The following is a 288,358-nucleotide window of genomic DNA, read 5'->3' on the forward strand; positions in this document are numbered from 1 at the left end:
AATGTTTGAAGAGTTTCTAGCTCAAAGATCTGGTATTATCCCAAAATCAGTGAAGTTCTCTTTTAAATTCAAAATTATGTTTTTCAAATAAGCATTGGTTTGGCAGAGAGGAAACTAAAATGCTCAAAAACAAAGAAAAATACATAAATCTGAAAATGTTGTTAAAAAAAAAAAAGAATTTGGACTTCATGTGCATTAAATAATTTTTCAAGAATATTGACATGGAATATATTGGCCATTTTACTTTAGTTTCACAGAATCTTTTGTCTTAGGTTCTCTCTTTTTTGTATATTTGTTGGGTTAGATTAAATGAATAGCTTTTCTGCTATATGTATGTTATCCATCATGTACTGACTACATGACCCATAGAGACTAAGCAGATATGGGCCTGACCTGTTTTTATATCAGATCTCCAGAAACATTTGAGAACATTTGATTGTCACTTATGGTCTCCTGATAACCCCATTCAATGAAGAGAAAACATTACCCATCAGAGAGATATGTCTGATCGATTTGCCAACACATCGCAACAGGTGGCATTTCCAGTTGGTCTTTATATTATTTTGATGGGATGCAAATGCTATTATTCCTGATACATGTGACTGTACTGTATATCACATATGTGAATGCCAATGTGGAGATTCTCAATGCATTTGTTTTTTCTATTTGTGACTTCCAGAAGGGGGAGTTTATGGAGATGCAATTGTTGCATATTAACATACAAATGGAAAGAGATTCACAAATAGAAAGTTGATTCACAAATAAATTGAATGAGATCGACAAATAAATGTAAGGAGTTTCACAAAAATGAAATGAATTCACAAATAAAAAGAATGAGATTTACAAATATATATTAGGAGTTTCACAAAAAATAAAGTGAATTCACAAATAAATAAAATGAGATTTGCAAATATATTTTTTAACTCACAAACACAACTTTGTCCAGCATTCATTTGTGAATCTCACGCATTTATTTGTGGATCACTTCCTGTGCATTTGCGGATCGCTACACGCATTTGTTGATTCTGAAACAAATCTAGCATCAAGATGTGCACACAAATCTTCAAAAAGTGGACTCCACCCATCATCTACTCAAGCCAATCAGATAATGGCCACATTACTCAGACCAATCATAGCACGTTCTATCTTCAACCAATCACGCTTCGTTTTATTATTAAGGCGGGACCAGAGTCACAGAAACCTTATGAGCATGGAATCAAACACATACAGATAAGCTCCAAGACCGCAAACTTTTAAAGAAACGGACGCCATCAGAGGAATACTGTGATTTAAGGTTCATATCATTTTCTCTCAGTTATAAACATGTAGTGTCTTGTTAAATGTCGACAGCTGAAAATTGCCCATTTGTAGAGTGTCCTGATCATTAGCATTATAGCCAACCTTAGGCAGGTTGTTTTAATGTTGTGGCTGTTTATATATACAGTATATATATATATATATATATATATATTTTTTTTTTTATTTATTTTTATTTTTTTTCAAAATAAACAATTAGAGTAAAGATCAGTTAAAAACATTAGCATGTTTTTATCCATGCTCTTTTGCACTGATAATCTGAAATCACATCTTTCATCACTAGTTGCCAATCTGCTTCTACTTTTAAAAAATGGAACTGGACTTCTGTGATCTCCATTGTAAAATTATTTTGGGATTTTTTTTTTTAAACCTTCAAAGTGTCCATGATGAAGCCACTGCCTGGTGGACCTGGAGGACCAGGTGGTCCAGGTGTGCCCCTTGGTCCCATAGGGCCTATAGTACCAGGTAAACCTCTCGGACCAGGATCGCCATTTTCACCCTGTAGGGAAAGTAATATTGAGGCAAAACAATGATAAATAAAACAAAATATAATGGACTTTTCAACTTAATACAGTTTTATGCATTGTGTATTGTGCATAACAAACAATGCACCTTTGGTCCAGGAGGTCCTCTTATTCCTTGTTCACCCTAGGAAAGAAAAGCACCAGATGTATGGCTGAAGCTTTTATTAAAAGTTTAAAATACAGTTTTATATGACATTAAGTGAGTAGTTTCTTCAAGATGAGATAATTTTCATACTTTTGCTCCCTTCGGTCCCTGCGGTCCAAAAGAGCCATCCTGACCAGGAACACCCTTAAAAGATGACAAAGAACACCTGCTTATTATGTGACTAAATACAATTAATTCTGTAAAGTCAGCATCAACATAGCCAAATCAAATCAAATCAAATCAATTTTATTGTCACACAACCATATACACAAGTGCAATAGTGTGTGAAATTCTTGGGTGCAGTTCGGAGCAACATAGTAGTCGTGACAGTGATGAGACAATTTACAATAAACATCAGATTTACAACACAATTTAAAATCTAATATACACATAATTACACACAACACAATATACAAATAATAACATACAATGTACAGTATACAATACACACAATATAGAATACACATTAGACAATAAAAAAGTATATATAGTATATATAGAATGTACAGTAGGTTGTATTGTGCTGTATTGACATTCAGGCTGTCGGTTGATAGTAAGTTGTTAAGAGAGAATATAATATAATAATAATATAATTTATGACATTCTGGTGTGAGGTATAAGAGTAAGAGTAATAAAGTGCAGTGCTGATGTATTTTGATCGTGGGAGATCAAGAGTTCAAAAGTCTGATTGCTTGGGGGAAGAAGCTGTCATGAAGTCGGCTGGTGCAGGTCCTGATGCTGTGATACCGCCTGCCTGATGGTAGCAGTGAGAACAGCCCATGGCTCGGGTGGCTGGAGTCTCTGATGATCCTCCGAGCTTTTTTCACACACCGCCTTTGCAGTGCTTTGCGGTTGTGGGCAGTGCTATTGCTGTACCAGGTGGAGATGCAGCCAGTCAGGATGCTCTCTACAGTGCAGGTGTAGAACCGTGTGAGGATGTGGCGGTTCATTCCAAACTTCCTCAGCCGTCTCAGGAAGAAAAGGCGCTGATGAGCCTTCTTCACAACGGCTTCAGTGTGGATGGACCATGTTAGTTCCTCAGTGATGTGGACACCCAGGAACTTGAAGCTGCTGGCTCTCTCCACTGGTGCTCCATTGATGGTGATGGGACTGTGTTCTCTATCTCTTCTCCTGAAGTCCACCACAAGCTCCTTTGTCTTACTGACGTTGAGGGAGAGGTTGTGCTCCTGACACCAGCATGTCAGAGTGTGCACCTCCTCTCTGTACGCTGTTTCATCATTGTCAGTGATCAGACCTACTACCGTCGTATCATCAGCAAACTTAATGATGGCATTGGAGCTGTGTGTTGCCACACAGTCATGTGTGTACAGGGAATACAGGAGTGGGCTGAGAACAAGAGAATATATTTTCTGAAAGAGCTTTTTTCCTCTAAAAGAGTATACATTTCTCTAAAAGAGCGGCACACACGGAACGTCTTTTTAAAGATGTGGTTTTTTAAATATGCCTTTCCGATTGTGTGTTATTCCTGGTTGCGGTCGTTATCTCTCAACTTCGGATGGTCATGATCGCTGTCTTTCGTGTCTGGGCGCGACCCACACGGAGGCAGCGTTTGTGGATGGTTCATGTTCTCATTGCGAGAACATGACCATGGCAACGTTGCGGTCGCGGCTTGAACCGGTCTCGGTCCTTCTACCTACGGGTATGAGGCCAGTGCGGCTAGCACTGGGGGCGATTTGGGGACCCCAATGGGATCGCCTCTGCCGGGTATCCCCCGCGGACCTCCCATTCCCCAGCACGCTCGTCTGCCCCAGTCGGGCTTCCGGATGAGTTCGCGGGCTCGTCTCACGGCGAGTCTGGCTTCTTGTTCGGAGCCCACGAAGATGATGAGCTCTCGAGCGCAGCATCGGAGAGCGGGCTTGTCCAGTCGGACGCAGAAGCCGATTGCCCAGTCACAGGGATGATTGCCCAGTCACAGGCTGATGCCGAAATAACGGACATGCTTTCCCGGGTGGCCGCGAGCGTTGGGTTAGAGTGGAACCCTCTGCTCTCCTCTGAACCCTCGCGGCTTGATGATTGGTTCCTGGGCTCACGGCGCCGCTCAGAGCAGCGCCCCGCTCCAGTGCCATTCTTCCTGGAAGTGCACGAGGAGCTGACGAAATCGTGGGAGGCACCTTTTACTGCCCGGCCCCGATTCCGCAGTTCCCCCGCTCTCACTACCCTCGATGGCGGGGCAGCCAAGGGCTATACGGCGATTCCTCCGGTGGATAAGGTGCTTGCGGTGCCCCTATGCCCGTAGAGCACCGCCACCTGTTGTGGACGCCCTAAGCTCCTGTCCAAGCCCTGTAGGCTCACGTCGTCCCTGACGGCTAAAGCCTACAGCGCTGCTGGACAAGCCGCCTCTGCCCTGTACGCCATGGCTCTCCTGCAGGTCCAAAGAGAAGGGGAAAAGAGGCCATGACTGGGCCTGTCTCTATCTCTTGGGTAGTCGACTTGTCCCCAAAGGGCCGTTCGACACTCATAACTATATTGGGGGAGGTTACGTGTTGACCTGGTGTGCTGGCTATGAGGCACACAGTAGTCTACCCTCCACACACCGCCAGTTCACGTAACACAGTTCAGCCAATTGTGGCGTTTCGTATAGGGACCCCTAGTGTCACTACATCAACACAACACTGAGTGAGTGACAGATAGGGAACATCATGGTTACTTGTGTAACCTCCGTTCCCTGATGGAGGGAATGGGATGTTGTGTCCCTCCTGCCACAACGCTGAACTACCTGCTGAAATGGCCGGACCTTATATCGGCTCCTCAGCATAAAACCTGAATGAGTGGTTGCATACCAGCTCCTTTTATACCCGTATGTCCGGGGGAGTGGCATGCAAATACCACTCGCCTACTATTGGCCTTTTATCAAAGACTAGAGGTGTCTCGGGTTCCCAAGAGTGACCCCTAGTGTCACTACATCGACACAACGTCTCGTTCCCTCCATCAGGGAACAGAGTTTACACAAGTAACCATGACTTTTCTCCAACAAATTCAGCAAATGCAGCACAGCTTAATTTTGAAGTGCAATGGTGCAGTTTGTGAGGACATCTCTTTTAACTTGCTATTTTCAATATTATGAGGACTATTACTATTACTTTTTTTATTTATTTTTTATTGAGAAATACTTTTCTATTCCTCTTACATGCCTCATTCTTCCAAGTCAAACAGCGATTGAGATCTGAACTCCATACTTACATAAACTGAAACCCCAAAATAGACTTTCAAAAACTGTAACTGTTAATATTTAACAGCTCTATATGACTTCAAACAGCAATAAGTCATGTGTGATGGAAAGCCATGGCAAGAATTTGAAGGACTGGGTAAAGGTAAAAATACAAACATACATAAATCCACATGCTCATGCATAAATATAGCATTATAGCATTATCCAAATCTCAGTTCGCATTCAGGCAAATGAGTGAAAGCAGACATTACTGGAGAGAAAATGCTGTCTTTTCTAACCTACTGGTTCAGTGACCTGAATGAACCAGGGCAAAACCTGTCCATTCCCAAAACCCGAGCCAGACCCTGAGCCAAACGCAGAGTCAGTGCCAGACCCACTAAACCAGTCCTTAAACAGCTGGGCAATCAAGAAAAGGAAAGAAGATAGAATAAATGATCTAAGGACTGTGGTAAAACCATCATTTAGAAGCTTTAGGAGGTCTTGAGAAACACTGGTGGGGAATGAATAATTTATCAGCTTGTCTAAGTTACTGATCATTTTCACACTGCATTTCATTTTAAGTTGTCTGTGTGCATTAAAAACTGGCAAGATGACAGGGCCAACTGGTGAAGTAGATCAGAGATGAATTCTAATTAAATATAAACTGAGCCTTTCTTCAGCGACTGATTTTTAACCACTACAGTATTTTATTAAGGCAAAGAGAAAACATACTCACAGGAAGTCCAGGCTTCCCCATGAGCCCATCTCTGCCATCTTTGCCAGGAGCACCTGGTAAGCCATGGGGTCCGGGCAGCATACCCTCTGAAGGGCTGCTAGAACCAGGGGGGCCAGGTTTCCCAGGAGGCCCTGGAGGACCAGGTGGACCCTAAAATATGACATTTTCCCTAATATTATTGCCAATTGCAGAACAGGTACCTGGTGTTAAAAAGTAGCTTAATATGTGATAATGTTTGCAGATTTGCAAAATACAATTTTACTCACTTTTAGAAGTTCTGTATCAATGTCAACATCTCCAAATCCAGAACCAAGAGCATCAAATCCATACTGCCATTAAGAATAGAGATAAACTTTAATTGAAAGGATCCACAGTATGAGTAGTTTTATATCAGACTGCTAAGAAAAACACTATAACACAAGCCACAGGCATCATCCTGAGAAAACAATTACTGTTAAAAATCACATGCTTTGGCAGTAATCGCCAGTGTCACAGGATATTCTATGTATCAATGCAGAGCAACATTTACAGTATATAAAGCCACACATTGTGTGTAATGTGGAACTCACTGGAACTCGAACTGGTTTGGATGATCCTGGTGGTCCAGGAGGCCCTGGTGGACCTGGTGGACCAGGTGGTCCAGGCCGATCCTCTCCAGGATCACCCTAAAATAAAATAAAAGCTTAGCTTACGTTGCTTTTTAAGGCTTAAAAAGGCAGCAACACTGCTGGCCATAGCAGCAAGTCCTAAAATCACACGTTGGAAGCATTTGGAAGCATTTCAATTGTTTTTTTTTATCACCTTTTCCCCTTTAGCACCAGATTCTCCAGATAACCCCGGAAATCCTGATGGTCCTCTTTGTCCCTGTATTAAAGAGATACACATACTGCTGTATTAAGATGTAAAGATGAAGTTATGAAAAAAGACATTCATGCATCTCGAGATTCACATACTTTAGCTAAGTATATCTTACATTTTACAATGTAGATACTATTAACATCAGACTATGGGCTAAAATACTATACTGTATAGGCCAAAATACCATGCATTAAGATACATTTTTACATGATTTACAAACATTTACATGGCTTTCATGTGAATTTCCTTGCAAATTGCAGGGATCAAAAAATAATTAATCTTCTCTGTAATGCTGAGAAGACTAAAAGTGAACCCGTGTACACTATTTGAATGTCAGCTGGGAATCTCCAATCTGTGGAGCAATGCTGAGGTAATTTTCTTAGTTATTATCATTGTAAAAGGTTCTAACTGAAAGGATTTCTAAAAGTGACAATAACATGTGCACGTAATTTCAATATCTTGATTTACTATTGTGAAATACTGTTTAGTATTTCGTTCACTTCTAATGCACCAGTATTTTAAAACAGTCAGCAGCTCAGGAAATTACAACTCACTGGTTTTCCTTCTTCACCTTTGCTTCCCTGTAAAACATAGGCAAGGCATTGGAAGAATTATTAAGCCAAACATTATCATTAAAAGGGATAGTTCACTTAAATGTAAAAATTCTGTAATCATTTACTCACCCTCATGTTGTTCCATATCTGTATGACTCTTTCTTCCATAAAACACAAATTCTCCATTCACCATTCACTTTCATTGCCTTCTTTTTCCTTAGAATGAAAGTGAATACTGACTGAGGCTGTCTACCAAACATCTCTTTTTGTGTTCCATGGAAGAAAAGACAGGTTTGGAACAACATGAGGGTCAGTAAATAATGACAGAATTTAATTTCTTTAATCTCATTATGCTGTGGCAGAGGAAATGTTTTGTAGTATGTTAAATTTACAGTGTTATCTCTAACCTCTCCCTCAGGTTACAGATTAATCAGGTTAGAGGTTATTGGGATAGACATAAAGGGTAAATCAGTCCAGATTCTACAATATCTGTATAATCATAATGAGGAAATAAACTTACAGGTTGTCCATCTTTCCCTGGTCTGCCTGGTACTCCTGGTGGACCCACTGGACCTTGTGGGCCTCTCTGTCTGGGCTGCCCTGAATGTTTGGGTGGAAGAGGTGTTCCAGGAGGTCCAGGGGGACCCGGAAGGCCTGGAGGTCCAGGAGCACCACGCTCCCCCTTTTGCCCCTGGCCAACATTCTGGGGAAGATCAAGTGGTAAATAATGCACTTTTCAACCATTCTATAAAAGCATCATCACTCATAATACTTTTATTAATATAGTACCACTGCTAGATGAAATCAGTTCATTCTGGAGTCAGTGTCTTTTTTTCATGATGCATTCAATTTATACTTACATCGCCTGTACTCTCCCTCTTTTCGTCTGTTTTGAAAGTACCTGAAAGGATTAACAACCAATATCGTAATATTCAGAGATTATATTTATTTAAATATCCATTTTTAAATATTCAAATCTAATTACTAATCATAATGCAGTTTGTGGTTTTAACCTTAATCAAAGAATGTACTCTCACCTCGAAGTAGCCTTTCGTCTATAGGGTTCACATGTCCGGAGAAGTTCTCCTCTTCAGTGGGTGGGGCTCGCACAGGAGAGGTGGGTTGATGTGTCTGCAAGCAATAATACACACACCAGAAACATAAACTCTCAATTAACTGTTTACAACTGAACTACAAGATAAATTGGCCATAATAATGAAAAACATGTTTATGAACATGGGCAGCAAATAATGCTATGCTAATAACTGTGTGCTATGAAAACAATAGGGTATTCTCAAGGGGGGCGTTCACTGGCCAAAAAAAAAAAAAAAAAAAGAATCCTCCATTGGGCCACATTCAAAAAAAACATTTGTCTTACTGGTGACCAAAGTTTGGTACCTGGGAAATGGACATCTGCCCCTGCAATCTCTAGAAAATAGTTAAATAAAATGTTCTGTCCTTTAATCACAAACAACTGTGATTGGTCCAACTTTAACGCTCATAACATAATTTTGTCATTTATGGAGCTCAACAGCACAATCCCCAATTACTTTGATTGTATGGAAAAGAGTAGCCAAGACTTTCTGGAATACAAAACTCTTTTTGTGTTTTGTTGAAGAAAAAAACAACAACATACAGCTTAAATGACAAATTTGTAATTTTTGGCTCTATTTCAAGAAAAGATAAATAAAGGACATCTTGCTTCAGTTTCACACATGACGATAAAAGACTGAGCACAAGATGGTCCTGAATAGATTATTTAATCAGTTATAATAATGACAACTGTGCATGTGCACACTTTTATTTTTTACTCTGTGCTTGTGCATTGTGAGATTTAAATGTATCCAAGTGGCTTGAGTGTTTTGACTACGTTCACCAAAATTTGTTCAGATCCATTTAATGATTCAGTGACCATTTCTGGTGATGCCAGAAGGTGGTGACAAATGAGTGTCTTGTGTGAAATTAGTTCAACGATCAAAAGAAAATGTTAATCCTTTAAAATTTGTATGTCTACAGACCTACAAAGAGAATTTAGTAGAGGATTTAAGCATTATAAGAACAAAGCAAATCTATCATTTCCCTACAGTTTGTGAGCTGCTGTGAATGACTTTTATCAAAAGACAACAATAATAGTCTTATAATAATTATGAGTTTCAATATTGTCAGTACGTTTTCATGTATAAAAATGTGTGTCTACATACTGACTTCAGTAAAATGTTCTAAGAACACAGCAGATCTATATTTTTCACTACAGTTTGTCAACTGCACACCAACATAGATTTAAAAAACAGGAGCTGATATTAAAAATAGCTTTACATATTTAACACAGATCTAGTAATCTGCTTACATTGCCAAAAAGGACCGCTCAAACTATTACCTCACAAACATAATGTAAAAATATATCTTAATGAAGACTCATGCACTAATATAAACTCCACTTACAATGTGTGCTTAAAAGAAGGATTGTCCTTTGTTTTTGTTTTTTTCTGCAGTGCATTTCACGTAATGCTGCCAATCAAGAATGAAATGCCGAAAATTACTCTCATTTGTGTGTTCCTCATCTCTAGATTATTAATTTAGATCAACATCAATGCTGATAAAAAACATGGATAAATGAGCATTGTTAAAAGCAACTTTGTAGAAATAAATGGAGCCGCATTGATTAGACTGTCTGACTGATGGCCTATTACGTAAGGGTTGTTGATTTCTTTTATCATGCCAAATATCAAACCTTTATACAAACTTGACTATTCAGCGGGGGAGATTTTTTTATTTGTATTTTTTATTTTTTTTGAATGATTTACAGCTTGTTTATTGCACTTTCTTTGTTATTAACATTTTTATTGATTCATAAATTAACACATAGAAAAAAACAACATATATATATTGAATCAATCACTTTAAACATTAAACCCCCACTATATCCCCTCCCCTACCAAACTCCCACCCTACCCTGACCCCCCCATGAACACCCCTGTGGTCAATAGAATATAGACACACACACACAAAAAAAAAAGAAAAGAAAAGAAAAGAAAGAAAATACGATAATCAAGTATTAAAAAAAAAAAAAAAAAAAAAAAAACTCTAAATTACTCCCTCCTCGAGATTCCCCTAAATCCCCTATTTCTGATTGTACAAATCCCTAACCCCCTCCTTCTGCTCGACCCCTCCACGAAGGCAGCCACCCTCCCCATCTCCGCGCACCACTCTTGAGATCTGGGAATCCCAAAATGTCGAATCAAATTTTCAAAAGATCTCAATACTTCACTCTCATATAGGTCACCAAGTGTATTAACCCCAATCACAATCCAATCTGACCAACAGAAAGGGGACTTATTAATACATAGTTTAGGGTTCAGCCATATGCTCGAGGCTACGTTTAAATAAATATCCGAGTTAAACACTCTGGACACTTCTGTCCATATCGAGTGTAAATGCGAGATAACGGGGTGTGACTTAACTTCTCCAGTTAGTTTGATAGAAGGGCTTTGCAGTGGCGAGATAGGGTCAAGAACTTCCTTTTCAATACAAAACCAGGGAGGGGCTCTCTCAGGTGGAAGCCAATGAGCCAAATGTCTGAGACCGAATGCATAATAATAAAACAAAATCTTGGGTAGGCCTAGCCCACCTTTGTCAATCGGCCTATGTAACTTGTTGAAATGTAACCTGGGACGCTTTCCATTCCAAATGAAGGACTTCGCTATGCTATCAAATTGCTTGAAGTAAGAGAGGGGGACATTTTCAGGGAGAGATTGTAGTAGGTAGTGGAATTTTGGAATATAATTAATTTGGATAACATTAACCTTCCCAATCATCGATAAATGTAATGAAGCCCACCTACCCACATCGCTCAAAAACCTTTTTATTAAAGGATCAAAATTAACTCTAACTAAATCACATACATTTGCTGGGAATAAAATGCCCAAATACTTAATGCCCAGTTTGGGCCATTGAAAGGTGCCCGGTTGAAAAGCCGTTACTGGGCAGTACGCAGTCAGAGCTAAAGCTTTGGATTTAGACCAATTAACTCTGTATCCCGAAAATTTTGAAAAGGAATTGATAATTCTGTGGAGGCTAGACATAGATCTAGTGGGGTCGGAAACGAATAACAAAATATCATCTGCGTAAAGTAAAAGCTTATGCGCCACACCTCCCACCGTCACCCCATCCTCCTTTCTTATCGCGGCTGCTAAAGGTTCCAGGGCAAAACAGAACAATAATGGGGAAAGAGGGCAACCTTGCCGATTGCCCCTATCCAGAGTAATATAATCTGACATTAATCAATTTGTTTGTACCGCTGCTCCAGGGTGTCTATAAAGTAACTTAATTAATTAATCCATCCAATAAAAGTACTTCCGAACCCATATATTTCCAAAATCTTAAAAAGATAATCCCATTCTACCATATCAAATGCATTTTCAACATCAAATGAGATGACAGTGACCGGAGTCCGATCGTTCGCCACTGACCACATGATATTGATGAAATGCCTAATGTTGTCAGAAGAGCTGTGGCCCCTAATAAACCCCACCTGATCTATATGTATAAGAGATGTCATAACTTAATCGGTTAGCCAGAATTTTTGCCAACATTTTTACATCTAGCTGGATCAGGGAAATTGGATGGTAACTCTTACACTCGCTTGGATCTTTGTCCTTTTTATGAATCAGACTGATCCGGGCTTGTGTCATGGTTGGCAGAAGCTTTCCATTCTTTAATGATTCCATATAAACTTCTAACAAAAGTGGAGCCAGTTCTGTAGCATAAGATTTAAAAAAATTCAACAGCAAAGCCATCTGGCCCCGGAGCCTTGCCAGTAGGCAAAGCCTTAATTACCTCGCCAAGCTCCTGCAAGGTTATCTCAGAATCAAGAGAATTTTTTTGCTCAGTCGTCAGTTTAGGGAGTTCTAATGGTTCCTTAAAATTTCTAATATCTTCATCAGTAGACAAAGATGTGGAACTATAAAGATCAAGATAGAATTCTTTAAAAACATTATTAATATCAATGGCTGAGGTAAATATTTCACCACCAGCAGATTTCACTGAGGGAACGGTAGAAAAAGACTCTCTCTGCTTTATATACAGTATGTAGCCAAAAGCTTCCCTGCTTTGTCCCCTGACTCAAAGTATGACTGTCTTGCCCTGAATAACCAAAACTCCACTTTCCGCAACAAAATAGTATTATATCTGTATTTCAAATGGGTCAATTCTGCTCTGCCTCTGCACTTTTAATATTCCCTTCCAACTCCTTGAATTCTGGTGCTTTGTATTTTTTGGTGAATGAGGCATACCGTATGATCCGACCCCTAAAAACCACCTTAAGTGCCTCCCAAGCCACGCCCACAGAGGATATTGAGGACCAGTTGGTTTCCATATAAACAATGATTTCAGTCTTTAACATTTGTTGGAAATCAGGATTTTGCAAAAAGGATACATTAAGGTGCGAACTATATGATTTCTTTTTCTCTGTATGTGGCAACACCTCTAAACTCACCAGGGCGTGATCTGAGACTAAGATATTTCCAATTGAGCAGTCAACAACAGATGAAATGAGGGACTTAGATATAAAAAAAAATCTATTCTAGAATAAATCTTATGGACTGATGAAAAAAATTTATAGTCCCTACCAGATGGGTTCAAAAGTCTCCAAATTATCTGTAAGACCAAGATTTTTACACATCCTGTGAAGCGTCAATGTTGCTCTAGGGGGCTTACACACTTTTGCTTCACTATGATCAAGGACTGAGTCCATCAAAAGATTAAAGTCTCTTCCAGATATTATATCATGAGGGGTGCCAGCAGCTTGCAACATCCCTTCAAAATCTATAAAAAAGTCTTGATCATCAGCGTTAGGTGTGTAAATATTAGCCAAAATCAACCTTTGCCCCTGAATTTCTCCTAAAACAATAATGAGACATTTGAATTGTAGATATTTATTTATCAATATATTGACTCCCCTACCCTACTTGAGCCAGCTCTAAAGAAAACATGTCCACCCCATATCTTCACAAATTTTTCAGCTTCCTGTGGGGAAAGATGCGTTTCTTGAAGAAACACTATATAATATTTTTTACACTTAAGAAAAGAAATAACCTTCCTTCTTTTTATGGGGTGCCCCTACCCATTCACATTCCATGTGGAGAGAGATAACCCACTCATATTAACATCTAACATATTGATATAATAGAAAAAATAAATTGTGTGTCAAAAACAAGATTATAAAGACCACATTCCCCATTAGAGCAACAATAAAACCCTGAACTTCCCCCTGAACAAAACAAACAGAAAAAAGAAAAACGTGCAAATTAACTGCTTTACCACTTTAACCGCATTAATTGCTACTCGCCTGGCGCAACACAAGATCTTTATTGGATGATCTCAGAAATTTGGCCAGAATTGATCGGGGCCTGTCTCCCCCAGCAGATCCGCGAGCCGGGACTCTGTGAGCTTGCTCGATTTCCAGTTTATGTCCTGTCAGGTCAAGCAGACTCGGGAAGAGCTCGTCAAGGAATTTCACCATATCTCTGCCCTCTTCATGTTCAGGAATTCCAACAATCCATATGTTATCCCTTTGGCTCATATTTTCGAAATATTCAAGTTTTTCCAAAATGTGTTCCAAGTCTGTTTTGGACGTAGGTGGATTAGCGGATAATTCCCTTTCCGATGACTCCAGATAATTGATCCGTTTCGATTCCAAACAGGTCTACCTCTGCAAGACCAAATTGACTCCAAATCAGCTGGACCACCTGAGGGTGGAGTCTCCACTCTCCCCTGAGGGTAACCTGATGTGACAGTGCATCCGCTGCAGTGTTGAGGTTGCCCGGAATGTGAGTGGCTCGTAGCGACTTGAGGCGTTGCTGACTCCAGAGCAGGAGACGGTGGGCGAGTTGTGACATACAATGGGAGCGTAGACCGCCTTGGTGGTTGATGTATGCTACTGATGCTGTGTTGTCCGACTGGCCCAACACGTGCTTGCCCTGGATCAATGGCCGAAACCTCCGCATGGCGAGCGGTACTGCCAACAACTCTAGGCAGTTGATGTGCCAACGCAGCCACGAGCCAGTCCAGGAGCTGGCGGCTGTGCGCCTGTTGCATATGGCGCCCCAGCCCGTCTTGGAGACGTCTGTTGTAACCACAACGTGCCTGGAGACCTGCTCTAGGGGAACCCCTGCCCGTAGAAATGCAAGGTCAGTCCAAGGGCTGAAGAGGTGGTGACAGATCGGCGTGATGGCCACACGATGTGTCCCGTGGCTCCATGCCCATCGCGGGACTCGAGTCTGAAGCCAGTGCTGGAGCGGTCTCATATGCATCAACCCGAGCAGTGTGGCCACCGCTGAGGATGCCATATGCCCCAGGAGCCTCTGAAAAAGTTTCAGTGGAACCGCTGTTCTCTGTCTGAATGCCTTCAGACAGTTCAGCATTGACTGTGCGCACTCGTTCGTGAGGCGTGCTGTCATCGAGACTGAGTCCAACTTCAGACCGAGAAAAGAGATGCTCTGAACCGGGAAGAACTTGCTCTTTTGCCAGTTGCCCTGAAGCCCCAGTCGGCTGAGGTGCCGGAGCACGAGGTCCCTGTGTGCGCACAGCAACTCTCGAGAGTGAGCTAGGATTAGCCAGTCGTCGGGATAGTTGAGGATGCAGACGCCCACTTCCCTTAGCGGGGCAAGGGCAGCCTCTGTGACCTTCGTGAAGATACAAGGGGACAGGGACAGGCCGAAGGGGAGGACCTTGTACTGGTACACCTGGCCTTCGAAGGCAAACCGCAGGAAGGGTCTGTGTCGAGGTAAGACCGAGACGTGAAAGTATCCGTTTTTGCATCAGCATCTTGAACGGGAGTCTGTGCAAAGCCCGGTTCAGTACTCACGGGTCCAGGATTGGTCACAACCCACTGCCTTTCTTCGGAATGATGAAGTAAGGGCTGTAGAACCCTTTCTTCATCTCGGCTGGAGGGACAGGCTCTATCGCGCCCTTGCGCAGAAGGGTAGCGATCTCCGCACGCAAGGTAGTGGTGTTCTCGCCCTTCACCAAGGTGAAGCGGATGCCGCTGAACCTGGGCGGGCGCCTTGTGAACTGAATTGCGTAGCCGAGTCGGACGGTCCGGGTCAGCCACTGCAACAGGTTGGAAAGCGCGAGCCACGCATCCAAACTCCGGGTGAGGGGGACCAAGGGAATGATCACGTCGGACGTACCGGCGGGTGGGGCCTCGTGGCGGGGTGGAGCTCGAGGTGTCACGTCGAGGGGATTCGAGCCCCGTGGCCGTGCTGAGTCCAGGGACATTGAAGCACTTACCTGGCTCCTGCTGCCCACCATAAGATTGGCTGAGGAGGGGGGAGGAGGAGTCTCATCCCCGTAGTCCACCGGACCCAATCCCATGTGGGCATGTTTGTGCCACAGCTGGATGCACAGGGGCAGGGGGACCGCCGCTGGGGTGCCATACCTGCAAAGATAGGACGGTGGATGGTGGTCATGACGACGGCTGTGCACACCAAACATGTGACCCAGGGAACAAAAAAACGCTCTTTTGTTGAATTTTTGGGTACCGCAGCCACTTGGACATGCGGCGAAATTAAATGAAAACGAAACAAAAGATTCTCCTCCCGGCCCTCCACTGGGGGATGGAGTGGTCTGCTCACCAGCTCCAGAGAAGCAGGTCTCCTTGCCCCTGGGTCGCCCGTCACAGGGGTGCTTCGAAGCTTTCCTTGGGTTCTTGGTGGCCGGCTGTGAGACGGGTGGCATCTGCTTCCTGCGCTGGGCTCCACGCCGGGGCCGTGCCATGGGGGCGGGCTGCGGTGGAGCCGGTGTTGTAGTTACAAGAGGACGCCCTTGGCGACGAGCAGATGGGGTGCGGGGTCTTGAGCCACACCAGGGCAGGATGTTCTGTATGGCCTCCATCTGCTGCTTCACCACCAAGAACTGCTGGGCAAAGTCCTTGGCGGTGTCGCCGAATAGGCCAACCTGGAGGTGGGGGCGTCAAGGAACCGTGCCTTATCAGCCTCGCACATCTCAACCAAGTTGAGCCAAAGGTGGCACTCCTGAACCACCAGGGTGGACATCGCCTGCCCTTCGTTGCCTGGAGAGCGTGGTCGGTCACCGAGCACAGTTCCTGCATCAATCCCGGGTCAGAACTACCCTCGTGCAGTTCTTTTAGTGCCTTGGCTTGGTGTACTTGCAGGAGAGCCATGGCGTGCAGGGCGGAGGTGGCTTGTCCAATGGCACCGTAGGCTCTAGCCGTCAGGGACGACGTAAACCTACAGGCCCTGGACGGGAGTTTTGGGCACCCACGCCAGGTGGACACAAGTGCACCACGAGCGCCTTATCCACCTGGGGGATCACCGAATACCCCCTAGCCACTCCACCATCGAGGGTAAAGAGAGCGGGGAGCTGAAAGACCGTGAACGGGCAGTAAAAGGTGCCTCCCACGATCTTGTCAACTCCTCATGTACTTCCAGGAAGAAAGGAACGGGGGTGGGGCATGGTCGTGGGCGGCGCCCTGAGCCCGGGAACCAATCGTCAAACTAACCAAACCAGCTGCCCGGGAAAGCATGTCTGTTATTTCCGCGTCGGCCTGGGACTGTGCGACCACTCCCGAAGTAGCAAGCCCAGTCAAAGCCTCTGCGTCCGACTGGACGAGCCTGCTCTCTGATGCTGCGCTCGATAACTCGTCTTCTTCCCGGGCTCCGAACGAGATGTCGAACTCACCCTGAGACGAGCTGGTGATCTCGTCCGAGCGCCTGACTAGAGCAAGCAAGTGTGCTGGGGAATGGGAGGTCCGTGGGGGGATACCCGGCGGAGGTGGTCCCATTGAGGTCCCCAAATCGCCCCCAGTGCTAACCGGCACGGCCTCATACCCGTTGGTAGAAGGACCGAGGCGGGAAGCCGCTGGGGTGGCTTGCTTTCTTACGAATGCAAGCCGCGACCGCAACGTTGCCATGGTCATGTTCTCGCAGTGAGGACAAGACCCATCCACGAACGATGTCTCCGCGTGGGCAGTGCCCAGACACATAAGACAGCGATCGTGGCCGTCAGAAGCAGAGAGATATCGACCGCAACCAGGAATAACACACAGACGGAAAGGCATCTTTAAAAAGACATTCCGTGTGTGCTGCTCTTTTAGAAAGAAAATATACTCTGTTTTTTAGAATATACACTTTTAGTTGTTTCTGCCGAAGCGCCCAGGGGCGTTCTCTGCACTCCATGGGTGCAGAGGGGGAGAAGCTGCTGAAATGCAGCGTAGAATCCAGCAGATGAGGTGAATGAACTTCGCGGATGAATTCAGCTTCAATGAATAGAACCGCTCGGCTCCGAAGAGAAAACCTGAATGAGTGGTTGCATACCAGCTCCTTTTATACCCATATGTCCGGGGGAGTGGCATGCAAATTCCACTCGCCAATTCTCATTTGCCTTTTTTCAAAAAAGCAGAGGTGTTTGGGGCTCCCAAGTGTGACCCCTAGTGTCACTACATCGACACAACGTCGAGTGAGTGACAGATAGGGAACACATACACATTCACATGAAATGCTCACAAATACACACAAAATGCATGCACATACTCACAAAATGCTTGCACATACACACAAAAAGCTCACACATTCACTGCTTTTACCTCTCACATACACTGGCGGCCAAAAGTTTGGAATAATTTACAGATTTTGCTCTTATGGAAAGAAATTGGTACTTTTATTCAACTGATCACAATGTATAGTCAGGACATTAAAAACATGAAAAATTACTATTATTTTTTTAAAATAATTTGAAAATACTTGAAAATAAATTTCAGAACTTCTTAAATTACTTCAAAGATTTCTCATCAAAAAAATCCATGTGCAGCAATGACAGCTTTGATCCTTGGCATTCCAGCTGTCAGTTTGTCCAGATACTCAGGTGACATTTCACCACACATTTCCTGTAACACTTGCCATAGATGTGGCTGTCTTGTCGAGCAATTCTCATGCACCTAACAGTCTAGCTGATCCCACAAAAGTTCAATGGGGTTAAGATCCATAATACTCTTTTCCAATTATCTGTTTTCCAATGTATGTTTCTTTGCCCACTCTAACCTTTTCTTTTTGTTTTTCTGTTTCACAAGTGGCTTTTTCTTTGCAATTCTTCCCATAAGGCCTGCACCCGAGTCTTCTCTTTACTATTGTACATGAAACTGGTGTTGAGAGGGTAGAATTCAGTGAAGCTGTCAGCTGAGGACAAGTGAGGCATCTATTTCTCAAACTAGAGACTGATGTACTTATCCTCTTGTTTAGTTGTACATCTGGCCTTCCACAGCTCTTTCTGTCCTTGTTGGAGACAGTTGTCCTTTGTCTTTGAAGACTGTAGTGTACACCTTTTTTATTATTATTATTATTTATTTTTTTTGGCAATTTCAAGCATTGTATAGTGTTCATTCCTCAAAACAATGATTGACTGACGAGCGTCTAGACAAAGCTGTTTCTTTTTTGTAATTTTTTACCAAATATTGACCTTAAGACATGCCAGTCTATTGCATACTGTGGCAACTCAAAAACAAACACAATGTTAAGCTTCATTTAACAAACCAAATATCTTTCAGCAGTGTTTGATATAATGTCAAGTGATTTTCTAGTACCAAATTATCAATTTAGCATGATTACTCAAGGATAAGGTGTTGGAGTGATGGCTGCTGGAAATGGGGCCTGTCTAGATTTGATCAATAATTACTTTTTTCGGGGCCTGGGTTGCTCAGCGAGTATTGACGCTGACTACTACCGAATCATGAGTTCGAATCCAGGGTGTGCTGAGTGAATCCAGCCAGGTCTCCTAAGCAACCAAATTGGCCCGGTTGCTAGGGAGGGTAGAGTCACATGGTAACCTCCTCGTGGTCGCGATTAGTGGTTCTCACTCTCAGTGGAGTGTGTGGTAAGTTGTGTGTGGATTGCGGAGTTTAGCATGACCCTCCACATGCGGAGTCTCCGCGGTGTCATGCACAGCGAGCCACGTGATAAGATTGACGTCTCAGAAGCGTAGGCAACTGAGATTCGTCCTCTACCACCTGGTTTGAGGTGAGTAACTGCGCCACCACAAGGACCTACTAAAGTAGTGGGAATTGGGCATTCCAACATTGGGAGTGTAGGGCTTTACTGGTTGTTTAGATCAGTGTTACTATCAGAAATAATGAATAATTATAAATAATTAATAATTATTTCTGTAGTTATTAATCAATATTTAAATTAATTAATTGGTTCTAACTCATTAAAACCTCATATGGGACTCCAGTAAATGTAGTGTGCTACGTTTAGGAGCAAGTTTGGTTATTAGCAATAATTAATAATTATCAAAGATAATTACTAATTATTAAAATCAATAGAACATTGATGAGAATCAATGTTAGCTTTTTTTAATCCTTTAAATCAACAATTATCAAAGATAATCTTTAATTGTTAACATCGATGAAACATTAATTAAAATGAACACTAGCTTATTGATCATTCAAATTCAATCAAAGATAATTATCAATTATCAAAAATCAACAGGATATTAATAAGGATTAACATTGACGGGGCACCACCCTGAAATCAGGGACTAATAACCAGATAGTATAACAGTCTCAATATTAGATTGTTTTCTTAGGAAAATCGGCATCCGAAGAATATCGATTTTCTGAAAAAAAACAATGAATGAAGGTTTGAATCCGAGCACTGACATCCCGTCAGCATGACACAGGCGTATGCAAAACCAAAACAAAACACTTCTCTTTGTAATATAAACAAAGTTTATTTATGCAGTAATATCAATTAATAATTAATACAATGCAGTCAATAAACTTCCGACTTACAACTACAAACTAAACAGTGATATGATTAGATATGGAAATAAAATAATCCTATAACACATAAGGTGTGTGTGTGACAGTGTGTGTGTGTGTGTGTGTGTGTGTGTGTGTGTGTGTGAGATTAGTAAGAGAGAGAGAGAGAGAGAGAGAGATGAGACGATTAAGTGACAGCCCTAAAGCTGATTTCGCGACAGCGGGAGAGAAAGCAGCTGTGTTCATCACTCAGAGACACGGTTTTACGAGCGGGGCTCATAAAAGTCCTGCGTTATTTGACTCTTTAATGGATGAACTCAGTTTCTGTTTCACCCGCGATGGCGAAATTGCACAATCCAATTTGGTTGGACCACAATACAGCAAAACAAATTTGTATTAATTAATACCCTGAGTATTAATAATGAGCGGAAATGGCGGTCCGTAAACTGTACAAGCAAAAACCTTGAAACACAAGAATAACACGCTATAATATTCTATCTCTGCCCAGACGTAACCTCTTACTTGATTCGCATGAGGACACAGGTAGAATGTGTTTTCCTCCGTCCTTTAACTCTGACCCGGTTCCTTGAGGCCGTGTGATGACGGGAGGCCGTTTCCTCGCTCTGTCGGCGGGCAGTACGGCTGTTGAATGTCAGCGGGCGGTACGGCTGTTGATTCTCGGCGGGCTGGCGGAGAACTCAGAAATGTCGACTTGATTGAAGATGGAAGAGAAATCTTTAATCTCTTCACTTCTGTAGGCAAACGGATGAAGATGCGAACTCGGCAGTCTCCTTCGGATCCGTTAGAGTGTTTGGTTGAACACAGAGTAATCTCAACTCGTCCAGCAAGATGGAGACTGTATGGCTACAGTTTCAAGTCGGACATTACTTCCTTGTGCCACGAGGTTGCACCGGAGAGCAGCAAAAAAAACTACGTCTATATTCGGTGAACCAAGTCGCTGGAAGCGAATTCTGGACGCATTTCAGAATTATTTCAACTCCTGATGATGTCATGTTTGAGGGACGTTCTGTTGTGTGCCTCATCCAATAGGAGTTGAGCGCTCGATCCTTTAGTGAGCAAGGCTTCATGGATCTGTAGTCTGTTTTGGACTCCCTTTGTTTGATTTTGGCGCGATTTTTATCAGTAAAATTTACGACTTAGAAGGTGGGGGCTTGAGTTATGTTTTTACGACTGTGTTAGGCCTGCCTTTGTCTTCTATCTGAATACATGAGGCCCAACAGGAGAAAAGGGGATACAAAAAAAATATATTTTTTCAAATAGTGATGGTACTGTTTTTTACATCAGTTATGTCCTGACTAAACTTTGTGAACAGTTGAATGCCACTTTTGTAAATTAAAGTACCAATTTCCATCCGAACAGCAAAATCTTTACATTATTCCAAACTTTTGGCCGCCATTGTACACATAAAACACTTGCACATTCACAGCATTTACTTCTCACATACACATAAAACACTTGCACATTCACTGCTTTTACCTCTCACATACACATAAAACACTCGCAAATTCACAACATTTACTTCTCACATACAAACACAAGTCTCGCACATTAAAATCTTTCACCTCTCACACACACATAAAACTCTCGACATTCACAGCTTTCACCTCTCACACACACATAAAACTCTCGCACATTCACACATTTACCTCACATACACATACAACTCTCGCACATTCACAGCTTTCACCTCTCACATACACATACAACTCTCGCACATTCATAGCTTTCACCTCTCACATACACATACAACTCTTGCACATTCACAGCTTTCACCTCTCACATACACATACAACTCTCGCACACTCACAACATTTACCTCTCACATACACATACACCTCTTGCACATTCACGGCTTTCACCTCTCACACACACATACAACTCTCGCACATTCACAACATTTACCTCTCACATACACATAAAACACTCGCACATTCACAACATTTACCTCACAAATACAAATCTCGCACATTCACAGCTTTCACCTCTCACGCATACATACAAGTCTCTCACACACACACACAGCGCCCATCTGCGAATTATTCTTTTCAGCCGGTTCTTTTTTGAGGAATCAGTCTAAATGATATGCAAATTCGACTAACGGGTCTTGAAAGATACAACCAATCATGTTGTATGATCACAACGATTCCCAGAAATCCCGGCACAGAATTGTATGTGTTTTTCTCTTAGTAAAATATATATATTTTAAAAACGTCTATTTATCACTACATGTTCTTTTAAGATGTATAGATAGGTGTTTTCTTGTTGTGTATACCATAAATGTGTTCCCATTTGATGTCAACGTCATTGAGATCCTTATTGCTTTTGCACCAGATAAATACTGCTGATGTGCCTGTGGCTAGTGTAAGTTACATGAAATTATACAGTCTGTGACTCGCTATTAAATAACTATTCCTGTGATTTATGAACGCCAAAATCCACAGTTCACTATCACACATTGAGCTTTGTGTCACTACACTTACAATAATCATGTTTCAGTTTACACCCTGTCTTCACCAGACCAATTCAGCTCTGCAGAACAAACAGGGCATCCCTCCATTGACGTGTGGCACATCGCACTAGACACTTCCACTGGAAACGCAAGTTATGTACATAACTATGGATCTATGAGACCGAACGATGACTGTCACTATGGACTTTTACCCTGAATGATACCATTCTACTGCCTATCATGAGACTTAATAACAACAAAGTCAGCTGACTGACTTTGGGGTTGGCTTTACCATATACAGTATAAACATCCGGGTAAGCCGACCTGGAAAGCCTCAGCTCATCCCGAGTGACAAGGGATGGTGACAGTCATCGTTCGGTCACATAGAGCCATAGTTATGTACATAACATACAATCTATTTCAACCTCACTTAGACTGTCACCATGACACGAGGGATGGGACCCTTACTGCCCTGTTTGCAGCTGCCGACAATACAGCAGACCCAAAAGAAACAGGGTTAGCTACATTAACCCAGTAAAATCTCATAAAAGTACAGGGTGTGCTCCAAGAAGCAGCAGTGCAGATATCTGAGAGTGCCACCCTTTTAAGTGCTGCCCAGGATGTGCAACCAGGCTACCGAGGACTGGTATTTCTAACTCGAGTATGCATGATCGTGTCCACTATCCAGTGAGACAAATGCTGTTTAGATAGTGGATGACCAAGACTCTTTTTTACCAAAACACACATATAATTGTGTGTGTGAAATACGCAAAGACCAAGTGCGCTTCATGTAGACATGTACTGCCCTGATGGGACACAAGTTGGAAATATACAGTCCTGTACCCAAAAAATGTGGGTCAGGCTGAAAAGTCTCCAGTTCAATCACCTGATTAACTGTACCTGGTTTAACCACTTTTGGTAAAAAGGCTGTATTGGGTCAGAGAGTGACCCCAGCATACTGCGTCTCCCATATGAGACAGTCTTCACTAACAGATAAAGAGTGTAACTCACTCAGTCTCTTGGCTGAACAAATAGCCAGCAAAAAAGCCACTTTCCATGATAGCTACTTGAGATAACTAGAGACTGCAACACCACCATGAGATCTCAAGATGGTGATCTTAATACTTTTCCAAGGCATAGATGTTGTGCCCCCTTGAAAAACTGATTCACGAAAAGGTGTTTTCCTACCTTCATACCATTCACCATAACAAGAAAGTGGGAAATGGCTACAATGTAAACCTTTATTGTATTAGTCTTCCTTCCTGAGTCCAGGAGTGTCTGAATGAAGCAGAGAACAAAGCCGATCCTAAACCAGACATATAAGAGAAGGAAATCAATGTCTTCTCTGTCAGCTGGAAGCAACCAGAAGCATCCTGTAATGACCCAGTGTTACCCTCTTGAGAACATTTGGGATTAATGGTAGAGGGAGAAAGGGTACAACAACTCTTTAGGCCACTCTTGAGACATCCAACCCCAGGGGGCCTCCCTGACCACTGAGAGAAAACCACATTCTGCAATAAGTTTTCTTGGCTGATGCAAACAGATCAACCTGGGCTCTCCCAAAGTGTGTCCATATGAGACATACCACTTCTGGGTGCAGGCACCATTCTCCTGGGATTGGTCCAGTCCAGGAGTGATTCAGTCCGGGACAAGAGACCTGCTGCCCGATTTGTCACACCTGGTATGTGTGCTGCCCTGAGCGAGGCAAGTCTCGGAAAGGTCCAGAACAGTTCCCTTGTCACCTGAAGACAGCGGAATGACTTGGTGTCACCTTGGTGATTGATATGATACACCGTGGACATGTTGTCTGTTCTCACTAGAACATGTTTGTTCTGTATGAGAGGAAAAAGAGCTTCCAAAGAAAGGTGAACAACCCTTAACTCCAGCACATTGTTGTGCTCTGAGGTCCAAGGAAACAGGCCTCTGACTGACCTGCCTTCCCATACTGCATCCCACCCTTTCAGGGATTCAACTGTTGTCACCAAGATTTGTCTCGTCAGAATGTGACCCAAGCAGACTCTTTGAGACAACAAGTTTTTGTTTCCCCAGGGAAACAGAGTCCGAACGCATTCCCGTGTAACCTTTAGAGTTACCCATCTGTCAAGTTTGGGGTGAAGCCGAAAGCTGTTCAACCACCACTGTAATGTCTTACTCTGAGGAGGCCCAAAGGAACCACATATATGTGGTGTAATCATTCCCAGCAGCCTCTGAAACTGATGCATTTGCTTAACCGAAATGACTGCACCAAATTGATAATTTTCACCACTCTTTGAAGAGTCAAAGAGACATTCATTGATAACGCATTCAGGTGGAGCCCGACGAACACCATTTGTTGTCTTGGTTCCAAATTGCTCTTTTCCCAGTTTACCCTGAAACTGAGGGACTGTATGTGTTTGACCACTATCTCTGTGTTCTTGACAACTTGGTGTCGCAATGGAGCGCAGACCAACCAGTCATCCAGGTATGTCAGAATGTTTAGACCTGCTACTTGAAGGGGAAAGAGAGCCGCTGACACCACTCTGGTGAAGACTCATGGGGACAGGGAAAGGCCAAATGGAAGGACCCTGAACTGGAAGACCTGACCTTGAAAGGCAAGTGCAGAAACTGTTGATGTTCCTGACAAATGGGCACATGGACGTACGTGTCTTTGAGGTCTATTGAGGTTAACCATTTGCCTGGTTCGATAGCCTGCAGAATCTGTGCCGTGATCAGCATTTTGAAAGGCAATACCTTTATGAAAGTGTTTAGTCGCCTTAGACCTAAGATAGGTCAAAGCCCATCATCTTTTTTCGGCACCAACTAGTAGTTGGAATAGAACCCAGTAAGCTGTTCATTGGGACTTACCTGTATAATTTCCTGTTTTTGTAGTAAGGCTGTAATCTCGTTGGCAAAAATATTTTGCCGGATTGGATCCCTGACCATGGTTATATGGATCCCTGAGAAAGTGTGTAAGTGTGAAAGGGTGTAAGGGGGCACCGTCAGTGGTGCCCCCTTAACCGAAGCTCAGGACTGACCACCTTGTGGATACTGTTGGGACTGTCTGACATTTCGATTGCTGTCAGATATCTGAAAACCACTGCCCTGCCTTCTGTCATATTTCCATGATTCAGAACAGGAGAAGGTTGAGGATGTTGGACTCCTCTATAGCCATATCTAGCAGGCCTAGTGTGACCAAACACTCGCTGCACCAACTCTTTCCTGCACCGTGCCTGTTTAGCTGTGTCCAGTACAGACTGGGAGTCAGTATGAAAGATCCGTTTTGGCATTACTGGCATACACCGATCAGACACAACATTAAAATCACCTACCTAATATTGTGTAGGTCCCCCTCGTGCCGCCAAAACAGTGCCAAGCTGCATCTCAGAATAGCATTCTGAGATGCTATTCTTCTCACCACAGTTGTACAGAGTGGTTATCTGAGTTACCGTAGACTCTGTCAGTTCAAACCAGTCTGGCCACTCTCTGTTGACCTCTCTCATCAACAAGGCATTTCCATCCACAGAACTGCCACTCACTGGGCATTTTTTGTTTTTGGCACCATTCAGAGTAAATTCTAGAGACTGTTGTGCATGAAAATCCCAAGAGATCAGCAGTTACAGAAATACTCAAACCAGCCCATCTGGCACCAACAATTCTTCGACATCCGAAGAATATTGACCTTCGAAAAGAAACAATGAAGGCTTGAATCCGAGCACTGACATCCTCTGTCAGCATCTGACAGAGGTGTATGCAAAACAAACCAAAACACTTCTCTTTGAAATATAACAAAGTTTATTTATGCAGTAGTATCAATTAATAATCAATACAATGCAGTCAATAAACTTCCGACTTACAACTACAAACTAAATAGTGACATGATTAGATATGGTAACCAAAATAAGCCTATAACACATGAGAGGAAGGTGTGTGTGTGAATGTGTGTGTGTGTGTAAGAAGTGATGTGCACAAAATGGCGGACGTGACTCTCGTGGAGAGTACGTCACATGAGATTTCCGGCCAGAGAATATGGCTGCGAATGTGGGCAGAGATGTAATGGCATCTGCCCGTTTACCACGTGTCTCCGCTTGTACGATAACTTAGGGACAAAGCTGAGCTTTATCATGAAGCTATCTGCTAGCCAAAAGTGTGCGAGAATGTTTGTGAGGAGTCACGTGTGTGTGTGGTTAGTACGAGAGAGAGAGAGAGAGAGAATAAAGTGGCGGCACCAAAGCTGGTTTCGCGATCGTGGGAGAGAAAGCAACTGTTAGTTTATCACTCAGAGACGCGGTGGACGGCTCGTAAACCGTCCCGCTGTCTTTGGTTCTTTAATAGATAAACTCAGTTTGCTGGTCTCACCCACGATGGCGGAAATACACAACAGTCCAATGTGGTTGGACTACAACACAGCAGATCTCATTCATGATAACAGTACATTACAGTAATACCTTGAGTATTATTAGCAGCAATGAGCGGACTCGCGGTCTGTAAATGTACAAGCAATAACCTTGATACACAAGAATAACACACTATAATATTCTATCTCTGCCCAGACATAAACCTCTTACTTGAATCGTATGAGGACACAGACAAATGTGTGTTCATCCTTCCTTTAACTCCGACTCGGTTCCTCGAGGCTCGGGTGATGATGGGAGGCCCTTTCCTCACTCTGTCGGCGGGCGGTACGGCTGCCGATTCTCGGTGGGCTGGCGGAGAAATCAGCAACATCGACTTGATTGAAGAGGGAAGAGAAATCTTTTTTTCTCTTCACTTCTGCAGGCAAATGAATGAAGATGCGGATTGCTCGGCGACCTCCTTCGGATCAGTTAGAGTGTTCGGTGGAACACAGAGTAATCTCAACTCGTCCAGCGAGATGGAGATTGTATGGCCAATTTCAAGTCGGATGTTACTTCCTTGTGCCACAAGGCTACACATCAGAGCAGTGATGAGCTGCGTCTACTACACACGGTGAGCAAAGTTGCTGGAAGCAATGCCCGGAAGCATCTCAGAGATATTTCTACTCCCGATGACATCATGGTTGAGGGGCGTTCTGTCGTGTGCCTCATACAATAAGAGTTGAGAGTTTGATCCTTTAGTGAGCAAGGCTTCATGGGATTTGTAGTCTGTTTTGGACTCCCTTTGTTTGATTTTGGCGCGGTTTTTATCAATAAGATTTATGACTTTGTGTGGGCCTCAGTCAGGGTTTATGACTGTGCTAGGCCTGCCTTTGTCTTCTATCTGAATACATGAGGCCCAACATGTCCAATCTCAATCTGGCCGGGAACTTCAGTGTAAAAGCGATCTTCCGTCAATGCAAAAGTTTCTTGAAGGAAGTGTCATTCCAAAAAATAAACTCCAGCTGCTAGGCGAGCCAACGCAGAAAGAAACAAAACTGGCGTCCAGCTTCCTTAGACAGTCGAGTTATGTACAGCGAGTCAGTCCACTCACATAAGTAACATGCAATGGTTTACTCACCCATAGTTTCTATAAATGACAGTGCTTTTTTGGGGCATAAAAATACTTTGCGGCCGTCTTTGGTGTCTATCCTTAATTTGGTCAGAAACATTAGTGCAAAAGCAAGCTTCCGTTGATGTAAGAGTTTCTTACATTCCTTGAACCGATCGTGTTTCTCTCTTGTTGAACTCGCAAAGTCCGGGAACAAGAAAATATTGTGATTCTTCCAAAAAAGCTTTCCTCTGCTCCTCGCCTGGCGCAACACAAGATCTTTATCGGATTTTTGGAAATTTGGCCAGAATTGATCGGGGCCTGTCTCCTTCAGCAGATCTCTGAGCCGGGACTCTGTGAGCTCGCTCGATTTCCAGTTTATGGCCTGTTATGTTGAGCAGACTCGGAAAGAGCTCATCCAGGAATTTCACCATATCTCTGCCTTCTTCATGCTCAGGAATTCCAACAATTCGTATATTGTTCCTTCGATTCCTATTTTCGAGATTTTCCAATTTTTCCAAAATGTTTTCCAAGTCTGTTTTGGATGCGGGCAGATTAGTGGATAATTCCCTTTCCAATGATTCCAGATAATCAATTCGTTTCTCAACATCTGCTACTCTTGTGACCATCTCAGTGAATTTTGTTTCCATTGCCATAATAGATCAACGTATTACAGCGAGATCCTCCAAGTCAGCAACAACCTTTGTCAGCATCACCGATATGTTGGACAGTTGATGCTGAATTTCTTCTCCCGTCGCTCTTTCCAACTTGAGTCCCTGGATCGCAGGCCTGTCAGAGACCTCAGCTTGAACACGTAAGTGTCTTTTAATGTCTCCAGAGTCTGAGGATTTTTTCTTCTTTGCCATGTTTACCTCAAAGAGCAAATATGTAACTGGGTGTATTGAATCTCACCAGATAAAACATGAAAATAATTAAAAACTAGCAAAGTGCGCAGAGCTAGTTGCTCACATGTCTGCTTCTCGCATGGCATCACATGACCTCAAGAGCACAGCTTTGATTAGGCCCATGATGTCATGGTCTTCTTACTTAACCGTTTTGCTCCAAGAGGCTAAAACTATTGCCAGTTCATTGCCAGACCAGGCTGCATGTGTGGCTGCATTGTATGTTTGGCACACCAGGCGCTCTGCCTTCTGACATTCCCTTCCAGGGCACTGTGTGTTGTCCATAATTTTATCTGGATCCAAGGTGATCAACGCCAAAATTACACGTTCTACAGGAGACATGTCACCCATATCGCTCTCGGGGGCATACTGCAGCTTAGCTAGTCTCCTACAGCTGGCTTTGAATTGGGGGGTGGCTTTAAGATTGTTCCATGCTTTCCTTAGCATTTGAGAGTAATCATCCGAAATAGCTGGTTGCGTGCAGGAGATACCTGCCCACACCCCATGTTGGTGCAGCTGTCGTGTCTTCTACCTGAGTTTCAAGACCCAAGATTCTTGCTGCATTAATCATTTGGGTAAGAATGTCAGAAAGTGTACTACCATTATCTGAAGTGCCAGACTTAGACTCATCTTCCTGGTCCTCTCCAGTCTCAGACTGCTCATCACTGCCAAACAGCGAATTACTGGCGTGAAGAGAAATAGCATCCACAGAGTCATCATTCTCTTTCTGATATGATGAAAAATCATCTACTGTAGCTGGAATCGACACCTGCTATGCACGAGTCGTAGCACTGTTAGGATCGAGCTGATTTACTTTTCCAGCTAATTTACGTAAAGCTGCCAGAATCTTCAGCTATGTGTCCTCCCTTGGTTCTTGGCCATCTGAAGTCCTTACCTGTCTGTTCTGAGGCACATCAGGATGGTCAAGTCTCCCCTGAGTCTCATTAGGAGCGTATTCCCTCCTACGTTTACAAGACTACCCTTTCAATGATGGTCTATCAGGGATAGGAGTAGATGATGGCGTGTCTTGTTTACCGCCAACTGCCTGGTTGCTAAGCCTGGCTCTTTGCACTCTCTCTTGCAATGATAATCCTGTCGGAGCCTCATATGGATTTTCAATATGATCTAGTAAATGTGCCATTCCCAGACAATAAGAACATTCTCAATGGCCATCACGAGGATGCATAACAGCATGGCAAACATGGCACAGTGATGAACTCATGATGTGGTCACTGGTCCAAACAAAAGTGGGTCACAATAAGTGAAAACCATTTATAAGTACTCACCTCTGATGACAAGAGATTCATACCTAAGCTGTGACAAATCACTGTTTTGTTTAATTATTTACTGGAGAACAGGGCTTTGCCAGAATAACAACTTAATGTTAGTTTGATATAAACAAACTTAGTTTGGAAGTACATAAAACAAACTAAACACTTCACCGTATATTAGAGCCACCTATTCTGCACACGAATGTGCAGTGAAACAGCAGTAATTTCCTTCTGCTGCGAACAGCAGACACAGGAAAAAAAACTAACAGTGCTCCTTAACTACTTTAAGTATTCAAACAAAAGAGATCTGAAAATACAAGTGAATAACCGTCCGCTTTCTACGAATGCGTTGGAAACAAACAATTCAGTCAATGGAAAAATGAAAAAGGTACTTACCAAGACGTGATTTCCCAAACCGGAGTGCCAAAATACTATATAAATGAAGAGTTACCTACTACAACCCTCAGGGACACAAGACACCTGCTCCAACGGATTGAATTTGAGTCTCTTCACAGCGGTGTTTAAACACAAGCTACCAACTATCGTCTCAATGAGGCGAGAAAGGCAACAGGAAGAGGTTGGCTTACCCAGATGTTTATGCATTGTAAAGCCAACCCCTAAGGTCAGTCGGCTGACTTTGTTGTCATTAACAACAAAGTCAGCCGAATACAGTATAAGTCTTGTATAGGTAGTAGAATGGTATCATTCAAGGTAAAAGACCATGGTGACAGTCTAAGTGAGGTCAAAATAGATCAGTATTATTGATTATAATGGGAGCAAGTTGCATTTGACGTGACGCGATGCACCACTCGCCTCCTGTGTTTAGGGTTAACGTCCAGGATAACACCCTAGCTGTGTCGGAAACCACCCCCTATCCACCATATAGTGCACTATTTCGGGTGTCGACCATTTTGTAGTGGTGTCCGAATTCTGAGTGAGCCAATCGTTCCCTACTTTTGTTCACTCATTCTTACCCACAATGCACTCTAATTTTTGAGTGTACATTTGATGTACTCTCAGCGATGGTTAATTGCCCATAATCCACCATGGGGAAGACGTACGAGCTGGAAGAGAGAGCGCGTGCTGGAAGAGAGAGTGCGAGTGAGCGAGCGGGCGAGAGAGAGATGCCAGTTTAATGCTTCCTTCACTCCTGCAATGTTTTATTTCATGCTGAATGTATTTAATTACTTTTTGACAAATCATTGCGTGATTAAAATAACATAAAATATAGAGAGGAAAAATATACAGATACATTTGAAAATGTACTCTTTATTTATATTTATACAGAATTTTACCATTAAGCTGAAAAATTATTTATTTACTAAATAGTTCACTGAGGTGATATTATTTTAACTCAGGAGACTGCACACAGTGGAAATGATAATTCTGCTGATGATTTAAATATTCGGTTATAACATGTAGGTTATGACAATTTGGTTGGATGAGGGCGCTATGCGCCCAGAAACGCTACCCAGCTTGTATTGGAGTTAGATATTAAAGATATTAAAGTATAAAAAATAAATACAATAATGTACATTTGATAAAATGTGTTTGCTCTTTATATTAACATATATATTAAAAATGACAAACAGGGGGGCCTGGGTAGCTCAGTAGTAAAAGACATTGGCTACCACCCTGGAGTTCACTAGTTCAAATCCCAGGGCATGCTGAGTGACTCCACCCAGGTCTCCTAAGCAACCAAACTGGCCTGGTTGCTAGGGAGGGTAGAGTCACATGGGGTAACCTCCTCATGGTCGCTATAATGTGATTAATTCTCAGTAGGGCGCAACTGGTGAGTTGAGCATGGATGCCTCGGTGGATGGTGTGAATCCTCCACATGCGCTATGTCTCCATGGCAACACGCTCAACAAGCCACGTGATAAGATGCGCGGGTTGACGGTCTCAGACGTGGAGGCAGCTGGAATTCGTCCTCCACCACCCGGATTGAGGCGAATCACTACGTGACCACGAGGACTTAAAAGCGCATTGGAAATTGGGCATTCCAAATTGGGTGAAAAAGGGGAAAAATCCCCCCAAAAAACAAAAAAACAAATGACAAACAGAATGAAGATTTACTGTATTATCTAATAATAATAACAAGTAAGGCCCAAGTATTTTAAAAGTTCATATGTGACGTTATTTCTGCAACAGCCCCTAGAGCTCGATGCTCGGTGCGTCAGCATCTGAATTCACTGGCTGTGTCTCGTTTGAAAAGCTGCGTCCTCTGGTGGTCGCATTTGTCGGCCGCATATGTCATCGAGGCTGTCTCATTTTAAAAAAGCGAGTAGGACACTTCAAATGCAGCCTTCGAATGCGACCTTCTTTCATGGGAATTCGGAAGATGCATGAGGTGTATCCTTCGTGGGCACTCGACGGAAATGTCTAAAAAAATAACTGCAATTTGCCCGTAAATATGATGTTCAAATGCAAGTAATGTTAATTCCCAAGTTGAAGTACCTCAGATGGTAGATGGGTGCAGAGTATATAATATGTATAATTATATTAATATATAATTAAAATAAAGTATTAGACTAAAAGTACACCTGTAAAAATCTATTTTCTTTTCTCTCTACATCATTATAACTCACCTAAAATGTACCTCATACATTCCCTTCAAAAGGGACTTTGTTCCCTTCTCACTCAAAGCGCTGGCACTTGTTAAAGAGTGCTGTGCTGTCATAGCAACCATGTTACGCTCCGTTTCCATTTGTCCTACGAAGGCCGTCTCGTTTAAACGAGACTTGTTTAAAAGAGGACGCTCGGTATACTGCAGCCTTCAAAGGACGCGTCCTACCTAGCACGCAGCCTTCGAAATGAGACACAGCCACTCACTAATTTCTTCTTCTTCTTCTTTGGTGTTTAATGGAGGTTGGCAAACCAGCTTATAGGTGCATTACCGCCACCGACTGGACTGGAGTGTGGTACAGGATTATGCAAAAAAAAAAAATATAAAAAAAAATGATATTCTTTTAAATAATTCAGTTTCTTTTAAAACTTAATAATGTCTGCTGCTTTCCCTAAGAGATCTGATAAAGAAAAGTCATAATGTTTTGCCTTCCTTAGTGACTGAAGAAGGTGATATCTCTCTGTATTGTATTTCCTACAATGAAATAGTACATGAACGATTGTTTCTGGTTGCCTACAGTATGTGCATTTCCCAGTTGGTTGCTTGCCTATTTTATACAATGTATTATTATGTCCAGTATGACCTATTCTCAGATGAGTGATGATATTCTCTTCCCTTCGATTCCTGCCTTCCATCCTCCTAGCACCAACATGTTTTTATATACAGTATTATATAAATGTCTTCCGGTTTCATTGTCATCCCAATACTTCTTCCATACTGATTGTACATATGTCCTAACATGTACCTTATGTTCAGCTTTGCTTAATGGGACTTGTAGATCTACTTGTTTAATTCTTAGTGTTCATTTGCACTCACTCATTTCAGTCACTCACTGCTGAGATATACTGCACTCACTGCCATTCACTATATAGGAAACAGTGAATGAGTGAGCAATTTCGGACACAGCTCCTGTATACACCGGGCGCGTCCGTTGACGTGGCACGACGCAACGGCTTGAGGCTGTCTACACTGGATGCATTAACACGAAATCAACACTTTCAGTGTAGACAGTGTTCTATTGCTTTTGACGCGACACTTGCATCCGGTGTAGACAGGGTTATAGAATGGACGCATATTTAAGGGAACAGACTTGAGTTCCATATTAAATCCATTAAAGTCCAGTTCACACAAAATTATATGGACCGACAGCTCGGGAGTCTCTTTCAAAAGCCGTTCAGTTGAATTGGCGAATCGTTTATACTGATTCCTTAAAAAAGAACTGGCTGAAAAGAACGAATTGCAGGCGTACGCTATATGTGTGTGAGAGGTAAAAGTAGTGAATGTGTGAGTGTTGTATGTGTGTGTAAGAAGTAGTGAATGTCCGACGCAAGTGCTGTATGTGTGTGTGTGTGAGAGAGAGGTAAATAAGTGAATGCACGAGTGTTACATGGGTATGTGAGAGGTAAAAGCAGTGAATGTGTGAGTGTTGTGTGTGAGTGTGCGTGTGTGTGTGTGTGAGAGAGAGAGATAAAAGTAGTGTGTGTGAGCGTTTTGTGAATATGAGAGGTTAAATAAGTGAATGCAAAAGTGTTTTATGTATATGTGACAGGTAAAAGTTGTGAATATGTGAGTGTTTTCTGTTTATGTGAGAGGTAAAATTTGTGAATGTTCAAGTGTTTTATGTGTATGTGAGAGGTAAAAGCAGTAAATGTGTGAGTTTTTGTGTATGTATAGCATTTTGTGAGTATGTGCATGCATTTTGTGTGTATATGCGAGCGTTTCATGTGAATGTGCATGCATTTTTTAAGTATGTGTGAACATTTCTTGTGAATGTGAGAGTGTTTTGTGTGAATACGGGAGGTAAAGTTTGAATTACGGCCTACTGTGTGTGTGTGTATGTGTGTGTGTGTAAAATAATGAATTTAATCCATTTTGGAATAAGGCTGTAACATAACAAAATGTGGAAAAAGTGAAGCACTGTGAATACTTTCTGGATGCACTGTATATATGTATATATATATATTATACAGTACTGTGCAAAAGTTTTAGGCACTTGTGAAAAATGTTGCATAGTGAGGATGTCTTCAAAAATAATGGCATACATAGTTTTCATTTATCAACTAACATCATACCAGTCCAGTAAACATAAAAAAGCTAAATCAATATTTGGTGTGGCCACATTTGCCTTTAAAACAGCCCCAATTCTTCTCGGTACACCTGGACACCTTTTCTTGGTTGTTGGCAGATAGGATGTACCACGCTTCTTGGAGAATTCCCCACAGTTCTTGTAACTGTTTAGGCTCAATTGCTTCTGTCTCTTTGTGTAATCCCAGACTGACTCGATGTTCAGTGGGGGGCACTGTGGAGGTAATGCCATCTCTTGCAGAGTGCCCTGTTCTTCTATTCTAATCTTTTCTATTTGCAAAAGTAATGTTTGGGTGTCTAAAATGTATTTTTCCTATTGACACACTAAAGCTGAAGATATAAATAATCATCTTATGACAAATGTTTTGTATGAAACATCTTAAGTGCCTAAAACTTTTGCACAGTACTGTACATATATGTGTGTGTGTATATATACATATATATATATATATATATATATATATATATATATATATATATACACACACACACACACACACATAAATTGCAGACTGTGTTTTTTGCAGAAAGTCAAATGCTGTGTGATGCAATGTGTGCAAGGTATTATTATGTAACCTTATCTTTTCTCTTGTTTGTTCCATCAATGATATCCTCATGTCTGCCTTGGTCTTCTTCATCATCAAAATCACCATCACCACTTCTGTCCCCAGAGGCCTACAACCCCGAAAACACACACAGTGAACCCGCTGTGTACGTTACAGGTCACTCTACCACAAGAGGGAGTACCATCTCAACAAGAATTACACCCAAGGACAAAAAAAAAAAACATGCATGCTGCTTTCATTGAACCATGAGAAAATGGCCTCATATACTAAGGAAAGGAAGCTGAGGTCAGTGTAGGACTGCTCTGAGACCAATAGCACAAAGCCAAATTCTTCTCAGAGGGGTACAGATTATAAACTAAAGTAGTTCATGTGTAACGCATTATACACAGATTCTCACAGTCATAGAAACCTGGAAACTTTTTTTTTTTCTAAATTGGCCAAACTACTGTATTTAACAAATCTGTCTGAATGATTCTGGTCTAACTTTTAATGACTTTTAAATGTAATGTCCAGTAATTACAAATGACTGAAAAAGCTTTGTGTATTCATTGGTCAAATATGTGGAAACCCTTAAGAGACAGATCATGCACTCACGCCAGGATCATCCTCCTCACACTGTTCTTCAGCTGCCCTGGGGTCTGGTTTTATTACCAATTGCTGGATAGAGCCCTGAAAAATATAAAGAGAAAAACATGGGGGTTAGTAGTTCAGCAATATAATACAGTACACAAATTGTTTGCACATTTCACAAATTGTGTAAAATGATTGCTCTGTATATTTTCAGAATACCAAGTGGTTAATCTCATTGCAATCATGTTTGTAAATAAGTGTTGCCTGAAGCTGTAGGCCACTGTGTATGCATGCAGGCAGCAGTGAGTTGTATCTGGTTTTATTTCTAACACCAGCAAACAGCTTTCAGGAGTACATGAGCACAGATACATCCAGTGCTCTGTGATGTGCCAACAGTGCTAAAAGGAAGGTCATACATTTCAAGCAATTATCAGCAGGCTTTCAGAAGAACGCTCCCCTGGTATACTCATTAGTATTTAATGGGTTCCTATAGCCACACTTTCATCAAAGTACAACAGAGATATATGATGTTCATCAGCTACTTTTAAGGCATTATGAACTGTCATAGTCTAAACAACCATAAAACAATGACAAGCAAAACTCAGATAACACATAATAACGCAATAACATTATTAACGTCATAGCATGCAAAAGTGAAAGAACTTAACAAAATTCAAACCCTGAGAGTAAACTACAATAAATGTGCCATAAGGAGTAACTATCTAGAAAACCTATGCAGAATGTCACTGAAAAAAAAAAAAAAAAAAAGAATTAACCTAATATATATGCTTCATGTGGTAACATCTGAATTAACTGGTTTTCTTCAAATCATCCAAACTTTTTATTTAACATCATTGAAACCTGGTGGAATGTCACACCAACAAAAGTTATTTTAAGGGTTAGTTCAGGTAGAAATAGCTCCTTAAGTTGGTCGTTCCTGTTTACCACTTTTTAGTGTAAGGAAAGGAAACTTGAAATGGAACAAAAAACGTTAAGCTAGACTGACTCAATTAAACTGACTAAACAAAACTGCATTTTGTTGATCATTAAGGACTGGATCCCACATTGTATCAGCAATTCTACTTTTGTTTGTACAATTTGTACAGGTAGCCCCTTACTGACTGTTCTCTACCCTTAGTGAATGACAATTAAATTTAAATCCCTTTATTTACAGTATATTTAGTACAGCAGCAAATTCCCTTAAAAAAAAACACAAAAAAAACAAACGGGGGTCAAGTGTCTTATTAAGAGGGCACAGCCATAATTGTAACTATATAGATTCAGATCGTAATTTTAGGAGTTTGAATTTGGGGCCTTTGTACCCACCAGCCTGGATTCGCCACTTCTCTCTTTAACTGTATGTGACAGTTTCATGGTCAGTCATGCTCCTGGAGGAGGCCCATCAAGCATTACGCCACATAACACAAAGGATTCTCCCTCCTTAAAGTCATTTCCATGACAACAAGTCTCACCAAACACAACATACCAACCCAGGGACAAAAGCTCCTTTACTTCAGCTGTAATACTTTAGTTTATATGGGGGCAGAGAACAAAATAAGGTTCTTCTTCAATTTAACAATCGCCTATTTGTTATAGTATTGTGAGTGTTTTAGAGAGTTTAAATGTAAATAATTTAAGGAACAATTCATTTATAGTCAACTAATGATTTTGAATCAAGGAAGGAATTTTTTATAGCAACCTTGAGCAATTCTTCATCACGGATCAATGATAGATACTACTGACTCAATGTGAACCAGTCAGTTTATTTCCTTTGAGGTGAATCTCTCTGAGATGCCTCAAGGCCTTCAAGATGCAAGTAATAGCATCTCTGCAAAATGATAAAATCAACAGTAATGTGTTTACAGCTAATCTTCTATGTTATGTCATTGTTTGTGAGATGTTTTTTAAGAATACCTGTAAATACAAGACCCAAGTTCTATGGAACTGTAAAATGGTGACCTACCACAAATCTCTCCTGGCCAGTACTGCCTGCATTTGCAACAAAGATGCCCGAGCCTGGCTCAAAGCTGAGAGGGTGCTGAGTCCTCTTCAGGGGGGCACTGTGGTACTCCTCACAGTCCATATAGAGCCGCACCTCCTCGTGCTCTACTGTGAGCGTGAAGTGGTTCCACTGCTGTGTCATGTCAGGCACTTTAAAGGAAGCCACCTGCTGGGTATCACTGGCTCCTGGCTCATTGTAATACAGTACAATCCTCTGGGTCTTGTCCTCCACAGTTGTCAGGGCCAGGCCCAGATGAATAATCTTCTGGGAGGCATCAGTGATGGCAAACAGCATGCCTCCCCGAGAGCTGGCAGGCTTTAGGGTGACAATAATGGCAAAGTCCCTGAAGAATGGCTCAGGTATGAAGGTCTGGGTCAGTCTACCTACATTAGCATCAGGCCCAAAGTTGTAGGCAGGGAAACCCTCATAGCCAGTGATAAAGGACACAGAAGGAGGAAGAGGAACGCCGACTAGCTCAGTCAGGACCAGGTGACCCTTGGACCCTCGCTCTGAAAAAAAAAAAAAAAAGTACAACGGAATGATTAAAATGAAAGACAGTAGATACTTTTAAGGGGATGGAGGTCGGCTGGAGCGCCCTCATTTCAGGAGCGGTGCTCGGAGATGGGAAGGGTGGCGGCCTTTGAAGAAGGGTCATTTAGAAGACTGGGGAAGTTTAACTTATTCCTGGAGAAATGGGGCAGGTATCTGTCATTTATGGATGTGTGATTATTATACATATATATATATATATTTTGTGTGTGTGTGTGTGTGTGTGTGTGTGTGTGTGTGTGTATGTGTGTCTATATCATGTACAACCACTGGGATGTTGTTGGGGGCAAGGGTGGGATTGGGGATTGGGAGGAGGAGGGGTAATAGTGGGGGTTAATGTTGATTCTGTGTATATATGTTTTGTTTTTCTATGTTCAAATAAGTGAATCAATAAAAATTGTTAATCTGAAAAAATGAAAGACAATATACTGTACAGTCATAAAATCACTTCCTACTATTTTTATAATATAATGTCTACTCATATTGAATAAAAATATGGTACCACGCACTGTAAAAAGTTGTAACCTACAATTGTTACTGTACCTCAACAGTCTATTTCTACTTAGTCTAAAAATTGCTTTCTTAATTTGTCAGGCATCTGATTAAAGCTGAAGTATGTCATTTCTGCGACATTAGCGCCAATGAACGGAATTAAAAAAATAAACAATGTTTTCAAAACAGCTTTTGGAATATGCCACTCGTCTGCTGTTGTTTGAACCATTAAATAGTCCCGCCCCCAGCTCACACCATTGATTGAGAAATGTTGTTGGGGCGGGTCTAAGTGGGTCGCTCTAAACAAACACAGGAAATGTATAGTGCCACAGAGACAAAGCATTTACAATTTTTGAGAAAAACCTCTGAATGACTTGTAGTTGTCTCTGCATATTAAGCTGGTATAGATGGAAGTATTTTAGCAAGCCACATACGTTTTACCTACATCACTCAAAGATTATATGGGCAGGCAAACTTGTGAATTACAGTTTATGGCAGTCTGTTCCCAAAACACATGTAATGCATTAGTGCACAGCACAGCTGAACACTGACTTTCCTAGATTCAGCGACCACAAACAAAGTACTGCAACACACTGCATCTGAAGGTATTGAAGAGGAATGCATGCAGTGAAGGTGCTTTGATAGCCGCATACATTAGTCAAATCAATCAGACATTAATTTAAGAAAATGTCTCAGCCCCAGGGGTAGTTTCACCATCTTCCTCTCTGCCCGGAATCAGCATGTGGCCCCGCAACCAGCGCTCCATCAGAGACCCCAGTTTCCAGTGTCCAAGAGCCTCCTGTTCCTAATCCTATTATAGTAATATCATGTGATAGGGATTTAGGGTTATTCTATGAGAAAAGAGGGCTTGCCAAGCACCAGCACGTTGATCTCTCTAACACAACAGTGTGGCACTATTAGAAACGTTTTAGAGTTAAGCTGGTCTTTTATATCTGATAACCTCATTAAAAAAAAAAAAAATCTCAGTAATGATCAAACTACATGGCTTAACTCCAAATGACATTTGGATAAGTTACCACTAACAATATGGTAATGATTCACAGCAACACAAGTTTCTCCTGTCAGTTCATCACAAAAATAACTGAATGAAAACCCTAAAGAAACATATTTATACTTTATTAGACTAGATTTTATTATATTCACAGTCATAAAGGATGAGCATGTTATAAAAAAGTTATTTGTGACTAAGGTAATGTTTAGATTGAATCTAAGAAATTAAACAAGCATGTTTGAAGAGATAGTTCACCCCAAAATGAAAATACTGTCATCATTTACTGTTCCAAACCCATACAACTTTCTTTCTTTTATGGAACACAAAAGGAGACATTAGGTTAAATGTTAGTCTTTGTCACCAATGACTTTAGTTTTATGAAAAAAAAAAAAATGAAAAAAAAAGATGCAATGAAAGTGAATGGCAACTGAGACTAGCATACTTCCAAATATCCCCTTTTGTATTTCAATGAAGAAAGAAAGGCATATGGGTTTGGAACAACACGAGGGAGAGTAGACCTTTCATTTTTGGGTGAGTTACCCCATTAACATTGAAAATTGCCCCAGTCAGTTCAACAAAAATCTCATTAGTGTCATCTCAATCTCAGGTAATGTCCTCCCTTTCATTACCCCTCATTACAGCGAACACTCACCACTTTTCCACATTCTGAGAGGTCTCTTAGCTCTGGGTTTGCTGGCTCCTTCAGTGGGCTGAGGAGGGGAGGTTGGGAGGACGGGGACTGTGCTCTCTTCTGGTGCTGTAGTGGTGGGTGCAGGTGTGGTGACAGCAGAAGCAGGTGTGGTCTTCTCTTGGCTCCACAGAAACCTGAACCACTGAATCTGAGAGGAATCAGAGACCAGACTCAGGAGCACCAGGCAGGTCAGAGGCAGTACTGGGGCAGCCATGCTGGGTGGTTCAGCGAGGTAGATAAGCGTGCGTTGGCTGTGAATACAGCAAGAACCTGCTCTCTGCACTGCTCTCTGTCACTCCTCCTGCACCACTCCTCTGCATTCTGAGGGGCCCCAGAGCAGACCCCAGACCCCCTAGGAGCCCCTTAGTACCCTACAACAGCACACAGACTTTGGTATTCAGCAGGGCAGTCAAATGTCCGATCCTCTGTGCCAGAGAGTCCATCACAATAGGATTGTTGAGCGTACACAGAGGAAAAATGCACATCCTCTGACCTCCACCTCTCCTCCCGTCCTCCCTAAACTCCCTCTACCTATTACTACCTCTATAAAAAGATTCAGCACAGGAGCATGGCACTGGGGTTTGCTTTACAAACAAATGGCCAAATGGAAGATTTCACAAAAATGAGCAGCTTTTGAGAGTTTAAGAGCTTCCAAAATGTTTTTCTTCTGCTTATAAGGGCCTTGACAAGCAAAGACACACTGACCAAAGAAAACAGCATACTTCCATATAAGGGCATTAGGATACTGGATCCATTTTCAATGCCACTAGGGCATTCATGTCTGGAAAAAGTGCAGGCGGATAAGAAAAGTAATACATTAAAAGTACACAGCAGTCTTATGGGGAAAACAAAGTGATTACATATTCAGTTTTGGGGAAGGTACTTTGATTCTGCAGCTTCCCAAGCTACAAGCAACTCATAACTTAAAGTAGCTACAGTCAAGCTACTCTTTTAAAAAGTAGTTAGCTACACTAGTTACTGAAAAAGTACAGTAGCTACTGTAACTACACTGAAGCTATTTAAAGAAGAAAGTATATTTAAATATATGACAATCAGAGTCACGTGACGCAATGCGAGGATCGGACGTGTGAACAGCGAGCTCTGCGCACTTTGCTAGTTTTAACACTTTTAATGACATAAACCAGTGAGATTCGTTGCACTCTGTTCTATAACTGTTCTAAGAGGACAATATGTCAAAGAATTAAAAATCCTCGGGCTCTGGAGACATTAAAAGACACTTACGTGCTCAAGCTGACGCCCCTGAGCAGGCCGCAAGCCTGGGAGTCAATTTAGTCGAGGAGATGCAGGAAATGCGGCGATGCTGATGAAGGTCATTGCTGACTTGGAGGATCTTGCTGTGATACGTCGATCGATCACTGCCATGAAGGCAAAGTTCACTGATGTGGTTACAAGAGTGGGGGGTGTCGAGAAACGAATCGATTACCTGGAGTCATCGGAGAGGGAATTAAATGCTAATTTGCTAGCGACCAAGGTGGATTTGGAGCATGTCTGGGAGAAGTTGGAGGACATGGAGAACTGTAGCCGGCGGAATAACGTCCGTATCGTCGGAATTCCTGAGGGCAAAGAGGGACAGCATATGGTGAAATTGCTGGATGGGCTCTTTCCGAATCTGCTCGACATAGCAGGCCATAAACTGGAAATCAAGCGAGCTCACAGGGTTCCTGCTCAGTGATCCGTGAAGGGAGACTGGCCCCGATCAATTCTGGCCAAATTTCTGAGATCATCCGATAAAGATCTTGTGTTACGCGAGGCGAGGAGTAAAGAAACCACAGCATTTTCTTGTCCCAGACTTTGCGATTTTGACAAGAGAGAAACGTGATCGATTCAAGGAATGCAAGAAACTTTTACATCAACAGAAGGTCACTTTTGCATTGATATTCCCAGCCAAATTGAGAATAAATGCTAAGGATGGCTGTAAAACATTCACATGCCCACAGCATGTGATGTCCTTCATAAAGTCAATGGAGTGAGTAAGTCATCTTGCTGTACTCACGTTGCAGCCGAGTGGACCGGCTCACTGAACATTTGCTTGACTGTTTGAGAAATCTGCATGCTTTTTTTGTGCTGGTTCTGCCTAGCGGCTGGAGTTTATTTTGTAGAGGAACACACCTTCAGGACAGTTTTATGGATGAATCTACACTCTCTTTGTGCTTATTCCGCCTATTGGCTGGTGTTTGTTTTATAGACTATCTTTTGTGTTGTAATTCTTTCTCACCAAATTTGTATAGAAACACCAGACTTGAGCAATCCAACAGCAAGGCTGTCACGGGGGTTCTCGTAGGCGTGCATGGACTGTTTCAGTTTGGAGGGATGGACGCCAGTTGGCGCTGTCATGTGCGGGGTTAATGCGCACGTTTTTCTTTTTTCTGTTTGTTTTGTTCTGGGGGATGTTCGGGTTTTGATGGTTGCTCTAATGTTGGAATGTGGTCTTTATAAACTTGTTTTTGACACACAACCTATTTTTTCTTATATGTCAAAATGTTAACTGTTAACATGAGTGGATTGTCTCTACACGCGGAATGTGAATGGGTTGGGGCACCCCATAAAAAGAAGGAAGGTTATTTCTCTTCTTAAGCATAAGAAATATGATATAGTGTTTCTTTAAGAAACGCACATTTCTCTGCAGGAAGCTGAAAAATTTGGGAAGATATGGGGTGGGCATTTTTTTTATAGTGCTGGCTCAAATAAGAGCAGGGGAGTCATTATGCTGTAAGTAAACATCTACAATTCAAATGTCTCAAACAGAGTAAAGATAAAATAGGAAGAGTCATTATTGTTTTAGCTGAAATTCAGGGACAAAGTCTTATTTTGGCTAATATTTATGCACTTAATGTTGATGATCAGGGCTTTTTTATAGATCTTGAATGGATGTTGCAAGCTGCTGGCACCCCTCAGATATCATATTGGGAGGAGACTTTAATCTTTTGATGTCCTTGATCATAGTGAAGCAAAAGTGTGCAAGCCCCCTAGAGCAACACTGACGCTTCACAGGATGTGTAAAACTTTTGATGTTTGGAGACTTTTGAACCCATCTGGTAGGGACTATACATTTTTTTCATCAGTCCATAAGTTTTACTCTAGAATAGATTGTTTTTTTATATCTAAGTCCCTCATTTCATCTGTTGTTGATTGCTCAGTTGGAAACATTTTAGTCTCAGATCACGCCCTGGTGTGTTTAGAGGTGCTGCCACATATGGAGAAAAAGAAATCATATAGTTGGCGCTTTAATGTATCCTTTTGCAAAATCCTGAATTCCAACAAATGCTAAAGGCTGAAATCAATGTCTATCTTCTGTGGGCGTGGCTTGGGAGGCACTTAAGGTGGTTCTTAGGGGCCGGATCATACAGTATGCCTCATTCACCAAAAAATCCAAAGCACAAGAACTTGTGGAATTGGAAGGGAATATTAAAAGTGCCGAGGCCGAGCTGAAGCGCTGAATGTTGTCTAATGGCCTCAGGGAACTGACCCAATTGAAATACAGATATAATACTATTTTGTCGCAGAAGTTGGAGTTTTGGCTATTCAGGGCAAGGCAGTCATACTTTGAGTCGGGGGACAAGGCAGGAAAACGTCTGGCTAGATATATAAAACAGAGAGAGTCTTTGTCTACCATTCCCTCAGTGAAATCTGCTGGTGGTGAAATATTTACCTCGGGCATTGATATTAATAATGTTTTTAAAGAATTCTATCTTGATCTCTAGAATTCCACGTCTTCGTCAACTGATGAAGATATTAGAAACTTTGTGGAACCATTAGAACTTCCTAAACTGACGACTGAGCAAAATAATTCTCTTGATTCTGAGATCAACTTGGAGGAGCTTGGCGAGGTAATTAAGGCCTTGCCTACAGGCAAGGCTCTGGGGCCAGACAGCTTTGGCACTGAATTTTTTAGATCTTATGCTACAGAACTGGCTCCATTTTTGCTAGAAGTTTATACGGAATCATTAAAGAATGGAAAGCTTCCACCAACCATGACACAAGCCCGGATCAGTCTGATTCTTAAAAAGGACAAAGATCCAAACGAGTGTAAGAATTACCGTCCAATTTCCCTGATCCAGCTAGATGTTAAAATATTGTAAAAAATTTTGGCTAACCGATTAAATAATGTTATGACATCTCTTGTGCATATAGATCAGGTGGGGTTTATTCGGGGCCGAAACTCTTCTGATAACATCAGGCGTTTCATCAGTATCATGTAGTCAGTGGCGAATGATCAGACTCTGGTCGCCGCCATCTCACGTAGAATGCGATTATCTTTTTAAAGATTTTGGAAATGTATGGGTTCGGGAATACTTTTATTGTATGGATTAATTTACTTTATAGACACCCGGTAGCAGCGGTACAAACAAATGGATTAATTTCTGATTATTTTACTCTGGATAGGGGCACCCGGCAGGGTTGCCCTCTTTCCCCCTTATTGTTCTGTCTTGCCCTGGAACCATTAGCAGCCGCGATAAGAAAGAAGGATGATTTTCCAGGGGTGGTGGCAGGAGGTGTGGTGCATAAGCTTTTTCTTTACACAGATGATATTTTATTATCCATCTCCGACCCTACTAGATCTATGCCTTGCCTCCACAGAATTATTAATTCCTTTTCTAAGTTCTCAGGATACAGAGTCAGTTGGTCTAAATCCGAAGCTTTGTCTCTGACAGCGTACTGCCCGGTAACAGCTTTTCAGCCGGGTGCCTTCCAGTGGCCAAAACAGGGCATTAAGTATTTGGGTATTTTATTCTCAGCAAATTTGTGTGATTTATTTAGAGTTAATTTTGACCCTTTAGTAAAAAGGTTTTCTAGTGATGTGGGCAGGTGGGCTTCATTACATTTATCTATGATTGGGAAGGTTAATGTTATTAAAATGAATTGTATTCCAAAATTCAACTACTTGCTACAATCCCTCCCTATAGATTTCCCCCTCTCTTATTTCAAGCAATTTGATAGCATAGCAAAATCCTTCATTTGGAATGGTAAATGTCCCAGATTACATTTCAGTAAGTTGCATAGGCTGATTGACATAGGTGGGCTAGGCCTACACAAGACTTTGTTTTATTATAATGCATTCGGTCTCAGACATTTGGCTCATTGGTCGCTTCCACCTGAGAGAGCCCCTCCCTGGTTTTGTATTGAACAGGAAGTTCTTGCCCCTATTTTGCCATTGCAAAGCCTTTCTATCAAGCTAACTGGAGAAGTTAAGTTACACCCCATTATCTTGCATTTGCATGCGGTATTGACAAAAGTGTCCAGAGTGTTTAATTCGGACATTTATTTAAATGTTGCTTCAAGCATATGGCTGAACCCAAAGTTATGTATTAATAAGTCCCCTTTCTGTTGGACAGAGTGGATTGTGAGGGAGGTTAATATGCTCGGTGACCTATATGAGAGTGGAGTGTTGAGATCCTTTGAAAATATGGTTCAACATTTTGGGATTCCCATGTCTCAATTATTTAAGTGTTTACAGCTGTGCCACCTGCTTTGTACTATTTTTGGGAGTAGCATACACCCCCCTAAAGCGGCAGATCCTCTGGGAGTGGTGATTACTGCTTTTGGAAAAGGTCATGAGGCATCAGTGTATTACTCCCTGCTAATTCAGAGTCTGGGGGACGGAGCTCAAGAGATTATGGGAGAAAGATTTAAACTTGGTATTGGAGGAGGGAGTGTGGGCTAGGATTCTAAAACACAAAAATAAGCCTGCATCTAGAGATGCATGGGTGTGCTTATGCAATTTAAGATTTTACATTGATTTTATTAGACCCCCTCTAGATTGTATAGGCTTAGTCTTAAAGACACACCCACCTGCTGGCGATGCCAATCAGAAGATGGAGACACTACCCATGTTTTTTGGTGGTGTGTTAAGATCCAAGAATTTTGGTTGAAGGTTCAGAGTTTTATGTGTGATGTATTGGGCACTCAAACTGTATTTTAGGCGATGGCCGGTCATTAATATAGGGGATAAGTACATAAAAAATTGGGTCCTAGCCAGTGTTATGATCGGCAGACAGGTCATCCTTAGGGGATGGAAGTCGGCTGGAGCGCCCTCATTTCAGGAGTGGTGCACAGAGATGGGCAGGGTAGCGGCATTTGAGGAGGTGTCGTGTAGAAGGCTAGTCAACCGGGAGATGTTCGATAAAAAGTGGGGCAGCTATCTGGCCTTTTATTTTTTATTTCAGTAGTGGTGGCATAGTGGGCTAAAGCACATAACTGGTAATCAGAAGGTTGCTGGTTCAATCACCACAGCCACCACCATTGTGTCCTTGAGCAAGGTGCTTAACTCCAGGTTGCTCCGGGGGAATTGTCCCTATAATAAGTGCACTGTAAGTCGCTTTGGATAAAAGCATCTGCCAAATGCATAAATGTATATACTATATATATAATTTTTTTTTTTTTTATCTGTGTGTGTACTTGGGCTTTGGCCACAGGGATGTTTGTTGGCGGTCAGGGTGGGGTTGGGGATTGGGAGTGGGGAAGGGAAATAATGGGGTTTAAGGGGGATAGTGGTTGACTCTGTACATGAATGTTTTGCTTTGTTATGTGTCATGCTTGAGGAGCAACCAATAAAAATGTAAATCTAAAAATATATAACAATCAGATGATATTATTTAATCTGCAATCAATTGAAACAACCTTCTGTTATTATTTCTTTTCACACAAATTTAGTTGCTCCATCAAGTTTCAATAAAAATAAGTAAAAGTTTTTTTCTAAAAACTTATTTAGAAAAGCTAAATTTCCTTAAGGGATGCCTTTAGCCCCGTTGTACCTTACAGCATGCCGGTGCAGTACGGTATCCGAATCCTCAGTATTCATAAAAGAGTAGGTGAGAAATACCCAGATGACCTTCTATATCAGCGAGATCCTGAAGTGTGCATCCACTGGACACTTTACTATCCCAAAATGTCACAGGATGAGCTGAGGCTGAGGAGACGTGATATTCAAAACGTTGCATAAAAAAAAAAGAATGGCAGAGAACGACGAGTTGGATGGTTCATTTCAACTGTAAGTGCTACTGTATATACACAAAAACATTGTTTTTTTTGGTTAAATTGTGCTTGTTTAAAAAAAAACAGAGTAGATTATTTTCACGGTTGTTGTAATTACATCATATATTTGGGTCATGGAAAAATATTATTCACACTAGCGCCATCCTTGATTTTTAATGGGAATGACAATGAGGCTGTGAGGGATAGACTTACAATCTCTTCAATGGGCTGTACTGCAGTTTAAAGTGTTTTTGGATCGATCTGCAGACAAAACATTGATAAAATATCTGTCCAAGAACATCCAGTATACAAAGAACTCTAGACAACATGAGTTGTGGAAAATCAGTTGTGATCTAGGAGCTTTATACCATTCGTGCCATTGAAGAGACTGTAAGTCTATCCCTCACAGCCTCGCTTTCATTCCTGTTAAAAATCAAAGATGGCGTTAGCGTGAATAAGGTCAATGCCCATGTTCCCAGATGAAGTATGTCTAGGAATGTAGAAATACCACTCCTAAACTCCTACTTTTTAACCAGATGAAAAGTGCGTTCTTACTGAAATGCAGTACTTACTCTGACAGTAAATGATTTCGGATGCAGCAAGTGACTTCTGGCAAAGTCCATTCAAGGCTGCGCAGGGGAGCAAGTTAATTAATGAATCATTTGTGAATTAGTTCATTTACATAAACCGTCCGAACGACCGACTCACTAAATTGAACTGGAGTTTCTAATGCTAAATATAAGTGAATTGTTTATTTTAATCAGTTCATTTACATAAACTGTCAGAAAGAACCGATTCACTTAAATGATTTGGATATCCCAGCATTACATATGAGAGAGAAAGAGAGAGAGAGAGAGAGAGAGAGAGAGAGAGAGAGGATGGTTTAGACAAGCATGTTTGATGACTCCCTTGGATCCATTGCTGTGTTCATAATTCAGTGTGAAAAATAATGTATTTTGTGAAGTGGTAGTCATTGAAAAATGTAACTGATTACTGCAAAAGTTACACTATTGTGAAGATAGCTGAGTCACACTCACTACTGAAAAATCAAGTTAGTATTATTAAAAGTTTTTAAAACGTGAAAAAAGGCAACCCTCTGAGGGACAGTTATATGCTGGAAGTCCTCCACATCCAGGGACATGGGAAAATTAGGACTTAGCTCACACAAGCAGAGGGAAAAATCAGGGCATGGAAGTAGCGGGCCAAATTCTTCAGCCAAGTCTCTACAGCTCAGTGATTAGACTGCATCAATACAGTGACAAAGACCGGCCTGTTCTGATCCATAGGGCGACAGTGTATGCTTGAGCATGATTGTTTGGGATTGTTCAGGGTTTAATTTACAGAGTCTATTTTTGAGTGTGCGCAGATCTGCCTGTCTATCTGTGTATGTGATAATGAGATTTGGGTATGTTATTCATGGGTGTAGCAAGGCTTCATCTGCACATGGGCCAGAAGGGCCAATTGGGGCATTTCCCCCCAATAATAACAGTCCTGGTAAACAAAACTGCATTCATCGGTCAAAACATAGCACACCAGGAAAAAGAGGTCTAAAAAGATTATTCAGACATCAGAAATCACCAAATAACTAATCATTTGTTGAGATTAAACATTCTTTTTTTGAAGAGTGAACAATGAACCGGTCAGATTTAATTGAAGCTTACTTTGCCCTTTAACCTTTGCATCAACAAAATGAATGCTGCTTCATTTACCAGTTTGATTTGTCTATACTATCCTGTTCATTCCCTCAAGCACTATACATCCTGCTGTGTGCCAAATCCAGACTCTTGACATAAGCAGTGGAAGGTTGTGGACTGAGTGAACTCTAATGGAAGAATTGTGAGAAAAGAAGGAGGTTTTGGAGTATGAGAGACAAAAATATTTTTTGTTTATTTGCACTAGGTTATGTTGTAATTATATAAAGTCTATTGTGCTAGTAGCACTTGTTTGTATTTGTACATGAAGAACTGATTTTCCAGCAGATTGCATTGCAAATGACATGCTTGCCATCTGTTAATCAAAGCAGTCTCATATGCAATGCTACAGCATTTTTGTAAGTCACTCTGGATAAGAGCCTCTGCCAAATTTCTAAATATAAATGTTAAATGTAAAACATGAAGTCAGAAGGAAGTCAAATGGTCAGATTGCCATGGAGTCTTATGTGAACATCAAGGAACTCGAATGGTTGTCCTTTAGATACTTTATGTTTAGGAGCTCTTTGCAGCCCAATGTTTTAGCTGGAGAGAAGAGGTTTCCATCCAACCAACCCCACTATTCCCTTTCCTGTACCCCAGCACTGCCCTCTCCAACAACTAGTAATTGATTTATTGTCAAAAGCCATCAGCTGTGCAATACTGTGGATTTCTCGTCTCGAATAGCAGCCGTGGCCTCCATGCAAGGGCATTACGCCTAATGGAGCAATTTGACAGTACTGTCCTCTAAATGCCACAGCTTAGAATTAAGAGCTAAACACAGAATTAAGTGCTAGACATCTTATTTGCATTAAATTTCTCTCCTTTGTAGAAAGCCAGTGTTGTGCATTAAGAGAATAACATATTTTTAACTATGCAACATAATTACAGTAAATCTCACAAAGCCCTTATTTTGGTACTGAGGCAATGCTGTTTAATATTTTGAAACAATATAGTGCATAAAACATTTCTACTGCCTCTAGATTCTTAAATTATGAATTATGTAAGCAGAATATTAAACTTTCAGTCTTTTGTCCGTCTAATAGCCCAATAACTGAGCAGTGTGTGTCAGGACACAATATCACAAGCAGTGATCATCCAGCTCTCTCTAGTGGTGAGTTACGGAACTTCTACAGTCTACTACTAACTCAATCAAGTGGATGTATTCCCTAAAAATGCATAGTGTAGTAATATTAACAATCATAGTGTAGGCTATAAGAATAGTTGAAATAAATCAGTTTTGGAAAATTGACTGTATCTAAACTATTTTAAACAGCAATTTGTTAATTCTTTCATAATTATTATGCATGCAGCTTTTGAGACCTCATATCAATTGGGACCATATACCGTAAAATGAACTAGTGAAGGCAAAAATCTGGTTAAAAATGGTGAAAAACTTTAAAGAAAGGGTGACCACTTACAGCCAGGGTTACAGGACCTAAGCAGAGGTGGACAGTAATTAAATACATTTACTTGAGTACTGTACTTAAGTACACTTTTTGAGTATCTGTACTTTACTTGAGTATTATCCACTACATTTCTATCAAGGTCCTTGAGTAGAAAGTCGTTACTATGTAACAACTTTGAAAATCAGTGGATGATTTTTTTTTCTTCTCTAAAACGTGATTGGTTTTTTGCAGGTGACAGACAGCCTATCAATAATCACTCTTGTAGGATCACGTGTCCTGAAGTTCAATGATTTCCCAGCATTTTTTGAACACTGATCAGTTGGCAAAATGGAAGAAGGCGCTTCCTCGGCGCAGTGCGTGCACCCATGGCCATACTTAAAAAATATGTTCCAGTTTTCTGAAAATTTTAAAGATTCGTTTCGTTTTAAATGTTTGCTTTGTTTGCCTAAAACGAACCATATCACAGCCTTCAAAAACTTGCCGTCCAACCTGTGGAAGCATATTGAGGTATGTAAACTTATAATTTCTTGTGAAAGCTTGAAATTATCTGTGCTTTAGAGCTAAAGTTTCAGTATGAAGTATGGTCGGTCAAATTATTTTTTATGGATTTGCCCACCAAGTTGCCATAGCCTTGTGGATACACCGCTAACACATAGGTAAGGTTCGACAATGACGTTAGTTAGCATGCAAAGCGTGAATTCAAATGTAAATGAGCTTAAGAGTTAAATAAGTTAATATCTTGTAACTTTTATAGTTTTTTGTTGTTGTTGTTGTTGTTACCTTGCATAATTACTATAGCTATGTGTAGAGCTGCACGATTAAATCATAAAAAGATCGTGATCTCAATTCAAACACCCACACGATCTCTTTCCTAAATTATTACGATTCGCCTGTCTATTAAACCTTTGAAAAAAATCATACCGGAACATTCAAATCTGCGTTGGTGCTGCCGCTGAGCCAGAAAGAGCAGTTATCATGTATAGGTATGAAACAGCTTCATAAACAGTCTTTTCTACCACACAGTATCATTATTTCTTTCTGCGTAACAAATATTCAAATTATCACAGAAGTACTGGGATAAAAGTTTACAGTTCGCATATAAACACTGATGTCTACGATCAAAATAGGGCAAACACCATTTGTATGATTGTACCGATTACATTCCGATTACATACAAGATATTTGTCATTGAATCATTCATTCAAGAGATTCGTTCAAAAATGCTGACTCATCCAGTAATGAAACAAATGAAGTATTTGAGCGAGTCATTGAATCATTCAAACAGATTTAAAAAAAATAATTCATTCAAATCAATTAAACATTTTTAAATAGACTGCAGCAATTAATATTTTGTCAGAACCTCTAGTAAATTACATGTTATTTTCTTTAGTTGCCGTTCAGAATCGTGGGAGAATCATAATCTTTATTTGAAACAAAAACATTGTGATTCTCAGTTTATCCAGAATCTAGTCAGTGTATTCAGCAGGTTGCTTCAGAGACATAAGGTATTGTAAGTATTACATACAACAATAATAAAACAATGCGTTGACATAAAAAAGGAAATTTAATTTTGATACTTTTAAAACCGAGTACTTCTGTACTTTTACTTAAGTAAAAACCTGTCTTTACAATTTTCACTTGTAATGGAGTAATATTTGACCAGTAGTATCTGTACTTTCACTCAAGTAATGGAGTTGTGTACTTTGTCCACCTCTGGACCTAAGATACACTTTTCCATACACATTCAAAGAAGTTTAAACATAAAACCTTGATGTGTGATTCACATGAAATTGCTGAACATTACTGATCATTACACTGGCTCTGGTAGTGTGGAGGTCCTTCCTGTCTGCTGAATGGTTGTAAGGGTGTGTGAAAGTCTTGGTACTGAGGGATTAGCATCAGAGCAAGTGAGAGAACAGGAGCTGACAGAAGCCGGGCTTCAGTAATCAATTAGCAAAATGAAGGAGGATTCGTGGGTGAACAAAAACAGTGCTTAGCCACATTAAATCAAAATCACAGTCCAAAAGCTTTTCAGTAAAGTCTGCACTCCTCAGTGTTTTCTTTTTTTTTAGTGACTCCATGGGCTACGACTCAAGGGCAGTTGCATACTTGATGTCAGACAGTATTATGTGGTCTGTTGTCTGATTAATTGTTTACATCTTCACCATCCATCATTTTAGAGCAGCATACAGTCAGTTACAACCCATGAAAGTAGCAAACAGTCAGCTTTTGGCTGTAAGACTCTTGCTGTTTGTGACTGTTATTATTAATGTTTATGAAGGGTAACAGTGACAAAGACAGGCCTGTTCTGATCCATAGGGCAACAGTGTATGCTTGAGCATGATTGTTTGGGATTGTTTAGGGTTTAATTTACAAGAGTCTATTCTTGAGTGTGCGCAGATCTGCTTGTCTATCTGTGTATGTGATAATGAGATTTGGGTATGTTATTCATGGGTGTAGCAAGGCTTACTCTGCACATGGACCAGAAGGGCCAACTGGGGCATTTCCCCTCAATAATCACAGTCCTGGTAAAAAAAAAAACTGCATTCATCTGTCAAAACATAGCACACCAGGAAAAAGAGGTCTAAAAAATATTCAGACATCAGAAATGACCAAATAACTAATAATTTGTTGAGATTAAACATTCTTAATTTTGAAGAGTGAACAAATGAACCAGTCAGATTTAATTGAATCTTACTTTGCCCTTTAACCTTTGCATCAACAAAATTTATGCTGCTTCATTTACCAGTTTGATTTGTCTATACATTCCTGTTCATTCCAGCAAGCACTATACATCCTGCTGTGTGCCAAATCCAGACTCTTGACATAAAGCAGTGGAAGGTTGTGGACTGAGTGAACTCTAATGGAAGAATTGTGAGATAAGAAGGAGGTTTTGGAGTATGGGAGACAAAAAGATTTTTTATATATTATTAAATATATACATTAAAATATATTGTTATTGTGTATGAAGGGTAATTGCACTGCAAAGTACAGTTCAAAACCTAGTCAAAACTTCACTAAGCAACTGTAAAAGCAAGCAGAGTCTAATCTGACAAGAAAAGTATTTTGCTTTGCAAGGCATCTTCATATTTTGACTAAATGAGAGAACATAGTATAGTATAGTATAGTATAGTATAGTATAGTAGAGTAGAGTAGAGCAGAGTATAGTATAGTATAGTCTATCAATATCAAATAAGAAAATACTTACTTTCAAAGGCATCTTCATATACTGGTTACACAAGAGAACATACAGTAGCATAGTGTAGTATAGTATAGTATAATGTAGCATTGTTTAGTATAGTAAAGTCTATCTATATATAACAAGAAAAGACTGTTACTTTGAAAGAAAGGCATCTTCATGTTCTGGTTAAATGAGTGAACATAATATATTCTATTTCAGTATAGTATAGTATAGTACAGTACAGTACAGTACAGTATAGTATAATGTAGTATAGTGAAGTATTATATAGCATTGTTTAGTATAGTATAGTAAAGTCTATCTATATCTAACAAGAAAAGACTGTTACTTTGAAAGGCATCTTCATGTTCTGGTTACTCAAGAGAACATAGTATAGTATAGTATAGCATAGTATAGTCTATCAATCTCAAATAAGAAAAGACTTACTTTCAAAGGCATCTTCATATACTGGTTACACAAGTAAACATACAGTAGTATAGGATAGTGTAGTATAGTATAGTATAATGTAGCATTGTTTAGTATAGTAAAGTCTATCTATATCTAACAAGAAAATACTGTTACTGTGAAAGAAAGGCATCTTCATGTTCTGGTTAAATGAGAGAACATAGTATAGTATAGTATAGTATAGTATAGTATAGTCTATCTCTAACAAGAAAAGAATTTGCAAGGCATCTTTTTATTCTGTTTAAAAAAAGAGAACATCGTGTAGTACAGTATAGTATAGTTCAGCATAGTATAAGATTATGTAGTGTAGTACAGTATAGTGTAGTACAGTATCTATTTTCAAAAGCACACAGCTTGTTACGTAACAGCCCATGCAATCCCTCCCCTTTGCTTTGAAAGAACAACCTCGCCTTAATAATGTGCTATACCATAAAACCTATAAAAAGTTATGTGGATACTGACAACTGACAAAATAGTCACCAGAAAACCAAAGTGAAATGTTCAGTTACTTACCTCAAAGTTATATATAGATTTCATAAATATGTACGCATTTGAGTGTGTTTTATTTGGTACTATGACATAAGGGACAGGAAGTGGGTGACATCACGGACAGTCAGGTTTTTTTATCCAATAATCTTGAGCTGTTAGGTAAGAGGGAGGAGCTGTGTTGACAGGGCAGAAAGTGGCCTACTGTTCTTCAGTCTGACTCAGGTTATTATAACAGTTCTACCCTCCTCACACACCTATAAGAGCAGATACTTAGTCAAACTCAATGCTGCTTCTGTGTAAGATGTTTTATTTACAGAATCAGCCCCCACCCTCTCTTTTCTTGTTGCAGATATGCCAGTCAGCACAGCTCTCGGCAGTTTGTTGAGAGCAGGACATGTTTGATTTTATGTATGTTTACAATGACCGGTCCATTCCTCTACATTTCACTGCATAATTTCCCCTTTAAAACAGTGAAAGATTTCCAAAGTTTATTGGTTTGATGTGGATTCCCATACTTTGTAAGGAGTAATTTAGCAGATGCATCTATCCAAAACAACTTGCATTATATTTCATACAGGGACAAACATCCTGGAGCATCCTGGGGTTAAGTGTTCAAGGGCATAACAGGCAACATTTGCTGTCTGATACTTGCAGGGCTTGAACCAGCAACTTTCTGGTTTTCAGCTTATTTTGATGACATAATGTGTAGACAAATATGAACAGTTCAACTGATTTCTAATAAAGAGAATATGAATAAGGAAAAAGCTTTTGATTATAAATCACTGGACATACTTTAGGGTAATCTGGGACATTTTTTAAACTTTGGATATTTGCAATTTACTTTGACTGCCACCCCAATCATTCAGACATAAACAAGACTTAAAAAACTTGACAACCCAGCTAGAATATAATTTGAACATAAACTTGGTTGTGATAGAGCGAGAAATACACACATCAGTGGTTAGGTGTCCCACATTACAGAATGTCCTAGATTATTCTAATTCACCCAACACTATAACAAGTAACAACCTCATCAGAGGATATGTGATGTCTGCAGGTGTAAGAGACTTGAGGGAGTGTAACCTGCTTAATGTATTGCAGAGACCCCTAGGATCATTGATAGACCCGAATCCTGGGCAAAGAATGATAGGAATGTTCAGTTCAAGGCTCCCCTATGTCCAACCAAAATCACTCAATCACCCACCTGGAGGTCACAGCTGACTGACAATAGAAAAGGAGGCTCCCCAAAGTAATTACAAAACTGCATGGAAGAAGGAAAGGAGACAAAGAATGTCCTTAGAGAACAATCAGCCCTCAACAATTTTTTTTTGGGGTGATCACTGATAACTTTATTAAAGCATGAATAAATAATAATAATTCATGAATAAAGTCTACTTGCACAAAGGGCATACAGCATTAGATGCTATTTATACTAAGTTAGACACTATTTACACTAATCATATTAAATGGCAACCAAAAGCATCTTCTCTGCACTAAGTGCAAATAGTGTTAGATGCTTTTTGCACCCTGGTGCAAAAAGTGGTAGATCCTGTTTGCATCCCTATTTACTAACATACAGTACTAATACTAACATACAGAAAAGGGGCATCACTGCAGTGTGTTTATTGTGTTTATTTAGAGTCCCACAGACACCATTCACCAACCCCTACCCCTAAACCTAACCCTTAACCTTCCCTTACCATGGTATTTTGTAGAAAAATCATAGTAACCACAAAATTAAAAATGGCTACTATATTAACAGCACATTACTGTAGTAACACCATGGTGAACTGCATTAAAACTATGGCTTCTGCCAAAAACATGGTTACTACAATATAACTATAGTAAATCCATGGTTAATTTTACCCAGATCAAACCTTTCTCCCAACTCCCTGATCGTCACCATGACCAAATCACTGCGAGGAAATCAACCTTCGTATTTATTTTAATTTGTTATCATAAGTAGTATTAAAGGAAATATTAATAGTGGAGACAGGGAAAAGGACGGGAAAAAGTGGGACAAGAGGCAAAATCGAACCCGGATCGCTTGAACGAAGAAAGCACATCCACACCGTCATAACACCCCAAAACACTGCAGAGATACTTAGGGTGCAGTTTGTCTTCAATTTCTGTGTTTCCACCAGACAATTGGAGTGCAAAAATCCACACTGTGTGGCTGGTGCTATTTACTCCAAGTGCAAACAGTCCCACCGATAAACAAATAAATAAATGAGGCCTACAGTTCACATAGTAAAAATGAATGTTTAGACTCTTGTAAATGTTATAGAGACACTGATTCCTTTAATATCCTGATGTGTACGCTATATATTTTTCTTTTCTTCTTGTCTTTGACTTCAAAAACAATTCCTCAGTTGGAAGAGGGAAGGATGGTGCAACTGTTTCATGTGATGCTTGATGCTGAAACAAATTCTGGGTTTGATTCCCACATGCAGCAGCGTTAATCTCTTTAGATATCACTTAGTCGTTCACCTGAGATCACAAGAGATCACAACTGTTAACCATGTTACCGTAACACAAGGTGTACTCAGGTAGTCCTAAAAGTGAGCACATGCCTGAGTAACAGAGACTATCAGTGACCAAGAGTCTGGTTACATGTAAGCCAATGCAGGATACTATAATGTAAAAATGTAAGACTAGAGTTTTAAGTGTGTTAATAAATGTTCTTGACTTAATAAATGATAAATGTTGATAAATAACTTTGTTTGGACATTTGTGGTTTACAGTGATGATTAAAGAAAAATTCAATAAGCTTTGAAAACCAATGTAATTAGCATAATTAGAGGAGGATCAAATAACAGATTAAGGCATATTAACTCAGAGAATCATACTTGTGGGTGGTGTGGTGTAGTGTTGTGGTTAAGGCTAAGGAACAGTAACTGAAGGTTGCTTGTTTGAACCCCACAAGAATCAAGTCATAATGCCCTTGAACAAGGCACTTGACCCAAGGTTGCTCCAGTGGGATTCTCCCTGTAATATGTTCACGGTGAACAAGCAGAGTTATATAAACAGTGAGTGAAGCGTCCCAGTGCTGTTACACTAAACACAAACACTCTTGGAATGCTGCATGTCTAATACGACTTGAGGACCAGAACTGTAGTACTGTACAATAAAGATTACACTCCCCAGTGTAACTTCACATACAAGCACACAAACTTGAATTCAAGCAGACACATTTACCTTCATTACCACAATGAGTTACAGACTGTGCTAGGACTGTCTGTAGAAATGGGATGATGATGTATACAAACACACTGGAACCAAGATTAAGTAGACCTAGTTATTGTTAATGTTATGCCGCACAGGAAGAAACGATAGTGGAAAATGGCTGCTCATTCAGGACATTCTTAACCCCAATCTGACCCTTATTGGAGGGGTGATGTGTTTTTTCCATGCAGTGTATTTTCCAATGTGAGTAATAGATCACGGTCAGGAATAAATGGCCTTATTGTACATTATAAAAATGCCAGAGCTTGCTGTGAATCAATGATGTCACTTTTAGTACCAGTATGCTACAGTATGTGCATTTACATGGTTTTCACAGTGAATAAAAAAAGGGGGGGAATGGGGAAGAATCACGGCCCCTAACCAAGTCCTCCACAGTTTGAGCAATAAATGCTTTAAGAGTTAATATGCGTTATTAATAAAAATTGTATATCCTTTCTTATGTGCTGACTTCTAAAACACACACACACACACACACACACACACACACACACAAAAAAACATCTTTTATGTTAAAAAATATATAAATTTGTCTGATTATTTGTCTTCTTTGTCTTATTTATGTATACATTTTGGTTGGTTTATACATATTATTATTATTATTTTTTAATAATTTTTATTTTATATTATTTTATTTGTTTATTTTTTTCCTTCACCAGTATTGTCTTTATGACTCAGTGATTGTATTCATACATTGTTTTGTCTTTTGAACATTTATATAGAAAAAATCCACAGTTTTAGCACCATTTGTGGACTTTTCAGATGGTCCCTTACCCACCATAGGCAAATTTTCCAACTCATATCAATGTTAATGCTGCGTTCCATTCAACTCGGAAAGTCAGATTTTCCAACTCCCTTCTGGGAAAAGTGCAAAGTAACGGCACTTTAAGTCGTAATTCCAACTTGGAAAGTCATGCGGAAATTTTAAACACCGATTTCGCCTAGATGCATGTGCGTGACGTCACACAATCATGTCGGCACACAGGAAGATATACAACATAAGTGATAAACATTCACTTTTATTAAATAATATTGATAAATGAGTCAAAGTTCCTACATTACATGATATTAAAGCGTGTTTAACCAACGTTAGCAGAGTAGCAGGTGTTCAAAACATGGTCAATTATACTCTCTTTTGATAATTGTACACCTGTAGCACAAATGCTAGCATTGCAGCATTGTTGATCAATTGGGTTTCTAGGAGACATCTCTGGTGACAGTCAAACACCTGCTAAGCTTACGTTTACTTAAATGTCATCTTACGAGCATCTGGCATTAGAATGCATTTATGGTGGAGTTCGGAGATATCAAGTAGGAATATCCCACCTCCGACTTGAATGGAACACAGCATAAATTAGCGATCTGGAACGATTTCACCGTGACGCTATCTAACCAGCTTAAATACGGGACAAATCACATCCCGTACTGATTCGATATGGGACGCATCATTTTATCTTTAAATACGGGACGATCCCGTATTTTACGGGACGGGTGGCAACCCTATCAGAAGGGCTTTTCACACAGCTATTAAACCCGGTTATCTTCATTCTAAATATCGCTTTTAACCACCGGTAAAGCAACGTTTCACACTTGCAATTTTGAAAGGGAGTTAGCACCGCTTTTTACCCGGGCTTTTGCACTGCGGTAAAGTTGTTTTTATATTGGATATTTGTAAACCTCCTTTAACATTAATTGGTATGTAATTGCAAAATAGTGGCGGTTCATGCTGTGTCTCGTTCAGATAACACCGTAAATCATAATAGCAAAAGTAATAATGTTATGTTATTTTATAAATGTAATTGTTTTAAGCATCTAAAGTGAAAAACGCAACAACAGCGATCCCAACAAGGGCAATCCAAGTTAGGGAGTGTCTCAAAAGTGCAAAACGCACAAATATCAGTTAAGAGATAGATTATTCCATGACTACATTAAAAAGTGGTTCTTTTTACACGTGTAATGTTTATTTTGGTAAACAAATTAAGTTACATTTAAATATTTGTTTGTTTTTTATTTTCTTATGATTTATATCCCTGTTATAACTATTTAAATTGTTAAATTAAAAAAATTTCTTATGATTTATATCCCTTTTATAACTATATAATGTAAACTGAATGCTTTAATAAAATAAATCTAGTTAACTTTCTGTCTTTTTTACCTAAAGATCTCACATCACCTGCAATGTATTTCTACACACCTGCTACATATCTTACACGGCTTTGATTGTTGAAATATGTTTTGTGTATTTTTCTGGAATGTATAAAATACTAAAATCCATTTAACTTCTTGTTCATTTGACCTGATGATGTCATACTACCTGAAAAATATTCACACACATCTGACACACATCTTACATGACTTGAAATTTGGAAATATGATTTTGTGTATTTTTTATGAATTTTTGAAATGTTCAAATCTATATAACTTCCTGGTCATGTGACCTAGGGATGTCAGACCACCTGCAATATATTCATAAACACTATACTCACAAACATCTATATCACATCTTACACAACTTGGATTTTGGATCAAAATGTATTTTTTATTAATTTTAATTTCTGAAATATTTAAAAAAAAACAATCAACCTCCTTTGACACAGGACAGACTTCAACTTATGTTACCAACATGCCTCCCTTAATGAATCACGGCAAAGCACTTGCACTAGGCCACATCTCAGCCTGCTTGGCTGCTATTTAATATGCAGCAATCAACCATTTTAATAAGTGACCATAACTTGTAGTCAGGGTTGGGAGGGTTACTTTTGAAATGTATTCCACTACAGATTACAGAATACATGCTGTAAAATGTAATTTGAAACGTATTTCGTTAGATTACTCATGGTCAGTAACGTATTCTAAATACGTTGGATTACTTCTTCAGCACTGGTAGATTGTTTCACTTGTTTTGACTATAAAAACTCTGCCAGTACAGTAAGACAAAATACACATGTTAAAAATACATTCTCTGAAAATCCTAAATATCTTATGCAGTGTTGTTTCTAAAACAAGATTAATCAAACTGATCTTGTTTTAAGGATTTTTAGATATTTTTACAGGAGAACAATACAAAAATTATTATCAAGAATATGATTTTTGCCCTAATGTCAAAGGTCTTACTAGAAAAAAAGAAATTATGATCCAACGTGAATTTTCTTGATAAAATTATGATCGTGCCTGGTAACGTGCATATAAAATGGCTAGAAATAGCATTTTAGCTTAGCGTAAAGCTGACAATTTACACAAAGTTTATTTCTATTTCTTGTGCTCCAAACTTACTTCAAACTTACTTCTCTGTCTGCTCGTATGAATGTAACACATCATAAGAAAGTGTTTCACTGCTGTTCAAATGCAATTTGGATCGTATCATTTATATGTATATATGTTTTCCATCTGAAAGGACTAAATATTAAATGAAACAAATGACAATAAAATGCAAAGTAATCTCTTCGATAATCAAAATACTTTTTGAATGTAACTGATTTCTAATTACCAATGATTTAAATTGTAACTGTAGTGGAATACAGTTACTTATATTTTGTATTTTAAATACGTAATCCCGTTACATGTATTCCATTACTCCCCAACCCTGCTTGTAGTTTGGATGATGTCTGATTTGAACCTGCTCTATCCATAGAGCTACATGACATCTGGATTACTAACTCAAAGGACAGTTTACCCACAACTAAAATGTCAGTCATTAATACCATTGTATGCTCATGTGAAACCCTTAATATTGTTCTAGTTCCATGTTACACGAAAGTTACTTACATGCAAGTTATGTAGCTGAATATCCAAGCAGATGTTTTCCATTCAATGAAACAGATGCTGGTGGATGTCATGTTCCAAACAGGAAGCAAAAGAGTAATACTCAGTTGTGCTTTTAACTTTAGTGCTAAAGTCACTAAAGTCAGTAAAGCCATATAATATATACTGATCAAAATGTAGGTTGTAATTAATTGAAAACCCAATAAAAACAAGTTTCCCTACGTTTAAAAGTGTCTCATTCACATGAGCATCAATTGTTCCTTTTCATTAATGGTCTCTCAACATTGTGTCACTGACGCTATGGGAAATTCCTTTCTCAACAACCTAGTTGAAGCCCTTTGTACAATAACGGCAATTCTAAAACTGGCAATGGTGTTTGAGCCCCGCCCCATTAAGTGCGCAGTTGGCCTATATAAGCGGGTGCAAAACTACTATTTCCTCAGAATTCTTCTCTTTCAAAACAGCAAGTTCATCTCTCATCTTGACAAGCCCTTTCATCTCTGCTTTGCGGTCAAGAAACACTCCACCAGCGGATGGGTTCTTCGCCCTCAGACACAACAAGACGACTCGTCGGCGTGACAGCACAGTGCCTGCAGTGAGACGACTGACCTGCTCCCCTGCAGTGTTCTGGCGGAGACATTTGTATCCTTTATTATTGCTATGATATATTGCGTACAGTATAAATACATTTGTAAATCTAAAAGAGTCACTTGTGTGTAGCACGTCTTTGTAAAGATGTCATTCCACTAGTGTTTTCTATGTGAAAGACACATCCCGCCGTCAGACTGATATGCATCCGAGCCCAGGCAGAGATATGCATCTGCTGCCTGGGCTGCACCCACACTGAAGCGGCTCTCATGGAGACAGACTGCCCTCACTTTGATGGCATTAGTCTCAGGACGCTCTGCTTCCTGACACCTCCTCTGTGACTCCCGAGGGACCACACGAGTGAGAAGGCATGGCGAGGCTGCGAGGTTGAGCTGGAAGACTTCAAGGAGGATCTTGTACTTGCACAAACCCCGTGAAACCCTCGGTCTTCCGACGCAGCATCCTCGCTCCTGCAGTACGCCCAAGAGGACCCTCTGTCGGAGTGCATGGTCTCATTACATTTGGCGGATCTGATGATGGGGACGATGCCATGTCCATCACAGCATCTGGGAGAGTGGTCAGGGCTGATGGAAGATGTTGTCGTTTCTCCCTCTGGTGAGGGTGAAGAGTGTACACACATCACTGTCACTAAGTTGCTTTGTGTCCTCTCACGGGAGGTCAAGGATCTCAGCTTACAGTGGTCCCCTCCAGTCAAGCCGGAAAGATCTCGTCTGGATGAATGATTCCTACTGTCCGGCCGCCGTCAAAAGACTGCGTCCTAAAGAGTAGCGCCATTCTTCCCGGAGGTCCACACGGAGCTCACAAAGGTATGGCGCACGCTCTACTCTGTGCGCACTCAGGTTGGAGGGGCTGCTTCTTTCATGTTGTTCGATTGGACAACATAACTGTAGTAACTTACATAAATATTCAGGGCAGAATCCAATCGCTGCCGATGTTTATCCTGCCACAAGGCCTCCTCCTTTGGAGCGAGCACCTCCTTTCCTTATGTGCGAAAAATGTCTCAGGCCGCCTGAACTGCAGCGTAAATCTGATTTCCCACCAAGGAGTAATGCCTGGGGAATGGAGGCTTCATTCTCAGACAGTCCTGAGGATATGGGACATATTCGGTAAAGCAGAAATGGACCTGTTTGCCTCCGTGGAGACAACCCACTGTGCCCTCTGGTACTCAATTTCCCAAGCCCTGCCAGGGGTGGATGCCATTGCTCACAAATGGCCCCCTTTGGTAAACCTCCTCCATTCTGTTATCTGCAAAATTCGAGAGGACAGGAAAGCGGTTCTACTGGTTGCGCCAAAATGGCCCAATCGGTCATGGTTTCCAAAGATGGTGGAGCTACTGGTCGGCCCCCCTTGGGAAATACTACTGAGGAGGGATATCCTCTCTCAAGCACAGGGCACGATCTGAACTCCCTAGCTGGAACTCTGGAACTTGCACGTTTGGCCACTGGACGGAACCCGCCAAACGTGCCAGGATTAGCTCGATCAGATATGAACACCATCCTGCATGCTAGCGCACCGTCAGTTGAGCAGATGAGCCCAGGCTAATTTATACGAGCGGGCTATCTGCTTTAATTCTGATACAGCCGCCAGTATGTAGGCCGCTGTAAAAATTGGGAGCACCTCTTATTAGTCTCTTCCTTCCCAACCCTGGTTGTGAAGTACTTATACTGAGTGTATTTATAAGATTCATATACATTCCCAGTCTAGATTCATTTTCCCTCCTGGGTTTTCACTATGTAGGGTGATTGATCATTACTATGTACACTTTGAGGCATATTTTCACCATCCTATGTGACTTGTGACATCCAATACATTTCATTCCTAAAGTGTCTATATCTTGGGTGAAGCCCCTCTGTTGGGGTGTGACATCACATCAGTAATGTGGCATGATTGGAAGCTATTCCCACAGCGTCAGCGACACAATGTTGAGAGGACATAATCGAAAGGGAATGTCTCAACTGCGCATGTAACCTCAGTTCCCTGAGATGAAGGGAACGAGACATTGCATAAGCTGGCCGCACTACTGACCCAGAGCTTCGAGGTGCGAGCGTTGCACTCCTTGTCCCTCAGTTGAAAAATTCAGAGGAAATGGTGGTTTCACACCCACTTATATAGGCCAACTGTGCGCCTAAAGGACAGGGCTGAAACACCATTGGCAATTTTAGAATTGCCGTTATTTTACAAAGGGCTTCAATTAGGTCGTTGAGAAAGGAATTTCCATAGCATCAGCAACGCAATGTCTCGATCACTTCATCTCAGGGAACCAAGTTTACATGTGTAACCAAGACAATTTCCTTTCCCTCTTTCCTATGCTGTTTGAGTGCACAGCACTTACAGCTGTAACTATTCAACTTTTAGGACTTTATATTAGTGTGCAAGTACATAAGTAAGTATGTAATGAGTTATTCAAAGTAAAAACATGTTGTTACTATTTTTCTACAGCTCCTAACACATTGTGAGTGTTGTCAGTCCTACTAATTAAATTAATATAAGGCCTTAATAAGCGTCACATAGCCAAGTAAAAGTACAAAATGTTATGCACCAAGTCCAAATGTTCAGGAGGATATTTCAAAAACCAAAGAGGGGAGGGATTTTCTTCTTCTTCTTCTTCTTCTTATTATTATTATTGTTATTATTATGGGTAGGATGTGTTTGCGAAAGCATTAAATGTGGTGTGACATCACTGATGTGTTGAATATATAACAGGTGGTGTGACATCATCACGTTACATGACCAAGAAGTTATATGGATTTGAACATTTCAAAAATTCATAAAAAATACATAAAATCATATTTCCAAAATCCAAGTCGTGTAAAATGTGTGTCAGACATTTGTGAATGCAATACAGGTGGTCTGACATCACTAGGTCACATGACCAAGAAGTTATATAGATTTGAACATTTCAAAAATTCATAAAAAATACACAAAATCATATTTCCAAAATCCTAGTTGTGTAAGATGTGTTATAGGTGTTTGTAAATGTATAACAGGCGGTGTGACATCATCAGGTCATAAACAGGTTTTATTTTTGAAAATAAAAGTTAAAATCATAGAATTATATTATAAAGTTACAATTTTAAAATAAAAGTCATGTAAGCTGAAAAGGTGTTGTGTATACATATGCTATAGGAGGTCTGACATTCTTCCATTTCTGTTAGCTATAAGTTAAATGCAATTTCAGTTACATTACATTGTTATAACATCATTACATATCGTAGGGAATAAGCCATTTATGGCTTTAAATGTTTGTTTTTGTACCATATATTTCTACTTAACTTGTTTGACAATATTGTTTTGGGGTTTTTTCTTCCCTTTTCTCCCCAATTTGGATGGCCCAATTCCCAGTGCGCTCTAGGTCCTCGTGGTGGCATACTGACTCGCCTCAATCTGTGTGGTGGAGGACAAATCTCTGTTGCCTCCGCGTCTGAAACCGTTACTGTGGAGACATAGTGCATGTGGAGGCTTCACGCTATTTAAGAGAGTGTTTTCGTGGCATATTTCAGAAGACAAAAGACAAACAGAGCTGATTTGCTTGGCGACATTTCCAGAGAAGAGCAGCTCCATTGACAGGTTGCGTGTCTGTTGCGAGCTGTTTTCGTCCAATCATTGTTATCGACACCGCAAATATTTAAATAAGAACGTTAACCACGAATGTACAGTGTGAAATATAGGAGCATGAATACCCAGGATTAATTATTAATCCAGGGTAAAATATGAACATTGTGAAACATGAAACTGGATAACCCAAGATTCGGTTTACCCTGGGTTTAGAATAACCCGGGGTTAGCGATTTCAAGTGTGAAAAGCACTAGAATGACATTGTCACAGTTAAGGAGCCTGTTTGAACAGGGCATTTTAACAACTCCTCCAGCACCACAGAGCAAAGTTTGACATGGGCATCTGCCTAAGCCAGTGTTATATGGTAGATAAACAATACAACAAGTATTACATTTTGTAGATGCCTGGTAGATGATTTTCAAATGGTAAAACGAATACATTCTTCTACATGACAGCTTTGTTAAATGAGGACTTACAGGTAGGTGTTATGTGTTAAAAGCAGCAGGCAAGTACTTTAAGGTACTGCTGACTTTTGATTAATGCTGCTCATTTATTGGTTTTAAGGGGTTCTTTCCTCCCAATGTGAATTTGCCCTGCTTAATGAGCAGCTAGTTTAAACAGTTTATGTAAGTAAAAGAAATCAATTAATTTAAGTAAAATTAAGCCAACAAAACTTAGAACAGAATGGCGTAAACTTTATTTATGTTCCTCCTTCTAAATCTGATTATGTCAGACCTCACAGCAAGTGAGACCACAAAACTGATGACTATATATATCCACTGATAAACGACCGCACTGCAAGCAGTGCTATTACTCATAGGTGCTTAATGAATGTGATTTTAATGTATGCTGAAGACCATGACCAGCGCTTTTTCTAGAATTAATTAATATAATGACAGCTAACAAATATGATGCCATATATGATTCACAAATTAATTTCAACCAGCCATTTAAATCCTTGGAAAATGCATAAATATTCCGAATTCATATATACAACGAAAAGAGCAGAAAATACATCAAACTGGTATCAAAAGCACCAGTCTTCCCACAATCCCTCACCAATAGTCTGTGGACCTGCCTGTTTGGGACAAACAGTATGTCTCACACTGAACAGAATATGTGGATCTGCAAGAAAATGTCCAGAGGTCTGATTTACCAATAAACCATTGAAAAAAAAGTCCTCACCTAAAAAAGCTGCAGAAACACCACCAAATACCATGAGCAAAGCAGAAAAACTGAACACGAACTTTAAACATTAGATACTCAAGGATATTTTTCCCTCTATAATTGTCACCTCATATTGAGGGCATCACACTGAAAATTGAAAGAGATTGAATTTCCTCACCTCTGGGAGCTCTTCCTAGAGTGCTTTATAAGAGCCACAATAAGATTCTTACTCTCTGACAAACAAATACTGTGAGAGATCATTCCTGTTAATACCATTGTTAACTCATGCACAAAAGGTGATATTTCCATGCTTGCATGTAAGCACACAAGATACTCTTTGGAAAATCTCAAATCATGCTGGAATAACATGGATGATCAGGTTTTGCACAAACAAGCTGTGTCCTTGCCAGCTTGAGTGCATGCTGTTATTAAAGTAAAACCAATAAAACCAATACCAAAAAATTCGGAAGAAATTTCCACTTAAATTGTTATGCTTTTAATAGAATTTCTCATGAAACAATTAGTTTTAATTTAGGAAAATGAAAAAAAAAGAAAAAAAAAAGGAAAAAGTTCACTACTGGTCCCAGACTTTTGGACTTATGTACGTAAAAGTAGCGCTAGACAATGCCAAGCAACCAATGCAGATATTCTACACATGCATCCTTTAATTACCTTGCAATATTATTTAAACACTTGCCTTCATTGCGGTGCAAGGGTAAATTATTCCTTGTACAATGAGACTTGTGTAAAAAAAATTCTTCATTGCTGAACCAATTAAGAATTAAAATAGTTCATTAGATTGTATATTACAGTAAATGGTTCCAGAAGAGGAAAAATTAAAATACAATTCATTATAACCAGATTGGCAGGGAAATTAGTAGAAGTAACTCGCTAAAATAATCAACAGAAAGAGGATAAGATAAGGGAGCATTCAGAACAAAAGCATTTCACTCTTATTCTCAGTGTTCATTCATTTAAACAGAGGTTAAGCAGCTTAATGTAATATTCTCATGTTTTCCTACATTCCATTTTGCCCCTTTTTTATACTGAATCAACCCTGTGATCAGTTAAAATAAGACAAAAGACAATTGTTCTCTTTTTGTTAAACTGCAGCAGTCTAATTTTCTATCTGTTTTTTATGTGATCCACAACTTGAGAGCCACATTGCCATTAAATGTTTATATTTATTACTTAGTTTATTACTTAACATTAATAAAGATTGTTAACAGTTAGATTAAGAGTCTCTTCAGGTCAGTGTTGAGCAGATCATGTTACGCAGATGTCATGCTGTTTGGGTGATTGCCTCTTGAAATCACTGAGCTGATTAACTAACCTGCATGGAAAGGATACAAAGGATTTGCTTGATTTCCTCAATTTTTTGGCCACAGTACACAGTATTGTGAAATTATGCCAAGCTTTGGACAGTGCTGGAAGCAAACCCATCAAGTAAGTCAATAAAACAGAGGTCACCTGCCTGTTTCAACCTGTTCTAAATAGGCAGTCAGAGACTGAACGATTTATCTGTTGGCACAACTTGGCTCCTCAGAGTTTACAGCATATCACCTAATTCAGAGTCACCACTGTATCTGATGACAACCGGACACACAGGCACATTTTTTGGTCATGTTAAATGGTCAGTAGGCCTATTAAATTGTTTACACTGGCAGTATAAGATGCACTATAACTTCCTTAGCGCTTCCTCAGCACTAACACACACAAAATGTCTTTGAACATGAGGATGAGAACATTTGAAATTTATATTAGGAGAACATCTTTTCATCACACAAAGATGTGGTGTTTAGATGATCACAGTATCTAAGCCTTCTGTGAAAACAAACACAGAGGCACAATGACTGGAGAATGAGACAACATCATCACAAATCATCAGGTAACACCTTACAATAAGGTTCCATTTGTTGACATTATGCATTAGGATTCACGAACAAACAATTAACAATATATTTTTACAGCATTTTTTCCATCTTCATTAATGTTAGTTAATAAAAGTACAATTGTGCGTTGTTAGTTTATGTAAGTTCATGGTGCATTAACTAATGTTAACAAAAACAACTTTTTGATTTTAAAAATGTATTAGTACTGTATAGGTTGAAATTAACATTAACTAAGATTAAGAAATGCTGTAAAAGCATTGTTCATTGTTAGTTCATGTTAACTAATGTTATTAACTAAAGTTAACAAATGGAACCTTACTGTAAAGTTTTACCAAACATCTCACGGTTCCTTTTACTATGCATCTGAAATGGAAATTTAGGAATTGTGAAACCAAAATGAAGTAACATTAATGAAAAGATGAAAAGGCTCTGCACTATTCCAAGGATAAAGAATGACGAAGAGACCTATTTTTGCTGTGTAATGTAATTACAATATTGGTTTATGTTACTAACAAAAACAGACATATTTTTAGATGCAAAATCACATGTTCATCTCTAAGATGAATAAAGCTATTCATCTGCAGGCTTTTTAAGAAACATCTGCTAAGAAGTATCTAAGATCTAAATCTTAAGATCTAAAACTGAAGTAGCATCTCTCTCTAAACACACCTTCATTTTAATCATGGCTGATTCCATATCATAACATATTCTCTAAATCATTAATAAAAATATAATAATCATCCAATTTTAAAACCATGCCAAACATGCCAATGCGACGAAGGACACATCAGTCATCATCTTTGCAGGAAAGATGTCTAGAGATGTCTAAGACCACAATATCTACAACTGTGTCTCCTGCTCTTACATCACCTAAAGGCCTACAGGTGTCATATTTACCAGTTCTGCCACTAATATTTTCCCCATCCACAAGATGATTCATGCAAAAAGCATATGATATCAGTTCCACCAAACTTAAATTACAATGCCACTACAGTAAAACACAATTGCTGAAATTGCACTGTAAATTCTTTTGATACATTTATATCCACGCACTTACCTTCCATCACGTGAAACTCTGATGAGACGTAACTCAAGGCGAGATGCGCACCAGCGATCCACAACAGGAGGCTAAATGTTAAACAGTGATTTTAAAATCAAACACAGTCCAATATCTCTATAGTTATTTGCATGGCATTATCCGTTCATCCTATCCACTTACCAAAATGTAATTTTCTTCAGAAAACGCAACATTTCGGCTTGGCGACAACGTGGATATGAAGAGTGTCGTCACCCAGACCAACTCAGTCTCTCTCCTCCGTGACTTTTCTTCTCCTCCTCCTCACTGACTCTAGTAGTCTCTCACTTTAGACTGGCTGAAGTAGCACACAGAACAAAGACTGCCTCAGTCTCAACGCCATACAGCGCTACGGCCTGCTGAAATCCGACCTCGAAAAATATCTGAGAAGCGACGCTCTCCACTCTTTCAAATCCGTTTTAGTGCGGTGACCCCATAAACAGCTCGACTATTCAGTCTCTCAACAAATATGCTTTTATCATCCTTGGCTGTGAGTTACAACATGAGTCGTTTTTACGCAAGAAATCGCGTCATATTGCAACGTGTTTTACAGAGTTGAGAGGAAAATATGAAAACAAAAATGTCTGAGGGGAAAATGGTCGGGCCCAAAGCTGAAATAGAAAAGATCAATACAATTCAATTTAAATGACCAAAACAGACAGGTATTGTCACTGTTTTCTAGTGTTATTGTATTATTGTAATATAGGCCTACCTAATATTTAGTCAACATTGTAGGCTACTACATTCTGATATATGAAGACAACAAGATCATGTTACAGCTACACGTTTATAGGCTAGCCTTAATTTTCTACTAACATGTAGGGCACATACACTAAAAAAATATATTACTTTTCAGATTTACGCATTTAATTTAATTTTAAAAAATCCATTAAATTGAACTGAGTAATCTTGAACCCAATAAAAAAAAAAAAAAAAAAAAAAACATATTTTAAGTTGTTTTTTATTTAATTTTGATTTTGAATTTAATTTAAAATTACACAATCAATTTGATGGAATTGTTATGAAATTGAAATGCATAAATATTAAAAATAGGCTAAAATATGTTTTGAGTGTACCTGTCAAAATTAAGATTTAAACAAATGTTTTAACTTTAATTTAAGTATACTTAGCTTTCCTAAGTATAAAATTTTTCAATTCATGCCTCAGCATATGTAGTTGCTTCACCATTTACAAAACTATTGTTTGAAACTTTTGTTTAAAATTTTGTTTACTACATTTTTAAAGCTCATACATACTTTTTAAAAAAATTTTTTTACATAATATGTACACTATTTAAAGATTACTCAATTCAGTTTGATGGAAATTTGTCATAATGAAATGCGTAAATCTTAGACTGAAATATTTTCTTGAGTGTATTTGTGACAGATCTCTAACTTTATTTTTAGGAGGAAGCAGGAGCCGGACAAACAATTCAACGTGAGTCTTTTATTCTTGATACTTCTCAGTATAAACACACACACTGGTGGCTTTTCAGCACAACCAATCACACACACAGTCAGGTTTGTGTGTCGCTCTCTCTCTCCCCTCCAGCAGTCTGGACTGCCCTCTTATCCCTCTCCAGCTCTCACTGTAACACAGAACAGCTGTTAGAGATAATTTCCCACAGGTGTCAATCCTTACCATTCTTTCTCTCCTGGCCTCGCTCTCCACAGACATTGCTCGGCCACGCCCACATCACCACAGTATTGTAGTTAACAAAGCATCTGTTAATATTCCCATCAGCACAATTGTCTTTACAACATTTTAAGCTGACATTATTTCTTGTCTATTCCCTGGTGTGTTATTTTTTTTAAAGACAAGAGTAGCCTATTGGGACAAAAGGCTGTGAAAATGAAGGATCCGTGTATCACACTGAGTAACTCCTTAGAGACCTGCACAAAGAACTGAAGATAACATCCATGAAGGACCACCTGGGAGGCAAAAGCCTTGTCAGACTTTCACCAGGGGGCTTTTAAACCCCTGCTGTCCCCTCAGAGACTTGCAGAGTTGCCTCAAGGCACTCATACCTTTCTCTAAACAATGCAACAAATCAGGGGTGAAGAGCCTGTGCCGGTCAAAACTTTCACGTTGCCAGTGAAGTCTGAGGTCCGAAACAAAACATCCTGCTCCACGAGAGCCCTGTCTATTCTTAAGTACTACACTCTCCCTGTTATCATCAGGAGAGCCCTCATCCTGGACCAGTTAAGCTCTCATATTTCAGCCCAGAAAAGCCTGTTTTAAGTCTATTTATAAAAGTCTAACCATTTTGTTAAGGTGATACATGAATGGGTGATTCTTGGCAACCACCTGCAATTAGCTGATCTCTAAAAGGCAATGGTTTTGTGGGAAAGTCTTTGAATTGCCGGAGAATGCAGACAACCTGACATGCCCCAATGCTAATTGGAGAACACATGCCCAGGTGCATGACCTCACAGGTACTGCAGAGATACATGCTTTGGTCCATGCCTGAATCATATTTTATAATTGTGTGGCTGGATGTTTTTTCAGATGTGAATAAGCACTTTTAACAGAGAGCCCCTACTTTAACTGCTTTACATTCAGATATTAAAGGGATAGTCCACCCAAAAATTAAAATTGTGTCATCATTTACCTAGTTTCATGTTATTCTAAACCTGAATGACTTTCTCGCTTGCATAGAACACATAAGGAGATATCTTACAGAATGCCCAAGCTGCTCTGTTCCGTACAAAGAAAGTAAATGTTGACCACGGCTGTATGGAATAAAGCAGCTTGGGAATTTTGCTAAAGATCTCTTTTTGTTCTCCAAGGAAGAAAGTAAGTCTCAGGGGACTGGAACAACATGAGGGTGAGAAAATTATGACAGTATATACATTTTTAGGTAAACTATTCCTTCAGTGATTATTAGAATATCAATGGGTTATAAAGGGGTAATTTATTGACATCCAATTTTTGTAATAATTAAAAAGCCTTGCGATCTTGATTTTATCAGACATTTAACTATCTATCATGAGAGATATCCTTAGTTACACTGTAGAGCACATGCAGTTGAAGGACTATGTAGGGTTTCTTATGTGACCCCTCTTAATGTTTCTGAACCACTTTCACCCGGGTTCAGTGCTGTGGGCAGAACTCAAACATGATGTCTTGTTGACAAGATCAGATGTCAGCTGACCTCAGCACTTGGGGTTAAGTATACAGATGCCGAGTTTAGGCAGAGTAACTCAAATTAAGTGGATTGTCTGCCATAGCTCCCACAAAAGTTGGACAAGTATTTTGTACTGTATGCACTGTGCCGTTCACCAAAACATATCACACCATATAGACTGAACCAGATAGTGAGACAGAGGACAGATTTTAACAATATCTTTCAGTGATCAGGGCTGCATTTCCCAAAAGCATTGTAAGCTTATGTTGATCGTAGAGACCATTGGCACTAATGGTTTCTACGATCTACAAAGGCTTACGATGCTTTGGGAAACGCAGCCCAGATCAGTAGTGTGGGGAACAGTGTATCTGCAATGTTGAAATCCATATTACTCATCTAAGTTTAAAAACTGACAGAAGCATTATGTAGATTGGGAGAACAAAATATGAAAGTCCAGTCTCAAAGACCGATCAGTCCCTCAATTTGTTAAAGTAAATGCTTGGCTTCATTAAGATTTATACAAACAAATACTGTGATGGTGTTTCCCAGCCTCCTGTTGACTCAATATGTCTGAAAAGACTTAGATGAGACAGTTCTGTGATGAACTTCCAGATCTTCAAAGCCTGTGTCTCTTATCTGAACATGGGAAACAGCAGCCTTCCATATTCTCAAGGTCTTTATTCACTGACTTGAATAAGTTGCTACAGTATTGAAAGCTTTGATAGGCTTTTCAGTTCTCTGGAGTTATTATATTTGTTAACTTCAGAATGATATTTATATTAAAAATAAATATGATAAAATCTAAAAAATGAAAGCCAGGGATGATGTGTTATCATTAGATATAAATTTAGATGCACAAGTTTGTTTTTAAATTATGCAACTCTATTTTAATTATATTGTTCATTTTCTATAGACTACATATAACCCATACTCCAAACTTAACCCTAAATGTTTGTCATTTTACATAATAAGGCATTATTATTACATTTTACCGTACATAATAAGGTAATATCAATATTAGTCCCTTTACGAAACTCTTTTGCTCATGGGAACTACAATATGATATGGTCAAACAATGTAGGTTTTTCAGGGCTTAATATCTTTGTGTCGACATTTGGTCCCCACCTGATTTACACACAAACAGGAAACTTTAATTAAATAGCATTATCATATGTTTTAATGTAATATTAAATTGGATGCTTACACAGTTGTATTTGTTTACGCAAAGACACCTTTAAGACATCAGGCTCTGATGTCGAAGTCCGTTTTAGCCTAGTTCTAACGGACTCTAATGAAAACATGATTTCATTTCCTTTTATGTATTGCCATGAACCAAAACCTTTCTTGGACATGCATGGAAATTCATGCTTGCCTACGATGCTTTTTTTGTTTGGGGGGTGGGGGGGGGGATTTCAGCAGGGCAATTGAACATTATGGCATGCTGTGTACCTCCACACTGTTTACTGCTGTAGTAACCAAACAGAGTCTGCATTCACAGGGCTGGAAGGTCTGACACAGTGTGACTCGAGAGGAATTTGAGTTTGTGGGATGCGACTGGATCAACTGCATGAGGGCTGTGCAGGGCAACACTTGCAACAGTGAGGATCTTGATAGGCAAAATACTGATCTCACACCTTACAGCATGCACCATCTATTACAGGAATCAAGCCCATAATGCACTCTAATCACAGAGGAGGCCTTGTGTCTTACTGACAGTGGATAAATCTGAAAGAGGAAATTAAGTTACTGTCTTAAGGCAGCATCATTCTTGACCTCCAGGTAAATGTTGCTTAATCATTTAATCAGATTGATGAGAGGTACATGAGTCTAACAAGATACAATTACCAAAGGTTATGAATGTTAATTCCTTGAATAAACTCTTCCCATTAACCTGAGAGAGTATCTTAAATATCTAAATTTGAAGCTTGAGGGGTTAAACTTAAATTTTTACTAAAGATTTATTGCACCCAAAAGCAGTCATAACTCTTTAGCATATGTGACCATTTTCCACCCATGGCTGTTTTTTATTGTTGATGATGTTGTTTAAATGAAACTTCAGCCACTCTCTCCTAATGTTGGGATCCTCCAGAAGGATATGCAGAAAATATTTGTAATAGCACAAAGTCTCAAGAACTCAGCTTAAATAGATGGTGTTTTTGGACATGGGAGGAAGCTTTGAGTTCTGAATGACGATATATTGAAATAGACATTGAACATTGTATATTTCTCTTAAAAGATAAAGGAAAATCCCTTTTAATTTTCTTTCCTTTTTGTAAGTACCAGCAGTTGTGTGGCAAAGCTCTGCCTTTCCTAAGGAGGAGGAAGCGGGAGCCGGGTGAACAATCCACGTAAGACACTTTAATGCACCACTTTTCAGTGTACATCAAACACTTGAACTCGGCTGCTTTTCAGCAGTACCAATGCATATTGCTTTTCAGAATTACAACACCAACACAGACACAGCTCCTTGCATCTCTCTCTCCTCATCTGCCTCTGTCTCCTCTCCTCAAATACTCCCGCTGCTCCTCACTGGAAAGTGAGACCGGTGTGGCACACAGCAGTGGTGTAGTAGTGACTGAAGAGGTGGACATACGGTGAATTTATCAAGGACCCCCACCCATAAAAAAAAAACATGAATGCACCCGGTCTCAAAAAGTCATATATTTACACTTATAAAAGGTGTGAGAAAATTATGTTTTTCATTAAATAAATAATAATAACAATTTATGGTCCATTGTAATCAGTCTCATTTGAACTTACAAAATGTATGTCAGAGTACAGTTTCTTGCTGGCATGGTATACAGTGCACTACTAAAACTTTATATTAAATATCTCTTTAAATTAATAGGTTTGATTAACTATTCTTTTAATTAACAGTGAAATGGGTAACACTTTATACTTACTCTAATTAATACCTACATTATCTTATGAGCTGCCTGGCCCAAAAAAAATAAAACACCGTTTGTATTTAAATAAGCAGCTACTTAAGAGCCTATGATCGGATCATTATTGCAGTGATTAATATGTTTCAGCTGGCAACAGTTCTTTTAACCCTAACTGATGCAGTGTGTAGCTTCTCATTTCTTAAACAACCACATCGGAAGACATGTCTTGTGGTCGTGGAAAAGATGTTACTGTGTTTCTGTGATGAGGCAGATGAGGAATGAGGATCTAAATGCGGCTTTATTGAAAAACAAAAGATGAAGAAAGTAACTCAGAATAAAATGAAACAAAAACACGGGAAACCAGGCACAGAACATGACAACACATATAAAGACTGACAAAGAAACCAGGGGAAAACAAGGGCTTAATACACAAGGGCAAACAAGGGAATGAGGAACACCTGGGGAACACAATCAGGGGAAAACCAATCAAAACAAATGAAACTACAAAAGGACTACAAACTAACAGGAAACAGGAACTAAACAAGAATTTCAACATAAGTCAATACAAAAACAGGGAATATGTGACAGAGCCCCCCATTTTAAGGAGTGGATTCCAGATGCTCCAAAAAACAAACAAATTGTCCAAGGAGTGTGGGGGAAAAACAGGTAGTTCAGGGGGGCACAAGGGGTTAACAGGCAGTTCAAGGGGGCACTAGGGGCAAGGGGAGCAGAGGAAGAAGGCAAAGTCAGGGAGGCTTGAAACCAAGGTGGAGCCAGAGGTATGGAGAGCCAGGGAGATGCTGCAGGCTCGGATGACCAAGCTGGAGGCAGAGGTTCAGAGGGCTGAGGTGGAGCTGGGGGCTTGGAAGACTGAGGCAGAGCTGGTGGGAGTGAGGACCAAGGAGACCAGAGCCGATCAGGCAGACGGCCAGGAGACCAGAGCAGATCAGCCGGATGGCTAGGAGACTAAGGAGACCAGAGCAGATCAGGCGGACGGCCAGAAGACCAAGGAGATGACCTCAAGGTGAGGACTGGGTCAGGAGTCCTGGGAGGCGGCCACAGGACCGAGACAGGGTCAGGAGGTGGCTGCAGGTCTGAGACAGGGTCAGGAGGCGGCCGCAGGACAGGGACTGGGTCAGGCAGCGGAGCCGCTGTGGGAATAGTCTCTGGGGGAGTGGGCGGAGCCGCTGGGGGAATAGTCTCTGGGGATGGAGATGCTGGGGGAATAGTCTCTGGGGACGGAGCCGTGGAAGACGGAGCCATGGAAGGCTCGAGACAAAGAGTCCTGGATGAATGGGAAACAACCTCCGTGGTCGTGGGCATGGGAGGAGACTCGGGAACGACCTCCGTGGTCGTGGGCATGGGAGGAGACTCGGGAACGACCTCCGTGGTCGTGGGCATGGGAGGAGACTCGGGAACGACCTCCGTGGTCGTGGGCATGGGAGGAGACTCGGGAACGACCTCCGTGGTCGTGGGCATGGGAGGAGACTCGGGAACGACCTCCGTGGTCGTGGGCATGGGAGGAGACTCGGGAACGACCGCCGTGGTCGTGGGCATGGGCAGAGACTCGGGAACGACCGCCGTGGTCGTGTACACGGGAAGAGACTTGGGAACGACCTATGTGATCATGGGCATGAGCGAAGACTCGGGAATGACCTCTGTAATTGTGGGCATGGGCGGAGACTCGGGAACGACCTCCATGGTCGTGTACACAGGAAGAGACTTGGGAACAGAAACTTTTCTTCTCTTCCTTCTCCCCTGGATGGCCGAAGTTGGCAACACTGGCTCTGGGATGGATGAGGTTGGCAACTTGTTGGCCGTGGCAGGTGTGGGCGTTGGCTCACTGACCATGGGCGCTGGCTCATTAACCGTGGCAGGCGTGGGTGCAGACAAATATTTGAGGTAGGGTCTTCATGGACCTACACACTGACATCAGTGGCAGATCATACAACTTGGAGACAGGGGCCGTGGAAGGCTTCGACAAGGGAGCCGAAGATGCAGGTTTTGGCCCGGGGTTCCCGCCATAATCCACTGTATAAAGGGAATCGCAAAGTTCCAGAGCCTTCTCCACATATTCGCGAGCGTCCAGTGAGGATCAGCCAGAGGCATCAGTTCCCTCAGTGCACTATTCAGACTGGCCCGGAAGAAAACCACCAGAGAGCGGTCTGGAGAGTGCACTACATTTGCCAGCTCTAGAAACTCACGGACATGATCCTCAACTGGACGGTCCCCTTGCTGAAGGAGCAGAATTGTGATGGCCGCTAGATCCATTTTTAGGTCAGTCTTTCTGTGACAAGGCAGACGAGGAATGAGGATCTAAATGCGGCTTTAAAGAAAAACAAAAGATGAACAAATTAACTCAGAATAAGAATAAAACAAAAACTAAAACCAAAACCAAAACACAAGAAACCAGGCACAGAACATAACAACACATGTAAAGACTAACAAAGAAACCAGGGGAAAACAAGGGCTTAAATACACAAGGGCAAACAAGGGAACGAGGAACACCTGGGGAAAAAAAATCAGGGGAAGACCAATCAAAAAATGAAACTACAAAAGGACTACAAACTAACAGGAAACAGGAACTAAACAAGAATTTCAACATAAAAGTCAATACAAAAACAGGGAATATGTGACAGTTTCAGAAGGGGAAAATTACTGGTCTGCATCAAAACAACTAAGGAGAATGCTGAAATCACTGCAATTAAGAACTGTCCAATGCATTATTAAAACCTGGATGGATAGTGATGAATCGTCAGCTTCATGGAAGAAATGTGGTTGGAAAAAAATCTTGAATGATCGTGATCGGAGATCACTAAAACATTTGGTGAAGTCACATTGTAAAAAATCAACAGTAGAACTCACAGCTATGTTTAATAGTGAAAGTAAGAGCATTTCCACATGCACAATGCGACGAGAACTAACAGAATTGGGACAAAACTGCTGTGTGGCCACAAGAAAGCCACTTGTTAGTGAGGCTAATCAGAAAAAAAACTACTTTTTCTAGCGAACAAAAAGATTGGACTGTGGAGTAATGGAAAAAGGTCATGTGGTCTGAAGAGTCCAGATTTACTCTTTTCTAAAGCGATGGGAGCGTCAGGGTTAGAAGGGAAGCGCATGAAGCGATTCACCTGTCATGCATAGTGCCCACTGTATAAGCCTCTGGAGGCAGTGTTATGATCTGGGGTTGTTTCAGTCAGGGCTCAGCAATGTTATGTGGCAATAAAATGAAGTCAGCTGACTACCTGAATGTACTGATTGACCCGGTTATCCCATCAATGGATTTTTTCTTCCCTGACGGCACAGGCATATTCCAGGATGACAATGCCAAGATTCATCGGGCTCAAATTGTGAAAGAGTGGTTCAGGAAGCATGAGGAATCATTTTCACACATGAATTGGCCACCACAGAATGCCTGACCTTAACCCCTTTAAAAGTCTTTGGGATGTGCCGGAGATGACTTTACGGAGTGGTTCGAATCTCCCATCATCAATACAAGATCTCAAATATAAGAAGCCAAAAAATAATGCAACTCTGGATGTAAATAAATGTTGTGACATTGCATAAGGTTGTCGAAACTATTCCATGACGAATGCGTGCTGCAATCAAAGCTAAAGGCGGTCCAACAAAATATTAGATTATACAACTTTTTTTTTTTGGCAAGGCAGTGTACATAATAAATTGTTAATGATTGTATAGGTAATCACTAATGTAGTAATGTTCACATTAACACATTATCTTATATAATGATATGCAGAAGGCTACATGTATGTTTGTTTTATTTGTGTACAAAAATGTACTTTACTGTATATAGTGAAATAGCTTTCCTATTAAGAAATACAAATTAAGATGATTTGATAGCACGAGGAAACAAGGCACCACTGACAGCAGTAAAATGACATTTAAAACAATTAGTGGACAACTTGTTATCTGTGAAGAAAAGCATAAAAAACTACCATGGGTGCAGTGACACTCAGTATTTTCCCAAAGTTTAATAACATACGTTTTTATTTAAATGCATTAATATTTTCACTTTTAGCAGTGAAGGAAATATACAGCGCAAAGTATGGTGACTCCACTGCTGTAGTGATGGGACGTTGAATAATTCGTTCATTTTGAACTAATCTTTTATGTGACTCAGAAGAACGAGTAGTCTCAGAGAGTGATTCATTAATTTTTTGTTGGCCGTGCATGTGCATTGTGCAACCTCCGTTCATTTGTTACGTGAAAACCGCATAGGTGCTGTACAGGAAACAGAAATGATTAGTTCACCTTTCAACTCTTTTGGTCCGAGTCATTCGTTCTTTTGTCACGTGATAGCCATATACGCTATGCATTGCTCACACAGGAAACAGAAATGATTAGTTCACCTCTCGAGTCTTCTGGTCCGAGTCGTTCATTCTTTTGTCACGTGACAGCCGTATACGCTATGCATTGCTCACACAGGAAACGTCCTGGTTACTTGCATAACCTCCGTTCCCTGATGGAGGGAACGAGAAGTTGTGTCATCTAGGAGTCACTCTTAGGAGCCCGAGACACCTCTGGTCTTTGATAAAAGGCCAATGAAAATTGGCGAGTGGTATTTGTCACATCGGGGGCAGATTTGTGTCACAGCTGGGCGCTCAGGGGCGGGGAGACTTCCGCTGGAGCGCTAAACCTGCCAAAATGGAGTGGTGGATGGTGGTCGTGATGATGGCCGTGCACAGTGGATATGTGACCCAGGGAACAAGGAAACCGCTCTTGCTGAACTCTTGGGTACTGCAACCACTTGAGCATGCGGCTCAATTAAATGCAAAGGTAACAAACGATTCTCCTCCCGGCCCTCCACCGGGGGATGGAGTGGTCTGCTTACCAGCTCCAGAGCAGCGGGTTTCGTCGTCCCTGGGTCACCCGTCTCAGGGGCGCTTCGAAGCCTTTTGTGGGTTCTTGACAGCTGCGAGACGGGTGGCATCTGCTTCCTGCAGTGGGCTCCATGCCGGGGCTGGGCTGCAGCAGAGCCGGTGCAGTCACCGCAGGGGGACGCCCTTGGCAACGAGCAGACAGGGTGCAGGATCTTTAGCCGCACCGGGGCAGGATGTGCCGGATAACTTCTGTCTGCTGCTTCACCGCTGAGAACTGCTGGGCAAAGTCCTCGATGGTGTCGCCGGACAGGCCAACCTGGGAAGTGGGGGCAGCAAGGAACCGTGCCTTGTCGGCCTCTCCCATCTCGACCAGGTTGAGCCAAAGGTGGTGCTCGTGAACCACCAAGGTGGTTGAACAAACCTGTACAACCACCAATGAAGGTTGTACAGGTTTGGAACAACACGAGTGGGTAAATGATGAACTAATCTTTTTTTTTTTTTTTTTTTTAACTATCCCTTTAAAGGACTGCTTTTGTGTACTAGATGTTTAATAATAAATGTTAATAAATGTTTAATCAAAATGATTAAAAATGTAAGCCTGGACAACAGTGTAGCCACTGATGTCATACTGGGTATAAAATGAAACAAGCATCCTTTTGGCTAGAAAGCAGAAAGGCCTGATTTTTCCATAGAGTTAAACATTAGTGAAATGCAAAGTGATTTGTTTACTGATTTAATGCCATGCAAGCTTCCATGGCTATTTTCATGGCAAAAACTATTTAAGTTTACATTAAAATGTTTCTGAAGGTGATGAATGCAATATCAAGCTAAGTAATGTAAGCTAACAAACTGTAGGCATTATCTCTTGAAAGCACAAGGTTAGTACTGTAACACATGCAAACTGAAACATCTAAGTAATAATGATCCAATGAGTAACATGCCACATGCTCACATATGCCGTAACTATGACTCACATTAAAACTAACTAAGGTCCATACAATGTAAGTGAATGGTTTCCAAAACTTTGAAGTTCCAAAAGGCACATAAAGGCAGCATAAAAGTAATTCATACGACTCCAGTGGTTAAATCCATATCTTCTGAAGTGATCCAGTTGATTTTGGGTGAGAACAGACCAAAATATAACTCCTTTTTCACAGTACATCTTGCCATTGCAGTCTTTAGGCATGATCATAATTTAAAGCGTGATTACTCTTCCTAGTACTTTATGCCTGTGCAAAGCACTAGATGGTGCTAGGAAGTGTAACTGAGCTTGAAATCATGATCGCCAAGGAGACTGCTCAAGTCAAGATATATGGTGAAAAAGGAGTTGTAATTTGGTCTGTTCTCACCCAAAACCAGTTGGATAGCTTCAGAAGACATGGATTTAACCACTGGAGTCATGTGGATTACCTTTATGTTGACTTTATGTGATTTTTGGAGCTTCAAAATTTTGGTCACAATTTACTTGCATTGAATAAACCTATAGAGCTGAGATATTATTATTATTTTTTTTTAAATAAAATCTTGGTTTGTGTTCTGCAAAAAAAATTAAAAAAATAAATAAATTAAAAAAATACACATCTGGGATGGCATGAGGGTGAGCAAATGATGAGAGAATTTTCATTTTTGGGTGAACTATTCCTTTATGACACACCATATCATGCCACATTTAGTCTGACACACATGCAAGCAACATATGTCTTATACATTATTTGAGGTGGAAAAGGTACAAAAAACAAACAAACATCCAACTTTGAAAATTCCATAACGAAACATGAATAAACTGATCCAGGTAAACTGGTTTTCACTGATCTATGAACTCACGGTTTCATATTGAAGATGTCCTGCACGGCCATGTTGGCTTCCTGGTGCCGGTTCCTCTCACTAACCAGCTTGTCTAGTTGGTCCAACAAAACCAACATGGTCTTTCTAGTGAGCCTCATATAAAGTGGACCCAAAAAGTATTTGGACCCAGACACACTTAAAAATATTGCATTAGATACAAAATATTAAACAAAGTGGCATCTGCAAAAAATTTTGTTACATAATACATTCATACATTTTTATAGTGTGGCCTACATGTTCAAATATTGTTATACAAAATAAATAGATTGAAATAAACAAACAAACAAACAAACAAATAAATAAATGTCTTGTATAAGAGCAGACAATACAGAATAATTAGTGGAGTTGCACACATTTCAACTCAAAGGTATCCATAACACACTCTCATGCACTATGATGACATGCAGACATGCTGTAGACAAATTAAGTTACAGTATGACATTTTCAGGGCCACAGTCATTTTCATTGCTTTACAAATGTATTTATAACTCACGTGTAAAACATACTCTTTTTAAAAATCCTAATTGGTAATATGTTATGCTTAATGCTAAGTGAAATTAAAAGGATAAGACCAAAGTGGACATACACAAATCAGAGGGTGGAAAGCAGCCCTTGATGGAATCTTTGGCTCTGTTATGCATCACATTGTGAAGGGATTAATGAGGGAGACTGGATCGAGTTGTCCTGGAGCTTTGGATGAGATGGTTATCTAGTGAATTTGGCATCAGTCAGCAGTGAGCAGTAAAACCCTGAGCTACCTCCTCATCCAGAATTATGGTTGGCACTTGTAACGTGTTGAATGACGGTTTCTCCACACAGGGCTTCCTCCTGATGGGATTCCGGGATTCGTCTGTGATGCTTTGAATCTGGCATTCGCCACAGAGCAGACAATCCAAAATCGTTAAGCAAGAGGAAAAGGCCTAGCGTAACACAGAGTCCTAACATACTCTGATGGGACAGCTGAAAAATGACAATTCTGTCATCATTTACTCACCCTGATATTGTTCCAACCCCTTAAGACTTCCATTCTTCCTTGGAATACAAAAAAGAGATGTTAGGCAGAATCACAGTCTAAGAATCACCATTCACTTTCATTGGATTTTTATCATACAATGAAAGTGAATGTAGACTGAGGCTGTCATTCTACCTAACATCTCCTCTTGCATTTTACAGAAAAAATAAAATCTTACAGGTTTGGAACAAGATGAGAGTGAGTAAATGAAGACCGAATTTTTGCTTTTTGATGAACTATCCCTTTAAATTGTGACTAAACCTTAAAGTCCTCTCACAGACACTTTAGCTTATTGCAAAAAATAGATTTATACTCCATATTTCCCTTACAGTCCCATAATAACTTGAAAACAATAAAAGATTATATTTGTGGAGAAATATTACCTCTCTCTCCCGCTCTGTATTAGACAGCAGCATCTACTTGAGCATCTGAGAGTGCTGCTCCATCACAAGGGTCTTCTCATAGGTAAAGGCTGAAATATCACCTGCATGCCACAGAGATATTGACAGAGAAACTGGTGAAGTCATACTTCAAATTGCAATTTCTTCATATCAGAAACATTCCACTGTACTTTTGTTTAAGGAATAGTTTACCCAAAAATGAAACTTCTGTCTTTATTTACTCACCCTGATGTTGTTTCAAACCTGTATTACTTTATTACTTTAAATAATGTACTGGTCAAGTTTTTCCTTTTTTTCCCTTTTGAAGTGTGAAAGCTCCGGTCCCAGTTCATTGTAATTGTATGGAAAAGAGCGAACATTCTTTAAAATTTCTCCTTTTGAGTTCCAAGGAAGAAAGTCATATGGTTTTGGAACAACATGTTGAGTACATTTTTGAGTAAATGATGAAAAAATGTATTTTATTTTATATTTTTTACTTTTGGTTCTTGGTAAGAAATAGTATCTCACAAAAATTGTACCAAAATTGTATCTTACCATTTCCACAACTTCCAATTTAGCATCATACAAGAACATCTGCGGGTCTTTCTTAATCTGGATGCTGTTGTCATCCATCTGAGCCACTGTGAAGATCCTCATCTTACACTTTCTCAAACCCTACATGAACCATGGGATTACAATGCAGGGAAAGGCACTGTGTGAAAACTATTGGTGAACATGACCTGCACATAATAAATAACTGAGCAGCTTTGCTGTATTAGATACAGTGTTCTGCTGCCTTTCACCTTATGCTGACGGAGCAGAAAAGGAAGCAGCATGAGCAGATCACCATCATGGACAATCCACCAGACATCAATGGTACCCTCGGATAACGGATCCTGGTTTGTGAGAAAATGGTAAATATTTTTCGCCACTAGCAGGGTCTGGTGGGCAGCAGTTGTCTCTCAAACATTTTTTTTTTTTTCTGTCAGTTCATTTTAATTGTATCTTAGCTTCAGGATTGTGTGAAAAAGATTCTTATTGCAAGTAGAGTTTTCACACCTTGTGAAAAACAGGATACTTAAAGGTGCACTCAGTAATTCTTTCCCCATTAAAAAAAGGTTTTACTCCTAAAGAAATTAATTGTAATTTTGAAACATATGTATAAAATCTTGACCTCTCACATAAGATGAGGACTCTAGTCATATCAGTAACCTTATAAAAGCTGTTTTATTCTATATGGGGCAGGGGTACCCTTATGGGGGCTGCCATTTTAGGATCACATGACCAGCTGAATACCACTCGCTCAATCTCAGTAACCGTCTTGTTATTGGACACTTTCACTCTTGGATTAAATTAATCATAGCTGATTGTGAATAGTGAATTTCTACAATGACACCTGTACCTGAAAACTATTTATTTTTAATGATGCTGCATCCACACCACTAGGTGTCACTGTAAGTCCAAGATGAAAAAGTTACTGAGTGCACCTTTAAAGGGATACTTAACCTAAAAGTAAGTAAAAATAATTTACTCACTCCAATATCGTCTTTTGTGGAAAAAAAGGCAGAATGTTAACAATGCAGGCTACTTCCATTGTATGGTAAAGAGAGACAATGAAAGTGAATAGTGACTAGAGCTAAAGTTCTGCTTAATATCTCCCTTTTGTGTTCCAAAGAAGAAAATCATACAGGTCTAGGGTGACTGAATGACGACAGAATTTCCCTTTTTTGGGGGAACTATCGCTTTTACAAACGTATCTAAGTTTATGTAGAATAAATTACTCCTTTTAACCAGATTTTTGGTGCTGAGAAACCTAAAACCTTCAACAGAACAACAGTTCACTCATTATAAAGCTCAGCCACAGTCTCAAGCCATATAATCTTCACTAATAATCCCTGACCTCCCTGCCTGTAACTCTTTAAACTGATTATCTGACTTTCTGGCAGTTTATCAGAACATGATGTGTGCGCACCGATGAAATTCCTCCAGGAGAGGGAGCTCTCGGATTGTTTCCAGTTGTTGAGGCCACCAGCACTGAACTGTGTTTCCTGCCACCCAGGCCTGCAGACTGTATCAGGTGAGAGAAGCCGTCCCGCTGGTTAGAGGACACCACCACATGACAGAAGCCTTTCGTTTTTTCATTTGCCATGGATGTTTTGATATTCTGTGAAAAAAAAAAAAAGAAGAAAAACAGGCTTAGATGATTAAGTTAACATTATGTTTAATGGACTATATAAAAACAAATTTTAACATGTCTGGAAAAAGTATTGTGATAGGCTACTTCTGTATCAGTACTGTGAATACCCTGTGATTATGTGCATATGCTGAGGTGGTATCTGTTAATGTTTAATCCACTGAATTTTTATTTAAAAAAAAAGGACAACACTGACTACAGGGCAGATTAAAATGTTTAGGTAGGTCAGGAGTATAATAGAATATGTATTTATTGGTACACAATCAGGAATGGTAGAACTGGATTCCTTGAATTTCATGCCAGTGCCACCAAGAACCATGTAATGTAATTAAAAACACACTACCCCTGGGGCAATCTGGGGTTAAGTGCCTTGGTCAAGGGCACAATAATCATGATTTATGGCTTGCTCCTAGTGGGATTTGTGCCAGCAACCTTTTGGGTTACCAGCCCTGAGCAACGACTTGAGAAAAAACCTGTAATTATTCCTTCAAAGGGAATCACATACTAGTCTACCTGTAGCTCAAAAGTGGTGAAAACATGGAAAATATAAGGACTTCATAATTTACCAGATATATAACATATTTTGTACAGGGCAAGTGCAGTTAAGAATTTATCCAGTGAAAGAATCAGACCTCTTCACTATTACCCAGTGATGAGTTAAAGTAAAATCTACAATAACCAAGTCCTAGAATCTGTGCAAAAATAATTTCCTTAATCAATATTTTGTCTCGTTTTACATTAAAAAAAATGTCTAAACATTCTCAACACCAAGTTTGTTTTCTACACATCTAAATATGATTAACACTCAATTAAGTTTATTTTCAAGACATAAATATGATTAACAATCAATTAGGTTTATTTTCAAAACATCTAAATATCCTTATTTGGTACTAGAAAATCACTTGCCATTATATCAAACACAGTTGAAAGCTATTTGGTTCATTAAATGAAGCTTAACATTGTCTTTGTGTTTGTTTTTGAGTTGCCACAGTATGCAATAGACTGGCATGTCTTAAGGTCAATATTAGGTCAAAAATGGCAAAACAGAAACAGCTTTCTCTAGAAACTCATCAGTCAATCATTGTTTTGAGGAATGAAGGCTATACAATGCTTGAAATTGCCAAAAAACTGAAGATTTCATACAAAGGTGTACACTACAGTCTTCAAAGACAAAGGACAACTGGCTCTAACAAGGACAGAAAGAGATGTGGAAGGTCAGATGTACAACTAAACAAGAGGATAAGTACAGCAGAGTCTCTAGTTTGAGAAATAGACACCTCACATGTCCTCAGCTGACAGCTTCATTGAATTCTACCCGCTCAACACCAGTTTCATGTACAACAGTAAAGAGAAGACTCAGGGGTGCAGGCCTTATGGGAAGAATTGCAGAGAAAAAGACACTTTTGAAACAGAAAATCAAAAAGAAAAGGTTAGAGTGGGCAAAGAAACATACATTGGACAACAGTTAATTGGAAAAGAGTGTTATGGATCTTAACCCCATTAAGCTTTTGTGGGATCAGCTAGACTGTAAGGTGCATGAGAAGTGCCCGACAAGACAGCCACATCCATGACATATAATGTCACCTGAGTATCTGGACAAACTGACAGCTGGAATGCCAAGGATCTGCAAAGCTGTCATTGCTGCACGTGGAGGATTTTTTTGATGAGAACTCTTTGAAGTAGTTTAAGAAGTTCTGAACATTTTTTTCAAATTGTAATAGTAATTCACATTATTAATGTCCTGACTATACATTGTGATCAGTTGAATGCCACTTTGGTGAATTGAAGTACCAATTTCTTTCCATAAGAGCACCAGTGTATGTATGTATGTATATATAAGCTCCAAGTATATATATATATATATATATATATATATATATATATATATATATATATATATATATATATATATAACATAGACACTGATAAAATATATTATTGAAACAGCAGGTTTCACTGTCAAAGGGCTTTCTCCTTCATTATTCTTTGTACACATTTTCTGTTATTGAGAACATTTACACAAGAACAAACACAAGCCTGTGCCTCAAGACATGTTCAAGTATGATTTTCTGTAATATAAGATTGCAAAGGGAAAGCCTGCACATGTTGTTACCTGCAAGAAAGGCATGATGCCATCTCGTGCAATTGTCTTAAGGATCCTGGGGGCACCAGTGATGCTCTGCAACCCCGTCCCACAGCAGGAGAACAACGAGCCAATCACAATCACACAAGGAGATGGCCATGCTAGTGTTCCAACTACCAGATTCCTCTTAACTGAGTCTCCAAACCTATTACAAAAGCAAGCAAGCAAAAACATGTAAAGACAGGAAGAATATACTACATTCAAATACTGTGACTGCAGGTCATATTTGTGGGGATTTAGCAATAATGATAATCACATTCTGAAAACTATTTATAGTTAAGTTTTAAAACAGTACTTACTTGTCTCTCAACACCACTCCTTCAATACAAGCTCCAAACAACACTACACAGGAAATATCTTTTTATTATAATTAAGGGCTTCATCTGAATTGTTGAAAAGCCAGTTAAAATGATAATGAAATAGGTTGTGTTTAAAACTAATTTCTCAGAGTCTTCATTTCATGCATCAAAGGATACAGATGAAGGAGGTGGTTACAATAGCCAGAAATGTACCAGTGGGAATGGACCTCTGAGGGTCTCTAAGATCTCCAGACCTGTTTGACCCAGCCATGATTCCTGTTAAAATCAGGGCAATACATTCTGTTTATTTCAGAACACAAATGCATTTATACTTAGTGTATATATAGCCACAAGTTAAAGGTGAAATGTGTTATTTCTGTGCCACTAGCTTCATCAAACGGAACTGCAAAAATAATGACTGTTACACAACAAAGCACTCCCTCCAACTTCCATTGGTCACCCAAACATAGAGTTCCGGTGCAAATTCATGGCATTTATTGAGCAAATGGTGCTGTTTTGGGCCGGTCAGAAAGCGCAAACAAACCGAGCAATGTTTTGATAACGCCGCAGAGCCACAGTGTTTACACTTTTCTGGAAATCAACCTACGAATGGCTTACTTATATTTGTCTCTGCATTTTAAACTGGGGTAAAAATGACACAGCTCACCTTTAAAGGTGCTGCAAGCAATTTTTTTTCATGGAAAGGTATGCAAACAATGTTCCTACTCCCTGAAAGATATTAATGAAATAAGTGTCGTAAGATATCTCACTTGTCTCTGTGACAGCACTAGACTCTGCAAACAGCAAATAAAAATTTGTCCGCGGGCTGCGGACAATGATGCTTTTGACCTGTCAATCATTTTGCACATACTTGTAGTATTGTGGTTGCAGCAAATTATTGAGGCTTACTGCCATTTTTAAGACATGTTGTTCATAACAGTTGTCTGTTGAGGGTGCTATTTTGCTGCTGTTGTTATAAACAACCATTTCTGTACAATGTGGGTCTCAATAAAGCTAATTTGTTATCTTAGGAGTGCAGGGTTTTGGAAAGAGGGGGCATGGCTAATTCAATGTCTCAGTCACTTAGAAGTAGAACGGCTGAAATCGCTTACAGCACCTTTAATGTCTGAGCCTGTCAGAGTTACCTGTAACTCAGGGGAAGTAGATTCCAACCAGAATGCTGAAGAAGGTAGTGATGTCATTGAGGACATAAGGTCTTGAGATATCATTGGTGTTATCTGATGCTGGCTCTGAGCTCTGTCCCTCCTTTTCCACTATCATCCCCTTTAGTGTCCCCACATGTTATCTAGGAAAAAGACTAACACTTAGTACATAACACTTGATTACCATTGAGTAAGGAGGTCTTATGTTTGTGGGTAAATATCAGTCAATTGGTGCCCCACCGAGAACAAACCACATTATAGTGACCACAAGGAGGTTACCCCATGCGACTCTACCCTCCCTAGCAACCGGGCCAGTTTGGTTGCTTAGACCTGGCTGGAGTCACTCAGCATGCCCTGGGATTCAAACTAGTGAACTAGCGAACTCCAGGGGTGTTGGCCAGTGTCTTTACCACTGAGCTACCCAGGCCCCCAGTTCAATACAAGTTAAGCTCAATTGACAACATTTGGTGCATAATGTTGATTTTTAAATAAACGAGGGACAGGTCAAAATTATTTTTTTGTGGTAGTCAACATTATGCCATAAATGCTGTCGATTGAGCTTAACTTGAATTGAACATGGGACATAACTTTACATTTTGTTATCATTATAAATACTAGTGGTGTAAACTGGTTTGAGTTAAATGAGATGTGTACTGTATGTTTAATATACAGGGTTGGGAGGGTTACTTTTGAAATGTATTCCACTACAGATTACAGAATACATGCTGTAAAATGTAATTTGAAACGTATTCTGTTAGATTACTCAAAGTCAGTAACGTATTCTAAATACTTTGGATTACTTCTTCAGCACTGGTAGATTTTTTCACTTGTTTTGACTATAAAAACTCTGCCAGTACAGTAAGACAAAATACACATGTTAAAAATACATCCTCTGAAAAATCAAAATATCTTATGCAGTGCTGTTTCTAAAACAAGATCAATCTAATTCGATCGATCTTGTTTGAAGGATTTTTAGATATTTTTACAGGAAAACAATACAAAAATTATTATCAAGAATACAATTTTTTCCCTAATATCAAAGGTCTTACTAGAAAAAAAAAACATAATGATCCAATGTGAATTTTCTTGATAAAAAAATATGATTGTGCCTGGTAACGTGCATGTAAAATGGCTAGAAATAGCATTTTAGCTTAGCGTAAAGCTGACAATTTACACAAGGTTTATTTCTATTTCTTCTGCTCCAAACTTCAAACGTACTTCTCTGTCTGCTCGTATGAATGTAACACATCGTAAGAAAGTGTTTCACTGCTGTTCAAATGCACTTTGGATCGCATTATTTATATGTATAAATGTTTTCCATCTGAAAGGACTAAATATTAAATGAAACAATTGACAATAAAATGCAAAGTAATCTCTTCAGTAATCAAAATACTTTTTGAATGTAACTGATTTCTAATTACCAATGATTTAAACTGTATCTGTAGTGGAATACAGTTACTTATATTTTTTTATTTTAAATACGTAATCCCGTTACATGTATTTCGTTACTCCCCAACCCTGAAATTGTGTTGTGAATAATAGTGAATAATGTTTTTAGTAGCAAACAATGTGAAACATCTAGGGAAAAAAAACTTTGCAGTGCAAAAAATACATATCTTACAATACATTTTGCTGTATATTGCTGTAAAATAACAGAAACCTATCAGCCATTGACTGTCAATTAATATCTATTATAATGTTCTCAACTGTATTCTAATTACCAATGATTTAAACTGTATCTGTAGTGGAATACAGTTACTTATATTTTGTATTTTAAATACGTAATCCCATTACATGTATTCCGTTACTCCCCAACCCTGTTAATGAGTATATGAGTATTCACCTGATATGGCCCCGCTGAGCAAGCCAGGAATAGCCTGAAACTCTGTCACATTGTTATTGGTGAAGTACCCATCACATTGTTTCACTCAGTAAGTCACCTTCACAGAAAAGCTTCCACACCTCTGACTTTTGACCCTTGTCGAAGTTGTGATTTTGCAAGGTGCAGTTACCAAGCAGGCAGATTCTGTTGACATTCAGAAGTGACCATAAATATAATAGGTTCAACACATGAAATGTGTTTAAATTAACTATGCTTCACCAGCACTGATGTTTTAGACAGATTCCACCTTTTTCAAAATGTAAATACATGCTACCTGTACAAACCCATGTATGCAATATGCAAATTCACTTTTTTTTTTTTTTTACATTTCTAGTTGTCCTATTTATACTACTTGTACAGACCCATGCCTCATACTCATTCTCCTTTGTACATACAGTACATACAGTAAATAACAAATCTCTGTACCAATACCATTCATATCATTGTATCATATTATTGTGTAAATCTGTTATTCTTGATATTCTGTGGCTGGCTCTTGCATTTCTTTGAGTACTGGAAGGTTCTGTCTGTGTAAGCACACACTTGGCCAATAAAACTCTTTCTGATTCTGCATGGAGTTTAAATATATGTGTAAAATCAAAACATTACTCACATAAAATTGGGAGGCTTGATGGCTGTTTGGATGACCCCTGAATAGACGGCCATAATTGAGAGCACGATGCAGGACAGGAGACCAAGGCCAGTTTGTTGACATATTTCACACCAACAAACACTACCAGTGTCATAATAGCTAAAGAACAGGTCCCATAAACACGCATGCTATTTTGCATCGCTGCTGACTCATCTTCTTTCTGGTTAGCTTTAAACACAGCAGCAGTGGGCATTGTGTATGTCTGCACCAGAGGATGAAAGAAAAGAGAGAGAGGTTATTGCTATTATCACGAGGATACATCTGTCAACCTGATTTTTGAAGTCATTTCTCGGGCAATCAAGCCAGAAATTAAAGGCAAAGGGGACTGTTCCACCCTGTCTCAGATATGACAGAATCTGCTCACTTAAGTTACAGTAGCTTTGTGCTGACACAAGCTCTTCTGTAGTGCAGAATGTATACTATACTCTATGCCAATAAGGATAATGTTAGTGTAAGAATATTTCCATGGTTCTAAGTATGTACATAGATCCTGCAAAGGTGGTGTCCAGGTAGAAACACAAACCCACTGCCCCTCTGAACTCTGGACCTAATGCTCTGGAGATCATGTAGTAGGAGCCACCAGCTAAAAAAAAAAAAAAAAAAAAAAAAGAAACAATCAGGTTCACTTACAACAAACATATAGTCAAAGAAATAATATCTAGGTGTGATACTGCAGACTGAAATCATACCAGGCACTATACCATTAGTTGCAATGGCACTCACTGAAATTGCAGTTAGCATAGTCTATGGATAAGGAAAAAGACAGATATGGAAATTAAACTTTTTCAAATTGATAATTATGTCTTTGATTATGAGTGGAAAATATGCCTTCCCTTAAAACAAATCTAGAGTTCTGGCAAACTAGCCGCAAACTTGACTAAAATTTGCCACTTGTTATTTTCACATGCATATGAGCTTGTGATTCGACGCAAATGTTTGCCACAAAGCTCATATGCATGTGAAAATGATCAGTGGCAAATTTTCTGCAAGGGTTTCCAACGTCCTTTCCAGAGTATATTCCTCAATTAAAAGTAAGCTATACAGTATATGATCAAAAAAGGTTCAATAAGAACTATAAACTATATTGCAAAAAGTACACCCTTAAGTGCTTGTTGAGCATTTACATATAAAACCATGAGTGTTACAGTAATAGGTAATTGGTTGTCCCTAACAGCTTCCACTCTTCTAAGAAGGCTGGTATGTTGGAACAAGGATTTACTTAAATTGGCTCAGGTTTGGGCTTTCAGCAGGCGGCAGGCCAGTCAAGTTCTTTTGCACCAGACCCAATAATGTCTTTATGTCTTTATCACTTTGTGCACAGTGACTTTCCCAAATTGTTGCCACAAAGTTGGAAGTACACATTTCTCTGAATGACATTGCATGCCAAAGCATTTAAATAACTCTTCACTGAAATGAAGGGGCCTAGCCAAAACCCTCCATGATCGAATTGCCTCCATTTGTGAACATTGTCAGCTTTAACAATCAAACTCAAACTGGTTAATTAATTAGTTATTAAATCCCAAAAAGAGCTTACAAACTAATATTATGAAAAAAACTCTCACAAGAACAGCACATGAAGACAATCGCAAGGGTCTCCATGATGCCTACTGTACCCACTATCCATGTGAGACGCAGAAACAGAATCACACCCAAGATGTTCTGCATGCAAGACAGGTACACACCTATAAATGTGCCCATCTGAGGACCCTTCAAACAGGACAACACAAAAAACAAAAACATTTCAATGGATATGTGGCGGCGGGGGCATGGTCGTGCATTCGTCCGGAGAGAGAGAAAGCGGTAAGTGTGCACACACCTGAGCTCTATAATGTCTAACACATGTTTCTGATTGCAAGCACTGTAAGCACTGGGGAGAGCGATATAAGGAGGAACCACACCAGAGACGAGTAGAGAGAGTCATGCTTCAACTGCCGAAGTTATCTGTGTATATGAAAGCTGAAAAGCTATTTTTGAGTGTTACCTGGTTAAAGACCTACCTTTTGAGTTGAAGCCCCACGTTTCCCATTTCCTCCTTTCACCCCACAGCGTACTCCTTCACAGGATAGTTCACCTATAAATTAAAATTCTGCTCACCATCATGCTGTTCCAAACCTACATGAATTCCTTTCTTCAATAAAGGTCTGAATGTTATCCTCAGTCACCATTTACTTACACCATTTAAAAATGCAATGAAAGTGAAATGCAATTGAGACTAACATTCAGCCTAACAACTCATTTTGTGTTTCACAGAAGAAAGTCATACGAGTTTGGAACAACATGAGGGTGAGTGAATGATGACAGAATTTTCATTACTGCATATACTATCTCTTTAATAGTGAAGGACAAACTGAGATGCCACTATGATGTCTACAGAATTAACTGCAAACTCCAGGGAAGAGCCTAAAGAAAAGTCAGCAATGTGTGTTTATGTGTCCCCTAATCATCTCAGTGTGAGTCTAGCTGGAGACTCACATTCATGGTGACTCTCTTGATACATCCTCACTCTCAGCCTCCTCATGCTCAACGGCCCCCTGGGTTAGGTTGGTGTAGTTGGCCAGTTTGTTGAGGAGAGATGACACCATCGGAGTGCTGTCCATCTCATCCTGTGAGTATCAACACAAATTAATCATTTACTGTTGACTTAAAATGCTTTCATGCTATATCAAGCATTGCACTGCTGTTATAAAGACATTATAAAGGACTCTCATAAGGTTTTTTTTTTTTTTTGCCAGGTTTAATATTATCTTTAAAAAAAAACATTATGAAACCCACATTTGTATCTGCCTAGTCTAGAAATAAAATGAAAGCCTTTCATTTACAAGGTCATGCCTTCAAGTTAGAAAGAACCCAAAGTGTAACTCAGGGTGTGGTTAACACCACAGAAATACTTTTTCAGGTGTTGTTCAATAAGCAAAATTAGGGTAAAACAGGGCTAAATGCTCTGCGGGGTAAAAGGCTCCATTGATTTTATTTTCTTCCAAAACACTAAATAGCATTAAAAACTACCACAGCACTTTCCTAAACACCTGTTTGTCACTATATACTGGAATTTTTCCTGTTCTATGAGATCTTTGCATGTGGTGTCTATAGGTTGATTATGAAGCAATTTGATCTAATTCTCAATATTTTTTTAAATGTTGCAAACGTATGTAGCTAATGAAAATCACTGAAATTAACACTTTCTTTTGAGACAAAATACTTATTTATAATTTTCAGTTTTGTTTAAGGTCAATAACTAAAACATTATTCAATAACTGTCCAATAAGTGAAAGGATAGTATTTGGGGTAAAAGCCCCCTGTTGCAGGGGCTAAAGGCCCCTATTAAACACTGTTTTTCTTAAAGTGGGGCGAATAGATTTGTTATTACATTTTCTAAAAGTGGGCTCCCATTGACTCATCCAATCATAATAGAGATTAGTTTGTTTATAGAATACTTGAAATTAACAGGAAATGGTTGACTTTTTCTGATGTAGCTATTTTGAGTAAGCATCATCTTAATTTGTTACTCAAAAAAGCATCTTGCTGTCTCAAAATTATTTGCATTAGTTGACAAATTGTCCCCTATAACTATTGCCCCGCAATCTACATGATATCACTTTAAACCCCCCTAGGGGCCTTTTACCCCAAGTGAGGGAGCCTTTTACCCCAAGTGTGGGGTAAAAGGTTCCCTCTCCACCTTTCTTTTAAAAACTGAATTTGAATCGAAACAACCTTCCATTGTTATTTCATTTCACACAAATTATGTTGCTCCATCAATATTCAATAAAAATAAATAATTATTTTTTAAACTTGATACATTTTGGGACGAGAAAAAAGCTAAATTTTCTTAAGGGGTGCCTTTAGCCCCATTGTACCCTACAATAGTCATAAAGTGTCATATCAAAGATAAAGCACTGCTGCAATACAAAGCAATGTGTAATATGAAACAGCAAACACTTAAACATGAAGCTGTGGAATTCAGTTTCTTTTTACACAGAACTTATGGAAATCACTAAATATGCTGCCTGACTGCATTGTTTTTATTACACTGCCTGTGAAACTGCTATAATCAGTATACTGAAGGAATAATGTGAGGGATAGTCAGAAAGATAAATTATTAAGTTAAATAAAGATCACAACTTTAAGATCAGGTAAAACTATTTAATATGATAATGAGGCATCCAACTCTATGGTAATATTTGACAGCATGAACTATTTCAGTCTTCTTCAACCATCCCAACAGCAGATTTGCAAACTGTTCTACTGCACCTACAACTCTGGCTGAAGGTACTGTAACAGTGAAAGTGAAACTCGTTCATCCCAAATATAAAAGATTTGTATTTGTAAAAGAATATGTATCCACGACAATAAATACCACATCCTTTTAAGACAATAATGCCAAGTTATTTTTAAAATAGTTTGCTTAGTCTTGCCATTCTAATTATAATTTCATTATCTATAACAATTAGTCAGTCAAACTCACCTAATTGCTTTGCATTCAAACCAGACTCACATTCCATGCTGAGTCGTGAGTGTCTCTGATAGACCGTTGTATACGACCGGAACCCTTTTCCCTTTTCTCTTGTTTAGTGTCTCTTCTCGGTTACAAAACTCTCTGTTAAACTGCCGTTCTGCAGCAGATCTAACTGCACTTTTCTTTGTTTTAACCCAGTTAGCTAGTCTTAATTAATGGCATCTGACTACCTGTTGAGGTAAAGTTTAAAACTATGCCAAATTCCTTAGTGTATCAAAAGAGAAGATGCTCTGAGATAAGCCTTTGTTCTGCAGTTGTGTAAGACTTGTACCTCTCTGATTCTGTCCCCCTCTCTCTTTCTTTCCCTCACTTAATTTTTCTCCAATGTACCCAGGATATGGGTGATGTCAGTCACGTACTGTGCTCCAGTTTCTCGGTCTAACATCAAAACAAGCCAAACAGTTCATTCACTACTGTAGCTCAGCTTAATCCTGTCTTCTATTGATTCTGTCCCTTTACGGTGCTCTGTAAACTGTAAAGCCAAGCTGTGTATAAACCTCAATACAGTGTCAATGACAGCCTGCACTGAGTGTCTTTTGTCAAAGACTCCTGATCAACTCAAAAGAGGGTGTTTCAGACAGAAGTTCTCTTAAAGCTTGTTAAAACCAGTTGGTCTGCCAAAAGAGAAAGTGCACAGAAAAACCCTTATATCCAGTTCATCAGATGCATCAACCGAAATATACCTCATTTGTTCATTTACGTAAATACTTCAAAAGGGAAGAGGTGTCTGTTCATCAGCAGTGAATTACTGCCATTGAAAAAAAATATGATTCTGAAAAAGAGAATTAAATAAAAGCATATAATATAAAGTGCTGAACAAATCATTTGATATTTAACTGATTGAAAACTGCGTTGCTTCTGTATGACTGGCATAGACAGTTATCTTTGAAAAAGTTATAATTTTGGGAAATACCTGATACCCAGGCCTGTTCTGCCATCATATTTCAAGTATATTTCCAGACTGAGTAAGGAACAATGACAGAGCTTTTCAAGGCTTTCAAGATTCCAGAAACATACTTTTGCTGAGAACTTGATGCAAACTCTTTACGTGTAACATAGTTATCATACATTATATCAAGGCCTGATTTAAACCAAGCAGATTAAACCAATCCCTGAACCAAGCCTACCTCAGCCAGACCTAATCTTAAATATAACACAGGGCCATTATAAATATACTGTCATTTTAAGTGAACTAATGAAACAATCACTATACAAAAAATTTCAAAAAAGGTATTTTCACTAGCACTATTTATGTCATGGAAAGATTTAAATAGGGCAAATTAAAGAGTGGGACAAATTCCATAATAATGAGCCACATAAGCTTTGCTACACACCCCTGTACACACATTAACCCAGAATACCACATCTGGATTATGCAATTTCTATAAGAATAGATAACTATTAACCTTAGGATGGTTATGCCTGTTACAGTTGCATTTTAAACCAGGGAAATGTTTTCCATTTTGGTTAGTTCTGAGCAGAAACAGTATTTATGTTCTGCTGTGTCCTTTCCAAATGGAAACGGATTAGAACTAAATAAAAGAACAGTTAATAACATTCTTTTTAAAATGGCAGTACTCTGTGCTAAGGGTGGGTGATATACCAGCTGCAGTGTTGCCAAATCTCGCAAGAGGAACAACAAGCTCAAAAAAGCAACTTGCCTCACCCAAAATAAACGAAAATAATTTATTCAATGTTCTTACCATTTGGGTGCATTTATCAGCATAGAAATTATAATAAGCATAGCATACAGAAGCCTATAAAAAAAAAAAAATTAAATCAATGTATTCTTATTATATAATATACCCCCAAAATATTTTAAATATACATCTGGCCATCTAAAATCAATTAATAGCCTAAATCTCTCTCAGGCGCATTTGGACTAAACGTCACCTTATGCGGGCCGACTTAATTTTATTGTTTTAAATCTTGTACCCACAGAGAGCGCATGCATTGACCATAAATGCATGGAGCTAATAAAGTCCTGAATCAACTTTATAATGATTTAACATTTGGGTAAAACAGAAAGGAGCACACACTCATTGCTCTTGACTGTTTAGCTGTATTAAGCCATATGAAACTAAACATTATAACAAAAGTAAAAAAAAATAAAAAAACTGTAAGGATAATTACATTTTAATTACATATCAGCTTCTCAGTCGAAACCTATCAGCATAAAATCAGTATTAATGCATCATATATCTATCTACATGCACATCATTCAATTAGGCAAATAAATATGTCACACAGCCAGTGGCGTAACTTGGATCTTGCCGATCCCAGTGCAAAGAAACAGTCGGACCCCCTCCTTGGGGGGCCTTGGTCGCTTTTCATCATCCCTCGGGCCCACAGTCATATTTATGGTTTCTTTTGGTCGACCGTTGTGGGTCCCGTTTCACCTTGGGCCTTAGGGCGTCTGCCCACCCTGCCCTCTCTCTAGATACACCCCTGGACACAACAGTTTCCCTTCAGATTAAAGCTGATGTAATTCTGCACCACTAGCGCCACCAAATGGAATTGCAAAAATAAACAATGTTATCAAAACAGATTTCTGAATACACCCCCTGTCTGCCATTGGTCAAACAAAGAGATAGTCATTGAATAAAGTTGTTAGTGCGGGTCTAAGCGGGGTCGCTCAAAACAAACAGAGCAATTTTCAAAGTGCCACAGAAAGAAAATTAACCCATGAATGGCTTACTTATTTTTGTCTCTGCATATTAAGCTGGGATAGGAGAAAGTATTTTAACAAAGAAAAAGTTGCATACTTCAGCTTTAAAGCACATGATCATGTTCTACTAAAAAGAGAGAAGCCTAATTTTTTCGAGCAACAGGGGATGGTGTAATTCAGAAAATTAACTGTGATAAATACTTTGGTCTTTGGCTTCATGAAAAAAGTATCAGGACAAAATTAACTAGTTATTTACGTTTAAAAATAATATTTTCTCTCCGAACAAATTGAAAGGGATTTGGTTCCGGTTTAAAAAATGTGTTCGTTTTCCGTTTTGTTTCTTGAATCATTTTCAGTCCCATTTTAAACTCCAAAAAATACAGATTTTTCCACATCTACCAAAAGGCTGTTGGTGTTACACCACAATTTTCTTCTTTTCATTCAGTAAATAATTACACAGTGTAAAAAGAAAAACTACAATACAGCACCATGTTATGTAATGAGCACAAACTGATGTTCCTCCAGATCCCTGACAAATAAGCTTAAATTTAGCATAATTTTGAATGGGACAGACAAAAGAAGTTACAGTATGAGATGACGTTTCAGAATAGATAAATTGATAACACAGGAGCAGGAAACTTAGTAAAAGTTTTATTTTTTTTTTTTTTTTTTTTTTTTAGATTTTAAAGTCTCTTTTATTTATATACAAACAAGTGGAGCCACTCTATGCAACAGTTTCTCTAAAGATAAACAGTGAAAGATGGCAGAAAGAGAGACAGAAAACAAAAAGAAAAAAAGGGGATGAGGAAATTACCACTTGTTTACACTCCACGAGCAGAAGATTTCACAAAAACATGGCAACAAACACGGCACCCATTTGGATTTGAGAGGATGCATTTACTGAATACACAGGAACAAAGAAAATGTGAAAAGAAAAACCTTTAAAAAGTCACATAAAAATGACAAAGAGTCCCGCTCTTCTCTGGGCATGTCTAGGCTGGTTTTCCCAGCTTTAGTGTAAAATGAGTTAAAGCCCTCACCTGAGCTGGAACTAGCCGCTGTGTCTGGCCCCTTCTTGTCCTCTTCTTTTAGGATCTGTCCATCATAGTCTTGGTCTGATATTGGGCTATCCTCCACAGGAACCACTGTGAAGTTATTAGGCATTTTCCCTCACACATGTGCTCTGCGTTTTGTTTCTTGAGTCTTCTTCTCTCACTCTAAAGTCTCACCCCAATGTCTTGCCAAAGTCTGAAGTTCTCTATCTTCAGAACTTCACAACTGTTGTTCAGATGCAGCAACCCATGCAATCTCTTTCACCAAATAAGGAGCATTACACAACTCCTCTCTCTGGGCAATGGGTCGTGCTCTCCTGCCACAGAGTGCTGAGGTGGTGCTTCCTCTTTTCTGCTAGCTGCCCTTCTCATTGTACCTGTGAGGGCTGGATGGGTGGTGATTGTTTGCAGTCGGAGCCATCTGAGAGGGCACAAATTACTGAGAACAAAAGGCACAACACAGTGTGGCATTCCTCGACTCCACCCCAATACTCTGCCCCACCCCCCTCCCAACTGCAAAGGAAACATGTGCAGCAATCCCTCCATTAAGTAACCATTTGGAACACCATGCTGAATTAAAGCTTTTTCCCCTGTAACATCTATCACTGAAACTACTTGAATGTTAGGTAGAGTCTATGCTTTTGCACAGAACTTGTATTTTGCATGTTAATCAGCTACATTCTCCATAAAATCCTTGTGAATTTGATTAAAAAAGGGCCTAAGCATAAGCAGTGAATCCCCTTGCTCTGTCCTGTAGCTTCAGGGTTGTGCACACAACCATAACCTGACGTGACTGATGGATATGCACTGACAACATGTCCATCTGTCATGTGAGAGTGGCTGAAAAGGGTCTCAGCAGTGGCACTTTGCTAAATATACAGGAACAACCCACATAGGCAGCTATGAAGCTGTGGGTCTGGTGAAACAAGTTAGCACCTAAGACTAACAGAGACTGTTCTATAATGTTTCTACTGTACATTGATCACTTAACAAATACAGAGAAAATGGGAATATTTCATATGTTCAGACTTCAGAACAAAAAGTTAACGGTTTAAGGAGAAGTCGTATAGATTTGATCACAGATGACCATTTTTAATGCAATGTTTAAGGCAGAAGTATCATGCTGTCAGCTTTTAAATAAAATCAGTTTTTCCAAAAATGTTCTTTGCTACTTACTGTAGCCTACATAGATTGCCCTCTGTAGGTTGAAACATCACATCATTCATTCTGAGATGGGGATTGATAGTTTTTTTTTCTCTCTGTCTCTTGAAGGGTGAAAAGGGTATAGCTGCAGGCATTGCTCCAAAAAGGGGAAGTCGCTACAAATCGCCAATGAAGATATAGATTAAACAACTCTGACGTCACACCGCGTTTCCAGTTTCTTTCGAGCAGCAGATTTCAATGAAAAATTGAACAAAAATGTATACGAAGAAATCGTGCAAACTTCGATTGCAAACGGCTGTTTTTAATTTCCAAAGTGCTGTCACTGTGACAGATATGAGTTCAGATATGACCTAACGGTGATCTTATGATCAAGACCACTATATATGATATAACGGGAGGAACGGGACCCGTCTCCACCACCGCAGAACATGGACTACCGTTTGTGAAAGGATAATTCAATAAAAATAATGTCATTCTACTAAAATGATGCCTTTGCATTTATTTTGAATGGATCAAATCAAATAGTTCAATCGAAAACAGGGTTAGGGTTAAGTTTTTATATGGAATTGAAGTAAAATATTATTATTTGTTGTATGTGGATTAATGATTTAAGCAGATAAGACACATATTTCATTTCTAGTGATAGTTTGATTTTTATATATCACATTAATTAAGCTTTAGAAGTGTGTGTTAAACATGTGAGGATGTGTATTCATCAACCTGTTACATGTCCCACATAATAACACAGGCTCATTGAACCAAGTTTAAACTTGTTTTGCTGATATTTCAGAAAAGAACCCACATAATTTCCTCACTGTAAACCATAGATATTCCTTTATAATAACTTTAAAAGACATTATTACATTCTATAAAGCTTAAAAGATTATTAAAACAGCAGTGCTGCCTATTTCTACCATTGAAATCTGCTGCTCAAAAGAACCCGGAAGCGCAGTCTCCTGCGGTGTGACGTCAGAGCAATTTCATAGCGACACATCTATCCACCTTTTTCACAGGCAGCAAAATTACCCATTACGCTTAGCGCGTTCTTCCAGTGAGGATGCTGCAGACTTCTGCTTCGCAATTACCAAGCATATAATATCACCTACTGGGGGCAATATAAAAATAAAAATATTTTTTATTTAAAAAAAAACAAAAAACAACAACTTAAATATTGATCTGTTTCTCACCCACACCTATCATAACGCTTCTGAAGACATAGATTAAACCACTGGAGTTGTATGGATTACTTTTATGCTGTATTTATGCTGATCACCATTCACTTGCATTGAAAGGACCAACAGAACTGAGAAATTCTTCTAAAAAGTTTAATTTGTGTTCAGCAGAAGATAGGAAGTCATACACATCTGGGCTGGCATGAGGGTGAGTAAAATGAAAAGTTCCATTATTTTCGTACCGTGTCGTGCTGTTGCATCTGTATTCATTTACTTTATGTATTCTGTTATTTTGTGACAAAAAAAATAATTTTGCTATTATCATTCTGCACTGCTAGGGAAGAGGATTTCAGAGATTAATTGATTGAGATTGTGAGACTGCAGTCAGTATTAAACTTGTGATGATCTTGTACCTGAAACACGTTCATCCATTCAGCTATTAATAGCCTATCTGTTCTCGATGGATCTTCCGTGATCCTTCCCGCGCTGTCAAGTGAAGCGGCGCCACATCAGTTTCGTCTCTCACAGGCTACTCTCTCATTTGTTTGGGTGTGAGATGATAAAATACAGACTGCGTCTGCTATAACACGGAACGCAATTCTGATCCTTTAAATACCGGATGTTACAGACTGTTGGCAATTGTTATGCGACATATGATGAAAGTTTGTCAGTCAACATGCGGACCTAACCGGACCAATTTTTGACCAGCCCAGCGGGAATTTTCCCGATCTTCCCGATTGCCACTCCGGCCCTGCATACATACATACTTACATACAAATAAGTAGTGCAAATCTAAATACAAATCGGTTATATACAGTGCTGTTGGATAATATAAAAAGACTATGCTGTGTATTTCACATTAATTATTGCTCAATGGGGCAGTTTTAACTGTTCATGAGATGGATAGCCTGAGGAAAAAAACTGTTCCTGTGCCTGACGGTTCTGGTGCTCAGAGCTCTGAAGCGTCGGCCAGAAGGCAACAGTTCAAAAAGGTAGTGGGCAGGGTGAGTGGGGTCAAGAGTGATTTGTCCAGCCTTTTTCCTCACTCTGGAAGTGTATAGTTCTTGAAGGGAGGGCAGGGGGCAACCAATAATCCTCTCAGCAGTCCGAACTGTCCTTTGTAGTCTTTTGATATCCGATTTCGTAGCTGACATCCCTGAGCACACATCCCTGGGGGGCACCAGTGCTGATTGTACAGGTGCTGGAAGTGAATTTCCCCTGTCTCACAAGCTGCTGCCTGTCCATCAGAAAGCTGGTAATCCACTAAGATTATGAGAGAGAGAGAGATAGAGAGAGAGAGAGAGAGAGAGAGAGAGAGAGAGAGAGAGAGAGAGAGAGAGAGAGAGACTGAATCCGAATATGATGCGCTAGATTTCAATGCGTTTCTTGTTGAGCAGTTCAATATGAAAACAACCAAATCCCGGACATTTAGGGAATCTAGAAATCCAACCGGATGCTTTATTAAGGTTCGAAAAAGAGGAAAAATCTTCCGATATATGGCATTATTTCTGCATTAACAAGTGACGCACTCGGCCGACAACAACTCTGTCTCTACCTCATTCACATACACTCACAACGCCACATATGAGATGTGAACCTCGTAAAGATGATTAATAAAAAAAAAATAAAAAAAACAAGGAGCTTGGTTTAAATGTTTTTCATCTTTGTTATCTTCCAAAATGACAGACAGTATATGCAATTATCTGTCAATGTTTTTTTTGTTTTGTTTTTTAAAAAAGGTAAGTGACTTAGTTTAATGCAACCTCTGCTTATTACATCTGGTGCAACTCAAAATGTTTCAGCATTGGCAGTTTTTAAAACACCCTTTAACGGCGCATAATTATCCAGAATCTTAGCTGCTCGCCATCACCAGTAACGTTATTCTAGCTGGTAACAACAACTAAGCGGAAGTGTGGAGCATCTGAGAGGAAGACTCTCGCCGCAATGGCGCCGCCCATGGAGAGGTCAAGAAAAAGGTGGAGCCACTTACACATAAGCCCTTTTGGAGATTCCACCCCCATTTGGAGGTCTTAAATTTCAAAAGAATACGATTTAATTAAATAAATGCATGCGCTACGTCCTTCAAAGTGAAAACGCAGCACTGTTGTATTTTCTACAAACTTGCGGGGGCTTGTGAGTGTTTTCAGCTGTTGCAGTAGGGTGTCCTCTTTTTTGGATCTTAAAAAAGCGTCCGGCCAGGATTTCTAAATTTGTGAAAATGTCCGGGATTCGGCTTTAGTTGCATTATGATGTGCCTCTGGTCTAATACTTCATTGTGTGTGCACGCATATTTGCATTGCTTTAACCCCTCTTTGTAAGTCCCGCCTTCTCGCACACCAATTGGTCGATTATAAGAGGCTTGCAGCAACTATTGGCCAAATTCCTGCCTGTCAATCTCTCCATGAACGCGCAAAGTGCTGTTATGTTCAACATCAAACAGTTGCTTGACAGTAGCAGCAAATGACAGCTGAGTGGAAACAATGCCCAAACGAAAGTGGAAATTTACAGAAATTTGCTTTCGACCAGATCGAAATCCGTGGGAAGCAGAATGTATGACATGTAAAGTTGGCACTTATGTGTCAGTTGCTAATAAAGGTGCAAGTGATTTAGAAGCACACATTAGCTCTGCGAAGCATACAGGGTCAGCAAAAGGTGAAAGTTCATCAGGTAAATTAACGGACTACTTTTTGCGACCAGGTAAAATTGTTATCACATTGCCTCATTTTCCATGGCCATTCAAAATAATAGTAATAGTAAATGAAGGTACACTCATGGCATCAAATATTTTATTTTAGTACATGGACATTCAAAAGAATGTTAGAATTTTTTATTTATTTATATATATTTATGTTATGCTAATAGAGTGTCTTTTTCACTGTATTAAAGTTTGCATTCATAGTAACACTGTTTTGAACCCTATTATTATTCATTATAAAAATGTGTCCTCTTTTTGGAAAACCAAAATATGGTCACCCTAGTTGCAGAGCAGTTCACAATCATTAAGCCATATCAGAAATATATGACAAGCGAATACTAATGATCAGCTGTTGATGATGATGATATAGTGTTGATGAAATATGACAATTTTACCTTTAATTGTTTATATTGTAATACGTTGTAGATTATTGTAGGAGTGCACATAAACTACTGGCAGATTTCTTTCAACACACTGTCCTGTCATCAAAATCCAATATCGGTTGACCTCTAATTTGTATTTATTTATATAATGGTACATACACCAATATTAATGTGATATATATGTGGAAAACATGTCTTGAGTATTTTAAACTTGCATATAGCCTACCTGTTTTACTGATAAGCAATGTTAAGGCCATGTTGAATGTGTGCCTCTGCCTGTTTAAGAGTCTGTGATACATTATGTATTTTGAGATTGTGTGGGTCTGTTTTGGTATGGGGATACGGTATTATTTTTAGTTGTTCAGGTCTTGAAAAAGGTCTTAAAAAGTCTTAAATTTAAACTCTGCAGCAACCTTGTACCAACTTGCTTGTGCTTACGATATGTGACTCTAACTACCCAGTATATCAGAGGTACTCAATTAAAGTTCCAAGAAGTCCGGTCTAGAGCTACATTTCCCTCCCAGCAAAGGTCCGGATAATAATACGTAGCTTACATAGTGTCATATGGCTATGAAATATATACATTTTTAATAGTTTTTATAACTTGCAAATTAATGAAAATCATCTCCTATCCATGTCATCCAAACACAAAGCATTTAAGCTTTTCACACCTGTCACCAGTTTTGACTTTTTATTTGTAGTTTGCGTTCAACCTGTTCTAACGTACAATTGCTGCATGACATTTCCAATCGGATTTGTGGTCTCAGAGGTAACATCAGGATGAGTGAATCATGCGGTCCTTGACACCTTACCCCTCCCCAGCCATCCTCTCACTTGCCTCTCCATATCCACTATCAATATACTCTCTCTAGTAATGTTTTTTAGCGCTCCCAATCTCCACGGAGGGCCGTTTCACAAAGAATTCTCGTTGTTACCTTTAGTTGTGTAGCAGGAAGTGCTTCAACTGACTGGGACTGAAAGTTTGTTGATTTGCATCCATTTTAAAATAAAGGAAGCAGGTTTCTTGAGATAATTGGACTGAAAGATTATTTACTGGGCTCGAGGTGCGTGCATTGACAGATCCAGAGCGTAATTATCAGGCTTTCAAGAAGCGCGCGATCGGACGGCATTTACTGAAAGCTGATGAGGTGTTAAGTTATGCTTGAATACATGTCCGAGACTTGGCGGTTCAGTCAGTCTATCTCTCGTATTTAAGGTAAACTTAGCTGACGGGGTACTTGCAGAACTTTTTTGCCCCACACTGAAAAAGGACATAATGCCTGTTCGACGGGGACACGTTGCGCCTCAGAACACCTTCCTGGACACCATCATTCGCAAATTCGAGGTTCAAAGTGAGTAAATGACTGTTGTTGAATGTGCTTTAAACAGAATGTTTAAAAATGATCTATCTGTCTGTCTGTCTGTCTGTCTGTCTGTCTAGATTCAGATAGCTTTATTGGTATTGTAAAAGAAAGCTTTACATTGCCAAAGCATAGTAACATTAAATACATACAATTTTACACACATAAAGCAGTTAAAGAAAACGACGTAAAAATAAAATAAAGGAATAGTAAAAAAGTGTAAATAAAAGCGGTTTGTTTTCCATGTTATGCATGTGGCACAGCGTTTTGGTTATTGTCTGGTAGAGGTCCTGTTCCACTGGTTGTCCTTTTGTCGTGGCAGGACTTGACATATCTGGCAGCCAGGTTTGAGCTTGCTGGGGTTTCTCCAAGTAGGTATGAACGTTTGTCCTTGTGACGTAAATTCTTTGTGATGGGCTGTGAAATGGGGAAAAATGTTTCCCTATTTTGTGCATAACTAGGGCATGTTGTTACAAAGTGCAGTTCTGCTTCCACTTCATTTAGTGTGCAGTCTTTTGGTCACCAGGTCTGTCTGTGTCTGCCCGTCTCTATGGTGAGGTTGTTCACTGAGTCTGTACATGGTCAGGACGTTTCTTAGTTTAGGGTCGGTGACTGTGCTCAGGTATTCTGCCAGTTTATATTCCCTGTTTAGGGACAGATAGCATTCTAATTTACTTTGTTGAGCTGTTGCTTCTGTCCAGTGTTTTAGATATTTTTCTTTTTGTGTTTTAATAATTTGATTTTGTCTAGCTGGGTTTTGTTCTGGGGTTTAGCTGGACATGTTTTAGATTGTAAAGTCAGCTCTAAGACCAACTATCTACAGCTTTTTGTATTTTAAGGCTTTGTGGTGAACGGTTTGTGTATCACAATGTTTTAGGCGGGCATGGAATTTAACGGCTCTTTTTTAATTTAAATTATTAGTGGGTACAGTCCTAATTCTGCTCTGCATGCATTATTAGGTGTTTTTTGTTGTACTTGCAGTATATGTTTGCAGAATTCTGCCTGCAGGGTCTTTATTGGGTGTTTGTTCCATTTGGTGAATTCTTGGTTTGTGATTGGGCCCCAGAATTCACATCCATAGCATGCAACGGGTTCTATAACTGATTGAATTATTTTTAGCCAGATTCTGATTGGGATGTCAATTTTGATATTTTTCTTAAAAGCGTAAAAAGCTCTTCGTGCCTTGTCTCTTGTTCACAGTCTTGTTGAAGTTTCCTGTGTTGCTGATGTTTATTTCAATGTATGTGTAGTTCTGAGTATGTTCTAAGGTCATGTTGTCTAATTTGAAGTTATGGTGTTGCTTTTGGTGACTGGGACTTTTTCAGAATATCATTATTTTTGTCTTTTTGGGGTTAACTGACAGGGCCCATGATTGGCAGAAATTGTGCAGTAGGCCTAGATGCTGCTGTAGACCCTCTTTTGTGGGCGACAGCAGCACTAGATCATCTGAAAACAGGAGGCAATTGACTTCAGTGTCAGAATAAGACCGGGTGCTGGAGACTGTTCTAGAGCTCTCGCCAGTTCATATATTGAATAACGTAGGGCTCAGACTACAGCCCTGTCTCACTCCACGACTCTGAGGGAGAAAATCTGTGTGTTTGTTGCCAATTTTGACAGCAAAATTGTTGTTAGTGTACACCGATTTGATGATGTCATATGTTTTTCCTCCGATGCTGCACTGGATCAACTGAAGCAAAAGCCCCTCATGCCAAATTGAGTCAAAAGCTTTTTTGAAGTCAACAAAGCACGAGAAGATTTTACTTTTGTTTTGGTTGATTTGCTTGTCAGAGTATGTAGAGTGTAAATATGGTCTGATGTGTGAGATTTAGGTTGGATGCTAGTTTGGCATTTGCTCAGGACATTTCTGTCTGTGAGAAAGTGGAGGAGTCTTTTGTTTAGGATGCTGCAGAATAGTTTACCTAGGTTTCTGTTTACACATATTCCACGGTAGTTATTAGAGTAGAATTTGTCTCCACTTTTATGAACAGGGGTTATGAGGCCCTGGTTCCAAATGTTGGGAAATACACATGCACTAAGGATGATATTAAAAAGTTTGAGAATGGCCAGTTTGAATTTGTGGTCTGTGTTCTTAATCATTTAATTTAGAATGCCATCAATACCGCATGCATTTTGGGATTTAAGGGTTAGTATTTTAGGGGATAGTTAAGCTAATGTAATTTGAGAATCTAAAGGGTTTTGGTAATCTTTGATGGTTGATTCTAGAGCACAAAATTTGTTAAATATGGTGTTTTGTTCATGATTTTTGTTTACATTACTAAAGAGGTTGGAGAAGTGGTTAATCCACATCTCCATTCTGGATGGCTAGTTCTTCATGTTTAGATTTGTTTAGTGCATTCCAATGATCCCAGAAGTGGTTTGATTCTATAGATTTTTCAGTTTCCCTTAACTTATTTAGTATGTTTTGTCTTCCTGAGGGTATTCCTGTATTGTATAGGAGTTTTTCGTGGTAGTGTTGATGGATGCTTACATTGTCAGCGTCTCTGTGCATCTTTGATAAAATTCTCACTTCTTTTCTAAGGTTTTTGCATTCATTGTCAAACCATTTCTCATTGGCAGTGTCTATTTGTTTTTGTTTTTTTTTTGTTTGTGGTTTTTAGGTTAGACAATGTTGCAGATATTTCAAATATTCTGTTCAGCCTATTGCTAAATTGACACCTTCACTGTTATTCAGGAATGGTGTAGCTAGGAAATTTTCTAGTAGGGTTTGATTTTTTTGTTTGCCAGTTATGCTTTGGTATGTATCTTTACTATTTTGCTTCCATCTATATGTGTTTTTAAGGGAGTGAAATTGAGTTTGTTTCTATGCCTCTTGGTTAGTTTTTGATCCGCTAAGGTAAAGGGTGATTTTACTGTGATTTTACTATCTGTCTGTCTGTCTGTCTGTCTGTCTGTCTGTCTGTCTATCTATCTATCCATCTATCTATCTATCTAGGCTACTTGAACAAATTTCTTTAAATATGTTTCTCTTTCAGAGTCTTAGATAAGCCTGTATTATTAGAGTGTTGCAGTCTGTTTTAAGTTATGGCATTTTGCCGACACACCATATAATGTGATTATTAGGGAATACAGTCAAGAAACTGGATTTTAAGTTGTAGTAGTATATAATCATACTGTTTAAGCCTACTTTTTTATGTACATTGATCAAGAGGAAACAACATGAAGCGACATTAACCTAACAAACAAATAATAACAGGCACACAAATGTAGCCATTTAGATGACTAATAATGACAATAACGATAGTCATTATGGGAATTTCATAAATGAAATTCATAGCATAATTAATTGACTATTATTTGCCTTTTATTTCATCTGACAGTCTTTCGTCTCTTTTGTCACTTGTTTCTTTTGCCTTTCAATATAGGTTCAACAATCGTAATATTTGGGTTCATATGAACTCTTGAGCATTAATCTGAGAAAAAAATTACTTCTGATCATTTACACTGTATAATACACGATTTCTGATCAACACATGTTTAGTTTTGATCCTATTTGATAATTGAAAAACTATTGTAAGTAAAGTAAAAAAAGATGTTATTGTATGTTCCTTATGAGGTTCATCCAGGATGACGCCATGATTTATGATTCTCTTGCATCTCTTCTTATCCTGTACTTTAACAGATCGCAAATTCATCATCGCCAATGCTCGAGTGGAAAACTGCGCCATCATCTTCTGCAACGACGGCTTCTGTGGCATGTGCGGCTACACACGTGCAGAGGTCATGCAGAAGCCGTGTACCTGCAGTTTTCTGTATGGACCGCACACTGGAAGACCAGCTGTGGCCCAGATGGCCAAAGCTTTGCTGGGCTCTGAAGAAAGGAAAGTGGAAATCTCCCTATACAGGAAAGATGGTAAGCCTCTTGGGGGGTGCACCTCTGTTATATGTGCTCTAAGTGAAATTAAAAATTCATTTTTAATATATAATTACAGAGATACATTTAGAAAGGCAAACTGTAACCGTTGCAATTAGCAGGCCTTTAATGGTAGTATGACAACAGTCAATAACAATTCTTTGGTATGCCTATAAAGTGACTCACTCATACGTTTGCAAGAACAAAGCTGATTCCTAGGATGTTCTTGTCATTCTTTCAGTCTCGTGGTTTCATATAATTTTAGCATTGACCCTTTGGTAACCCTTTACAACCAGTGTATTTCATCCCATCCACTAATACTCACTTCTATTTCTGTGGTATCTCATTAGAATTGTACTCTGTGTGAGATTAGATAGAATGCTGATTGATCTTGAAGTTTTGTCAGTACAGAAGTCTCTTCTGTGGAAGTCTCTCTTACCCAAGCATCCCTTACTGTGGACACTCATTTGATAGACAAGGATTATGCTAATTTAGTCTATTTCTATCCTTCCCTGTGTAAACATGCACCATTTCTGGATGATGTATTGATTTCTAGGACAGGTGGACATTGATTTCTAGGACAGGGGCCATTTGTGAATAGGAACAATAGTCAGAGAAGACATAATTGCACTGTGGACAATTTCTCACTATCTAGTACATTTCCCAGTGCTATACTTGGATATTCTAAATGGTTGCATAAGGGCATCGTAACATTGTGTCCTCTGGTGATGCTCAGGACAGAGAGCAACGTAAACAGTGTCCTTGAGCAACCAGAAATGCTCAGGCTCAAGTTGACCTGTGAGACTATTTAGATGGTAAGAATGTACTAATATGCTAACAGAGACCATAAAATGGCACACACTGTAATCTGCTATAGGGTTTAGACAGGAAGCCTCTGTTAAACGTCACAAAAGATTATTATCATATCATGATATCATATAATCTTCTCTACAAGAGATGCCCATTGTGAGTCATTTGTTTCAGATAAAGTAGACATTTTACTCAGTTACTGTTATGCCATTTGAATAAAACACTGTTTTTAGCATATAGCTTCACATCTCAGTGCCAAACACCAGCAAAACCAAACAGTCGTGAGGTGGTGATATAAATGATTCTTCAGGATTTAATGAGAGACAAGTCAATTCCACAAATAGAACCAGAGAGGGCCTGGAAGGGAGAAATGCAGCGAGGTTGAAGCGCAGGGTATTTTTCCACTGATCCGGATGTTAGGAATACCTTTCATTGTACCCTTTGTAACCTAACCACCCCAAATTTCTCAGGTGTGCTCAGGCTACATTTAGCCCTTCTGAAATATGAGACATTTCAGTTTTCTACATTGTATTCTAAATGTCATTACAGTAAGTCACATGTAACAGTATGGGTTAGATATACTGTATGTGCACATGTATGCTTATGTTCAGACATTTATGTTGGAAGGAAAATCTTATTTCAAATTCATCACCCACAGCTACTGTACCAAGATTTTGATTGAATAGTCCAGTATATTCTAAGGATGTCTAAAATACCTGGAGAGAGCTTTTAATTAGATCTCAATAGCAGTTGCTCAGCTGGCACATGCAGCCCGGAAGTACGCGTTCTGGTTGCTTCATGATCACTCTGGAACAACATGAAAAATAATGTTCTGACCACACTAATTTGCTGAAGGCACCATGAGAATGCCCCAAGCCCTTCAGTATATTAGAACTCCTTGATGCAGACTTAAGAAAATTGGGCACTTGTGAAACAAATTATTATTATTGTTATTATTATTGAATGCTGTTTAGGGGTGGGTTAATCTGAAACAGTTTAAACAACAGTATAAGACTGGCATAAAAAAAGGAAAGAAAATTGAATAATTGTGTGATTGTCCTCACGAATAAATGTGAATCTCTGAAATAAATGTGTTTAGACTCAAATCGTAAGTGCTGATTAATTTAAAGAAATAACTAAAACAAAAAACAAAGCAGAATAAGGATATACAGTTCTTTTCGTAGATATCTATTTAACTTGCTACTAAGTGCCTCAAACTAAATTTGCGATATCTTTCAAAGATTTAATGGCACTAACCTGGCAAAGTTTGGCAAATCCAACAATTACAGTTCTTCCTAAAAAGTGCTCATTGTATCAACCGAGTACCAAAACAAAAACTGTTTCCTGGTGGTCTGATATAAAAACCTGTGTGTCATTACTCCTAGAAGATGCTTAAAGACAGGGAAATCAGATTGGAACTGGTGATTTCCTTCTGTGCTTGAAATTTTTGTGTGCAAAATGCATCAAAATCAGTGAACTGACAGCTGGTGGCTTGTAGATGTGCTATCTAAGGCTCAGACTATATAGTTGTATATACTGTAGACTATAGTTGTAATTCATTGTTGGTGTCCAGATTGCATATTTAGAGGTTTAAGCATGTTTTGCATGGGAGGTGTAAAATATATAAAAAATATATATATATATTTTTTTGGTTTGAGGATATGTTGATATTGATGATTTAAAGTTGATAATTGTTATAAAAGCTCTATTGCAATAAGCTATTTGAAGATTTGTCTAAGAGTGTTGCCTCCATGTTATAGGTATGCATTGCCATCCATAAAAGTATAGTATAATCTTTTTAAAAATAATCCCAAATTAAACAATAAACCCTTTAAAATGTTACTCTCCTCCTAATTGGTAAAGATGTTCCATGGGGATAATCCATAAAAAATCAAATGGAACAGTCCAACTTGTCAATGTAGGAAGGAATAATGTTTCTTGTGCATGAGTGCCAAAAAGCCTTGAAAACTGTTTTGAAAAAAAAAAAAAAGACCCTGAAGTGTTTGACACTGAGTTGCAAAAATTGACCCTTTTCACACTACTGGGTTTGGAACGCGGAAGTAAACTAAAGAAGGGTAACTATTAGGGCTGCACAATTATTCGAAAAAATAATAGAGTTTACAATTGTATCTGTCACAAATATATAATGGTGAAAAGTGTCAATTACAGCATTCCATTTAGGTGTACTCCTATTGCGCCAAAATTATCTATTTACAACATATTTTTTGGGCCGTTGTGTGCATGAATGCAAAGTCAAATCTGACATGTTTCAATTAGTCTAAAAGCATTCAGTAATGCTCACTGTCTTAATTATACAGTGTACAATTTCAGAATGTGATTAGCAATTGTTGTTTTTCATGCAATTAAAATATTAAAGCAATTCAGGAACACAGTTCTAAAGTTGTTTTGATGCATAACCTACATAAAGAATATGGCATACAACTGCACCACACAAAATAAGTATTTTAATGTAAATTCTATTAATCAAAATTAATAATCGCAATTACAATATCAAAAGAAATAATGGGAAATTATGATTTTCGTCATTAGCTTGCAGCCCTATTATAGAGGGAGACCACAAAATATGATTTTTGTGGTCTCATTTTCTCCAAAAGCAAAAGATAAAATCCACTATTATGTTTACAATTATTTTAAAGAAAGGAAACAAATTGAGAGCAATGGATTACGGCAGTTAGAAGAAAGAAAGATGACAATTTTTCTGTTAGTCCCTCAGCAGCTATTTGATAATATAACATTAAATAATGAAAAAAGTTTTCTAGATTTACCCTGTTAAATTAAAGCAGAAATGTGTTATCACTATCTGTGAAAATAGTCCTTTATTTTGATTGTTTTCAAACAGGTATCCTGAACACTCCCCCCATCTGCCACTGGTCAGTAAAAAGATATATATGTCTGTGCATATTAAGCTGGGATAGAAGGAAATATTGTAACACTGAAAAAGTAACACACTTCAGCCTTAAACTGGGATAAAGTATTTTAATGTTTAAAAAAGACACATTTCAATCAGCTTTAATCAGTAGATCAGTTTAAGCAAATATACATGTGAGGGAACATTGAACCCAAAGAACATAGGTCTGTACTTAGGTCTTCTTCAGTTACACTAAAATGTAACTACAACTAAGAAGATGTGGCTATAGTCCAGGGGGTCATTTATTACTGAAAATTAATGCAAGATAATGGAGGTCTCATGGTCGGTGGTAACGTCCCACAGTATGGAGAGGACTACTGGAAGTTATTGCACAAATAACCTGCTGGAAGGACACACAAAAAGCAAAACTCCTCGAGGGAACATTGAAGGATAATGATGTTTCAGCAAAAATGCTGTAATAGACGGCATGGCCAGAAGGCACATTTTTAACCCGCTAGGCATAATGTACGAAAATGCATTTCTGATGAAGAAGGTAATATAAGTAGCATAAATAACAGTTTGTTTCATGAAGTTCAAAAACTACCAGCTTCTCATTATACTGTATTTTCCAATCCACCAATGTCTGTTTTCCTGTATGACACTCTTGTTGCAGCAAAGATCTTTGCCTCTGAAGAGAGTCCTTGTGAAGGGCATTTAACGCAAAGTGTAGAACTAATGGTCATACCAGTAATCCTCCAGCACAAAAGAGCAATTCCAAAGTCGACTCAATTAGTGAAAACTCATCCCTCTTTAAAGCTTGCTGGTCCTCTGAGGTTACACTAAAGGGGAAATTATTGTAAATGGTATAGCAGATTATGACTTAATGATGACCCTTGGGGCAGATTGTGCTCTTGCAGTCAAGATCAGGGGATGACTTTTACAAGGAGCTCCCCATTTTAAACTTTGCCTAATTTATTTTCCCTTTAATTAGATATTATAGAGCCTCATTAGTTTGAGCTTTACATTTTGATGAGAATAATGTGTAATTATTATTTACTCGTAAAGGAAAAAATCACCCTAAAGCAAAAATTGTGTCATCATTTACCCTCATATGACTTTTTCTTCTTCTTCTGTGGAACACAAAAAGATGTTATACATAAAGTTAGTCTCAGACAAAAATATACAGTGAAAGTAAATGGTGACTGAGACTAACATACCATTTGTGTGCCTCAGAAGAGAGAAAATCATACAGAAATGGAACAACATGAGGGTGAAAATAAATGATGACAGAATTAAAAATTTTGGTGAACTACCTTTAAAAACACAACCCTATAAATTGTAGGGCTCCCCAATATTAAAAACATGAGCAGTGCAGATACAATGCCACATTTAGCTATACAGAATTTGTTACAAGTATTTTCTGCTTAATAATCAAAGATTTTGATGACTTGAATTATGACCCATTTATGAGAGTTGCAAGGAGAGCTCCGATCAACACAGAAGACAGAGGATGACCCTGCTCATCAGTCTTCATATTCTGGTAATGGCCTTCACAGCTATAATTAGACCAAGTAATGACTGAAGCCATCTCTGGGAGTTAATTATTTAAATGTTCGTTCTTCATCCCTGAACTCTCATATGAGGGTCTTGTCAGAAAGCCCTTCCGCAACATTCCAGCTGAGCTTGTAGTTTCACATGCTGATTGACCCTATTGACTTACTTTGTATTGTGGCTTACCTGGTTTTGTAGCTGATTTTGCCATACACTGGAAAATCTAGAATTTATTTCTACTTGATCTAACCCATAAAATTTACTTTCATTGGTAAAATTGCTAATTTGTCTGGAAAATTATTCAGATTAAATTACATTTTGAATTGAATAAAGGCCACTGCTATTTGCACCCCAACCCTGGTGCAAATGTGATACTAATTGCACCCTGGTGCACATAGTGTCAGATGCTATTTGCACCCTGGTGCAAATTATGATATGTGCTACATGTTACATGCTTTACACCCAGTACAAATAGTGGCAAATATTATTTGCACCCCAACCATGGTGCAAATAATGGTAGATAGGCTACTAATTGGCTAGGTGCACAAGATGGCACCTGTGAGCTTTTGCCAAATGAGTGTATGCATGTTTATGTCCGGTCATATGAGTGCTCATTGAGTGAGTGCACACGGTGTGATCACAGTGTAAGCAGGGCTTTATTGCTGCATTGAGAAAAAAATTCCATAGGAGAATTGTTAGAGACTTGGTTGAGACCAGCATGAGCGTGTTTACAAGTAAAGAATGAAAGGAGAGTGGTTTATCAGCGACTGGAGATAGCATTCACTTTACACTGTTGTGTGCCTCAACCAGCAGCGACGAGCTGACCAATGGTATGAAGTAAATAGTGTTAAAATAGCGGGTAACTATTTACAATAAGGTTCTGTACATCAGCATGCAATAGCTTACGTGAAATAACAACTAACAATACTTTTACAGCATTTATTATCCTTGATTAATGTTAATTTCTATCAAAACATTAACATGGGGCAATATATGAACGAACGGTTATTAACAATGAACAATAGTATATTTAAATTAAACATTAACCTAGATTAATGCTGAAAAATAGTTTTCACAGTTAGTTCTATATACCAAATGCATTAGCCAATGTTTAAGATTTTAACCTTATTGTAAAGTGTTACCAAAAAATTGCATGTGTAATGAGACGTAAACGCAACAGAAATTGCAACTTCATAAATGTGTTGGTAGTTGTCCAACAGAGGATTCATATCATTACTCTGCAGTTATATATCCAACTTCAAAATGTATATCTTACCAAATATGTATCCAAGCCTAGCATTCTTTATTCATGTTCACAGAAACTTAGATGAGTTACTGTTGTTTCTGATGTTCATTATTGTTTCATATTTATCAATGTAACTGCATACATACTGTAACGTGAACATGTTGTTTATTGTTTTATTCTAACTGTTAAGAGGAATTTGTTGTGTTATGCATTTTACTGGGTTGTAATGTCTTGCATTGATAGTTGTTCCTAAATGTTTCGTGTACGTATGTGTGCACGGGGGAGACTGAGGTCAAAAGGGGTTCACCGTCGTTTTAAGTGTGCTTCTCTAAACAGTTACAGAGTGTATGGCTTGGCTGTGACCGACAACAGCCTTAAATAAACACACTGTTTATGTGATCGGCCTTGTGTGTCTTCATTGTGATTCTACAATACATTTTAAATCTCTTTTCTGTAAACACCTCATTTAAAATGGCATTTTCAGCAGTCTCTGGACAGGGGCTCTGCAAAACCGGAAGTGGTTATGACCACACTCTGTAAACCAGAAATCAAACATGGCGTCTTATGCAACTAGCCTATTGCACCCTGGTGCAAATAGTTTCAGATACTATTTGCACCCATATTTAAATACTAACATACAGAAAAGGGGCATCACTGCAGTGTGTTTATTTAGAGTCCCACAGACAAACTACATTAACCCCTACCCCTAAACCTAACCTTAACCTTACCTTAGAAAAAATAACCTTGGTTTTACTACAGTAACCATGGTTTCACGCGGGAACGAGTGCGATCGACAGACCCCACCTCCGGATCAACCCCGTTGTCGGGCTTTACTGGTTGTTTAGATCAGTGTTACTATCAGAAATTTCTGTAGTTATTAATCAATATTTAAATTAATTAATTGGATCTAACTCATTAAAACCTCATATGGGACTCCAGTAAATGTAGTGTGCTACGTTTAGGAGCAAGTTTGGTTATTAGCAATAATTAATAATTATCAAAGATAATTATTAATTATTAAAGTCAATAGAACATTGATGAGAATCAATGTTAGCTTTTTTAATCCTTTAAATCAACAATTATCAAAGATAATCGTTAATTGTTAACATCGATGAAACATTAATTAAAATTAACACTAGCTTATTGATCATTCAAATTCAACAATCATCAAAGATAATTATCAATTATCAAAAATCAATAGAATATTAATAAGGATTAACATTGACGGGGCACCACCCTGGAATCAGGGACTAGTAACCAAATATTAAAACAGTCTCACACAGGCGTATGCAAAACAAACCAAAACACTTCTCTTTGTAATATAAACAAAAGTTTATTTATGCAGTAATATCAATTAATAAGTAATACAATGCAGTCAATAAACTTCCGACTTACAACTACAAACTAAACAGTGATATGATTAGATATGGAAATAAAAATAATCCTATAACACATAAGGTGTGTGTGTGACAGTGTGTGTGTGTGTGTGTGTGTGTGTGTGTGTGTGTGTGTGTCAGTGTGGTTAGTGAGAGAGAGAGAGAGAGAGAGAGATTATTAAGTGACAGCCCGAAAGCTGATTTCGCGATAGCTGGAGAGAAAGCAGCTGTGTTCATCACTCAGAGACGCGGTTTTACGAGCGGGGCTAGTAAAAGTCCTGCGTTATTTGACTTTAATGGATGAACTCAGTTGCTGTCTCACCCGCGATGGCGAAAATGCACAACAATCCAATTTGGTTGGACCACAATACAGCAAAACAAATTTGTGATAATTAATACCCTGAGTATTAATAATGAGCGGACATGGCGGTCCGTAAACTGTACAAGCAAAAACCTTGAAACACAAGAATAACACACTATAATATTCTATCTCTGCCCAGATGTAAACCTCTTACTTGAATCGCATGAGGACACAGGTAGAATGTGTTTTCCTCCGTCCTTTAACTTTGACCCGGTTCCTTGAGGCTCGTGTGATGACGGGAGGCCGTTTCCTCGCGCTGTCGGCGGGCAGTACGACTGTTGATTCTCGGCGGGCTGGCGGAGAACTCAGAAATGTCGACTTGATTGAAGATGGAAGAGAAATCTTTAATCTCTTCACTTCTGTAGGCCAACGGATGAAGATGCGAATTGCTCGGCGGTCTCCTTCGGATCCGTTAGAGTGTTCGGTGGAACACAGAGTAATCTCAACTCGTCCAGCGAGATGGAGATTGTGTGGCTACAGTTTCAAGTCGGACATTACTTCCTTGTGCCACGAGGTTGCACCTGAGAGCAGCAAAAAGCTACGTCCGTATTCGGTGAACTAAGTCGCTGGAAGCGAATTCTGGATGCATTTCAGAATTATTTCAACTCCTGATGATGTCATGTTTGAGGGACGTTCTGTTGTGTGCCTCATCCAATAGGAGTTGAGAGCTCGATCCTTTAGTGAGCAAGGCTTCCTGGATTTGTAGTCTGTTTTGGACTCCCTTTGTTTGATTTTGGCGCGATTTTTATCAGTAAAATTTACGACATGGAATGTGTGGGGGCTGAGTTAGGTTTTACGACTTGTGTTAGGCCTGCCTTTGTCTTCTATCTGAATACATGAGGCCCAACACCGTGACCAAATCACTGCGATGAAATCAACATTTATATTCATTTTTATTTATTATTTTAAGTGGTATTAAAGGAAATATTAAGAGTGGAAACAGGAAATCAGGAAAAAGAGTGGGACAAAACGCAGATTCGAACCGCGGTCACTAGGAAAACAGGACACATTCACACACCGTCTTTACATCCCACGCCACTGCAGTGACATCTGTTGTTTAGTTTGTGGTATATTTCTGTGGTTCCACCAGACTATTGGGGTGCAAATAGCTACCCTGTGTGGCAGATGCTATTTACACCGGGGTGCAAACAGACACTCCGCTGAATAAAACCAATATATTTAGATGTTACTACAAGAAGCAGATTTTTATGTTATCTGACAAAACTCATCTGATTTTCCGTTTGTTTCATTCATCTAGAGTAAATATGACTTTGACCCTGCCCTGTAAAAAATCTAATGAAAAATATAACCTGAGGAATTAGGTTACGCCAATGAAAGTAATTTTATGGGTTAGATCAAGTAGGTTCTTTGAGGTAACAGACTGATCACACTGTGAATTTGGAGACAAAAGGTCTAAAGTTGTTTAGCTGAAATCGTGTTTCACTGTGCTTACTGAAATTCGAACCACTGTCCCCAGTAGCCAAAGCTGGAAGTGTTGTTGAATGTTCTGTATGGGCACGTGTGAGCTCCAGTTTCTGGGTGAGTGGCGCCAAAAGCTAATTGTAAAGTGGTTGTTTTTAACGATGTAACACAGTCAACAAGAATGCATGTTTTATTAAAAATGTTCTCGTCATTTACTCACCCTTTTCATCATTTTAATCATCATTTGCCCATCCCAGATGTGTATGACTTTCTGTCTTCTGCTGAACACAAATGAAGATTTTTAGAAGAATATCTCAGCTCTGTTGGTCCATTCAATGCAAGTCAACAGGGTCCAAATCTTTGACGCTCAAAAAGCTCATAAATGTAATCCATACAACTCCTGTGGTTAAGTCCATGTCTTCAGAAGCAATATTATTGGTGTGGGTGAGAAACAGATCAATATTAAAGTCCTTTTTTAATATAAATCTCCACTTTTATACAGCCCTCCTAAGAGTTCTTCTTCTTTAGTTTTTGGTGATTCGCATTCATCGTGCATATCACCACTTACTGGCCAGGAGGAGAACTTATAGTAAAAAAGGTGTGAGGTAACAATTACAGGTTACCACATTTTCAGTGTAGAAAATTATAAAATAAATAAAAATGTGGAACATTAATGTTGATAGATCACCTGCTGATGTGTTACTGTATCATCCACTGGTCTAATTCCAATTTTATCGTGTGTATTGTTTAGTTATTACACCTCTATTTTGTTGTTTATTTGCAAGAAGAACACTGTATGGAAACCTTTTGTTTATCAATTTCTTTATTGACTGCATGTACGTGACATTGGATTTGCTTTATTACATGCCTAAGGCTCGAAATATGTTTCACTGCTGACGTGATATTTCAGAACTGACAGTGTAACATGAACCCCAACAGGCCTGTTGTAGTTGTTGTTTTCAGGAGAGCAGTCACGAATAGGCCAGCAGTTCAGCTCAAACCTCTGGCTACTATGTAAATTTGCATGCCATTTGATTTATTATGATATTCAAATCCTATGGGTAAATTAAGAGGATAGGGGAGCCCAAGGACAAAAAGTGGAGATACAGAGATTATTGCAGCAGGTATTCTCAAGAAGAAATACTGCCCAATGCAAAGAGTAAAGTTTGAGCTCATTTAGCTCATATTAGGCTTGCATTGAATCTGACCCTGCAAAACTTAGCAAGAAGCTCCGCCAACTTCTGTAGAATTCATATGCCAGTCATTTGTGTTTATTTAATATTTTGGTTAATTTGATAGTGCTTTCAGTTTAGAATAAGATTTGAGTACTCTTTAGTTCCATTTAACTAATTTTACCATATATAAATCCATTCCCCAGAAAAATTGCATAGATTCTGTGAAGACCTAGTCATTGTTCACAAAATGCAAATCAGAGAAAAGAAAAAAACTGTAAGCAATGTAATCTGCAATTGAGAAACCTTGGTTTCCAAGGCCTCTAAAATCATTCTTACATTTATTGATTGACCTTTCCTATCTATAACTATCACTTCCCCCAAAAATGCAGTGTGATTTTCTTAGTTCAGTGGCTGACGCTTTTTGATAGTTTGCTGAAATTACAGGACCAATATGATAGGTGCAGTGCACATTATATCTAAACCACATCTTCATAACAGAAAAGAGGATGCAAGGCAGAGGAGAAAGAAAAAGATGAGGGGTGTGGCAGGATTTAGAGGCACTAAATCCCATTATTAATTTCAGTTTTCTATGGTACTTATGTTCTTATGAAAACAATACAGTTTCCTCTGGTGGCATTAACCTCTCTCGCCCTAATAGCTTCCTCTGTCCTTGATATTGAAGAAGTCAAAATCTGATTTAGTTTGTAAGGTTTGCAAATGAAAGCTTGCCTTTTTTCAAATATGTTTACAAAAATCCATTGGCATTTGCAAATTAGAGCTTGACTTTTTTCAGGGATGTATGCAGAAATCCCTTATATACGGTCTTATCTGCAAATTAGACCTTTTCTTTTTGATAACCTGCTCAAGCCCTTATTGTTTTTTTTTTTTGTTTGTTTTTTTTGTTTTTTTGTTATTCACTAGCACCATTGCATCTTGAGATATTTCAATATAAAATGCATTTAGTGTATAATCTGTATAGTAATACGACAGAATTTATGCTCACCTGTATTGGTTTACAATCTTATACCCAATGAAGATTATGACGCAGGAGATGCAGGGGTTAGGGGCCATTAAGCAGCAGATGGTTATGCTGTACAGGGCTGTATTGTACAGTAACAGATGCCACTGGTATGAATGAAATTATTTCAAGAGGAATAGAGGAGTGTGTTTCACTTTTTAATCCCTGAGCGATGGCACCATGTTCCCTGTCCCCTTGTTGTCCTGTCTGCCCTTGCCCTCTCTGCTCTGAACCACTCCTGGCCATCAATACTGGCCCACCAGGCTGGCACAGAGAGGGGCTGTTTTGGTTGGCTGTGTTAACAGAGCTGGAACCACAGTGCCAATGTTAGACAGCTGTCAGTTGCCACGGTGAACAGAGAGGATTCAGGACATTTGACAACTGGTTATCAAAGACCTTAATATAATTCTGCACACCTTTCTACTCACTTGTAGGCAGGGCAGGAGTGGCAATCGGGAAGATCGGGAGAATTCCCGCTGGGCCGGTCAAAAATTGGTCCGGTTAGGTCCGCATGTTGATTGACAAACTTTCATCATATGTCGCATAACAATTGCCAACAGTCTGTAACATCCGGTATTTAAAGGATCAGAATTGTGTTCCGTGTTATAGCAGACGCAGTCTGTATTTTATCATCTCACACCCAAACAAATGAGAGAGTAGCCTGTGAGAGACGAAACTGATGTGGCATCGCTTCACTTGACAGCGCGGGAAGGATCACGGAAGATCCATCGAGAACAGATAGGCTACTAATAGCTGAATGAATGAACGTGCTTCAGGTAGCTTACAAGATCATCACAAGTTTAATACTGACTGCAGTCTCACAATCTCAATCAATTAATCTCTGAAATCCTCTTCCCTAGCAGTGCAGAATGATAATAGCAAAATAATTTTTTTGTCACAAAATAACAGAATACATAAAGTAAATGAATACAGATGCAACAGCACGACACGGTACGAAAATAATGGGACTCTACAGCTCTCAAAAGATTAAACTCAATTCAATATTGTATAATGCGATAAAACCCTCTTAAAGAGACAGTAACCATTTTGCCTTTGTCCTGAACATTTACATTCCAAGTACAAGAAAAGTACAAATGTGTTATTTGTAGTCTTTTATTTCACTCTTATTATTGTAAAATGGCACATTTTTGAATGGCATGTAAAAATGTAAAAACAATCACTCAAACTTAATTGTTTCACTGGATCTGTTGCTATTTTAATTATCTAAAATACAAAGCACTGACCATTTAAACTGTGAGCCTGTACATCTTGAAAGAGTTATAAACAGTTACGGTTGTATAGTGTTATTATGTGCCTAGATAGTCTTTAAAATAAACTTAGTTTACCCAAAAATGAAATTTCTCTCATCATTTACTCACCCTTATACCATCCCAGATGTGTATGACTTCCGGTCTTCTGCTGAACACAAATTAAACTTTTTAGAAGAATTTCTCAGTTCTGTTGGTCCTTTCAATGCAAGTGAATGGTGATCAGAACTCAGAAGGTACAAAAACACATAAATACAGCATAAAAGTAATCCATACAACTCCAGTGGTTTAATCTATGTCTTCAGAAGCGTTATGATAGGTGTGGGTGAGAAACAGATCAATATTTAAGTTTTTTTGTTTTTTTGTTGTTTTTTTCTATAAATTCTCCTCCCTGCCCAGTAGGGGGCAATATGCTTATGTAAATCACCAAAAACAGAAGAAGAACTCTTAAGAGAGAGTGTTTATGAAAGTGAAAGTGGAGTTTTATAGTAAAAAATGACTTAATTATTGATCTGTTTCTCACCGCTTCTCATTTACTTGCGCTGAATGGACCAACAGTTCTTCTAAACATCTTCATTCATGTTCTGCAAAAGAAAGTCATACACATCTGGGATGGCATGAGGGTGAGGAAATGATCAAATATCCCTTTGACATTCACTTATTTTTACAACACATACAATGATGGCTTATGACAAAGTGAAAATCTTAGTGAATGCCGTATGTGGGATAATGACATGGAGAGCTTAAATAATTTTCAAGTAATTACATATATTGCATATTTTTGCTGTGATCTTATTTTATTGTTATCATCTTCACCTCCAACCCCCCTTTTGGGTGTGGGCTGACTTGGACATGACATCCCAGGCTGAATATGCATCCCACTCCGGCCCTGCTTGTAGGCTGTATCAGCACCAGAGGTTGACAGGTTGTGAATATCAGTCAGAGGGGTCAGATGGGATAAATTCACTTAAATGCATATTACTTATAATGCTACATAAACCTTTTAATAAAACTCTGCCTTCATAATATAGTTAACCCTTGCACAATTGGACTTTTGACTCCAAATCTTATTGTTGCTGAGAAATTGCCCTTGTGATAACTTCCATGTGTGACAACTAGCCCCGACCTCCCCTATTACTTAAATACTCATAATATTAGACCAGGCCTTTAGCGGAAAGAATGATTTTCTCAATATCTCTTCACTGTCAGCGACTTAAAGCAGAGACAGATCTTTACCAAATACAGGCTCAACGATCACAGCCATAGAAAAATTCAGACAGACAAAAATGCAAACTTGGCTTCCAAAAAAAGAAAAGAGTCTGTGCTCACTGTGATACTGGTGAGGTTGAGACAGACGCACACTTTCACTTTTACTGTTTAAAGTTTAGGGAAGTAAAGATAAATACTTTAAAATGCAAATAAATAAATTAAATGCAAGTGTTTTTGGGGAGGACAGTTACGCATCAGCTGAGGCAAATCTCATATTTGAGCTGCACACTTTTAGAAATCACTGCACAACAATATAGTATTCTTAATGTTCATCAGTGTTTTGTTAGTGTCTATTCTATTGTATTCTGATCCATATATAGATGTATAGATACTTTGGCAATATTTTATATTAAACAATCATAGCAATAAAAAATACTTCGAGATCGAGCATAACAAAGTACCTATTGTTGTGTGGTGCCCTCTAGCGGTGGCAAAAAAAAAAAAAAGATTTCCCGTACTCATGCTGCTGTGTTTGAGCCCCAAACCTTTTAGTCTCTGAATGTGCACCCATTCTTGCAGATGTAAATGTTTTTCGTTATGTTACAAAACTTTTTCCCCTTTCCACACAGGAGTGTGTTTGCCATGCCTTGTAGATGTGGTTCCAGTTAAGAATGAGGATGGCTTAGTCATCATGTTCATCCTGAACTTCGAACGTGCAGATCAGCAGGATAGGCCCCTCGACAGCCCAGGCAAAGACATCAACCACAAACACACCATCCCCTGGCTCTCTAAAGGTACTGAGATATGATTCACAAATTTGATTCATTAGATTTTTTTAATTTTTTTAATTTAGGTATTCGAGCTGGTATTGCTTCCTTCCTTTGTAAAGCACATATGTAAATTTTGCTTAGAAATTCATAAAGAGGCATAACAATGAGGTGATGTGCTTTAGTTGTAAAGGTTTTGAGCCTTGTAACTCCATCTTGTAGCTGCAAGATTTTAATCAAAAAATAATATACCACTAACAAAAAGTACATTTAGTCAGATAGTCGTTGCTTTCAGAGCAGTCCATGACTGGAAATCTGACTTCCATCAGGCTTAAAATAACACGGTGCTTTCTCTTGATTGTTGTCAAATCAAAATGGCCAACATGGTATTTACTGTACTGTTTGAGGTTGGTAGGTTATAAATGTTTAATTCATATGCATTGGGACTTGTCTAGTTTGATTTGCTTTCATTTACATAGTGATTTTTGAAAAGTGTATTGTCACAAGATTTGCAGAGAGTCAGGACCCCCACAGTGAAAAAACAAAAAGGATTTCTGAATACAAAAATAAACAAAACAAAAACCAGGTACTGGGTGGTAATGACAAAAACGGGCTGGACTGGATAACAAGGCAAAACACAGGAACTGGGAAAAACACAACACCGACATGGACACCAAACAAGACAAACTGGCACTGGACAGCACAAACGAGAAGACTAAAACAGGGAAGGAAATCAAACAGGTTAACAGACAAGGCAGGTGTGACTAATAAACTAATAATAGGCAAACAAGGAGGCAGGGTATGACGCAAGACTGAGGGACACGTGACAATACAGAAACAAAACAAAACCACGTGCTCTCACAAGACACAGACACCCGAATGGCACGAGCGCATTTCACCAAGACAACATGCGCTCATGCCAACCAACAGATAAGACAAGAGAATGCACGGCAACGCTAACAGAGCAATGCCATGCATTCTCACACTAGACAAATCCTGAGCGTTCTTCGTGAGGCAAACACCACCCCATGCACGCAATAGGCGACAAAACGAAACAGGACACCTGTGCGAGAGTTGGGCCAAACACAAACCTGACACCTCAGACTGAAGTGACTGAACCTCAGCACAACGTGAATACAGCTCGTGACCCGGGCGAGCAGCACAACGCGAGTGCAATGCACAGCGCGTCCGTGGCCGCGAGAGACAGACATAAACAATTGACGTGAATGCATGCCACCAAGATGACATAAGCGCAGTGCACTCATGCCAGTAACAAACAGAACATGGAGCATGTGTGTCCGGAACCCAACACCAACCAAAACCGAACCAGACAGGGAAGTCAGGATCCTGACACCATGCTCCGAACATGAAACTTGAGACCAACCGGGGAGCGCACAGCAGGGAAATCACAACCGAAGCCGTGTGCTCACACAAAGACAGAAAACTAAACACAAGACAGACATAGAACGATGATGTCACTGTCCTGCCACACAAAAACCCAGACTGACAGAGTGACAGTACCATGACAGTGTATTGTAAGATCATGCAGAGTGTGCATGGATAATGTTTTGGTTTAGTGTAATTGAGGTAGAGGTTTTCTTTTGTGATTGTGTGACTGTGTTATGATGTATTTGTTTTGTTTCTGTATGTTTTTATCAGATGCTTCTGTTTGGTGACAATTGTGTTATATATGTATTGTTAATTAAGTTAATTATGTTATAATTATGTTATATATTATATGTTGTCATATGTCTTCTAGTTGTCCGTGATGATAACCACTGCAAAACAAATTTCTAAGAGATATAGACAATAAAGTATTTTTTTGATACTGCTTCCTTACTCTTGACCTTGACCTTCTCAGCAAGAAGACGCCAGTTCAGGTTTCCTCTACCCCTCTTGCGCTCCCTGAGTGGCAGCAAACAGTCTCTACAGGACGATGCTGAAAAGGGTTACATGCAGCCAATGCCTCATATGGGCCATGAGTCAGTAGCCCTGGACAAACTGTTGTCCCTGCCTGAGCGCTCTGCGTTGGGGGGATCTCAGCTTTTGTTGTGGGAAGATAAGGCCCAAAATGAGCCTGAAAATGAGCCACGGACATCAGAAGTGTCCCCTCCCCTGCCTCAGGGCTTCTCCCAGTCCTCCCCACGCCTGCACAACCTCACATCAGAGGCATCTCCTTCCAGCTGCAGCATGGCCTATAGCCGCTCCTGCGAGAGCCTTTGTGGCATGCGGCCCTCACCCTCCACCCATGACTTCAGCTGGGACTGGAAACTGCCCATCAGACCCAGTAGCACAGGTAATGATAGGAGAAGGAAGTAATGTTTAGAGACATCAGGACATCAGCAAAGGTTATGAAGTCAGTCAGAGCAAATGAGAGTGGCTGACTTGAACTAGAGAGTATACAGAGGATACAAGTACATTGTAAAAAGTAAAAATAGGCAGTTGTTACCTTAAAGGGATAGTTCACCCAAAAATAAAAATTCTGTCGTCATTCATCACCGTTGTTTTTCCAAACCTGTATGATTTTTTTTTCTTTTGTAAATCATGAAGGGAGATGTTATGCAGAATGTTAGCCTCAGTCACCATTCACTTTCATTTTTTTTTTTTTTTTTTTTTTTTTACATACAAATAAAAAAAGTGAATGGTGACTGAGGCCAACATTATGTGTAACATCTCCTTTAGATGGAAAGAAAGAAAGTCATAAGGGAACAACACAAGGGTGAGTAAATAATGACTATCCCTTTAACAATTACTTTTGTTGGCGTAATATTATGAGGTTTATTGTCTCATTAAATATTGTTTTCAACTTGAATAAAAAAGTAATTTAGATGATACCACAAGAAGTAAATTTGTAGGTTATTTGAAAAAAAAAAAAAAAATGTAATAATTGAAAATAAATAGATGCAAAGTAGATGCTCAGAGTAATTTGACCTTGTTCTCTTCTCCTTCCAGGCGCCATGCACCGCAAAGCCAGCTTGCAGAATGCCACTTCGGACTCAGATCTTATACGTTTCCGGACCTCCGTTCGGGCCTCACAGATAACCCACAACTTAATAGACATAAAGCCGGATCCCTTAATCACTGTTCCGGCCAGTGAGATTGACATCATCGCCCCCTGCAAACTGATAGACCGAACCCATAATGTGACAGAGAAGGTCACTCAGGTGAGATTTTTCATTCAAAATTAGAGTGGAACTCTTTTCTGAGAACAAATCACTGTGACTTATTACGAATTGAGAATGATTTAGAATGTGGCATTTGAAACTGCTCTGACAGAACTGCTCCTTAGAATGACAAATGATGAAATCTCATCTTAATAAAGATGTTGACTGATAATATCTATATATACGCTACCATTCAAAAGTTTGGGGTCACTTGCCTGAAATGTTTCTCATGATTTTAAAAACCTTTTGATCTGAAGGTGTATACATAAATGTTTGAAATTAGTTTTGTAGACAAAAATATAATTGTGCCAACATATTAATTTATTTAATTACAAAACTAAAATGTTATTAAAACATTTTTTTTTTTTTAAATTGATGACTTGACCGAATAATTAAGAAAAGCAGCCAATAAGTGCCCAACATAGATGGGAACTCCTTCAATACTTTTTAAAAATCATCCCAGGGTGATACCTCAAGAAGTTGGTTGAGAAAATGCCAAGAGTACATTTCTGCAAAATCTAGGCAAAGTGTGACCACTTTGAAGATGCTTAAATATAAAGATAAAGATTTATTTCGGATTTTTTTAGTCACAACATAATTCCCATAGTTCCATTTTACTATTACTATTACTTTACTATTATTCTAAAATGTGAAAAAAATAAAGTGTATAGGAGTAAGTGACCCCAAACGTTTGACCAGTAGTGTATATATATACAGAATATATCCAGTATATCTATAATTTAATGATAGCAAATGAGACATCTACAAAATTGTAAAAATTAAATGAATGCATTAAATAAATAATTCATTTTACACTAATGTGTACTCGGCAAAAATTGCACTGTCCATTGACAAGACTATCAGTAGATTTTGTTACTGACACAAGAGGGAACTAACACTTCTGGTAATCGACCAAGCTGACACAGTTCTCGGATGATGACGTTAATCCTAAAATGCCTAACAATTGACATTTTGGTCAGATGATTAATTGTCCTGTCTGATATGTCACTTTATATTAGAGTATTATTATTTCACTCTTCCCTCCATTATACAGAACAGTAGAATGGATGTTGCAGTGGTTTGCCTGTTTTTGTCCAGTTGATGGCAGTAGAAACAGCTATTACAATATGTAATATCTGCATGCAGTGGCAAACTTAAGACAGGAAATTCTAAACTGTGGTCTCATGGCATTCTCCGAAGTAATTTAAATAAACCTGTAATTTTTGTAACTTAAAAAATACTTTAAAAATCGATTCACCTGTATTTAAAGCTCCACAAAACCCTGTACAGTCTTTTATAACTGTTCCACCTGTGGTTAATGCAGTATCTGATCAGGGTCATACAGTAAAGGTGACAGCTGTGCATGGCTGGCTAAACAGATACAGTACTTGCACTGCATTCCCATTTGAAGGGCATTTCTACAGAGCGCAGAGGGAATGAGGTCATGCCAAAGGTCACATGGCACATGCCGCGAGGTGTCCTTCCATTTTCAGCTGAGTTATCTGGATGCCCCATGACAGAAAGATCTATATCTCCACAACTAAGCAGCCATTAGTGCTCATGTGGGTGTGTGCTCAGAGATGCTTAGTCATTTGTCTGTTTGGAACCCAGTACCCTGTTGACATAATCAGTGTTTTTGTTCAGGGTTTAGCTATTGTGAGGTTTAACTGTTGCTACTGAAATATTATTCAAAACCAGCTAAAAGTACAGTGTAAAATATATAAAGAGGTTTTGATTGCTTTTTTGGCATGTAAACTCTAATAATAATGACTTAAAGGAATGTTTCAGGTTCAATTTCAAGATTCAAGTTAAACTCAATCATCAGCATTTGGGGCATAATGACCAAAATAACTAAATAAATAAATACATTTTGTCATCCCTGGTTTATATATATAAAAAAAGAAAACAAAGAAGCAGCTGCAAAAATCACGGTTACGTTAATGCACTCACAATGGAAGTGAGTGGGGCAAATTAATAAATGTTAAAATACATAGTTTTAAAAGTATAGACACAAGAAGTAAAAATAATTTGTTATTTGTGTTATTTTACTGTGATTTATCAGAAGTACAATGTTTAACAGATTACAGGGCAGTGCTACATCATCATGACAATGAAGTTATTCCTAATATAGGATATAATTTTACATACACAAAATGTTAGAAACTGATTTTATCACACTAAAATCATGTTAGCATGTTTAATGTTTATGCTTCTAACTATACATTTAAAAAATGTATATTTTAATGTTTTTGGTCTGGCCCCATTCACTTCTAATATAAGTGACCTTATTCATGCTAGCACCATCTTTGATTTTTAATGAAAATGACAAAGAGGCTGTGAGGGACAGACTTACCATCTCTTCAATGGCACGAACGGTATAAAGCTGCATAAAGCTCCTAGATCACATCTGATTTTCCACATCTCATGTTGTCTGGAGTTCTTTGTATATTGAATGTTCTTGGACAGATATTTTATCAATGTTCTGTCCGCGGATCGATCCAAAAACACTTTAAACTGCAGTACAGCCCATTGAAGAGATAGTAAGTCTATCCCTCACAGCCTTGTGGTCATTCCCATTAAAAATCAAAGATGGCGCTAGAGAGAATAAGGTCTATAACTCTGATTTTGCTATCATTTCTATATGAAAGAGGGTCGAGTCTAAATTTTTTGGGGTAATCAACATTATGCCACAAATGCTGTTGATTAAGTAAAACTTGTATTGAACCCAAAACATCCCTTTAATAACAGTTGTAGTAATCAGTTAAACTCTAATCTAAACTGTATTTGCAAACAATACAACATTTAGTTTTTCATTGAACTGTGGCCTTTGACTCAGAGAACAACACAGTGTTTATTACATTACAACAGATTTTATGTACTTTTTTATTTATTTCCAAAGTGTTGATCCATTAATTTGTCAAAACACACACACACACACACACACACACACACACACACACTCACACACACACACATGTTGGTGCGGCTGTCCTTATGAGGACTCTCCATAGACATAATGATTTTTATACTGTACAAACTATAGATTCTATCCCCTAACCCTAACCCTACCCCTAAACCTAACCCCCACAAAAAACTTTCTGTGCATGCACTTCAAAAGTAAGCACAATGCAACAACACGTATGTACATAATAAGTAAACTGTATCAAATGCTTAAGTACATAGTTAAAAACACCTAATATAAACTGGGTCCAAATGATATTATTCCCTGAAAAACCCTGAACATTTTTTTGTCGTTCCTATGAAGGGAGGTGAGTCGTGTTTTGTATCGGTGACTTCTACAGCTGCTAGATTGGTATTGCTGATGTCTGTGCCAGGGGAACCTCTGACTCTCCTTAACAGGGATTGATGGGTATTTCTGGTGGATGTAATGCTTTAGGGAAAGAAAGGGAAACCTCTTCCCCTCCTCTACCTCAGTCTTACCCCTCACAGAAGTGGTGTCATGCTAGAGTTCCTCTCCAGATCCCAACCCACTTAAAGTGTCATTAGCTCATCAGTCACAGGAGGTCTGAACTCTCATCTGACCTACTGGAACAAGCACCACGAGCAACACATATGACCCAACACTCTTTTCATCAGATACTGTTTTATAGTTTTTCTGTTTTTTTGTGGGTGTGTGTGGGGGTTGTTTTATGGTACTGGAATCATTGGTAAATTTTACTCTCTGCACGATGCTTTTGTCTCATTGGAGTCTGAACAACAGCTGTTAATGAATTATGCAGTATGGAATTGTTATGATTGAGCTGTAATTGATAATAGATGAAAATCATGAGTGCTTGCTCTGCAGCCCTTTGCACACTCTTGCATGCACACATGTCACTGTGTCACCCCTGCCACCCACTGACAGTCAGATGATATTATTACAATCTTCTGCCTCTGGGGAATACTTACATATTACCAGGTCAAAACTAAGCCATATGGCCGATGCTGAATGATGTTGATAGACATTCATTCATACGTAGATCTTGTAACATAGAATAACTAATGCGACTAATAAGCTAGCTCAGGTGAAGTTCTTTCCAGCAGGGCTCTCCGAATGGCCATTTCATATTACCGTGTTGGCCTACAAAGCCAAAATGTAGTAACTACACCATCACTGAAACGTTTTTCAACGTCAAATTCAACGTTTTTTGATTGTCCAGCCAAATGTGTATTATAAAATAGTCTCACTCTGGATCTGTGCATAGTTGTGCCAAACAGATCATGCACTGTGAAAAGTGTTAACCTGCAGTTGCTACCATGAGGATCTGTTTCTACCCAACATGATCACACAAAAAAATCAACATGCTGCACCAAATCGTGTGCACACAATCTCTACGACATGGGTTCTGGTCCTGTGGAAACCAGGAAGTAGTCGTATTCAAATAAACAATGTTGAGTGTGATTCAGAGGTTGTATTTTTGCTTAAAAAATAAACTTTCACACCACTGATGGTTAGATTTAGGGTTGGGGTTTGGATTAGGCAGTGGGGTTAATAAAATATGCATTCCTGTTGACTGTATTAAGTGTTTTGCAATTAAAAGATTTTAGGTGCCTTAATATCGCTTTATAGCCCTCTCACTTTCCCCGCTGTCATGAGCTGGAAATGAGGTTTTGCTACATGCTTGAGCGCGACTACGTGCTATGATTCACGCTCGTTTCAATGCCGTTATTTCCTTCATCGTAATGGTGCGGGACGCACCGATTCTCCGCTCAGAGATATTAAAACTCCTCACAAAAGACACGATAGAGATGGCATCAGCAAACGATGCCCACAGCAGATTACACAGCTGCTATTTTCTAGTTAGCAAAACGGATGGAGGATTACGTCCCAGTTTGGATCTGAGACACTTTAACCGAGCACTCATGAGGTTTCTGTTCAAAATGATTATTCAGAAACAAATTCTGTTTCATGTTTGTCCTATGGACTGGTTTGTAGCGATCGACCTGAAAGATGCTTACTTTGACACACACTTAGCCCTTCATCACAGGCCATTCTTGAAATTCGCCTTTGAGTGGACTGCTTACCAGTTCAAAGTCCTGCCTTTCGGCTTATCCCTGGCTCCTTTCACATTCACGAAATGTGCCGATACGGTGCCCGCTCCACTGAGGCTGAGCGGCGTTCGCGTTATGAATTACCTCGACGACTGGTTGCTCTTAGCACAGTCAGAGGAACAAGCTTGCAAACACCTTTTACTTGCACATTTGGAACGATTGTGACTGAAAGTCAACTGGTCGAAGAGTATGTTAATGCCCACCCGTCAGATTTAATTCCTGGGCATGAATCTCAACTAAGTCTCTATGATGGCACACTTGATGGAAAAATGCGTTAATTCTAAAGGTCTAACCCCGTCTATGCTCAAAGTGTATGTTGCTGCCATAGCAACCAGACATATCCCAGTGGGCAGTCAATCAATAGGCAGACACCCTTTGATTGTGAAATCCTTCTATGGCGTGAGGCGGTTGAGACCATCTTGCCCTACGATCATGCCAGTAAGGGCCCGCTGTTCGAGCCATTGGATTCAGTGAGTTTGCATGTTGTGGTGATAGGGGCGTGGTCGTGTATCTGTCTGTGGGAGAGAGTGGTAAGGCTCTTCACCTTGGTTATCATTTTCTCTAACACGTTTCTTGTTATAGTGATGGCGAAGGGAGACATAAAAAGGCGCACGAGGCGTCAGAGTGGCAGAGAGAGACCAGAGAGAAACTGTCCCTGTGTGTGCACAACAAGAAGCATTTACTTGTTTGTGTGTGTGACTACTTGGCCACTGAGTGCCGTTTTTGTTCAAGTTTTGTGAACAACGCTGAGGAGTAATAAAAATACTCACGTTGACAGTTCGCTGCCTCCTGACTCCTTCATTGCCCAGATAATGAACCTGCTACACATGTCCTCTCATTAGACTGTGCTGTTTCTCGCTTTGGCTTCAGTGAAATGTATAGGGGACCTTCAAACACTGTCGGTCAATGACTCTTGCTTAGAGTTTGGACCAGGCTTATCAAAAGCCACTTGTAAATTCAGGAAAGGCTATGTGCTGAAGGTTTTGACATCTCCCTTGTTGCTACCCTTCATGCTTTCTCCCCCCTCCGTTCGCTTTGAACAAAGTGGAGAGGCTACACACACTGTGTCCTGTAAGATATATATATATATATATATATAAATATAGATATAGATCTAGATATATAGATATATATACATATACTGTATCGATCTCTTGAGGCAAATGCGGCTTTCGGATCAGCTTCGGATTTTTTGGATCAAAACAAAGGTTTTCACGTTGGATACTGGATCCCATTGCACTTGCATACAACTCGCAAGGCATATAGTGCCCTATTGGAGTAAAAGATCACTCCTTTAGAGGCACGGCGTCTTCATAGGCATTGGCTAATGGTGTTTCCCTTAAAGACATCTTCCTAGCTGCTGGTTGGGCTTCCCCTAGCACTTTCACTAGACTTTACAACCTGGATGTGTCCTCTCTCTCTTCCCAGGTGCTTACTGTGAAGGGGAGTTAAACTGTATATTCTGCTGCTTACTACCGGCTTATTTATACATGGTCATCCCATAAACCGCAGTTAGTGGTCACTTTATAAAAAGTAAGTTTTCACTACCCATTTGGTTAGTCCCTTTTATATGTATATACATATTCACAAATGGTAGTGATTTAATTCATCCTGCAATGACTGCTACCCGTCATCGGCATGTATATCCATCCATTTATCATTCTGCTTCTTCCTTCTTATTGCGATGCGAAGAGGAGACTCTGTTGGTGTTTTTTACTACCCCATTGGTTAGTAGACATCGTTACACGTGCGAATCAGTAGCATGGCGTGATGGTGTACATTCCCCATAGTGTCAGCTATGATGCAGCATTCATGACTGAATTGAAAGGGAACGATAAGGTTACAACTGTAACCATGGTTCCCTGAATTGAGGGAATGAATGCTGCGTAAGCTGGCTGTGCTACTGAATCTTCGCTACAAGGTCGAGTATCGCTTGCACCCTTCAGTCGAATATTCTGAAGAGATTGCGTTTTGCACCATCGTTATATACGCTCACTGACGCGTGCAAGGGAGGCGGAGTACAAAGTGCTATCTCCCAATTAAAACTGGCTAGATTTTAAAGAGTTTCAGAGACTGGCTATGCCTGCTGGGATCACCCCATAGTGTCAGCTATGAAGCAGCATTCATTCCCTCATTTCAGAGAACCATGGTTACAGTCGTAACCTTATCGTTTTCTTCCTCCAGGGGGCGCATGGCCAATAAGAAAACCGAATCCTCCATTCATCCGCATTTAACTATCAGAAAGTTTTATATCTCACTGGAGACATTTTACACTAGATAGTTATTTTTAATAAAAACTGATCATTGCAGGGACTTGTACCTGTGAATGGAAATTAGCCTCAGCAGTCTCTATAGAAGTATTTTTAAAATCTTCTTCCAGTAATATCAAACGACTGTGATTGGCCCATCCTGGCCATTGCTGAAAAAAGTTACAAGGATCACGTGACAGTGCAGTCTACACGCTGTTTCGGTAGCAGTCCAGACTCCTGGACAATAATTTACACCGTGAAACACAAAATTGAGGGATGAGAGGATCGAGTATGTTAATGCCCAGCCGTCAGATTTAATTCCTGGGCATGAATCTCAAGTGTCTATGATGGCACACTTGATGGAAAAATGCGTAGAATCGATACTAATGATAATGCTAAATGATATCCTAATACGGGTTGAAAGAAACACATGAAAGAATGGTTGGAATAATGAATTTCTAGTGTGGATGAAGAGGTACTTGAGCCTTATTGATGGGGCTGTAGGTACATAAAACAAATAAGGGTAGAGAAACGATGGTCGAGCTGGAGAGAGATGCATTATGCTGCAGAATTACACCGTATTTAAAGCACATTGTGATAAAGGCTCGTGTTGGGCAGACAAAGGTGGAAGCGGGAGCCGGTTTCCACAGTTCACGTGAGTCCATTTTATTAACAAATAGACAGAAATCACTTTTCAGCATCACTCAAATAAAAAGTCAGCTTTTCAGTTTCACACAACACTACTCTCTCTCTCGGGGAACAGACACAAAGACTCTGGTCTGTCTCTCTCTCTTTCTGTGGACCGGCCGTCCTTTATCTCCCCTGACTCTCACTGTGAACATAGAGACAACAATTAGTCACAATTCATCTCAGGTGGAAGTCCTTACTGCTTTCTCTCTCCCCAGACGGGTGCTCGACCATGCCCTCACCTCCACACACATTTTATTTTTATCTCACGCTCTTGACATATTTCCTGTTACCTAACCAGGTTGGGAAAGGCAGATAATTACATATTGCATTGATTAGCTTGTGTGGGATGTGCTGTGATTTTGAGTTTTTTCATGGGAAGCCTAGTATGATTAGTATTAGCTCTGAGATATTCTCAGTGAGGGCTTTTCTGTTTTTACTCTCTCTCACTGTCTCACTGTATCCACATACTCTTCCACCTTTCTGCTCACAGAATGTTGTCTGGGTTACTCATAAGAGATTCTGCTTTTTGTTCATGGTGTTCTCCCCAGGGACAATAAACAAAACAAATACACCTACACTGTGTTACAATAGCTTCTGCTGTTAAATCCATACAAGCATTTGCTGTCAGAGATGTATTACTGACCTTACAGTATGTGTCATTTTCTATCCGGACTGAATCAGTGCAACAGTACAATAGTGTGTCAAATGTATTTAAGCACTTAGGTCATTTTTATGACTTTTCTTTCACATATTCTTGCATGTTATACTAGGCCTATACTTTCATCATATTTTAGGTTAGAGTTTTTTCCCCCCTGTAATGTGGCTTTTTTGTTTCCCTGCAGTTCTGTTCAATTCAATTGTCCAAAGTTTGTTTGATTTAATTGCTTATCAGGAATAACATAAAATAAGCTCTTTGGCAGTGAGGATTTCTCTTCTTGACACAGGCCACATAGTGCCATAGTATTCACACTGATGCATAAGATATACGTAAATCGTATCATTTGGAGGTAATAAAACAGCATGGATATATGAAGGAGGATCTACAGTCCTTCTGTGTCTAAACTTTAAAATGTATTTACTTACGCTAAAGAGATACTGTAGATATCACTGTCATATGTAATTTTGGATATCTGTACCTAATACTAAGTTGTAGAGTTTGCGTTTTGCAATGACCATAAGGAAAGTAGGGAAGGAGAAACAAGTGACACTAATAACTGTGTGTTTTTGATTTCCTGTCTGTTGTTCTTGACATAATTGGAAAGCTTCAAGTATTTTGGAAACGTAAACTCCTGAGTGAATAAAAGCAGCAGTGACAGCTACTATATTTTCATTTGTGCCTTCGATCAGACATAATTGAAACCACATGCTTTTGATATTTAATCTAGATCCTGGAGCTGAATGAGAACACAATAATAACACATAAACATATCACATGATGATGTGTGATTCTTTCATCTGCACATTTCATTTGCAATGACTTCTACATTGATGGGGTTATATTATTTTTATCAGGCTGTATACATGAATACGTCTTTTTTTTTTGTGGATTTTTCCCCTTTTTCACCCAATTTGGAATGCCCAATTCCCAGTGTCGCCTCAATCCGGGTGGCGGAGGATGAATCTCAGTTGCCTCCGCTTCTGAAACCATCAACCCGCGCATCTTATCTTATATTTTTTTTTTCACTTTATTTTACAGTATGTGTACTTTCAGTATACTTACAGTGTACTTACCCAAGAAAGTACTGAGTAATATTAGATAACTACATGTACTTAATATGGGTAAAGTTTAGGGTTTGGGGTTAGATTTAGGGTTAGGGTTAGTACCCAGTAATTACGGTAGTTGTTGTAATGCTATAGTATATAAATGTAGAACAGTACTGTAAAATAAATTGCTACCGTTTTTTGTATGAAATTATGTTTGAATTTTGTAAGAGTAAATGTTTTTCTGAAGTCCCTTTAGAGGAGAGGATGAGATTGCTTCTCCAAATTCATGAATGATGACCTAATTCATAATAAGTACTCATGGATGTGTAAGGTTTGTCATTAGTCATCATGAAATGTGCCTTCAGCCAAGAGTATCTCGAGCAAGGTCAGTTAGAATTTATGTGTCTAAAGGGAAACTGAGCAGGTTTAGAACAATGGCTCTACTCATTGCCTTGAGCCATGTTGTGTATCATGTAAATTATCTCCCAACTGATTTTGCAGTGAATTTAACAACTGTATGGGTGTAAAACTGATTTGATGAACCTATTTTTCAAACAGTTGTCAGCATTGAACAGCTGCGCAAATGCAGGTGCTATGTATGTCTTATAAAAAGATAAGACCCCTACATAGGATAAGCAGCTTTAGAAAACGGACTGACATTATTAAGTTGATTAGACATGCTACATGTATTTTGAAAACAGACATGATATTTTTTGAAAGTTTATAATTAAAGCACTGGTGCTTTTAATTTTGACTGCAAAATCTCATGTGGTCTGAGTTAAAATGATGTATTCTGATATAATTAAAAGATGAGTAGCAGAGTAAATGGTAAATTCATGTGGATTGTGATGTAATAAAAGACTTCAACCTAAACTGTACTTCAAGCTGTTGAAAAAAAGACACGACAGAATACCAATTGACCAACTGAAGAATATTATGAAACAATATTATTATTATTATTTTTATTTATTTTTTGTGACTTTAGGCATCGTAATTTGTCTGAATAGTATTTGCAAGACAAAACATATCTCCACAAAATGTCTGTTTGGTCTTCACTCATAAAGTCAAATACATTGTGATTATGTATTATTATCTGGGAATATGAGAAACTTCTAACCTGTTTACAGTATGACATTTTATATCTGATATTTGTAATGTCAACCAGTATCAGGAGAAAGGGTGGATTATTTGTTGTAGTGGCAGGAACATTGGTATAATGTTAATCTAATTACTACATTTTTTGACTTGTTTTATAATGACATCACAACAATGTCATCATCATTTAGAAAGCAGAGACATACAATCCATTGTTGAATGTTTTAATATGGATTAGGGCCTCATCTGTTTTTACATCTACATATTATTATTCTAGTAAACCTAGTAAATAGCCATTTTGATATTTTTCTCTTATATGCAGTGCCATTAAACTACATGGCTCTCAGCCATCAGCCACACTGCAAAAAATTATTTTCTTAATCGGTTTTATGTCTTGTCTCCCAGAAAGACAATCTAAACATCCTTACAACAACACAAATTTACTTGAGAAACAGAATTTGTAAGACAATAAGACTTATTTTCTTTATTAAGCAATTTTGCCTCTCAGATAAATGTATCTTGTGTTAAGGATGTTTTGATATGCTAAATAAGGAATAAATACTGATTAGGAAAATAGTTTTAGTGATTTAGGAAGTGGCCGTGCTTTTTTTAGAATTATTGTGACTTTTGTTGATACATATTAAATGTACAACATGCAAGGGGTCAATCATGGGCATGTAATTATACTGTCAGAGGTCATTTAGAGTGTATATATGATCCATGAATCAATTTTTTTCAAAGCAAACACCAACTAGCACATCTAAAAATAAGTGATTGGTCAGAGATGCTTTTTTGTGTTACATGCCTAAGGTGTAGATGTGTTATTATTATTTTATTTTTTTATTTTTTTGTTCTTTGGCTTTGAGTGCTTAATAATATACTGTATATTGACTCTGGAATTTGAGAGTAATGCAAATGTTCATAGGTTAGGATTGTGACATTGGAACCAGGGCTGTAACCACAACTGAGAATAGATAATTGAATTGAATTTAATTGAACCAATATTCAGAATAGTGGTCAATTACTGTAATATAGATTGCTGTTTCAATGGTTGATTGTTACATTTTTACAATTGGTCCACCCGTCCCCCACCCACCCAACCAATAATATTAAAGAATAGAACATACAGAAATGGAATATTATTCACAGTTATTCACAGCTTACCCTGTCTTGACTTTCATTTCAAACAGGTCATTTCATGTATCTTGGTATGTTCAAACATAATGTGGTTGAAAACTATCATAAGAGAGGCGAATGAGAGGTGCCGGTCTGTAACAAGGCTTAGAGCTAGGCACAACAAGGAAAAAAACTGTTCCCCATTTGAGCCTGTTGGTGTTTATCAGGGGAAGAGAGGATATCTATCAAGCCCTGTAGCTGTGCTACAGAGACTGAGGAGGTGGATCAGATAGCCAGCTGCAATTACATATCTTCCCGAGTGGGACTTCCACAGAGAAAAGAGAGAGAGAACACGCACATTAACACAGTGTTTCTGAAAGCGAACCAGGGAGGGAGGGATGGAGAGGGATACCACAGGCAGTTTACTCTCTTTAAAAGGCAAAGCGTGGAAAAAGTGGAACAGCTGCCCTGACAGCGTGACGATGGATCCACGCTGCTCTCATTCATCCACATCACATATTTAGTTGCGATGTTGCAAAAAGATTTTTGTGCAAAAAAACTAATGTGAAGATCAACAGTTAAGCTCATTCTCTGTCCTGATTTGCTTGGAGTGACTGCACCAATGTGGAAAGGTGTTCAGCAGCAGTAGGACTTCAAAGAGTGGACTATTTGCTTTCAAACTTTGAAGCATGGAAAAAGTGAGCGAACTGCTCTAAATTTTAAGACCAATCAGGCTTTTATTGGCTGCCACTTGAGAGATAAACGCTGAAAGAAAAGCTTTTAGACTGCGAGTGATTAAACTGAAGGGATCCACTGCAGAGAATGACAGCAGCTCTCCAGAGGTACGGTGTCTGTTGGTGTCTGTTGAACAGTGGAGGATAACTGAGTCAAAGGAGGTATCTGTATGTGGCAGAAACATGTCCTTTAGTGCTAGAGGCAGCATTCCTCAGGAAGGGGCGCAAGGGAGCAATGAGCGGAGGAACACAAGGGTAAAGAGAGCTGTTCGCATCTCTAGTATTGTTGCCCAAGAGGTGAGTTCCCAAGGAACATACCTGTCAGTACCCTTAAAAAGTATGCAGATCAGTTGAAAAGAATTATGATGATTGCTATTTTGTTTTTACCAATGTTGTTTTAAACTGTACATCCAAATATTTTGTTGTGTGCTTTAATAATAAATGTTGAGAATTGTTCTCAGAAAATTGTCAGTAAAAAATTGAAGGTTTGGATTATTTTGGCATAACCTTATTTAGTACATTTACTACTGATACTATAAATAGTCTCGTTCTTTGGAATTTGGTAATGTTCAGTGTATTTAAAGTAAAAGGAAACATTGATTTTTAAATCAATTGTAATCTAATGGTGGTCTGTGTGTTATTTGTCTCCAGTATTGAGAGAGACTAGAGTGGAGTCGGATGGTGCAAACAGCTGCTTCTAGAATTGCGTCACTTCAGAATTTATTGGATTGTCAGTGTTAGTATTATTTCAGGAATTACTTCAGGCATTTTTCTGGGAAAGCGTGTCACAGAAGTAGAGAGCAGGATTTTCTCATGATTCTAAAGAAGCTTTTGCTTCTGTTTTGTCAAGTTTGAAACATAACTAGAACATTTAAAGGATTGTTCACCCAAAAATGAACATTTTGTCACCATTTACTCACCCTCATGTTGTTCCAAACCCGTATTACTTTCTTTCTTCTGTAGATTTCAAAAGGAGATGTTAGGTAGAATGTTGGCCTCCCTTTCATTACATCTTTTTTTATACAATGAAAGTGAATGGTGACTGAGACTAACATTCTGCCTTATGTCTCCTTTTGTGTTCCACAGAAGAAAGAAAGTTATAGGGGTTTGGAACAACTTGAGGAGTGAGTGAATGATGAAAGAATTTTTTTTATTTTTTTTTTTTTATTGAACTATCCCTTTAAGCTTTCATAGAAACTGCATTATTCTCATTATTCTTTCAACAGACGTGTATTTTAAAGGGATAGATCAACAGGAAATGAAAATGTATTTTAAAGGGATAGATCAACAAGAAATGAAAATTCTGCCATCATTTATTCACAGTTATATCTTTCCAAACTCATATTACTTTCCTCCATAGAACACAAAAAGAGATATTTAGCAGAATGTCTAAGCTACTTTTTTCCATACAAAGAAGTGTATCCACCTTATTTTGCAACGCGGAAGTAAGCAGTGGCTGGATTTCTGGCGAATGTGTAAAAGTTCTGCTGTTATTGACTGCAATGTAAATAAATAGAAGGATAATAATACCAGATTTTAGTGATATAAGTTTATAAACTATCACACAACCACAGGATGCACAGCAGAATGATGGCCTAATGTCGGATAATTTTCTAAAATAAGCATTTGTAGTAAAGAGTAAGTAAATCATTCACTTGTTGCTGTGTGTTGTATTAAAGAGACGGTAGTAAAATCTGCTTCTTACTTTACCGAGATCGTGATGATGAAGTGTTTCTTGTCTCCATGTAAACCTCTATTTATATGCACCTGCATAACCTCCAATGATGCCTTTATTTGTTTATTTCCAGAGGCGATGTTTCATAAGCCATGCTGAATGCGAGATCTGCATGTCAATTTACTGTACACTTTTAAGAAAGAGAGAATGCTCCCTGACAAGAACGGAGAGTAAAATGTGTTTATTAATTTGCCAAGATGAAACAAGATGCAGTTTTGGTGCAAAGAAAGTTAAAGCAGCATTTGCCCAGTGGCTTTCTGCTCTCTGCTGGCTGTGTAAAGTTTGTGGAGGCGTGTCAGTTGGCGCAGAGGACTGTCCTGTCAGCCCCTGATTTCATTCATTCTGCCTGTGCAACAGTATGATAAAACAATGGCTAAATGTGATATATGGTAAAACTATAAACCAACCTATAAACCAATGAGTTAATGAAAATCATAATTAATGCTAATAATATGATGACATATATTGCCAGTCTGTAATATTAAGCAGCATAATATAGTATTTTTGAATTGCTAAAATAGCTGGAAGTTGCTGATACCGGAAGTGGTCCACATTCAAGGTTGATAATGGCTGCGCCCTAGTTTCGCTGAAAAATAAGGTGGATAGAGACCTGGGACAGCCGTAAAAGAGCAACTGTGACATTCTGCTTCTATAGAACACTCTTTTTGTGTTCTACAGATGAAAGAAAGTCAAATGGGTTTAGAATGGCATGAGTGTGATTAAATGTTGACAGAACTTTCAAGTTGAGCATATTATTCCTTTAAATTGGTACAGTAGATTGTGACTGTTCTTGTATTTAGTGTGACCAAATGCATGCCACTGGACATGGGACAGAAACACTGACAATTGTCTCTATCCAGGGCCTCTTGTTGGTGACTAGTAAGATTGGTGTTTTGGTGTCTGAACTGGGTCTTCTCAACACAGTCACAGCAGTCAGGTCAAGCCCCCCACATTCATCCCAGCACAAGAATGCCCTTGACTGCCACACCACTGTCTGTGAAGCAATCAGCCAATCACTCACTGCAAATGGCTATGCCCTATAGACTGAAGTGTTTCCTTGATCTATGGTTGCCCTCTCTGGCTGGTTCCCTGTGAGATTAACTTTTATGTTGCAGCTGACAGTTCTCTCACAGCTTCACAGTGTCATTTCTTCAGCTCGACAGGTCTATACTCTCTACCTGTGATGTTCCAAAGACCTTAATTTATATCTTCACAGTCAGATCGGAACACTTTGGGACTGGTTGCTCGGTGAAATTGGAGTGAATGAGATGCTTGCAGTGCTTAGATAAAATGTGTTCAATGTTGAGCAGGATTGTTCATTGATTTGAGGTGGATTATTATGTAGTCCAGTAACAGTCTTTTAATTGAGGGTTCTTTTGTGTGAGGACTCCATGTTACTGTATGAATTTGGTGCAGGGGCAGATCTAGAATTTTTTTATGGGGTGGCATGCAGATTAGGAGAGGTTGCAGCACCAAAGCAAGGACCCATGTGTAGTTCTTATGGATTAAGGTACCAAGCTTCATTGCAACAAGTACTAGTTCATTAATTGGAGTCACTATCAAATTACAAATGTCCATTAATTTGCGATACAACTGCATTTCCACAGTAACCACATAGTAACCATTTTGATACTGATCTGGCAATATAAAAAAAAAAAAAATGCATAAAAAAATTAAGTAACAAAATATATATCTCCAGAGCACCAAGACATTGCCTATTAAACACATCAACAAATTCTTAATGTTCCTTAGCTTGACATTTAGAACCGGAAATCTGGACTAATCTTCACTACCTTTGTTAAGTGTGCCCATGGATGGAAAATGCATGCATATCCCATGTTATTCTGCTAATAACGTCCTGTAGACCTATCACCTTTGTAACAGCTGGAATAATCCATTTGAAAGCGAAGTGTGATGAGGAGGAGGGCGTGGCCGGGCCGTGAGGGTGCACGGCCAACCCTGAGTCTCATAATCAGCGGGAGAGAGAGATAAAGGGGAGCCGGAGACACCAGTTCCAGAGAGACACACGTGGCTGCTGTGTGTGTGTGTGTGTTTATGTTTGTTTTATGTTGTTTTAAGTTGAGTTTATGTCATTAAATTTTACGTTGACTGTTCTGCCGGTTCCCGCCTCCTCCTTTGCCATCCTTGAATTGATACACTGGTGCCAAAACCCAGGAAGGAGGAAGGATGCGCCGTCAAGGAGTCCTCACCGCTGACTGAGGATCATGACGCCGAGTGAGTGCTCGATCTGGTGGTGCTGGAGCACTGCATCAACCGGCAACCAAAAGGGACGGCTGAGGGTTCCAGTGCCATCGCCTGGCATAGCGGATGGAAGCAGTACAGCGAGCTGAGGGCCAGTCGATGGCGTGTCCGGGCCTGTGAGCCCGTCTCTCTCTCCTCTCTCTCTCATCTATCTGCTTTCTCCTCTCTCTCTCTACACCCCCCCCCCCCCCCCCACCACTCCTCTTCCTCGTCCTGTTCCCACTCCCAGGCACATGCGGGTCCGAGACCATCTTGGTGTGCCAACGCTCCCTCCTTAGGAATGGTGGGGGGGGTAGTAGGTCACAGGCCGGAGAATTTCCCGACCTGAGTTTGGCGATGGGGGATTGTGGCGAGCAGGGCGGGGCCGAGCAGTGTCTGGGCAGAGCGAGATAAAGTGGGAAGATAAGTGGTGAAGATGTTCCATCTGTGTGCCACACCGGTCTCGCGTTCCAGTGAGGGGCAGCGGGAGTATTTAAGGAGAGGAGACAGTGGCAGAGGGAGTGAGAGATGCACGAAGCCAGTCTGTGTGTGTGTCTTTGTTCATATGCAGCTGGCTGAAAAGCAGTGCGTGTTTTTGTTTTGTTACACACTGAAAAGTGTTTATTAAATGTCTACGTGTTTGTCGAGCCGGTCCCAGCTTCCTCCTTTGCCATCCTTGAACTGTTACATGAAGATTAACACAAAGTTAGGTCAAAATAAAAATAATCTGTACAGAAAATTGTACTGTGGGGGGCAGTGCTGCAAAACTCATGAATATTAATTATGATATGCACAGTAAAAGATTAGATTTTAAATGACCTGTTTCGATCAACAGTCATACTTAATGACCGATTCAAGCACCCAAATAAATATTTCACATAATATGGTAATCATTTCTACATCTGTCACTATCAGTCTTGGGATTTAGTTAATCAGTAGATGAATACATAGATTAGCACATTGTTTAAGAACATGACTGATTGATCTAGTGGTAACTTTTTGCCTTTAGTTTTTAGAGATTTTAGATTCGAATTCGTCCAAATATAACTTTTTATTTTAATAAAACAAGACTGCATCTGTACATCTGGGTGTTACACTTTAAAAATAAAATGCAATAAAAGATGCGGGGAGACGAGAGTAGCGGAAACACAGACAGTTCTGTATATGAAAAAACAGCAAACTCCGAATTTCAGACAGCGACAACCACAAACTCTCCGGAACCCAGAAAAATGTCAATATGTACCTGAACGCCCGTGAACAAGATGACACAGCTCACAAACAACTGTCTCCCATCACACAACCCAGCCATGAAACACACCAGTGCGCCCCATCAACAATAAGCTCACCTGGTTACCACATACCTGAGAGCGATTAAGAGAGAGGGAGAGAAAGAGAAAAAGACAACACACACACACATACACACACACTACATACACACAAACAATACGGTCGAGAAGGCCATCACAGTGGGGGACACAGAAAAGAGAGTGAGCTGCGGCAAAACTGCTGAAACTAAACGACACTGATAACAGCCGCAACGAACACTTGTCATAACATTCAAAATAACACATTCCAGCGCTGGATCATCAGTCGAAACACACACAGATGAAATAGAAACTCCCACTCAAGAACTGGAGATGTTTCCTCTGGATTATCCACATACCTGACAAAAGCTATTTCAAAAAGTGATGAGGACACGTCTCACCCATTTCAACCCATAACTGTCAGCGATGTATCTAATAATCATTTAGTGAATACTTGGAAACGACTGAGAAATTAATATTTTACCTCTTTTTTTCGACGTATGTGGTCATTGTTGCTGAGGAAATAAGCTCGACAACCCGCGAGAGCCCAAACACTGTACATGCGCTGCAGTAGTAGGTAGGCAATTGGTCGATGTTGTGATTGGCCGCTGCGGCTGCTGTAAACAGTCACAGGATTTGTTGCTGCTGTAATCAATCACGCTATGGGTCTGTAGTTATTTGTGCGTTCTGTGAAAATTTAGGCAGTTTGACATGCATAAACCCCTACACAATGTCAAAATCAATAATAATACACTTAAATTTATATTTGATACATTTGTATACTTATGCTGGGGCGGCAGATGGGGTGGAATGCTTTTTCTTAGGGTGGCATTTGCCACACCATGCCACCCCGGTAGATCCGCCCCTGCTTTGGTGGACAGCTGGTGTGAAGTAGGTAAAGTTTTTGCTTTGAAGCATGTATACTGTAAGCCTGAAACAGCACACAGGGGATGCATATAGCATTGCTGAGTATTCTGGCAACCAAGGCAAAGGTTATTTCTAATATAGGAAATAATTTAGCTTTGTTTTACTTTTACTGTGGGTGTAATATCAGATTTTAAAGCTTCTCACAGTCTAACACCACTAAATTTATTGTGCATTGATTCATTAGTCCGCTGATCTCAGTCTCAGGTACTCTGGGGCCAATTTGTTAGTGTAAATTTAGGATATTGCAAGTTTAGATTATCCTCTATTGGTGATAGGTCCTGCAGCATCACTGCCTCTAAACTCTGAAATACCCTGAAATGTAAATTGCTTCTCTCCAGAATTTGAAAACTCATCTGCTTGCAAACTGTTATTCAAATGTTTATCTTTGATTTTCCTGAGCACTGTACTCTTCGGCTCATCCCAGTTTTTATTGTATATTTACTATCCATTTGTGTTTATTAACTGTCTTTTTTCTTGCACCCCGGTTTATATTAACAGTATATACAGTAACTATTATACAGTATATGTGAATTAATGATGACAGAATTTTCATTTGTTATAGAATATTGGCCACGGGTATTGGGGAATATCTGTAGCCAATAGGAGGCCGTTCCCCAGTCGCTGCCAGCACTCCCGGCCACTGAGGCCATTCCCCAGTCGCTGCCAGTGCTCCCGGCCACGGATGCCATTCCTCAGTCGCTGCCAGTGCACAGAGGCAGTTCCCCAGTCACTGCCAGCGCTCCCGGCAATGGAGGCCATTCCCCAGTCACTGCCAGTGCTCCCGGCCGTGGAGGCCGTTCCCCAGTTGCTGAAAGCTCTCCCGGCCACGGAGGCCATTCCCCAGTTGCTGCCAGCTCTCCCGGCCACGAAGGCTATTCCCCAGTTACTGCCAGCTCTCCCAGCCACGAAGGCCGTTCCCCAGTCGCTGCCAGTTCTCCTGGCCACAGAGGCATTTCCCAGTTTGCTGCCAGCACTCCCGACCACTGAGTCAGTCGACAAGCCTGTCCAGTTACCCCAAGGCTGTTGACGAGCATGTCCATTTCCCCGAGGCTGTCGACGAGTCTGTCGAGTTCCCTGAATCTGTCCAGTTCCCCAAGCCTGTTCAGTTCCCTGAGTCTGTCGACGAGCCTGTCCGGCTCCTCGAGCCTGTCCAGGTCTCCCGGCCATGGAGACTGTTTCCCAGTCACTGCCAGCACTCCCGACCACTGAGTCTGTCGGCGAGCCTGTCCAGTTCCCCGAGGCTGTTGACGAGCCTGTCCAGTTCCCAGAGGCTGTCGACAAGCCTGTCCAGTTCTCCAAGGTTGTCGATGAGCCTGTTCTGTTCCCCGAGAGCTCTGTCTCCCGTGGCCCCATCTCCAGAGCCTCCACCTCCTGTGGCTCTGCCCCCTGAGCCTCCGCTTCCTATTAACTTTTTTGTTTGTTTGTTTGTTTTGATTTATATGTTAAAGAGCGTCAGGAGCTGCTCCTTAGATGGGGGTCTCTGTAACACTTGGGACATTCTCACTAGCGGCCACTAGAGGTCGCTAGACGGATAAAGACTTTTAGTTTGAAGATTGGTTTTGGTTTTTGTTGTGTCTCTGTTCTCTGTGTTCCCCTTGATTGATCCCAGCTGTGTCTTGTTAACCTTGTCAGTTCTTGTGTATGTATTGCCCTTGTGTTCTCTCTGTCTTTGTCAGTTGTTAACCTTTCATGGATGTAACGGTTTGTTCTGTTGTTATGTTTTCAGTTCTTTTATGTGTATTTTTCTGAGTTTAAATGAAAAAGCCTGCACATAGATCTTCCTTCTCTCGCCTCTTTCCTGCAAACATTACAGTGTGTGTGTAGTCGTAAGGTGTTGTTAGGGAATCTGCTTTTTATGAATCTGCATTTTAACTTTATGCAGTATAAACAGACAAATATGTCTGAATTATTTTATTTAAATTATGTTATTATTTTAAGTTTTCTGGTAGACATCCTTTACAGTACTATCCCCCTCTTAGGTTTGTAGACCATTTATAAGAATGACCTGTTCTGATCTTTTAAATTAAAAGTGTTTACCTCATGTTTTACAGCACAGAGTTCTGTTAGGTAATAGATGACTTGGCTTTAGATCAGACCTGTAAATTGTGTGGTGGTGAGTCAGAGAACATGGAGCCAATGAATATAACAGTGTTTAAAGGTTGGAGTTTTGTTGCGGTCTCATCCTAGCAGGCTATTTTGAGTCCCAAGGCCTGTTTATTCACCCTCAGCATCCTCTCCCTTTCCTACCCTTGCTGTTCTCATATCCCATCGGCCTTGGAGTGACATGCCCACAACCCACCCCTCCATACGAAAAATATACACGCACGCATACACATACACACACACACACACACACACACACACACACACACACACACACACACACACACACACACACACACACACACAGAGCTAATTCACAAGGACAGTATAGCTATGCCACAGAAGCCAATGCATGTGGCAGTTGTGAAGTATAAAGTGAATCAATTCCAGCAGTTCCATTTAAAATAATACTGTATAACTGAAAGCAGAAATGTATGGAGCCAAGCTCATGTGTGATATACTTTAAAGCGCATTGTAGAAATGACACATACGTATCAAGTTTCACGTCAACATGCATTGCTTCTTTTTTTTTTTTTGGCTTCCCTCCATCAAATTCACTCATGCATAACATGCAAATGATTTGGTGTTTCAAAAGGATTTTACAATAATACCTTTTGACCAACAAGATTATCTGACCCAAATTTGGGGAAGATTCACTAAAAAATTTAAAGTTCAAAAAATTAGTTGTTTATTTATTTGACAAAAAGTATAGTTACCACCAGGTATGTTCTGCCCTTCCCCTTGTCAATATGCTACATTTTACCATTTATAATCATACAGTTCTATGGGCTTCCATTAAAAAGAGTAGAGGGGGTCATTGTGTGTCTATGATTAGAATAGATGGTGCTCTTATAGTAGTAAATGGACAGATCAAGAAGAGCAGAAGTGAGCAGAAAAGGAAAGGACAAGAGCGACACAAGAATCTGGGGGTGGACAGGTCCTGGATCCTGAGAAAGCCTCTGAGGACAGCAGCTCCTGTGTGCACCGTTGCACAGGCATGGTAGAGGTGTCAGGGGTTCTGTTGCAGTCTGCCTCATGTGCTATGGGCAGTAGTGGTCGAAGTAGTATTTATGGATCATGATTCTGACCTAGGTGCTGAAACCATTGATCAATTTTTCAGTCCTATTCTTCTTCAGTTGAGCCTTAGCTTTCATTTGACACACACATGCCCTGCAAACCAAGCTCCCAGAGCCTTCGCTTTTGGGACAAGATGAGTCCCATTCTTACCCAAGAGGGCAAAAAGGTAAGAGGGACCAGTGAGTTTGGGGTTGCTTTTTTCCTAGTTTATGGTAATTTTATGTTTGTATACAGTACATTAGATTTATTTCCATGATATCACAGTAAAAAAAGAGTAAAGATCTCTGTTTGTTTGATCGATTTTGTCCAGAATTGTTGTAATTTAGAGGTTCACTTTGCCTTTTTGTGTGCCCAAGCTACAACTCTGACCATGTTTTGGTGTTCCACACAATTTAATGATAAACGAGTGCTGAGGCAAAGCCATGGATGGAAACTACAACAGCCTATTCATAGATTTTTAACCTAGTTATAAAAATAGAGGCATGAATTAAACATAATTCAAATGGAAGCTACCTGTGATTTTGATTTTATGAGCTGTTATTTAGTGCAGATCTTATTTTCGGGGATGAAATTACAGTCAGTGGGATGAGGTCTTTTGATTGTGAAATACCCTTAAATAGTGACTTTAGTTTCCCTAAATTAATTATATCTGGAAGATCTGCTGCGCCTGCTGCGGATGTATTGTATTTCTTCATCCTAATTGATGCGTAATGAGAAAGAGAAATATTAGATTAACATAAATGAATTATGATTCTGCATCTCTGGCCTTTGATAGATTAAGGCTTACTTAAATCAGCCTGTATCATTTCAACCTAGATTTATATTAAATAATCATCACTTATTCCTAAACAGATTTGCTCCTTTACATAATCTGAAGGAGAAAGAGTTTCAATAAGTAGGCTAATTGTACATCGTTGAGTGTGTGATTATGTGGATATGTGTTCAAACACATGTTCATTACAGTGAGGTAGTAGATCATGAGTAAGTGTAATTAAAACACACTCACTGGAGCTTTGAACAAATGACTTCACACTGGTCTCCTCTTTAGGGCCTGAAAAAACAATGAGTTAAAGTTTGCTCCTCTTGCCTGAGAGGGTGTTTACAAGTGTAAAGCATTAATATTCTCCCTGTAATCATGTGCACTCAGTGGAGGATATCTCTGAGACTAAACATGGCTTCATTACTTCACTGACACCCAACTGAGTTCCGGCCCACTCAGCTCCTGTCTCCCACTGTTAGAAACATATGATAAGATTTCTGGGTCTCTTACAGCAAGCTTTATTAAACTTCCTACAAATAAACAGGGAGGATGAATAGAACAGGTGTTGGTTAATCTGCCTTGCCATTAAAACATGAATAGTATATACAATTGGAACCAACAAACCAATCTTGTGTGTGATGAATGACTTCATTATGTCTAAATCAAATGATTAACTTAAATGGTCTATGTAAATTGCACTTAAAGGTTTAATGCAACATTTTCTTTTTTCATTCTAAGGAGCGGACTTTATTTTTCATGAATCAAAGCATGTGTTAAAGGTGCACTCAGTAGGATTTTAGCACCCATTGTACAAAGGTGCCTCTGTTTGTTCCTTGCAGGCAGCAGATGCCCTATCCCCGCCCTAACCCTAAGCCTAACTATATGGAGCCTGTAAGGCTGATTACCCTGTCAGGAACAACCTGAGGCACCTTTATCTAATTGCAGATTTTAGCTGGCTCTTACTCATCCCATCGGTCCCAGTAGTAGGCCTACTTGGGGTTTTGGACTCCTGCACAACACCTGCTGTTGTGGATACTGGCTTTTCCCGAAGATGTTTGTTCATCTTCTGTTTTGTTACTTTTACTCTGTGTTTTTCTCCATCTTATACTACATGCATCCCTATTATGGACATTCTTGGATTTAATCCAAACGTATTTTCATGCTTTGTTGCGCTCTAGACTGTAACCGGGCAGCCACGACACCCAAACTCTCTACCGACTAAAAGCCGCCTTGTGGCAATACATCACATGGGCTCACTAGCCGCACATGGAAGAGGCTCGGTGGTAGGTCCTGCCTGGATGGGGAGGAGCTCTACAAACACAGCGACCGGGGCCAAAGAGGGCTCTGAGTGTTGCCCAACCCGCTGCTCTGCAGATGTCCGCTAGAGAGGCGCCATTGGCCAGTGCCCACGAGGATGCCAGAATCCTTGTAGAGTGTGCTCGTGTTTCCAAAGGGGTGGGCACGGCCTGGGCTTGGTATGCCAGAGCGATGGCATCCACGATCCAGTGGGCAAGCCTCTGTTTGGAGACAGCGTTCCCTTTCCGCTGTCCGCCAAAGCAGACAAAGAGCTGCTCAGAGCGTCTAAAGCTCTGCGTGCGATCCAAGTAGATGCGCAAAACACGCACTGGACAGAGCAATGACAGGGCTGGGTCTGCCTCCTCCCAGTGCAGCGCTTGCAGGCTCACCACCTGATCCCTGAAGGGGGTCGTGGGAACCTTGGGCACATAGCCCGTCCGGGGTCTCAGGACCACGTGAGAGTCTACCGGACCGAACTCCAGGCAGGTATCGCTGACAGAGAACGCCTGCAGGTCCCCAACCCTCTTGATGGAGGTGAGCGCAATCAGGAGGGCCATTTTCAAAGAGAGGGCTTTCAGCTCAACTGACTCTAGTGGCTCAAACGGGGCTCTCCAAATGCCCAGGAGGACCACGGAGAGATCCCATGAGTGAAATAGGCATGGCCTAGGAGGATTCAGCCTCCGGGTGCCTCTCAGGAACCTGATGATCAGGTTGTGCTTCCCTAAGGACTTACCATCCACTGCGTCATGGTGTGCCACTATGGCGGCCACATACACCTTCAGGGTGAAGGGGGACAGCCGCCCCTCCAGCCTCTCCTGCAGGAAGAAAAGCACTGACCCGACTGCGCATCTCTGGGTGTCTTCACCTCGGGAAGAACACCAACTCACACAAAAACGGCACTTCAGGGCATAAAGCTGCCTCGTAGGGGGAGACTGAGTGATCGTGTCTACCACTGCTGGTGGTTGGCCACTTAGGTCTTCCGCGTCCCATCCAAGGGCCAGACGTGGAGGTTCCAGAGTTCTGGGCACGGGTGCCAGATGGTGCCCTGTCCAGGTCCTTCCTCAGGGGAATCTGCCAGAGAGGGGCTGTTGTGAGGAGCGTGAGATCCGAGAACCAAGTCTGAGTGGGCCAGTACGTTTGCACAAGGGGACAATCACGTCTAATGTACCTGTGGGCGGGGGGAGCAGGGGACACCACATTGAGGAGCCTTGCTTCGTCTCGAACTCATGGCTGTGCTGAGGGGGCCCTCGAAGCACTTACCTTGCTCCATGTACCCGACGTGGGGGGGTCTGCAACGGGGAGGAGGGACTTTTTGCCCGTCCTCGTAACTCGTCACAACTGCCTGGCCATGGGTGTGAGAGTGGTGCGGTCGGGCGCTTGAAGGCGGGGGGCCCACGTTCGCGACGTCCAAGTCGCAGGTGCTCAGTGTCCGGTTGCTGTGATAACGGCGGTCGTAAACACCGACCGTGTGACCCAAGGAGTGAGGAAACCGCTCTTTTTTTTGAAAATGTGGGTACCGCAGCCCGTTTGGGGTGCGGTGAACACAAAACAAAAGGGAACACAAGATTTACCTCCCGGCCCTCCACCGGGGGATGGAGTGGTCTGGATACCAGCTCCATGGTAGCAGCGGACATCTCCCTCCCTGGGTCGTCTGTCTCAGGGGCGCTTAGGAGCCTTCCAGGTCCTTGCGCCTGGTTGTGAGATGGGGGGGTGTCAGCTTCCTGCGGGGGGCTCTACACTGGGGCCAAGAACTGGGTTCGGGCTGTGGCAGAGCCACCTGGGCTTTCACCGCCGCAGGGGCAAGATGTGCCGTATCGCCTCAGTCTGCCAAAAACTGCTGGGCAAAGTCCTTGACGGTGTCTGGGAGATGGGAGCGTTGAGAAAGCGAGCTTTTTCGGCATCCCTCATCTCGACCAGATTCAGCCAAGGTGGACATTACCTGCCCGAATGCTCGCGCCGTGACCTTCGTCGGTCGGTCGCCGAGCGCAGCTCCTGCATCACATCGGGATCAAGACTACCCACGTGCAGCTCTTTCAGTGCCTTGGCCTGGTGTACTTGCAGGAGGGCCATGGCATGCAGGGTGGAGGCGGCCTGTCCAGTGGCACTGTAGGCTTTAGTAGCCAGAGACGACTTAGTCCTACAGGCCCTGGAGGGGAGCGCCGGACGATCCCGCCAGGTGGCGGTGTTTTGCAGGTAGAGATGTAACACAACTGCTTTATCCACCTGAGGGATCTCCGCATACCCATGGGCCACCCCGCTGTCGAGGGTAGTGAGAGCGGACAAGCTGGGAAGTCGATTTCAGGCAGAAAAAGGTGCCCTCCAGGACCTCGTCAACTCGTCGTGCACTTCCGGGAAGAAGGGACCGTGGCTGTGAGCAGCGCCCTGAGCCCAGGATGGAGAGTTCCAGTCCAACCTGACACTCGCGGCAGCCCGGGCTAGCATGGCAGTCAGCTCTGCGTTGGCCTCAGACTGGGCGGGCAGACCCGAAGGTGGCAGCCCAGTCGAGTCCTCGGCATCCGACATCGCCAGTGCGCTCTCCGACGCAGCGATCAAGGACTCATCCTGCTCACAAGCCCCGAGAGAGATGTTAGGCTGGCCGTGAGGCGAGCTGGTCTCATCTCGGAACTCGACGGAGGCAGACGAGCGTGCTGGGGAACGGGATGTCCGCGGGGAATTACCCGGCGAGACCACGGCCATTGAAATCCCCAAATCGCCTCCAGCGCCAGCCGGGCCGGCCTCTTACCCGTAGGTAGAAGGCGCAGTGCGGGGGGCGGCTGGAATGGCTTTCCCTCGGAGGAAGGAAAGCCACGACTGCAACATTGCCATGGTCATGTTCTCGCAATGAGAACACGAACCATCCACAAATGCAGCCTCAGTGTGAGCGCGGCCCAGACACGTGAGCCGTCGGAGGCAGAGAGATAACAACCGCATGCACTAACCACTAAGCGTGCAGAAGGAGAGAAAGCCGCTGGAATGTGCCATATATCCAACAGCATACGCTTCTATCTGAGGTGAATGGACAGGCAGTGGAATTCAGCTCGCTGACACACAACCGCTTGGCTCCGAAGAAAAAATCTGAATGAGTGGTTACGAGCCAGCTCCTTTTATACCCGTATGTCCGGGGGAGTGGCATGCAAATTCCACTCGCCAATTCTCATTGGCCTTTTCTCAAAAATTAGAGGTGTTTGGGGCTCCCAAGGGTGACCCCTTGTGTCACTACATCGACACAACGTCGAGTGAGTGACAGAAGGGGAAATAAATTTAATACGAAATATTTAAGATTGTGCACTTTTTCCTAGGTCACCAATCAATAATCTAATTTGTGACTAGCCATGTTGCAGCAAATAAAGCAAAAGGTTGACACACCAAATACTAAGATATTCTGAAATGCATGTGCATTATTTCACTCAAACTGCATATGCTGTTTTGCAACTGGTTATGCAAGTGTACTGATATGTATGTCTGATCTTCAATGCCAGCATTATAATGCAGACTATATTTCTTCCTCAGGTACTGTCTCTGGGTGCAGATGTCCTTCCTGAATATAAACTCCAGGCTTCCCGCATCCACAAATGGACCATCTTACACTACAGCCCCTTCAAGGCAGTTTGGGACTGGGTCATCTTGTTGCTGGTCATCTATACTGCAATCTTCACACCTTATTCAGCAGCGTTCCTGCTCAGCGATGAGGAGGAGGCTGCCATGCAGGACTGTGGCTACTCCTGCAGTCCACTTAACGTGGTGGACCTCATTGTGGATATCATGTTTGTAGTGGACATTGTGATTAACTTTCGTACAACCTATGTAAACAGCAATGATGAAGTGGTCAGTCAGCCCGGCCGCATAGCTGTCCACTATTTTAAAGGCTGGTTCCTCATTGACATGGTGGCTGCCATTCCCTTTGACTTGCTCATTTACCGCTCCGGAGAAGAGGTGAGTGAGCTAATGGGTAATGTAAACTTTCAGTATGCTGTTAGTATTGTACACCGTAAAAATGTTTTGTCAGAAATCCAAAAATGAATGGTTTTATTCAAGTAAAAAATGTTATTTAATGTGACCAAATCAACCTGACAATTTAGGTTACACCAACGAAAGTAACTTTTAGATAGTTAGATCTAGTTGAAATAGATACTTGAGGTAAAAATGGCAGGATACCTCTTTTTCAGTGTACTGTTATTAGCTGTATCAAACCTTTCTGCCCTACAAAGCCAAAACTCAGTATCTAAGGCAAGAGTGTAACTGAGAAAAATGGTTTGAAAGTTTTTTGATTGTCAAGCCAAATGTGGTTTATAAAACAGTCTTCTTTGAATCTGAGCATGGTTGAGCCATGGTTGAGCCAAACCCATTTTTCACATTACAGATCACAATCTAAGAGACCTGATTATGGTCATAACTCAATTTTTTCAATGTGTTGTTACTGCGTATTGTCTTTGCAGGGCAGAATTATCTCCTGCTTCTGCAGTTGTATCTCATTGTTTTCATGTATTGACAGACAACGACTCTGATTGGGCTACTGAAGACTGCTCGACTGCTGCGATTGGTGCGTGTGGCACGCAAACTTGATCGGTACTCTGAGTATGGAGCTGCAGTGCTCTTTCTGCTCATGTGTACCTTTGCGTTAATCGCCCATTGGCTGGCATGCATCTGGTATGCGATTGGGAACGTGGAGAGGAGTGGCCCGTCTCGAATTGGTTGGCTGGACTCTTTGGGTGATCAGCTGGGGAAACCATATAATGTGACAATACCTGGATCAGGACCTTCTATTAAAGACAAATATGTCACTGCCCTCTACTTCACCTTCAGTAGCCTCACCAGTGTGGGCTTTGGAAACATCTCCCCAAACACCAACTCCGAGAAGATCTTCTCCATCTGTGTCATGCTTATTGGATGTTAGTGTTTACTCAATTGTCAATAGCTTTAAATGCCATACATCAGGGGTATTTAATAGGCAGACTCCGGTCCTGATCCATACCGAAGGACAATTAAATCCAGACCGAGCTCTGAATCTTTGTGCTAGTTATCTGACACCTGGCTAAGTGATTATGTAAGCAGGGCCTTAACCACATTGACATTGAGGGGGACATGTCCCTCCAAAATTCAGAATAGTGGTATACTGATATGGGGTTTTTCTATGGTTGATTATTAAATTATTACAGTTGGGCCCCCCCCCCCCAAATCTGAATATATGGTTACATTCTTGTAAGCATATGTGTATAGGTGCACGGAGTGGGAATAAATAGCGTTCAGCGCTAGAGATAAACATTTCTCTCCCTGCTATAGACATGAGGCGCTGCATAAAGCCTGATTTACAGAGTTGTAGGTGCAGTTATTTTAACAACAGTAGCGGAGACACCATTATAGATACTGGCATCTTTCGCTTAAACACACTGCATAAAACAAAAATTAAGCAAAGTGAAACTATCTTCATCTGTCTGGTATGTGATTCAGACAATTCAGCTAAGGCAGGTTTGTGTCAGGACAAGTTTATGTGCTGCCTTTAGACTATAACATTTTTACTGTCTAAACTAAGCTTTATTAATCAGCATGTTAGGAGCCTTTCATAATAAACAAACAGATTTTTGTTCTAATTTTGTAAAAATTAATCAGAGATGTCATCATGGCATGATGGCAAGGAAAGCCTATTTATACTTAAATTAAGAAAACAGCTATTTAATGCTTCACTGTTGTTATGTAAATTGTTTGTTTGTTTGTTAGTAGATTCTCACTTTAAGGAAAATATAAAAATTGTCCATTCAGACTTTTACATTTTTATAAATTTTCTCTCAGGGGATACCCCTGAACCAACAGTATTATTTTATCTGTCAAAAGGCCTCCTATGTCCCACATGGGCATAGATTCTGAATGCAAAAATGTTTCAACACAAAAGCTAGACTGCTGTCATTCAGCTTCAAAATAAACTGTTGATCTTATCTTTTAATATTCGTATCCAAGTGCCCTCGACTGATGAAGTCTTGATGAAATATTTTAATCTTTTGGTAAAAAATATCTCTCAGACCCCATTAATTTGGCTGTCTCTGGGCCCCCAATGTCCTCATCCCTGCCAGTTTTGAAGAGACTATTTTGACTGTTTAGGATTTTTTTTCTTCTTTTTTTTTATTTTTTTATTTTATTTTTTTTTTTTTTTTACAAAGTACTATTGTTGCCAGTGTGGCAAGTTATAAAAACTATTCAAAAAAATATACATAATTTCCTAGCCATATAACTAATGACACCATGTAAGCTACATGTTATTATCCGAACCTTTGCTGGGAAGGAAATGTAGAGACCAGACCTCTTGAAACTTTAATTGAGTACCTCTGCCATACATGCTTTGAGAATGTATGTAACTATATACAGTATAATGACCTTTAATAACCCCCATCAGGCTTCTTAACTAGCTTCATCAGAAAGACCAAGTTGGTCTACCAGCTTCACAAGTTAAAGGAATATTCCAGGTTCAATAAAAGTTAAGCTCAATTGACAGCATTTGTGGCATAATGTTGACTACCACAAAAATTAATTTCAATTTGTCCATCCTTTTCTCAAAAAAAAAAAAAAAAGAAAAAACCTAGGTTACAGTGAGGCACTTACAATGGAAACGAATGGGGCCAATCGATAAATGTTAAAATACTCACTGTTTCAAAATTATAGCCACAAGACGTAAACAATTAGCGTGTTAATGTGATTTTAGTGTGATAAAATTGCTTACTAACCTTTTCTGTGTAAAGTTATATCCAATTTTACAACTACATTGCCTAAAACAACAATTTAAACAACTTTACAGCTCAAATGATACATGAGTTTTAACAGAAGAGTTAATGTTAGTGCTTTTACAAAATTATAAGTTTTACAGTATATTTCTGCCTTTAAACCCTCCAAAAATTGGCCCCATTTACACATTGTAAGTGCCTCACTTTTACATTGATTTTTTCTTCTCTTTTTTTTTTTTTTTTTAAAGAAAAAGATGGACGAATCGAAATTATTTTTTGTGGTAATTAATATTATGCCAGAAATGCTGTCGATTAAACTTCACTTGTATTGAACCCGGAATATTCCTTTAATGTATGTTTTACTGGTGAACAACATGACTATGCTGATCCACCAGCTAGACCAGTACTAAACCAGCATAAACCAGCCAAGGAAATGTATGGAATTTTATAGGCCTACTGGTCTAAGATGGTCTTTTCAGTGTAGAGCAGAGCTTTTCGATTTCCAATAAAGCAAATATGTACCCATTTTTCAAAGGTTTGGATTTGACTTCAGAGTGTATGGCTGGAGAGTTTTTGGAATATCAATAAGCCCCACTAATAAAGAACGAATAACGCTAAACTGATTGTCCACTTAATATGCTCATTAAACATGACATAGGCCTCATTCACACTAATACGTTTTTGTTTGCAAACGCACTGATTTTGATACATTTACACCTCTCATCCACACTGGAACTGCATTTACCTCCATCGATAATGTCCACATACTCTGGAAAAAGATGACGTTAGCAAACTTAAAAACAGATATGTGTGGATGTGGCCATAGTCAGAAAACTAGTCCCTTCCCATTAAAAAGTTTAAAGAGTAAGCAGATATATTTTTCTCTAATCGATCTGTGTGGGATACAACACTTTGCTCTAAAAGAAAATCTTGTTTTTCTCTTCTCAAACTTCTTCACAGCTCTGATGTATGCTAGTATCTTTGGAAACGTGTCAGCCATTATCCAGAGGCTGTACTCTGGCACAGCCCGATACCACACTCAAATGTTGCGGGTTCGAGAGTTCATCCGTTTCCACCAGATCCCCAACCCACTCAGGCAAAAACTGGAGGAGTATTTTCAGCATGCTTGGTCCTACACTAATGGCATTGATATGAATGCTGTGAGTCACAAAGCCACAGAACATTCCTAAAGTGCACACCTGGGTGCACTCTATTTTTTCCACTCTTCACACTGTTTATTCTTGCGTGCACACATTATATTATGTGGAATAATTTATTACATTATCATGTGGTTGCTTATTCTCACTGCAGGTGCTTAAGGGGTTCCCAGAATGCCTGCAGGCAGACATCTGTTTGCATCTGAACCGTTCCTTGCTACAGAACTGTAAAGCTTTCAAGGGTTCCACTAAAGGCTGTTTACGAGCTTTGGCTATGAAGTTCAAAACCACACATGCCCCACCAGGAGACACTTTGGTCCATGCAGGCGATGTGATTTCAGCACTTTACTTCATTTCTCGTGGCTCCATCGAGATTTTAAAGGGAGACGTGGTTGTGGCCATTTTAGGTAAAGGAAGAGTGTTATGGTCACACATTTACTGGAAATATAATGTAGAACAAAGACAGATGAAATTGATAACATTCTTTCCTTGTGTATTCATTATTTTTCAAAGTGCAACATTTCTTGTTCTCAAAGTTCATGTTTGAGACGTCAAATTAGAAAACTGTTATTGTTGCTCCATCTAGTGACCATTTGGCTATTTTCTGTAACATCTTGCATTATGACACACAGAGTACGTGGCGCCATCTGCTGTTGATAGAAACTATTTTATAACTTTTAAAGTGATAGTCGTCATCCCACAAAAAAAAATGTATCTCATAATTTACTCACCCTCATGTTGTTCCAAACCCATTTGACATTCTTTCTTCGGTGGAACACAAAAGGAGATGTTAAGAAGAATGGCATGCTCGGGGGGGGGGAGATGCAATGAAAGTGAAGGGTGACTAAAACTATATTACATCTTATTTAGTGTTATAATGGAGAAAGTCGTACAGGTTTGGAACAACATGAGGGTGAGTAAAAGATGACAGAACTCCATAAGCATTGATTTTCTGCCTTTTAAAACATATGGTCAATAATTAATCAAAAATGTGTCTGATTCCCTTGGTTGATTTTACAGGCAAGAATGATGTATTTGGAGAGCCAATTAACTTATATGCACGTCCTGGAAAGTCAAGTTCTGATGTGAGAGCACTGACTTACTGTGACCTACATAAAATCCACAGAGAGGATATGCTGGAGGTCCTGGACATGTATCCAGAGTTCTCCGACTACTTCTGGGGCAACCTGGAGATCACCTTCAACTTGAGAGATGTAAGATAGCATCTCTCTGTAACTTAAAGGGATAGTTCACCCAAAAATTAAATTTCTCTCATTATTATCTACTCACCCTCATGATATCACAGGTGTTTATGGCTTTCTTTCTTCACCAGAACACATTTGAAGAAAAATATCTTAACTCATTAGGTCCTTAAAATCAAGTGAATGGAGATTTCTCATTTGAAGCTCCAAAACTCAAAGACAGTCAACATAAACATCAATAATACGACACCAGCTGTTAAATTGTCTTCTAAAGTGACACAATCGCTTTTGGTGTGAAAAAGATAAATGTTGAAGTACTTTTTTTAAATCAAAAATCATGCTTCCAGTAAGCAGCGGTATGCACGTGTGAAGTAATCACATTGGCATTTGAAACATGCGAGAACTGACACACGTGCGTCACGGAGGAACGCTTTACCGTAGCTTAGTTGGTTTTGGTTTAGGTATTAGGGATGTCAATTTTCAGACATTCATAATCGATCATTGTCGAAATTAACGATCAATTAATCGATTAATCATTAACGTTAATATCGCAAAACACATATGGAGGACTCCAAATAATATGTGCATGTAGCATATTTTTTAAATATAATTTACATTAATACACTTAAGGAATGCAAGTATTGGAATTTTCCTCTTAAAATATTCTTAGTTCAGTGTATTTTAATACAGTTAGGCTGTGTATGAATTTGTTAATTTTTTTAATTACTGTTAATGAATTAGGCTACTGAAAAATAACTTGTATACAATATATATCACTTATGCATATTTTAGTTAATTAAAACTTCACGTTGTGGATCGTGGAACATTTCGGACCTTTGGACTTATTTTTTTATTTTTTGAAATTAAGTCAAATCATAACATGCTGCAGAAACATAGTACTTAACATACTGTTTCTAAGGTGACTATTGTGAGATGTCAGCTGAATGTACCTTTGTGCTTTCCTGGTGATCGCTGACGTAATTGTAGTTTGGGATGAAACAAGAAGATTAACAGTGCTTGTTGTCATCTCACACTATCACGGTGTGTGCAGAAAACTTTAATGTTCATTTAAAGAGAACCGCTCCTTCTGTGGCTGTCTCTCGTTTGGAAGGATGCGTCCTCCGAAGGTCGCATTTGTCGGCCGTATACTTCATCGAGGCTGTCTTGTTTCAGAAAAGCGAGTAGGACACTTCGAATGCAGCCTTTGAATGCGACCTTCTTTCACGGGAATTCGGAGGATACATGAGGTGTATCCTTCGTGGGCAGTGTCTAAAAAAAAATACACCAATTTGACCGTAAATATGATGTTCAAACGCAAGGAATTTTAATTCCCAAGTTGAAGTACCTCACTAGATGGGTGCAGAGTATATGATATGTATAATTATATTAATATATAATTAAAATAAAGTATTAGACTAAAAGTACACCTGTAAAATCTATTTTCTTTTCTCTTTACATCATTATAACTCCCCTAAAATGTACCTCATACATTCCCTTCCAGAGGGACTTTGTTCCCTTCTCACTCAAAGCGCTCGTGCTTGTTAAAGAGTGGTGTACTGTCATAGCAACCATGTTACGTTACGTTTCGGTTTGACCTACGTACGCCATCTCGTTTAAACGAGACTTGTTTAAAGGAGGACGCTCGGTATACTGCAGCCTTCAAAGGACACATCCTACCTAGCATGCAGCCTTCGAAACGAGACACAGCCACTGTTTACATTGAGCCACTTCATATGGTATCTGTGCTTCTTCTGTGAACCGGTTAATGACATGAAGCCTGCAAGTGCCCTCTAGCGGCAGGTGAATGTATAGACAGCCTTATCATCGTCTGCTGGCTTGATTTCAGAACACATTTACCCTGAAATTAATTAATCGATAAGCTTAATCGATCAAATAATTAACTACAATTAATCGATTTTCGATCACTCATTAACATCCCTATTAGGTATGTATTGATCTGTTTCTTTACTCACAATGGTGTGTTTGTGTGCTCATCCTGGATGTCTCAACCGAGTGGAGAACGTGAGATTACAGCTGTATCCATGGCAACACGAAGAGTCATAGGAGAGACCGCTTGGACTCCACCCTCTAGTGAAGCGTTGGATTATACTGTACATAGTTAAGAAGTACTTAAATATTTATCTTTTTTCGCACCAGAAGCAATCATGTCACTTTAGAAGACATTAATTTAACCACTGGATTCATACTGATGAAATTTATGCTGACTGTCTGTGGTTTTTTGGAGCTTCAACAGAGAAATCTCCATTCACTTCTATTTTAAAGATCTACTGAGCTAAGATATATTTTTCTATTTTTCTTTAAATGTGTTCTGGTGAAGAAAGAATGTCATAAACACCTGGGATATCATGAGGGTGAGTAAATAATGAGAGAATTAAGATTTTTGGGTAAACTATCCCTTTAATAATAGATATACATTATAATACAGAGCTCTTTTATATATCATTATGAATGAATCTCCTCAACAGACCAACACTAAGTCTGGGTCAATGAGTAGTGATCCTGATGATTCTGACCATGGCTGTATTGAGCGTCACCCACACAGAACAAAGCTGTTCTTCCATTCCAAGAATGAGAGGAATCCCATGCCACAAGGTAAGAGATGTATGATATTTTCTGTATTTTGTTTACTAGTATTTCATGAAGAAAACTATTAGGAATTAGGAATGGAGTAAGTAAACTGTTGTGACTTGCTGACTTGTTTTCTCTTGATTCACAGTTGTATTGATGAGAATTTTTCACAGTTTGTATGTGGAATATATGTTATGATAACCCTGCAAAAAAAAAAAAAAATGACAAAAAAAAAAAAAGAAAAAAGCTAAGCAGCAAACAAAACAAAAACAGTGAAGATGGTTTGCTGGTCTCCCAGTCTGGCCAGGCTGGAATGTTTGCTGGTTTTAGAAGACTTTTTGCCACTGGTCAGCTGGCCAGACTGTGAGACCAGCTAGACTATCTTATATCAGCTAAAAACAGTAGGGAGACTAAGACTTGCAGTCTTTACTAAGCACTACTGCAGTCTTCTTTTTATCAGCAGATAGCAAAGAGAGGCCAGAAGACAAACCCAAAATAATGAATCTCCGATCACATAATTCAATCAGCAAACAGCATGAGGACAGACAAGCTGCTCATCGGGACTCAGACATTTTTTCCTCCCAGTCCAGCAGTGATGACGATGAAGAGACCAGACAGCCCAGTGCATTAGAGAACTGCTCTCGGAGCCATATCACTAGCTTCAGCAATGACCACAAAACCAGTAACTCATTCAATGCACTCTCAGGTAGAATTCTTATATTATTAATTGTCACTAAATCTCTTTCCTATTGACTTAGTAGTTTCTAATTTAGGTCTCTCATGCATTATGTATTAGCTCAGATAGCTGCAAAAATTCACAAGAGACTAACATTTATGTTTAGTTGAATTATACAGTACATTTGCATTAGTTATCATATACTGTATGTGCAGTGCATGGATAATTTTTAGATAACTTCAGCCTTATCTTAAATTAGGAGCTCTTTCAGGGGTCTCTAAAATCTTCAGTTTGTGGGGGGAGAATCATGGTCATCAGTACCAGGAAGTACCCAGTCACAGCATGTCCTTCCCCTCATCTTCAGTTCAATCCAATACTGTCCTGCACAATGTCACCCATCGGCATTGCGCTGAAGTAGAGAACAGACTGGAACTGTTGCAGAGGCAGCTCCATCGGTGAGATACATATGTAATCTTGTGTCCTTTTTCTTGGTCTCTGGGCCTGTAGTCCTTATATATATATATATATATGTTTGAGCTGTGTTTGTTGACTTGTTTTCCAAAGACTAGAGAAGCGTATGTCAACGGACATCGGGGCCATAATGCAGTTGCTTCAGAGGCAGATGGTGCTGGTCCCACCGGCCTACAGCTCTGTGACATCCCCTCTAGAAACATCTCCAAATGCACCCAAACCAGGCAAGAAATTGGTCCAGCCTGTCAACCCTTTAGAGATAGAAACGCCAGCCATTTTGTTTGAGGTATTACACACAATGTCTATCTATCTATCTGTCTGTCTGTCAGTCTGTCTCACATTCTGGCTGACGGCCTGTCTATCTAGCTAGCTAACTAATTAGCTTTTGTCTTACTGTAATGTCTGTGTAACCATCAAACTTCTAAAACTAGTTTAAACTGTCAGATAAGGCTTGTAAAGCCATAATCAAAGTTTGTTTAAAAAAACTTTACCTATCTAATGTATTATACAATCACAATCTGCTTTTGATGCAATGGTCCGAAGTAAAAGAAAAAATTTAAAAAATCACATGTTGATATTTGTAAATAAAATAATTTTATTTTGCAACACAACACACATAGGAATGCCAAGTCCGTCAACTGTATGTACGTGTCATTGTCGAATTGGTTCCATATTGGGCACCTGCTCCGGCACTCTGTCCGTCGAAAAGGGGTCAGTTTGCATTTAATCTCAAGTTACAGGCACTCTGTATCTGTCACGATTGTGTAGTAGAGATGAGAGGCAAGGATCTGTTCACAGGCTTTTAATGAAGGTAATGTTGAAGATATTAAACAACAAGGAGAACACAAAGAACCAAATAAATTCTAGACTATACATTAACATACAAGTAAACTGACAGATATTCAGGAACCAATAGATATACAACATACATTCAAGAACTGACCAATCATGATAGAAACTAAAGGGTATTTATACAAACTAGGGTGATGAACAAAGATGGGGAACACATGGCTGTGATGAGGGCAGAGAATCATGGGAAACGTAGTTCGGGGGAAAACTTAAAAAACTATTTCAAAATAAGAGTCCTTGAAAACATAACGGTGATTAACTGTGAAAATATCACAATCTTTAATCAAGCCTCTTTGTTTTTCCCCAGATACTGGATCCCCAGGACTTTGCTGACAGTCCCAAAAAGTCAAAAGAAAGTCTGTCAGGGGCGATGGAGCTTCAGCTCCTGGAATGTTCCTCACAGCCCTTCTCTGAGAGTCAGGCTTTTAACCAGAATCTTTCTGGGGCTTATACAAGGAGATGGACAAATAGTATAGGCCACATAGCTGCAAACCTCTCTGATGGTCTTACAGCACACACTGATTGCCATCCAGCAGTCATGGCTGATCAAGCAAATTATAATTTTATGGATGCAGAGTCTATTGAAAATTTAGCTGGACAGAGGTTAGACATGGAGTCCCCTGAGTGTCAAAGACGCCTATCATTGCCAGTGCAACATCAGGTAGATGATGAGTCCTCAATCCAAAAAAGACATGGCTCTGATCCTGGCTGTCAAGAGTGAAACTTTTGTTTTAGCATCTCAGTGGAAAACAATGCATACAAACAGAGGGATCGCCATAGATCAGAATTATTGCAGGACGTTTTGAAGAACTCCTACTTCAGGTTCATATCATTTACCTCAGAAAGTCACAGGAAGAGGCATCATTAATGTCCCTGTAGGCTGGTAAATTTGTGTTGGCTGGTCTAGCGATACTCATTGTTCTTACCTGCCTCTCACTGAAAACATATTATTTTATGAAAGTATTAATTTGCTCTTACATGAACAATTTATTTTGAAGTGTAAATGTAATGTTTTGTATTAGCATATCAGTTTTCTTAAAATGCAGTTTTGTTTGTTTGGAATTATTATAATAATAATTGTCTGTTTGAGAAAAGGACTCAGACATAGCAATACACTGGAAAGGTCAATCAGAGTGTGATTTGTTAGTCACTGAGTTTGTCATATGGAACCTTTATCTCAGGTGGCAGAACCCCAGGCTCATCTCTGGTAGCTAAAGTACCTCAGAGTGAGTGAATCAAGGGACGAATGATACCTGATGAATAATATGCCACTATATGACTGAAAGCATGTGTTAGTACTGTATCTTTCAGGCCATCCACTGCAGAGAATTTCCCAACAGAATAGATTATCACTCTTAATATATATATATATATATATATATATATATATATATATATATATATATATATATATATATATATATATATATATAATCATCAGTTTAACCAAAGGGTCAAATGTGTAGAATGGGATTTTGAAAATTTAAAATTCAGAAAATCCATTTGGATCATAATTAATGTTCAAAATCTACATCACCAGTGCAGTTAGGGTAGAAAATACATATATAATATAATATGTTATCAGTTGGCACTGGTCCATACCAAACACATTCTGTAGGAAACATACTAGAAATAAATAGGGAATCTGGTATGTAGAAAGAGAATAGCTTGGAATGCTAAATTGTATTATAAAGTGTAATAATTTATTGCAAATTTGTGTAGGAATATTTATTGTTAGCTTACTATAAATAGATTTTTGTGTAGATTTTATCACCTATGAACTTGGATCATATTCACCATGAATAAATTAATTAGATAATTCAAATGTTTATTGTAGTTTATGTCGTTTTGTGATCTGACTTTCACAAAAATAGATCGGAAATCTTCTCTCATTTTTTTCCTTGTGTTTCTCTGGTGTCAAAAAGAATGTTTTGTTTTTTATTTCTTTTCCAAATGTCACCAAATCTGCATGCTGCTACCAACAGAAATAATGAAAGCCCTTTTCAAGGCTCTGATATTTATGTCTGTGGATTTAGACCATAAAGCTAGAGGTGTAAATTGAACCCCTTGAACACAAGAGACATTTTGAAGAATATTGACACTACTGTTTTTGTTTTTGTTTTTTTCCATACAGTAAAAGTGAATGGTGACAGAGGCTGTCAGTCATAATCTCCATTCCAATCTCCTTTTGTGCTCCACGTAAAGTCATACAGGTTTGGAACAACATTTGGGTGACTAATTGATGACAAAATGTAAATTTTTAAGTGAACTATCCCTAAGTCATTTTTGCAAATTTAAGAGAAAATTATAACATGGTATACTTCAGCCAAAATGAAGACAAGCCCTTCCCGCTTTGAAGAACAGAAAAAGGCCCACCTACACACTTAAAGCTACAAATATAGAAACAGATGAGCTAGATGTAATATCAATAGGCCTGCAATAATACAACAAATAGTTAAAAAAAAATGTTCTTCTTATAAATCAGCAAAAATAAACTAAACAAAAAAAGCCTTTAATGATTTAATGATGTCGTGCAGAATTTGCCAGTGAACAAGCCTACATGCCTGTCAGTGGTAAAACACAGTTTCTATAAGACCAGTATATAAGGAAAGGACATTCCTGTTTATTTAAGTGTAGCTCCTAAAAGGAAACAGGTTTAGTAGAGAAAACAGCAGAAATAGATACACCAACTCACAAACAAAGGGACTGCTGTACTAAGAGTATTTGATATTAACAATTTAAACTAGCACTATGGGCCTTAATCATATTTCAGAACAGGAAAAACAACACAATAGAGGAATTCCATCCTCCAACAGGGGTTGTGCTTAATTTAATACATTTAGGATTTAAAAATAAGGGGATTTTTAAATGATAATCTCATAAAACTAAAACTAAAATTTAATTAAAAAAAAAAAAAAACGTTTTTGAAATTGTTGACTTGGACCAAATAATAAAGAAAAGCAGCCAATAAGTGCCCTGCATATAGATGGGAACTCCCTCAATACTGTTTAAAAAGCATCCCAGGGTGATACCTCAAGAAGCTGGTTGAATAAATGTCAAGAGTACATTTCTGCAAATTCTAGGCAAAGGGTGATTACTCTGAAGATGCTAAAATATAACACAGTTTTGATTTATTTTGGATTTTGTTTAGTCACAAAATAATTCCCATTGTTCCATTTACGTTATCCCATAGTTTTGATGACTTTACTATTATTCTAAAATGTGAAGGAAAAAAATGTATAATAAAGAATAAGTGTTTCAAAACTTTTGACTGGTAGTATGTATATATATATATATGAGATTATCATTTAAAAATCCCCTTATTGTAAACCCTAAAGGTATTAAATTAAGCATATATATATTGTAATTGGGTAAGGTGGGCAAGGAGGAGGCGGGAACTGGCTGAACAGTAAACATAAGTTTTAATGTCATACATAAGCTTAAACACAAACACATGGACACACACACACAGCGGTCGCATGTGGCTCTCTCTCTCTCTCGAACTGGCGCCTCCGGCTCGTCTTTATCCCCATCCCGGATTATTAGCCCAATTCAGGGCTGGGCGTGTGTCCTCATGGCCTGGCCTCTTCGTCACATTCCTCCATCACCCGACTCAGGCCAGGGAAACCTCCGGCATGACGTACTCCCCACCCTTCCTGGTGGGGGGGGGGGGGGTGTTGCCCTTCGAGCCGTCCCTGCCGGATGGTCTTCCCTGGCTTTCTGGAGCCCTAGGAGAAACGAGGGGAGGGAGAAGGAAGAGGGAAAGAGCGAGGCAGAGCGACAGAGAGAGAGAGAGAGAGAGAGAGAGAGGAGAGAGAGAGAAAAACTCACTCGCTGGTCCCCGGGCACGCAGTTGCCTGGTCCTCAGCCACTCTTCCGGCCTCTGGAGGACGACAGCTGCTCCTCTCCTGGCCCCTCCGTCCGCCAGGGGAAACTTCAGCGCGAGGACTCTGCTACAGCGCATCTCTCCTCCTTCCCGGGTTTCGGCACCAGTGTAACAGGTAAAGGTGGACAAGGAGGAGGTGGGAACCAGCTGAGCAGTCAACGTAAGTTTTAATATTATAAATGAACTCAAATCAACATAAACACATAGACACACATGCACTGTGACCGCTTGTGTCTCTCTCCCGAACTGGCGTCTCACGCTGATTAGTTGACTCAGCGCCGGCCGTGCACCCTCACGGCCCAGCCACGCCCTCCTCCTCGTCACACCTCTCTCCCACCCTATTCAGGCCAGGGCGCCATCTGGACTGGCCTACTCCCCCCCCCCCCCCATCTCTGGAGGGGAGACGCTGTTCTGCCAGCCGATGGTCCACCCTGCCTCCTGGGGAGAGGGGAGAGGGAAAGGGCAAGCAGGAGCGACAGAGAGAGAGAGAGAGGAAAGAGAGAAACTGGCTCACCGGTCCCCGGACACGCTGTCACCTGGTCCTCAGCCACTCCTCTGACCTCTGGTGGACGCCAGCTCGCTCCTCCCCTGGCAGATGGCAGCGAGTCCTCCGACCCCTGGTGGATGGAATGGCTCCTCCCTTTTCTCAGCGGACGACAGCGGTTCCTCTGACTCTCGGCGGCTGGCAGCAACCCCTCCGTCCCCAGGCAGAAAGACGCGGCTGCTCCCCTAACAGATGGCAGCGGCGAGTACTCCGCGACAGCACATCCCTCCTCCTTTCGGCACCAATGCAATGGGCAAAGATGGGCAAGGAGGAGGCAGGAACCAGCAGAACAGTCAACATAACTTTAATGACAGAACTGAATTTAAATCAACATAAACATACACACAGCGGCCGCATGTGTCTCTCTCTCTCAAACTGGCGCCTCCGGCTTGTCTTTATCCCCCTACCGGTTGATTAGTCCAATTCAGGGCCGGGCGTATGTCCTCACGGCCCAGCCCCGCCCTCCTCCTTGTCACACATATATATATACATTTTTGTTTTATTCTATGAAGTACTGACAACATTTCTCCCTAATTCCAAATAAAAATATTGTCATTTAGAGCATTATTTGCAAAAAATGACAACTGGTCAGAATAATAAAAAAGATGCAGCATTTTCAGACCTTGAAGTTCATATTCATTTTTAAACAACACAATAGTAATGTTTTAACTTAGGAAGAGTTCAGAAATCGATATTTGGTGCAATAACCCTGATTTTCAATCACAGCTTTCAGGCATCTTGGCATGCTCTCTACCAGTCTTTCACATTGCTGTTGGGTGACTTTATGCCACTCCTGGTGCAAAAATTCAAGCAGCTTGGCTTTGTTTGATGGCTTGTGACTATCCATCTTCCTCTTAATCACACTCCAGAGGTTTTCAATGGGGTTCAGTCTGGAGATTGGGCTGGCCATGACAGGGTCTTGATCCGGTGCTCCTCCATCCACACCTTGATTGACCTGTCTGTGTGGCAAGGAGCATTTTCCTGCTGGAAAAACCAATCCTCAGAGTTGGGGAACATTTCAGAGCAGAAGGAAGCAAGTTTTCTTCCAGGATAACCTTGTACGTGTCTTGATTCATGCGTCCTTTCCAGCCTTGCTGAAGCAACCCTGATCCTCTACCAAATTTCACAGTGGGTGCGAGACACTGTGGCTTGTAGGCCTCTGTAGGTCTCGGTCTAACCATTAGACAGCCAGGTGGAGGATTGGTAATGATCTAGGGGTGCTTCAGCAAGGCTGGAATCGGGCAGATTCATCTTTTTGAAGGACGCATGACTCAAGCCACGTACCTGGAAGAAAACTTGCTTCCTTCATATATATATATGCATATATATGCTGATGCACTGATTGGCCTAAATCACTGCCTCTCATTTGTCATCAACATTCTCATTGTGTCTATTTGCTGTCCATCAATACTATAAGGAACACATGAAGTGAGAGGATGCTCAAGTCAGGGGAACCAGGAACAGCATTAGTGCTGAAACTAGCGGGTCTATGAGAAATTGCACAATATTCAAGAATTGTGATTGGTCAAGAGAAAGAAAGGGCGGGGCGTTGTCCTGCGATCACAGGGGCGCACTACGAGAGAGGGCGGATCTGACTGCACATCAGCGAACACTACAGCGTTCTGAATTTTAAAAACAACAACAAAGGGTAAGTGCACTTTGACATTGCGATTAAAGCTAACATTGCACCGCTGCTAATTAGGAAATACAATAAAGCGATGTACGTTAAAAAGCTTAAGCATAATGAAAACAGAAATTAATAATGAATCGGCGTGTTATGCACGCTTCAGAGTCACGGTGGTATTAATGCAGTCGCAGTCCCTGATTGACGGGCGTTAGTTACTGTTCTGCACACGCAAACTCCACCTGCGATGCTCCAAATGACCGTCACTGTCTCTAATCCGTTTCCAAGTGTTTACTCACAAATATGTCGACCTGCAGAGATTTCTCTTTGTTTGGGCACTGCCGCAGATTGGTGGAGATACTCCGGACAGGTGTCATCCGCAGCGCTTATTTGAACACCCTGCGAGGAAACCTGTATAGAAATGTACTATAGACTATACATAACTTAAGTAGTGCCACACATTGCTTAAGAACCCAGTCTGCAAGATATTTGAACTATGGGTATAGTGGGATGATAAAATCACGCAAGGTTCGCTTTAGATTTTCAGAAGGACGCGTTGGGGGCCGTTCAGACCGAACACGTTCTTGCGCTATAAAGCTTGACGCAACGCATGTGTCTCGAGACGCGCTTTTAAAAATTGACGTTCTTTTTGTGTAAAAACGCTGATAAAAACAGCTGGATGTGGCGCAACGGATATGAACGTCCGTCTAGCGCATGTTTACATAATAAAACAACAGCGCAGACGGACACAAGAACGCGTTCGCTGTGAACGCCCCTTTGTAAAGCTTTTTCATACTAATGTACTGTAGAATTGTGCTCTAGAGGCCCTCAATGAAAAGGAGAATGAAACGAGTAATAAATGACAAATAAGCTTTCTTTAATGTTAGCTTGCTGTTTATGCTGTTTCTATAATGGGAGCGTTGTCGTGTCGCTAGATGGGCTTTTTAAAGATGAGGCAGACGCATTGTTCTAATTTGTCAACGTGGAGCGCATTCTCTATGTGCAAAGTGTCTTTTGTATTCTCGTGTGCTCAACTCTCTGCAGTGCACCTCTGCTACATGCCTCATGGACATGCGTCATACTGTAGGCTATAACTAATTTGAAATGACACACGATCCAAAACCGACGCATTAAGGGTCATTTACAGTATGGAAGATTAGAATATGCAAGATGTGCTCATTTATGTTATGAAACGTAACTATGATTTCTCCTTTAATATTCCGAATTAATTCATTCTAGAATGACAAGAAACCAGTCTCCATCTCTGTTCATATAATGAATAAATTCAGAGTAGAGCTATGTATGTTTCCCTGTATTTGACCACACCCACTTATGTCTTATTCTTTATTAAGTTATAGCATATTTCTTTATTTGTCCTTTGATTAATTGTAACAGGCTTTGTTTGCTCTACAAAGGAGGAACAAATATCCTTCTTTTCAGTTGTAGCCTACTGCTTATCCAGTTAAAGCATGTGAAGGACATGGAGAGGAGTCCCTGCAACATGAGTCAGTTGTTTGTTTGGTCTATATTTTGTTCTGTTACATATTTTTATTCTTTTTAAATACACATAGTTGAGTGAAAAATTGCTGTATGTGTAACCGGTCCTGCTCGATCCGCTCCGAGCGGGATTCGAACCGGCATGGGAGGCGGGCTAATGAGGAGGCTAAAGGCCCAGGTATACTTTGTTTTTAAGTATTCCAGATCGGCTCGCGCCTGGTCGAACGTGTTGCCTTTGTGAGTACACTTTTCTGACCGTGAGCAAATACGAACGCGTTTGACGCATGCCCACTACAACTAATTTTTGATACTCTTTTATTAGTCAATGGCCTGTGTGTGTAGCGATCAGCAATGCGGACATGCCAAGTATACTTTGGCCTTAAAGGCTACAGCCTCTAGCGTCAGTCGCTAGTGCACCTCTTGAGGCCAGTGGAGTGAGGTTTACGCATGCCACACAGCTATCACATACCAGCTGGCTCCCGTTACACTCACCCCCATAAACCTCACTCCCATCCGGGTCAAGGCACCACTATAACCGGTCCTGCTCGACTCGCTCTGAGTGGGATTTGAACCGCGTCAGCTGGCATGGGAGGTAGGCACGCTAACAAGGAGGCTAAAGCCTCTAGCATCAGTCGCTAGTGTGCCTATTGAGGCCAGGGGAGTGAGGTTTACACATACCGCACAGCTATCCGTACCAGCTGGCACCCATTACATATACAAAAATTTGATTTTTATATAAAAAAAAATTGTTGACATACAATTAGACATTTTACCTTGTCTGCATACCTTAAAGGGTTAGCTCACCCAAAAATGAAAATTCGCTCATCATTTACTCACCCTCATGCCATCCCAGATGTGTATGACTTTCTTTCTTCTGTCAAACACAATTGAAGATTTTTAGAAGAATATCTCTGCTCTGTAGGTCCATACAGTGCAAGTTAACAGGATCCAAAACTTTGAAGCTCAAAAACCATATAAAGGCAGAATAAAAGTAATCCAAATGACTCTGGTGGTTCAATCCATGTCTTCAGAAGCGATATGGTAGGTTTGAGTGAGAAACAGATCAGTATTTAAGTCCATTTTTTTTTTTACTATAAATTCTCCTCCCTGCTCAGTCATTCTCCACTTCACTTTCACTTTAACATTCTCCTTCTTCTGTTTTTGGTGATTCACATTCTTTGTGCATATTGCCCCCTACTGGGCATGGTGGAGAAGTTATGGTAGAAGCTGACTTAAATATTGATCTGTTTCTCACCTAAACCTATCATCTTGTGTCTGAACACATGGATTTAACCACTGGAATCATATGGATTACTTTTATGCTCCCTTTATGTGGATTTTGGAGCTTCAAAATGTTGGCACCCATTCACTTGCATTGTATGGACATACAGAGCTGAAATATTCTTCTAAAAATCTTAATTTGTGTTCTGCAGGAGAAAGAAAGTTACACACATCTGGGATGCCAGGAGGGAGAGTAAATCATGAGGGAATTTTCATTTTTGGGTGAACTATTCCTTTAAGTGTGTTTACAAAAACAAAACAAAAATCATACTGCTGGGAAGGTCATGTAAAATAAGAGCAAAACAGATGTACACTTACAGTGTCTTGGCTTTTAAAAAGTCAGCTTTACCATTCAGTAATATTATTAGCCCTTTGAATTTATATAACTGAACTGCGGTGAACCATCAGTGTCATCATATGTCAGTGGGAAAGGGAAGTTCAGTAGATAGCGTGCTGTTTGCTGGACTGGTGTGATTCCGGGGTGTCAGGTCAGGGCCTGCTGGCCTGTTGTGATGCCCCGTGTCCTGTCATGCATAATCTGCATTCCCTTCACTGATGGCCTCTGACTCTAATGCGCACAGACACCTAACCCCCCCAATACGATATTAGTCTCCCTATTTTATAGAACATGATGTAAGCTGAACATCTTTATTTACTGTAGTATTGCAAAGCATATTTTAAAGAATTACAACATTGGGGTGAGAAATATACAAGGTCACAGCTTGTTGAAGAATGCTGTCTGCTTGTCACTTTGATAAAAAAAAAATAAAAAAAATGATTTGCTAAAATACTCATAGTTCATATATCCAGTGGAATACAGCTATCTGGATAACAATGCAGCTTGAATCTGCAGTTGAACAGTTGAAAGTGCCTTATTTTGGGGTGCCTCACTTTTACTCTGAATAACTAAGAGACAGAGAGTGGCACAGACACAGAGACATAAACCCTGTCACAATAAGTGGCAGCCCGTAACCGCATGCTCAGTGGCTTTGGCACACAATGGCACACATTGAGTCAGATCCTCGTTCCACGTTCTGTGTGCATTCATACAGGAATGTTTGTAATACAGCGTTTACACAGCAACACAAATGCTTGCCAAATGCCAGCCCGATCCCTGCTCGAAAATCCTTGAGCTCTCTCCATTCTCCTTTGAACCGCGCGAGGACAAAGTGTGTGCTCCGTGTCTCTCAAAATTCAAAAAGATGCATCTGGTTAATTGGAGAATCAGTATATACTGATTCGCTTGTGTTCCCTGCTTTCATAGTATAGTAAATTTTCAATGGCATTCTTATTGGTATTTGTGCAGCAATATCTGAAGATTTATTATATTTATTTGAATTACATTTTATGCAAGACTGCTTGTTGATATCACATTGCAATATAGGTTATTGCAATTAAAAGTCATTGTGCATTTGCCCAATGCACAATACATATGCACAATCACATACATACAAAGATTTTTCAAGCCTGTCTTTGATTCAAATAGAAGACTGAAGTGATTAATAGTTCCATCCAAAACAGAGAGAGATGACATTATGTGCCGGGGCTGGTGCCATAATGCAAGGCACAGAGAAAAACTGCTGAATCACAGCAAGACACAGGACTGTGTCAGTGCCTGAGCAGTGAAAGTGCAGGAATCTACCTGCGTTTCATTTGCCACGGTCTGATGAGTAAACTGTAGGAGACAGCACCATATGACCTGCCATATGACATGTTTTATTCTCTCTAAAATGACTAGAACTTTTTCTTTTTCTTCTAGGCCCTTACTTTTAAATAATTGCTTTGAACAACACTAAAGCAGTGATCAGATTTTATTTTATTTTATTTTTTTAAACCATGGAGGGAAATTTTGACCATTTGCCTATATGTTCAACTTATCATTCTGGTTTGGGGATGTAACAAAACTACAGAGAATGTTGAAGAAACATTGCTACTGCACAAAAGGTGGGAATCAGTAGGGACCTGGCGATACAATCAGAGGTTGGAGACAATATTACAATATTAATATATCTAGAGTTGGGAGGGTTACTTTTGAAATGTATTCCAGAATACATGCTGTAAAATGTAATTTGTAACGTATTCCGTTAGATTACTCAAGGTCAGTAACGTATTCTAAATACTTTGGATTACTTCTTCAGCACTGGTTGATTTTTTTCACTTGTTTTGACTATAAAAACTCTGCCAGTACAGTAAGACAAAATACACGTTAAAAATACATTCTCTGAAAATCCTAAATATCTTATGCAGTGTTTCTAAAACAAGATAAAGCAAACTGATCTTGTTTAGATATTTTTACAGGAAAACAATACAATTATTATAAAGAATATGATTTTTGCCCTAATATCAAAGGTCTTACTAGAAAAAAAGAAATTATGATCCAACGTGAATTTTCTTGTTAAAAAAATATGATTGTGCCAGGTAACGTGCATGTAAAATGGCTAGAAATAGCATTTTAGCTTAGCGTAAAGCTGACAGTTTACACAAAGTTTATTTCTATTTCTTCTGCTCCAAATTTACTTCAAACGTACTTCTCTGTCTGCTCGTATGAATGTAACACATCGTAAGAAAGTGTTTCACTGCTGTTCAAATGCACTTTGGATCGCATCATTTATATGTATAAATATTTTTCATCTGAAAGCACTAAATATTAAATGAAACAAATGACAATAAAATGCAAAGTAATCTCATCAGTAATCAAAATACTTTTTGAATGTAACTTTATTCTAATTACCAATGATTTAAATTGTAACTGTAGTGGAATACAGTTACTTATATTTTGTATTTTAAATACGTAATCCCGTTACATGTATTTCGTTACTCCCCAACCCTGAATATATCTGGGCCATAAAACAGAAATATTGGGATTCTATTATTGCTACTAGAATGTGTGATATATTAAGTTTTTTTTTACTTGTTTCTCATTCATCTTTGTTGGATTTCGGTACTTTGAACTTCCTGCTTTACCTGATCATAGAGCTATAGAAATAACATAGAGTACATGCACGTTAGTGTCACTTAAATACAATGTTAGGGAATAGCCAATATCTTGGTTATTACCTTGGGGATGCTTACAAAGAAAACTAATTGTACTATAGAATTATATTCCTTGCTATTTCTGCATTTCCATTTTGGCCTAGTAGAAATAATTAATTTCGCCTTCTTACGCACTTTCAAAGAGTGGTAGTCATATAGTGACATCTCTTTTTTATCCCAAAAATATTAATGTGGAATTGTTGAGATACTGATTCTTGGCATTGGGTTATTTATGTTGTATTGTGAGGACATACTGTATATAGCAATACTTTAAGTAAGCAGTCGTTATAAGAGTTATAATGGTTGACATTTGTTATGCTGAATGTTTTGTTGTGCTGAATGTTTTGTTTATGTTCTTATTGCTTAATGCTATTTGCATCTGTGATTTGTTGAACTGTATGTGATTCTATGCTGCTGTACTGTAACAGCTGATTACAGTAAGTGTTTTAGGGCTGATGTTGTGATGTCTACGGGGATTGAGTGGATTCAGTTCAGCCCACAGATACGAGAGGGAATCACGCTGGCTCTAATCCCTTCTGTTTTTGGAACAGCTGGGCCTCTTACCATCCATCAGGATATCAATAGAATTATACTTTACATCCCTATACATGCAGAGGAATGGGAAAGATGAGAAGATGAGAGAGGAAATGCAAGACAAAGCTGTGGATAATATACACTGAAAGAGAAAAAGAAAGACCAACCAAGATCTGGAAAAGAGAAAGATTGAGAAGAGAGATATATATTTAGAGGAAGGAGATGGATTCAGGGCAGCTTCTAGACCAGTAGCATTTTAATCCCATGTTTAGCTTTGAACAGACTTGCATAATCACATTAATGTCTGTACTGGATAGATCAAAACTGCTGTGGAGATATGCCACCCCCTTTGAAAATACACAGCTTTTAGATTTGGTTTGTGATGATTTGTTTGTCACGCAACAGTGTTGCTGCTTTTAAGACCTTTTAAGAGTGATTGTGTTAATCTGAGTTTTCTAAATGTGGATAGTGTGGCATCTTTAGAAACAATAGGTCACAGTTACACTCGTGATGGAAAACAAACATGCTGTCTTGAGCTAGTGCACAATGAAAACCTCTCTTTCTCTCAATCTCTTTCTTTTTCCTCACCCTTTCTGTGTCAGCCTCCTTTAATCTCTCTTACTGACACTGTGTATATGTACAAAATACTTTGTATGTGTCAGTGTTTGTATGTGAAGGGAAAAGTTTTGAAGCTATGAGCTTCAAAATGGGCCATTGAAAGGGATAGTTCACTCAAAATGTAATTCTGTCATCATTTACTCACCCTCATAAACCCATATGACTTTATTTCTTCCATTGAAAACAAAAGGAGATGTTTAGGCACTATGTTAGTCTCAGTCAACATTCACATTTCATTGCATCTTTTTTTCATACAATGAAAGTGAATGGTGACTGAGGCTGTCATTCTGCCTAACATCTCCTTATGTGTTCCATGGAAAACAGAAAGTCATAGACCATGAGGAAATAATGACAGAATTTTCATCTTTGGGTTAACTCTCTCATTAAATAGCCCATTTGAAGCTCATAGCTTGTAGCTGGTGCTGAGGCATAGCTGATATGCGGGATAGTATTCTGACAGGCTGCAGCGCAGGAATGAAGGTTTATGTGACACCTGAAGCAGGTTCATATGCCCACTTACACACAATTGTGCACTGCCATATCTGTATTTTATAGGGAAGAATATTATAACACTTGTGCTTTAAAGAGGAAGAAGGACTCATCTATTTAGCCCAAGGATAGTTAAAGTGTAACTCTGGCTTTTAGTCACATCCTTCAAAATGGCAACATATCTAGCTGCTGCTGATCTTAATGTATGGCACATAGGCACAGATGGCAGTAAGGAGATTGTCACATGATCAGATTTGTCTAGGTCTAAACATCTGGTGTAGCCTCCTGCTCACATTTAAATTATAAGCCACCAGGCCTGGAGGGAGACAAACCACCATGAGTAAGAGGAACAGTCACTCAAGCTGCTCTAATTCAGCTGTTATCCTAATACTGGGCCAGACAGGGCTGTAGCCAGGGATTCTGGGCCCCCTGAATGTACAGTATATTGCTCTGGCCCCCTTACATCAGTGCTACTATAGTTGCCGTGTGCTATCTACTAGCATTCTCATTCATCTCAATGGCTATTGCTTGGCTGGTGCTTTTTTTTTTTTTTTTGTCAGTATGCATGGCTACTTTTGAATGGCTGTAAATACCGAAATATGCCTTTTGTCACCAGAATGGGGTAGTTACAGTATCAGCTAGCAGAGGATAACTGCTCATGATAACCAGCCAAACCTTGTTTTGACCTCTTGGTCAAGGCCTTCTTTGTTTAGACTAATTACGCCTTTGTACTTTCTACAGGAGGATGGACTTTAGTTTACGTGATGCATTCACAGACGGGGCACCTAAAGCAACCCAGGACAGCCTGCTGAAAAGGGATTTTGTGGCCGGGTTAGAAGCTCAGAGCTTTGATGATAAAGTAGGCGAGACTGTGGGGAAGACTGAGTACCGCCCCCTTCTGGATGGGATGGATGGAAAGAGGGAAGGTACATATTTTCTGCATGTGAAGGTCTTCAAAGGACAGCCCCCCACCCCCACCCCCCAATGCATGACATCATGATTTACTCACCCCCATATTGTTAAATGCCCATATAATCTTTTGTTTTTTTCAGCAAAATATTGAAAATTGAATAGAAATTGAAGCACTGTTATATGAACATAAAACAGTGTCAAATATAAACCATTTCAATGACGTAAACAATAACGAAGGAATTAGAACGCGACTGCGCATGTCTTGCCCTGAAACATTCCTGGAAGCAGCATTTTTATAATTCAGCTTCATTCATTATAATAGGGGCAATCTACGTATAGTCATATTTAGAGCCAGTAAAGAAAGACTTAACTAGCCAGGTAAACTCTATCAAACTTACAATTTGTTTAAGGGACAAAGACGTCACTTCATTAAACCAACGATCGGTCTTGAAATGGTCTAAATCAGGCTAAGCATATTTGGTTGCTGCTCATTTTCTGTTTTGCATGTTTGCTGGTGTTGTGCAGTTGTACTCTCCTTTTTTTTTTACACGTTTCTATTCCATGCATGTGTGTTATATTGGGTAGTGGCCCAACATAATGCCCAACAGGCTAAAGTTAAACTGGACAGTTTTGTGTAACAGCTCACCCACGTTCACTTTTGTAATTTACTGTTTCCCTTCTGCACTGGATTCTAATATGATTTAAGTACATGTTGTCTGTGGATGTTTATTTGTGAATTTTCCTCTTCTCTGTCTGCCAGTAAAATGGCACATGGCACAAGCCACAATTTATTCTCTTTCTCTTGTGTAACATTCTGTCAAGGTTGGTTTCTATTGGAAAAACTCATTTATATTCAGATATATTTTTGTTTACGTTTCTGTTTGTTTGTCTGGGACTTAAGCCTGATCATGGTTGGCAACATCTCTGATTAAATCTAAGAATTTCCCATACAATGTTTTAGCTCCGCCAACTACCTCAAACCGCGATGTCTTCTGCCAAGAATCGTTCCGTGTGAACTCTGAACTTAAGCCACAGACATGCAGACAGCCTTCCTCTTGGGTTTCAATCATCACGTTTTTTTGTGTGTTTTTGTTTTCAGCATACTGCTATAATAAATATGATTTTAGTTACCATTCAGTTTTTCCTGCAAAAATATGCAACAAGTAATGTTCCTCTTTGAAATTATTTTTGGTGTGAGATCTGTGGGAGGGTTCATTTAAGCATACTTGTAATTTTACTGCCTTTTTTTTAAATGCCTTAAATTTCTTAAATTTTCCAACAAAAATAAATACAAAGTAAAATAAAAGAATAATTGAAATACTGGTCAAATATACAAAAATATGAAGAATAGCTTGTGCCAACTTCATTTTTGCAATGTCAACATGATTTAGTGAATGAAATGGAATGTTTTTGAATTTGTGTATTATCTCAATGTGCTTTAATTCAAGTAATTTGAACAATATTGCCATAAAATTGATAAATGTATTGGACTCATTTTAACACATGACAAATGCATGAGCACAAATAAGAACAAACTGGTAAAAATACTGAACTGTGTGTAAATGGGAATTAAAGCTACACTACATAACTTTTGGCCTTCTAGTGGTTGAAGCATAAAACTGCAAGTTACTTGCGGAGTAGCATTATTTTGGTAATTACATGAGTTGGGCTTTGGCTCTGTTCTGTGTAGCCATGGTTACAGGTGATCATCTTATCAGAGTGAATGTCACTAAAGACATCAGATCTCATCCCCTCATCTCAAAAAATAAAACAAATAAATAACGAAAGAAAGAAAAAGATGGATATCTGAACAATATATCTTATGAGCAGGTAAGTAGCATATCTTCCACTGTTGTTTTAACTTATTGAAAACTTTTTTTTAATTTTTTTTTTTTATAAATAGTGTTACAAAGTTAGGCAGTGATGACATTAGACATAATGATTGCTAGTCATATCAGATAAAGTCAAACAGTGGAAGCTATTATAACTTAGCTAGCAGGCAAAAAGACCAGTGTAGTAACTGGTTTAGAGATTGGCATTGTTACTAGCATAAAGTTTAAATTTTCTACTGTCCTCCTTCAAAAATGAAATCAAGCACTGCAGTATTACAATCCATAATAAAATGCCACATTAGAGGGACTAACGCTATCTAACGAACTACTGCGCTAAGAGAGCTACCTGGTTAATTATCGGTCCAATAAAATGTCTTACCTGTCGAGCATGAAAAAAGTCATCTCTGGGTCACTTTTAAATCCTTTCAGATCTCTGAGTTGTCACCACTTCTGAAAAGCCAAGCCGATATTGATTCGTGTTTTATTACGGGCTCTGTTGCTTTCCCTTTTTGCTTGCAAACTCTTCTCGGTTCGAGGTTTCTTTATTTTGAAAACGCGTGAATCCCCATAGAGTTGCCTTTTTGAATAATCCATGGTCAATGTCTTTCATTTGTTGTGGCTACAAGCTTTCAGCATCAAACTACTACCACACCTATCATGGCACATATACACGCGCTGTAGTAGCTCCGGACCTTCTTTTATTTATTTACAGACATGACGTAAACATGCACAGAAGAATGACGGAGGTATTTCCCGCCAAATCCGTCCCGACAGCTCTAAAATATAAATCATCATTATTATAGGTTTACCATAGTGAATCGGGGTAAGGCAAACACATGGTTTGGAAGATGAATTGTTGGTGTACTTGATCATTAAAGAAATTTTGTTAGTTTCTAACAAAAAAATCGTACATAATTTAGCTTTAAGCAGAGAAATCAATAGTACAACTTTCATTTTGTGTGCTTTTTCATCATTGTGTGTTAGAGATGTTCTAGCTCTTTGTATATGGTGTTGGTACACACTGTACACTGGACATTATATAAGAGCAGATTCTGTGCAGAAGAGGATGTTCGTTGCTGCCCCCATAACTGTAAAAAGGAGGCTCTCTACCACAGCATGATTTGGCAGTCTGCACCTTAAGTGCCTCTCGTCTGGGACAAAAGTGACTATTTTTAGTTCCATTTTCCTTTTTTTTTTCTTTTTTTTTTTTTTTGGTTATTGGCTTTTTAATATAGCTAATTTGCAGGTTCATATGCTTCCATTTGTGAAGCTATAGCTCTGCTCATGTATAGTTCTACAGCATCAACACCCTAAAACGTTTCAGAAAGATGACTGAAAACATACAATTTGAATCATAAACACACAAATCACGGCAAAGCCCCTTGAGGCCGACCTTATCGACACAAAACACAAAGGCCTGGCCAACAGATACACACAGCATCTCTGCTAATTTATAACGAGGCAGCCAGCAGACACAGCATGACTCACAGTGACATGTACACCTATCCTGTTCCAGAAAGAGGATAATTGCATGGAGCTGCTACAGCCCAGCCCTTTGGGAGCAAAATCACTCATCCAAGGCTGGTATCTGAGCTAATGCTGGTTTAGTGCTGGCTCTTCACATCAGTTGATCTTGACACTGACAGAGTGCTTTGTCGAGGGAACCTAAAGTGGCCTTAGCTGGTTGTGTAACTACGGTAACAGGCATGCAGTCTCAGCCTGTCCCATCTTCTCAGCATCACTCATCTCCAGTTGCCTCTTCCATAACAGCTAAATATTAGAACGGATTGGAGTAAGCCTATTTTCAGGGATGCACCCTACCCACTGCCTTTGAAGACACAGTCAATCAGATTTCACGAAGGTTGCATATTTTCAAGACCTCGCACATCAGTCGTTTAGCTGCTAATGAAAAGTGCTTATCTCACTGCAATGCAGTTACTCATCATGTCCACAAATGTATTGTTCTATGCTAAGCATTACAGTTGCCAATGGTTTCAGAGCAATTCCACATTCCATGAATGGAATAAAAACATGCAATTATTATTGAAACAGTTATGGAGCTGTCTTTAATACTTTTTAATACAAAAAAATAATAATATAAAAAATAATGTAATATAGCTTTTTTAATGACAACACATCATGTAAAATGTCCTCTGCCACCCTTTTGGAGTGCATTAGTCATTTAACCACATACTTTAAAATTTCATATGACTTTTAATAAAAGGTATTGAGGGTATTGTTTAATCATTATCTTGATTACTTATAAATAGTAATATACATGATAAAATTCCTATGCGTTTTCTCTAAAGATTCAATATCAGTGGTGTTACTCATAGATCATAGCTGCTTAGAAATAGCTTTTAAATTATGCAAACTGTTGGGAACCTCTCAAGCAGTTGGTGGGTTTGTTAGCTCCTGTATTTTTTGTTAAATTAATTTTTATAAAGTTTGTAGTGTTACCCATCTCATCTGTGGTGTTATTAAATCTAAAGTACATAACCTTTTCAGTGTTAAAATACTTCCTTCTATCCCAGCTAATTATGTAGAGACAACTATAAGTCATTCATTCAGAGGTTAATTTTCTTGAAAACTGTCAACGCTGTGTCTCTGTGGCACTATAAAATTCCTGTGTTTGTTTAGAGTGAACCGCTCAGACCTGCCACAACAACGTTACTCAGTCAATGGAGTGAGTTGGGGGCGGGGCTATCTGACGGTTCAAACAACAGCAGACGAGGGGTGTATTCAAACATTGTTTTTTTTTTGCAATTCCGTTCGGTGTTGCTAGAGTCGGAGAAATTACATACTTCAGCTTTAAGTAAAAAGTTAGTGTTAGTAGATATTTTATGTTTCCATGTGCTCCCTGGTTCTACCTATGTCACAGTAATGCCGCAGAAGTGACTGTAGGATAATAATATTTAAAACATCATTATTCTCAGAAATGTATGGAAGTAAAATTGAAAAATGCTGCCGAATGTTGTACAATTATGTTAGCTCCACTCTCAAAGGGTTTTTAGGCATTTTCTCAGCTGGTTTAAAACTGGTGGTTTGCATTTAGTAAATTGCTTTGATTTTACAAAGCTTGTAAGATTGACAGTTTCTTACACAAACTGCTTGCTCTTTTCTTTAAAGATTTAACAGGGATTATTTGTGTTTGTACAGTTTAACAAGCAGTGTCAGTATGCATGCTTTCGCTTTTTTCAGGGTCTGGCTTCATGTCTGGAGGCCTGACTGGGGATCAACGACAGGACCCCCAGGGAGAGATCCGTCCTAGTCCACCTGGACAATATGTCTACAAGAATGACTCTCAATCAGGTGGGATCATTGCATATGTCAGGCTTAGTTGACACATGTTATGGTATATTAAGTTTTAAGAGAATTTGATTTAACATTTAAGAATTTAATCTTGTATTAGACCTTATTCCCAACCTTTCTATTCAGGCCCAGCATCAATGACTGGAAATCCTCTACAATTGGGAAACCAGCAGATGGGATCTACAATGAAGGATAACAGCACTGACTCTTTTTTGGGTAACCACTGCAGTGTTTGATCTTGTTGACTTCAGATCATTGGTTCGGTTCATTTCATCTCCTCGGGCTCTTTTAAGTTTTAATGCGGTACTGCTCTGCTGCTTTGCGCTGCAGGGTTCTCTCAGCCTGGGATGAATAGGGGTATGAATATGAATGTTAGCATGGCTCCTTTCCAAAGCTCCAAACCCCCCAGTATGGTTGAATCTCAGAAGACCTCACCATTGTTTGCCAACGAACCACCCAAACCATCCCAGATAACTGCTAATCCAATCACAACAAGTCCTTGTATCAGTCAGGAAAATTCTGCAGGTAAATTCTATCCCCATTTAAGGCACCTCACTGCAGGCTAGAACAGGTAAGACAGACATTAAATGAGCATACAGTATGTATCCTAAACATGTTATGATTCTTAGTGTTTCTATAATCTCAGCCCTCTCGTCATCCCACACTGTCTGGTCAAGGTTTCAGATGCTTCATCAATAATTTGTCATTACCAAATTGTTTAATATTTTTCATGCTCTTCAAGTTACCATTGATTATGAAACTTTAGTACTTTACTGATGTTTTACTAATCTGATCAGCAGTTGTGGGGCTGTCAGCTGTGGGATTGAATGCCATGAAGTGTAAACCCTGAAAGACAGGGTTGTTTTTTATCAGTTAGTGACTTGACTAATTACAGTGGCCCAAAGAACTATTTGGACACTTTTGGACACTTTAGTCACACTTTAAACTGTCTGAATGTGATTGCATTAGATACAGTAAAAAGGATCAAACCATGTGGCATCAACAGAGAAATTACTTTTTTTAGAATAACTTCCCTCTTAGCCAGTTTTAAAGTATTTTTTTCTTTTCTTTTTTCTTTTGTGGATTTTCTCCCCTTTTTCTCCCCAATTTGGAATGTCCAATTCCTAATGCACTCTAAGTCCTCGTGGTGGCGTAGTGACTTGCCTCAATCCGGGTGGCGGAGGACAAATCTCAGTTGCCTCCGTGTCTGAGACCGTCAGTCTGCGCATCTTATCATGTGGCTTGTTGAGCGTGTTACTGTGGAGACATGCGGAGGCTTCACGCTATTCTCTGCGGCATCCACGCACAACTCACCACGCGCCCCACCGAGAGTGAACCACATTATAGCGACCACGAGTAGGTTACCCCATGTGACTCTACCCTCCCTAGCAACCAGGCCAATTTGGTTGCTTAGGAGACGTGGCTGGAGTCACTCAGCACGCCCTGGATTCGAACTCACGACTCCAGGGGTGGTAGTCAGCATCTTTACTCACTGAGCTACCCAGCCCCCCCCCCCCCCCATTTTTAAAGTACTTTTAACCTACTGGCCTCAAGGTGATTTTTGGTGGATGTATGAAGTCAGTTCCTCTCATGTTCAAACAGGGGTCCTAGAAGAGTAACCACAGTCTTGGTTCATCATGTCAACTATGGATATGTTGCACTGATGTTTGACAACTAGAAAGTGTCCAAATACTTTTTGTTTTATAGTTTTAAACAATATATCTATTGTTTTAGCCAAACCAATTGTCTAAGTTACACAATGGCAAAATGCATAGCCATATCAATGCCAGTCATTTTTCACTGTTGGTCTTTTAGAACTCAGACTGACTTTAGGCCTTTCTAATATTTCAAGGGGGCTTATGGTAGAAGATATTTAAAAGATTCATCCTCTCCCTCTCTGTAATATTACTTTTTGAGATGGCTATGAAACTAGAAGACAAATTTGTCTTCTGGCCCAGAGCCAGGGTGAATTTGATAAACTATTTCACATTTTAGACCACATGTATGAAATATTGATGCTGCTGCCACTGCCACTTCCTCCAAGTGTCTGTTCGTAGTCATTTGATTTATGAAGAGCAGTGATCTTACTAGATGTGAACAGGTATGGGTTAAGTAGTTAACGATTTATGTGAAATAAAATACTTGACCTGGCTAAGGGACCAGCTAAGACTGGAAAACCATCAAGGTATTGCCCTGATAGACATGAAATGTAATACAATTGAAATAGATTTTGTCTGCATTTTATTTTGATTTTGTCAACCATTGTGTGTTCAGTGTTTACATCGATGTATGTGTCTTGCAGATTTTGGTTCTTTTCTGTGACTTTTACTAATAATTCCACATCATGAAACTATTCTCTGTGGCTTTTCTTTGTGCTAGTCTCTCTGTCATTTGCCTCTGTTGTTATCCCTGAGTCTGCCTGTTATAGCTCCATGAGTTAATTTGGCCATTTGCACTTCCAATTGATGTGCACTCAAGTGAGCACATCCTAGTCTCAGCACATTCTCTCTCAGCCTCTGTTTAAACTATTACACCCATTTAACTGTTCTCTGCAGAAAGTATGAGCATGAAACACTCAAATCTTTTATACTGTATTTAGTACCTATTTAGAAAACAGTACTGATAGGGTTTGTTGGGATGCAGCAGAAATACGAGGAATTAAACAGCCATTGTTTTCTATTCATAGTGAAATGGTGAATTTTGTCTTCATATCATTTCCTGGTGTAATGTACCATATGATGCAAGTGATCAATGGTTCATAGGTAGCTTATGTAATGTATCTTTGAGGTCTCTCATCAGCTGTTATGAGTTGGAGATGATGCACAAAGCTTTGTTGTCAGATGATTTGTATGGTAGACAGTGACACTTCCTCTTCCTCTCTGTACACAAAGAAGATTGGGGAAACCATCGGACAGGTGAGGAAATGCTCTCTACGGAGCAGTTCCATGCCCCCAACAAGGCAGAACAGAGTCCGACTAATCCCTTGGGTTCTCAAGATGCAGCATCTGGGGAAGAAAAGTCCACTGAGGAAGGAACCGGGAAGCTACAGAATAGGAAAAAAAAGAAACGCAAGAATAGGGATGAAATGTACGACCTTCTGGACCGTCTTGGTTCCCCAGAGTCTGAAGAGACTCCATCAGAAAGCTCCAACCATGGCTGCCCCTCACCATCCATCAGCAACGAAGAAGTCTGGGAGAGCGAGATCCAGGAGAGAGGGGGAGGATGCATCAAGGCCAAGAAGAGTAAGAGCAGGAAGAAGCTTCCTGAGGAATGGGGCGCTCCTGCAGATCATAGGAACATATCTGGGTCATCTCAACCAAATCCTACAACCATAATGGACATGGACTTCAGCAGCCCTAATTTGGTTGATTCCAAGACCCTGTCTAATGTTAGCATAGATCAGGGGAGTGCACCTCCTACCTTCACACCCAATTTTCTGCACATCACGGACACACAGGCATGTAGACCCCAACCAACTGGTCGGGCAACCTTCTTATCCTCTAATCACCCTAACTCAATTCTCAAGATGGAGAGGGATATGTTTGATATAGATAAATTATCTAAAGATGATGTTGGTGACAAATCTAAACTAGCACTGCCTGGTATTCACCCCTCAGATCAACTGCCCATGAATGATACTTACTCGATTGATCCTAAGTCAAACCTAGCCCTCAGTCCAACTCAGACTGTCTTGTTTCTTGACTCAGTGCTGCAGGCACAGACCCCAGACACAAGCCCCCCATCCCAGAGCACGCCGGTGAAAACTCCTCTCCCTCACACCACTGCCCCAGAGCCTGTTCTTGATCTGACCCCTAGCCCACTGACCATCGGCACAGACAGTCCTGCCTCCGAGAGCACATCAGTTGTTAGTCACTCCTACCCAGCTATTCCCCCCAGCACTGCAGTGGGTTTAAACCCTGAGGCTCCGTCTTTCGTCCCTTCACTCACAGAGCAGCAGGAGCCCCCGCTGGCACAGCCCCCCCTACTGGAAGGTTGGTGAAAATGAAGACTGTATGGAGATGATTTACATAATGCATGGCTCAATGAAGTGGGCCCTCCTCTGCTTAGTTCTTATCTCTGTAGCAGATAATACTGTAGCAAGACACTCATTTTCTTTCTTTCTTTCTTTCTTTTTCTTTTTTCCTTCCTTCCTTCCTTCCTTCCTTCCTTCTTCCAGTGGTGACTAGTGCTTTGTGGGGAAGTACAGACTATTGTTTTCGGTATTTGCAATGTTGCTCCCGTTACTATACGTTACTATAATAACATTTTTGAAAATGTAGTTTAATGTGCCTCGTTTTATGCAGTACAGCAGTTTTCTGGTGTAACACTTTTACTATGATTTGAAAGACAATACATTTTAATGTTTGCATTACATAACCAACTACATTTACAGGCTTAATCCAGCATGACTGAGTTGCACAGTAACTCAACTGATAGAGTGTTGGAATTTAAATGCACAAGACTGGGGTATGCGTCCAGCAAAACACGAGAGTTGACACGCGAGCCGAAAGTGTCATAAAAGTGCCACAGAATGACGTGTTTGCTTCATCTGTGTTTTTCATCTCATATTTGATTTTATGACACTATCAGTTAGGTTTAGGTGTAAGGTTTAGACTGGAGATGTGTTATGTTTACCGTACATTTGCTTTTATGACACTGTGGCTACATTCACACTGTAGCCGAATGTGGCCCAGATCTATTTTTTTGCTAAAATATGATTTTTTTGTTAGGTTGTTCACACAACATTTTAAATGTAGCCCATATCAGACACTGGGTCTGAACAGCCGACACTGACCCATGCGTGTAGCACTCCTTGAGCATGCATATAACAAACTCTGGCATGTTCATCATTATAAAATGAATAATTAATTAAATTATAATTAAACATTTTATTATCAATTTTTAACACAGATGGGACACATGCCTGATCTGATAATATGTCCGCGAGTGATGGAGAAAGACCGTTGATGGATAAAATATTTTTATAAAGTCATGCCTTCGTATGGAATCGAATGACTTTCTTCATATCAAATCATCGAAGTTTAAGTGTAATATTACCTACGAGCGAAACACACCATAAAATGGAAAGACAGCAGGAAAAACTCCATTACATATACAGTATGAAAGGTAAGAAGAGTTGTTATTTTATATTTCCATTGACTGGCTTGCATTTGTATTTTGATACAGTTTGAGAAATATAGAAAGTGTATTTTCTGAGCAAGTGACACAAGCAAAGAGCACCGTTATTTAAATCTACATCTGTATATTTTTATATGCATATTTAACGTATAATCCAAACAAATTGCTAAACCTAACTGTTGAAGCCTATACTTTTATTTTCTTTCCTTAAAAAGAAACTGAATGTATTAACTAGACAGATATGACTTGCACTTAAAAGTTTTAAAATATAACAAGCGTATATACACTGGAAATCAAGCATGTAAATGACGATTGTTGAGGTAGATTCATGTTAAAATCTTATTAAATCTGACCTGGCTGTTCACATTTAAACACTGGTACATATCCGATTTATTTCCACATATGAAAGTGGCCCAGATCGAATTTGAAAAAGTCAGATTCAAAGCGCTTTTGGCTGTTCACACGATCATTCAATTAACAGATCCGTGTCACATTGAGTGAAAAAATCTGATTTGGGCCACATTCAACTGAGGTGTGAACATAGCCTATCAGTTGGGTTGAGTTGTAGGATTTAGGGTGGAGATGTCTGTTTTGTTTATTTAAGATTTAAAAAGAGATGAGGGTTTTAAGTTTAATGGTCTATCATCTCACATTTGCTTTTTATGACACTATTGGTTAGGTTTACATAAAAGGGTTAGTGGACAGTAAGCAGACATTTCACCTTGAAACTGCAGTGATACATGTAATAGACCATGTAATTTCATTTTGCAAAAATGATGCCACAGTCATGTTGTTTTCATGAGATCAGGCTGAATAAATGTGTTACCTCAGTTTGCATATAACTGCATGTGTATCTCTGAACAGCCAATGCACTGAACACTCTTTGCACTCAACAGCAGTACTTTTATATTCTGTACACTGTCAATCATGTACATCACCATATTAACTACTGGCCTTGTGTTGTGATGTCCAGCCCATTTCAGAGGTTGACCAATCATCATATAGCAAAGCCAGGCTTTCAGGTAAATCAAATGCAGTTCCAATGCAAATGGCGCTCATGAAGCTCTCATTTACTCCCAGAGAAGCATGGCATCCGGACGGGACCCAAAATGACTCTCATCCAATAAACTCCCCTGAAATCTATTGGTACATGTATCTTCTATAGACTTCCATTAAGGCACGGCTTTTTTCTATGGGCGGTGGGTGTACTTACTTTTATGGACAAATTCATGTAGAAAAAGCGGATTGCAGTACTTGAACGAACAGCGCAATAGTGATGTGCGATATTTTATGCTTTTATATTGCTAAAATATTAAATAAAAAAAATGAACTTTATATAGATTATTTGTACAGATATTAAACTCATCATTGCCACATTTCTTATGAAATTTTAGGAGAAGCCCTGCTTTCCAGGTAATCTTAAAGTAATCACCACTGCTTCTTTCTCTTTCTCTTTCTCTTTCTTTTTTTTCTTTCTTTGTGTCAGTCTTCTGTAGCTTGGACCTTTGCTGCATGTAATCCATTCTTGTAATAAAGATGTTTTAACATTTCAGTGCAGCCATAACACACTGATCGCTGTGCATCACGGCAGCCGACTAACTGTTACTTTTTAGTGGCTATTTTACCATTCTCTGTATTTCAATAGGATTTCTCTTGGTCACAGCATCCCTCCAAATGCTAATATCTTTTAGGCTTTAGTCAGCTGTCTATGTGGGATTGTACATTTGCTAATCATCATCCTGTGGATGAACAGCATTCTGTATGTTACTCTTTGCCATCATATATTATATAACTCTTTGTTCTGCTTTAGCCTTTGTCTTGTTCAGAACTTTCAATCTGTAACAATGTTTATGAGATTCAGAGGTCTGTCTGCCAGTTCACCAGCTAAACGTAGACTCGTCTGAAATTGTTATCTTTAGATTTAGATTTTCCATACCTGTAACCTATATATTTATTTTAAGTAGAAAATCTCAATGTTGCAAGCAGGTGCTAACAATGTTTTTTCTTCCCCTTATGTTCATCACTATTTGAACAACACTGGACACCAATCAGGTAAGAAAATATCATTGTCTCACAGTGAAATATATATGCAGCATCTATAAGTGTATTTGTGAAATCCAACATTATGAGCTGAGGTATTCTTGGTATATTTGAAATTACACGCAATATAAATAATCAAGACAGCACACATTTTTTTTTCTAAGCTTAGTTTAATCACTAATTAATTTAAACTGGATTGTTACAATGTTTCATCTTATCAAAACCGTTAGTGGTATTCAGTACTCTTAATGTACTGAATGTGGGGGGGTTCTTTATTTTGGTTTTCTTTTTAAATCAACAATTGAGTCAAGATTAGAAAAGTCAAGAACAGTTATTTTTAGTTGGCAGTACTTATAGATTGAAATCATACTCCCTGTAGTGTCTTTGTGGCTTTCTCTTTCATTCATCTCTCTCTCTCTCTCTCTCTCTCTCTCTCTCTCTCTCTCTCTCTATCTCCCCCTCTCTCCCCCTGTCTTTCATTGCATCTCCTCCCATCTATTCCATCCTCTTGCGGCAGCTAATGTAAAATTGATGGTCCAGCCGTTCAACATTATATAAGACATGAAGAGTTGTGCTTTTTATAGCAAGTGATTAGAGTGTGTTAAGAGACGTTTGTGAGGTGCTGCAGTCAGACAGGGATATTAAGGGATACTGGGTGGTAACTGTGGAATAAAAGCAAAACAGAGGTCCTTGATGACGTCTCAGATGACATAATGAGTCAGGACATTCTCCACATTCAACTGTTCAGGTTATTCATCAAGCTTAAGTGAAGGCCACAAAAATGTATGAAATGCTTTAACACGTAAAGGGTTTCCTGTCTGTTGGTGGTAAATGTCATATTTTTGCCCCACGTCTTTATGAGTGATACCTGCTAATGTATTAAAATATAAATTGTTCACTTTTCAGTTTATCTTAAAGTTTTTAAGGCTTTTGTTCTGGGGTCGAAGCCAAAATTATAGCTGTCAAATTTATTTTAAAAGAATCCTTGACACAAGACTAGTCTGCTTCTGGAATGCAGTCATTAGATGAAAAAACAGACCATGCCCCTTTTGGCCTTTACTCTCTTCCTCTACTCACATCCAGCTTCTCTTCTCGTCCTTTTCGTGCCCTCACTCACTCACTTCCTCTCCCTCCCCTTGGGTGGTTCCGACCACATGGGGCACTAATATCTGCAGCTGCAGTGATGGGGAGACTGTTGCCATGGATATGGGAGGCGGTTTCCTTGGTGATGTAGCGAATAGGACCTGCCGAAGCAAAAAATAGGGTGTAACTGTAGGATATGTTCCAGAAATAGAAACTGTGTGACATAGCTTCCTGATTACTCATTGAACATGCATGTTCTATGCCATACTGAATACATCAAAGCCACTAAATGCATTTCTGATGTGTTTTCATTAATTAAAAGAACATGATGTGATTTTTTTTAATGATTGAGTACAAGTTACACATTATACATAGTGGTTGGAATTGGACACCATGAGTGAGTATGAAATTGCTCCATTTGTCCAAATTTTTGGTCTCTGAAGTTTTGATTTACAGTTGAATCTCTTCTGAAGAAGAGGTGATGATAAAATTAATTGGCCTTAATGTATAATGTAATAACACATAACTAGTAACGTTTTGTATTCAGAAATAGAGCAAAAATACCCCCATACCAAATGCAATCATTTATTGTCTGAATATTTCACATAATGACAACAAAATGAATTAGACAGAATGAAGTAAGATCTATTTTAATTATAAACCACAATGAACCGATACTGAACCTGTAAAAAACATTAAACATAATTTTTAGTGCAATGAAATGAAAGCTGTAATGATGACCTGTATTTAGATCTTTTGATGTTCCAATTTCAATATCCTCTTAATATCAAGCCATATGATTTGATGGAATGATGTGTTGTTAGTGGAATGTAAACAGTAAAATGCATCTAACTCAGTAAACGGTATGTCTTTATGCAGCAGTACCCATTCATATGAATCTGGCCCATTACAGCAATGAGAAGGGCCAAGAGAAAAGGCTTCTTTTATATCCGTCAATGGCCTGGAATGGCACTTCAACAGATGTATTGCAGTTTGTTTGTGTGGGTTTCACTCTAAGTAAGGTGCCTGAGCCAAACAGAATGCACATGAATTACATCATCACACACACCTGGTTAGGTCTGGAAGGGCAGATAATAGTGGAGGCAGAAAAGTGACCTGTAATACAGAATTAGATATATTGTGGTATCCCTAATACAATGTTTTGAAAACCACAGTTTACATTTTTCATGAATGATTATCTTGTTTGGGATTTGATGAATTTGACTCAGCCTTTTAGACAAACATGCACAGTTGATCACCAGGTGTGTGTCATCATAAGTGCCAACAGGAGACAAGGTGGGGACGTGACTGGACTGAGAAAATGTGATGTCCTTAGATTTGTGTGTATAATGGCTGGAGAGTTTTTGACCATAAAAAAAGCTGTTGAGTGAAAGATCACTCTTAAGTTTTACACCAAAATCAAAACTAAGGTATTGGTACAGTCACACTGTATAAATGTGATTGTTGCGATAAAATTTAGGAACAGCCAATCACCATCGCACAGGTGGAGCAAACAATTTGCGAATCGGCGGCACCTGGAACAGACACACAGAGAGCACAAACGAAACACACCCACACACAAAAAGAGAAAGAGCAGAGCACACATGCACAACACGGGAGGTAACAGTGAGTTTCTTTTCATGTCCTGTACACTTTACAGTGTATTCAACGTGCTAGCGGATGAGTCCAGGGACGAATTACAATCAAAAGTGATCATCCCTATGCCCTACTCACTCTGAAGGGTAGAGCTCTTGATGTGGGTACTCTGAAGGGAACATGGAATTACTGTATGAATGTACACTTCACTAACAGTCTTGAAAGCAGTCTGTGGCAGTAATAGTGACATACTCCTCAGATTCTGTCACTGCAACTAATGGGTCGGATAAAGGTCCATGCTTGCGTTTGCTAGAAAATTCTGAATACAGAATGTTTGTGTGTGTGTGTGTGAGAGAGAAGGGGTATTTATAAACATGCTGGATGCTAAAAATGAGGGTTTTCAGTGTGGAGTGGCCAATAAGGATGTAGCTTGTGCGATCATGTGATGAAAGACTTGGAAGGAACGTGTGGACGGAATTAGGGTGAGAGAGGAAGAGAGTGGGGGGGGGGGGGGGGGGGGGCGATTCAGAGAGAAGCAGAGTCATCTCAGCCTCAGTGTTTTTCTGAGTAGAGAGAGGTTAAGAGACCAGCGCTGTAGACTAACTCTCAGCACCTCATTTAAATGATTGGCATTTACTGAGAGATAGACACCTTGATAAAGGAAAAATATATCAACAGACGAGGACCATAAGGATGTCATCTCAGCGCTCAGAGTACAGAGATCTGTGCTCAGTGCCACCCTCCATGCCAGGCTTGGCATCGTCAAAAGCTGCCCAAGACTGGAGCTGGCAGCAGGGGCAACCAAGCAGTCTGGAGTCCTCCAGACTGTTGGAGAATGACAAGCAGGGCCTTTCCACCAAGTCAACAGCACTCAGCCAGGAGGCAGAACCACGGGTAACCAGTTACCAGAACAACAGGGGTGGCAAGAATATGGGCAGTATGGCAGAAAGCCCTGCAAGCCTCTCATCCTCTCCATCACCCGTGTCTCCAGGGAAGCCCCTTTCCACCAGTGGGGTGACACAAAGATCCAATGGGTCACCTTCACCTCTGACTATCATCTCGCTGTCGTCAGACTTACGCAAACCAGACAGCGATTGGGGTTCGCCTCCCAGCACTAAGACAGGCCCCACAATGAACTATTGCGTGGTAGGCATTGTGAATGACAGCTACATGGAAGGCACGGTTGATGGTAAAACAGGGGCACACCCACCAGCGGGCACATTCCCCATGCAGAACAGAGTGATCCAGCGTACAATGTCAGACAATACCCACCTGACCGTGCCTGCTAGCCTCCAACTGCCTGATAAATATCCTGGCAAGGATGTGCCACCTTTTCAGACTGCTGTCAAATGCTTCACCGTAGAGGACAAAGAAAGTATTCTGTCAAACACAAATATCCTGTCAGCCCCTGCTACTAAGAAAGAAAAACTTGCTGGAGCACCACTGAGTCCTGACAGGACCCAACAGCCATTGGAAAGTGGTCCATCCCTTACTTCCATAGACATTCAGCCTCCAGGCATCTATAATGGTAGGTGAGATCAGATGCTGTGTCCTACATTGTGTGGAATCATAGGGCTAGGGTGTGTTCAAATGATTGGTGGATGTAGCTTTGATTGGTCATTGAATAACTTCATAGGTACTAGTCCTTATGCACCAACAGATGTTTAGTGTAGTTGATGTTTCTTTATATACTGTGGTTTGACAGAGCTGAACATTATATGGGTGCTTTAAAGCCATCCATGTAATTTAGTTTTTGTGGCAGACACACCCTCACAGATGGTTGCTTGTAGATGGTTGTTGTTAGAAAACTTTTAATTAAAATCTGTCATCATTTACTCACCTACATGTTGTTCCAAACCCTTTCTTCCGTGGGACAGAAAATGAGACTTTAGGCAGAATTTGAGGGGCTATAAATCACCATTCATTTTTATCTATCTATCTTTCTTTCTTTCTTTCTTTCTTTCTTATATACAACCCCAATTCCGAAAAAAGTTTGGACAGTATGAAAAATGCTAATAAAAACAAAAAGGAGTGATTTGTTAATTATATTCACTGTTTGCTATATTGAAAGCACTACAACTACACATGATATGATGTTTTACCATGTGAAGTTCATTTTTTTTTAATTTATTTATTTATTTATTTTTTATAAATGTACAGTAATTTCAAATCAGATGATTGCAACATGCTCCAAAAATGTTGAGACAGTCAAATGTTTACCAATGTGAAACATCACCATTTCTTTTAATAACACTTATTTAGCATTTGGGAACTGAAGACACAAGTTTGTTAAGTTTAGAAAGTGGAATTTTCCACCGTTCATCCATTATGTAGGTCTTAAGCTGCACAATTGTATGGGGACTTCGTTGCCAGATGGTTTGCTTAATAATGCGCCACACATTCTCAATTGGAGACAGGTCAGGACTGCAGGCAGGCCAATCTAGCACCCGCACTCTGTTTATGCAGCCATGCACTTGTATCCGGGCGGTATGTGGGAAGTTGTCCTCATGGAAAATGCAGGGACATCCCTGGAAAAGACGGTGCTGGATGGCAGTATATGTTGCTCCAAAATTTGTATATATCTGTCTGCATTCATGGTGTTCTCACAGATGTGCGAGTTACCCGTGTCATGGGCACTGACACACCCCTCGGCCATACAGACACTGTATTTTGGGCCTGACGCTAATAACAGCTTGGATGGTCCTTTTCCTCTTTGGCCCGGATAACTCGACGGCTGTGTTTTAAAAAAAAATTAAATTAAATGTGGACTCTTCGCACAGTTCCACTGTTCTATTTCCATCTAAGATGAGACCGAGCCCAGAGAAGTCGGCAGTGCTTCTGGACAGTGTTGAAGTAGGGCTTCTGCTTTAAATAGTAAAGTCTTAACTTGCATCTGTGGATGCAGCGGCGAGTGGTGTTGACTAACAAAGGTTTACTAAAGTTATCCGAAGCCCATGTTTATGATATCCATTACAGATGAATGACGTTTTTTAAGACAGTGTCGTCTGAGGGATCAGAGATCATGCACATTCAGAAGTGGTTTTCATTTTGCCCTTTACGCACTGAGATTTGACCAGATTCCTTGAATCTCTTAACTATATTGTGCACTGTAGAGGGTGAAATGCCCAAAATCCTTCCAATTTGTCTTTGGTGAACATTGTTCTCAAAGTGCTGGATTATTTGCTGAAGCATCTGCTGGTAAATTTACAAGTCTTGAACAGTCCTTGCTCTTGAAGGACTAGGCTGTGTTTGGAGGATCCTTATACAGAATACAGTACTATGACACGATTGCCTCACCTGTTTAACATCTTCTGTTTCACATTGCCTTATTTCAACTTGTCAAATTGTTATTAGTCTTAAATTGCCCCTGTCTCAACTTTTTTGGAGCATGTTGCAATCATCTGATTTGAAATTACTGTACATTTAAAAAAAAATAATCACAAGGTAAAACATCATATAATGTGTAGTGCTTTCAATATAGCAAAGGCTGAATATAATTTACAAATCACTCCTTTTTATTTTTATTAGCATTTTTCATACTGTCCCAACTTTTTTGGAATCAAACACCATTTTATTCCAGTGAATGTGTGTGCGTGTGGTATGACTGTAGCACACTAGATTGCCAGATACAGAGGTAGAGGTATGAATATTAGATAGACAGGAAGATGGATAAAATTTGCAACTGAGTGTGTGCAACTGAGCACCTGCAGGGATACACTAAAATATCAACAGCTTAACCTTTGTATGTCCTTTGTCATGGTTCTTCCATACTGAGATGAGCCCACATTTAACAGATACACACCTTATCATGTTATTACTGTATTTATTTATTGATACTGTAGCTGTATAAAGAGCTTCAGAAAAGGAGATATTCATATAGAAAATAAAGCAAAGCTATACAATGCAGTTTTATTTCATACAAAAGGAAACAGACATCCTGTTTTCAGATCAACATATATGTAACAATAACACTAAATTTAACTTACGTAAGTTTCACAATCAGTATTTTTTGTCTAAGGAACAGTGCTTTTTCTTTCTGTGTCTCAACCTCTTTGTTGCCTCTCCTCTGTCTCTCTCTCACACACTCACACAGTTTTTGGTGTTTTGGTGTTCCGTTGGCCATTGATTTTTCACTTTGTGGAGAGAATGGTGCCAGGTTACATAAGGCATCCAGGCTGACAATGTTCTTTTCTGTCCATCCGCTCAAGGCTCTGTAACTTCCAGTGCCCTTCTCATGACCTCTCATGCTCTTCTACTCCCATTCTTATAATCAGAAAGTACTGTGGCTGAGGCATGTCTTATTGTTAATAAAATGGAACTAACTGTTAATTTAAAATGTATGTCCCAATTGCAGCTTGGGTATTAAAGAAACCTACAAATAAAAGTTTTGTTACATTTAGCATGCATTCTGGATCTCATTCACTAACTGCATATACAGTATGCATGTATATGTGTGTAAAACCATCAAGTGAACATAATAATAATTAATAATTATTTTTATATATATACACACTACCGGTCAAAAGTTTTGAAACACTTACTCATTCTTTATTGTAATTTTTTTTTCTTCACATTTTAGAATAATAGTAAAGTCATTAAAACTATGGAATAACATAAATGGAACTATGGGAATTATGTTGTGACTAAACAAAATCCAAAATAAATCAAAACTGTGTTATATTTTAGCATCTTCAAAGTAGTCACTCTTGACATTTTCTCAACCAACTTCTTGAGGTATCACCCTGGGATGCTTTTAAAACAGTATTGAAGGAGTTCCCGTCTATGTTGGGCACTTACTGGCTGCTTTTCTTTATTATTTGGTCCAAGTCTTCAATTTCAAAAACTTTTTTTTTTTTTTTTATTAAATTTTAGTTTTATAATGAAATAAATTAATATGGTGGCACAATTATATTTTTGTCTACAAAACTAATTTCAAACATTTAAGCATACGCCTTCAGATCAAAAGATTTTTAAGATCATGGGAAACATTTCAGTCGTGTTTCAAATATTTTGACCGGTAGTATATATATATATATATATATAATTATGAATCATTAATTTATTTCAGAGTAAAAAAAATGTATGTGCAATATAACTCGAACTGTGATAGGTTCTGCATAAAAGTAACATTTAATGATGTTTATCGTGTTTCAACTAGATCAATATTAGAACAAGTGTAAGAACAAATTTATGTGCATCTGCACCTGTTATGAAATTTTGCATTATAACTTTTTCTGTGCACATTAGAACAGTTGAACACAATTATAAGTGAATGAGACCAAACAGTACTTATAATGATAATTATAAGAATTGAAATTGAATTGTACACATTAGCTTGAGTAAATATTTGTCAATATTTGCAAATTTGTCTTTTGTGAAAGTGAAAGAAGATAAGACAGCCAAGGGGAAAATGGAGAAGGTGGACACTACCCCAAAGATGGACAACATCAACATCACTGAGAAGCAAGATAAGCCTGAGAAGATGGAGAGTATCGATCACCTGGACAAGAAAGAGATAGACGATGCCACAAAGAAAGTGGACAATGTGGACAAGACTCAGAAGAGTGAGCAGATCATCAAAGATGAGATGAAAGCTGAGAATAAGGAGAAACAGGATAATAAAGCAGAGAAGAATGAGAAGGTTGAGAAAGTGGACAAACCTGAGAAGACAAACAAGGATAAAGAGGAGAAGAAAATTAATGGAGAAAAAGTGGACAAGACAGCTAAAACTGAGAAGAATGCAAAGACTGCTAAAGAGACTGCTAAGTCCCCAACGGCTAGCAAGGACATGACCAGCCCTGACAGTAAGGCTAAGGTAAGTCTGGAAACACAGAGGAATTTTAACATCCATCCGATATGCTTCTATGATTTAAACTGTCACATTTGAGAGTATATGTATTTGTGCATGAGAAGGAGTACTTGCTCAAGTTTTTCTATTTTCAGAAAAATGAAAGACTGGTTACCCAATCTCACATCATTTATTATTATTTATGAACAGTCTTTACGATCATTGCTGCTACCTTACTTTTGTCATGCTCCCATGTTTGCATATAGTTTTTATTTTGTGCTTTTTGTAAATACATGCACAGCCTTCAGTTGGGTCAACCAAACAAAGTTCAGCAAGACCAAATTCGCTGTCCACTGGAGACAGTGCTGGTGCCCCCAAACGCACTTCCCCCACTGCCAACTCGACCAATAAAAAAAGCCCTATGCCCAAGACAACAACCCCTACTGCTCGCACCAAGAAAATCCCCACCACCACATCTACTCTTGATGCTAAGGCCAAGGTGAGTTAACCCTATTTCTCCCCATCTGTGCTTTGGCGTCCAGTCTAATCCATAAGGGAGGCCACTTGCAACCTTCCCTGGTGCCCATCTCTTCCCATAAAATCACTTGTCTGTGTGCATTGCCTGAGTGTTCCTACAATGGAAGAACTTCATTCTGGCTTGAAAAGTGCTATCACAGGGAAAATCACAAAAGACTAAGAGGAATGTTTTGGGGCAACATCACTGAATAGTTTTAAATATGATGCTCAGTTTAGTTCTGCCTCTTAAATTTTCCAAAGGGCCAATATCAATTTGTTGGATGTGACTGAATATAACTAGATGCCTCTTGATTTTATTTTGGTTTAAAATAGTTTTGTCCAACTTTAATTTATGGAGTTAATAATTAATTCTTACCTCTTAAAGTGTTAAAGAAGTAGTTCATCCAGCAAATTCTGGCATCATTTACTTAGCCTCATGGTGTTTCAAACCGGTATGGTTTTCTTAACCCATAAGGAGATGTTAGTCTCAGTCACTATTCGATTTCATTTCTTTCTTTTTGTTTTCTTTTTTTTAACTTCCATACAATGAAAGTGAATGTTGACTGAGGCTAACATTCTAAATGAAGGTGAGTAAATGATGACAGAACATTTTGGGTGATTTTTTTGGGGTGAAATATTTGGGATATTTTGGGTGAACTGTCCCTTTGATGCCACTGTGTATGTAATTAATTTAATCTAACCCCTCTGTATCAGCTCATTATTCCTTGTTATTCAAGATTCTTCTTTCAGTCTCATTTGTTTCTTTGTTCTCCTCAGTCTTCTGAGAGTGCCACAGCAACCCAGCGTCGCCCTCCAGTGCCAAAGGCTAAAGGTGCATCTGCTACCAACTCTAAAAACAGCACTATCACCCCAGCAACCACCACCTCTGCCCGACACACCTCTGGTTGGTTTTACTGGGATCGAGGGTATACAGGGTATACAGTACATTAAAATTTCCATATCTTCATTTGATTCTTTGTGTTCACAGCTACAAAAACTGAAAACCAATCAGGAGATGTGAAAAAGACAACACCAGGTTAGAATAAGTTTCTTATCTATAGAAATACTTTACGTAGATCATTAGTATTGAGTATATCAAGATCACATAGTTAATTAAATAAACACAAAATTTTAAAGGCCCAAGTGGTGATATTTATTATTATATACAGTATCAGATTTCTTAACCAACAAAATATGCATTAGTTATCTTTGTTAACATCTTCTTTATTTTTGCTGCTTGTAGTGACACATTTTAATAACTCATGTTTGCACTAAAATATTTTCTTTGCTTTATACTCATTCATACCCTTATGCTTTATACTCATCGAAACTCTTATAACTATTATATTATGTCGATCACATACTAAAGCTACACTTTCAAACTAAAGCTGAAAAGAAACTTAAGTAAACAGAAATACAGTTATAAATTATACAAAAACCCTGGTATTCTTTTCATAAATCAAAAGTCTAAACTTTGTTCATTTCTCTTCATTAAAAACAATTCTGAAAACAAGTATAAAGTAAAAATATATATTTATATATATATATATATATATATATATATATATATATATATATATATATATATATATATTTTCATGATGATTATGTGGTTTACAATAAATTCATTTTCTTTATTCTCCATGATAAGCCTAAACAATGTGTGTTTACTTTCTGACACTCAATAACATCAGGGGTGTCACCTTAAATGTCCAAAACAAGAGAGATCCACTTTATAGTGGTCATCAAAGATGCTTTTGTGCTAATAAAGGTGCTTACTTGTCAGCAGTTGTTACTGAATGCTGCTTTAATGAGGCTTTAAAGAGCAGGATGAGAAGTTTACCTCTACCGTTTCCTGAGAACACAACAATTCTTGGCTAATACACACTGATTGGTGCATTTGGTCATCATTAAATCTGAAGCTGCTGAAAAAGTCAGGGATAGACTTACTCACAAAGCCTTGTCTCATACCATCACATTGATGCAGCCTTAACTCTCATGGTCTGTCTTCCTCTCTCTTTTCCTCTCTACTGGCAAGGCTCCGGGGACAGATGATTTTGCCGCAGAATTTTTTAGATCCTATGCTACAGAACTGGCTCCACTTATGTTAGAAGTTTATACTGAATCATTAAAGAATGCAAAGCTTCCTCCTACCATGACACAAGCCCGGATCAGTCTGATTCTTTAAAAGGACAAAGATCCAAGCGAGTGTAAAAGTTACCGTCCAATCTCCTGGATCCAACTTGATGTAAAAATATTGTCAAAAATTCTGGCTAACCGATTAAGAAAGGTTATGACATCTCTTATACATATAGATCAGGTGGGGTTTTTTCGGGGCCGTAGCTCTTCTGATAACATCAGGCGTCTCATCAATATCATGTGGTCAGTAGCAAATTATCTCCGATGAGTCTCCGGTTGCTACCATCTCACTTGATGCCGAAAAGGCATTTGATATGGTAGAATGGGATTATCTTTTTAAGATTTTGGAAATGTATGAGTTCGGGAGTACATTTATTGGTTGGATTAAGTTACTTTATAGACACCCTGTAGCAGCAGTACAAACAAATGGATTAATTTCAGATTATTTTACTCTGGATAGGGGCACTCGGCAGGGTTGCCCTCTTTTCCCCTTATTGTTCTGTCTTGCCCTGGAACCATTAGCAGCCACGATAAGAAAGGAGGATGATTTTCCAGGGGTGATTGCGGGAGGTATGGCTCATGAGATTTTGCTTAACGCAGATGATATTTTATTATTCGTCTCCGACCCTACTAGATCTATGCCTTGCCTCCACAGAATTATAAATTCCTTTTCCAAGTTCTCAGGATACAAAGTCAATTGGTCTAAATCCGAAGCTTTGGCTCTGACAGCCTACTGTCCAGTAACAGCTTTCCAGCCAGGAGCCTTGCAATGGCCCAAACAGGGCATTAAGTATTTGGGGATTTTATTCCCAGCAGATTTGTCTGATTTAGTGTGTTAATTTTGATCCTTCAATAAAAAGGTTTTCGAGTGATGTGGGCAGGTGGGCTTCATTACATTTATTGATGATTGGGAAGGTTAATGTTATTAAAATGAATTGTATTCCAAAATTTAACTACCTGCCACAGTCTCTCCCTGTAGATGTCCCCCTCTCTTATTTCAAGCAATTCGATAGCATAGTGAAGTCCTTCATTTGGAATGGTAAACATCCCAGATTGCATTTTAATAAGTTACATAGGCCGATTGACAAAGGTGGGCTAGGCCTAACCAAGATTTTGTTTTATTATTATGCGTTTGGCCTCAGGCATTTGGCTCATTGGTCGTTTCCACCTGAAAGAGCCCCTCCCTGGTTTTCTATTGAACAGGAAGTCCTTGCCCCTATTTAGCCACTGCAAAGCCTTTCTATCAAAGTAACCGGAGAAGTTAAATCACACCCCATTATTTCACATTTGCATGTGATTTGGACAAGAGTGGCCAGAGTATTTAATTCGGACATTTATTTAAATGTTACCTCAAGCATATGGCTGAACCCTAAACTATGTATTAATAAGTCCCCTTTCTGCTGGTCAGAGAGGATTGTGAGGGGGGGTTACTACACTCGGCGACCTGTATGAGAGTGGAGTGTCGAGATTTTTTGAGAATTTGGTTAATCATTTTGGATTCCCAGATCTCAGTTCTATAAGTATTTACAGCTGTGCCACATGCTCTGTATTGTTTCTGGGAGTAGCACACCCCACCCTAAAGCGGCAGGTGCTTTGAGAGAGGTGATTGCTGCTTTTGGAAAAGGTCATGAGGCATCAGTGTATTACTCCCTGCTAATTCAGAGAATTTGGTATTGGAGGATGGAGTGTGGACTAAGATTCTGAAAAATGTCAAGTCTGTATCTAGAGATGCAAGGGTTCGCCTTATGCAATTTAATATTTTACATAGATTTTATTGGACCCCCTCTAGAGTATATAGGCTTGGTCTTAAAGACAAACCCACCTGCTGGTGATGCTAGTCAGAAGTTGGAGACACTACCCATGTCTTTTGGGGGTGTGTTAAGATCCAGGAGTTTTGGTTGAGGGTTCTGAGTTATTTGTGTGATGTTTTGCTTTGTCCCAGACTCTGTATTTTGGGTGATGGGGCGGTCATGAATTTAGGGGATAATCACATTAAAAACTGGGTTCTGACCAGTCTCATGATCGGCAGGCAAGTAATTTTAAGGGGTTGGAAGCACCCTCTTTTTCGGAGTGGTGTGTGGAAATGGGGAGGGTAGCTGCATTTGAGGAAGTGGTAAGTAGAAGGCTGGGGTTTAGGGACTTATTTGTTAAAAAATGGGGCAAATATTTAGTTTTTTGGGGGGACTCTCAGGGAGGGGATGTGGAGAGTGTAGTTTAGTTTAATCATGTATGCTTATTATTATTTTATTGATTTATTTATTTATATATTTTTTTGGATTGTGTGTGTGTGTGTTATGTGGGACCACAGGGGTGTTCGTTAGGGGACAGTGTGGGATTGTATTAGTGGGGTTTAAATGTAAAATGTTGATTCTTTATATATGTGTTGAGTTTTTCACTGTCATGTGCATATGAATCAATAAAAATGTTAATTACAAATTGCGTTAACCCGAAACTGTACATTCTTTAAACTATAACGTTTTTTTTTCCATTTAAAATTAGCTTTATTAATCAGCATGTTTCAAGCCTTTCACAAACAGATTATTTTTGTGAAAATTAATCAAACATTATCGCTCGCATAAATGGCAAGGAAAACAACCAAAAATGTGATTTTACTAGTAGCATAGTGGAGTTCTTATTAGAACGTTTCCATTATTTGATAGTCTGACCATTTATATGCCTAATTAACTTTAGCTAACAGTATTTTTAAGCTTCACTATTGTGCTCAGAGGTGGGTAGAGTAGCCAAAAACTTTACTCAAGTAAAAGTACAATTACTTAAATAAAATAATAAGTAGAAGTAAAAGTAATAATGTTAAAAATTACTCCAGTAAGAGTAAGAAAGTATCCAATAAAAAGAATACTCAAGTAGTGAGTAACTAGTTACTTTCACATATAACATAATGGATGTTTACTCTCCTATATTCCAGTAAATGATACACATTTAACGTGCATTGCAGAATGATTAATAATAATAATACTATTAATATTATTGTTAATAATGGAAATTGTCATCATTCACCACCATGTTTTTCCAAACCCATATGACCCATATGACTTCTTTCTTCCATGCATCAAATTAAAGGGATAGTTCACAAAAAAATTAAAAAGTTCTCACCCTCATGCCATCTCAGATGTGTATGATTCTTTCTTCTGCAGAACACAAATGAAGATTTTTAGAAGATTATCTCAGCTATGTTGGTCCATACAATTCTCCTAAAAGCACATAGAGGCAGCATAAAAGTAATTCATACGACTTCAGTGATATGATAGGTGTGGGTGAGAAACAGATAAATATATATACACTGGCGGCCAAAAGTTTGGAATAATGTACAGATTTTGCTCTTATGGAAAAAAATTGGTACTTTTATTCACCAAAGTGGCATTCAACTGATCACAATGTATAGTCAGGACATTAATATTGTGAAAAATTACTATTACAATTTGAAAAAAATTCTTAAACTATTTCAAAGAGTTCTCATCAAAAAATCCTCCACAATGACAGCTTTGCAGATCCTTGGCATTCTAGCTGTCAGTTTGTCCAGATACTCATATGATATTTCACCCCACGCTTCCTGTAGCACTTGCCATAGATGTGGCTGTCTTGTCGGGCAATTCTCATGCACCTTACAGTCTAGCTGATCCCACAAAAGCTCAATGGGGTTAAGATCCATAACCCTCTTTTCCAATTATCTGTTGTCCAATGTCTGTGTTTCTTTGCCCACTCTAACCTTTTCTTTTTGTTTTTCTGTTTCAAAAGTGGCTTTTTCTTTGCAATTCTTCTCATAAGGCCTGCACCCCTGAGTCTTCTCTTTACTGTTGTACATGAAACTGGTGTTGAGGGGGTAGAATTCAATGAAGCTGTCAGCTGAGGACATGTGAGTTGTCTATTTCTCAAACTAGAGACTCTGATGTACTTACCCTCTTGTTTAGTTGTACATCTGGCCTTCCACATCTCTTTCTGTCCTTGTTGGAGCCAGTTGTCCTTTGTCTTTGAAGACTGTAGTGTACACCATTGTATGAAATCGTCCTTTTATGGCAATTTCAAGCATTGGATAGCCTTCATTCCTCAAAACAATGATTGATTGATGAGTTTCTAGAGAAAGCTTTTTCTTTTTTGACATTTTTGACCTAATATTGACCTTAAAACATGCCAGTCTATTGCATACTGTGGCAACTCAAAAACAAACACAAAGCTTCATTTAAGGAACAAAATAGCTAGTACTAAATTAGCAATTTAGTATGATTACTCAAGTATAAAGTGTTGGAGTGATGGCTGCTGAAAATGGGGCCTGCCTAGATTTGATCAAAAATTACTTTTTCAAATAGTGATGGAGCTGTATTTTTACATCAGTAATGTCCTGGCTATACTTTGTGATCAGTTGAATGCCACTTTGATGAATTAAAGTACCAATTTCCTTCCAAAACAGCAAAATAGTATATAAATATTTTTTACTATTAATTCTCCTCCCTGCCCAGTAGGGGGCGATATGCACAAAGAATTGAATCACCAAAAACACAGGAAGAATGTGAAAGTGGAGATTTATTAGTAAAAAAGGATTTAAATATTGATCTGTTTCTCAACCACACTTATCATATTACTATTGAGGACATAGATTGAACCACTGTCATTTGAATCCCTTTAATGCTGCCTTTATGTGCTTTCTGAGCTTCAAAGTTTTGGTACCCATTCACTTGCATTCTAGTATAAACTGACAGAGCTGAGATATTCTTCTAAAAATCTTTGTGTTCAGCAGAAGAAAAAAATTTTTTTTCAATTTTGGAAAAATTTTGGAAAAATTATTCCTATAAGGAGATGTTAGTCAGAATACTAACCTTAATCATAATTTACTTTCACTTCATGTTTTTTTCCCCCTCCATATTTTGGAGGGGAATGGTGACTGAGACCGTCAGTCTCTAATATTCTGTCTAACATCTTTTGGGTTCCACAGAATACAGAAAGTTTCATGGGGTTGGAAGAACATGAGGGTGGGGAAATAATGACTGAATATTAATTAAAGGCTGAACTATCACTTTAAGGATGCTTCTCAGATTTGGATGAATCTGTCAATTAGAAGAGAAGTTTGGAAACCTTTTTCTAGTAATTATTATGCTGAAAAACTTGAACAATGTCACAAGTTATATATCATATTTAATTATACACTGAAGTAAGATCCTTCTTTATTCATGTTTTCTGTCTTTATTTCACAGATTTTTATGTCCCGCATGAATTTATTTTAGTGACGGTCCAGCATTGTCAGTGTTGAAATAATTTAGAAATTAGTTCTGTACACTAAGGGTAAATTACACCTTTTCTCTGTGTTTGGAAGTGTGTTGTCAAAAGCTGTTCATGCGCCAACCTTGCATGTGCAGAAATGCTCACAATCGCAATAGGCAGGGCAAAACATTTGCACTTAATGCGGATGTTTACAAGAATTTATACTGTAGGTACTGATATGTTGCAACGCTGATATAACAATGCAAACTTATAAACTGAGGTCTTAGAGCCCACAGTTAAAGATTCACGCTGAAAATGAATGAGCATCACCATGACATAGACAAGCCCACATTATCACAATCTCTAAAACTTACCTCACTGTGTTTTCTTAAGTTGGAGCTGCAATTTTAATCTTGAAATATATCCTTGTCTTGGTGTAAAATGAAGGCATTGTGTGGAGTGAAGAAATGTTTGTTTTGCTCGCTTGCTGCTGTAGTGTTGAATGAGACTCGATTGGCAGCATGCAGCTGTGAAGTTCCGCTTTCGTAAGAGTCCCATTCAAAAATCGTAATAAATTACGCATTTATTAACACTTATTCAATTAAAACCAGTAATGTAATGACAGGAATGCTACCCATTGTAACGAAGTAAAAGTACTTTTTTTTTTCATCAGAAATTTACTTGAGTATGAGTGAAAAGTACCCACCGAAAAGTTACTCAAGTAAATGTAACTGAGTAAATGTAGTGTGTTACTACCCACCTCTGATTGTGCTGTACATTGTTTGTTGTTGGTAGATTTTCATTTTAAGGAAAATATAGTCCATTCAGACTTTTCAATTTTCGAAATGTTCTCTCAGGTGATACCCCTGAACCCCCAAATAATATATTTCCTTAATAGTAACAATATTCAAACACAAATACTGGACTGTTGTCATTCAGCTTCAAAATGAACAGTTGATTGATCTTTTAGTATTTATAACAAAGTGATCTTGATTGATGAACTCATTGTAATATTTTAAGCTTTTGGTAGAAGATCCCAACCCCACTACTTTGGCTTTGTCTCTGGAGCCCCAATGTCCAAATCCTTGCCCAGTTTTAAAGAGACTGTTTTGACTTTGATGGTTTTTTTTTTTGGTTTTTTTTTTTGTTATTTTTACAAAATACTATTACTGCCAACTTGGAAATTTACAATTAGGCCTACTATTTCAAAAAAAAAAAAAAATTGCATTCCTTATGTCATTTCATAGCTATACTGACTACTAACACCATGTAAGTTCTTGTCCGGACCATTGCTGGGAAGGAAATCTAAAGACCGGACCTCTTGGAACTTTAATTGAATACCCATAATCTAAACTATGCTCATATTCAGAAAAAAAAAACTAATGAAAATTGAAGTAACCACAAAATTCACATTAAAGAAATATTTCAGGTTCGATACAAGTTAAAGGGTTAGTTCACCCAAAAATGTTAATTCTCTTATCATTTACTCACCCTCATGCCATCCCAGATGTGTATGACTTTCTTTCATCTGCTGGTGATCATGTGAGAATTTTCATTGTTTGGTGAACAATCCCTTTAAGCTCAATCAACAGCAATTGTGGCATAATATTGATTACCACAAAAATGAATTTAGATTTTTTTCCTCCTTTTCTAAAAAAGAAAGAAAGAAAGAAAAGCAAAAATGTAGGTTGTGTTAAGCACTTAAAATGGAAGTGATTGGGGCCTGTTTTTGGAGGGTTTAAAGGCAGAACTTTGAAGCTTATAATTTTATAAAAGCACTTGCATTAATTCTTCTGTTAAAACTCATGTATTATTTGAGCTGTAAAGTTGTTTAAATTGTAATTTTTACAGTCATTTTAGGGTTTGTTGATATTACATTGTCATCGCAATGAAGTTGTAAAATTGTCTATAACTTTACACAGAAAAGGTTAGTAAGCGTTTTTATCTCACTAAAATCATGTTTACATGCAGATTGTTGATGTCTTGTAGCTAAACTTCTGAAACAGTGAGTATTTTAACATTCAAAAACTGGCCCCTTATACATCCATTGTAAGTGCCTCCCTGTAACCTCGATTTTTGCTTTTTTTAAAGAAAAGGAGAGATGAGTCAAAATAAATTTTTGTGGTAATCAACATTATGCCACAAATGCTGTCGATTGAGCTTAACTTGTTTGAAACTGGAATATTCCTATAAAACCAAGTAACTTTGAGGCATTTTTCACAGTTTCGGTGGTGGCGTAGTTACCTTTGTACAGTAGGGCAGCATGGTTCTCATATCTTTGGCCACATTCTCTACATCCTATGTTTAAATCAGCACACATGGTCTAACTCTCTTAACATAAATTTTCCTGTTTTGGTTTATATTTTCACAGTTAAAACTACCGCAAGGACAGCTCGCACAACACCCTCTGCTAATGCCACCAGCACAGCAGACACCAATGGGACCCCGAACCCTCGTCCCTCACGCATCACCAAACCCCCCGTGCCCAAGCAGGCTCCCTTGGAGAGGAAGCCCCCTGTGCCTCGGGCCCCCCGGAACGTCCGGCCCACCAATGCACCCCTGCCTGATCTAAAAAACGTGCGCTCCAAGATCGGTTCCACAGACAACATGAAGTACCAGCCTGGTGGAGGCAAGGTGAGTTGCCTTTTGATGTTGTCATTGTTCAGGATAGAACCAGGAGCATTTGCATGTGTGCAAGGAATGTAATAATAATCTGTGAATTAGCAGCACATTTAAAATAAGCACTTAACCTCATGATTTCCTTTACATATTTAGATTCAGTTTGATGCATTGTGTGGCAACACTTGTTCAAAAGCTTGCACTTTCTTCACTAACACATAATGTAATAGAATTCTCTAATTTTATTGTAGTTACCTCTCATACGTACATCACTGCTTGTCAGTGTACTGAAAATGTCATTTTCACTCTGGGGTTTCTCTTTCATTGATATTTAAGAATCAACGGTGCAATAAATCATAAAAGAACAGACTTACATAGAACAGAAGTATACCCCCAATTTCTCCCTACACACACATGACACAAGAACAGACAGGTGATTCTCCCAGTATCGTTGAACTTTAGTCAAAGTAGCATACTGACTCACAGCTGCCTTCATAACATTGCACCTATCCTTCCCTCCCATCATCCCCCTCCTGGGACCTGCTACCCTGGGCTGATCTTTCTGTACCCCCTCCCTGCGCTCCACTGACTAAAGGGGTGCTTGTCTCCTCAGGTCTCTGCAGCCAAGGGCAAGACTGATGCTCTGCCAAAGACCAGCCAGGGCAAAGTGAGTCCCTCCCAATGACATCTCCCTGAATCACTGCCTCAGTATCACTCTCTCTCCTGCTCTTACTCTTGCTCATCCATGATCATCGGATCCTGTAGTATCTTTACTTGTTTAACCCATATTTTATGTGTATACTGAATCACCACAACACTCTCACAGAGTATATTTGTTCTGCAGTAAATTAAATTAGGGTAAAAACTGGTGTTCTGAATGATGTACATGATGTACATAAACATGTCCACATACACATGCTACAGAAATGTCATTAGATTGATGCAGCCGTCTCCCTGAATGCCCTTTTTGTATTTAACACTAGACCATTCTGTCTCTTAGTAGTTCACCTCTGGACACAAAATTCTGCTACTCTTTGTGGGATATTCGTAGAGTCTGATTTACCTTTGTTATCAGTTTAATGTCATTCTCTTTTTGTAGTTAAGCCTGCACTCTGCGCTAGAGGTCTGCATGGACCTTAAAACGAAGTCCAAACTCGACCCGTATCAAGATGTGTGACCTAACCCATACCATCAGAACGCTCACTCTCTTTATAATTTCTTTTCCAAGCAAGTATTGTTGCAATAGGCTGCATTTCATGAAAGCAAAGGCGACAGTTGTAACAGTGTACTAACAGTAAACATCGAAAGTTTAAAGATGCCATAGCGGTCACTCAGCACAAAAGAGCAGAAGGGAAAATGTGGGCTTACTATTTATCAAGCGCTGTTTGTGAAGAACAAACTGCAGTCATGTGTAACAGTGTAACAGTCACATGAAGTTCTGAAACACTTTCTGTGTTCGCACTTGCCTGATTGAGAGCGCGTGCACGATTCGCTAAAAAAGTAAGGTAGGCCTTTTTATTTTACCTGACTCGATTCCGAAGTCATACTTGAAAAACTGACCCGAACCCTACCAGAAACCCAAAACCCAGCAGTTTGTTAGGTTTCGTTGGGCCCGAGTTGGGTTGCAGACCTCTACTCTGCACTAACCACCTCCAAAACAAACACTAGCCAACACTGCATGTTGGACAGACTCAGCAGTAGTACTGACACTCGGTAGCAGGCTTAATTTCTTACCCTTCAATAGAGCTTTTCAGCCATGACGTCATATTGTAGGCCAACCCAGAAGGCTAGTTCACCATGGGTTCCCTCAGGAATTTATTGATATAGAGATTTATGATTAAAATAAAGACTGTGATTCAAATTACTTTAAATGATTTGTTTTGTTCTAGGACATAAATTACACAAATTAATGCCTCAGATATGTATTTTAAAGCCGCTGTGTTAAAAAAAAAAAAAAAAGAATGTCGCTAACAAGTTGCTAAATAAGGACTACAACTTTTGTGCATTTCATCAAGCACATGCCCTCACATGCTTGTGGTATTGTAGTCCTTATTTAGCAATATGTTCAAGAGAAAAAAAACTTCAAAATTCATGTTTGAGGTATGACTGTGTAACATATGCACTGGAACTAAATGAAAATTATTGAAACTGGAAAGTCTCTTTCAGTAATTTTAATCACAGACCTTATTTTACCCATATATCCCAAACTGCCATTTCAAAAATCCAACGGAAATTGCAGAGGGAACCCACGGCTCAAAAAATGCTAATTTACTACAAGCTGAATAGCTCTGTTTCATTGGATTACCATATTTGTTCAGAAGCACTCTTGCTTTGAAGACAACAATTCTGCTTTTCCACTGCACATTTAATGTGCTCTTATCTCACCTTTCTTGCAGCTTTTCACACAGGAGACTGTGGCTAACCTTGGGAAATACAATAGCATGCAATGGAGAATGGAACTGCGTATTTCTTTTTTTAAATATTCTTACACAATATTTGGACCAACTTAACTTTATTAACTGCATAAATTGACTTGAATTCCAGTTTAAATGTCCAAATTTATTAAATTATATTTAATTATATAAGTGGAAACTCACAGTCATGCAGAAAACTTTCTTAACATCAATATTGGCAGGTAATTATGAAAAAATACTTGCCCTTAAAATTCAAAATTCCTTTGAGCACCCTTAAATGATTTCAAAATGTGCTTTAGGTCCCAAGACCACCTATAGCCTCCCTTTCATTGTGTATTGAGAAAGTGTGCCTCTGTATATCCATTACTATTTCATTACTGTTCCATAAATATAATCCAACAGCGCTTTGCATGTTAATTACAAAGTACACTGTAGTGCTGCTGGTGTTTCTTTGCTGCTCAATGTAAAACAGTTTGTAAACATGGAGCAAGAATCATCATGGTCATGATTTTTTTTTTTTTTTTTCAGTAAATGCTACAGGTTTCACCATAGCCTTTGAGCTATGCAGTTAACTCTAAATGTGTGTTTGCTTTTCATAGTGTGCTCCTTTACAGCAGGCCAAATGAAACAGAGCTAGACTATACCCCCTCTAGTATTCTAGCAGTACAGTACATGAGATCATCGTGATAAAATGGGCTTTAGGCTGTAGAATACACACTCTGACTCAGAGAGAGTGTTCCTGGCCTGCTTTTACTCTGTCCCAACAAATATATGAGTCACACAATGAACTTCTACACAAAACAGCACGTCAGACACTGTACATCTATTTGGATCTACCAGAAGGCTCCCACCTGGAATTAAGCTATAATTAAGAGGTTAAGCAATGCACTGTTGTATAAAAGCAATGTGCTGAATATCAGCTGTGATTATCTATGGCCTGGTGCCTACAACCGAATTTCAGCTCTGCTGATATTGAGTGCAACATTACAAATCTAGCTTGTATCATATTGCTTTTACACAACAGTTATATAAGCAAGAAATTAACTATGAGTAACTTACGTTTTACACACAATTTCACCAGGTATGCTATTTATTTTTGCTCCATGAAAGAGAATAGTGCCAAAACAGGATCAACCATTGCAGCAGCCTGTCTGGAACGCTGCTAACACAGACAAGCAAAGTGAAACGAACAGTGAACAGTTCTTGTCCTGTTGTGCTAAACATCAGCACTCTTGGAAGCTCCTTGTCCAATAAAATTAGAAGAGCAGAATTAACTGTTCTAGCCTAAACTTAACAGGATAGCCTAATCTTGAAAGACGGGAATTGTAACTTACATCTCCAAACACAAGAGAGGGCAAAATAACTGTTTCTGGCAAGAATTTAAATACTGTAAATGAGTAGTTAGATCATTAAAACTCTTACACCTACCTGACATGAACATGATGATTTTGTATTTGCAGTGACATTGTGCTACTCTTTAATTTGAATTTACAGTAGAACAATATTGTTGAACGCATTCTGTGCCCATAGCCTTCATAGCTTCTGTGTCAGTCGGCTTTGCATGTGTGTAATAACCTACGACCCTGTATCCTCTTGTGCTGTTGTGATGTGTTCAGGTTCAGATATCCCACAAAAAGCTGGACTTCAGCCACGTCACCTCCCGATGTGGCTCCAAGGACAATATCAAGCATGTTCCGGGTGGAGGGAATGTAAGTGTGCAGTGTCATATGGCCTTAAAGGGACAATTCACCCCAAAATTAAAAATCCATCATGTTGTTCCAAATTCATATTTCTTTCTTTTTTCTGTGGAACACAAAAGTAGATGGTAGACAGACGATATGCCTCATTCAACATTTACTTGCATTGTATGGAAACAAGATGCAAAGAAAGTGAATGGTGACTGAGACTAAAATAGATGCATAACACCTCTTTTTGTGTTCCATGGAAGAGAGGTCATGCAGGTTTGGAATGATATAAAGATGTGTAAATGATGACAGTATTCCCTTTAATACATCTCTCTGCTACACACTCTTGTTTAAAAAAATGTTTAACCCATTGCAACCCATTACAAGCACAAGCCTGTTCCTCTATAACATCTTTCTCTATCAACTGATGACACCCTCATATAACCAGATCAGTATATAATGACAGAACATTGAGCTAGTTTGACATGTCTATCAACTGCTCTTGGAGTCAGAAACAAATAGCACTTCAAACTAACATCTCTTCGTTCTTGGTCTCCAGGTTCAGATTCTAAATAAAAAGGTTGATTTAAGCAAAGTGACCTCAAAATGTGGATCCAAGGACAACATAAATCACAAGACAGGTAGGAGACCACTGGATCAATGTTAATGTTGTCTATTACTGTAAATGCAAGCAACCTCATAGTGAGAACATAGAATGTGAATGATGACTGTTCTCCCTCAGGTGGTGCTGATGTGAAGATTGAATCTCATAAGGTGGACATCAAGGCAAAGGCCAAAGTGGGATCACTGGACAATGTAGGCCATGAACCAGGAGGTGGCAATATCAAGGTTGTAGATGGCTGGCAATGAGCAATATTGCATTGTAGAAATTTGCACCCCTCCCTCATAACTCATTCAGGTCTTTCAAAATTAGAAACAGAAACCTAGAGGCTTTCCTCCCTTTAAAGAATCCATTTTAAATACTGTACACCAGTGCTGTACTCACATGATGTTGTCTAGTAAGCACTACAAACACATACAAGGATCTGTAGACTTAAGAGTTGTATTTCAAAACCCGCCATGAATTACTACAAGGTAAGTTTGACAGTGGCAAATGCAATGTACATTTTAACAAAAGCAGTAATATACAGGGATTAAAAGGGGTTCAAGGTACGAAAACCGAAAACTAACAAACATTTTGCAGAACGTAACTGAAAATGGGAACAAAGTGATTTTTAATTGTTCAAGAGTGAAAATGTTATTTTTAAATGCTGGTAACAGGTTATAACCTGTTAATTTTGTTCCGATAATTTTTTCATGAAACCAAAGGCCAAAGGGTTTATCACAGTACATTTTTGGAACAACACCACTTCATGTTGCCTGAAAAAATTAAACGTGCTTTGATCCTGAAGGAAACTGCTGCATCACATTGCTTTGCCTAATTACCTGTTGTGGATGTCAAATTCTGTGAATGAAGACCTTTTTTAACAACTATGTATAATTACTACATATACAAGCATGGCTAATCCATTCCAGATGCAAGGAAAACATTATTAGTGGTAAAAAGTACAAGTCTTCACTGAATTATTGTTAGATATGCATTAATACAGATTTGATGCTTTGGGTTTTGACTGAGAAGCAGATCTGTACTTAAAATTATACTTAACTGTTAATTAGCTTGTTATGATTCCTATGCTGATAAATTAACAACAAAAGAAAAAAAAATAATTGCTTATTTTCACTTATTTTGGTGAAGCAAGTGGCATATTTTGGGCTTGTTTTTCCAGACCAGGTTGTTTTTTGTTTTTTTCTCTTGTGAGATCTGGCAACACTGCAATTGGTATTTCATCCACCCCTTCCACAGAGTACCATCATTTTTAAAAGAACGTTATTAACTGTTCTTTTATTTTGTTCTGACTGGTTACCATTTGGAAAGGAGGCTGCAAAACTTCTGAAGAGGAACAAAAAATACAGTGTTTGCTCAGAACGAACCAAAATGAAAAACATTTTGTTTTTAGTCCCTGGTACTGTAAGATATAGGCCAAGTGTCCACTGAGAAGCGAGTACATGGATCGATGTATAGATAGATGAATATTTCTCACCCACATGGCAAAGAAAATTGCAGGAAAACTGTAAGGAGTCTCAACCCCCTTAGCGTATGGAAAATTGCTTAGGTTCATTGCATCTCACATGAATGAGCATCCCTCTCACCAGAGTACAAAACTCCTTTAGTCTGTGTGCTTGTTACTGTGCATGTATACTTTTCTGTACTTGTTCATGGACAATTTAAAATGAGTTTTGCGTGATCCTTAAATTTCTTCTGGTGGATGAATTTTGTAAAAATCACTACCTCAACTTACTAGCTATGCCAAATGCATGCAAATATGACAGACACATTGAAATTAAATAGTTCTATAACTAGTCTCAGACTCATTTTGACACTGTAGTATACATTTGAGAAGTCCTAGTTTTTAATAGTTGTATACATTTAAATATTAATGCTTCTGTAATTTATAAGGCACATCTATATGCACAATCTGTTCCATGTGTTGTGTACTTTTTCCACACATGTATAGAAAGTATTCATGTTAATTGTGTTAACCCCTCTCACCATTGTTAAAGGGATGGTTCTTCCAAAAATTTAAATTATGTTTGTGTACTCATCCTTATGTTGTTCAAAACATGCATGACTTTCTTGCTGCCATGGAAGTTACAATGAGTCACCTCACCTGCCTTTCACTTTCATTGCATCTTTTTAAAATTTAGTGGAAGTGAAAGGTAACATTCACCCTGTCTACACTGGGCGCGTCTGTTGATGTGACGCACCGCAATGGCTTGAGGCTGTCTACAATGGACGCGTCGACACAAACATTCTAAACCGTTTAATGTGTGTAGTAGCTCCAGTATGTGCAGCGCAAAATGGAATGGGACACCCGTTTATTGTCGGCGAGACGGACGTGCCACAACGGACATATCCAGTATAGACAGCATCATTGATTATAATGGGGTTCTATTACTTTTGATGCGACGCACCACACACGTCCGGTGTAGACAGGGTGTAAGGCTGTCATTCTGCCAAATATTTTCTTTTGAATTCCACAGAAGAAAGAAAGAAGAAAATCACATGGGTTTGGAACAAGATAAGGGTGAACTATACTTTTAGGAGTTCACACTGTTTTTTTGCTTTTCACGTCCCCACATGTATACATATCTTACACGCACTTGTGAAATCTGTTTCCAGGCTGAGGGGGTTCAGCAGAAGTCTGAGGGAAGTCCGTCTCCCCCTGCTGTCTCCCCACCCTCTCAGGCAGGCAACGAGGCAAAGGAGAACGGGCTGAAGGAGAGCTCTCCTGCTCCCGTACCCTCTCTGGGAGAGAGGCCCCGGGACTCCCAGGGCCTGGAAAAATGCATCCCTGGGACAAGTAAGTGCGAACTAGGCAACCTCAGCTCTTATATGTGCCACCGTAATATGGAAGGCCGAAGAGATGTAATATTGTATATAATAGGAACAGATTCCATTAGGGAGGAATATCTTTATCCTTGTTTGAAATGTCAGCAGTTTTTAAGTTCTTAAGTTGAGGGCATAGTCACAACTTTGTTTTGTCTCTTTCCATTGCCTCTTCCACTTTTCCGTTCTCTTTCACCACTTCCTCTGGTTTTGGATTTTTCATCACTTTTTAATTGTGCTTTTTCATTTCTTTGCCACCAGATTAAGTCTTACAAGCTGAGCTTTCGCGAGAAACCATGGGCTCGCACGGACCATGGCGCTAAAATCATCTCCTGGTCCCCCCTAAGTGGCAGCCACCCCCACACACATCGCAGCACCTCTCTCAGTGTTTCTCTGGGATCCGCCTTGTCCTCACACTTAACCCAGCTTGTCCCATTCAGTCAGCCATGAGATGGGTGTAAACAAGTACACTAGGAGAAGGATTGTGCTTTTATCATGGCATGTCCCTTCCAAACTAGTCTTCTCATTACCGCAATCATTAGCCTTTTCTCTCTTTTTCAGTTTTCTTTGTTTTCCCTGCTGGGAGAGTTTGCAAAAGGGCAACGCTCTGGCTTAATTTACAGTGCACCTGTTGAATGCAGGATTTGGTTTGAGGCTAGAGTCTTCACATTGTTGGAGAAAGAATTAAGATGATCCTGATCATGATAGTTCAGCCACTGCAATAGCTCCTTGTGTCATCTTTGTTAGGATCACAGCATTTAGAGTGCTTCTTTCTAGACTTACTACTATCCAGTGCTATCCCTGAGACAGACCCAAGTTTAGAGGCAACAGTCTCTTCCACCCTATGTCTATATGTTTGGCAGTAGATGTTCTACAATGAAAACCCCAGAATTCACTCTAGATGTAGCTTATTACATCAAATATAATTAGTTGTTGTCAGTATGTGGGGCTGTCTTAAATCCTAGTCAGTAGGAATGACTCAGCCGCCATCCATCCAACTGCTTCCTTTGCGTCACTGACCTGTCCTGTCCTCCTCACACAAATTATAAACTCTGGTCCCCCCAGTATTTTAAAGAGCACTTAATCATTTGAAACTCATAAACTGTTTAAATAACTGCATATTTACATCTTCAATGATTTTGCTGTATTGTGTTTGCATAAATTACTGTAACAAAGAGCTGTATCATTATGATGTCTAGCCATCTGATTACATCTTCGTCTTTCCATTTCTCTCTTGTGAGTTAATATAACACAAAATCCTCTTACACATAACACGCATATACTACAGCATGGTACAGTAAGAGGAAAAAGCAATGGCACCCGAACTAAACAGACAGGATGGGGAGGAATAGAAAGATGGATAAAGAGAGATGGAAGGTGTGATGAAATGCAATGTCAGAAACAAAGTTAGAATGGAAATATGTTTACAGTCCATACACAGGTCATAATTATTTGCTCAAAGGTCCAAGTCATCCTTCACTTTAAATTAATTATTGTTCCTGAAGTCTAAAAAGTAGAAGACTTTTGCACTGAACAAATGAACTGGAATGTGCGATGGCCCATTACATAAAATACTGTAAAAGTAAATGGATCCTAAATGAGCATTGCAATCCAATCCAATTGATGAATTGTTGTTGAGACCAAGTGATGTATTACCATAAATTATTGAGCTTTTTTGGAGTTATTTACAAAGTATTTTAATACCATAGTTCCCTCTTCAGACCTATTATTGTAGGGCTGCTTTTGTGACACTCTTGACTAGAGATATTGTTTAAAGTTTTAAAGGTAAATTTGTGGGCACTTTATTGATAGTTGCATTACTCTAGAAATGTATAGCTGCACAATGCCTGCAGAATCAAAAGGTTGATCAAAAGGTTGTTTGTACACAGGGTTTGGTTCACTAAATGTTGTGAGATATTGAACCATTTTTCTTTCCTGGTATTTTATTGTGATTTCATGGTAGATCATTGATGGTGATAACATTGTAGCATAAAAAAAAATAAAAATTAAAAAAAAACATTTCCAAGAGGCCCATAATACTGAATAACCGAGACCGGGACATATTGAATTATGCAAATATCCTATAAAAGAATGAACTAGTGAGCATTCAAAATGCACTTTATGGTGGATGTTTTATACTGCAAAGAGTGTGATTTGATTAACTGAGCACATTTTCCTAAATTCTTTCCTCTGAAAAATTAAAGAGCCCCAGTTACTCAAAAGTGCAAATCATGTACCTGTATATCATACAGTAGTTTGTAAATACAGTATGTACGAGTGTGCGCCAGTGTATTTTAGTGTAGAGCAATTATGCTTGGCAAAATGGTCCTGTCTGTAGTTCCTTCTGTGATTAGTGTGTACTGTTCAGGGGCTGCGTCAATAAACTTCAGTGTTGTTCTCTTGATACAGTGATCATGGCCTTTCATGTTTTCAGTCAGATCTGTTTTGTCTATCAATAATTTCCATAACAAGTGAACTGTGTTAGTACACTTCTCACATCCCCGCATCAATCCTCTCAAAGCAGTTTTGTACATACATGTTTCACAGTTTATATCCCACAGTGGAATAATAAAAAATAAAAAAACACTTCTTGATTGGTTTGTGTAAAGAAGCAAAATGAAGGTTTTGCATCTATGAACATTTCTTTGGACAGTATTTTATTAAGTGAGACTGCCTTTATTTTAAAAAAGGGCTGGCAAACAAGAATGTTTTTAAAATGTGATGTATTCAGGAAGCAAAGAAAAAATATTATGTGTGTAACTTTTTCTCTTTTGTTGTCACCAGTAACATACAAAATGCAATGTAATCAATAGGAGGAGGAGTGTGATCGGTTTTGACTGAGGAAAGAAAATGCTGCAGGACTCTGAAGAATCATGTTTGTCCTTTGGTGAAGATATAGCACATCATTCTGGTAATGACTTGAGTAGCCTGAGGCAGAAAGTGGGTTTAAAGGTTAGAGGTAGACCTAAACCGTAACCACGGGAACAATGATTCCTCCCACAAACTGCACCTGACACATAGACCTTGAATGTTGCTTGGATATCCATGTATGTATAAGACTAACTGGTAGGCTAATTGGCATGTTTAAAAGTAGATAGAGCTCTCCAATTAGGCAGCAAAGGAGCCCCCTAGTCTATCTGTTAGGACTGACAATGTGTGTATTTCCCATTGAACGCACCAAAAGAGCATGCTGAGAACAATGTTTTTTTTTGTTGTTGTTGTTTGTTTGTTTGTTTGTTTTGTATGAAAGAGATATTCATTGTTAACTTGTGATGTGGATATTTAATCATGAATAAAAAAGAGATGAGCAAAATCCATTGTCTTTCTCTCCAAAAAAAAAAAAAAAAAAAAAAACGACATATTAAAGGAAATTGGCAAACTTATTGTGAATCTGGACCACATTTTTGTTTTAAATTATAGTAAGGAGAATTTAATCAGATTACATCATTTAAAAGAATATGCAATTGTGAACATACATTTACAAAAATAATATGCACTGTCTGCATTACTTGTTTTGAGGTATCTCTTGAAAGAGTGTGAATATTACTCTACATGGCATATCTTAGGATATCATGTGACATCATTAGCATTAAATAAATACCAAACCATCTTTTAAGCAGGCTGTGAATTTCCAAAAACATGCCCCAAAGTCCCTTTCAAGACACTGCCCATTGTACAAAGGGGCCTCTTTTCACAGACTGTGACGACGCGTTCGTCTTATTTAGCAGCGTAAATCTCGCATTTATGTATATATATATATATATAATACATTTTTAAAATATTCTGTGTAAATTTATAGCATTATGATTTGTTATATTACCAATAAATTAGTTTTAAAAAACGAATTACCACAGCTGTGAGGGGGTTTCAATTACACCTGCTGAGAGAGTGACAGTAAATTTGGCATCTTCTCCGTCTTGTTCCACCGCTCTCTATATTTTAACTCTTCTGGAAAGTAATTTAAACATAAGAGTGGATTTTTTTCTTTTGGTCTTGGAGCAAATGGGTAAGTGAAAATAATATTTGCTGTGATTTCCCATTCATCGCTGTCGAAGTTTACCTTGCAAACGTTTACTACCGCGTTCCAAAACCCGGAGTGTGAAAAAGGTGTATTGAGACCGACACGAGCAGAAACGATTGTCAAAAACAACAGCAGCAAAATAGCGCCCTCAACTGACAACTGTTATTAGCAGCAACATGCCATATGGCATTTAAAAGCCTCAATAATTGTCTGTAACGACACTATGAGAACACGAAAAATGATTGACAGGCAGAAAGCGTCAAAGACCGCGGTTTACTGAGTCTAGAACGGTCACAGAGACCGGTGAGATATCGCAGGACACTTATTTCATTAATATCTTTCAGGGAGTAGGAACACACACACACACACACACATATATATATATATATATATATATATATATATATATATATATATATATATATATATATATATATATCGTCTAAAAATGCAGCGCTCCCATGAGAGATGCTAAAAACACAATGAAACATGACGCAGTTGTTAAAAGACATCCATCTAGCGAATGTTTACATGGAAAACATTTGAAAAACAGCATGAGCGGATGTAAAAACACCTTCAGTTTGAACAGCCCCTTGTTCACATGACACAGCACTAGCTGAAGTTACCTCTCAAAGTTACCACTCAAAAAGATACACTCAAAAAATTGCTGGGTTAAAAAATAACCCAACCTCAACCCCACCGCTGGGTAACTATGGAACAGAACACGCGATGGGTTGGTTTGACCCAAGTGCTGGGTTTTACCATTTAACCCAGAATGCTGAGTTGTTCATTTGACTCAACCTAGTGAGTGAAATTAACTCTAATGCTGGGTTAAAATTACACATACAATGTTTTTTTTCCCTGACTCATTGCCTTGCTACTTTTATATTTAATAATAATAATAATAATAATAATAATGGTATATTATATATTAATTATTGTTGTGTACTTTATAATAATTTCCCATAAACATACAAACACACACTATACAAAAAGAGGCCACTGTAAATGTGTATTTAATTATTTATTTTTTTTAAATTTCATGGATGAATACAATACCCCCTCCCCATCCCACGTAGATAAAAACACCAGTTTATAGAACAACTTCTTAAAAAAAAAAAAAAAAAACATCACATCAACAGTGCATTATAGCACAACACACAGCACATAACTATATTAAAAAATAACTTTTAAATAATCTTTTAAAATAACCTCTTTAAACACATTACAAAAAAACTTTACACACCCTAAATGCAGGCTGAACAAACTGTTGTCCTCAAAAACTTAACAGATGAGGACTCATGTCCATCAATACGGTACATGCCGTGCTGCAGAAACTCCCAGGTGGGGAGACACTGCTTAGTGTAATTAATGTCAAAGACAGAAAAAGGCTTGAAACACAGGTCCACAGCTCCAAGCAAAGACTCAGTTTCAATGGCGTGACCTGAAATAATGGTGAAGGCTTGGCACGTCGTCGTCTCATCCCTCAAGCACAAAATGTGTGGAAACGGTTGATTGGCCTCTGCATTTTCTAAGTACTCAATCATGTTGGTCCCCACCTGTTAATTACACATCAGTCACTTAGTGTTGCAGTATAACTGACATTTAAGTTATCAAGCTTATTTTGTGGAAGTATCAAAATGCAAAATGCAAAAAAAAAAAAAAAAAAAGGATCCACCCTTATTGAAGTAGAAAAACTAAAGTAAAACTTACAGGATGTGTTTCAATAAATGACTTCTGGGACTCCTCAGTGGTGGGTCTGAAGATTTTTCCTGCTCTCTTGTAGATGGATGGTGGGAGGAGAGTTGGCAAGACCTTCAGCGCACTCAATTTTAGCAGCTACAATTTGAGCTTAATACGTAGTGTTGTATTAACATTTAAATAGTATACTATATAACAACTGATATTTCTGAAGAAGTGTTTCTGACTTTTCTGCCCTGGTGTTGATTGGTAACTACAGTTAGGTCCATAAGTATTAGCGACACAATTTTCATAATTTGCCTCTGTACACCACCAGAATGGATTTGAAATGAAACAATCAAGATGTGACTGAAGTGTAGACTTTCAGCTTTAATTCAAGGGGTTTAACAAAAATATTGCATTAACCGTTTAGGGATTACAGCCATTTTTATTTTCTATTTTCAGGGGCTCAAAAGTAATTGGACAATTGACTGATAAGCAGTTTGATGGCCAAGTGTGGTCTGTTTCCTCATTATTTCATGACAAATTAAGGAGATAAAAGGTCTGGAGTTGACTCCAAGTGTTGAATTTGTATTTGGAAGTGGAATTTGCATTTTGGTTACTGTGAACCATATCTAAGTGCTAAAACGAAGACCAAGCAAGTCCAGTTGCCTTCGTTTTATCACTTAGATATACCATGACCTGGATGACTGAGAATCTTCACAGACATATTGCTGTGAACCCACAACATGCGGTCAAAGGAGCTCTCAATGCAAGTGAAACAGCCATCCTCAGGCTGCAAAAACAAAACAAATCCATCAGATAGATAGTGGGAACATTAGGAGTGGCCAAATCAGCAGTTTGGTGCATTCTGAGAAAAAAGAATGCACTGGTGAGCTTGGTATAGCACATAAAAACAATTATTTTATATTTCCTTGGAGGCATAAGAGGCAGAAAGCCTGTGGGATAAAGCTGAGACCAAAAAAAAACAACAACAAAAAACTATTAAACTATATAACTACAAACTGTTTGTAAACACACAAAGTCACTCCTCTGTATACTAGCGGATCACTTATAGAATAGTAGAGGAAAAAATCCCCCAAAAGGCCTTAGTTTTTGAGATACTTCCACCCGAGGTAGAACAAAGGATAACCATGTTTTTTCATATCTTTGACATGTCTATTTTATGAAACTGATGGTTCTAAAAATATTTAAAAAAAATATTTTACTGCCAAAGTGGTTTATTTGGATGATATCTGGATCCTCCCCAAAACCGAAAACAGTAATAATAAGAAACAGAAAAGGGCTGGCTGTGAACTGTATGGTGACATTCAGTTCCATACCACACAGGACATGAGGTTTGAATTTCTCCTTTCCTGTCTCCAGCTGCTGTGGTAAGTCCATTCTTTTTGCCTTTTAGAAGTGTTGAGGGAAAGCACAGATGCACCCCATTTATACACATATATAGAACGGGTCGGAATACCCACCGTTAGACCGGAGACCGTAAAAATCCGGTGGGGCTAAAGATATTAGACAAAACCACGTGTATCAGGGAAGTGGTAGCGGCAGTATACGAGGAACGAAATCTCTTGCTCTGCAAATTAATGATCTCTTTGTTCACCAATTGATGAAGTACAAATTAATAATAAGTGTTTTTGCTTCAGCGCTCAGAAAAGACAGAACAACGCAGAAACCTTCAGCCATTCTATTGGAATCTGACATCGGAACAATAGTTTGGATTTTACCCCTTTTTACAAGATAATGGCCAAATATTTATATTTAACTGGCTATGAATACATAGTTAGATTTACACAATCAGTTTTGCCAAGGAGGGCTCAGAGCATGCACGTTTTCATTCCAACTAAAAATAACAACAGATGAGAGTATATTAGGGGTGGGGGAAATCAATTCACATATGAATCGCAATTCTATCTTCTACCGATTCAAATAGATTCACAAATTTCAAAAATCTATTTTCTAAATGTTAGTTAATAGTGTGATGTTAGAACAAAAAAGGCGGAAGTCAACTGAGAGAGCAGTGCAGCACCTGGACAGTTTAGAGAGCGCACACCTCACACTGTGAGCAGGAAGTGCAGCAGCAGTGGAGTATCCACGAGCAATGGAGGAGGTAAAACAAATACATCCTGCCCCATTTACAGTGAGGGCAAGTGTTTGGACAAACTTTGGATTTTATTATCTCCAGGGGAAGAAGGAGCATGACAAGACTTATGCAATATGCAAGCTTTGTAAAGCAAAGGTGAAGTATGTTGGGAACACTACAAACATGAGAACTCACATCAAACACTATCAACCAGAGATGAAAGACGCGAAAAAAAACCTCCAGTAGCAAACATCCCGAAAATCAAGAATCGATTTTGAATCGAATCGTGACCCCAAGAATCGAATCGAATCGTGAGATTCCAAACGATTCCCACCCCTAGAGTATATATAATGCTCTCATCTATTTGAAAGTGTCACTGAAATCAGCTGGTTTAATCTGTGGATGAAATGTGTGTTGTAAGCACTTGGTAGCTCATAGTTACCCATCCCTGCTGTATGTTCACAGGCCAATTTAAATGTAGCTCACTCACGTTTCGCCATTGTTTTCCAGCAGGTAGGATACAAGGAGTCTTACAAGTAGCTTTCTCTGTTGGCTGGTGATAGATTGCACTTCATCCAAACTCTTTAATATTGATTTCCCCTCAAGAGTGCGTTCCAAAATCTGATGAACTGCCAATAAAAAATAGAATGAATCACAATCAAAGAGGGACATAACCTCTTTGCGAGGACTTTTTAAATAAACTCATCGCTAAATAAATTAAATATTTCAGTTTCATTAGCATTGCATTTTCATGTAGGTTTTCTTCATAGAAAGTCAATACTTACAAATGCTGGATAAAGTTGCAAAGTCACAGTGAGAGGATTTGTCGGTGTCTGTGTTGGTTCCACCATCCCCATCTCCACTGATTCTATTGAACTATGACTCTCTGCAGAACCTGGTGGGTTGCTGAAAATGGCAACCTAGAGAGTCATTGTTGGGAAGAATTAAAAAATCTTCAACAAGCAGTACACGATTGTCAGATGACCAGAACACAGAATCTTAAAAGACTCTGTATCTAAGTGCAACATATAAGCAATTGTCATTATCTCTGTAGGACTTCACTGCATACAGAGTGTGATGGTCAAGGAGAGAAGTCTGATCAACAGCAAACACATTAGTTGTTGCTGTTACAGCATAGGCAAAAAAAAAAAACAAACAAAAAAAAAAGACAACAACCAACAACTGCATTTTACTCACGAGTTCCTTATGATGTTTCTGGAATTTGACACGCTGTCCTATTTTGGGAATGAGGCAGGCGATGGCACAGTCATCTACTTGAAGGAAACTCTCCTCATCTACTTCCTGGTCTGAAATTCAAAAAGACAGTGGTGCGAGTAATCTAGAGGAATGCAACATGGCAAATTGAAGGTTATTTCCCAGCATTTTATGAAACTGCTTTGAAAATGATCAAAAATTCCCCCTAGAACTCATTTCAAAAGGGCAAAAATGCCCTTTTAACGACTTATGCCCTGAGGCAGTTTTTGAAAAATGTCTGCCTTAAGTACATACCCAAAACTAAAGGCTTATTAATCATATTGAGTCAAATACTTGGTACCAACTAAAAGTAAACCTTTTAAATTTTCAAGAAAATGGGTTGGTCATCAAGTTTAGAGATTATGAAGGTAAACACTGTTGATAAAGCACCAAAAATAATTAGGCAAAAATTGTAATTTTTATCAAATAATTTATTCTGAAATATATTTTAGAGCTTCATTAAGTCAGCATCTTGGAGTAACTTTTAAAATACTGCCAAACACGTGAACTATAACTGCACAAAATTTTGTGATGATCTAATGTAAAAAATCTAATAAAAAAAGGTAGAGCATTTAGCACTGTGGGTCACAGTCAAGTGTGGCCACCTTGTGGCGGCATACGGTATATAAATTCACATAACCCCAACCCATAGAATAAAATGCTCCAGCTTATATAAATTATTTGTTTAATTACCTAAACAATTTGAAAATTGGGGAAGGTTTAACGATATCAAAAATTGATAAGGCTTACTCTTTTAAATATGTTAAAACCCCTAAACATGTGGCTATAACGCAGTTCATATTGCATCATAGATGTAGCTAGATAAATAGTCAATTTTACTTTATGTCCCTTAATAGTAACATCTCAACATTATGTCTCAATAAAAATTAACTTAATTTTAAAAGTGTCTACCAGGCTGTCAATCTGCCATTCATTTAACCTGTCTTTTACAAAACTGTCCATCAGTGCCAGCCGCAAACTCAGTCACACACCTAGAATGAAATTGATTCGAATTTCACAAAACTGTGCTGAGTTTTTACAAGGACTTAACTTATTTTTTTTTTTTTTTTTTTTTTACAGGGTAACCTTAACTACAAATTTTTGACATTCTCCTATCTTCAGGAAAGGGCATATGCCAAAATAATAAACATATAACACCCTCTATCTTCCTGCCTACTCTACCCAATCTAGAGTACTACCTAATTTTGCATAAAAGAAAATACAATGAGTATGCTAACTCCCTTGCTATTCAAAAACAATAAAAAAATTGAAAATAGTCAAAAATAAAAGGCTCCCCTTCCCTACCAATCTTTGTGTAGTGGGATTTTTACATTATTTCATCCAGTTCGTCCAGTCTAGGACCTATGGGGCATGCGCTGGTGACCCCAATGCCAATTCCAGATTGTTTTACAGACATATTGACCATCTGTTTGGCTGCAGCACTGGCCATCATTGATCTGAGGAGAGGCACAACACAACAAAACAACAGCACAAATATAGCTATAGCTACGGCTATTATTATTCCCATTTTAGTAAGCCATTCTCCCCAGGATCCAAATATCTTGTCAAACCAGTTTCAAATATGCTGGTCTCTTCCTGCATTTTCGGTCACCTCTTCCCTTAGACTTTTCAGCTTCTTCATTGCCTCAGTAAAGGATCCATCAGGAGCTGTATTATTTGGGATATAATTGCAACAGTCAGCTCCAAACATTAAACAAACTCCTCCTTTCTTCGCCAATAACCAATTTAGTGCCTGTCTATTTTGCCATGCCATTTTACTTGAAGGTCCTAGCTGTTCTCCTAAGGCCTTCAATGCTTCATCAGTGTAATTAATGAATCTCTGCTGATTGTAGTAAATGTAATTAATCCATTCCGTATTCTTCTTATTAAGTGTTATCCATATGAATATAGACTCAAAGCCTGATTTTATTTCATTTTAAATTTATGTGGTATACCTCTTGGTTGACCAATCACATCTAAGTATTCATTGGGGTCTTTCTGATAAGCTCTTTTTACTCTATGTGTTTTCTGTACAGTTTCTCTAGGTTCATTCAGGTTTTCAGATTCTTTTGGGTCCCAGTCTAACATCGTTATTTCTTGCATTAATCTTACTCTAGCACATATTCCTTTCCAACCTTTGGGTAATGTAGCCTCAATCATTTTCCTCCACAAATCCAAAAGTAGTCTGCTATGGCTGCCGTTTGTTTATCAAATGTACTTATCATAGGAAAAACCAGAGTTTAGTTTTCACAATTTACAAGGCATCCTTTCCGAGTTGTATTCCAACATCTTGGGGCTTCTATTACTGTAAATATCTTAATTTATATTCTGAGTTTCCCAAAAATTCCAGACACTCGGTTGGGCAGAAAGGTGTTTTTTGTTTTTCAACACAATTTCGTGAATAATATTGGGCATAATGCATATAATCATATTGATTGGGCACTACTGTAAGCTTTTTCAAAGGTGATGGTGAACATAACACACAATTAGACATTCCTGATTGTTTCGCTGTATACTCTGCCCACTTAAACCAATCTTTCTGATGTGCGTTCTCCAGCAATCATTTATTTTCCAATGATGGGTCAACTTCATAGTCTGTGTCATCATAAGATGTCTCTAATGGCAATTTTGTAATCTGGTATTCTGTATCATCATAAGGGGTCTTTGGTGGCAATTTTATAGACTGGTAGTCTGGACCACCATAAGGATCCTGATAGTCTGTATAGTCATACGAGGTCTCTATAGACCTCTTTTTAATGTATTTATTTACTTGAGTACCATGTGTCGGATCAGTGGCATTATGGAGACCAAACAAGCATTCAGAAGTCGATTGAGGGAAACTCATCCTGACTTGGGTCTGGGGATTAGTCTCTTGGAGGCCTTGGGTCTGAGGTAACTGCTGCATCAGATGTACCAACATCAGTATCAATGTCAGAACCTCTCTCACCTTCCTGTTCTGTGTCCTCTGGCTGCGGTACATCCTCCTGCAGTTGTATTTCATTTCTTGCTTCAGCATGCTCAGTTGCCTTAAAATGAGGTGCAACAGCGTTACTACTCTCTCCTTTCTGCTCTGTACTTCCTTCTCCTTGCTCTGCCATTTCTTGGTCATGGGCTTCAAGTTCTCTTTTAATTTCAGGGGGATCCACGTTTAAATGTTCCTGATCATCTTCTGCACTATCTATTTAGTCTTCTAAATAGAAGTCTTCTTGGTCTCAATGTGATTCAAATGATACCACGTTGTGCTACCTTCCACCTGTACTGCTGTTGGGATTGCCCTTACTACAGTATAAGGTCCTTCCCTTCTGGGTTCATTGCATTTCCTCCTAAAAACTCTCAGGTATACTTGGTCTCCAGGAACTTTGGGACAGGGCACTTCTTCTTCTTCCCTGGGTCCCCTGCTCTATTCCTGTGAATAAATGTCTTCATGTATAGTAGTTAATTGTCTCATGTAAGCTCTTAATTCCATCTGCAGCTTATCTAGAGGTGGTCCTTCGTAAGGACCTCTTAAGTATGGTACTGGCATGGGTCTGCCTGTTAACATTTCATGCAGTGTTAGATTAGTGATTCTATTGGTTTGCATGCAGTAACTCATCAGTGCAAGAGGCAAAACATCAACCCAATTTGTGTCAGCACAAATTTTATTTAGCTTGGCTTTGAGAGTTCCATTCACTCTTTCTACCATTCCCTGTGATTGTGGATGATAGACACACCCTAGTCTTTGTTTTATTCTTAGTTGCTGTAACACTGTTTTCACTGTTCTTTGAACAAATGCTGAGCCATTGTCAGAACTGATTTGAGATGGTATACCGAATCTTGGAATGACCTCTCAGGTCAAAAATTTGATCACAGTTTGGGCTCCCTGATCTGCTGATGGTACTGCTTCTACCCATCTGCTGAATCTGTCTATTATCACCAACATGTATCTTTTTCCTCTTACTGATTTTATCATGTCCATATAGTCCAATTAAACCAGATGTTTAAATGATCCTTCTGGAACTCGTATGTGACCTATTGGTGCAGATGTACTTTTACTGACATTATTTTGGGCACAAATTTCACATTCAGCCAAATATTCATCTACCATTGCCTGTAGGTATGGGGAACAATATCCTTGTTGTTTTATTTTTCTAGTCACTCCCCCCCTTGCGCAATGGTCAAAACCATGCGCATCTGAGAATAGAATAGTAAGGAGTGATGTTGGAGCAATCATGCGGCCTTCATGTGAACGCCATATACCATTTGCATCTCTGCTTGCACCTCTTTGTTGCCATATCCTAAGTTCATAAGGGCCAGCCTGATGCTGCATACGAGCTATTTCATTCAACTGGGGTTGAGGTTGGATCAAAATTGAAGGTGCCATTCCTACTAATTGGCATCCTGAGGCCCTTTTGGCATACAAGTCTGCAGCATTATTGACTTAAATGACAAAGTCATTGCCTTTTTTGTGTGCTTGACATTTGATGATAGCCAATTTCTTTGGATGCATCATAGCTGAGATGAGTTTGATTATTTGGTCACCATGTTGAATTGGTGTCCCATCACTCTTTTTGAACCCCCTTTGTTTCCAAACTGCTCCAAATAAATGGCACACTCCATGAGCATATGCAGAATCTGTATACATAGTAACAGTTTGATATTTAGCCAATTGACAAGCTTCAGTTAGTGCTTTTAATTCAGCATGGTTACTCACAATGCTTCAACAAAATTGGGATAAAACTATTGTCTTCCCTCTTGACAATAACATACCCAGCATGATTTCCCAGATGGTCTCTGAACATGATCATCTACAAAATAATCTGCCTCTGCATCAGTGATCGGTGTTGATTCTAGATCTGGTCTTAAATGAGTAAACGCTAGAGAGTCTATTACACATTCATGAGGTGTTCCTTCCCCTTCTAGAGGAATGAAATTTGCTGGGTTTACTGTTGTGTATCGCTTTATGGTGATGTCGGGGTAAGTTAGCAATGTTGAGTATGTCAAACACCAGGCTTGGGTCAAAACAAATCTGCCCTGTTCTAATAGTTCTGTTACTTTGTGATGAGTGTAGATTATGACTGGGTAGCCCATTGTCACAGTGGAAGCCTTGTCATAAGCAAAATATGCTGCTGCAAGTCCTTGATAACATGGCGGGTAGCCCTGTGCTACATTGTCCAATTTGGTACTATAATAAGCTATTGGTTTCTTTTTTCTTTCACTACAAGTTTCCGGCATTAACACTGCAGACACATGTCTATCTTTCCTATCTGCTACATACAAATGGAATGGTCTGGCATAGTCTGGGGTTGCCAGAGCTGGAGCTGTCTGTAACTCTTTTTTTCAGTGATTCAAAGGCTATTAATGCATCAGTGTTCCATGTTAGTTGTGCTCAGAGATTCTGATGACCTATCTGTTTCATCAGTGCCCTTAAGGGGGCTGTTTTGATAGCATAATCTTCTATCCAATCAGCACTAAAACCTATCATACCTAAAAGGTCATCATTTGTCCCACTGTTTGTGGTTGAGGCGCTTTACTTATGCCTTCCAATTGACTGGGTGATATAGCCTTAGTTTAATGCGCAATGATTCGTCCTAAATATTCTACCTGTGTTAGGCAGTATTGCGATTTCTCTTTAGAGACCTTGTGGCCTCCTTCAGCCAGTTTTGTGAGCACTGTAATGGAATCTTGATGACATTGTTCTAATGTTGTTGAGCAAATCAACAGATCATCCACACACTGTATCAGTGTGCTATCTAGTCTAAGATCTTCCAAATCAGTTTTCAACACTTGATTGAACACATGTGGTGAATGTTTGAATCCTTGGGGAATTCTGGTGTATGTATACTGTTTACCTTGATAGATGAATGAAAAAAGGTGTCTGCTTTCCTCTGATAAAGGGATGCTGAAAAAAGCAGAACACAAGTCAATTACAGTAAAATTATTGGCAGCAGGAGGAACATTAGTCAACTGTGTATGTGGATTTGGGACCTCTGCAGGCCAATCTTCCACTACTTCATTAACTGCTCTCAAATCATGCACTTAGCGCCATTTTGATTTGGCTGTCTGAGCAACTGGCAATATGGGTGTGTTACAATGGCTTGCTGTTTCAAACAATACCCCAGCTTTGATCAGCCCCTCAATAGTCTTTTTAATTCCTTCTACAGCCTCCTGTTGCAATGGATATTGTTGTTTTCTTGGTAGCTGCACTCCTGGTCTGAGTTTAATTCTAACTGGATTAGCAGATTTCACTAAACCTACATCTGTGTCATGTTGAGACCACAACTCAGTTGGTATTTGGTCTTCCATCTCTAACATCAATTAAACTGTTTTTGAATCCAACTTCTTTTCTTTTTCTTTAATAGTCACCACCACCCTTGGGATGCCATAATGGTAACACAGAATTTTTAGGTATGTTTTGTCTGCTGATTCGAAAATTAAAGGATTCTCTGTTGCTTCCCACTTTTACCCTTCCACTCTCTACACCATTGGTCCTAAGTCTTTTGCCTTATTTCACTTACTTACCTATAAGGTAACATGTGAAGCTGAATCTGGCACTTGAAACCATTTTTCAATGAAACTACATTTCTCAATTTGCAGTGCTACTCCCTCTGGTCCTATAATTATGTATTGTGAGCTCAATGGAACTTCCTGTCCTTTTGTGTCATTCAACCATTTCTTTTCAAGCATTGGGTCTCTACCATGACCATATATTATGGTACAATGAAATTCAGTTTATGGCAAGCTTGGTTCACAAAGCTGCTCTTTGATATATTTTCCCCATTTGTTGATTGTTTCTTCTACATCTTTCCCTAAGTCTCCTAACCAATATATATTAGCGTGTGGCTCTTGGGGTTCTTGGAATTTTGTGACAGTCATCTGCTTAGTTCCCCTGCTGTCTGTGTATATTCCCTCTGGAGAGCATTTTACATATGGCATCCCTTCCTAACAAATTAACAGGTGTTTGTTCTGATATTAGAATGGGAATTTTTATTTCTGTGTCTTTTGCTTTGATGCTAACTGGAGCCGTCATTGGAATCAGCTGCGTAAGTCCCGAGAATCCTACTGTCTTTACATATTTTCCAGACTTGGGGTGGTGAGAGACATAATTTGTACTTATACACATGAACGTTGCTCCAGTGTCTAGCATAACTGGTGTTGTCTTGCCCTCTATTTTAACCTGCAGCATAGGTTCTTGATCAGCATCAGATAATATCATTGGAAGCTGACCCCTCCCCATAGGATCCTCTGGGCAGCCCTAGTAGCCCTGATATGGTCCATGCCATGGATTTACTGGACCTGGTGCTTGAGTTTGGTATTCTTGCTGCCATGGATTATTGCCTGGACTTGGTGCTTGGTTATTTGCCATGGATTGGTAGGGCAGTCTCATCTGTTGTGTCCGGGCTGGTTACATTCCCAGCATACTCCTGGTGGGCCATTAGTTCTCTGCTGGCCATTGTTCTGTCTTCCTCTTCCTCCTTGTTGTTGTCTGTTCCAGGTTCTGTTGTTTGATTGTTCTGGTTTTATGTAGATTACAATTGGTGTTTGTGGTTGTGATGCATTTCCTGCTGTTGTCATTGCATTCTGAACAACAGGTGTCGGTGCTACTACTGTGGTATAAGCCGCAGGTACAGGCATGTTCACAGGAGCAATTACTGCTGATTGTTCCTCTCTCTGTCTTTTACTGCAGCATGAATCTTCTTTCTTTTGAAAGTCAGTTCTTCAGGTTGTAATTGTGTCAGCTTTCTTTGCAGTTCTCTCTCTTGGTTCTATAGTTTCAGCTCATTCTTCCTGTATTGTTCCACAGCATGAGCCACATGTTCACAAAACTCCTTTTGTGTCTTGGAGTTCAGTCCAACCACATCTTCCAGCTTGGCCTTTACTGTAGGTGGCATGGCATCCACTATGGCAGTTCTGAACAATGCTGGCATTACTGGATCTCCTTCTGGGTCTCTTTCCAGTTCTTGTTTCCATCTTCTCAGTTGTTTCTGGATGTAGGTGGTAGGATTCTCTGTTTCACCTATTGGTTCTCCTTTCAGGGATTTTGGATCCATCTGTGTTGGGTATTCATTTCTTAATGCAGACCATACCCCAGCATGATACCTGTCAAATGAGATCCCATCCATTCTTGGATTATCAATTTCTTGGTGTAGATTTACTATTCCAAGGATCTCATTCATCTTGAATCCTCCCAGACACTTAGCCAGTAGTGCCTTGATATCTCCAATTGCCAGCAAATTGCCCATTGTTTCTTCTTCCACCATTATGATCCATTTTCCAGCTTCCTCATGGATGCCTGGAAGGTGGCTATCAATCCATCAAGATCTTGATTGGCCCATGGCACATACTGTCCTTGTGTTCCCTCGATCAAAATCGGACACTGTGCTGGGTATTCACTGGGTAGATGCATGCCGCTTGTGTATTCACTGGGTAGATGCATGCTGCTTGGGTATTCACTGGGTAGATGCATGCTGCTTGTGGACCTTATCAATCTGCCCCCTCCACCTCGTCTTCAGAATGGTTTCTCCTTCGCACGTCCTCAAGGAGTAGTTTGCCTTAAACATGTTTATATTCTCTCTTAGGGCTGTTCAGGTGTGCGCTTCCCTTTTAGCGTCTGCCTCTTTCTCAAGATTCTATTCTCACCAGGTCTCTTCTCAGTGCTTGCTCCTCTCTTGATATTCGTTCCCCAGTCTCTATTACATTTTGCTCCGGTTCCTGCATCACTTCTGTTATGTTTCTCTTAGGTGTGAATATTTCCTCTGACATTTCCCCACATTCTTTTTCTTGTCTATTATTCATCTCTTCTAGTGCTTGTGATACATTCTCATTGCATCCAAACTTTCTGTGCCTTTATATGCTTTCCTTTTTCTTTTCCCCCTCCTTTTTTCTGTTTCTGACTCTTCCCTGTAATTTGACACCTCACTTTCCCCTTCATCATTCCTTTTGTGTGCATCATCCTCTATTTCTACTTTACCTCTTACCTCTACTGTTCCCAATATGACAGGCATCTGCTTCCCAGATGGGTCAAAAGGTGGTGCATAGGGAGGCGGTCTCTGTTTTTTCTTCAGTTTTAATATTCAATAGTCTTTTTGCCTGTCTCTCAATTTTTAGTAATTTTATCCCATGGTTTTTGAATAAATTCAGTACCTCTTGTTCTTTTTCCCTTTTTTCTTCCCTTTTCCTGCCCTTATCTTCAACCTTATGATTTTTTATCAATGCTTCCATTTCTCTACACATAGCCACATCTAATGTTCCCTCTGCTGGCCATTTTGTGTTTAGACTTTTTGTTCTTTTCTCCCACTTTTTAGAAAATTCTCTTATGATGTTTCTACATATTGGGTATTCTGACCCCAGCAGCTCTACAGGTGTTGATGCCATTGTTATTCAAACTTGTTATCACAGTGTGTTTTATGCTTTTTAATGTACCTCTCTAACCTCAGCTCACATCTGTTCTTAACTAGTCTTCACCAGGCTGGTCAGATGAGGATCACTATAAGAACCCGACCCCTGACTTCCCCTGGGCTTTTGCTAGGTTGAGGATTTGTCACAATTTTTAAGGTATTTTATTAATCTTTCTCAGGTATTTCAAAACAGCATTTACTTGTTTTCTGGTCAATGGTTTTATAGGCAATTCTTTTATTCCTAACCAATTTGAATTATTCTTCATCCAGATAATGTCTCCTCTTAGGCTAATTATGTAAAAACTCCAAAGCTCATCTTCAGCAAACCAGTGGCCTGTTGCAGCTATTCCTCCTGCCCAATGAATAAAAGTGAGAAATGGGGTTAATTCTACTTGACACCCTCCCCACAAAACCACAGAAATATTTAATTCACTCCTTACACAGTATTCTAAATGAAAAGGTTCAAGGAAGTCAAGTCTTCTCTCTCTTCTGCATTTAAAATTCCACTTCCTCTCTTTCCTCTTTTTCTTCCTCTTCTGTTAACTTGACTAATGGCTGTACCATCCAGTGCTTGAGGAATGCTTTCTCCACTTTGTACCATTCTATATATATATATATATAATGCTGTTGAGTGTACTTTTTTAGGTAAGCTAAGACAGCATATGTGTGTTCCCTATCTGTCACTCACTCGACGTTGTGTCGATGTAGTGACACTAGGGGTCACTCTTGGGAGCCCGAGACACCTCTGGTCTTTGATAAAAGGCCAAGGAAAATTGGCGAGTGGTATTTGCATGCCACTCCCCCGGACATACGGGTATAAAAGGAGCTGGTATGCAACCACTCATTCAGATTTTCTCTTCGGAGCCGAACGGTCATGCTCATTGAGCTGAATATTACTGTTCAATCACCTCTGCTGGATCTGATGGCGCATTTCAGCGGCTTCTCCCTCCTCTGCACTGGTGCACTGCAGAGAACGCTCCTGGGTGCTTATGAGGCCGCTTCAGCACTGGCTCCAGACTCGAGTCCCGAGACAGGCATGGCACCACGGGACACACCGCCTGGCCATCACGTCGGTCTGTCACCGTCTTTTCAGCCCTTGGACCGACCTCTCATTTCTACGAGCAGGTGTTCCTCTAGAACTGGTCTCCAGGCATGTCGTGGTCATGACAGACGTCTCCAAAACGGGCTGGGGCGCTGTTTGCAATGGTCACATGGCCGCCGGCCTCTGGACGGGCCCATGACTGCATTGGCATATCAACTGCCTCGAGTTGTTGGCAATTCTGCTCACCCTGCAGAGGTTCCAGCCATTGATCCAGGGCAAGCACATGTTAGTTTGGACAGACAGCAGGGCAGCGGTAGCACATGTCACAACCCCTCCTCCGGAGTCAGCAGCACTTCAAGTCGCTGCGAGCCACTCACATCCCGGGCAACCTCAACACTACAGCGGACGCGCTGTCATGGCAGGTTTACCTCAGGGGAGAGTGGAGACTCCACCCTCAGGTGGTCCAGCTGATTTGGAGTAAATTCAGACAGGCACAGGTGGACATGTTCGCCTCCCAAGAATCCTCCCACTTCCCGCTCTGGTATGCCCTCACCGAGGCTCCCCTCGGCTCACAGCTGGCCCCCTGGCCTATGCAAATATGCGTTTCCCCCAGTGAGCCTGCTTGCACAGACCCTGTGCAAGGTCAGGGAGGACGAGGAGCAGGTCGTCCTGGTAGCACTCTACTGGCCCACCCAGACGTGGTTCTTGGACCTCACACTCCTCGCGACAGCTCCTCCCTGGCGAATTCCCCTGAGGAGGACCTTCATTCTCAGGGACGGGGCACCCTCTGGCACCCGTGCCCAGACCTCTGGAATCTCCATGTCTTTCCCCTGGACGTGAAGCAGAAGACCTAAGCAGTCTACCACCCACGGTGGTAGACATGATCACTCAGGCTAGGGCCCCCTCTACGAGGTGCCTGTATGCCTTTAAATGGCGTCTATTCGCTAAGTGGTGTTCTTCCTGATGCGAAGACCCCCAGAGATGTGCAGTCGGATCAGTGCTTTCCTTCCTGCAGGAGAGGCTGGAAGGGAGGCTGTCCCCTTCCACCTTGAAGGTGTACATTACCGCCATAGCAGCACACCACGACACAGTCGACGGTAAGTCCTTAGGGAAGCACAACCTGATCATCAGGTTCCTAAGAGGTGCCAGGAGGCTGAATCCCTCCAGACCGCGCCTCGTTCCCTCATGGGATATCTCCGTAGTTCCTCAGGGTCTACAGAGAGCCCCTTTTGAGCCTTTGCAGTCAGCCGAGCTTAAGGCACTCTCCTTGAAGACTGCCCTCCTGACAGTGCTCACTTCCATCAAGAGGGTAGGTGACCTGCAAGCGTTCTCTGTCAGCGAAACGTGCCTGGAGTTCGGTCCGGGTTACTCTTGTTGGGCCTCATGTATTCAGATAGAAGACAAAGGCAGGCCAAACAGTCGTAAAAACATAACTCAAGCCCCCACCTTCTAAGTCGTAAATTTTACTGATAAAAATCACGCCAAAATCAAACAAAGGGAGTCCAAAACAGACTACAGATCCACGAAGCCTTGCTCACTAAAGGATCGAGCTCTCAACTCCTATTGGATGAGGCACACAACAGAACGTCCCTCAAACATGACATCATCAGGAGTTGAAATAATTCTGAAATGCATCCAGAATTCGCTTCCAGCGACTTAGTTCACCAAATACGGACGTAGCTTTTTGCTGCTCTCAGGTGCAACCTCATGGCACAAGGAAGTAATGTCCGACTTGAAACTGTAGCCATACAATCTCCATCTCGCTGGACGAGTTGAGATTACTCTGTGTTCAACCGAACACTCTAACAGATCTGAAGGAGACCGCTGAGCAATTCGCATCTTCATCCGTTAGCCTACAGAAGTGAAGAGATTAAAGATTTCTCTTCCATCTTCAATCAAGTCAACATTTCTGAGTTCTCCGCCAGCCCGCCGAGAATCAACAGCCGTTCCGCCCGCCAACAGAGCGAGGAAACGGCCTCCCGTCATCACACGAGCCTCAAGGAACCGGGTCAAAGTTAAAGGACGGAGGAAAACACATTCTACCTGTGTCCTCATGCGATTCAAGTAAGAGGTTACGTCTGGGCAGAGATAGAATATTATAGTGTGTTATTCTTGTGTTTCAAGGTTTTTGCTTGTACAGTTTACGGACCGCCATGTCTGCTCATTATTAATACTCAGGGTATTAATTATCACAAATTTGTTTTGCTGTATTGTGGTCCAACCAAATTGGATTGTTGTGCATTTTCGCCATCGCGGGTGAGACAGAAACTGAGTTCATCCATTAGAGTCAAATAACGCAGGACTTTTACGAGCCCCGCTCGTAAAACCGCGTCTCTGAGTGATGAAAACAGCTGCTTTCTCTCCAGCTATCGCGAAATCAGCTTTCAGGCTGTCACTTAATAATCTCTCTCTCTCTCTCTCTCTCTCTCACTAACCACACTGACACACACACACACACTGTCACACACACACCTTATGTGTTATAGGATTATTTTTATTTCCATATCTAATCATGTCACTGTTTAGTTTGTAGTTGTAAGTCGGAAGTTTATTGACTGCATTGTATTAATTATTAATTGATATTACTGCATAAATAAACTTTGTTTATATTACAAAGAGAAGTGTTTTGGTTTGTTTTGCATACGCCTGTGTCATGCTGATGGGATGTCAGTCCTCGGATTCAAACCTTCATTCATTGTTTTTTTTCCTGAAAATCGATATTCTTCGGATGTCGATTTTCCTAAGAAAACAATCTAATATTGAGACTGTTTTAATATATGGTTACTAGTCCCTGATTCCAGGGTGGTGCCCCATCAGTGTTAATCATTATTAATATTCTATTGATTTTTGATAATTGATAATTATCTTTGATGATTGTTGAATTTGAATGATCAATAAGCTAGTGTTAATTTTAATTAATGTTTCATTGATGTTAACGATTGACGATTATCTTTGATGATTGTTGATTTTAAAGGATTAAAAAAAGCTAACATTGATTCTCATCAATGTTCTATTGATTTTAAGAATTAGTAATTATCTTTGATAATTATTAATTATTGCTAATAAACAAACTTGCTCCTAAATGTAGCACACTACATTTACTAGAGTCCCATATGAGGTTTTAATGAGTTAGATCCAATTAATTAATTTAAATATTAATTAATAACTACAGAAATAATTATTAATTATTTCTGATAGTAACACTGATCTAAAAAACCGGTAAAGCCCTACACTCTCATGTGATCCTGAGACCCCAACCGGGCTATGTGCCCAAGGTTCCCACCACCCCTTTTAGGGACCAGGTGGTGAACCTGCAAGCGCTGCCTCAGGAGGAGGCAGACCCAGCCCTGTCATTGCTGTGTCCGGTGCGCGCTTTATGCATCTATTTGGATCGCATGCAGAGCTTTAGAATCTCTGAGCAGCTCTTTGTCTGCTTTGGTGCACAGCGGAAAGGAAGCGCTGTCTCCAAGCAGAGGATCGCCTGCTGGCTCATTGAACATGCCGCCCCCAGTAGGGCTACGAGCCCATTCTACCAGAGGTGTAGCAGCTTCCTGGGCCCTGGCCAGAGGTGCCTCTCTAACTGACATTTGCAGAGCAGCGGTCTGGGCAACACCCAACACTTTTGCAAGGTTCTGCAACCTCCGGGTGGAACCGGTTTCGTCCCAGATAGTGGCATGCAACATAAGTGGATAAGCCCGGGATAGCCGGCCGGGTGTATCGCTTGCACATAGCGCCTTCCACCTCCCTTGGAGCTGAAGACATGCACCATTAATTCCCAGTTGTGTTCACAAACTTTGTTCCCTGGTTGACTTCCTCCGAGCCCTGTGGCAGTTGAGTTTTCGGAGAGACCAGTACACGCGCTAACTAAGAGCCCTGTTCTGGGGTAGGTGCTCCACATGTGGCGGTTCCCTGTAAGGCTAACTCCATGCGATATATATCTTCCGCTAGTTTGTTTCCCTGCTGGCAAACTGCGTCTTCCTTGGGCAGAACCCCTCTGCCCCAGTCTCCATGTTTGTAGTAACTCCTCCCCCATTGGGCAGGATCTACCTTGAAGGCTCTCCACATGGTTGGAAATATCCCCACCTCTCTTTGGCAGGGGAGATGGAGCTGGGGCCATCTTCGTCAGCTCCACATCAGGGTGACGTGAGGGAGGGGGAGGCTGTGGCCCCTCCCATCCTCAGGGGATTTCCTGAAAGGGATTTCCCTCTAGAGCAGTTGAGAGACGAAACCCTTAGGCATGCCCTCAACCAAGTGAAAGTTATTGATGGTCAGCACCTCCAACCGAACATAGCACTTTCATATCCTTATTTTATGATAATAAAAGAGCGGTTGTATCGAGTGATGCAGGACGCTCAAACAACCCAGCTGTTAATACCGCAGAGCTGCTGGGAAATGTTGTTCCAGGCGGCTCATTATATTCTGATGGCGGGTCACTTAGGGAAGAGGAAAACACTGAGCCAACTACTGGCCCGTATTTATTGGCCGGGCATTCGCAGTGATGTTCGCAGGTGGTGTGCGGCATGCCGCGAATGTCAGCTGGTGAATCCACCGGCCACCCCAAGAGCGCCATTGCACCCCCTTCTGTTAATCGAAGTCCCCATTGAAAGAATTGGCATGGACCTCGTTGGGCCATTAGACCGGACTGCACACGGACATCACTTTGTATTGGTCTTGGTGGACTATGCAACGCAATATCCGGAAGCAGTGCCTCAACGCATCTCAGCATGCAGTGTTGCAGAGGCACTCTTCAAAATGATCTCCCGAGTGGGGATTCTGAAAGAAATCCTCACTGATCAAGACACGGCATTTATGTCACGGACACTCCGTGAACTCTATGAATGATTGGGTATTAAATCGGTTCGCACCAGTGTGTAACATCCGCAGACAGATGGCCTGGTGGAGCAATTTAATAAAACTCTGAAGAACATGATTTGTAAGTTCGTGCACAAAGATGCTTGAAATTGGGATAAGTGGCTCGAGCCCCTGTTGCTTGCAGTGCGAGAGGTCCCACAAGCCTCCACCAGGTTTTCCCCATTCAAGCTGCTGTATGGGCGGCACCCACGCGGGGTGCTCAACGTCATACGCGAAACGTGGGAGGAGGGTCCTTCAACCAGTAAAAATTAAATTCAATACGTTCTTGATCTTAGAGCAGAACTCCACACTAAGGGGCAACTAACACAGGAGAATTTGCTCCAAGCTCAAGAACGTCAAAGCCACCTGTATAACAGGGGTACTCAGCTACGTGAGTTTGCACCAGGATATAAAGTGCTAGTATTACTCCCCACATCGAGCTCCAAATTACTCACTAAGTGGCAAGGACCCTTTGAGGTCACATGTCGAGTGGGAGATCTCGATTATAAGGTGAAGTGAATCGACAGAGGGGGCGCACGTCAAATATACCAGCTTAACCTTCTGAACTTATGGAGGGAGGTTGTTCCTGTGATATTGGCTATGGTAGTTCCGGAAAGGGTGGAGCTCGGGCCGGAGGTGATCACAAAAACCCAATCATATCACCGTATCAGGTCACAGAGGTTGCCAAGTTGCAACAGCAATTTGCAGATGTGTTTTCCCCTTTGCCGGGTCATACAAACCTCATCCAGCACCACATCGAGACTGAGCTGGGGTAGTGGAACGTAGCCATTCCCACCGACTGCCCAAACACACAAAAAAATTGTTCGGAAAGAATTGGATGCAATGCTTGATATGGGGGTAATAGAGGAATCCCACAGAAATTGGTCCAGCCCAGTTTTTCTGGTTCCTAAGAGCGACGGGTCTGTACGGTTCTGTGTGGATTATAGAAAAGTCAACACGGTGTCTAAATTTGACGCCTAACAAATGCCTCGTGTTGATGAGTTGCTCGTTTGGTTGGGCACCGTTCGATTTTATTCGACACTGGATTTGACAAAGGGTTATTGGCATATCTCCTTGACACCAATATCCCATGAAAAAACAGCCTTCTCCACACCGTTTGGATTACACCAATTTGTGACACTTCCATTCGGTTTGTTTGGGGCCCCGGCTACATTTCAGCGCCTCATGGACCGAATCCTCAGACCGCATTCGGCTTACGCCGCTGCCTGTTTAGATGACATCATAATTTACAGTAATGATTGGCAGTGACACACAGCAAACCCCAAGAAGTGCGCGATTGGGCGGGTGGAGGTATGGTATCTGGGGTTCCACTTGGACCACGGGCAGGTGCATCCCCAAATTGACAAAACAGCGGCGATTGTGACCTCCCGAGACCCAAGACCAAAAAGGGTGTGAGACAGTTCCTGGGGCTGGCTGGCTAATATAGGAGATTTGTGCCTAATTATTCGGACATCACCAGCCTGCTGACTGATCACATGAAAAAGGGAGCTCCAGACCCAGTCCAGTGGACGGAGCAGTGTCAACAGGCGTTTACGCGAGTTAAAGCCGCACTTTGCGGGGAGCCGCTTTTACATTCATCTGATTTCTCTCTCCTTTTTATGTTGCAGACGGATGCTTCAGACAGAGGGCTGGGGGTGGTGCTCTCAGAGGTGGTGGAGTGGGAGGAGTGCCTGGTGCTGTACATTAGCCACAAGCTCTCGCTGAGGAAGACGAAGTACAGCACCGTTGAAAAGGAGTGTCTCACCATCAAGTGGTGGTCCTCACTCTCCGGTACTACCTGTTGGGGCGGGCCTTCACTCTCTTCTCAGATCATGCCCCACTCCAATGGCTCCACCGCATGAAATATACCAACGTGCGGATCACCTGTTGGTATCTGGCTCTTCAGCCGTATAAGTTCAAGGTGGTCCACAGACCGGGAGCACAGATGGCTGTTGTCGGCATCCTGTCCAGAAATGGGGGGAAGTGTTAGACAGGCCAGATGTCTCCCCGGCCAGATGTCTCCCCGGCCTGAGTCGGGCGGTGGGGATATGTGGCAGCGGGGGCATGGTCAAGCGTACGTCCGGACAGAGAGAAAGCGGTAAGGGTGCATACACCTGAGCCAGATTATGATTAAAACCTGTTTCCAATTGTAGTGAGCTTGGGGAGAGTGGTATATAAGGGACCACACCACCAGCAAAAGGGGAGAGAGTCTGGATCCAGAGACCTATTGTGAAGCTGAAGTCTGATTGTGAAGCTGATGTGTTATTGTGAAGTTGTAAAGCTGACGTGTTATTGTGAAGCTGTAAGCGCTGAAGTTTATTCATTAAAAACCCTTACCTGTGAGTGGAAGAAACCAGTTCCCTGTGTCCTCCTTCCACTCCTGACCTGAAGTTTGTTACAATGGTGCATTTAAATTCTTGTAAATTCACATTAAATATAACCATACAATTTGTACCATACAAAGTCCTGCACACTCACATTAAATATTTGTTTGAGGTTGCATCTACGGATATGTCCATGATGTTCTTGGAATTTGTTGCAGCTGTGTGCGATGAAAGAGGCACTAATCCTTATAGGCCCCATGAGTAAAGATTGTCTATATAGTGGATAGATGTTGAATATAATGCTGTACGAAGCCAAAAACACTCAACAAAAAGAAAAAAGCCTAAACATTTTTCTTTATACATAGCAAAAGATTTTTGATAGTTTTAGTGAACTATCAATAAGTTCATAATTTTTGGACTGCTTGTTATATTCTGTCTTTGTTATGTGTAGCTTTTGTCCATTCATTTGAATATTTAAAAGTAATATCTGCTAGTTATAGGATTTAGTAGACACAATTGGCAGATGTAACATTGAAAGGTGAGTACCCTTGACAATTACCACACAGGAAAGGTCAAGAGATAAACAAGGAGTTAAGTACCCATGACAAGTGATAATACTATTTCTAGTCTGACAGCCAGCCGCATCTTTTAAACGATGACAGTGCAAAAGGAAGTGAGAAATGCCAAGCCATTGCTAAAGACTCCGTAAAGATAACAATAACCTCTCAAGTTTGCCAAAGTCAGGGCAGCACTTCACAATAGGAACGTCATACTGATACACAGGTATTGTATGTGCTTTAACATTCATTTATGTTGTAGCCAATTTATAATGCTAATTTATAATGTAAAGTAACAAAAGCGACCATATAATTAAGTAACTAAGATGCAGAGCTTTGATTCCACCCACGTTTTTTACCTCATCAACTTTGGGAGTTTTTCTGTGACACTGTTGCCTTTGGTTTGCCTACTGGGGCGTTTGTATTATTCTTTGTCAAGCTGCTTTGGAACAGTATGTATTGTGAAAAGCTCTATGCAAATAAATTGAATTTATGTCTCCCCTAGCTTTGTTGTAGCCAATTTTATCACATAACGTAACATTATTTAATAGCAATTAAGTTGCATGTTTAACATTTCTTATGTATTTCAAATGTACAGAAAGTATTTCTAAGCAGATACTGCTCTTTGCCTTCATCCCCAAGATTTATGAGTGGAAGACACAGCAGTGGCAGGTATGATCAAAATAAATTATGATAGCTCAAACACCTTACATGTTTACAGTTGATCTCTCACCCCTCCCTGTGGTGCATGGCTTTCCTAATCACTGAGGCGCAAGAAAAGGCTGAGGCCTGAGGTGAGTTGCCTCTAGACAGCATTTGAAGCTAAGACCCATTTTAGCTCTTATTGCCATCAATATAAATTTGTAAATATGAAAACAATGACTGGATTTGTTAATTAATTGTGACTGATATAATGTGTTGCATGTGTAAAACAGCATCCTTGTACATTAAATTGTAACTACACGCAATCACAATTTATTTATACTGTATGTCCAATACTAATCCTAAAAATCGTTATACTGCTGTACTGAAATGTTTATGTTTATCTGACCATTAAAACAATTGACCATCTGTTTTCCATCTATAAATATTTACATATAACTTTTTATGTTTGATATCTATAAAATCTAATAAAAACTGATGTTGCAACTACTAATTCTGAGACTTGATATGATATATATATATATATATATATATATATATATATATATATATATATATATATATATATATATATATATATATTATATTTATATATTTATATTTGGTTTTTATCTCTTGTGTTCATTGCTTTACAGCGTAATAGGTCTTGCATGTTCTATAGTTGTTCCGACAGGATTTGTCTATATGTCCATTTCGTGAAATGTGTACATGGAACATACACTATCTTAGCAAAAAGATCTGGCACGGAGCAGTATTGTATCAATGCAGCTGTTAGTGATTATGCATGATGTTTTAGAGTATTTCATTCACTGTGGGACTTACCTCTTTCTGACCAATCTATTTTGAGAACCAAAGGCTTTGTTTTATCTCTCTCCATTTTAGACATCTGCACTTCTCAATCTAACACCTAAAATCCCCTGATCCCCTTTGCTCTTTAGTTTAGCACATGCAGTGGAGTGTTTCTTAGTACATTGAACTCACTAATTGCTTACCATTAAAATTGCAACATATGACTTCTAAAAAATGGTTAGATTGCTTTTGTCATATTAAGAGAGAATCTCATATATTCATATCTCTCATCAAAACAGATCGAAAAACATATTGAAACCCAGAGGTAGGGATTTATTATGTACACTACCATGTACCATCATTTCTATAAAATTCAGATTTAAAGGGGTAGTTCAACCTAAAACAACGAGCTGCTGGATTTGCTTTTTACCATTAACATTCACTGATTGTATCTTTTTTTCCCATACAATGAAAGTGATTGGTGACTGAAGTTGTCATTCTTCCTAACATCTGCTTTTGTGTTTCACTGAAGAAAGAAAGTGATACAGATTTAGAACAACGATGAGGGTGAGTAAATGATGGCAGAATTTTCATTTTTAAGTAAACTATCCCTTTCATTCTCAGAAGAGCATTTTGTTTAGCAACACAGGTTCTACCAGTATATGGCATCATTAAACTGGACCAAACAAAAGCAACACAGTAGTCTCTATGAAACTCACAAGACAATAGACTAGATGCAAAGTGACTTTATTTCATGTTGGTGAGGAAACACAAAAGTGTAAAGAGAGTATGCGATGCATGTAAAGCAAGAACAAGCAAAAAGTGATTTCAGACAATTTCCAGAACATCACTCTTCATCGAACCCTTTCTGTGAGAGAAAAATGTTAATATGAAAAGTTAGGCTAGGCTTTTAACATTTAAATTATTGATTAATAAATGTGTCCCCTATACCTTTGACCCCACATCACGACTTTTGGCACGTAGTTTGTTCACTTGAGTTTCGGCAATATCAGCCCTTTCCTCTGCCTCATCTAGTTCATGTTGCAGTTTGCGGAATTTGCTCAAATGAGTGTTTGCCTGTTCTTCCTATTACAAGGGGCAAACATGTAAAGAAAAGTCATCAGTATGCTTTCGGCTAAACCATGCATTGTGAATTTCAAGTATTGTCTCTGAATTTCAAGTTCACTTACAGCCTCCTCTGCAGCTCTTTTATAAGCTTTGACTTTTAATTGCAGCTTGTCGACCAAATCCTGAAGACGGGCAATGTTTTTACAGTCCTCTTCAGTCTAGGGTTCATACAACTAAACATTAATTTTCTGAGCATGATTCATTCTGATCATTATCAGACTTTTTCACTTGCCCATAAAAGTCTTGTAACAGGGCTTTTTAACCAAAATATGAGATACTATCTATGAGATACTATGACCTTTCTGGCATTTATGATCACTGGATATGGACTTTTAAAAAGTCATTTTCATACAGAACATTGGTTTGCAAGCAAATTTACACTATACAAGAGCAGTATTTAGCTAATTTAATATTTTAATGCAAAACTAAAAAAATTTTTTAAAAATTATTCACTATAGGAATTTCAATGACTTTCAATAAGATTTTATTAATTTCCATGACTTTTCCAGGCCCAGAGAACACAATTTAAACATTCCCGGTTTTCCATGACCGCAGAAACTCTGATAGCTGTTGTAATCCCACCTGATAAGTAAGTTCCTTGATGCGTCGTTCATATTTGCGGATTCCCTTCACAGATTCACTGCTTCTCTTCTGTTCAGCCTCAACTTCACATTCCAGCTCTCGTACCTAGGAGTGATTCAGTGAAAGAACATCAGCCATTGCCTTTGATGTGCATAATAGCAGTGGACTCTGTTACTTTCCTTGCTGAACATGGTTCAAGTCAACTTACCCTAGCCTCAAGCTTCTGGACTTGTTTCTTTCCTCCCTTCATGGCAATTTGTTCTGCTTCATCCAGGCGGTTTTGCAGGTCCTTAATGGTCTGCTCCATGTTCTTCTTCATACGCTCCAGGTGGGCACTGGTATCCTGCTCCTTCTTCAACTCCTCTGCCATCATGGCAGCATCAGTGATGGCCTTCTTGGCTTTTTCATCAGCATTCCTGCATTCTTGTACTGCATCTTCCACCTCACTCTGAAGCTGGGATGTGTCAGCCTCCAGCTTCTTCTTTTGGTTCAGGAGGCCAGTGTTCTGAATTACAGAGTTTGTAATTTTGTCTCTTTGTTTGTAAGAGTGATAATTTTTTAATGCAACTGCTAAACATAAATCCATAAAGAATCTGTTTTCATGCCTTACCTGAGAATGCAGAAGCTGTACTCTCTCTGTGACATCCAGCAGCTCTTGCTCAGCAAGTTTGCGGCCTCGCTCTGTTTGTTCCAGAACAGCTCTAAGCTCCTCTAGTTCTGCCTGAAGCAAAGTATTACGTCTCTCTACGATGGCAATGTTCTCCTTCAGATCATCATTGCCTCGAAGAGAGTCGTCCAGCTGAAGTTGGGAGTCCTACAAAATTCCCCATTAATGGAAGCTAGGGTTATTTGCTGTAGACACAGTGTCTGTATATAAAATAGTAACTTATTTTTTTACCTTCAGGTGGGCCTGGATAGACTTTAGTTGTTTCTGAGCTTCGGCTGCCTGTCTGTTAGCCTGGCTCAGCTGGATCTCCATTTCATTCAGATCTCCATCCATTTTCTTCTTAATCCTGAGAGCCTCATTCCTGCTTCGAGTTTCAGACTCCAAAGCACTTTGCAAGGTGTCAATGGTTCTTTGCATGTTCCTTTTTGACTGCTCCATTTCCTCATCTTTCTCAGTCAGCTTGCGCTCAATGTCAGCCTTTATTTGGTTAAATTCAAGCTGGGCCCTCAGGATTTTACTCTCCTCATGCTCCAAAGAGCCCTTTAATAAACAGGGAATTAAAGGAAACATTTCATCACATAAACATTTTCATTTTTGAAACATTTCATCACAGCATTTCTTTCAGATAATCAGCTCTAGCAAGGTAGCCAGCCTCCTACTTCTGCTTCCTCTAGGGCAGCTTGTATCTCAGCCTTTTCTTGTTCCAGCTGCTTGCGGACCTTCTCCAGCTCATGGATTGTCTTTCCACCCTCAGCAAGCTGTTCAGTCAGATCAGAGATCTCCTCTAATGAAAGGAGAACACAAAGATTTGGGTTACCAATATAGTTCTGTTACATAGTGCAAGTGTTTAGAAAAGAAAATAACTAAACCTTGCAGAATTTTGTTCTCTCTCTTGAGGGTCTCAAGATGATCCAAAGATTCCTCATAAGAGTTTTTGAGCTTGAACAGTTCTGTGCTCAGAGATCTGGCCTCCTTCTGCGAGCTCTCAAGTTCACACTGAGACTCCTCATACTTTTGCTTCCACTCAGACAAAACCTGAAAAGAAATTTACAGTTTGATCATCAATGTTGACTAAAAAAAAATTTTACTGGGCTGTTTGTGCAAACATTTCTTGTTTACTCTACATGGCCAAAAGTATCATTGCCATTAATAGGTAGCTGGTTCTCCCTTTGCTGCTATCACTCTTCTGGGAAGGCTTGATGTTTGGTAATGGGGCCTGGTTCACAGTCTGTGTTCCAATTCATCCCAAATGTGTATATTTGTGTTCAGATGAGGCCTATGTGCTTTCTGTGTTTTGTGTATCAGTCAGTGTTAGTCTTGTTTGGGTTGTCTAATTTCAAGTTTATATCCACACTCTTAATTTAGATTGGGCATAATATCTACCTACTGTATATACTGGTCACATCACAATCGATTTAGTAGCAAGATCTCCTCTCTCAGGGATTCATATGTGTACAACATTCAGCCAATAATCAAATCTTTAACTCAGTGACTAAATCTTTGATCCTGATTGTGAAAACTACACAGAGCTTAAAATGTGACATCAAGACTAAACGGATAATGGAAAACCCATCATTTGCTCCACAGAACTCTTCCCTTAAAAATATACGAGGTTAATATGATGAATTTATATCTGTGCGCTGATATGGGTTTACATAAGGCATAAATCATATCTTGCAAATTATAAATGTGATACAATTTTGGGGGAAATTGTCTTAAAAACATAATATATATATATATATATATATATATATATATATATATATATATTTTAATTATTTGCTTCAGACAAATTTTTTAAAGCCATGATGGTAAAAACAGCGATTTTTCATTTTTGTGTTGGGGCCAGTGAAAATTTTGGCAGTGCAAGTAAAAATCCGAACCACTGGCCCAACCGGGCCAGTAGAAAAAATCCTTAGTGTTGAGCCCTGCCTGACCAATTAGAGACAACGATGTGCCGCTAATCCCCGCTCATTTTAGGATTCATACAATATGATTGTATGGATTAAATTTAAAATTAAATGTATTCAGTTGAACTATTATAAAACAATGTTGTGTTTTTCTTTTTTTTTTCTTTTTTTTTTTTTTTTTACAAATTTGCGATTGTGATTTCAGTGCAATTTTCAGAATGAAAGGCTAAATGTTTGGGCATGGTAATTAGCTTTCAAGTCATGGAAAAGTCATGGAAAAATCATGGAAATTCATTGGTTGAAAAGAGTGGAAACCCTGTATACAACTGTTAGCCAAACCTGTTTTTTAAAGGGGCTGTCCACATATTTTTGCCATATAGTGTAGCTCAAGTAGGATTTATATTAAGTATATTTATATGTATGACTAGCACAGTTGCCAAACTAGCTGTTGTTGTCAATGATATAAATACTACCTTATCAAAGTTTCTTTGCTTCTTGTCTAAAGCTGCAGCAGCTGTGTTGGATCTCTCCACATCCACCATCAGATCTTCAATTTCATTCTGGAGTCTGTGTTTGGTCTTTTCAAGAGAAGAACATTTAGCATTTACTGCTTCCACAGCCTCTTCAGCGTCCTGCAAACGCTGAGCCAGTTTCTTCCTGAATAGAAAGAATTAAAGGGATAGTTCATTAAAAAAATGTAAATTCTGTCATAATTTACACACACTCATGTTTTTCCAAAACTACAGTTGAAGTCAGAAGTTTACATACACTTAGGTTGAAGTCATTAAAACTCTTTTTTTTTAACCACTCCACAGATTTAATATTAGCAAACTATAGTTTTGGCAAGTCATTTAGGACATCTACTTTGTGCATGACACAAGTAATTTTTCCAACAATTGTTTACAGACAGATTGTTTCACTTTTAATTGACTATATCACAATTCCAGTGGGTCAGAAATTTACATACACTAAGTGAACTGTGCCTTTAAGCAGCTTGGAAAATTCCAGAAAATTATGTCAAGCCTTTAGACAATTAGCCAATTAGCTTCTAATAGGAGGTGTACTGAATTGGAGGTGTACCTGTGGATGTATTTTAAGGCCTGCCTTCAAAATCAGTGCCTCTTTTCTTGACATCATGGGAAAATCAAAAGAAATCAGCCAAGACCTCAGAAAAAAAAATTGTGGATCTCAACAAGTCTGGTTCATCCTTGGGAGCAATTTCTTAATGCCTGAAGGTACCACGTTCATCTGTACAAACAATAGTACGCAACTATAAACACCATGGGACCACGCAGCCATCATACCGCTCAGGAAGGAGACACATTCTGTCTCCTAGAGATGAATGTAATTTGGTGCGAAAAGTGCAAAACAATCCCAGAACAACAGCAAAAGACCTTGTGAAGATGCTGGAGGAAACAGGTAGACATGTATCTATATCCATAGTAAAACGAGTCCTTTATCGACATAACCTGAAAGGCTGCTTAGCAAGGAAGAAGTCACTGCTCCAAAACCGCCATAAAAAATCCAGACTACAGTTTGCAAGTGCACATGGGGACAAAGATCTTACTTTTTGTAGAAATACCCTCTGGTCTAATGAAACAAAAATTGAACAGTTTCATAATGACCTTTGTTATGTTTGGAGGAAAAAGGGTGAGGCTTGCAAGCCGAAGAACACCATCCCAACCGTGAAGCATGGATGTGGCAGCATCATGTTGTGGGGGTGCTTTGCTGCGGGAGGGACTGGTGCACTTCACAAAATAGATGGCATCATGAGGAAGGAAAATTATGTGGATATATTGACGCAACATTTCAAGACATCAGCCAGGAAGTTAAAGCTCAGTCGCAAATGGGTCTTCCAAATTACAAATGGACAATGACCCCAAGCATACCTCCAAAGTTGTGGCAAAATGGCTTAAGGACAACAAAGTCAAGGTATAGGAGTGGCCATCACAAAGCCCTCAATCCGATAGCAAATTTGTGGGCAGAACTGAAAAAGCATGTGCGAGCAAGGAGACTCAGTTACACCAGTTCTGTCTGGAGGAATGGGCCAAAATTCCAGCAACTTATTGTGAGAAGCTTGTAGAAGGCTACCCAAAATATTTGACCCAAGTTAAACAATATAAAGGCAATGCTATTAAATACTAACAAAGTGTATGTAAACTTCTTACCCACTAGGAATGTGATGAAAGAAATTAAAGCTGAAATAAATCATCATCTCTACTATTATTCTGACATTTCACATTCTTAAAATAGTGATCCTAACTGACCTAAGACAGGGAATGTTTTCAATGATTAAATGTCAGAATTGTGAAAAACTGAGATTAAACTTCTGACTTCAACTGTATATTACTTTTTTTACTTTCGTGGAACACAAAAGGAGATATATAGTCAGTATGTTAGTCTCAGTCGCTATTAATTGCATAATTTTCACGTTCAATGACAGTGAATGATGACTAATACTCATGGTGAAAATTACGGACGTCTAGGGGGGTCCCCCTGGATGCAACAGGACTGATTTATGCGAACTCTTTTAATTGTTTAATTCTTATCAATTTAAATATAGTAAATGCTGTAGTAATGCATATATTACATTTGACATTAAAATGGAGCATGCAGCTCCTTCCCTCTCTCTCTATCCCCCGCCCACTCGCATGTGCGTGGGACGGGGTAAGATGTTTTAAGTCATTTTCACTCTGTTTGTATGATGGAATTTAATAATCATCGAAGCCCAGCAAAAGAAGTATCACCTACAAATGTTACAACATCATGAAACGTGAACACCAGTGAACTGGTAGGCCTACTGCAGTCAGCAGCATCTAAACAGTTTAAGGTTTTCAGAAACAGCAAGAGATTTATGGAGCAAGAGGCAAATGAGTGAGACAAAGTGTGTCCCGATAATGACAGAATTTCAGTGTCGCGAATGTAAATGTCGCGAATGTAAATCTGTATATTGTGTGAAAGTTTACAAGAGTATAGAGATGTAAGTGCAAAACAATAGAAAAACTTATATTTTTGAGGGGGAGAACAAGATGACAGGGGCTTTATTTCATCTTCCCATTTTATTATTATTATTATTTATTTATTAGATTTTTTTTGCTCCAAAATGGCATAAAATGTTTTTTGCATAATTTTTCCATTTCCATTGGCGTCGTTTTTCTTTCATAAGTCACACCTAATGAGAAATACCTGAAAAAATATTTTATATTTTAATGTAGACCTATGTGTTAAAGTAATATATTTATCATAATACTGTGTCTATTTATATATATATATATGGTGGCCTGCTTTGCCAGTTTCAGTTACTTAGCATCGAACTTAGTTTCAGCATGCATCGAACACCAAATTTGCCATTTTCACATTTTGAGAAAAGAGTATATCAAAGATTATTTACAGTACATGCATGCCTTTTAAAGGTTTTATGCCTTACTTGGCTTCCTCCAGTTCTTCAGTTCTCTGGATGGCATCAGTTTCATACTTGGTTCTCCACTGTGCCACCTCAGAATTGGCTTTGGACATGCTTCGCTGGAGCTCTGCTTTGGCCTCCTGCTCCTCCTCATACTGCTCTCGGAGCAGATCTGTGTCATGGCGGGCAGACTGCAGTGCATGGGCAAGGGCATTCTTTGCCTGGGAAAAATGTTTGTTTGATTACTTTGAAGATATTGAATTACTTGAAGTGTGACCAGTAGTAGAAATGTATGAGAATTAAACAAGTGTGTATTACCTTACTTTCCTCATCTAGCTGCCTTTTCAGGTCCTCGAGTTGTTGACTGAAGGAGTTCTTACCCCTTGTCAGCTGAGAGATTAATGATTCCTTTTCTTCTAGTTGTCTTGCAAATTCATCTAATGGATTGAAAGAAACAGAAAGATAACCTTTAGTTGTTTTATACAATTGTCACCACCTTAGAATTACAACAAAATTGTTTATTTACCATTTTCTGCCTGAAGCTTTGCCTTCTGGGTTGTAAAGTCATTAAGGGACCTTTGGTTTTCCTCACACCTGTTACGGTATTCATTCAGTTGATCTTCCAGAGTCCTGTTAACTTTCTCCATATTAGTCTGTTAGAGTATATAGTTCATTAATATAAATTTGATTTTGAGTACCATGCTTTATGGCTGCATAAAATCTTTTCTAGCACTAAAAACACCTAGTCAACTCACCTTGGACTTGACAATCTGCTCCATGCTGGAGACCACATCATCCATCTCCAGCCTGAGTTCACTCTTCTCCTTTTCCAGTTTTTGCTTGACTCTCTGTAGATTGTCTATTTGCTCTCCCAGTTCAGCTACACTGTCTGCTTGTTTTTTCCTTAGTGAGGAGGCAGTGGCTTCATGCTGCAGAGTGGCCTCTTCGAGGTCTCTGCGAAGTTTCTGAAATTCGGCCTCGCGTTTCTTGTTCATCTCAATCTGAGCAGAAGTAGCTCCTCCAGCCTCCTCCAGTCTCTCACTAATATCCTCCAACTCTCTGGCTAAATCTGCTCTCTGTTTCTCCACCTTAGCTCTGGCAGCTCTTTCTGCCTCAAGCTCTTCCTCAAGCTCCTCAACACGAGCCTAGCACAAAGCAGAAGTTGAGTTCTTCTCTCCAAAATGCACATTGCATTTATAAGCAGACCACATCATTAGGTATGGTCATACCTGTAGCTCCTTTAGTTTCTTTTGAAGTTGCATAATTATGTTCTGATCATCATCAATTTTACTGTTGAGCTGACTGATTTCAAAGTCTTTTCTGAAAAATAAATTATGGACTTAATTGGATTAGCATATGATTAGCAAACATTCAAAACTTAAATGAAAACCAATTGAACAGTCTATACATATTTTTGTTACTTCTTAAGTCGTTCCTCCATCTGCTGCTTGTCATTCTCTAGGTCCATTATGCTCTCTTGTGTTAACTTCAAATCCCCCTCAAGTTTCCTTTTAGCTCTTTCTAGATCCATTCGTATCTTCTTTTCTTGCTCGAGAGATCCCTCCAGCTAACAGAGTGAACAAAACAAAGAGACAACAACCATCATTATTGTTCATTCACAACCATAAAACAACAAAACAATCTACATATCACAGCACACCATTCTGGTTTACTCACATCATCCACTTGCTGCTCTAGCTTTGCTTTTGCTTTGGTGAGGGTGTTGACTTTGTCTTCCTCACTCTGCAGGTCGTCCAGTGTTTGCTGATGAGCTTCTTGCAGGGCCTTTTTCTCTTTTGTCAGCTTGGCAATAATATCATCCAAAGCTGCCATTTCTTCTGTCAGGTTCTTCACCTGTGTGTATAATTCCAATGTTAAGCAAGCTTTTATGAGAGATGTACAGTACATTACCTTTTCACAATTCACTACAGTATGCATTAAAACCTTGTTTTCAGTAGCATGCTTCTCTTTCTCCACTTTAGCCAGAGTCAGCTCTAGATCATCAATGTCCTTCTTCAGCTCAGAACACTCATCCTCCAGCTTTCTTTTCTTAGCTGTTAGCTCTGCGTTCATCTCCTCCTCATCCTCAAGTCGCTCAGTGAACTCTTTGATTTTAGCCTCCATGTGAATCTTATTTTTGATCAGACCTTCACACCTCTCTTCAGCATCACACAGATTATCTTGTTCCTGTTTGCATTGAGAACATATTCTCAAAAGCACATACATCACTGTTAATTACGTTCTTTTATGTCTGAAATTTAACAAACATACCGCTTGCACTTGAAGTTGGAGGTCATTCTTTTCTTGAAGAAGAGTCACCATCTTCTCCTCAAGTTCTTTTTTACGAGCCTCGGACTTCGCAAAAGCTTCCTTGAGCTTCAAGAACTCCTCTTTCATATTGGCCATTTCCTTCTCTGCTTCAGCAGATCTCAGTAATGGTTTGATTTTAAAGAAGAGCTTCATCCAGGGCCAATTCTTGACACTCATGAATGCACGCACATTCCACTGAATCACAAGCAAGGCATCCCTTTTTTTGTGAGTGGAGAAAATTTTTATTTAGAAATGAAAATTAAAAAATAAAGATGAAATGCACAGTTCTATTTTAAAGTGTATGTACCACATGGTATTATTATTACCTGCGTTCTACCATCTTCTGGTACTCCATTCTTGAGAGAAGTCCACGAGACCTAGCTTGAATTGCAGTGATTATTTTTGATAGACGCTCATCTCTCATCTCTTCTAGCTGACCTAGAAGACCAGCCTTAAAAAATACCTGGTGGGGACATTAAGTTATTGCAACTTTTTCCAGGTACAGTATTTTGCATATTGTGAGGAGATGGTCTTACAAGACTTACCTTGGTATGCCCAAACCTGTACTGCTGGTGATCAATGTCAAGAGAACTCAGCAGTTTCTCTGCTCCTTTCTTGCTGTCTATGAACTGTCCCTCTGGGATAGCTGCCGGGTTTAAGATGCGATATCTAGAGAATCATGGAAGCAAGGAAAATAAATATATAAACTATTAGGTGTTGCAGTTACTTCTGATCATATTTTTCCTTATGTTCAAAGTACCTCTGTTTGAAGTCACCATACAGGATTCTATTGGGGAATCCTTTCCTGCAAATCCTGATGCCTTCCAGTACACCGTTACAGCGTAGCTGGTGCATGACTAGAGGGTTCTCCATTGCCCCAGGAGTCTTTGTCTCATTGGGGATGATGCACCGTACAAAGTGTGGATGTGTTGATCTCAGGTTTGTCATAAGCTTATTGAGATTCTCCTGTGGTGAATCAACATCACACTTGTTATTAAAGCACAAGCATTTTATCACTAGGACAGAATATCTAAAAAGGGTTATTAGATGTTGTTAGTCTTTAGGTGTTGACAGGCTTGAACATACAGTACACTCAAAAAAAAAAAAAATAATAATAATAATAATAATAATAATAAAAGTCTTGTTATTTGTCATATCTGCTAGATAAAAGTGTGTCAAAGTCATAATTGTAGTTAATTTGAGGTAACATAATTTTCACTGTTTCAGCTTTTTGCCAAACAAGTGTAACAATTGGTATGCTCTTAGTCTCACAAATAGAAGACAACATCTTGCAAATGAGTGTTAAAGCAAACATTTCCATCAGGCATGCAGCATCCTTAACATCAAACACACAAACCACAATCACAGTGACAAACAACAACCACATACCTATGGAAATATCCACTCTAATTTAACACCACATTACTCAAAGGGGCAACAAACACAACACTACCAGTGCAAGCACCATAATAAACAAATTGATAGCATGCAATGAAATTAAGACAAAAATGTTTTAGAATTGTGTTAGTTCATTTTAATTAACCAAATTCAACAAGGAGTAAAAATCTATTTTTGAATGTACCCTGTGAAGTGCAGACACTGTCTGGAACGATGAACCTTTCTTCTTCTTTTCTTTTTTCCCACTTGAAGAGTCAGCTGGAAATAATTCGAGAGTCAAGTATAACTGAGCTTAAGTTCTTTAAAATTTATTCACAAAGGCTTAATGACAAAGCTAAAAATACCCTGAGTTCGGAGCTTGATTTTCACACTTCATTAATGATGACCTCACATTGCCTCAAACTGCTGATTCATTTTGGTGGTACTTCAAAGCTAAAATAACTTTTTGTCAGACTTCTGCTTATCGGTTTTTGAAAAGACACTACAACACACCTAAATCTGCACTTGCGTAGTTGGCAAACAGATGAGCCAACAACTTCAGCGAGGACTTCTGGTACAATCCAACCACGGTTTCATTCAGGGGGTCTTTATTCTTCACTAGCCAGTTGATAATGTTGTAGTCCACTGTACCAGCATAGTGAACCAGGGCAAAGTGAGACTCTGGCTTGCCCTTCATAATCCTGGGTTTCTGAAAATTGTTTGACTTCCCAAGGTGGTTGTCATACAGCTTTGCTTTAAAAGTTGCATCACTGGCTTTGGGAAACATGCACTCCTCTTCAAGGATGGACATGATACCCATGGGCTGAATTAATCAGGAATGTGGAAGAGTGGTGAAGTCAAAAAAACGCACATATACTTTAATAGTAATGAGATATATCTTACTGTAATTGTTGGTGACTCACTTTCTCAATGAGATCAATGCAGGCCTGCAAGTCCATGCCAAAGTCAATGAACTCCCATTCAATTCCTTCTTTCTTATACTCTTCTTGTTCCAGCACAAACATGTGGTGGTTGAAAAACTGTTGCAGTTTCTCATTTGTAAAGTTGATGCAGAGTTGCTCAAAGGTGTTGAACTGAAATGAATATGTATTTGTAAAACATAATTTTATAAAAATGTGTATATATTAACGACAAGTAGACATTTGAGATGCCTAGGCCTAATTAATTGTGTGTGAAGTACATCAAAAATCTCAAAGCCGGCAATATCCAACACTCCAATGAAGTATTGACGTGGTTGCTTTGTCTCCAGAGACTGGTTGATTCTCGCCACCATCCAAAGGAACATTTTCTCATACACTGATTTTGATAAGGCACCGACAGCATAGTTGACCTGAAATCATCAGCACATAATACGTTTTTTATTTTATTTTATTTTTTACCCTCATTATTTGTTGTCAACTTAGATTAATAGTACTAAAGTTAGATTAAGGATACTTACCTGCTGGACATTCTGTCCTTTAGTCACCCACTCATTTCCCACTTTGACCCTTGGATGGCATAGACCCTTAATGAGGTCAGCAGAGTTTAGACCCATGAGATATGCTGCTTTGTCAGCATCTGAAAATCAAGATTCCTCAAATAAAGCATGACTGATATACAGAAATTCATAGAGGTGATGGCATTTGAATTAACTGAATTTTTTATATCTGATACAATCTTCCATTTATTACCTTCAGTTCCATCAGCTTCTGCTTGTTCTTCACGCTGCTTCTGCTTGAATTTCATGTTGCCATAGTGCATAATGGCTCCAGTCAGCTTGTACACAGAGTTCTTTTCTTCTTGTGTGAAGCCCAATATATCGAAGGCACTCTGTGAAAGTTTAAAGTTTCTTACAGTCATGGGTATATGAGTGCCTTATGAGTTGACATTAATGTTATGTGGATTTATCAGCTTTAATCACAAGAAACTCACATCAGTTGCCATTAACTCCTCAGCGTCATCAATGGAAGCAACTGTGGTCTCTCCCTGAGAGATGAATGCATAGTCATAGGGGTTTGCTGTCACTAGTAGCATCTCTGTTTATACAGTTTTAATGAAAGAGCGTACATATTACATGCAAGTCAATCTAAACACAGTTTGATTTTCTATTATTTATGAGGATCTGAGGGTAATTTATTTACACACCAAGGATCTCAGGTTTTTTGTTGGATAAGATTTGATAGAAGATGTGATAGTCTCTCTCAGCCTTTAACTGAAAGGTCACACGAGACTTCTCCAAGAGATCTAGACAAATTGAAACAACATAGTTGTACGATGTACAAATAGCACATGCATTTTTCATTTATTTTTATTTTCACTTGAAATAACATTCAATAATCATTTAAATTTTTTGTGAAAAGAGAGCAGTGACATACATGTTTCAATGTCAGCAGATGCTAGTTTCCCCCTTGTATCAAAGTGAATTCTAATGAATTTTCCCTAAAGAAAAATATTTAAAAGAGACACCTATCACCATGTTGCATAAAATGTTTAGAGCACACCAATTTTGCTTTAGTACACATTCACTTACAAATCTTGATGAGTTGTCATTTCTGATGGTCTTAGCATTGCCAAAAGCCTCCAAAGCAGGGTTGGCCTGGATAATTTGATCCTCCAGGGTTCCCTAGAAAAGGTCAAATCCCAAAGGAGGTAAAACTCGAAAAATATTTAAAACATTTTTAATAAAAAGGAATATCTATATTTATATAAATAATATATATAAACACATCTATATTTGTTTCTTCCTTAGAGTAGAACCTTGTTCTGAGCGGTTGGGTCCTTCTTTCCTCCACTTGCTGCAATGCTGGCAAAGTACTGAATGACTCTTTTAGTGTTCACAGTCTTTCCAGCACCTGACTCTCCACTAGGGTCATAAATAAGGACTGTATTATCATGGGCAATGGATGATATGACCATAGTGAACATTTCAACATCTCTCTTGAATAGTTCTAAAGTTGTAAGTTGTAGGCATCAAAGTTATTTTGTCCAGTGATTAAATAATCTAAGTGCAAGCATATACTTAATAAAATTTACAATGCCAACAGCTTACCATAACTGTGTGAGGTCACTCATAGAAACGATGATACAGAGGACAGTTTTTGTCCATATCTGCCAAAACTTAAATTGTTAATTGGTAACATAGTGCTTTTGTGCTTTGCATTGTTGTCACTTACGTAATAAGAATAGACTGGTTTTCTCGATCTGTAACGGGACAGAATAGCAAAAATATCAACTTTTGTTCTGTGTCCTAGAGCTCAGTATAATTTTTTTGGTTTTGTTATTTGTTTGAATATTACCTGCCAACATGTACTGGTAGGCATTATCAGAGATGGAATAGATGTGTGGAGGAGCTTCACTCCTCTTTTTCCCTCTGTAGGCTGTAACCACCTCCTGATTGTACACTGGCAGCCACTTGTAGGGGTTGACAGTGACACAGAACAGCCCCGAGTAGGTCTGCAGAACAGAAGTATTAGTAGAGTTCTCAAAAAAATAGAAAATGTTTTGTTTGGAAGAAGTAACTGTGAGTCCTGTATACTCACATAGATCATCCATGCTGCATAACGCTCTTTGAGGTTATACAGCACAGCAGGCTCATGGAGAAAGGTCAGCATTGCCATATCTTCAATTTTGTCAAATTTGGGAGGATTCTGTTGCATAATCTCGCTCTCTTTGACAGTGACGGTCTGGACAAATGAGAGATATAGTTTAGAGCAGGGTTTCCTAACGAGAAACCCCAAGGGGTTTGAAAGTGGTTCTTGATCAAAATACCAACTGCAAACAACACTGAATAAAAATGTATATTAAAATGTACAAGTATCTTTAAAACATACATTTATAAAATGACAAATTATCAAAATAGAACACTTTAATGTAAAAGAAAACAGTTTTATTATAATAATTCATATGTTCACATGAATAAGTAATGCATATATTGTTATTAATATTACAATATATTATTAATATAAATAGTTAATTAATATATCATTTATCATATTTAATAATTTATTATTTCATTTTTAACTATTTTCAAATAACAACATGTAAAGAATTCATTATATTTATTGAAAAGTTAGCATTACCAAAATCTCAGGGGGTACTTCAGGTAAATAATTTTGGTCATATGGGTTCAGCAAACAAAAAAGTTTGGGAAACCTTCATTTGGAGGATTGTTGACTAACAAATTATTCCTTTTCGTACACTGTTCATCTCAATGCCCTGTTCATTTGGAATCATTCTGAAGAAAGAAATCAGAAGCGACTACTATGTTTAAATTCATACCTCAAATAATAGTCTACAGGATCATACAAATACAATTAAACTACGTAGTAACTGGTCAAACATTCACAGAAGCCTTGGTGTTTACTTTTTTCCAAATGGTCATAACAGATGGGAAATAATTTTGCACTGACCTTCCCTCTTTCTGTCTCTACGGTGACTTTGCCACCCTCTCGACTCGTGATGGTGGCCTTAACAAACTCCTCCACGGGATCCGGCACAAAACATTCTTTCTTTAAGTCAAAAGCTTTAGTTTGTGCTTCAAGACGCTCCTTGTCAGACTTCCGCAGGTAAGGGGCTGCGGCTCCAAACACTGCCATCTCTGCATCACCCATGGTTACTCTTCATTAATCAAGAAATAGAGCATTTGTTAGGATGTAGTTTCCACTTTCAAAACATTTATCCAAAACAATGCTTACATTTTTAGATCAGTACAGCAACTGTTAGTTTGAAAGCAAGCTAAATATACCGATTAGGTTGTAGCTGACAGAAAGCAGATGTAGTTGGAGACTCAAGATGTTTGCTTTTGCACCTAAAAATGCAGAGAAAAGTATACCCCTCATCAGTATACAAATATGTAAAGATTAGTACATTATAGCAAGAAAACAGTGCACACAGTTCGAGGGCGAGCAATGTTAGAACTTACAACAATACAGAGAAGAAACACACTGATTCCAAGGGACAGCGTCAGATGTACAGTATGCCGAGATTCGGCACTACAGCACAGATGTGATATATAAACTCGATTGCCCTAACCCTATAAGGCCAAGGACACAGCTGACCTATGAGCCCCCTCAGACACACTAAACAAGCCAATCTTTAGGTGTCCTGGCACTTAGAGGTGCACCATTGTGAGAGTTTGGGATGTTGGCCAGGAATGCTGAATATCTTTGCTGTGAGTCACAGGACTACATATTCTCCATCTCTGATTCTTAGGCCCTTAAACTATCACTCACTTATTAATCTGCTCTTTTATTTTATCTTGGCCTCTCACTTATCTGTAAGTTTATTGTGGTCCAGGACATTGCGTTTCAAAAGCATGGGAGTCTAGCCTTTCCTGAATATCAGACTATGGGCAGCGTGCACCAAGCTGATACTTATATGGTTATATCAAGCCATGTCCTTTAGTTTCCATCCCTCTATTCTTGTGACCCACCCTGCAGTTTACAGGACACAGCATCAGCTTTGACTGCTGTACTCAAGAGAACACAAGTTCACATTTACAGCTTCACACATCAAACGGTTTTAGCTACAGTGTAAAGCCTCTGAAACAGGATTAATGTGCTTATTAACCTTAATATGCCACACTACTTAAAGTCATATGATGCTACACAAGAAAAGACAAGTGCAGACAAGTGCGCTGTTAATAATAGAAATACCATGTGGCCAATCTATGCCTTCAAATGAACACTCTCCTATTATTGTATGTTAAGCATGTAAAGCACATTAAAGGAATAGCTCACCCAAAAATGAAACTTCTGTCATTATTTATCTACCCTCATGTCCTTTTGAATAGTTCAAAATAGAACTGAAATGGAACTTTAAGCCAGTGTGACTCTTTTATTATATGTAATAAATTACTTCATAAAACATTCTGACAAACTTCATGTTTGCTAGCGTTCAGCGGCAGATGCCTTACATCTGGGAACGAAAACGTGTCAGACAGTTCTGGGAGGTAATAGTAGCCGATCATTTTGATGACAGACTCTGGCTTCAGTATTTCAGAATAACCAGAGCAACAATTGAGAAGCTATGCAAAGAGATTATTGATATTCTTTGAGCGAATTATTACATTACATTTTTGATTTGCATCTATTCGGTAAATGTGCTTCCATCATATTTTATGTGCATATCTTCTTACCGAATAAAAAAATTGTCCACCTCAAGTGAGCTTATATTTTTTATGCGCATTTTTGAAACTTTATTTGCATCTTGCCATTTGTTTCCATCTAGCATTTTTTACGCAATATCCCAAAATCACATAAAAATATTTGGATGGAAACCCAGCTACTGTCAAGCACTGGCAATTGTAGACCCTGTTTAGGGGTTTCTCAGTCTTGCATCATACCCCGCCTTTTAGTTTGCTCATTATAAGTTAATTTGTTTCACCTGTTAACCTTTTGATTTCCTTCCCTATTTTAGTCAGTTTCATGTTCATGTCATTGTCACTGTCAATGACAAAGTTCATTATCATCATGATTGCACCGTGGATGGCTGCCTCAGTGTGGAGCGCTCCTATTGTTTTGTTGTTTTTGTTTGTTTGTCCTGTGTTTAGTAATCTTTTTCCAGTCAGTTTTACCAGAGACGAACTGCTGAACATTCGACAGCTTATACCAGACAATCTTTTCCCGGTTTTTGAATAGTCAGACGTTTTGCTAAATATTTTAGTTGGAGGCGCGGCTTTGTTGTTCAGGAGACACAGGCGAGGGAGACGAGCCGGTGCGCTGGTCAAACTCCGTCGGCGGGGAATTCGAACAGCGCTGCCGAGTATTCACTTAGCGAATCTCCGCTCTCTTCCTAACAAAACGGATGAACTACATCTCCTCACCTGTACAAACAAGGACTTTTCAACCTCTGCTGCCTTGTGCTTCACAGAAACCTGGCTGAGTGAAGCCATTCCGGACAGTGCGTTACATCTGCCGGGCTTTCAGCTGTTCAGAGTGGATCACATCACGGAGTTAACAGGGAAAACGAGAGGCGGTGGAACATGCTTTTACATCAATGAAAGTTGGTGTACAGATGTAACAACGTTAAAAAGGATGTGCTGTCCTAATTTGGAAGCGTTCTTTATTAACTGTAAGCCTTTCTACTCGCCGCAGGAGTTTTCCTCGTTTATTCTGGTGAGTGTGTATATCGCACCAAATGTGTGTTTGAACACAGTGCTGCAACAGCTGGCTGATCAAATCACAGACAAGGAACAACAATACCCGGACTCAGTTATTATTATTCTTGGGGATTTTAACAAAGAAAATCTCACACGTGAACTGCCCAAATACAAACAGCATATTTCATGCCCCACCAGAGACAGAAATATACTGGATCATTGTTGCACAACAATAAAGGATGCATATCGCTCTGTCCCTAGAGCAGCTTTGGGACTCTCTGATCACTGTCTGGTTCATCTTCTTCCAACCTATATGCAGAAAATAAAATCAACCAAGCCACTAATAAGGACTGTAAAAAGATGGACCAATGAAGCAGAGCGGGAACTACAAGCCTGCTTCGATTGCACGGATTGGAGTGTTTTTGAAGCTGCAGACACCAATCTGGACGAGCTCACAGATACTCTTACATCATATATCAGTTTCTGTGAGGATATGTGCATTCCTACTAAGACTTATTTAAAGTTCAGCAACGACAAACCGTGGTTTACAGCAGAGCTCAGGCAGCTTCGTCAGGCCAAAGAGGATGCTTACAGGAGTGGGGATAAAGGCTTGTACAATCAGGCCAGGAACACACTGAACAAGGAAATCAGAGTGGCTAAAAGTTGCTGAAAAACAAGTTTTTAGCTAACGACCCTGCATCAGTGTGGAGTGGCATGAAACAACTCACAAATTACAGGACTCCTACCCCCAACCCTGTGGTGGACCAACAACTGGCTGACGACCTGAATGTGTTCTACTGCAGATTTGAAAGGCCCAATCTCACACCCCACACCCAGTCTGACCTTCACTTCACACAAACACCAACACCTCCTGCAACCCCCCTCCTCCACTCTCCTGCTACTCAAACTGCACTTAAGATCTTTGAAGATTATGTGAGCCGCATCTTTCAGAAACAAAAGACGAGGGAAGCTTCAGGCCCAGATGGCGTCTCACCAGCGTGTCTTCGATCCTGTGCTAACCAGCTGGCCCCCATCTTCACACAGATCTTCAATAGATCACTGGAGCAGTGTGAAGTCCCATGCTGCTTCAAACACTCAATCATTATTCCTGTCCCAAAGAAACCAAAAATCACAGGACTTAATGACTACAGACCTGTCGCCCTGACGTCTGTGGTCATGAAATCATTTGAGATACTGGTGTTGGCCCACCTGAAGAACATCACTGGACCCTTTCTAGATCCCCTCCAATTTGCTTATTGAGCAAACAGGTCTGTGGATGATGCAGTCAACATGGGATTGCATCATATCCTACAACATCTGGACAGACCAGGGACATATGCAAGGATCCTTTTCGGCTTTCAACACCATCATCCCAGCTATACTCCAGAATAAATTACACCAACTCTTTGTTCCCATGTCTATCTGTCAGTGGATTACCGGCTTTCTGACAGACAGGCAGCAGCTTGTGAGACAGGGGAAACTCACTTCCAGCACCTGTACAATCAGCACTGGTGACCCCAGGGATGTGTGCTCTCACCACTACTCTTCTCCCTCTTCACCAATGACTGCATCGCCAAGGACCCCTCTGTCAAGCTCCTGAAGTTTGCAGATGACACCACTGTCATCGGCCTCATCCGAGATGATGATGAGTCTGCATACAGAAGGGAGGTTGAACAGCTGGCTGTCTGGTGCAGTCAAAACAACCTTGAGCTGAACACACTCAAAACGGTGGAGATGATTGTGGACTTTAGGAGGAACACCCCAACACTGACCCCCTTCACAATTCTAAATAGCACTGTGGCAGCAGTGGAGTCATTCAGGTTCCTGGGCACTACCATCTCACAGGACCTGAAGTGGGAGACACACATTGACTCCATTGTGAAAAAGGCCCAGCAGAGGTTGTACTTCCTTCGCCAGCTGTGGAAATTCAACCTGCCACAGGCGCTGCTGATAAAGTTCTACTCAGCAGTCATTGAGTCTGTCCTCTGCACTTCAATAACTGTCTGGTTTGGTTCAGCTACGAAATCAGACATCAGAAGACTACAAAGGACAATTCGGACTGCTGAGAATATTATTGGTTGCCCCCTGCCCTCCCTTCAAGAACTATACACTTCCAGAGTGAGGAAAAAGGCTGGAAAAATCACTCTGGACCCCACTCACCCTGCCCACTACCTTTTTGAACTGTTGCCTTCTGGCCAACGTTTCAGAGCTCTGAGCACCAGAGCCGTCAGGCACAGAAACAGTTTTTTTCCCTCAGGCTATCCATCTCATGAACAGTTAAATTTCCCCACTGAGCAATAACTATGTGCAATACACAGTTTAGTCTTTTTTTATATTTATCCAACACATCCAACCTCTTCTGCCATTTCATTCCTCTGGGGAAAAAACAAAAACAAACAAACAAACAAACAAAAAAACATTTGCACTGTACATAACAGATTTGTATTTGCACTGTACATAACAGATTTGTATTAGATTGCACTACGTATGTGTGTGTCTGTGTGTGTGTGTGTGTGTGTGTATGTACATATGTGTATAACTATTTTTTTATTATTATCTATGTCTTGCTGCTGTTTTTGTATTGTTTTTGTATTGTTGTACACTGGAAGCTCCTGTCACTAAGACAAATTCCTTGTATTTGTAAGCATACTTTGCAATAAAGCTGATTCTTCTTCTGATTTCAGTCTTGTTTTTCCCTTTCCTATTCGGTCCTGTCAGTTCTGTTCAGTTTCCAGTGTGACTGCCCCAGCCCAGCTTCAGTGGGCTTCCAGAGGTGGACTTTGTGTTTTCTCCAACAGGGTAATTTATGTTTCTTTTGTTTCTTTTGTGTTTATAATACTCTTTTTGTTTTTTACTCTGCGTTTGGGTCCTGCCTACTGATTCCTGACATTTTTCTTTCTGATAAATATTTATTTTTGTGTTCCATGGAGGAAAGCCAACCATAATGGATTTGGAATGACATGATAGTGAGTATGATGGCTGAGTTTTAATTACCATTAAATAATTAACCATTCTGGTTCAATTCAACTCAAATCACAAATGTAGGTACAGTGTATATTGTATTTCTGTAAGATTTCTCTTATTTGACATTTTTGCAGTCTATAAACACTACAGTTTGTAATTTAACATTAATCAAAAAATTCAGATGATCCTTGCTTTGGCTTGCATTGATGTAATTTTGAATTAGAAAAGATCTGTCAAAGCCCATAGTGTGTGCTTTCCAGTGATATGGTGACAGACAGGCATGCTGATGGTTCTTGATAGGTGAGGTTATCAAGAGACATCTCTAATGTAGTAGACTCCCAGCCAACTCGGTGTGTTCACCAGAGAGACTTTTCAACACCTTGTCATGTTCCTGTCACTGCAGAGCAGAAGTAGTGTCTGTGACTATTACAGGTAATCTCATATCAATGACCTGTGGGTTGGAGCCATTGTCTGTGCATGGGATTTATTTAGGATAATGTGATTTCACTAATGGAGGATATTAATTGGAACAGACTTTTAAGCAGGCTGTGTTTCAGTATTCTTCTTTAAATAATTAAAACTCTATCCAACTGATATTAATTATCTTTTCTTCAAAGGGATTAGAATATGCAAGCTTCCCCATTACTCTCGTTTCAACAAGAGACAGGTGAGATAAAGGAAGTTGCTGAGAGGTTTTTGACAGCATTAGGCAACAAACTTTAATGGCGATTAGCTATGAGAGCATTCTGCATTCCTCATTCCTGAGAGGTCTCACAGTTACACAATTCCCCGAACAGCAAATAGACACAACAGACTACTATCAAAGAGCTTGTCAAAGAGTCCTAGTTTTTATTTCCAAACAAAAAGTGACAGGATAAAAGTTTGTCATAAAAATGCCAACCCTTGTTTAATGAAAAGGATGTCTGAGAGCGCAAAGAGCAGCACTTGAATAGTGTGACTGTCCCTGATTTGCACTTTGTCTATTGAGCTCTTAATATAGATCCACAACCAGTGTTGTAATGAAAAGTGGTATTTGAGGTCAATAGCTTTTTGCAGTGTAAAATAATTAAATGTAAAGTGTTGTGGCAGGGTTACTTCCAATAAACCATATTAAAATACCTCATCTGTTCTTTTTTCTTGGTCTCATCTTGAATGTTTTAGTGTTTGAAACAATGCCCATAAGTGCTATGTGACTGATTGTATGTTCTATCAGGAAGACTCGCAGACTTGAGTGAAATTTAAGATGACATTTATTTGATGAATATAAAACAGAAATGTAATGTCTCTCTTTGGCGTAAGCCCCGTCTGGCGGTCCGAAGAAATTGTACTCGGAACCATCATATCCTGCCGAAGATAGGAGGCAGGGGCGAGAAGCCTACCCCCGTGCACGACGGGACTCAGCTGGTGGTGGTGGAGGTTGCCGTGTTAGCACACTGAAACAGCAATGTGATAGATTGTGAGCAGACTTATAAAGCATTGGCTTACATGTGATTGGCTAGGAGTTACCAAGCTAATGGTGCGATGATGTACAGCTGCTAGTCTTCCCGCTAGAACTACGCTGCGCTTACATATGCTGGGAATGACACATGTCAGTGCATATCTGCACTGGACAGACTTGGCAGTTATTCCAGCCCAGCAACAGGACAGAGTACACCAGCTGCCCTGGGTGTCAATCAAACTTTAGCAGAGGATTAGTGGTAAGTACCAGGGATGTCTGCACTGTTCAGTAAAGAGAACAGACAGCACTCATTTAATCTTGGTATCATAAGAACATATTAAAAGGTTAAATGTATTTCTGAAGCAAAATGGACACGAATCATCCAGTTAATGACTTAAGCACTGAGGTTTAAGACTTAAGAACAATAGTGAAGAATTTACATTGAAAATAGAAAAATCATAGTAGACTTATTACAGTTATGATGCTGTAAATTAAATGTATATCTTAATCAAATATCTTTGCAGAGACATTAGTATCTGTAGAGATAAAATCATTTTATAACATTTACTGTGTAAATTGTAAAAAAAAAAAATAAATAGATAACATTTTTAAATTTAGAAATTGAGTCAAATGTGTTTTTCAGTCAGAAATGTTATTTTTGGCATAACAATTTATTGAGCCTATTCAAGAAATGTGAAAACTTTTAAATTAGACCATTTCTATGCCTGACTTTCACAGAGACCAACTGGTTACTACAATGTTTTTGTATTAAACAGAAATTTGAAAAATAATATAAGCTTAATGTCTAACATGGAAGATGTGTACAGCCTATATATATATATATATACATACACAGTGCATCCGGAAAGTATTCACAGCGCTTCACTTTTTCCACATTTTGTTATGTTACAGCCTTATTCCAAAATGGATTAAATTCATTATTTTCCTCAAACTTCTACAAACAATACCCCATAATGACAACGTGAAAAGTTTGTTTGAAATCTTTGCAAATTTATTAAATAACAAACAGGAAAAAAAAAGAAAAAAAAAGTACATAAGTATTCACATCCTTTGCTCAATACTTTGTTGAAGCACCTTTGGAACCAATTACAGCCTCAAGTCTTTGAGTATGATGCTACAAGCTTGGCACACCTATTTTTGGGCAGTTTCTCCCATTCTTTGTTGCAGGACCTCTCAAGCTCCATCAGGTTGGATGGGGAGCATCGGTGCACAGCCATTTTCAGATCTCTCCAGAGATGTTCAATCGGGTTCAAGTCTGGGCTCTGGCTGGGCCACTCAAGGACATTCACAGAGTTGTCCCGTAGCCACTCCTTTGTTATCTGTGTGCTTAGGGCCATGTGTGCTTAGGGTCGTTGTCCTGTTGGAAGATGAACCTTCACCCCAGTCTGAGGTCCAGAGCGCTCTGGAGCAGGTTTTCATCAAGGATGTCTCTGTATATTGCTGCATTCATCTTTCCCTCGATCCTGACTAGTCTCCCAGTTCCTGCCGCTGAAAAACATCCCCACAGCATGATGCTGCCACCACCGTGCTTCACTTTAGGGATGGTATTGGCCAGGTGATGAGCGGTGCCTGGTTTCCTCCAGACATGATGCTTGCCATTCAGGCCAAAGAGTTCAATCTTTGTTTCTCATGGTCAGAGTCCTTCAGGTGCCTTTTGGCAAACTCCAGGCGGGCTGTCATGTGCCTTTTACTGAGGAGTGGCTTCCGTCTGGCCACTCTACCATACAGGCCTGATTGGTGGAGTGCTGCAGAGATGGCTGTTCTTCTGGAAGGTTTTCCTCTCTCCACAGAGAAACGCTGGCGCTCTGTCAGAGTGACCATCGGGTTCTTGGTCACCTCCCTGACTAAGGCCCTTCTCCCCTGATCGCTCAGTTTGGCCGGGTGGCCAGCTCTAGGAAGAGTCCTAGTGGTTCCAAACTTCTTCCATTTATGGATGATGGAGGCCACTGTGCTCATTGGAACCTTCAATGCTGCAGAAATTTTTATGTACCCTTCTCCAGATCTGTGCCTCGATACAATCCTGTCTTGGAGGTCTACAGACAATTCCTTGGACTTCATGGCTTTGTTTGTGCTATGACATGCACTGTTAACTGTGGGACCTTATATAGAGAGGTGTGTGCCTTTCCAAATCATGTCCAATCAACTGAATTTTCCACAGGTGGACTCCAGTCAAGTTTTAGAAACATCTCAAGGATGAACAGTGGAAACAGGATGCACCTGAGCTCAATTTTGAGTGTCATGGCAAAGGCTGTGAATACTTATGTACGTGATTTTTCGCTTTTTTATTTTTAATAAATTTGCAAAGATTTCAAACAAACTTCTTTCATGTTGTCATAATGGGATATTGTTTGTAGAATTGAGGAAAATAATGAATCTAATCCATTTTGCAATAAGGCTGTAACATAACAAAATGTGGAAAAAGTGAAGCGCTGTATATATATATTACTTTTATTTATTTTTTAAATAGAGTTGCAGCCTGGTTCATCCTCAGGTGATTCCCTGGTGTGTGTGTCTGTGTGTGTGTGTATATATATATATATATATATATATATACACACAGTTGAAGTTTACATCCACCTTAGCCAAATACATTTATACTCAGTTTTTCACAATTCCTGACATTTAATTGTAGAAAACATTCCCGGTCTTAGGTCAGTTAAGATCACTACTTTATTTAAGAATGTGAAATGTCAGAATAATAGTAGAGAGAATTATTTATTTCAGCTTTTATTTTTTTCATCACATTCCCAGTGGGTCAGAAGTATACATGCACTTTGTTATTATTTTGTAGCATTGCCTTTAAATGGTTTAACTTGGGTCAAACCTTTTGGGTAGCCTTCCACAAGCTTCTCACAATAAGTTGCTGGAATTTTGGCCCATTCCTTCTGACAGAACTGGTGTAACTGAGTCAGGTTTGTAGGCCTCCTTGCTCGCACATGCTTTTCCAGTTCTGCCCACAAATTTTCTGTTGGATTAAGATCAGGGCTTTGTGATGGCCACACCAGTACCTTGTCCTTAAGCCATTTTGCCACAACTTTGGAGGTATGCTTGGGGTCATTGTCCATTTGAAAGACCCATTTGCGACCGAGCTTTTACTTCCTGGCTGATGTCTTGAGATGTTGTTTCAATATATCCACATAATTTTCTTTCCTCATGATGCCATCTATTTTGTGAAGTGCACCAGTCCCTCCTGCAGCAAAGCACCCCCACAACATGATGCTGCCCACCCCCATGCTTCACAGTTGGGATGGTGTTCTTCGGCTTGCAAGCCTCACCCTTTTTCCTCCAAACATAGCAATGGTCATTATGGCCAAACAGTTCAATTTTTGTTTCATTAGACCAGAAGACAGTTCTCCAAAAAGTAAGATGTTTATCCCAATGTGCACTTGTAAACTGTAGTCTGGCATTTTTATGGCTGTTTTGGAACAGTGGCTTCTTCCTTGCTGAGCAGCCTTTCAGGTTATGTCAATATAGGACTCATTTTACTGTGAATATAGATACATGTCTACCTGTTTCCTCCAGCATCTTCACAAGGTCCTTTGCTGTTGTTCTGGGATTGATTTGCACTTCTCGCACCAAACTACATTCATCTCTAGGAGACAGAATGCTTCTCCTTCCTGAGCAGTATGATAGTTGCATGGTCCCATGGTGTTTATACTTGCGTACAGATGAATGTGGTACATTCAGGCCTTTGGAAATTGTTCCCAAGGATGAACCAGACTTGTGGAGGTCCACAGTTTCTTTTTTTTCTGAGGTCTTGGCTGATTTCTTTTGATTTTCCCATTATGTCAAGCTGAGGCACTGAGTTTAAAGGTAGGTCTTAAAATACATCCACAGGTACACCTCCAATTCAGTACACCTCCTATCAGAAGTTAATTGCCTAATTGTCTAAAGGCTTGGCATAATTGTCTGGAATTTTCCAAGCTGCTTAAAGGCACAGTTAACTTGTGTATGTAAACTTCTGACCCACTGGAAATGTGATATAGTCAATTAAAAGTGAAACAATCTGTCTGTAAACAATTGTTGGAAAAATTACTCATGTCATGCACAAAGTAGATGTACTAAACGACTTGTCAAAACTATAGTTTGCTAATATTAAATCTGTGGAGTGGTTACATTTTTTTAATGACTTCAACCTAAGTGTAGGTAAACTTCTGACTTCAACTGTGTGTGTGTGTGTGTGTGTGTGTGTGTATATGTGTATATATATATATATATCGTGAAGGAGGGAACAAAATGAATTTATTCACACACATGATGTATTTTCCCGGACAACAAATTACTCGACTGATAGAGAATGCACAGATGAAGTAGGTTCTTTGCCAGAGAGATGTTGCCCTTCACAACTGTTGTAAAGCCATCTTTTAAAAAGTTGAACAACACACATTTTAATTGCACTTAATTTTTTTCTAGTTTAATTTGAATTTTTAGTTAAAATAAATAAAAAATAAAGTTAAAAGTTTGAAATCAAGGTCTTGCTTTATTGTGTAGGCATAACCCTGCTTAACAAAAATGACCCCATAGTACTACCTAGCGTCCAACCAGTGGTAATACGTTCGTTGGTTTGAACATGAATAATTATTACTGCATGGACCAGCCATGTAAACGATCATGTCTGTCCGTCACCGACTGCGTGACTTCACCACTTCCTGTGGAGTTTTTTTCTGCGACCAACCGACTAATCAAAACTTAGTCGACCAATCAAAACTTGGTCGACCAAAACGCTTCTCATCCACTAACGTTTGGTCGACTATTAGGGGACAGCCCTAACACACACAATATATATACACACCGATCAGCCACAACATTAAAACGACCTGTCTAATATTGTTTAGGTCATGCCACCAAAACAGCGCCAACCCGCATCTATTCTTCTCATCACAATTGTACAGAATCTATGTTACCATAGACTTTGTCAGTTCGAACCAGTCTGGCCATTCTCTGTTGACCTCTCTCATCAAAAAGGCTTTTCCATCCACAGAACTGCCGCTCACTGAATGTTTTTGGTTTTTGGCACCATTTGGAGTAAATTCTAGAGACTGTTGTGTGTGAAAATCTCAGGAAATCAGCAGTTACAGAAATACTCAAACCAGCCCGTCTGGCACCAACAATCATCCATGCGATTATCTAATCAGCCAATCGTGTGGCAGCAGTGCAGTGCATAAAATCATGCAGATATGGGTCAGGAGCTTCAGTTCATGTTCACATCAACCATCAAAATGTGGAAAAATGTGATCTCAGTGATTTGGACTGTGACAGGACTGTAGGTGCCAGACGGGCTGGTTTGAGTATTTCTGTAACTGCTGATCTCCTGAGTTTTTCACATACAACAGTCTCTAGAATTTATTCCGAATGGTGCCAAAAACAAAAAACATTCAGTGAGTGGCAGTTCTGTGGATGGAAACGCCTAGTTGATGAGAGAGGTCAACAGAGAATGGCCAGAATGTTTTGAACTAACAAAGTCTACGGTAACTCAGATAACCACTCTGTACAATTGTGGTGAGAAGAATAGCATCTCAGAATGCTATTCTGTGATGTGGGTTGGCGCTGTTTTGGCGGCACGAGGGGGACCTACACAGTATATGGCAGATGGTTTTAATGTTGTGGCTGTGTGTGTTGACTTGTTGTCAAACTAATTCAAAACAACATCGGAAGGCGATTCATTCATAGTGACTTTAACACAATTAACGCAAACATTAATACAATTGTAATAGAATGTCATTATTAAAAATGTACCATGTTGTTTGGTGGCTGGATGCTCCGTGGATGCCTGGAACTAACAGAAATTAAAGTGTTTAGATTTCCAAAAAAGCAACCACTAATGGATGCATGAAACACTCCATTAAGCAAGATGGCTGGATACGTGCAGTACTAACAACTGTAGCACAAATCTTATCTCTGGTAAGTGAACAACAGTTTTGCCAACTATTAGTAAATTTGATTGGTAGAGGTTAGCTTATGTTAGCTTTATGTTATTTGAGAAAATGTGTTGACTCAGTCTTATTTAAAGGATCCAGTAATGACACCTCATTGTTTATTTTCAGTTTTTGCGCATATCTTATTTGTTCTGTTTTAGCTAGTCTCTAAAAATATGAGCTAGTCATTTTAATTTGACAGTTCTGGGTTATAAAAACGCAGCTACCGGAAATGCTTCAGGGCAAGACTTGCGCAGTAGCGTTCTAATTCCTTTTGTACTGTTTACGTCCATGAAATGGTCTATATTAACATGACTGTGCAAAAGACTTAGGCTTATATTTTTCACAAAACATTTCTTAAAATTGTTAATATATTCTGCTTTTAGTGTGTAGCATTTTTAAGAAATCCTCACTGCAATTTTTTTCACAAGTGCCTAAAACTTTTGTACACTACTGTACATATATATATATATATATATATATATATATATATACATATAGACACACACACACTACGGGTCAAAAGAAAGACTTATGGGGCTTTTCCACTGCACGGTACAGCTCAACTCGGCTTGACTCTGCTTGCTTTTTGGGGGTTTTCCACTGTGGATAGTACCTGGTATTTTTTTTTAGTACCACCTCAGTCGAGGTTCCAAGTGAGCCGAGCCGATACTAAATGTGACGTCAAACCCTGCAGATCACTGATTGTTTTGTTACGTTATCTCTATATTCTGCTTGAAAGCTTCACTTTATTTAGTTGACCAGCTACTGGAAAGCTTGCTTCTAAAACAGCCAGGCCAATTTAATTGTTACACTTGCGTAAAATCACCATATAACATCTGCTTTATGCAGCACAATGAGCTAGTAGCTAACAGCTAGCAGTTGTGTTATTGTTTATGGTCAGTAATGTTTGTGTCGCGTGTAAGATGATGTCACTGCAGTGCGCACTCTGCAGTAGAGGCGGCGCAACTATGACGATCAGCCTATAATCCCACCCACATTGAGGCGGCACTAAACTGCAGTGGAAAAGTTTTTTTTTTTTTTTTTTTCACATTTTAGAATAATAGAAAAGTCATAAAAACTATGGAATAACATAAATGGAACTATGGGAATTATGTTGTGACTAAACAAAATCCAAAATAAATCAAAACGATGTTATATTTTACCATCTTCAAAGTACTCACCCTTTACCTAGAATTTGCAGACATGTACTCTTGACATTTTCTCATCCAACTTCTTGAGGTATCACCCTGGGATGCTTTTTAAACAGTATTGAGGGAGTTCCCATCTATATGTTGGGCAATTATTGGCTGCTTTTCTTTATTATTTGGTCCAAGTCATCTTTTTTTTTAATTTTTTTTATTTTATTACATTTTAGTTTTATAATTAAATAAATTAATATGGTGGCACAATTATATTTTTGTCTACAAAACTAATTTCAAACATTTAAGCATACGCCTTCAGATCAAAAGATTTTTAAGATCATGAGAAACATTTCAGTCAAGTGTTTCAAAAGTTTTGACCGTGTGTGTGTGTGTGTGTGTGTGTGTGTGTGTGTGTGTGTTATATATATATATATATATATATATATATATATATATATATATATATATATATATATATTAGGATATGATATAAAAGATAAAGGAAATAAAATGAAATTGAGTCTTAATGTGTCTGAACTTTATTTGTATTGTAATGATTGATGGGATTGTTTATTGTGGAGCTATAGGAGGTAGGCCTACTGTTCTGTGGCTATTTAAAGACAAAACAGCAGCTGAGAAAATGCAGGCATTCTGCTCATTCTATGAGAATGACACAGTGACATCTTTTAAAATGTCCAAAACATGTTCCCACCATAAATTAAGATTTGTCTGTCTATAAATAAAATCTCCAATTTCCAACAAACCTGCCTTTAAAAATTTGGATTCAGTTTTCACAATGAAATTAAGGTTGGGATTAAGGTTTATTGTTCTAAATCATGTTAAACCATGTTTATTGTAAATTGGTATATGTCTCATCACTGTCATGACTGCTATGTTGTTCGGAAACTGCACCCAAGAATTTCACACACTATTGCACTTGTGTATATGGTTGTGTGACAATAAAAGTGATTTGATTTTGATTTGATTTGATTATTCTGGTACAGTCTAAAGGAAAACGTGCAGTTAAATTCAGGAATAATGAAGTTAAATTTGATTCATTTGATTATTTATTAAAAAGATATTAATAGACTACTCAACTAATTTCACAGGTCATGGATTGAGGCACACATAAAATCTGCATACTTTTAAAAAAATTCTGTGCTGATTTTGAGGACAAATTTGTGATTCTACTGAATGGATTTAAATGTGGTAAAATATGACCCTGTTGACCCATTACTATGTATACAATCTCTCCTTATTTTGGAAGAATCCAATGAAACCACAACTCAAGTTCCAGGGGGCGGCATTGGACAAGATACCATGAATGCTCAGTTCAGTGATTGAAGTGAGTTATTTTGGATTTTAAAACGCCTTTAAATCGTCACAATTTGGTTGGCAGGATGTGTTCGGTGAGCACAAGCTGTAATTAAAAATTGGTTAACCACTATCTCTGTGAACACTGTTTCTGTGTCTCAGGCCTGCAGATAGTGTACAAAAATTATTTTGCTTGTTTGTCCCTTTAATTACTTTTCAACTTTTCAAAATTATACCAAAAGAGTGAAGCCATTATGAGCTAGCCTATATTAGGCCCTTCTTATGTAATATTTTTTTAGTCCATCCTACAGATAGCAACAACCTACTTTATTATGGAAACTTGATCATCATGTTAAAGATTTCAACTTTATTATATGTTTTTTTTTTTTTTTTTTTTTTTTTTTTTTTTTAAGAGGGGAAATTTCCTTGTGGTATTTTGTGAATTTCTTTTAAACACACACACACAAAACAATCTTGTGATATTTGTGTAGTGGAAATTATGCAGATTATTACAGCGTGATAGTACAGACTTTAAATAATTAGCTGTGACAAAGCTTCATGCAGGCCTTTATCTTGTCTTTTTATGCACAATTCCAATTAATCCAAGCAAGGGTGAAATAAAAAGTACTAGATGATCCATGTGAAATTCCTTTTATTGTGCTAATGTGTATTTTTATGTTATTAAATATCTTGCTGTTGAAATTTTAAAGAACATTATTTAAAGGAATATTCAGATACACCAGAGTGTGTACACAGTACGTGCTCATAAAAACACATGCCAAAGACACCAAATTGAATAGACTGAATAAAACTGAACAGAGAGCTTTTAAAAGACATCAGGGAGAGGGAGTAGATGGGTGTTTTTAGAGACAGGACAGATAATGCAGTTGGTATAAACAGTGGAGGCCATAGAGGGACTCATTGATTGACAGAGACAGGCAGCACCAACAGCTGAATCTAAGAATGGAGAAAGCAGGAGAGGGAAGCAGATGCAGTACAAAGGTTATTTCTAAATATGGCTGAATTGAAAAAGAGACCCAGTAACTGTACAGAGCATTTAGGTGGCATATAAACAGCAACGAACCATTGACATTGTATGTTGTTCATCCACTGAAAGACAGACCGATATTTTAGCACTACAATGTGACATTATTAAGAAGGTGTTTTGAAGTTAATCACATTCATGTTGATTATTTAATGTTAAAAGAAAATATTCATGTAGGCCTGATTTTTAAAAACTAATTTTGTAGTTTTTTTGTGCACTAAGTGCATCAACATTCATGTTTGGTCCATCACCACTATTACAGTTACAAAAAGTTTTTTTTTCTTACACAGAACTTTCTAATTGCAACATGACACCAGCTAGAATGAACATACAGAAGGCGACAACACTTCTTTTTCTGTTCTGAGGGGGTGGGGAGTGAGTGGGCCATGTGAAAGGTGCAATAGAACCACTGTTAGAGCGGTTATGCTGCAACAGAATTGACAGAGACCCACAGACACATAGAACATGGAAATCAGGAATGAACAGGATTTTCTTTCTCTTGGATGCATGGAGTAAACGGAAGTTGTTGGCTGTGAGCACATAAAGGGGGAGTGCTCCCAGATTCCGCAAAAGATACAGATCAGAAGAGAGATTGGGTGTGGAAATCTCCTGAAGGTTAGAGGACACATAATATAAGAAGAGGAAACTACTGAAGTTGCATATGCAATTTTTATACCTGGATTAAATGCAAAAACAAAACTAAAAAAGACTATGTTCAAAATACATAGCCTGAAAAGTTATCCTATGTAGTGGGACTGAGCTGAAAAGCTATGCAACCAACCACATGAAACAGAACAACCTATTTCAAGCAGTTAATTGGAAAAGCCATTTACACACCATTTTAATTATCATTTGATAAGCTTTTTGATTGTAAATGCAATAATTAATTGTGTGCACGTTTCATTTTTGACATCTACATCAGGACTTTTTTCAACACTGACATACTGCAGCTTTCACGGGTTCCCTTCTGAAATTTTTTGTAGGACTCTGACATTTGGACTCTCACAATAACCCATCTTGATTACCTTGAATTCACTAGTCTGGTTAAGGTCACAATACAAATGTTTCTTAATGCTTTCCTCGTGGTCATTACTGACCTGGCAGCTGGACTACTTGGCAATGCTTCATTTCGACGCCATTTTCATTTGTTGCTGTCAGCAATGCTTTTGTCTGGGCCCCTCCTGAGTCTATGGGTTTCCCAATATAGTGTCTTCGCAAAGAGGAGTCACTTTCTTTACAGGTAAGCTGTACAATAATGCACAACTGTAGAAATGAACAACTAAATTACATATTCACTCATGGATTAAATTCATTATGGCTGACTGGAAACAGTGAAGTTCTCAATGTCATCAGTAACTGAAAACTATTGGTTTGAATGATGCTGTATCCATGGGCCTAGATGTCAGTTTAAGTCCAAGATGACATAAACATATAAATTACTGAGAGCTGCTTTAAGCTTAATATGTGCTTTGTCGTAGCTTGAGAAAGGGATGTTCTTCTATGAATTAGTCAACATTACTTTGGTACCTAAAGTTTCTTGAGAATAAGAGAAAACTGTATAAACAGAATTAACTTAAAATATACAACAGACCATACAATAAAGTAGCACCATATTTCATTTCTGGCGGGAATTAAAACAAAGTTGTGAAGGATAGAAGTACAGTCAGTTCAATGGGATGTACTGTGGGTGTTGTTTAAATTAGTGTTGATTGTTCAGCTTACGAAACATTGAAAAAATATCTGTATGAAAAATTGCAGTAGACTCCAGAAAACACCTGTTGTAAAAAATATATGAATTAATGTTACATTTAAATAGCGTTTTTCTTACACTACACTCAAAGCGCTTTACATAGTGAACAGGGGACTCTCCTCAGCCACCACCAGTGTGCAGCATCCACCCGGATGATGCGACAGCAGCAATAGTGCGCCAGTACACTCACCACACACCAGCTGTTGGTGGAGAGGAGAGTGTAGAGAGATACAGCCAATTAATGGATGGGGTTTATTAGGAGGCCATGATTGCTATGGTCCAATGGGGGGAATTTGGCCAGGACACCGGGGTCACACCCCTGCTTTTTTTCCCAAGTGATTGGGATTTTTAATGACACAAGAGTCAGGACCACGATTTAACGTCTCATCCGAAAGACAATGCCTATTTACAATATACTGTCCCTGTCACTATACCAGGGCGTTGGACCCACACAGACTGGGGTGAGCACCCCCTGCTGGCCTCACTAACACCTCATATATGTGATCAAGGACCTTTACATAGGGCATGCCATTCTACAGACTATTTTTCAACTGTGTAAATTTCAACATGGCTTCTACCCTGACCAGTGTTGTGTGTTATTTGATTACTTAGTAATTAGTTACTGTAATACTGTAATGTATATTAATTATAATAAAATACACTTAAGTCAAAAAGTAGTTTAACACATTACATTTTAAATTCTTGTAATCCGATTACAGTTACCAAGTCTTTAATTAAGTTAATTACTTTTAAAAACATTACGCCCGAGCTACTCATTTAGTGTGACTTCCGTGTGGCAATGAACAAGGAGGAAAAATAGATTATTTTGAATTTGAGTGGTAAAGAACAGAACATAATGTAAAAGTAATTAGCAATGTGATTATTTTTTCTATGATGTAAAGAGTAGTGTTCTCTGACTACAATTACGGAAGTAATTATTAATAGATTACTTTGAGTAACTCAACACTGGCCCTAACTAAGGTCTATTAAATGCAATTTTCATGTATTTTTTTTAGGGTTTTCCTGCGCTCAGGCTGGGGCTGGACCTGTATCTTTGCTGGCTCTTTTGTCTTCGTCCTCTCTTTCTCAGTACGTCGCTCACTCACACTTTCACTACGACACCTTTCTCGGCTAGCTGTGGCAGGTGGACTGTGGCTGGGCTTCCGCAAACTGCTCTGCCTGTTGGAGAATGCCACTGGGAGCTGTTACGAGCCTCTTAGCCCCACTCTTGAGCTGGCTTCAAGGACTAATGGAGATGGCCAACCTTTATTGCTTTTACGGGAAGGTGAAACAAAGGAGGCCTGTGTCCGCTCTGGTATGATGTGGCATGGCTATGAAGTGTCTGAAGATGCCCTCCTACTGTGTTTGTGCTGCCTGCTTCTAGCTGAGGAGACTGCTGTGTTTGGGCCCTACCTGAACCTCGGTGGACCCTCTGGAGCCCCGCTGCGCATCCTCTTCCTGTTCTGTGTCCTGCTGTTGAGTCTCTGGGTGTTCCTGCTACTCTGCCTGCTGGCTTACTTCCCACAGTTTCTTACCCAGCTTCTGGGAGGTGCTCTTGGTTGTTTGAGCTGGAGAGCTTTGTACCAGGGCTGGTACCGACTTGGACCTAGTTGGTACTGCCCTGGGAGGCCAGGGATGGGACTTCTGTCTACACGGAGCAAACAGGATGAGACATCTGAAACACATGGTGAAACTAATGCTAAAGTGATCAACTAGAGAAGGCTGCTGAACTCATTGTGAAATAAAGTTTAACTGAACAAAACCACATTTATAAATTTGGACTTAATGTAGTGCTGCAGTACACAATTGAAATCTGGCAACAACAACAAAAAGCCAAAAAGAATGTATACTTAATCAATTACATATCAAATTGCATGGTCTTCAATTACATTCATACATACATGCCCTGGGACCGAAATTGTGTACTGTCAGAGGATGTACTGCATTTGATGATAGACACACTTCTCGGTGGGTAAAAAAGTACGTTCTTTAGTATAGTTTGAATCCCTAATGACATACTTCATCTGGATACATGGGAATTGTCTTGTGACTCAAAAATATGATGCTGTTACAACTGAGAAAATAATCTACACAGGTTTTGTTAAACAAGCCAAATTTAACCACAAGGAACACCTTTCTTGGTAGAATTGGCACTTCCAATGTTTTTTTTTTTATACAGTATTTTGAATATGACGTTTCCTCAGCTCCCAAAGTATTACAGGATCATAAAGTGTCCAGTTGATGCACTTCAGAATCTCACCGGAAATAGTAGGTCATCCGGGTACTTCTCACCTACTCTTTAATACTGAGGGTTCAGACACCCAAATCCATCTGTATAATATATAGTAGGGAAACATGCATATTCGGACGCAGCTATGCTCACAAAATGCACAATCGTACACCATTTGTGCTTAATAATCTGACAATGTGTAATGTCATGTAAACTTAATAAACAGTTTAAATATAAACTGAATGGCACACAAATTTTCAGCCATTACACCAATTTCGCTCCTAATGTTCACGCCTTCACTGCCATTTATACTTATACAACGTGCGCAAGTGTTGAGCATGTGAATGATGTAAAAATGAAAACAAAGCAGAGAATTTTACATTCATAACACTTATTTCAAATGTCATGTTAACAATTTCCTTGCATTATCAGTTTTTTTAATATGCTTATTTTTTGGTAGTTATCTTCGTATTGGTGTGCCTATTGAAAATTGTTGGGGTGGCAGAATAGATGCTTCACATTCTCATGATTCATTAGGAAATGTTTTAACCCTTTAAAACTGACTTCACAGACAAAATCATAGAATAATATCACATACATTTATTAGGTCTATCCTTGACCATCTCAATTGCTTTTATTACAAAAATACCCACAGGATTTCTAAAGCTCAGCATTAAATAATAAACTTGTGATTAAATTATCCACAGACACATTTAAGGACAGACTCATTTTGAGGGCTTCAGTATGTAATATTTCTGTCCAGGCATTAATTATGGGTTAGTGTGTTTTTCAATTTTACCCAGGTGTTTCGTGCAGCAAACATCTCTAAAAATAAAAACCAATCTAATGAACAAAGCTTTCAAAATGCAAAACTACCAGTGGTCTCATATCAGACAAATGGGGAAGTTTTAAGGAGATATAAATTATTTTCCGGATAACACAATTTTTATACCCACAAAGCATGCTGATTACATGAGCATTAACTTTGAATTTCTTATGGAAGTTTAAGCAATAGCAAGAATTGCACCTGGTTAAAAATGACATAGTACTGACGCAGTTGCTTTCCATTCCTTTTTAAATAAAAAGTTATCTAAACTACCTCACTTTTAAACAAATGGTCATAGACATAAGTGAAGAAAAACATTTTGCCTGCTAGGATAAAGCTCCAAATAAAAATGTGGAAAGGGTGAAAGAACATTCTCTGAAAACTTGCTCAGAGCAGTATAAAAAAAAGACATGTTCCTAAACTCCGTTTAATTGAGATAGTCAGGAGCCATTTATCACAGAAATTTCAGATGTGATGCTGTCCAGTGGCTGCCAATAGCAATTCATTAGCGAATCATAGAGCTCCTCACTGCACTCCATGTACTGTTTGTTCAATGAATCCACATCCACCTGTGGGTTTGGGTCTGAGGAAGAAGAACGATTGTCAGCAAATGAGAGTATTTATATTGGGAATGTCTATTTTGTTAATATACTGGTGCATCCATGCTTTTTCTGTAATTAGTCAAAAGAATTAAATATGACAAAATACCTTCCGCAGTGTCCTCCTCAACATCCTCAGTGGTGTCATGTGACTGCTGCAAAAATGTCAGAATAACAGACCAGAATTGGTTTGTGAATAAAACAATATTAATGAATGTTAAAACAGCTAATTGAAGTGCTGAGATACCTCTGTGGATGCTTGCATGTCAGGGGCCATGGGGGGCATCCCCATGGGTGGGGGCGGTCCCATCATCCCCTGTGGAACTGGAGGGGGGTTAGCGTAAGGGTTATATCCGTAGTTGTAACTGTTGTACTGATCGTAGCCCCACTGTGGATAGTAATTGTTGTAGGGCTGTTGATAGTACTGCTGTTGGTAGTTGCTGTTGTAGTTGTGATTCTGGTTTTGGTAATTGTTTGATTTGTTGCTGTAATGTAAACAAAAATATTATAATGAAACTTCACATGAATTTGTTAGTTTAACTATTACACCTTACTGACCACAAAGAACCTTAAAAATGATGAAGAATTTATACTGAAATATAAATAAAATGTTTAAGCAATTTTAAACTAGGACTTAAGTAAATCATAGCACCAAATCATACGTAATGAAAAGTTAAAGTTGAAGTATACCCTTTGTTGACAGCGATGCTGATCCTGATAGGTTTTCCTCCAAGGCCAGATGCATTCTGAAACTCTTCAAGGGCTTTCTTCTGTTCGTTTTCATCACTAAACTTCACAAAGCCATAACCCCTGCACGATTCAACAAAGTACTAGATCATCAGCACCTGCCCTCTCACTCTTCATGTGCCTCATCATGCAGTATTTGCATATTTCAATATATATTCAAAAATTAAAAATTAATTTGATGGTAGAACTGAAACTTCTCTTTTACTTTTAACATTGTTGCATCACTTCATTTGTGAGTTGCTCTTGCTTACCCTATATGGGGAAAACAATAGTTTTAGCAGATTTGTAACAATGGCAAATCACATCCATGTATTGTCTGGCCCTTTTTAGGAGAGGGGGTAAAAAGTATCGATTGAAAGTACACTTTAAAAAATAATGTCAACAAATGGCCAAGCATTTGTAACGAAGACCTCATCTGATTTAACTACCTCATCTCTGGTGAAGATCAGCTGGTCAA

At 39.4% G+C, this 288,358-nt stretch overlaps 6 protein-coding genes and 1 pseudogene across 16 annotated transcripts in view; 3 read left to right on the plus strand and 4 right to left on the minus strand.

Annotated features, from left to right (window-relative positions):
• Positions 1-70,515, minus strand: part of col15a1b (collagen, type XV, alpha 1b) — an 86,750-nt gene extending 16,235 nt beyond the window's left edge. The window contains exons 1-16 of one of the 2 annotated variants that reach the window (XM_051696783.1): positions 70,402-70,515; positions 70,240-70,310; positions 37,950-38,497; positions 36,011-36,085; positions 35,427-35,525; positions 8,341-8,434; positions 8,164-8,204; positions 7,824-8,006; positions 7,304-7,330; positions 6,693-6,755; positions 6,461-6,556; positions 6,158-6,220; positions 5,892-6,041; positions 2,077-2,130; positions 1,930-1,965; positions 1,688-1,816 (exon numbers count right to left, since the gene is read on the minus strand). In XM_051696783.1, coding sequence (XP_051552743.1) covers positions 1,688-1,816; positions 1,930-1,965; positions 2,077-2,130; positions 5,892-6,041; positions 6,158-6,220; positions 6,461-6,556; positions 6,693-6,755; positions 7,304-7,330; positions 7,824-8,006; positions 8,164-8,204; positions 8,341-8,434; positions 35,427-35,525; positions 36,011-36,085; positions 37,950-38,497; positions 70,240-70,310; positions 70,402-70,433 — 1,761 coding nt within the window. In that variant the 5' untranslated portion in view covers positions 70,434-70,515. Of the gene's footprint in view, positions 1-1,687; positions 1,817-1,929; positions 1,966-2,076; positions 2,131-5,891; positions 6,042-6,157; positions 6,221-6,460; positions 6,557-6,692; positions 6,756-7,303; positions 7,331-7,823; positions 8,007-8,163; positions 8,205-8,340; positions 8,435-35,426; positions 35,526-36,010; positions 36,086-37,949; positions 38,498-40,693; positions 41,287-70,239; positions 70,311-70,401 lie in introns of those variants that run through there. The other variant, XM_051696782.1, reaches the window with a different exon arrangement.
• Positions 70,516-82,627: 12,112 nt separating this feature from the next.
• On the minus strand, positions 82,628-101,355 carry LOC127440299 (solute carrier family 12 member 7-like; annotated as a pseudogene).
• A 6,025-nt stretch (positions 101,356-107,380) lies between these two features.
• LOC127440293 (potassium voltage-gated channel subfamily H member 6-like) lies at positions 107,381-168,867 on the plus strand. Of its 2 annotated transcripts, none has more exons than XM_051696784.1 (15): positions 107,381-107,679; positions 111,329-111,559; positions 126,494-126,658; positions 128,493-128,927; positions 129,584-129,795; positions 157,389-157,811; positions 158,371-158,767; positions 161,549-161,748; positions 161,900-162,152; positions 162,766-162,959; positions 165,434-165,560; positions 165,997-166,242; positions 166,472-166,667; positions 166,777-166,969; positions 167,840-168,867. In XM_051696784.1, exons 1-15 carry the CDS (start codon positions 107,604-107,606, stop codon positions 168,251-168,253), a joined length of 3,762 nt encoding a protein of 1,253 aa, XP_051552744.1. In that variant the 5' UTR covers positions 107,381-107,603; the 3' UTR covers positions 168,254-168,867. The 2 variants fall into 2 exon arrangements, with proteins under 2 accessions (XP_051552744.1, XP_051552745.1); XM_051696785.1 differs by having other exon boundaries at positions 166,000-166,242.
• Positions 168,868-173,523: 4,656 nt separating this feature from the next.
• On the plus strand, positions 173,524-224,088 carry map4l (microtubule associated protein 4 like). Of its 8 annotated transcripts, none has more exons than XM_051696786.1 (17): positions 173,524-173,610; positions 181,780-181,964; positions 186,984-187,094; positions 187,221-187,310; positions 187,425-187,619; positions 189,986-191,086; positions 202,334-202,767; positions 203,042-203,239; positions 204,034-204,160; positions 204,245-204,292; positions 212,981-213,243; positions 213,842-213,895; positions 217,259-217,351; positions 217,887-217,968; positions 218,070-218,176; positions 220,569-220,749; positions 221,037-224,088. In XM_051696786.1, the coding sequence occupies exons 2-17, from the start codon at positions 181,784-181,786 to the stop codon at positions 221,039-221,041; spliced, it is 3,270 nt and encodes a 1,089-aa protein (XP_051552746.1). In that variant the 5' UTR covers positions 173,524-173,610; positions 181,780-181,783; the 3' UTR covers positions 221,042-224,088. The 8 variants fall into 8 exon arrangements, with proteins under 8 accessions (XP_051552746.1, XP_051552748.1, XP_051552747.1 ...); XM_051696788.1 differs by having other exon boundaries at positions 218,070-218,143; XM_051696787.1 differs by having other exon boundaries at positions 189,989-191,086.
• Positions 224,089-250,162: 26,074 nt separating this feature from the next.
• Positions 250,163-265,783, minus strand: LOC127441064 (myosin-6). 2 transcript variants are annotated; one of them, XM_051698229.1, is made up of 39 exons: positions 265,730-265,783; positions 265,553-265,615; positions 265,218-265,425; positions 264,348-264,491; positions 264,105-264,261; positions 263,982-264,009; positions 263,566-263,671; positions 263,339-263,431; positions 263,184-263,247; positions 262,954-263,052; positions 262,741-262,844; positions 262,500-262,638; positions 262,268-262,386; positions 262,010-262,159; positions 261,732-261,902; positions 261,322-261,631; positions 261,014-261,087; positions 260,192-260,397; positions 259,977-260,100; positions 259,758-259,894; positions 259,393-259,648; positions 259,066-259,308; positions 258,799-258,975; positions 258,543-258,688; positions 258,351-258,441; positions 257,877-258,266; positions 257,648-257,774; positions 257,440-257,558; positions 257,146-257,342; positions 254,192-254,375; positions 252,678-252,843; positions 252,468-252,592; positions 252,040-252,348; positions 251,752-251,955; positions 251,350-251,646; positions 251,142-251,246; positions 250,622-250,717; positions 250,383-250,517; positions 250,163-250,299 (listed from the first exon to the last, which is right to left on the minus strand). In XM_051698229.1, exons 3-39 carry the CDS (start codon positions 265,416-265,418, stop codon positions 250,279-250,281), a joined length of 5,814 nt encoding a protein of 1,937 aa, XP_051554189.1. In that variant the 5' UTR covers positions 265,419-265,425; positions 265,553-265,615; positions 265,730-265,783; the 3' UTR covers positions 250,163-250,278. The 2 variants fall into 2 exon arrangements, with proteins under 2 accessions (XP_051554189.1, XP_051554190.1); XM_051698230.1 differs by lacking the exons at positions 265,218-265,425; positions 265,553-265,615; positions 265,730-265,783 and adding an exon at positions 264,961-264,981.
• A 12,311-nt stretch (positions 265,784-278,094) lies between these two features.
• fitm1l (fat storage inducing transmembrane protein 1, like) lies at positions 278,095-286,154 on the plus strand. Its single transcript, XM_051697280.1, has 4 exons — positions 278,095-278,231; positions 280,658-280,735; positions 282,040-282,989; positions 284,516-286,154. Exons 3-4 carry the CDS (start codon positions 282,811-282,813, stop codon positions 285,213-285,215), a joined length of 879 nt encoding a protein of 292 aa, XP_051553240.1. The 5' UTR covers positions 278,095-278,231; positions 280,658-280,735; positions 282,040-282,810; the 3' UTR covers positions 285,216-286,154.
• A 152-nt stretch (positions 286,155-286,306) lies between these two features.
• The window catches only part of LOC127440599 (tRNA selenocysteine 1-associated protein 1-like), a 13,707-nt gene continuing 11,655 nt past the window's right edge, over positions 286,307-288,358 (minus strand). The window contains exons 6-9 of the mRNA XM_051697279.1: positions 287,845-287,964; positions 287,402-287,639; positions 287,264-287,309; positions 286,307-287,138 (exon numbers count right to left, since the gene is read on the minus strand). Coding sequence (XP_051553239.1) covers positions 286,996-287,138; positions 287,264-287,309; positions 287,402-287,639; positions 287,845-287,964 — 547 coding nt within the window. The 3' untranslated portion in view covers positions 286,307-286,995. The remainder of the gene's footprint in view (positions 287,139-287,263; positions 287,310-287,401; positions 287,640-287,844; positions 287,965-288,358) is intronic.

Source organism: Myxocyprinus asiaticus, chromosome 5 (assembly GCF_019703515.2).
Source record: "Myxocyprinus asiaticus isolate MX2 ecotype Aquarium Trade chromosome 5, UBuf_Myxa_2, whole genome shotgun sequence".
In the NCBI taxonomy this organism is placed as follows: Eukaryota; Metazoa; Chordata; class Actinopteri; order Cypriniformes; family Catostomidae; genus Myxocyprinus; species Myxocyprinus asiaticus.

Bases quoted from the DNA above. Each gene is read 5' to 3' on its own strand.
- map4l (XM_051696786.1), top strand. From the start codon at position 181,784: ATGGACTTTAGTTTACGTGATGCATTCACAGACGGGGCACCTAAAGCA. The intron at 202,768-203,041 runs GTAAGTCTGGAA...ATACATGCACAG, and splicing joins GCCCTGACAGTAAGGCTAAG to CCTTCAGTTGGGTCAACCAA. The intron at 218,177-220,568 runs GTTGTAGATGGC...ATCTGTTTCCAG, and splicing joins CAGGAGGTGGCAATATCAAG to GCTGAGGGGGTTCAGCAGAA.
- LOC127440293 (XM_051696784.1), top strand. From the start codon at position 107,604: ATGCCTGTTCGACGGGGACACGTTGCGCCTCAGAACACCTTCCTGGAC. The intron at 129,796-157,388 runs GTGAGATTTTTC...TTTCTTCCTCAG, and splicing joins TGACAGAGAAGGTCACTCAG to GTACTGTCTCTGGGTGCAGA. The intron at 162,153-162,765 runs GTAAAGGAAGAG...TTGATTTTACAG, and splicing joins CGTGGTTGTGGCCATTTTAG to GCAAGAATGATGTATTTGGA.
- LOC127441064 (XM_051698229.1), bottom strand. From the start codon at position 265,418: ATGGGTGATGCAGAGATGGCAGTGTTTGGAGCCGCAGCCCCTTACCTG. The intron at 257,343-257,439 runs GTAATACACACT...CATTTTTCCCAG, and splicing joins AGCTAGATGAGGAAAGTAAG to GCAAAGAATGCCCTTGCCCA. The intron at 251,647-251,751 runs GTAAGGCATGAA...TCTGTAATTCAG, and splicing joins TACAGCTTCTGCATTCTCAG to AACACTGGCCTCCTGAACCA.
- fitm1l (XM_051697280.1), top strand. From the start codon at position 282,811: ATGTTTCTTAATGCTTTCCTCGTGGTCATTACTGACCTGGCAGCTGGA. The intron at 282,990-284,515 runs GTAAGCTGTACA...TATTTTTTTTAG, and splicing joins AGGAGTCACTTTCTTTACAG to GGTTTTCCTGCGCTCAGGCT.